The 287610-nt window shown below is 51.2% G+C and overlaps 1 protein-coding gene, 2 non-coding genes and 2 pseudogenes across 3 annotated transcripts; 2 read left to right on the forward strand and 3 right to left on the reverse strand.

Annotated features, from left to right (window-relative positions):
- The first annotated feature begins 1338 nt into the window (after window positions 1-1338).
- Window positions 1339-124258, forward strand: LOC120381551 (annotated as a pseudogene).
- Window positions 124259-179213: 54955 nt separating this feature from the next.
- Window positions 179214-179295, reverse strand: TRNAR-CCU. The gene has a single exon. It is a non-coding gene; the product is annotated as a tRNA-Arg (tRNA).
- A 15419-nt stretch (window positions 179296-194714) lies between these two features.
- TRNAY-GUA lies at window positions 194715-194786 on the forward strand. The gene has a single exon. It is a non-coding gene; the product is annotated as a tRNA-Tyr (tRNA).
- Window positions 194787-197342: 2556 nt separating this feature from the next.
- Window positions 197343-215082, reverse strand: LOC120381663 (annotated as a pseudogene).
- Window positions 215083-232811: 17729 nt separating this feature from the next.
- LOC120381662 (zinc finger protein 418-like) lies at window positions 232812-255599 on the reverse strand (the record flags this gene model as incomplete). Its single annotated transcript, XM_039499797.1, has 2 exons — window positions 232812-233380; window positions 254888-255599. Coding segments are annotated over 2 exons (1281 nt in total), but the record flags the coding sequence as incomplete, so codon positions are not given.
- Window positions 255600-287610: the final 32011 nt, after the last annotated feature.

The following is a 287610-nucleotide window of genomic DNA, read 5'->3' on the forward strand; positions in this document are numbered from 1 at the left end:
TACCGGGCCTCTCCTCCCCCTCCTCTCCTGATGAGGCAGTGGCAGGAACATCCTCCTCTGGTCCTCCGCCTATTGATCTCAGGGCACATCAAGACCTCTTGCGGAAAGTAGCACAAAACATGAATTTGCCAGTGGAGGAGGTTGCTGAAATAGAGGACCCTGTCGTAGTCATATTATCGGCGGATGCGCCTCTTTGAGTGGCTCTCCCATTCATCCGCACTATTCAAACCAGTGCAGACACAATTTGCCAATCCCCAGCTTCTATTACACCTACAGCTAGGGGAGTAGAGAGAAAATATATGGTCCCCTCCAAGGGGTATGAATATCTCTACACCCACCCACCTCCCTGCTCCCTGGTTGTCCAATCCGTGAAGGAACGTGGGTGTCTGTGGGGAAGTTTACAGAACTCCTTCCCCAGGAGTCCCACACAGAGTTTACGGCCCTACTAGAGGAGGGTAAAAAAGTGGCGAGAACTTTTCTCCAGGCCTCTCTGGATGCAGCGGACTCGGCAGCCAGAACGCTTGCATCCAGGGTAACGATAAGACGCATCTCCTGGCTACAAGCTTCAGGCCTTCCCCCAGAATAGCAGCAGACAATTCAGGATTTGCCTTTTGAGGGCCAGGGCCTTTTCTCGGACAAAACCAACCCCAGGTTGCAGAGCCTCAAGGACAATTGAGTCATAATGCACTCGTTGGGTATGCACATGCCGGTGACCCAACGTAGGTCCTTCACGCCCCAACCATACCGCCCTTATAACCAGCCTAGGCCGCGTCAGGATATGGCCACACGGCGTGGCAGGGGTATCAGAGAGACAGTCTGGCCCTCAGGAAACCAAAGTCAGCGCCCCTAAACCACCTACGGGGCCAAAACAAAATTTTTGATGGGACGTCCGAGGACGGCCTACCAGTTTCCCTGCCGGATCCTTCTCCCTCCTTTTTCAACCGCCTCTCCCATTTCCTCCCTGCTTGGTCCCAGCTGACCTCCGACCGTTGGGTCCTCTGCACGGTGGAAACAGGATACCACCTCCAATTTATTTCTCCACCCCCATCCCACCCTCCCTACCCATCCCTCTTCAGGGACCCCTCTCACAAGCAATTCCTCTTACAAGAGGTCCATGCGCTCCTAAATCTGGGAGCCATAGAGGAGGTGCCAGAGGACATGAGGGGCAAGGGGTTCTATTCCCGCTACTTTTTGATTCCCAAGGCAAAGGGTGGTCTACGACCGATACTGGACCTGTGAGAACTCAACAAATTCATGATAAAGCTCAAGTTCCGCATGGTATCCCTGGGGACCATCATCCCATCCCTGGATCTGGGAGACTGGTATGCCGCCCTCGATATGAAGGATGCGTATTTCCACATTGTCATTTACCCGCCGCACAGACGGTATCTCCGTTTTGTGGTCAACCAACAGCACTTCCAGTTCACGGTGCTTCCCTTTGGTCTTTCCGCGGCCCCGAGAGTCTTCACCAAATGTATGGCCGTAGTAGCTGCCTCCCTCCACCGTCGTCAAATACACATCTACCCGTACCTCGACGATTGGCTCATTCGAGGGACTTCCCAGTTGCAAGTATCACAGCACCTGTGTGTCGTCAAAGACCTCTTCGGGAGGCTAGGCCTCATGATCAATGTAGAAAAGTCTACCCTGACTCCAACGCAGAGAATAGACTTTATTGGAGCAGTTCTGGACTCCAATCTGGCCAGGGCCTGCCTTCCTCTGCCACGGTTTCAGGCAATGTCTTTGATCATTCGAAGTTTTCAATCCTTCCCGACAACGTCGGTGCGCACCTGCCTCGGTCTATTAGGTCACATGGCGTCCTGCACCTTTGTGACCAAGTGCAGCAGCTGCGACTTGGTGCTTCAAACCTGGCTTGCTTCTCTATACCGTCCACACAGAGACAATATAGACTCGGTGATCACTATCCCCAGGACAGTTCTTGACTCCCTCACTTGGTGGCTGGACCCCACTGTAGTTTGCGCAGAGATGCCGTTCCACTCTCCTCAGCCCTTGGTGGCACTAACCACAGATGCATCATCTCTGAGTTGGGGTGCCCACCTCGGGAACCTTCACACTCAAGGCCTCTGGTTGCCCCAGGAGCTGACCTGCATATCAACGTGCAGGAGCTGAGGGCAGTCCGTCTAGCATGCCAGGTGTTTGGTCCATCTACAAGGCCGCTGTGTATCCGTGTTCACGGACAGCACAACAACCATGTTTTACATAAACAAGCAGGGCGGCGCGCTCCTCCCTACTTTGTCAAGCCACTCACCTGTGGGACTTTTGCATAGCCCACTCAATCGATTTGGTAGCGTCTTTTTTCCCAGGAGTCCAGAACACTCTGGCAGATCGCCTCAGCAGGTCCTTCCTGTCTCACAAGTGGTCAATCCATCCCGATGTCATCTATTCCGTCTTCCGGAGGTGGGGCTTTCCCCGCATAGACCTCTTTGCCTCCCGAGAGAACAGGAAATGCCAGGTGTTCTGCTCCTTCCAAGGATGCTCCCCGGGCTCCCTCTCAGACGCGTTCCTCCTCCCGTGGACAAGGCACCTATGTTATGCCTTCCCGCCGTTTCCCTTCGTTCACAGAGTCCTGCTCAAACTCCGCAGGGACAGAGCCAACTTGATCGTCATTGCTCCAGCATGGCCGAGGCAGCACTGGTACACCCTGTTGTTCGACCTCTCAGTGGCGGATCCGATTCCCCTGCCACTGTGGCCGGATCTCATAACACAGGACTTCGGCAGACTTCACCACCCAAACCTGCACCACCCAAACCCTTCATCTCACTGCATGGCTCCTGCGTGGTTGAACCAATCGGAGTTGTGCTGCTCTGCTTCCGTACAACAGGTCCTCTTGGGAAGTAGGAAGCCTTCCACTAGGACGACTTATCTCGCTAAGTGGAAGCGTTTCTCGCACCAGTGCGATCAGAATAACTTGGTCCCAGGACAGGTTTCCATCCCTACTATCCTGGATTACCTCTGGTCCCTCAAAGAGCAGGGCCTAGCGGTCTCTTCCATAAAAAGTTAATCTGGCAGCTATTTCCCCTTCCACCCAGGCGAAAGGGGCCGTTCAATTTTCTCTCACCCCATGGTTTCCAGGTTCCTTAAGGGACTGGAACTGTTGTACCCCCAAGTCCATCGCCCAGCCCCCACCTGGGATCTAAACCTGGTGTTGACCAAGCTTATGGGAGCCCCCTTCGAGCCTATGGCCACATGTTCCCTGCTCTACCTTTCGTGGAAGACGGCTTTCCACGTCACTATCACCTCGGAGAGGCAAGTTTCAGAGCTTCGTGCCTTGACGGCTGATCCCCCTTATACGTCTTCCATAAGGACAAGGTACACCTGCGGCCACACCCCTCTTTCCTCCCTAAGGTGATGTCTGCTTTTTATGTCAATCAAGACATCTTCCTCCCAGTTTTTTTCCCAAAGCCACACTCATCGCGCCGGGAACAACAGCTACATACCTTGGATGTCCGTAGGGCTCTTGCCTTTTATATAGAGCGAACAAAACCCTTCCGGCGTTCACCTCAGCTCTTTGTAGCGGTGGCAGACCGCATGAAGGGCATGCTGGTCTCTTCCCAACGGATCTCATCTTGGGTAACATCCTGCATCCAATCGTGCTACGAACTGGCTCACGTTCCCGCTAGCCATCTCACTGCCCATTCTACACGGGCGCAGGCCTCTTCTACCACCTTCCTGGCTCATGTCCCCATCCAGGAAATATGTAGGGCGGCTACCTGGTCATCGATTCACACCTTTGCCTCACACTACGCATTGGTCCAACAATCCAGAGACAATGCAGCCTTTGGCTCAGCAGTTTTGCATTCTGCGACGTCTCACTCCGACCCCACCGCCTAGGTAAGGCTTGGGAATCACCTAACTGGAATGGATATGAGCAATCACTCAAAGAAGAAAAGACGGTTACTCACCATTGTAACTGTTGTTCTTCGAGATGTGTTGCTCATATCCATTCCAAACCCGCCCTCCTTCCCCACTGTTGGAGTAGCTGGCAAGAAGGAACTGAGGGGCAGATGGGTCGGCAGGGGTATATATCTGGCGCTATAGCGGCACCACTCCAGGGGGCGCCCAGCCGACCCACCGAGTGTTGCTAGGGTAAAAAACTTCCGACGAGCGTGCATGCGGCGTGCGCGCACCTAACTGGAATGGATATGAGCAACACATCTCAAAGAACAACAGTTACAACGGTGAGTAACCGTCTTTTTCAGTGTGACTGGTTTGGGATGTGAGGATGTGACCCTTCGCTTCCCAGCTTATGGCTGCCCCTGCTGCTTAGCCAAAGGCCTTAGCCTAAGAACAAGGGCTCAGCCTATCCTAGTGAGAGAAGGCCCTTACAAATACAGACAGTGATTTTGATTCTTTGTTTTCATACTCCTGTAAGTAGCTAAGTGATAAAAGTACACCTAAGTTCTTAAACTATAGACTTTACAGGCAGGCCTGAATATCTCTATTCTAACAGTGGGTTCTACCCCTTCCCCCATTCTGTGTCTGTCTTGTCTATTCAGATTGTAAATTCTTCAGGGCATGGGCCATCTACTGTTCTCTGTTTGTACTTTGCCGAGCACAATGGGTACCCACTGTTAGTTGGTCCTTAGGCACTAAGGTAATGCATATGATTTATAATAATAATAACTCTCCTGCCACTTTGAGCCAAGGAAGTTGGCCTTGGGATGTTACTGCTTAAAAATGAGCTGGGGGTTAAAACCATGGACTATTCTTTGTGACAAGTATCCCACAAATTCCACTGACCTCCCTCGTTTTCTTTACCTGCAGTAGGGTTTCCAAATTCCAAACCTGATGTGATCTCGCAGCTGGAACGAGGGGAAGAGCCGTGGGTCCCAGACCTCCAGGGCTCTGAGAAAGAAGTGCTTCCAAGAGCTGCCTTCACAGGTGAGGAATTGGTTAAACCAGCTCAAAAACTGTGCGGGAATGCAGGAAACATTTGGGATGCCCTACAAATATCCTGTGAGCTCTCCAAGTTCAGGATTGTTCCCTACAGATGTGGAATCATTATGGCAGATGTCACTCATGGCTTCCCTCCTATTCTGACTGACAACTGGCAGCAGGTCCCTGCCCAGTCTCGCTTTCCCCCGAGTGTTCTCATGAGATGCACACCAAAACTGATCCCTTCCTCTCTCCTCTGTGGAAGGGTTTGGGGAAAATCAGCACCTGATAGGTTTGATCTCTCCCACACATATTTTGGATTGTTCATCCCTTTTGCCATTCCTCTCTCTGAGATTTTCTTTCTTTCCGGCAAAGGGAGTGACCTGTGTCTGGATTCTCTCTGTCTCCCATCAGGTGATGGGCTGGTGAGTCAGAATGAGGAGGAGAAACCCCATCAGCAAGATGCTGAGCAAGGAGAACCACATGGAACTTTATCAGGAAGATCCAAAGGGAATGTTTCCGGGAGTTATGCACTCCCAGAAAAAACAAAAGCCTGTGAGACTCAGCAGAGGCCAGAGGAAAACTTTAGTAGCCACTCAGACCTTATAACAAGCGACAGAATCAACTTGGAAGAGAGACACTACATGTGCCATGAGTGCGGGAAAAGCTTCAATTGGAGCTCTGCCTTTATCAGACATCGGAGAATCCACACAGGGGAGACGCCCTACACGTGCTCTGAGTGCGGGAAAAGCTTCAATCGGAGCTTTCACCTTATCAGACATGAGAGAATCCACACAGGGGAGACGCCCTACACATGCGCTGAGTGCTGGAAAAGCTTCAGTCAGAACTCGGACCTTATCAGACATCAGAGAATCCACACAGGGGAGATGCCCTACACATGCGCTGAGTGCGGGAAAAGCTTCAATCGGAGCTCTGCCCTTATCAGACATCAGAGAATCCACACAGGGGAGACGCCCTACACGTGCTCTGAGTGCGGGAAAAGCTTCAATCAGAGCTCAGACCTTATCAGACATCAGAGAATCCACACAGGGGAGACGCCCTACACGTGCGCTGAGTGCGGGAAAAGCTTCAATCGGAGCTCTGCCCTTATCAGACATCAGAGAATCCACACAGGGGAGACGCCCTACACATGCGCTGAGTGCGGGAAAAGCTTCAATCGGAGCTCTGCCCTTATCAGACATCAGAGAATCCACACAGGGGAGACGCCCTACACGTGCTCTGAGTGCGGGAAAAGCTTCAATCAGAGCTCAGACCTTATCAGACATCAGAGAATCCACACAGGGGAGACGCCCTACACGTGCTCTGAGTGCGGGAAAAGCTTCAATCGGAGCTCAGACCTTTTCAGACATCAGAGAATCCACACAGGGGAGACGCCCTACACATGCTCTGAGTGCGGGAAAAGCTTCAATCAGAGCTCTCTCCTTATCAGACATCAGAGAATCCACACAGGGGAGACGCCCTACACGTGCTCTGAGTGCGGGAAAAGCTTCAATCAGAGCTCACATCTTATTAGACATCAGAAAATCCACATGAGAGAGAACTGTAATAAATCCCTTGACTAGGGCTGGGCAAAATTTAAAAAAAAAATCACATTTTCTAATTCCCACATTGTGATTTTCGCACCATCTTCACCGTAGTCTCTCAGCTCCCCCAGATGAGTTACCTGCTTCTGCCTTTTGCAGCTCACCCTTCTTTGGGGTCAGTCCTGTGATCTTTTCTATCAACTCCTTTCCTTTTGAGCCCGGAATGTTCATCAGCTCCTGGAGGTTTGATCCCAACAAGGTACACTGAGGCAAAATCTATCTGTGTCTGACATCTACTAGGGCTGTACATGGCATTGGCTGCTCAAGTTAATGATCTTGATGTAAAAAGACAATTATAGTTGTAGAACAGATGCCCAGGTGCAGTGGTTGGCATTAGCTTTCCCCTTCAACTGACCTAAATTCCATCACTTTTCCTAGTCTAAACAAACCCTGAGCATCACGGTTATACTGTTCCCCCATTTCAAAGCCATTGTTAGTCATCGAGTTCCCCTTTTGGAAATAAATTGTTTCATTCCCAGTTGCTCTGATGTTGCTTCAAGTTGTGCTGGAGAGCAGATTTTTTTCCTACCATTTTTCTCACTTAAAATATATTGAACTAATACAAAGAGCAGGAACAGGGCAGGGATAGGAAAAATTGTCATTTCACCCTCTGTAAAAACAGTAAATCAGAGGGATTCCCAACGAGAGGCGTACAGCTTTCTGCACCGGGACTACAGCCCCGTGGTGCCAGTGTAGACACCCTGGTCGATTACAGTGCTGTGATTGGCCTCCGGGAGGTGTCCCACAATCCCTGTTCTCGCTTCTCTGGTCTTTGGTTTGAATTCTACTGCACTCCCTCAGGTGACCAACCGTGAACCCCACCCCTTAAATTCCTTGGGAATTTTGAAAGTCCCACTTCTACAGAGACTAATTATGGTTACAGACCCATCCTGAAATTAGAGCAGGATATTGTAAAGCTTTATCTCATAGTACAGTAACACAATTCAAACCTGTCAGCACAGAGGAGAAAGCACTCCTTCAGTTCACATTTATTGCTACTGATCTCACTGACAAACTTCCTTTTCTCAGTACTGCTCCAGGTGTTTTCCATCTGATCCCTTCCAGCTGTGGTGATGGGACTGCAGCAGCTCCCCAGGGCCAGCTTTGCTCTTTCACTTACATCCTTCACTTGTTTGGATAGAGCTGTGTCTGCCCCCAGTTTAATTCACATCTGAGACCTCAGGTACCAGCAGATCGTTACAAAGGCTAAATTCCCATCACCACCAGTGGGAGGTTATCCTGGGCTGCCAGGGCTGCAGGATTTAGCCCATGGTTGGTCAAGGTGCTACAGCAGCTGCACTCTTACATTGTGAGTCCTGCAGCTTCATACCAAACTGCTCTGCCATAGTCTGCAGGGGGCCTGACTTGCTGAGAATCTGGCAGAAGAGAGACCCTGGAGTAGAGAAGGAAAATGTCCTCAGCAGTCACAGCTGGCAGGAGCAGGGAAGGTTCGGTTTATTTTTAAACTCCTCTCCCTGCTCAAGCCTTTAATCATTCCTGTGGCTCTTCTCTGAACCCTCTGCAATTTATCAGGGACAACAACCAACCAACCAAACCAGGCTGTTCTGCCCAATGTAACAGGCTATTGCCTTTCAAGGCTGACTATAAATCAGCTCGTTCTATTCACCCAAGAGTTCCACTTTAAGGGCTTTTTGTTTTCTAGTTCCAGTCAAATCCTGTGCAACAGCATCATTGTTAACTCATCATCTGGACACTTCACATTCACATGTTCAAAAAGTGGGCGGGTCTAAGTCTTTCCTCCCACACCAACATGAAAAAAATCAGTGACAGAAAATGCCCTAAAGCGCCTCTGCTGCCTTGAACAACAGCCTGGGGAAATACACAAGGGGAAGTGCTTTCCTCTCTCCTCCTGACACCGGGTAACATTTCTGTCTGTCCTTGAGATCCTGCCACAAGGACAGGCTTGAGGATGCAAATGACATGTTAAGGCTTCGTTGGTTTGCACGTTCCTTTACTCCTTCATTAGTGATAAGGGTGCGTGAGCGTGAAATAATCCCACTCTGACTTTCACACTGGAGGCAATTTTCAGGCTCACAATAAAAAAACACAAATTTCTTTCTAACCTGAGCAAGTTGAATCGAGTCGTTGCGAGATGATAAATCCAGAGCCCCAGGCTGACTTTCTGTCATCACATGTTTTTAGAGTAGATCACATTCACTGGGTGGGTCTTCTGCTGGGAAGTGTCTCTCCAGTGGCAGCACCCAGTGCACATTCCCCACTTACAAACTCATCTTCAGTATATCGGCCACTGAACCTAGCGAGGGGGGAGGGTCCCCGTGGTCGGGCTCCAGCCCCTGGATCCCGAGCCTGGCAAGCCCGAGTCAGCCGGCCTGGGCCAGCTGTGGGGTTTAATTGCACTGCAGACATACACGGGTGTCACAATCCCAGCTTCCTCCTCAGGGAATCAAGCCCTCGTCCCCCCCGTGACAGGCAGGGAGAGTCACCACTGTACTCGTGAGGTCGGAACTGACGCTGCCCCTGCACAGGGACCCAGGGGAACGGCTCAGGCAGCTCCTTGGCCAGCTGTGGCTGGCAGGAGACCCAGCGAGGCAGGAGCTGCTCTGGGTTCTCTGCAGGGGAGAGTAACTGGGAGAAGGGGGGAGTTTGTCTCTGATTTACAGGGAGCTTTGCCAGAATGGAGCCTGTAGGTCACATGCTGGGGGGCTGTGACGGGCACACAGGCTCCGTGCTCTGGAACAGCTCTGAGTCAAACCCAGGCAGGAGCCTCATCAGTGTGACCCCCCCAGGGGACGCTCTCACTGGGGGAACCCTCCCTGGCTTCAGCCCCTCCTGGGACTGACCTTGGACCTTTCAGCCCCCCTGTTCCACACCAGGAGCTTCCTGCAGTGAGTCCACCTGAATCGGACACCTGGGAAAGCCTCACGCGCCCCCGAAGAGTCCTGCACCCCAACTACAGTCCCCAGTGACTCTCAGCCAGCGCTGTACAACAGAAGGTTTGTTAGGGGTCTGGGATCCAGCCTGGGAAAGTTCTGTGTTCGCACAGGAAGCAGGAAGATTCAGCAACGTCCATGTTGGACAGACCCCGAACTCAGAGCCTGGGCTCTCCCCTCGAGTCCCCAACCAGCAGACTCCTTGCTCCCAACAGCCCGACTCAGCCAGGCCCTTTGCCCCTCGTCTGTCCTTTGTCCTGTTTCCCTGGTAACCTGCTCACCTGGCCTCCAGCTCGTTCTTTGTTCTCCGACTCCTCCCGGCCAGCTGGCCTCTTGCAGCAGGTGCGCCCCGGCCATCGGTTGCTAGGAGACAGAATTTGTGGCCATTGTCTGGGCCCAGGCAGCCAGACAGCAGCCACACCTGCCCTTTGGGGGTCTCTGCCAAGATTTAACCCCCTTGTCCCACCACCGAGATCCGTGGTCCCAAAACACTTCAGGGTCATGCCCCCCACCCTGTCCATGCTCCCCCCGAGTCGTGGCTGGGAGTGGGGCCGCAGCTAAGGGGGAAGGGACACAGACAGGGGTAAGGGGGCTGAGGCAGGGACCAGAGCTGGGGCTGGAGCCAAGAGTGGAGCTGGGTGGCTCCTCCTCCCCACCCCCATGGGGGCTGGCCCGGGCCCAGTTTCATCCTCTGAATGTTACTCCATCCCCTGGCAGGGCACCCCACATTTTGGACCTTTAACCTAGATAATCGTGCCACAAATAGGGGAAACTGAGGTACACACAAGCTGCAAACAAAACATCCAGAAAATTCCCACTTCGTCACAGGGGTGTCAGTGGGGTCTGAGCTGGGCAGCAGCATAGGGAAGTGGGGAGGTTAAACTGCAAAACATCCCCCTGTGTTCCCACAAAAGCCTCTCGTTTATCCCCTAACCCCTCCCCATGAAAATCTCCACCCCTGCCCTGGCACACAGAGACCCCCTCACTCCAACGCAGATTTTTAACTTTTCTTACTTGTCCTTGGCCTTCCACAAACATTGTTCCCATCAAAATGACCCAGGGCTTTTACAACGAGAATGAGAAAACAAACTAAATCAAACCCAAAGAAACCGCTATCGACCTCCCCACCACACACACTTTGGGTCTGAATTTTTCCACTGAAATGTTGAGGCAATAAAACTCTCACTGCTCTTGTCCAGAAACAAACCTAAACCCCCCATGCAGTACCTGGGGCATCTATGTCTGACCCACCAAGGCTTCAGCTCCTTTGGGGAGATTTCCAGCTGCCCAATTCTGCTGCTATTCCAGGGGAGCAATTCCTGGCTCCTGTCAGCATTTATCTCGGCCCCGTTCTGGGCATCACAGGTTTCTCTGGGAAAGGGCAGCGAGTGGTTCTAGGGTCCAGTGATCCTCCTCCAAATCGAGCTAGAACCTGAGACTCCTTCCCCTTCCCCAGGCTGTGGGCGGGGAGGCATTTCACAGAGCTCTCGGAGCTATAGCCCGTGGCTAAGGAGAGAGAAAAAGCCTCCTATCCCCCTCTGCTCTGGGGGCTGGGTTTCCTCCTGAAGCCTCTGCCCCCCACCTAGTGCCTATGGCTCATCCCTGACCCTTGCTGCTGCTCCTTGCTATAGACTGTGAAAGGAGCGGAGGCAGTGCAGGAGCCTTCTGGGGACGCAGATCTGAGGCTTTGGGAGAGACACATTGTCTGAGACATCAGAGCGCTGCAAACCCTGCAGCCACCCCCTCAATCCGGGGCCTGTTCCAGCCCTGAGTCTGGGCTGCCGCGATCCCTCCCCCAGAGCAGGTCGCCCACAGATTACAGCCTGGAAATAGGCGTGTGAGACTAACTCCTGCTTTTCCTGACAGGGCCTCCCCTAGACCAAGTAGCGTCCCAGGCAAGACGTGTCTTCGGAACCCCCCAGCCCCGCTCCATATGTTAAACCATTGAATTCCTTATTTTTATTGCATTTGTAGCTCACTTCATTATTTTGATGCACAATCTGGATGCATGATTTTCTCTATCATATAAGACAATAAATGTTCATGCTAGGATGTGTAAATCTGTATTTATTCATGCCGTATATAAGCAAATGAAAAAATCATTTCTTCTAAGCATATAGAAACTTTTAATTTTGACAGTAACTGAAATGTACTAACATCTAGAAATGGAGCCCTCACCAGCACAGCGTGGGCCGGTATTAAATAGTGTTACAGTTGGAAACAGACAGTGTTAGGATGTTAACCCCAGGCCCTTTGTTCAAAGGTCACTTCTCTAGCCTTTCCCCCATGAACTGAAGCACAGCATTTGAGAGATCCAGAGACTAGTTGATGACGTTTCCAAGGGCTAAAATAGCAAGCGATGTCCATCTTGCATTGGCCATTGTTGACTGGAGAGATGGTTTATGGAGAATAAACTCCAAGGTGAGAAGCAGCAGCCCAAAAAGCCCTGCTGCAAGTGCTGAAGTAGCTCAGTTGGGAGAGTATTAGACTGAAGCTGTAAAGGTCTCTGGTTCAATCCGAGGCTTCAGCAGACTGTTTCATCCCTCTTGCTGCAGCAGTGGGCTGGAAACACAGCACTGCCTTTACTCAATGCAAGTCCCTCATTTTGGGCTTCACTGCAGGAAAAGGCAGCATTGGCTTCTGTACCCAGTTGGCCCACCGGACCTTTCTTTCTTCTCTTGCTGCTTCTCAGCAAGGGGAAGAAAAAGAAGCTCCCCTTCAAGCTAGAGTCACAAAGGTGATGTAAGGACGACTTCCTAATCCCTGGCTCCTGTCCTCTGCTCTTCCAGCTGACCCATCAGAGAGCTGCTGCCAGTTTCTCCAGGTTCGCCCACCAGTGTGTGCCAGGGTGAGCACCACCAAAGTGCAGGGAATTTGAGGGCATGGCAGGGCAGGGCAGGGCAGGGCACTGTAATGGAGTTTCTGTAGTGTAGTGGTTCTCACATTTCCCTAACCTGCATCAAGCGGGCTAGGCAGAACTGACACCAACTTGTCTGGGGTGTTTCCCAAAAGCAGAGCACAAGTTTGAAATACAGGCAGCATAGAGCCAATATTCATAACGTCAACTACAAAAATGATACCGATCTAGAGATAGCATCATTATAATCAGCCAATCAGAAACTCTTCATAGACCCCTAACACAACAACCTTTATACAATATTGGCTGCAAATACAGAACAGCAGTCGCAACGGTGATCTATACAGTTACAAATTATGTCAATAACGTCACAAGAGGTGACATGGCATCAGAGAGACTGATACTGGAATAGCCTCCAGTTTTGGTGTCCTCGTTTGAAAAAGATGTTGTGAAATTAGAGTTTGGGGCAGCAAAGAGCCACCAAATGTTCTGAGGGCTGGAGAAAAATGCCTTCTAGTGAGCTATTGAAAGAGCTCAACCTGTTTAGCTGATCAAAAGAAGATTGAAAGGTGACTTCATTGAAGTGTTGAAGTGTCTTAATGGAGAGAAAAGATTGAGTATTAAAGGGCTCTTGAATCGAGCAGAGAAAGGCATAACAAGACCCAGTGGCTGGAAGGTGAAAAGAGACAAATTCATATTACAATTAAGGCACAAATATTCAACAGCGAGGATGATTCACCACAGGAACAAGCTACCAAGGAAAGTGGTGGATTCGCCATCTCTTGATGTCATTTAATGAAGACTAGATGCCTTTCTGGAATGTGTTTGCCCCAAGAGTAGCTCTTGTGTCATACAGGAGGCCTGTGATATGGAGGGGGTCAGATTAGATGCTCTAATGGTCTCTTCTGGCTGTAAAGTCGACTCATTTCTGAACATCTGAGTGTAGCATTGGGAGCAGCATCTGATGTTTCCCTGTCTAGCTGGCTTGCTGCCTAGAACGAATGCTCCTTGAGTGGGGTGATCCCCAGGGAGTAGCTCAAACCTGCAAAGTGCCTGGCCAGGGGCAGGACATTAGCCCAGCAAGGGAGGGGTGTGGCAGTGACATCACAAAGGCCTTTTGCAGGACCTCAGACTATTGGTCCAAGGTGGTGGGGAGGTGGTGACCTCACAGAGAGATGCTGACATCAGCCAGGCAGGACAGGGGCGAGGGGCCAGGGAAACCTCAGAGACCCCTGTGGCTTTGCTTCAGCAAGTCTCCTTCTCCAGGTCTTTCTCTGAGGACTGAGGGAGTATTCGGGTTCACGGACGTGAGCACCAGGAGGAACCTCTTTCGAGTTTTCTCCTTCCCTTTTAGTGATTTTACTAGAAAACAGCCATCCCTGTTTAGAAGGTAAGAGCCTCCTGGAGGTTTGAAACCTGTTCAGTCTGATCCATCTGGTGACAGTTGAATTCTAGGCATGGAAAACACGAGCTTAAGGAGGCAGAATTTTATTCTGCACCTGGGATTTTGTCCCTTAGAATCACTGGAGACATTAGGGTTTGTGCTTTTTTCCTTTTCCTCCATCCCTCTCTCCCTCCTTTCTCTTCTTCTCTTGCTTATTTTGTCCTTTCTCCTGTTCCCCTCCCACTACCACGTGTGTGTGTGTGTGTGTGTGTGTGTGTGTGTGTTGCGGGGGAGTGCTCTGCAGCTCCCACTTTGGGAGGTCCACACAAAAATGTGGGGCTGAAATAGTGCTCGGGCAGTGATCCCCACCAGTGACCTGGGCCATCCTTTGGGCTCTCTGGTGAGAAACCTCAGCCTCCCGTCCTCAGTCTCTATCCTGATTGGCTGAGCAGGGGGTTATTGACAGGGAGGAGATTCAGATCCTTGTTGGTCTCTTTTAAGACCCAGTAAATAAGTCAGAACCAGTTCTATGTTTGATGAATTTTGCTGCTTCTCTGCATTAATGGTCTCTGAGCAGTTCATGATTCTGTCTATCATTGCAGTTCTCCTCAAATACTTGCTGAATAATTCCTGTGCACTGTTGTTGGTCTGGAGCTCATCTGAGAGCACTTTACTCAGGTCATTCAATGTCTGAAATTCAAGATCCGATGGTTAGTTTGAAAATCAGGGCTCTTGGGTCCTATTCCCAACTGTGCCACTGACTGGCTGTGTGACCTCAGACAAGTCAATTCTCCTTTCTCAGCCTTAGCTTGTCCCTCTTTCAAGTAGGGATAATAATGATCCGCTCCTACCTACCTCACGGTGCGTGGAGGCAGGGCCGGCTCTAGGTTTTTTGACGTCCCAAGCAAAAAAAAATTTTGGCTGCCCCCACCCCAGCCCTGGGCTCCCCCCTGCACCTCCCTGCCACCCCAGACCTGGGCTCTGCCCCCTCCACCCACACCCCCTGCCAACCCAGCCTTGGGCTCTCCACTCCCAACCCGCACCCCCCCTGCCATCCCAGCCCTGGGCTCTGCCCCCCACATACCCCATGCTGCCCCAGCTCTTGGCTTTGCCCTTTCCCCCCACTGCTCCCCCACCGACACACCAGCCCTGGGCTCTGCCTCCTCCACCTGCCCCCCCTGCCACCCCAGCCCTGGGCTCTCCCCACACACACACACACACCCCACACCCCTGCACTCTCCTTCCACCCCAGCCCTGGGTCACTTGTAACTTGCTCCCAGGGTGGGTCATTTAGCAGGGGGGAGGAATAGCTCAGTGGTTTGAACATTGGCCAGCTAAACCCAGGGTGGTGAGTTCAATCCTTGAGGGGGCTACTTAGGAATCTGGAGCAAAAATTGGTCCTGCTAGTGAAGACAGGGAGCTAGACTCAATAACCTTTCAAGGTCCCTTCCAGTTCTAGGAAATTGGTATATCTCCAATTATTACCTCTGGGGAATTTGCCAATGCAATATCACTGTCTTCCCTTTAAACAAAAAGGCAATGGCTGTTGAAAATTGCAATTCCAGTCCTAATAACTCCTGGGACACATTTCTTGCTCAATTTTATCCTACTTTTTCTACAGCAAATGACAGTGGATCAGCATATTTGATTTGGGAGAAATGAAGTAACAGCTGCCCAAACTGAGCTTGAGCACTCCTGAATTTTGAGGGTGTTCAAATCTGGAAGGCAGGTGCTAGATTCCCTTTCTGAACATTAACTAAATCTGGAAAGGAAAAGTCAATTTCTGCTTCCACGGCTCAGGAGTGGAAATCCTCCTACGTGCCTGGTGCTGTATCTAGAGCTGCCCAGGTCCAGCAGAGCCTCCCCTCCCTCACTTTTCATTTTAAATTCTAGTGGGATCCACGTACTTCCCTTGCCAGGCTTCAGCTAGAGAGGGGCTGTGACGTTATTGATATAAATGGGAACCATATAGAACATGGGTTGCAACCAAGGTCCTGTGGTGGCACCAAATCCTAAGTAAAGGGGGTCATATAAGGTGTCTAAGACCAGGTTCTGGGTTGCTGGTTATGATTATGCTGTCTGTATGTCTGTTTATCATTTTGTAGTTGAAGTTATAAATATTGGCTCTGTACTGCCTGTATTTGGTATTATGCTCTGCCTCTGGGAAGTGTCCCAGACAAGCTGATGTCAGCCCTGCATAGCTGGCTTGATGGCCCATTAAGGGCCATCAGCTACACAATTGACCCATGGAGAGAAGGCAGACACGCCTTGTGACTCAGCAAAGTATGCAGAAACTTGTCCATGTGACTGCAAACTCCATTTTTTGCTGTAAGTTTCCACCGTGAGGACAAAGGGATTCTTACACCTGGAAAAGTCTATATAAGGCTGATGCATCATCTCCATCTTGTCTTCAATCCTGCTTCTGACCTCTGGAGGGACTTTGCTACAAACTGAAGCTTTACATGAGGGACTGAATGACCCATCCCAGTGGGGGATGTATTCCAGAGACTCAATTTGAACCTGCAGTTTACTCCATCACTGCTGCAAGCCTGAACTAAGAACTTTGCCATTACTGTATGTAATCGATTCCATTTAACCAATTCTACCTCTCTTCTCTACCTTTTTCCCTTTGTAAATAAACCTTTAGATTTTAGATTCTAAAGGATTGGCAACAGCGTGATTTGTGGGTAAGATCTGATGTGTATATTGACCTGGGTCTGGGGCTTGGTCCTTTGGGATTGAGAGAACCTTTTTCTTTTATTGGGGTGTTGGTTTTCATAACCATTCATCCCCAGGACGAGTGCACTGGTGGTGATACTGGGAGACTGGAGTGTCTAAGGAAATTGCTTGTGTGACTTGTGGTTAGCCAGTGGGGTGAGACCAAAGTCCCTTTTGTCTGGCTGGTTTGGTTTGCCTTAGAGGTGGAAAAACCCCAGCCTAGGGCTGTTACTGCCCTGTTTAAGCAATTGGTCCTGATTTGGCACTCTCAGTTGGGTCCCGCCAGAATCGCTCCGTCACAGGGGCCCTGTCCATTTAGTCCCCCCAATTCTTTCTTTGGGGGCTGCCAGGTGAGGCCACACCAGTATCCCTCAGCCAGTCTGCGGATGTCTTCTGAAGGGGATGTCTGGGGCAAAGCTTTCTAGTCCAAAAAGTCGGTGGCTGGAGGGGGGCGCCATTTTCAGTAGTTTAATGTTTGGTACTGCAGTGAGTGACTGCTGGGTGCAGTGATATAGTGACCCCTGGGTCTCTGAATGAGGCTTTACACTTGGTGGGGGGTGAGGAGGCAAGCGGCGAGTCGGTGGGTGGAGAGGGGCAAATCTCCCAGATTCAAAATCTGGGACAGTGTCTGTTGGTCCTTTTTGCTGCTTTACTCTGGGCTGGGGGTTGTCCCAGTGCTGCACAGAGGGGGTTCCCACAGGAAGGTGCTTGCTCCTAACCCCGAGGCCGTCAGTGTGTCGGTTCTTCTCTAGCCAGCCCACTTGCCAGGTCTGATTGGCCTTGGTCGGGCTCCCAGCCCCTCTCCATGGGGTGCAGCTGTCTGGAGGTGCTGCCTTACACACCTTCCTCAGTCCCACCTCATTCACTCCACAGGGCGACGGGTTACCAAGTGTGTGTGTGGGGGGTAGATCTTATTCTACTTCTAGCAAAAAGACATTTTTCTGTTACCTTAATTACACTACCTTAGGGGCCTCCTATAACATATTACCAAGGTTCAATACAAAGTCATGTAAAAGTTATACAAAAATGCAAAATGCAGAGATTTATCTACAACCGCACTGAGTGACTGCGGGGTGCAGTGATATGGTGACCCCTGGGTCTCTGAATGAGGCTTTACACTTGGGGGATGTGTGGGGGCAAGTGGGGAGCAGGTGGGCAAGTGGCAGGTGGGCACAGAGGTGAGCAGTGAGCCAGCAGGGGCTCTAGGGGCAGGCAGGGGGGTTTCTGGCAGGGGAGGGAGGAGGTGAAAGGAGGTGAGTGGTGGGTGGGGGACTGACTAGCAGGAGATGCAGCAGGCCAGTGGGGATAGGGGTGACGAGGGGTGGGATGGTGAGATCTGGTCACCCTATGGGGGCCGTTTCTTCTCCCTCCCCTCCCCAAACCTTCCTTTTCGGCCCACAGCTGTTTCGGTGGGGAGGTGCTGGGGAAGGAGGGTTTGTTTCTGCGGGGCGGGCGGTGCTGCGGGGGGGTTGTTTCCACAGGGATGGGTGGCGCTGGGGGGGTGTTTCAAGGGGGCTGGGTGGCAGAGCCGGGGGCGCACTTGTATATTCATGCCTTGGGGGTAAAAATAGCTAGTTAGAGCTCTGGGACCCCATATTGCGCTAGGTGCTGTACAAACCCTGCCAACACTGGACACCCAGGGGTTCCTCAATATCCCTGTGCCTCTGCTGCCCAACTGCTTCTTTTTCCATCTGGAACACCCCCCCCCCCCCCGCAAAAACCCACCTTTCCAAACAGTCCTTCTTTCCCTGCCCCCTGATTCTGCTTTCACACCCTGGGACCATCTCCTCTCTTCATCCCTCCCCTCCCCCTCAGGTGAGCAGAGATGGAGGCTACTTCCGCCACTGGATCCAGCCCCAGCGAGCGCTGCAGCCCGCCCAGGGGGTGTTTGCAGACACAGGAAGGGAGCAGCTGGGAGCAGGGGGGAGTGCTGGGAAGAAGGAGGCAGGAGAACAAATCCGGGTGGGGGCAGCTCCTGGGGCAGGGCTCTGGCACAGCCCGGGGCAGGGCAGCTCCTGGGGCGGGGCTCTGACTCAGGCAGGGGCGGGGCAGCTCCTGGGGCGGGGCTCTGGCACAGCCCGGGGGCGGGGCAGCTCCTGGGGGCGGGGCTCTGGCACAGCCCGGGGGCGGGGCAGCTCCTGGGGGCGGGGCTCTGGCACATTGTGACGCAGGAGCCCGGGCTCAGCAGTTGCTCCCTGGTGGCCACGTGCTGCCAGCAGCGCTGGAGCCGCCCGGGCCGGAGCGGAGCCGCTGTTCTCAGCTGCAGCAGGAGCTGCCCCCGGCGCCGCTGGGCTCCAGGTGGGGACAGAGCCTGGGGCCCGGGGTTCCCCTGGGGGCGGCTGGCGGGGCGGGAGGGGAGAGGCCGGAGCTGCAGGCGGGGACGGGCGGGGGGCAGGCGGGGGGTTGATCGGTCTCTGGGCACCAGGGGAGCCCCGGGGCAGAGTGTGTGTGTGAGTGTCCCGGGCCCAGGCGTGCGCAGGGGGGAGCCCCGGCACCCCAATGCCCTGAGCCCCGGCTGGGGAGGCTGCTCCCCCCCTCCCGTGGGGGCTACGGGGGGGGAGGCTGCGGCGGCTGCAGGCGGGTGCTCAGCCCCCCGGGAATGACCCGCTGCCGGCAGCTTGTGGCGCCTCCTCCGCGGAGCTTTTCCCCGGGGGCGGCCTGGGCGCAGCTGCGATCAGCTGTTTGCTGGGCAGGCTCCGCTCAGCTGCTCCCCGCTCCTGGGGCTGGGTGCCCCAAACAGCCCCAGGGGTCGGTGGGGCGGGGCCAGCAGCAGAGCCCCCGCTCCTGGGGCTGCCCCGCCCCGCTCGGGCTGGGGGCTCTGCCAGGGGCCCCGCGTGAATCGCTGCTCCCTGCCCGCCAGGCTCGGCTCCGGCCACAGCAGCGGTGGGTGCCCCGGGGAGCCCAGCTGGGCTGGGGCTGGGGCAGGGGGAGGTTGCGGGGAGGAGAAGCTCCATAAACCGCCAGGGGGCGGGGGGGGAGGAGACACGCTGGGGTGGCGGGGGGAGAAGCCCCGGGCCCCTGCAGGAGCTGCTATGGGGGGGCGGGGGGAGGAGCCACCCTGGGGCAGGCAGGAGAACCCCGGGCTCTGGCAGAAGATGTGGGGCTGAAGTCCCCGGCTCGGGAGCCCCAGCCACCTTAGTGGCAAAAGTTGCAGGGCCGAAGCCCTGACCCCCCCCTCTGTGTGGAGCTGGCCTGAGCCCCTCTCGCTCCCATCCTCCCTGTGGAGCTGGCTCCCACTCTCCGGCTGTGGAGAAATTCAGCCCAAATCTCCCCATGTTGGTATCTCCATTTCCTGCCCCCCCCCATCACCCAGCCATGGATGGATTTAGCCCAGGAGGCAGGGTCAGTGTTGGCCCCATTGGGCAGGTGGAATCTAGGGCTCAAAGAGGAGAAGTGACTTTCCCAAGGCTAAGCAGGGAGTCTGTGGCAGAGACTCAAACCCAGAACACATGAGCCTGTGTCTTGTGCCTTAACCACTAGGCAACCTTCCCCCCGAAGGAGAGGGAACCTCCTCCGCCACTTTGAGTGGGTGGGTGGGAGCAGCCACTAGACAGAGCTGCCAGGAGGTGGGGAGGGGGTTGGATAGTTGGGGGTGATTAGTGGGTGGGTGGGGTCTCTGGAGGGGGCAGTCAGGGGACAAGGAGCAGGGGGTTGGATGGGTTGAGGATCGGGGTGCCTGTCGGGCGGTGGAGCGGGATTGGAGCAGGCAGGGAGCAGAGCGGGTTGGATGGGTCGGGATTTCTGGGGGCTGTCGGGCGGGAGTGGTTGGATGGGGCGTGGGAGTCCCAGGGGTCTGTCTGGGGCAGGGGTGTGGATAAGGGTCAGGGGACAGGTAGGGGTAGGGTCTTAGGAGTCAGTTACAGTGGGGGGGGGGTCTCAGGAGGGGGCAGTCAGGGGACAAGGAGCAGGGGGGGTTGGGGGTTCTGAGGGGGGCAGCCAGGGGGCAGGAAGGGGGAGGCAGTGGATGGGGTGGGGCTAGGGTGGGGCTCCCTGGGTGTGCATCCTAATGAAATGTGCTGCACACACCTATGGTCACGGGGGTGAGCCACTCACATCCTTTTCCTGTTTGTTCCATTTCTTTCCGTCTCAAAACCTGAGAACAATTCTCTCTAGTTCTTCCCCTTCTCTCTCCCCTCCCCACACGTGGCTAGAAAATCCAAGGAGTTTCCCTCGTTTTCCCTAAAATTACTGACTCTCTAGTCTCTTATTTTCCCTATTTTCTCCATAATTCTTAAATTCTCCTCAGCTTTGGGATGTGAACCCAGCCCGTTTATCTGCAGCAATTTGTCCTTGGGTGGGTGGGAATTTGCTGTCCTGTGTCACTCCCCCAGCGTGGGTGGTGGTTAGTGGGTGCTGGCTGGGGGAGCCCGCAGACGCGGCTGCCTCTGGGGGGGAAGATGGGGGGGCCGATCTCTGCCAGCGACAGGACATGGCCGCACAGGTGGGGAAGGGAGGAGCCAGTGTCCCTATGGAGCCTGCCCAGCCCCTTTGGTTCTGCTCCTTTCCAGCATTTTCTTCAGAGACTTTATTACTGGGGAGGCTGAAAAATCTCCCTGTGGGCTTAGCCTGGCAGGAGGGGCCAGGTCTCCCCTGCAATAAAGAGCTGGAGCATGTTCCCAGCATGGCAGAGCCTAGGCTGTGTCTCTGCAGGGAAAGATCCTGGGGGAATCGTGATGTGACATGAACTAAAGCCTGTTCTGAAACCTCCACAACGGCCCTTCTCGCCCTGCCAGGCTGCAGGATGTCGTCCATGTTTCGCTCCAGCTCATCCCATCCTCCCATGGGACAGGGAAGGGAAATGGCTGCAGAGGATCCCGTCCAGGTAGGGGTTATTGGGGAGTTGCTGGTGGGTTCCTGCTGGAGGGAGAGGGACACCAAATGCACAGGAGGTGGGAGGTTTGGGCAGTCTGGTTTGGGGGTTGGAGTTTGACAAAAAATTCCCAGGAGGGAGAATGGGAGGAGGCCAGGGTGTAGCAACCCTGTTGGGACTTGTTCAATATGCAGCTTCCATTCTAGGAACAGACCCACGAGGTAAGAGGGTGGAAATGCTCTAATTTGTGGGACAGGAAACAACCCCCCTAGGTGGGGCTAGGAAAATGGGCCAGACTCCCAGGGCTGGAGCCCGACCTGATTAACCAGCGGCTGCTGTGAGATGCAGAGGGGGCACCCACCAGGGAGGCTTGGTGCGGGGGAGGTTCTTAACCTTTTTCTTTCTAAGGCCCCCCAACGTGCTATAAAAACTCCACTGCCCTGCATGTGCCTGGTTCTCTGCATATCACTATCATGTATGTGACTCACTAAGATTTGACTCCATCATTGCTATTAGTATCATACTTGGAACTGCGTTTTTATTTTCATAGAAATTTTAAGTTACTTTACAGACAGATTTAAAAATACAGTTTGCAGATAAATGATCTTCATCTGCACAGTGTCTAAAGTTTTGAGTTTAGCTATTTTTTTCAAACGAGCCCTGCGAAGGTAAGTACAAGCAAAATGTACAGTCTGTTATTTACAGTGGTACAATCAAATAACGAATGACAAAGCACAATACGGCAATAACAGTAATAATGATAATTACTCCAGCCAGGCCAGGTGAGGCATTTTAGAACTCGTTACTCAGAGAACTGAATTTAAGCATAAGACAGAAATAAAATGATGAAATTCAGAGATCAGTTAAAAAGCTAAACTACCAGCACTGTCATCCTGACCGAATGTGAAAGAATAAAATTACAGAGACTACATGTACTTTGTGCATTTTGACAGGAAGTAAAAGGAAGTAACAACAGTAACTGAAGTGTGTGTGGTGGGGGAGTGTGAGACACACCCGCTGTCCCTTCCAGCCCAGCAGCACTCACTAGTCCGAAGGCTCGTTCACACGGCAGCAGGGGCCAGCAGACCCCACTCCTGACCCAGAGGCAGCAGCACAGAATCTTGTCCCCCCACCTCAGCTCAGCAGAGACTGGGCACAGAGGCAGGAGGGTGGGGCCTCCCCCACATCAGGAACCCCCCCCCCCTCGCACAGCACAGGAGGCTCCTGGGAGCAGCTTGGCCGGGGGCAGCTCCAAGTGGGGGGGGAGGGGGCAGGGCTGCAGGAAGAGCTGCAGGGGAGGCAGCTGAAGAGAAGTGGGGGGAGGAGAGACAGGACACCCCTGCTGGAGGATCCCCCTCAGCAAGGCCCCCCTGGACCGTCATGTCGTCTGCCCCCCACTGAGTCTGGCCCCGTCCAGCTCTTCACAATGAGAACAGCGCTGGGCTCCCTGCCAGCGAGCTCTCCCTGCACCCTGCCAGGGCCTCCATCTCCTGTGTCCGGCTGTGGCTAGTGGGGGGGGGATGGATCTGCTGGGAGAGACAAGGGGCTCTTGCTTCGTCCCCTCCCCCTGGCGTTTCCTGGCTGCTCGGAGCGGGGTGGGGGTGGGACTCTGCCTGTGAGCCACCCAGAGCTTCCATTTGATTGAAAGTGCGAGTGATGCGGTAGGTACTGAGTGCTGGACTCTTGCTCTTTCAGGGGCCGGTGACCTTCGAGGAGGTGGCTGTGTATTTCACCAGGGGAGAGGGGGCTCTGCTGGACCCCACTCAGAGAGCCCTCTACAGGGATGTCATGCAGGAGAACTATGAGACGGTGACCTCGCTGGGTAAGGAGTCCTGTCCCTGGCTTATTAGAAGCTGTTGGGTCTCTGAAGAACCTGAGTAGTAATAACTTGATACCTTTATTCATCATACAAGTTTCCTTGCCCCCCCTTTTTGCCTCATCTCCCACCCACTAGAATAATTTGTAGACATTTGTCATCAGTCATTTTGAAATTGCATTTAATGTGTCCTTATTGGCTACATTAGCAACTACATTAATAACTGTTTTTTTAAATTAAGTATAAATAAATAAAAAAATAAAAATATCTTAAAAATTATTAAAAAATAAATTTAATTAATAAAAATAGGTGTGTGACTGATGCATGGCTTGTGTGACAGTCAGATGAGCTCATCTTTTGATAGAAGTGAGTATAATGTTGCTATTCAGGACCCCACGGGTGAAGGGAGAACAGAGCGGTGGGAGGGGCGGAGAAGGGGGGAGTAGATAATTCTGGGGTGCCAGGACATGGGGAGGGTGTGTGTAGGGTTAGAGCTAAGAAGCAGCAGGGAGGGATGATGTTGTGAGAGACGAGGAGGGAACACAAGAAGCTCCCAAGGAGCCGGGAGGTGGTGCCGGCTGAGAGTAATGGGAAGAAGCGATGGGGAGTGTGGGGGAAGGGCACCCAGGAAGTGGGCTGGGTGGGTCAGTGGGAGGGAGGAGAGGTTTGGGGATCTGGAGCTGTGGGGGATCCCAGACCTTTAACCCTGAATCCCTACCTAAGCCTTGTTGTTCTAGAGCCTCCACTCCAGTTTTATTTCTGTTCAGTTTCACTTTATTATACATTTTTTTCCCCAAATATTATTATTTTAACTCTTGACCTCCCTCTCCCACTCATTACCCCCTTCCTCACATAACCTCCCCATCTCTGTGCACAGCGACCCCGGCCACCGATCCTGAGTCCTTGCTGCATCCTCCCTCCCGTAGCAGGGCCCCTTCCCAGGCACAAATGGGCACTTTGTTGATGATGTCACAGGCTGGTGGTGTAGCCTGGACAGTTTTTACACCTATAAGATGACGTATTGGGGCACAACTCGCCCTTGTACATGGCTACTCACCGTTAATGGAGGAGATTAAATTTGGTGAAACACACAGAAACTTGATTAAATACAGACAGTTATAACTGAAATCACAGGCAAGGATCAATCCACGTAACAGTTAGACTAAGATCAGTATAGTAAAGAGGGGCTTGCACGGTGCGGACGTACAAGTTATGACACCAATGGAAACAAAGATCGAGGGGCAAGGCAGCCCGTCAGAAGGGAGGCCCTGCTTCAGTTTACACTGTCTCGGGGACCTGACAAAATGAAAAAATGGTCACTAGGAGAGGTAATTTATCCACTTCCTTATGGTAATAGGATGGCGATATACCGCATCTGCTGCTTTGCTCTGATTACAATAATGTCAATAGCTGCCCCAACCCATATGTGACCTTTGGGAAGTCCATAATTTAGCATCAAGCCTTAATACTCATGATTTACATCACTTAGTTATTAATAATCCCAATATATAAATGTGTCCAACTGCTGAGATCCTGCATAGCAACCTAATTGCTAAAGCCCACCCCAAACTTCCTTCTTTCAGAATCCTGTGGCGTATTCCACCTGTTTGTAGTTACTCCTTAGTCTGTCAAAATGAGGGTGCAAAATATATGACCTGGGATTCTCTCCTTAGGCCTGGTCAGGTAAATCCCAGACTTCAGCAGAACTTCTCCCACAAATCCTCCACCTAATATAAGGCCCTTAACTGTAGCAAGCTGAATAACCCATTTATCTATGTTCACCTCCTTGCCCCTCCACTCATGGTCCAAGCTAATAAGCAATACTCTGATCATGACATCTTACCTCTAGCGAGTATGAAATTGCCCACAAGACGTGAGACTGGGTCATAGATCGTAAAATCAGGTCGGGGTCAAGAAGAGTGAGAGTTTGGAGAGAGTCTTGTCCCCCCTCTCCCCATCTGCAGCAGCCACAAGCTGTCTTCCCTCCCGGCTCCTTGGATCTCTGAGCCTGTCCCTCCTGAGGCTGCGTGGCCCAGTTCTTGTTTCTGACCTTCTCCTTTTCCGGAAGAATTAGAGGCTGTTGCTCCTGAATGTTAGTGTATAATTCCCCAGCCTTCTCCTCCCACTGGGGGAGTTTAATTCTCCCTCCCATTACCCCTGAGTCACTAGATTTCCTAATTCCCCCAAATGTGCTTTTGCGATGTCACAGTTCTGGGGTAGCGAAGCCTTTGACCTGCCTCCATGGTCTGCTCATGGAATGGCCCCTCAGGTATCAGGCCTCCAGCCAGCCCCTCTCTATGGGTAGGGACCCACCTGCCTCTCCTTTTTGACCAGGGTGTGAGGATTGCAGCTTGTCCTCCACTGTGCTTGCTGGACTAACGTCCAGTTCCTGTGCTTTGCTTTCTCTCCGGGGGCTGTGAGCAGTGTGTGTGTGTGAGATAGAGGTGGGACTTTTGGTGATACTTGTATGAAGCCAATACACACCTCGGTTTCCCGCTGTGATTGGTATTGCTATGATTATAAATAGCAGGAGACGTGAGGTGTTTTCTCACGTAGCTGTCATGGGGTGATATGAATGGGTCATTAAGGACTGGCTGGGGCCAACATAGATCAATGGGATACCCGACAGAGACAAGGGAATAATTGTCACCTGTCCATGGGAGGATCTCAGCTTGGCTGAGTGAAGCACACATGGACTCGTTATGTTTTTGGGAGCAGAAAGAACTGGGCTCGCAGACACAGGGAGCTTTGCCGGAGTGAAGACAAATGGACAGAGACAGTGAAAAGAAACCAAACTGTTTTCTACAGCAGCCTGGCTCAAGGGCATTGGCCAGTGTGGACTATATTGTCTTCATTGCTTCTCTGTGCTAATGAAAAGACTTTCCAGTGCTGCGTTTCGGTTGACTAATAAACCCTGCTTGTTTTAAAAGTCTGCCCAGCGTCACAGCAAAAACTTGCTGAGGTGCATTGAAGCATGACTGAGGAACAGTCTCTGAACAGGAGTGTCGTTCAGCTGGACCTGCTGGCAGAGCTCACAGGTTGAAGTAGGAGTGTTGAAGCCAGAGGCTCAGTCTCAGGTGTTGAAGCTACATGTGGAAGAGTGGGAGCCCTTGGGGGTCTAGTGCATTAAAGGGGCACCTCCCAAGGACGGTTTAAAAGCCAGGGCATTGCACAGATCCTATGGATCCATGACAGTGCCAGAGGTTCAGCCTTATGGGGAAAAGAGATAAAACAAGAAAAGGATCTAAATGTGTGTTTACCATCAGCCCCTCATCAGTCCTCATGGGAATCCCTGATCTGTTCCAAAGTGAATTAAAACCTTCATCTAAGGCACACCTCTTGGTTATCAGGTCATGTCCGTTTTGTTAGAGGTTTTCCCTTCACCCTCCCGCTTCCCTGGTCCTTGTGACGCAGACAGGAAGCAGCAAAAGACCAGAAGTCCAAAGCGCAGACAATGCCATGTTTATTGGGGTTAGTTTCCAAGGAAGCATATTCTGAAGCCCTTCACACCAGTCGGGCTTATCTCGATAGACTGATACAGTCTGTTCCCCAGTGTTCCTCCCAGCTCTGATGCTGCAGAGCATTTATCCTGTGTCTCCCTTCCCAGCTCTGATGCAGCTGAGCCTTGCCTGTGTTCCCGTTTCCCCCCCACACCTTAACAAACATGACTCCAATTTCCCTTCCCCCTCCTGTTTGACCCTGTTTATATAGTAATATTCTCAGCTATACCTTAACCAATCATTTTACTGAAATGTAACGAACCAATTCTAACATATTGTAACATAATTATCTAACCAATTATATCCCACCACCCTAATTAACTTACACCTAGCAAAATTAATTATACAGCATAATGTGTGTTTACCATCAGCCCCTCATCAGTCCTCATGAGAATCCCTGATCCATTCCAAAGTGTATTAAAACCTTCCTTAAAGGCTCACCTCTTGGTTATCAGGTCATGTCCATTTGTTAGAGGGTTTTCTCTTCACCCTCCCACTTCCCTGGTTCTTGTCACGCAGACAGCAAGCAGCGAAAGACCAGAAGTCCAAAGCACAGATAATGCGATGTTTATTGGGGTTATTTCGAAGCAAGCATATTCCACTGCCCTAATGAACTTACACCTAGAAAAATTAATTATGCAGCAGACAGAAACAATTAGAGAACCGGACTGATTAACAATAGAAGAGTGGTGGCCATAAAGATAAAATAATACAGAAATGAGGGTTTCACAACCACAACCATTGATAAGGGATTTCTTGCCAGACAGGCTGCTGTCAAACTAAGTTTTCTTTAACCATCTTAAGATCTGTTTCTTTATCTGGTGGTGATGGGCACTATCAGGACAGGATCGTCTTCCTAACAGCCGAATAGCACCTTAGTTCAGTGTGACTGGTTTGGGATGTGAGGATGTGACCCTTCGCTTCCCAGCTTATGGCTGCCCCTGCTGCTTAGCCAAAGGCCTTATTTAGACTGTAAATTCTTCAGGGCATGGGCCATCTACTGTTCTGGGTTTGTACTTGTCCTAGCACAATGGGGACCCGCTGTTAGTTGCTCCTTAGGCACTAAGGTAATGAATATGATTTATAATAACAACTCTCCTGCCACTTTGAGCCAAGGAAGTTGGTCTTGGGATGTTACTGCTTAAAAATGAGCTGGGGTTAAAACCATTCCTTGTGACAAGTCTCCCACAAATTCCACTGACCTCCCTGGTTTTCTTTGCCTGCAGTAGGGTTTCCAGTTTCCAAACCTGATGTGATCTCCCAGCTGGAACGAGGGGAAGAGCCGTGGGTCCCAGACCTCCAGGGCTCTGAGAAAGAAGTGCTTCCAAGAGCTGCCTGCACAGGTGAGGACTTGGTTAAACCAACTCAACAACTGTGTGGGAATGCAGGAAACATTCGGGATGCCCTACAAAGACCCTGTGAGCTCTCCAAGTTCAGGATTGTTCCCTGCAGATGTGGAATCATTATGGCAGATGTCAGTCAGAATAGGAGGGCAGCCATGAGTGACAACTGGCAGCAGTCGCTCCCCGATCTCTCTTTCCCCTGAGTGTTCTCGTGAGATGCAGACCAAAACTGATCCCTTCCTCTCTCCTCTGGGGAAGGTTTTGGGGAAAATCAGCTCCTGATAGGTTTGATCTCTCCCACACACATTTTGGATTGTTCATCCCTTTTTCCATTTCTCTCTCTGTGATTTTCTTTCTTTCCGGTGCAGGTAGTGATCTATGCCTGCATTCTCTCTGTCTCCCATCAGGTGATGGGATGGTCAGTCAGAATGAGGAGGAGAAACCCCAGCAGGAAGATGCTGAGCAAGGAGAACCACATGGAACTTTATCAGGAAGATCCAAAGGGAATGTTTCCGGGAGTTATGCAGTCCCAGAAAAAACAAAAGCCTGTGAGACTCAGGGGAGGCCAGAGGGAAACTTTAGTAGCCTCTCAGACCTTGTAACAAGCGACAGAATCAACTTGGAAGAGACACACTACACATGCCATGAGTGTGGGAAAAGCTTCAATCGGAGCTCTGCCCTTATCAGACATCAGAGAATCCACACGGGTGAGAAACCTTATGAATGCTCTGAGTGTGGGAAATGCTTCATCGATAGTTCAGCCCTCATCTCACATCAGCGAATCCACACAGGAGAAGCGCCCCACACATGCTCTGAGTGCGGGAAAAGCTTCAGTCGGAGCTCAAACCTTATCAAACATAGGAAAATCCACACAGGTGAGAAACCTTATGGATGCTCTGAGTGTGGGAAATGCTTCATCGATAGTTCAGCCCTCATCTCACATCAGAGAATCCACACAAGGGAGACGCCCTACTCGTGCGCTGAGTGCGGGAAAAGCTTTAGTCAAAGCTCTGTCCTTATCAGACATCAGTGAATCCACACAGGAGAGAAGCCCTACATGTGCTCTGAGTGTGGGAAAAGCTTTAGTCAGAGCTCTGCCCTTATCAAACATCGAAGAATCCACACAGGAGAAAGGCCCTACACATGCTCTGAGTGTGGGAAAAGCTTTAATCAGAGCTCACACCTTAACAAACATAGGAAAATCCACATAGGTGAGAAATCTTATGGATGCTCTGAGTGTGGGAAAAGCTTCAATCAGCACTCAAGCCTCCTTAGACATCAGAAAATCCACATGAGAGAGAACTGTAATAAATCCCTTGACTAGGGTTAGCCAAAAAATTTTTTTTTAAATCATATTTGCTCATTTCCCACATAGTGATTTTTGCACCATCTTCACCGTGGTCTCTCAGCTCCACCAGATCAGTTGCCTGCTTCTGCCTTTTGCAGCTCACCCTTCTTTGGGGTCAGTCCTGTGATCTTTTCTATCAGCTCCTTTCCTTTTGAGTCACAGGAGTGTGTCCCCCTCCTGCCAGGAATGTTCATCAGCTCCAGGTGGGGGAGAGAGGGTTGATCCCAACAAGCTACACTGAGGCAAAAACTACCTGTGCCTGACATCCACTAGGGCTGTACATGGCGTTGGCTGCTCAAATTAGTGATCTTAATGTAAAAAATTGTAGTGCAGATGCAGCCCAGGTGCAGGGGTTGGCATTAGCTTTCCCCTTGACCTGACCTAAACTCCATCACTTTCCCTAGTCTAAACAAACCCTGAGCATCACGGTTATACTGTTCCCCCATTTCACAGCATTGTTAGTCATCGAGTTCTCCCTTGGGGAACAAATTGTTTCATTCCCAGTTGTTCTGATGTTGCTGCAGGTTGTGCTGGGGAGCAGATATTTTTATGATCATTTTCCGCACTTAAACTATATTGAACTATAACAAAGAGCAGGAACAGGGCAGGGATAGGGAAAAAAAGTCATTTCACCCATTGTAACAACAGATGTAGTTAGGGTAAGTCAGAGGGAATCCCTTATTCCCTATCACCATCCTCCTTCAATCCATGCTAGAACCTAAGAATCCTTTTCCTTTCCCCCGTTGTGGGATGGGAGACTTCCAAAAGTGATCCCTGTGCTATAGCACATGGCTAAGCTCAGAGAATAAACCCCAAATATCCCCTGAGCTTTGCTTTTTGAATTCTGTGTTTCTGATTACTTCAAGCCTGGGTATTGTGATTATTTACCAGTTTCTCTAGCACTGTTCCTACCACTGTTTCTGTAACATTTTTTGTTTTTTATGGGATAGGGTTGTTATTCCTTTGCCTAACCCCAAGCTGGAAGGCCAGGGTGTCTGTTTTCTCTGGCCCCTCCCCACAGACAAATCTGACATGGTTGCACCTGCCAGGAGCAAACAAAAAGCCCCACTGGTCGGTCACACACACACAGCAGATAGACACACACAAGATACAGAAGAAATTGAATTATTTGAGCTATCATCATTTCCACTTTCCCACAGCATGTTAGTTCTGAAGGTTGTTTTAATTTATTTTGTTGGAACCAGAAATGGAGAAAGAGACACTGGAGTCAGTGGAATTACAGCAGGAAGGGATAAGTCTCATGATTCGTCACTAACCAAAGTCTTTGTAAACAGAGCGATAATGTTACTGAATGGTCTGGCTAACCCTGCAGTTAGAAACAATCAGCTCTACGGGTGGTAAATTGACAGAGGCTCTGCTGCTGATCATGAAATAAAAGCACATTACCTTTAAACAGCTGCTACTTCAGTGCCTCTGGAAGTACAGAAAACAATGATCTGTGTTAAAGGAAAGTTGCCATTTCTCAGAGCCCCAATTTCTATTGTGTGTGTACGGGAAGGTTTGAATGTGTAGCAGGTAGTTTGGTCAAGCTTAGCTATTTTATGTGTGTAACAGGCTCCTGCCCACCTGCAGCAGAGGTCTCAATCACATACGATGGCCACTTACCGAATGTCACACAAATTAGTCCATCCCTCCCCATGTTCAGTCTCTGACCGGAATATTCGAATGAGGCAGAGAACTGGGAAAGTATCGCAGTAGGAATACATTAACAAGTGGGATTAATCAGAGCTGGGCTGCAGACAGAGCCTGTTCTACAGCTGGTGAAGTGACAGGGACACGCTCCCGCTCGTGCTGGCTCTGAAATAACAACAGAAGCAGATCGAAGAGAATGAGCTCATGGGCAGCTGCCCTGTCAGTGCATCACTCACCTGGCAGGTGTTACACAAAACACAGCACTTCCCCCCACTGCCACCACTTCATTATACTGTCCATGGGGCTCTTTGTCCTGCAGGACTTTGATCTCTCCGGGTGGTCCATGGTGATTCATAACAGAGCCATTGGGGAGCAGGAGTCATCCCAATGGAAATCTCTCCACTTCTTTCTCAGTGTTACCTTCTTAGCCCTGGCTTTGGAGATGACAGCCTTACTCCTGTCTTGATTTTAGGTAGGATTGTGATCACCTTCTGGGGCTTGGCAGCTTAGAACTTTTGAGGGCTTTTCTCTGCCTTTTTGGTCCCCGCTGCAGTCAGTACATTCTAGACATGGGCATGGTGACCTTCCTGAGGATCTTGACAGCTTTAGCCAGCTTCTTGGGGGCTATTTTCCTGCTCACAGCCACTGTCTTCTTCTCATGCCTTGTCCTGGGGGCCCAGCTGCTGGTTGAATGGGAAGGAGCCAAAGTGCTGGTGACTTTAGCCCGCACCAAGTGGCCTTTGCTCGTCAGACTCCTGAACCCCAACTGGATGTGGTTCTTGTTCTTCTGCACAGCACAGCCCTGGAGAGGAGGGATCTGCAAATGTACATTCCTATGATCCCTTTGTTTAATTGATGAAAACATAAACTAGACACTTAGAGGATTGGAACTGATTTCAGCTGATGGACAGGTGTGCTAGGTTTTTATGCATTTGGACAGTGAAATGTTGAGTGTTACATTCATTTCAAGCATCCCCGTATTGTGGAGCTCCTGAACATAATGGAGAATGGAAATAAAAATGTTTTCCCTTTTTTCAAAAATAAAAATAAAAAATAAGAGGCTTATTAGAGAGAACTTGGATTTGAAGCAGGGACCACTTGATCTGCAGTCAAACACTCTACCACTGAGCTATATCCCCTGAGAGCAGATACTTTCCCCATTGTAGCTGAAGCACATCAGTGATTCCAATAGCAGGGGCAGGTTCTCTCTGAGGCACAGAGATTTTTCGGGGAGTTGGTGGCTCCTTTCTTTCCTCACTCTGGAGTAAACTCAGCTTTTTATTCCATGGTACATGTTTTATGGACTAACAACAGCAGCTTGAAGAAAGAGGAGAGTGAATATCTCACTCTCAGGGCTGAAGGTGGCCACGTCCCCTCTGTCTGACCGTTGCCATTGCAGGAGAGAAGGTTTCAAGGGAATTGAATGCCCTGGCTCAGACTAGAGACACAGAAAGGTTTTGCTGTTCATTGAACAGCAAAGGAAATTGTGTCTGTATGTGAAACTGAGGAGGGACATGAAATGCCCACAGGGTGGCGCAATGCCCTAAGCTAAGGCAGGAGGGTGAAGGAATGGGGCTGAGGAATGACTGAGGTGGACTCACCTGGGATTGAAATGACATTTGTTTGTGTCGGGCAGTGAGAAATGTGACATTAATTCAGATGCAGGGTTGAGGCTTCTTTAGCTCCTTGTAGAACTTGAACTTGATTTCCCTGAAGGGAAAAGGGGAAAGTCTGGGGCGGCCTTTAGTCCCTGGCTGGAGCAGTGTGTGAAAAAGGCTCCAGCTGGCAATTACAGGCCACTGAGGCTAACGTCAGTACCAGGCACATTGGGTGGAATTGTAGAGCCCAATGATTAGACTCATAGCTAACCAGGATTTGCTGGGTGTATCTATTGGGTTTCCGGGAACGGGCGGAAGAAGCCCCCCCATGCTAATGGATCCCCCCCTCAGCCTAAGGGGAGGATCCACAGGGCCTCAGAAACCCACTAATTGCGGGGGACAACTAATAAAAGAATAGGGACAGGAGTGCGGTCAAAGGGTCATAAGAAGGGAGCCTGATGGGGACACCGAGCAGAGAATCCCGGACAGCGCCCACTGCTCCTCGAAGGCGTCAAGGGAGCCAGCGGACGCCGCCCAGAGGAACTCCACCCGGAGATGTGAACGGACTAAGGACCAGAAACAATCCCCACAGTCGCAGGAGTCTCTGTTGGCCAACCGCCTCTCCCTGGTCACATAGATGGCCATTTTAGCCAGGGCGAGGAGGAGGTTGACCAGGAGGTCCCGCGACTTTGTGGGGCCACGGATAGGGAGTGCATGGAGAAGAAGGTAGGGGGAAAAGTGCAGCCAGAAACGCAATAGGATATTGGTGAGGAGCCGGTATAGGGGCTGCAGCCTGGCGCACTCTAAATAAACGTGCGCCAGGGTCTCCACTTTGTTGGGTGTAGCGGGGTGGTCCCCTGCTCCTGCCCTGCGGGGCTTGAAGCAGCCCAGGAGAGGGCTGGGGTTGGGGCAAGGAGCCTGGGCTGACTGGGGGAAGCAGGCTTAGCTGTGGCCATGCCCCAGTCAGGCCCAGCTGGCCCCTGTAAGACGCTGTGAGCCAGGAGCCCAGTTAGTCTCCCTCTGTTTGTAGCAAGAGAAGGGCCTGGCTGCAGGGACCTAAGCAAGACACCTAGAGTGGGAGCAGGGCTGGGGAAGGGCCAGAGGAGCTGGGAGCTCTGGCCTGGAAAGCCCCAGGCTGCAGGCCTGACTATAGGCTGAATAGGTGCAGGGCTGCAATGGGGCAGCCCAGGGGGAAGCAGAGGCGGCAGGTCCAAACCCCTTTGCGTGTGATGAGTGGCTCATACTGCAGTCTGCCCCAGTGAACGGGGGCTGGATGGAGACTGGGCAGTAGCCAAGACTGAGGTGAAGTGGGGATAGTGGGTGGGGGTTCCCCTGGGAGGGGGAGACCCAGAACTTTGGGGCTACTGCCAGGGGGTACTGCCAGGGTAAAAGGGGCACTGGGGTCCTGGGAGGGACAGGGGGCCAGCTGCGGTAAGGTGGATCACCGGCCTGCAGAGGGTGCTCTGATGGCTGGAGAGCTAATTCCCAAGATGACCAGCAGGAGGCGCCGCCGGGTGAGTCTGCCCCCGCTTACATTGGGGAAGAATGAACATGGTTTTTGTAAAGGAAAATCATGCCTCACAAATCTACTATAATTCTTTGAGGGAGTCAACAAGCATGTGGATAAAGGTGATCCCGTGGATATAGTATACTTAGATTTTCAGAAAACCTTTGACAAGGTCTCTCCCCAAAGGCTCTGAAGCAAAATGGGATAAGATGGAAGGTCCTCTCTGGGATAGGTAACTGGTTCAAAGGCAAGAAAGAAAGGGTCTGATTTTTCAGAATGGAGAGAGGTAAATAGTGGTGTCCCCCTGGGGTCTGTACTGGGACCAGCACTGTTCAACATACTCCTGAGTGATCTGGAAAAAGGGGTAAACAGTGAGGTGGCAACATTTGCAGATGATACAAACCAGCTCAAATTAGTTACGTCCAAAAGAGAGTGTAAAGTGTGACAAAGGGATCTCACCAAACTGACTGGGCACCAAAAAGGCAAATGAAATTCAATGTGGATAAATGCAAAGTAATGCACATGGGAAAACATGATCCCAATTCTACATCTAAACTGATGGGGTCTAAATTAGCTCTTACAACTTAAGAAAGAGATCTTGGAGTCACTGTGGATACTTCTCTGAAAACATCTACTCAATGTGCATCGGCAGTCAAAAAAGTGAACAAAATGTTGGGAAGTCATTAGGAAAGGGATGGCTAACAAGACAGAACTATAATATTGCCTGTGTATAAATCTGTGGTATGCCCACATCTTGAATACTGGAGCTGGTCCCCCATCTCAAAAAGATATATCGGAATTGGGAAAGATACAGAAAAGGGCAACCAAAATGATTGGGGTGTGGAACAGCTTCCATGTGAGGTGAGATTAATAAGACTGAGGGGAGTTTTCAGCTTGGAAAAGAGATGACTAAGGGGGGGGGCTAGGATAGAGGTCTATAAAATGATGACAGGTTTGGAGAAAGTAAATAAGGAAGTATCAGAGGAGTAGCCGTGTTAGTCTGGATCTGTAAGGAAGTGCTATTTACTCCTCATAACACAAGAACTGGGGTCACCCGATGAAAGGAATAGACAGCAGGTTTAAAATAAACCAAAGGAAGTATTTCTTCACCCAACACACAGTCAACCTGGGAAACTTTGCCAGAGGATGTTGTGAGGGCCAAGACTATAACAGGGTCCACCAAAGAACTAAATAAGTTGATGGAGGACGGGTCCATCATTGGCTATTAGCCAGGATGGGCAGGGATAGAAAACCATGCTCTTGAAGTGTCCCTAGCCTCTGTTTGCCGGAAGCTGGGAATGAGCGACAGGGGATGGATCACTTGATGATTCCCTGTTCTGTCAATTCCCTCGCAGGCACCTGGCATTGGCCACTGTGGGAGGACAGGATTCTGGGCTGGCTGGACCATTGGTCTGATCCGGTATGGCCGTTCTTATGACCAATAGAGGGCAGTCCTCACCAGCAATATTTATATTTGGTGCACTGAAAGGGCTAACTTTCCAAAGCTGACCCAAAGGTTTAGTAAAAGTGTTTTGGAGAAAAACACTAAACAGAACAATGCGAATGAAAACTGGGAGGTATTGTTTAAGGAGCTTGTTAGATGGGGCATAAGCCACATTGCCTAATTAGCTGAGCTTGCAATGGCCTTCCACTCAACTCGCTGACATTTTTCCGTCTGCAAATGTGGTACCCATTTTAAAACCTAGATCCAATCAATTACAACATATCCGGGAAGATTCTAGGCATCAATGATCTGATCATTGGGTTGATGGCGGTAAACAAGAGCTTCCCAAGAGCCGCCCTCATCCTCTCTCCCCTTTCTGCTCCTGCATCCTCTGCAAACTTTCGAAGACAGATGCCTCGTGATGGCCTTTGCTCGTGGGGATGTTGCCTCTTGGTCAGGGCTTCAGCCCTTTTAGGGGGAAGGATGCAGCAGATGGCGTGTGGGGCGGGGGGGAGCCCAGGGCCTCCCATGGGCTCTGACCCAGGCCACTCTGAGGGCAACACTTCTTACCACCCCACTATTGTCCTAAGTTCACAGTTTATCACAGGAAGCTCTGAAGGCTGTCAGCTCACTGCTCGGTACCTCTTCTTAGCCGGATGTGGCATGGCAGCTCTCTCCTTGGGGTGGCAGCTGCCTCTGTAATGCTGACAGATCCAGGTTGGTGACGTGGTGGTGGGCGGGATTGAACCGGGGACCTCTGGAGCTTAGTGTGGGGGCCTCTACAGCATGAACTAAAAGCCACCCGGCTGTTAGCGAAGGCTGTATAGAAGACATGTTTTATTGCTCCCTCTAAGTGATCTCGGTGCCACTAGCTGGGACACACCACCACACCCTGGAGGTGTGTGGGTTACGTACTCCCCCAGCTGAGGAAGCACATCCTGAGCTTCGCAGAGTTCCCAGCTGTAATCCTGGACGACCCCTGTAACAATGCGACCACTGGCGGGACACTACTGAGAGTATCAATTCAGGACAAATTGCTTGGAGCAGGGCAGTCACAGCCCGAGGCTGGGTGCCCTTTACTATTAAAGCACGTCACAGCAGCCATGCAGAGAGGACTTTGGTTTTACCCCACTGGCCAATCGGACGTCATAGAACCAATACCCTCAGCTATTCCAGTTCCCTTCTATCACCACCAGCCCCGCTCCTTATGGGGATGAATGGTTATGAAAACCAATACCCCAGTAAAAGAAAAAAGGTTCTCTTAAAGGACCAAGCCCCAGATGCAGGTCAATAGATGAGTCAGATCTTGCCCACAAATCACGCTTTTGTAAATCCTTTAGCATTGTTATGGAAAAATTGATCCATGTGTTGTGTTTTCAATCAGATCAGCCTGAGGCCTTTTATTGATTAGAAGCACGCAGGGGAGAACCATTATGGAAACGGCGTCCCCGAAGCTGGTTACAGACAGCCTTATAAAGCTTAAAACCACAATCGTAATATGCAAGTTACACACATAATTTCCTCATTATTTTGCTAAAAAATATTGCAAAGTTAATGCTGATTGGAGCAGGAGTAAATTTCTTCCATATTAGGCTTTTCCTGTTCTTACTTATCTGTTCTATGCGGTTACATGTTGACAGTAGGGGATATTACAAAATTGTTTTTCAGTTGGGGACTGTTAGGACTTTCCACTGTCTCCTCCATGACCCCCTACTTGGCTTGTCTGGCCGGCCCTGGCAGCTTGACATGAGGCCTGGGCCTACAAGGCCTTGGATAACACTGGATTTTCCCTTACAACATCTAAAATATAAAGGTTTATTCATAAAAAGAAAGAAATATAGGTGAGAGTTAAAATTTTTAAAGGAATTAATTACACACAGTAATGGCAAAGTTCTTGGTTCAGGCTTGTAGCAGTGATGGAATAAACTGCAGGTTCAAATCAAGTCTCTGGAGTCCATCCACAGCTGGGATGGGTCATTCAGTCCTTTGTATAGAGCTTCAGGTTGTAGCAAAGTCCCTCCAGAGACATGAAGCAGGACTGAAAACAAGATGGAGACGAGGCATCAGCCTTTTATAGTCTCTTGCCATGTGGTCTTTGCTTTCTTTGTCCCAAGGACACTCTTATCCAGCACGGGGCACAGAAAAACCTTAGAGTTCTGTCCATAGGCAGGTCCCTGCAGACCTTGCTGAGTCACAAGGCATATCTGCCTTCTCTCAATGAGTCGATTGTATAGCTGATGGTCCTTAATGGGCCATTAAGCAGGCGAGGCAGAACTGACACCAACTTACCTGGGGTGTTCCCCAGAAGCAGAGCACAAGTTTGAAATACAGGCAGCATAGAGCCAATATTCATAATGTCAACTACAAAAATGATACACATTATAATCAGCCAATCAGAACCTTTCCATAGACCTCTTACACGACAAGCTTTCTACAATATTGGCTGCAAATATAGAACAGTGGTCGCAACGGTGATCTGTACAGTTACAGATTATGTCAATAACGTCACAGGAGGTGACATGGCATCAGTGAGACTGATACTGGAATACTGCCTCCAATTTTGGTGTCTTCATTTGAAAAAGATGTTTTGAAATTGGAGCTGGGGCACCAAAGAGACACCAAAGGTTCTGAGGGCCGGAGAAAAATGCCTTCTAGGGAGCTATTGAAAGAGCTCAACCTGTTTAGCTTATCAAAAGAAGATTGAAAGGTGACTTCATTGAAGTATTGAAGTGCCTTAATGGAGAGAAAGGATTGGGTATTAAAGGGCTCTTGAATCGAGCAGAGAAAGGAATAACAAGACCCAATGGCTGGAAGATGAAAAGAGACAAATTCGTATTACAACTATGGCACAAATATTCAACAGCGAGGATGATTCATCACAGGAACAACCTACCAAGGAAAGTGATGGATTCTCCATCTCTTGATATCATTTCATGAAGACTAGATGCCTTTCTGGAATGTGTTTGCCCCAAAAGTAGCTCTTGTGTCATACAGGAGGCCTGTGATATGCAGGGGGTCAGATTAGATGCTCTAATGGTCTCTTCTGGCCGTAGAGTTGACTAATTTCTAAAAAACTGAGTGTAGCATTGGGAGCAGCGTCTCATGTTTCCCTGTCTAGCCGGCTTGCTGCCTAGAACGAACGCTCCTTGAGTGGGGTGATCCACAGGGAGTAGCTCAAACCTCCAAAGTGCCTGGCCAGGGGCAGGACATTGGCACAGCAAGGGAGTGGTGTGACAGTGACATCACAAAGGCCTTTTGCAGGACCTCAGACTATTGGTCCACGGTGGTGGGGAGGTGGTGACCTCACAGAGAGATGCTGACATCAGCCAGGCAGGACAGGGGCGAGGGGCCAGGGAAACCTAAGAGACCCCTGTGGCTTTGCTTCAGCAAGTCTCCTTCTCCAGGTCTCTCTTTGAGGACTGAGAGAGTATTCGGATTCACGGACGTGAGCGCCAGGAGGAACCTCTTTTGAGTTTTCTCCTTCCCTCTTAGTGATTTTACTAGAAAACAGCCATCCCTGTTTAGAAGGTAAGAGCCTCCTGGAGGTTTGAAACCTGTTCAGTCTGATCCATCTGTTGCAGGGGAGTGCTCTGCAGTTCCCACTGTGGGAGGTCCACCCAAAAATGTGGGGCTGAATAGTGCTCGGGCAGTGATCCCCACCAGTGACTGGGCCATCCTTTGGGCTCTCTGGTGAGAACCCTCAGCCTCCCGTCCTCAGTCTCTACCCTGATTGGCGGAGCAGGGGGTTATTGACAGGGAGGAGACTCAGATCCTTGTTGGTCTCTTTTAAGACCAAGTAAATAAGTCAGAACCAGTTCTGTTTGATTAATTTTGCTGTTCTCTGCATTAATGGTCTCTGAGCAGTTCATGATTCTCTCTAACATTGCAGTTCTCCTCAAATACTTGCTGAATAATTACTGTCACTGTTGTTGGTCTGGAGCTCATCAGAATCATAGAATCATAGAATCTCAGGGTTGGAAGGGACCTCAGGAGGTATCTAGTCCAACCCCCTGCTCAAAGCAGGACCAAACCCAACTAAATCATACCAGCCAGGGCTTTGTCAAGCCTGACCTTAAAAACCTCTAAGGAAGGAGATTCCATCACCTCCCTAGGTAACCCATTCCAGTTCTTCACCACCCTACTAGTGAAAACGTTTTTCCTAATGTCCAACCTAAACCTCCCCCTCTGCAACTTGAGACCATTACTCCTTGTTCTGTCATCTTCTACCACTGAGAACAGTCTAGATCCATCCTCTTTGGAACCCCCTTTCAGGTAGTTGAAAGCAGCTATCAAATCCCCCCTCATTCTTCTCTTCTGCAGACTAAACAATCCCAGTTCCCTCAGCCTCTCCTCATAAGTCATGTGCTCCAGCCCCCTGATCATTTTTGTTGCCTCTGCTGGACTCTCTCCAATTTATCCACATCCTTCTTGTAGTGCGGGGCCCAAAACTGGACACAGTACTCCAAATGAGGCCTCACCAGTGCTGAATAGAGGGGAATGATCACATTCCTTGATCTGCTTGAAATGCCCCTACTTATACAACCCAAAATGCCATTAGCCTTCTTGGCAACAAGGGCACACTGTTGACTCATATTCAGCTTTTCGTCCACCGTAACCCTTAGGTCCTTTTCTGCAGAACTGCTGCCCAGCCATTCAGTCCCTAGTCTGTAGCAGTGCATGGGATTCTTCCGTCCTAAGTGCAGCACTCTGCACTTGTCCTTGTTGAACCTCATAGTATTTCTTTTGGCCCAGTCCTCTAATTTGTCTAGGTCCCTCTGTATCCTATCCCTACCCTCCAGCGTATCAACCACTCCTCCCACTTTAATGTCATCTGCAAACTTACTAAGGGTGCAGTCCACACCATCCTCCAGATCGTTAATGAAGATATTGAACAAAACCGACCCCAGCACCGACCCTTGGGGCACTCCGCTTGATACCGGCTGCCAACTAGACATGGAACCATTGATCACTACCCATTGAGCCCGACCATCTAGCCAGTTTTCTATCCACCTTACTGTCCATTCATCCAGCCCATACTGTGGGAGACTGTATCAAAAGCTTTGCTAAAGTCCAGAAACAGCACATCCACTGCTTTCCCCTCATCCACAGAGCCGGTTATCTCATCATAGAAGGCAATTAGGTTAGTCAGGCATGACTTGCCCTTGGTGAATCCATGCTGACTGTTCCTGATCACTTTTCCCTCCTTAAGTGGTTCAGAATTGATTCCTTGAGGACCTGTTCCATGATTTTTCCAGGGACTGAGGTGAGACTGACTGGCCTGTAGTTCCCTGGATCTTCCTTCTTCCCTTTTTTAAAGATGGGCACTACATTAGCTTTTTTCCAGTCATCCAGGACCTCCCCCGATCGCCATGATTTTTCAAAGATAATGGCCAATGGCTCTGCAATCTCATCGGCCAACTCCTTTAGCACCCTCGGATGCAGTGCATCCGGCCCCATGGACTTGTGCTCGTCCAGCTTTTCTAAATAGTCCCGAACTACTTCTTTCTCCACAGAGAGCTGGTCACCTCCTCCCCAGACCGTGCTGCAGAGTGCAGCTGTCTGGGAGCTGACCTTGTCTGTGAAGGCAGAGGCAAAAAAAGCATTGAGTACACTAGCTTTCTCCACATCCTCTGTCACTAGGTTCCCTCCCTCTTTCAGCAAGGGGCCCACACTTTCCTTGACTTTCTTCCTGTTGCTAACATACCTAAAGAAACTCTTCTTGTTACTCCTAACATCTGCGGCTAGCTGCAACTCCAAGTGTGATTTGGCCTTCCTAATTTCACTCCTGCATGCCTGAGCAATACTTTTATACTCCTCCCTGGTTATTTGTCCACTCTTCCACTTCTTGTAAGCTGTTTTTTTGTGTTTAAGACGAGCAAGGATTTCACTGTTAAGCCAAGCTGGTTGCCTGCCATATTTACTTTTCTTCCTACACATCGGGATGGTTTGTTCCTGCAACCTCAATAAGGATTCTTTAAAATACAGCCAGCTTTCCTCGACTGCTTTCCCCGTCATGTTATTCTCCCAGGGGACCTTGCCTATCAGTTCCCTGAGGGAGTCAAAGTCTGCTTTTCTGAAGTCCAGGGTCTCTGTTCTACTGCTCTCCTTTCTTCCTTGTGTCAGGATCCTGAACTCGACCATCTCATGGTCGCTGCCTCCCAGGTTCCCATCCACTAATGCTTCCTCTACTATTTCTTCCCTGTTTGTGAGCAGCAGGTCAAGAAGAGCTTTTCCCCTAGTTGGTTCCTCCAGCACTTGCACCAGGAAATTGTCCCCTACACTTTCCAGAAACTTCCTGGAGCACTTTATTCAGGTCATTCAATGTCTGAAATTCAAGATCTGATGGTTAGTTTGTAAAAGCAGCAAAGAGTCCTGTGACACCTTATAGACTAGCAGATGGTTTGGAGCATGAGCTTTCGTGGGTGAATACCCACTGTCGGATGCATGTAGTGGAAATTTCCAGGGGCAGGTATATTGAAAATAAGGGCTCTTGGGTCCTATTCCCAACTCTGCCACTGACTGGCTGTGTGACCTAAGACAAGTCAATTCTCCTTTCTCAGCCTTAGCTTCTCCCTCTTCGAGTAGGGATAATAATGATCCGCTCCTGCCTACCTCATGGTGGGTGGAGGCAGGGCCAGCTCTAGGTTTTTGCCGCCCAAGGAAAAGAAAATTTGGCTGCCCCCACCCCATCCCTGGGCTCCCATAACCCTTGCTGCCCGAGCCCTGGGCTCTGCCCCACCTGCACCCCTGCCGCCCTAGCTCTGGGCCTCCCCTGCACTCCCCTGGCGCCCAAGCCCTGGGCTCTCCACACACACACCCCATGCTGCCCCAGCTCTGGGCTCCCCCTTCCCCACCAGTGCTCCCCCACCCACACACTCTCTGCTGCCCCAGCCCTGGGCTCCCCCCACCACCTGCACCCTCCTTCCGCCCCAGCCCTGGGCCACTGGTAACTTGCTCCCAGGACGGATCATTCAGCAGGAATTTTGGATGTGCACAGAACACAGACAGGACTGGTTCCCGCATGGTTACAGAACTGCAGTAAAGTGGAACAATTTTCAGCCTGTGTGATTGGAGGAGATCTGAATCCATATTATCAGACTGTCCTCCATAAATGAGGAAAAGTTGAGGTGTCTTTATTATTCTTTGTTTCTATGGGGAATTTGCCAATGCAATAACCCTGTCTTCCTTTTAAACAAACAAAACTAGAAAAAAAATGGCAATGGCTGTTGAAAATAGTAATTCCAGTCCTAAAAACCACTGGGAAGCATTTCTTGCTCAATTTTATCTAGTAGGATGCCCCTGGAACAATGGGATAGAGAAACCTGCATCACTGAAAGTGCAGCCATGGAGACACCACACAGCAGCCTTCCCTAGCAGGGGCAGGGGGGCGAGAAGCGACATCATCCGAGCTCCCTGCATCCAGGTCACTTTCGTCAGCCGGGCTGCGTCAGGGGAGGGCAGAGAGCAGCAGCTTCTGATGCTCCCCTCACAGCCCAGCCCAGGTGGGGAAAGTGACCAGGACGCAGGGAGCACATAGTGTTGCTCCTCGCTCCCCCCAGCCTCTGTGGGGCCACGGAGGAGCATTCGGGCAGGGGAGAGCAGTGAGCACCTTTGCACGGCCACACGGTGCCCTTTGACCCCCTGGAGCCCTGGGTGGCTGCCGGGGGCCCCACCCCTAAGGCCGGCCGGGCTCCCCAGCACGAACAGCAGAGACACAGGGAGACTGGCCACCCACTGAGCAGAGGTAGCCTGGGTGGCTCATAATGGAGGCTCGGGGGGGCTCAGCCTCCCCAAACCTTGCGTCGCCAAGGGGACAGTGGGGCCCATGACTAGGGGTCCTGGCCAAATTGGGCCCCCCGGGAAAGTCTCCCCCATGTCGGCCCCAGGGCTGGAGGAGCTCCCACTCCCTGCTACGGCCCGGGGGCTGCAGCAGGGGCACAGAGCTTCTCTGGTCTCGGGGCCGCAGCGGGGTCGGGGTAAAGGAGTGACGGGGGGCCAGTGGGGGAAGGGGTGGAACAGAGGTGACAGTGGGTGGGGCCGTGGGTGGAAGGTGTGGAAGGGGGCGGAGCCACACACAGAAGTGTGTGGGGGGGTCATGGTTCCAGTGCTGGGGCCCCCGCACTTGTTCTCCCTTTCCCTGGGCTTTGGCATCACCAGCCCCTGCTGAGCGAGTAGGGGTCAGTGGTCCCCAAAATGTGGGGCGTGACTCCTAGGGGGACACAGAGGAACATTCATGGGGGCACCTCAGGGCCTGAGCCAGCCCCCATGGAGGGCAGGGAGGGAGCCCCACTCAGCCCCACTCTGTCCCAGCTCTTCCCCAACCCCACCCTCAGCCTGGGCCCCTGGCTCCCAGCCCGCACCCCTGGCTCCCAGCCCGGCCTCGACCCCCTTACCTCTGTCCGCACCCTCTCCCCAGCAAGCAACGGCCCCACTCCCAGCCCCGGTTCTCGACCGCGGCTTCCGAGGGGCCACAGCCATGGATACGAGGGCGCAGTGTGAAATGTTTGGGGACCACTGGGTTAGGGTGACGTCCTCAATCACTTCTCTGCAGTCCAATGAGAGCGATTCCTCCCCCACCCACCCCTCCGTCAGGACGGCCTAGGTACGTTCTGCTGCCCTTCACTCGTACAGGAAGGAGAACAACATTTCATTGCACTCAATCCTAAAGTGATTTGCAACCCACCACCAGCCCAAACTGGTCATTTTGGGGAGCGGCCCCATCATGCTGCATAGCTAGGCAGAGTAGGGGTGTCTGTGCAAACACGGCCTGTTCCTGAAGTCTTCCCCCAGCTCATCACTAGATGTGAGCGGGGAGCTCATTCAGCCCCTGCTTATGCTTAGTATTTAAAAACTCCTTAGTGTCCCTATCTCTGCCGGCCTTAGATTTCTCCTCCTGTCCCTTTCTTAGCAGCTCAGATGAGGTGGCTGCATGGTTAAGGTGCTGGACTGCTAATCCATTGTGCTCTGCACGCAGGGTTCAAATCCCATTATCGGCTGCATTTACTCTTCATTCTCCTTTATAGACAACCATCTCCCCCCTTGGTACAATGACAGATCCAACAATGTTGCTTCTTGCAAACAAAAACCTTCTCAGAATCTCAGCTGCACCCCCACCCTTGCTTCAAATAAAATGTCTAAATCCCAGATTTCTAAAAAAATTCTCTAGTCCTGCATTTCTTAGCTTTTATCTCAAAGGGGAACAACCTCATAATCTCCCCCAAACACCCTGGGACCTCCCCAAATAATTAAAATACCCCCAACCTGAGCAAGGCCACAACAGTGAACCAGAGCTAGTGTCTAGGCCAAGCTGTTTTGAAGGAGGCAACTCAACCATTTTCTCTCTGCTTCCCTTGGCAAAGTCTGACTGAGAAAACAAAATTCCCCAAACTGAAAATTTTCTGCTGAGAAACCACTACTAGTCTGTTTGGGGACTTTGGTTTGAATGTACTATTATTATTCTCTTCTGATTTCTGAATCAGTTTTGTCATCCAGGTGTATTTCCAGCTGTTGAGTTGTGGGGGACAGAGGCCAACTCATAATGTCTCAACCCCACCTTTCATAGTTTCTTCCAACTGGCTAGGAAGTACCTTTGCTAGGATGTGAGTCAAGCAGTGCCCATTGTCGCTGTGCTATCTCGGAGAAGTCTGCATTGTACACGGTTCCTAGGATAGTCTTTGGGAGTGTGGATACCTTTAATGGGCCAGCAGCGAGTCTGGCTCCTCCATTGTCACACCTGAAAGGCTGGTGGTGGGCATTTCCCAACCTCATCTCAGTAACACACACAGAGCAAAACTTCCCAGCCAATGCCACACACACAATCCAACACAATAGTAATGTTCAACAGACCAAGACTTTTGAAATGACACCTCACCAGGCAGACTTTGTAGAAACCGTATCATTATATGAGATCAGTGAATATGGGGCTTCCAGGGTGCTGCTTTGAGCACAGCGAGCCACCCCTGGGCTGACACTGCAGTGGAGACGGACCCTTAGAGTCCATCTCTCCTGGGATAAAGATGGCAGCATGGCTGGCCTGGACCATCTGACGTGGGCTCATGAAGCTAAAGCCGAGAGGCTAAACACTGTGGTGCAGATATTTGTGTTCACACTGAAGCCTGGGTTCGGAAACCCTCACCCCTCGTGGGGTCTCAGAGGGTGGGCTCAAGCCCATCTGTCTGCACTGTAATTTTATAGTCTTGCAGCCCAAGCCGCATAACCCTGAGTCAGCTGACCTGGGCTTTGCGACAGGTGCCCTGGGTGTTTTAATCACTGTGTAGACATAACATTAGGCTACGTCTCCAGTGCAATGAAACACCCACGACTGGCCCGTGTCACATTAATCAGGGTCATGTGGCTTGGGCTGTAAAGTTGCAGTGTCCGTGTCTTGGCTCAGGCTCCGTCCCCTGCTCCAGGAGCCCAGAAGGTTGTGAGGGAGTTTAGCAAGTGGAAATTGTAAAACCGCAGGGGAGTATTACCCTGGACTCATGGCATTTCTCCATTGGTCTGTCTGCTTTGGAGCGGAGACAATGACACGTCCTGCTGCATTCATCATTTCAAAGGGTGGTTTAGGATTTTCATTCTCAGACATGGTGCACAAAACAGGACTCAACCCTCGGCATAAACTAAACAAGCTGCCCACAGATTCTGGCAGCCACAATGAGCATTTGGAGAGAGCTCAGACCTCCCTGCCCCAGAGGAGGGGGTCATCTGTGAGGGGACTGGACCACTGACCTATCAGCTCCTAACTCCCAAACTTTCAGTAACTCTATCCTCAGTGCCTGTGAGTGTAATTTAAACCATAAGAAAAACCACACTAGGCTAGACCGAAGGTCCATCTAGCTCTGAATCTTGTCTTCTGACACTAGCCAATACCAGGTGCCCCAAAAGCAACTCAGTAAGGTATCACTGGAACTTGAACCCAGGATCTCCTGTATACAAAACAGTGGTTTTAGCCAGCTAAGCCATGGTGCCTACAGTTGCTGAAGGGATCATGTCTGCACACACCTGACTCTCTGCCAACCTCCATCTGGGCCTGACAAGCTTTGCTGGTGTTTGGATTCAGTAAAGCAGAGGAGCAGGTGAAGTTTTACTCCCAAGGTTCTTTGGATAGATCTACACTACAAAATTAGATCGGTATAACTACATTACTTAGGGGTGTAAAAAATTTACCTCCCTAAGCAATGCAGTTATATCAGCCTAACCCTGGTGCAGATAATTCTGTGTCAACAGGACGGCTTCTCCCAACAACATAGCTTGGGGAGGGGCTTGGTTAGTGAAGATGAAGAGAATAGGTGGCCCATGGCTCTTGCATTTAGGGAGGCTGGGTGTGAGCGCTGGAAGCTCCCTGGAAGTGGGGGGCCCATTGGTGCCCAGACTATGGCACTGCCCCCCCTTCTCCTCTCTCTGAGGCCCCACCTGTGCTCCCCCCTTGCTCCTGTTTGGCCACTTCCCACCCCCGCTCTTCCTCTTTGGCTGAGGATGGATGAGCCACCTTTCGCTCGCTCCCCTCCTCCCCCAAGGCCTTCCTGTCTGCTGCTCGTGCCTCTCCACCCCCTACCACACGGTCTGCCCACCAGCCGCCACCTCCCTGACCCATCCCTGCAACCCACTCTGCCCACCACCCACACCTCTCTGCCTCTCCCTTGAGACCTGCCCTGCCCACTGCCCCCACCTCCGAGACCTGCTCTGCCCACCGCTCGAACCTCTCTGCCCCTCCCTGAGACCCACCCTGTCCACGTCTTTCTTCGGTCATCTGTTGTTATTCCATGAAACATCAAGAATGGAATAAAAAGCTGAGTTTACTCCAGGGTGAGGAAAGAAAGGAGCCACCAACCCCCCTGGCACTGCTGCTTTAAAGTGTTTTAATTAAACCGCTGTTGCGTGTCCACAATATGCCCCTTGTGTCACCAGTGCACATCCACGCTAGCATCTCTTGGATCGCCACAGAGAGCAGTGCACTGTGGGTAGCTATCCCACTGTGCAACAGGTGCAGGGTGATTTGAGAAGGGTTTGCGATGTCTCACAGGATGGCACAGCATCACATGATACAGGTTTCTCCATCCCATTGTTCCATGGGCATCCTACTGGATTGCGAGCTGCTTTTCAACTGCAGTGTGGAGACTGTTTGTGTGTGGGGAGAGACAGTGTGTGTGTTGGGGGAGTGTGTGTATTGGGGAAGAGTGAGTGTGTTGAGATAGGTAGGAGGATCATTATTATCCCTACTTGAAAGAGAGAGAAGCTAAGGCTGAGAAAGGAGAATTGACTTTCTTAGGTCACACGCCCAGGCAGGGGCAGAGTTGGGAATAGGACCCAAGAGCCCTGATTTTCAAACTAACCATCGGATCTTGAATTTCAGACATTGAATGACCTGAGTAAAGTGCTCTCAGATGAGCTCCAGACCAACAACAGTGCACAGGAATTATTCAGCAAGTATTTGAGGAGAACTGCAACGTTAGAGAGAATCATGAACTGCTCAGAGACCATTAATGCAGAGAAGCAGTAAAATTTATCAAACACAGAACTGGTTCTGACTTATTTCCTTGGTCTTAAAAGAGAACAAGGACCTGAGTCTCCTCCCTGTCAATAACCCCTGCTCAGCCAATCAGGTAGAGACTGAGGATGGGCGGCTGAGGGTTCTCACCAGAGAGCCCAAAGGATGGCCCAGGTCACTGGGGGGGGGGGGGGAAATCACTGCCCGAGCACTATTTCAGCCCCACATTTTTGGATGGACCTCCCACAGTGAGAGCTGCAGAGCACTCCCCCGCAATACACACACAGACACATCTCCTAATGTTGGGAGGGGAACAGGAGAAAGGACAAAAGAAGCAAGAGACGAAGAGAAAGGAGGGAGGGAGGGAGGGAGGGAAAGGTGAAACAAAAACAACAAATCCTAATGTCCCCAGTGATTATAAGGGACAAAATCCCAGGTGCGCCATAAACTTCTGCCTCCTTAAGCTCATGTTTTCCATGCCTAGAATTCAACTGTCACCAGCTGGATCAGACTGAACAGGTTTCAAACCTCCAGGAGGCTCTTACCTTCTAAACAGGGACGGCTGTTTTCTAGTAAAATCACTAAAAGGGAAGGAGAAAACTGAAAAGAGGTTCCTCCTGGCGCTCACGTGAGTGAACCCGAATACTCTCTCAGTCCTCAAAGAGAGACCTGGAGAAGGAGACTTGCTGAGGCAAAGTCTGAGGGGTCTCTGAGGTTTCCCTGGCCCTTCACCCCGTCCTGCCTGGCTGATGTCAGCAACTCTCTGTGAGGTCACAACTTCCCCACCACCTTGGACCAATAGTCTGAGGTCCTGCAAAAGGCCTTGGTGATGTCACTGCCACAGCCCTCCCTTGCTGTGCCAATGTCCTGCCCCTGGCCAGGCACTTTGCAGGTTTGAGCTACTCCCTGTGGATCACCCCACTCAAGGAGCGTTCGTTCTAGGCAGCAAGCCGGCTAGACAGGGAAACAGCAGACGCTGCTCCCAATGCTACACTCAGTTTTTCAGAAATTAGTTGACTTTACGGCCTGAAGAGACCATTAGAGCATCTAATCTGACCCCCTGCATATCACAGGCCTCCTGTATGACACAATAGCAGGTGAGGGAGGGGGTTGAGGAGGCGAGTGGGCAGGCAGTGGTGAAGGGGTGGGTGAGCCGGCAGCACGGAAGGGGAGGGCTGAGGAGGCGAGTGGGAGGGGCTGGTGAGCCGGCAGCAGGGGACTGAGGAGACGAGCTATAAGTCAGTGGCTGACCTGTTCTGCTGATCTGGTCTGGCTCCCAGCCCCTCTCCAAGGGTTGCAGTTGTCTGGAGGTGCTGCCTTCCACGCCTTCCTCAGTCCCACCTCATTCACTCAACAGGGCGACTGATTACAAAGTGGGGGAAAGATCTTATTCTACTTCTAGCAAGAAGCCATTTTCCTTTTACCTTAATTATACTACCTTAGAGGCCCGCTATAACATATTACCAAGGTTCAATGCCACCGTTTTGGTGGGGTGGTGCTGGGGAAGGAGGGTTTGTTTCCATGGGGCGGGTGGCGCTTCGGGGGGATTGTTTCGGGGAGGGGCTCCGCAGCGCTGGGGGGTGGTGTTCAGTGAGGCCGGGGGGGTTTCATCCCTCAGCTGTTTTCTTTGGAGTAATATTGCCCTCGCCGCTTTACGAGTTGTGCAGGCCTAGACTACTCCACAGACTCTGGACTCAGCATTCAAGTATCCTGCAGTCTGAACTTCGCATCTGATACATTCCCTCATTGGCTACCATTGTTTGGCCAGCAGGGAAGTGCTTCTTGTCCAACAAGGCAGCCAGATTGGGACCCGTAGGCATGGAATGGCTCTGAAGGAATCAGCTGTTTCTCTCTGTGCTTCATCTAACTTTGGATCCAAATGGTAAAAGACAGTTGTGCCCAATTTAATCATGGCATCCTTCAGGAGTGTGACCAATGCCACTTAACTAGGGAGCAGGTTCTAAAAATAGTTTACCTGGGCCACAGGTCACCATAGCTTCCATCTCGGGGGTGAAAATCAACCACTAGTACCTGCAATTTCTGCCTGAGTTCTTGTAAAATCTTTGACCTTATTTGGAGTAATTTGACACTTCTCTGACGTAGAATTCTTCACCAACCGCACAACAGATCAGTAGCGACAGTGAGGTACAACTCCCCCAATTATGCCCCCTTATTTCTTTAATCTGGTGGCACAGATTTAAATTAGGGACTAAATTCAGGTGCGACTTAGAATCCCTGTAAGACACGAAATGTCAGGTCTTTCTGCAGATATATCTCATTCAACACGGATTTCATTTTCTACACATTTGCAGCATCTCCCAGGGGTGAGCCGATGAGAAAAGTCACTTCCATGTTTCCCATCTCTACCTCGATAGGGATTGTATTTCCCAAATAATAGGCAACATGCAGCTAATGAGGAAGGAGATCTCTTCAGGAGCCACTTCCTGCAGGGCCTGGGCCACAACTGCTTTGGGAGCCCAATGCCTGGGCACTTTGTTTAGTTACAAGTTATTTATGAGGGAATCCTCTTACCAGCCCTTTAGAAAAAATACTGACCTAACCAACTGCACAACAGGGGGATTGGGATGGTGATAGGGAATAAGGGAATCCCTGTGATTTACCCCATCTTCTTCTGTAGTTACAGAGGGTGAAATGACATTTTCCCCTATCCATGCCCTGTTCCTGCTCTTTGTTATAGTTCAATATATTTTAAGTGAGAAAAATGGTAGTAAAAATATCTGCTCTGCAGCATAACCTGAACCAACATCAGAGCAACTGGGAGTGAAACAACTTCTTCCCCAAGAGTGAACTCGATGACTAACAATTGCTGTGAAATGGGGGAAACAGTATAACCGTGATGCTCAGGGTTTGTTTAGACTAGGGAAAGTGATGGAGTTTAGGTCAGGTCAAGGGGGAAGCTAATGCCTACCCCTGCACCTGGGCTGCATCTGCTCTACAACTATAATTGTCTTGTTACACAAAGATCACTAACTTGAGCAGCCAAAGCCATGTACAGTCCTAGTGGATGTCAGGCACAGGTAGTTTCTGCCTCAGTGTAGCTTGTTGGGATCAAACCTCTGTCCCCCCACCTGGAGCTGATGAACATTCCTGGCTGGAGGGACACACACTCCTACGACTTTAAAGGAAAGGAGTTGATAGAAAAGATCACAGGACTGACCCCAAAGAAGGGTGAGCTGCAAAAGGCAGAAGCAGGCAACTGATCTCGTGGAGCTGAGAGACCACAGTGAAGATGGTGCAAAAATCACAATGTGGGAATTAGGAAATGTGATTTTTTTTTAAATTTTGCCCAGCCCTAGTCAAGGGATTTATTATAGTTCTCTCTCATGTGGATTTTCTGATGTCTAATAAGATGTGAGCTCTGATTGAAGCTTTTCCCGCACTCAGAGCACGTGTAGGGCTTCTCCCCTGTGTGGATTCTCCTGTGTGTGCTCAGGGCAAAGCTCAGCTTGAAGCTTTTCCCGCACTCAGAGCATGTGTAGGGCATCTTCCCTGTGTGAATTCTCCGATGTGTGATAAGGGTTGAGCTCCGATTGAAGCTTTTCCCACACTCAGAGCACGTGTAGGGCGTCTCCCTTGTGTGGATTCTCTGATGTCTGATAAGGGTTGAGCTCCGATTGAAGCTTTTCCCACACTCAGCGCACGTGTAGGGCATCTGCCCTGTGTGGATTCTCTGATGTCTGATAAGGTGAAAGCGCCACCTGAAGCTTTTCCCGCACTCAGAGCATGTGTCGGGCATCTTCCCTGTGTGGATTCTCCGATGTGTGATAAGGGTTGAGCTCCGATTGAAGCTTTTCCCGCACTCAGAGCACGTGTAGGGCGTCTCCCCTGTGTGGATTCTCTCATGTCTGATAAGGTGAGAGCTCCGCTTGAAGCTTTTCCCGCACTCAGAGCATGTGTAGGGCGTCTCCCCTGTGTGGATTCTCTGATGTGTGATAAGGTGAGAGCTCCAAATGAAGCTTTTCCCGCACTCAGAGCACGTGTAGGGCGTCTCCCCTGTGTGGATTCTCCTGTGTGCACTCAGGACAGAGCTCCGCCTGAAGCTTTTCCCACACTCAGAGCACATGTAGGGCAGCTCCCCTGTGTGGATTTTCTGATGTGCGATAAGGTGAGAGCTCCGCTTGAAGCTTTTCCCGCACTCATGGCACATGTAGCGTCTCTCTTCCAAGTTGATTCTGTTGCGTGGAATAAGGGCTGAGTGGCTATTGTAGTTTTCCTCTGGCCTCTGCTGAGTCTCACAGGCTTTTGTGTTTTCTGGGAGTGCACAACTCCTGAAAACATTCCCTTTGGATCTTCCTGATAACATCCAATCTGCATCTACTTGCACAGTGTTTTCCTGCTGGGGTTTTTCCTCCTCGTTCTCACTCACCATCCCATTGCCGGATGGGAGACAGAGAGAATCCAGACATAGGTCACTCCCTGTGCCTGAGAAAAAGGAAATGTCAGAGAGAGGAATGGAAAAAGGGATGAACAAACCAAAATATATGTGGGAGAGATCAAACCTATCAGGAGCTGATTTTCCCCAAACCCTTCCACAGAGAAGAGAGGAAGGCATCAGTTCTGGGTCCTCATTGCACCATAACTCTCAGGGGAAAGTGAGATCAGGGAGCGACCTGCTGCCAGTTGTCAGTCAGAATAGGAGGGAAGCCATGAGTGACATCTGCCATAATGATTCCACATCTGCAGGGAACAATCCTGACCTTGAAGAGCTCACAGGGTCTTTGTAGGGCATCCCAAATGTTTCCTGCATTCCTAAGCAGTTGTTGAGTTGTTTAACCAATTCCTCACCTGCGAAGGCAGCTCTCGGGAGCACTTCTTTCTCAGAGCCCTGGAGGCCCGGGACCCATGGTTCTTCCCCTCGTTCCAGCTGCGACATCACATCAGGTTTGGAAATTAGAAACCCTACTGCAGGCAAAGAAAACGAGGGAGGTCAGTGGAATTTGTGGGATACTTGTCACAAAGAATATTCCATAGTTTTAACCCCATCTCATTTTTAGACAGTAACATCTGTAGCCCTCAGGATTCATCTGCTTGCCTGCATCAATATCTCTTTTCTTGTAAGTACAGTATTGTGATAGGTTTATTAATTCATATTAAAAATACGTTTGGCTGTAATGCAAGAAACCTCCAGGACAAAAACCTGCATTTTAAGCTAAAGCAAAGTTAGCATAGCTATATCCTGTGCCCTTTTACCCAGAAAAGGAACTGTTTTTCCTATACCCAAATAAAGTGCCTACTCTTAGGTCTAAGACCCTTTACCTAGACCAATAGACGATGAAGAATAGCAAAGGGGATTTTTCAAAGTTGAAATCACAGACTTAACAAGTACCCCACAAGTGCGCAGATACCTGTCATCCATACGCACATACACACTAGCCTATGGAGTAAGCGTACCCTAACATTTCTATGGGGGAAGACTGAAATTTGGGCATAAGAGGAAGGATTTCTGGCATTTATTTCTATAAAAAGAGGTAACCTACCTCACTATGGTATCCCCACCCCCACCTCGACCTCCTCCTCCTTCTCTACACTTCACCATCTTCAACTACGTATTCATGCTATCCATCTACGACAGCTATTAACCAGTAATAGGCCGCACTTATTTTCTTTTCAAACCTTAAGTTCAAAAGGGACTCAGCTAAGCTTGGTCTCTCTAAACTTTATTTTAATTTGTGTATTAGATTATTTAGTTGAGCTAGAAAGTAAATTCCAAAGTAGCTTTGACAGCTCTTTACATTAGTTTCCTCTGCAAGAGCTGTGAAACCAGAACCGCCAGAGGCGAGGCCAACAGCAGTTTATCAAAACAGGGTGTGAATATTAACCAAAGTTTGCAGCACATAATATTGTATAATCATATGTATCTCCTGAATAACAGTAATACAATTGTAACTCTGTAATTCTACCTGTTTTACAATTTACTTACTATTTCATTGAGTTTAATAAAAAGTCGTTATGACTCTATCTGTCTCCGTGTGAGCTTCCTGTCATAACCCCGAAGGTCCCTTTATCAATTCTGTGGAACCTGAGTCGAAACACGAACTTTTATCTTCTGATCAAACAAACTGGCGAGCCTAAACCCATATTAATTAATATAAATGATTAAGTATTATTATTAATTAATTAAAATACTTACAATACAAATTAAATTATGTTGATAAATCAAATCAACATTACTAACACACCCCAAATAAGGCTATGCATCCCAAGGCCATCTTCCTTGGCTCAAAGTGGCAGGAGAGTTACTATTATAACAAATCATATTCACTACCTTAGTGCCTAACGACCAACTAACAGTGGGTCCCCATTGTGCTAGGCAAAGTGCAAACAGAGAACTGTAGATGGCCCATGCTCTGAAGAATTTACCATCTAAATCAGGGGTAGGCAACCTGCGGCAGCGAGCTGATTTTCAGTGGCACTCACACTGCCTGGGTCCTGGCCCTGGTCCGAGGGGGCTCTGCATTTTAATTTAATTTTAAATTAAGCTTCTTAAAAATTTTAAAAACCTTATTTACTTTACATACAATAGTTTAGTTCTATATTATAGTCTTATAGAAAGAGACCTTCTAAAAACGTTAAAATGTGTTACTGGCACACGGAACCTTGAATCAGAGTGAATAAATGAAGACTCGGCACAGCACTGCTGAAAGGTTGCCGACCCCTGATCTAAATACACAAGACAGACACAGAACGGGGGAAGGGCTAGAACCCACTGTTAGAATAGACATATTCAGGCCTGCCTGTAAAGCCTAGACTTTAAGAATTTAGGGGTATTTTTATCACTTTGTCTTTATACCCCTGTAACTAGCTAAGAATCAAAATCTCAGTCTGCCTGTGTCTGGGCCTTCTCTCACTGTGACAGTCTGAGGCCTTGTTCTTACGCTAAGGCCTTTGGCTAAGCAGCAGGGCAGCCAAAAGCTGGGAAGCTAAGGGTCACATAATCACATCCCAAACCCGTCACACTGAAATAAGGTGCTATTGGGCTGTTAGGAAGACGATCCTGTCCTGATAGTGCCCATCACCACCAGATAAAGAAACAGATCTTAAGATGGTTCAAGAAAACTTAGTTTGACAGCAGCCTGTCTGGCAAGAAATCCCTTCTCAATGCTTGTGGTTGTGAAACACTCATTTCTGTACTGTTTTATCTTTATGGCCACCACTTTTACCTTGTTAATCAGTCTGGTTCTCTAATTGTTTCTGTCTGCTGTATAATTAATTTTTCTAGGTGTAAGTTCATTAGGGCAGTGGAATATGCTTCCTTGGAAATAACCCCAATAAACATCGCATTATCTGTGCTTCAGACTTCTGGTCTTTTGCTGCTTGCTGTCTGCGTGACAAGAACCAGGGAAGTGGGAGGATGAAGGGAAAATACGCCACCTGATAACCAAGGAGGTGAGCCTTTAAGGAAGGTTTTAATACACTTTGGAACTGATCAGGGATTCCCCTGAGGACTGATGAGGGGGTGATGGTAAATACACATTTAGATCCTTTTCTTGTTTTATAACTTTTCCCCCATAAGGCTGAACCTCTGGCACTGTCATGGATCCATAGGATCTCTGCAATGCCCTGGCTTTTAAACAGTCCTTGGGAGGTGCCCCTTGAGTGCACTAGACCCCCAAGGGCTCCCACTCTTCCACAAGGACAGGCCACTTAGCTTCAGCACCTGAGAATGAGCCACTTCCTCAGTGCCCTTCCTCCACACTCCTCTCCACTTCTTCCCATTACTCTCAGCCAGCACCACCTCCCGGCACCTTGGGAGCTTCTTGTGTTCCCTCTACGTCTCTCACTACCTCATCCCTCCCTGCTGCTTCTTAGCTCTAACCCTGCACACACCCTCCCCACGTCCTGGCACCCCCGACTTATCTACTCCCCTTCTCCCCTCCCACAGCTCTGTTCTCCCTTCACCCATGGGTCCTGAATGGCAACATTATACGCTCTCCTATCAAAAGAAGAGCTCATCTGACTGTCACACAAGCCATGCATGAGTCATACACCCATTTACTCAATTTAGAATTCTACAGGTGGCGTATTTTCCTCTTAAAATGAGGAAAAGGCATGAAAGCTGCAGTTATTAATGTATCCAATAAGGATACATACAATGCAATTTTAAAATGACTGACGGCACCAAAAGGCACATGACAAAAATGATACTAGTGGGTGGGAGAGGGCAAGGAAACTTGTCAAAACTTGTGTGACAAATAAAGGTATAACGTTATCACTACTCAGGTTCTTTAGAGACCCCACAGTTTCTAATAACCCAGCGGACAGGACTCCTTACCCAGCGAGGTCACCGTCTCATAGTTCTCCTGCATGACATCCCTGTAGAGGGCTCTCTGAGCGGGTCTAGCAGAGCCCCTCTTCCTGGTGAAATACACAGCCACCTCCTCGAAGGTCACCGGCCCCTGAAAGAGAAAGAGTCCAACACTCAGTACCTGCTGCCCCACTCACAACCCCACTGTTCACAGAACAGCAGCACCAGGGAAATGGAAGCTCCGGGAGGCACATGTTAACAGTCCCACCTCACCTTGCTTAGAGCAGCCAGGTGGCATCAGAAGGTGGAAAGAGAGAAACTTTGTGTCTCCCAGCTGACAGAGGGAGGCAGGGTCATCACATTTATCACATAGCTACTAACCAGAGCTTAATATAGGAGATGGGGCAGGCTCTGACCCTGCTGGTGGCTCCTGGTTGGAATCCCAACTCTCCAAATAAAATATATGGAAGAAAGGGGAAGTCAATAGTAAAGAATTTAAGTTCGAAGGTCAGAATTGTAGAAAGCTGGCAAGGGAAGCTATCAGAAATCAATGATTAACCAATGAAAATAAGAAGGAAGTTTTTAAAAGTACAAAATTAATCCTAACAATGGTAGTGATAAATTACTAGATGGAAATGGCAGAATTATCAACAATCATGGAGAAGAGGTAAAAGTGTTCAATAAATATTTCTCTCCTGGATTTGGAGAAAAACAGATGATGTAACTCATATCATAAGATGTTGACGCTGACAGTCTTTCCATTTCAACAATAACTCACGAGGATGTTAAACAGCAGCTATTCAAGTTAGGTGTGTTTAAATCAGTGGGTCCAGATAACTAGAGTTTTGAAAGACCTGCTGGAGGAGCGTGGTGGACTGTTAATTTTAATTAGGACTTGGAACACTTGGGAAATTCCAGAAGACTGGAATAAAGCTAATGCTGTGCCAATATTTTAAAAAGTATAAAAGAGATGACGCAGCTAATTACAAGTGTGTCAGTCTGAAATCGATACTGGGCAAAAGAATGGAGCAGCTGATACTGGATTTCATTAATAAAGAAAGGAGAGTAATGTAATTAGTATCCATTAAAAAGGTTTAGACACAATAGATTCTATCAAACTAAGTGGATATCCTTATTGGATGAGATCAAAAGTTTGGTTGCAGCTAATAGTACTGATGTAATATACGTAGGCATATGAGTTGCTTCAGCACAATATTTTGACTAGAATGTACAAAATACACACGGCATACATTAAATAGATTAAAAACTGGGATTTTAAATAGGGAACCATGGTTGAGTGGATTTCTTTCTAGGGGGTTCCCGTAAGATTGGATCTTGGCCCTGTGCTATTTAACATTCTTATCCATGACCTGGAAGAGAATATAAAATCATCACCGATAACGTTTGCAGTTGCCACAAAGATCGGGGTGGGGTAACTAATGAAGTGTCAGTAGGTTCAGGCGCCAGCACTGGGAGTCTGGGAAGTTTTCCCAGCCCTGGCTGGACGGTTATTTCCTGTTCCACAAAGAGGGCAAGTTCCATTCCCAACACCTGTGCCTTGACATTAGGAGCTATCTGACACTACAGTCCATATTCAGCATAGTGGCAGGATTATAATATGATTAGGACATGAGGCATTTTGTACAAGATGAGTCATGTGCGGTGTCATTGGAAAAGTTATGATTTGCTGAATACGATTATCCTACCTGTGTGCATGGATCATGTTTGTATCTGAAGTTATGGATATTGACTCTGTATCTGTCTTTCAAATGTGCTTACTCTGGGTAACACCCACAACGAGCCTTTCAGGTACAACAATGAAGAAGCCAGACAGTTCATGGCTCATCAACAAAGACAATGGACTGTGGAAGAGCTTAGCCTTCCTGTGAATGTGCCAGCCAGCCTATGAGTCACGGCTACTATGACTCAGCAGGGCACTCTAGGGCATGTGACCAGACCACATGACAATGAACTTCATTTTGGTACCTGTATTTTTCCACAAACCGGACTGGGAACTGAGTTTGGAACAAATGGTTCCTGCCCTATGGAAAAGCTACATAAGGTGAGGTGTGACATCATCTCTTGGCCTCATTCCCCACACACAAGAGAACTCCTGGCAGCACCTGAGCAACAAAGACTGAAGTGGGGGAAGTGCTGGTCCCAGGGTAAAGGGATTTCTAGCTTGTGTATGGAAACTTGGTGGACTATCATCAGTCAGGGTGAGAAATTGCTAATTCAAATTCCATCCAGATAGTATGTTAGGCTTAGTTTGAGTTTTTGGTTATATAAGTAATCTGCTTTGATCTGTTTGCTAACACTTATCGCTGGGAAATTGGCTGTTGTCTTCTCTCTCCTTGAGTGGCTCAGGTAAAGCGCTCAGGTAGCTTAGTTGGGTGCATGGCGCCACCTGCTGTCGTGTTGGGTGATAACAGGCCCTGGAGAGGCTGGCTGAATCTCCAGCAAAGCAGTGTGAGAAGGGCCAGCCCAGCTTGAGGGTTAGAGCAGCGGTCCCCAACCTTTTTGGCACTAGGGACCGGTTTCGTAGAAAAAAAAATTTCAGCGGACCTGCCCCCTATGTGACCCCCACCCACTTCCTGCCCCCCCGACTGCCCGCCCCCCTCAGAATCCCCGACCCATCCTGCTCCTTGTCCCCTCACCATCCCCCAGAGACCCCCACCACCCTGGGACCCCACCCCTGCTCCCTGTCCCCTGACTGCCCCAACCCCTATCTCCCCGCCCCCGCTGAGTCCTGACAGACCCCGGAACACCCACAATCCAACCCCCCCGCATTCCCTGACCGCTCCCCCAACCTACGCCCCCGCTCGGTGCCTTGACTGTCCCCCGGACTCCCTGCCCCTTCGCCAACCCCCCTGGCCCCAGCCTCTTACCCCCGGCTCCCTCCTCACCTGGAGCCTCAGCGCCTCGCCCGACAGCTGCAGCGTGTCTCCGGCGGGGCCTGAGCTCCGTCCTGCTCCGAGCCACGTGGGGAGGGGGCGGGGCTGGGAGCTCCACGCCGAGCGGAGGCAGCTGAGCTCAGCCCGGAGCTTGCAGCCCCGCCCCCTCACCACGCGGCTCTGAGGGGGCGGGGCTTAGGGATCCTGCCGGAGACATGCCGCTTGATGTGTTAGGGGTCGGTTCGCGGCCCGGTTCCTAACAGGCCGCGGACCGGTACCGGTCCGCGGCCCGGGGGTTGGGGACCCCTGGGTTAGAGGGCACAGCGGTTCCCAGACTGCCCCCTGGGGGTGACAACCCATCACACCCTAAACTACACTAGTGTCAGCAGGTTTGTCACATCCTGTCCCCTCCCTTTCTCCACCCAGGATATTTCCTGCCTCCCACCATCTCTAGCAGCTCCCACCAGTGGTGAGCTCCAGCTGGGTCGCATGAACCGGTTGTTAAATTTAGAAGCCTTTTTAGAACCGGTTGTTCCAGGACAACTGGTTCTAAAAAAGCTTTTAAATTTAACAAATGCTCGGGCAGCTGTCCACCCGGCCCCCGGCCCCAGCTCACCTCCCCTTCTCCTCTGAAAGCTCCACCCTTCTTCTCCTCCCCCTTTGAGGTTGTGGGGGGCTGGATAGGGGTCGGGGCAGTCAGAGGGCAGGGTACAAGGGGGCTGAATGGGGGCAAGGGTCCCGGGGGACAGTCAGGAAGGAGCAGGGGTTGGATGAGGTGATGGGGGGCAGTCAGGGACAGAGAGAAGGGGTGGTTGGATGGGGCAGAGGTTCCAGGGGGACATCAAGAATGAGAGGAGGGGTTTGATGGGGCGGCAGGGGCAGTCAGGGGACGGGGATGGGTCAGGGGTCCCAGGGGTGTCAAGGAGCATGGGGTTGGAAGGGGCACAACCCCTGGGGGGGCATGACCCCCTCGTGAGGTGAGGACAAGGGAACCTGTTGTTAATATTTTGGCAGCTCATCACTGGCTCCCACCCTCCTGTACATTTGCTGCTTCTTTCCCTCCAAGCAGAACCCACCACCAGCTCCCTGAGAATCCCTTACCTGAGCCAGCTCCATTGCAGCCATTTCCTTCCCCCTGGGAGGAGGGGATGATTTGGGGAGAAACGTGGACGTTATTCTGTAGCCTGCTAGGCGAGAAAGGCAATGTGAGAGAATTCAGACAGGGTTTCTGTCCTTTCCACATGTCGATTCCCCCCAGCATTGTTCCCTGCTAATGGACATTCTAGGTTCTGCCACACTGTGAAGCACAGAGTGACCTTATCCCAGTACAGGCCTAGCCCCCTCCCACCAGGGTGTAGCCCTCTGACACATGATGAAACCCTCCCAGGAGCAGAGTCTCTCTCTTACACTTATCAAGTTTGCGGGCGATACCAAGCTGGGAGGGGTTGCAAGGACTTTGGAGGATAGAACTGAAATTCAAAATCATCTGGACAAACTGGAGAAATGGTCTGAAGTAAATAGGATGAAATTCAATAAGAACAAATCCAAAGTACTTCATTTAGGAAGGAACACTCAGTGGCACACATACAAAATGGGAAATGACGGCTTAGGAAGGAGCACTGCGGAAAGGGATCTGGGGGTCGTAGTGGATCACAAGCGAAATAGGAGTCAACAGTGTTGCAAAAAAGCAAGTATCATTTTGGGAAGTATTAGCAGGAGTATTGTAAGCAAGACACGAGAAGAAATTCTTCCGCTCTACTCCACGCTGATTAGGTCTCAACTGGAGTAATGTGTCCAGTTCTGGGGGCCACATTTCAAGAAAGATGTGGACAAATTGGAGAAAGTCCAGAGAAGGGCAACAAAAATGATTAAAGATCTAGAAAACATCACCTATGAGGGAAGATTGAAAAAAACTGGGGAAGACTCAGAGGGGACATGACCATAGGACAAGAAGCAATGGATTTAAGGCAGTTTAGGATGGAGATTAGGAAAAAAACTCCCTAACTGTCAGAGTGGTTAAGCACTGGAATAAATTGCCCAGGGAGGTTGTGGAATCTCCATCACTGGGGATATTTAAGAGCAGGCTGGACAAACACCTGTCAGAGATTGTCTAGATAATACTGAGTTCTGCCTTGAGGGCAGGGGACTGGCCTAGATGACCTCTCGAGGCCCCTTCCAGTTCTATGATTCTAAGAACCAAAGGCCAGAGAAGAGCAGAATCAAAGGAGTCACTCTGGGGATTCTCCCTGTCACTGTCCCCAAGGCAGCTCTCTCAAGTTAACTAAGTTGTTGGATGCTCCAGCCTTTATCCAGTCTCTCCTGGCAGTGCCCCCTTCATGGGCTGGGCCTAGTTTTAGCTTTTGGGAAGTGTGACCCTGGGGGTGCTGAGACTGGGCCTTCTTGCCGCAGCATATCTTGTTCCTTTCTGTGGCTCCCCAGTGAGTCCAAATGAGTAGATACTCCTCATACAGACTGTGAACATAAGAAGGGCCCACTGCATCAGAGCAATGGTCCATCTAGCTCAGTGGCCAATGCCAGGTGCCCCAGAGGGAATGAACAGAACAGGTAACCATCAAATGATCCATCCCCTGTCACCCATTCCCAGCTTCTGGCAAACAGAGACGAGACACCCCATCCCTGCCCATCCTGCCTGTGACACTGGCAGACGAGGTGTTAGCTCTTACACAAGCCTCTATGTCTTAATTGAACATGGACAAACACACAGTGGAATCGGTCTGACTCAACTGTGTTAGTATTGTTAAAACAGGTATTAGGATTCTAAGAACATGTTTAGACTTTATTGAATGCTTGTGAGTTGCTGCCTGTGTTAATATCTGACTAGTTGCATTGTGAGCCTCTGTGGCTCTGTAAATCACCAGACAGGAGAGAGACTTTACCTAGGTGAAGTGCTGATTGACAGCCGAATGCATTACACCCTGCCTGGCAGGAAAGGTCCATCCACATCAGAGAGACTATTATGGGATGTTAAAGACAAAAGACTGTTGTGCTCTTGACTTCCCATTAGCTGAGTTTCCAGCTCAGAGCACATGGCAGGAAGGGGATGAAAAACCTCATACAGAAGGAACTGATTATCTGTATGCTGCTTGGACTCTGGGGGGCAAAGTTCCTAGGCATAAGCACGAGATCCCCAGCTGCTTAGCCTGGGTTAGTCCTAAAGAATATGCAGAGCTTGCTTATTATAGAAGCTTCTATTACCTTTGAAATTTAAGACTGTAATTTGTCTGCATCTGGATGATTAGCTGCTGTGACAGGGCAAGGCCAGCTGGCTATAGGAAAGTAGTGAGAAACAGGTATGTTAGCCCCAGGCTAAACAAATCCCTGTTACCATGGTAACCAAATGACAGTTGCTCCAGGTTAATCAAGACACCTGGGGCCAATTAACATCCTTCCAGAAAGCCCTGGAGACAGCTAGGTTGATGGGGACCCCTGAAGCCAATCAGGGGCTGGCTGAAACTAGTTAAAGAGCTCCCAGATAGGCAGGTGGGTGTGCAGAACAGGAGCTGTGGGAGCGACTGATCAGTACACACCAGATCAGGCACAAGGAAGGAAGCCCTGAGGTAAGGGTGAAGTGGAGCCTGAGGAAGTGGGGGTGCTGTGGGGAAGTAGAACAGGGAATTGTATGTGTCCTGTTTCTAAAAGGTCAGATACCACAGCTGATACTATTAGGGTCCCTGGGCTGGAGCCTAGAGTAGAGGGGGGTCCTGGGCTCCCCCCTTTGCTGCCCTGATTAATCACTGAGACTGGGAGACAACAGAGACTGTGCAAGGGAGGGAAGCTTTGCCTCCCCTCTCTCGCTGGCTTACAATGAAAATGGCTCAGTGGGCTGTGACCCTTGTCCCTAAAGAGAAGGGCTACGTGGAGGGTCACAGTGAGCCTCTGAGGCTAGCGAAATCCACCAGGAAATGCAGGGCCCATGGAGACAAGGACAGAGCTTTGTCACACTGCGTTAACTTTGTAAACAACTCTCATTTCCTTTCAAATAAATCTTAATACAGGTTGTGACAGGACTGGCTACAAGTGTTGTCTTTGTTGGGAGATCTAAGAGTCATTTGACCTAAGGAAGTGACTGGTCCTTCGGGCCTGGCAGTAACCTGAACGTTGCTGTGACTCGTGGGGTAAGGCAGTGGTTCTCAACCATGAGTCTGGGGCCCCCTGGGGGGCCATGAGCAGCTTTCAGGGGGCTGCCAAGCAAGGCCGGCATTAGACTCGCTGAGGCCCAGGGCAGAAAGCTGCAGTCCCAGCGCATGGGGCTGAAGTCTGGGCCCCTGAGCCCCACCACCCAGGGCTGAAGCAATGTAGCTTTGTGGGGGTCTGGGACCCCAGGAAGTTGCCCTGTTTGCTACCCCCTAACACCAGCCCTGGCTGTGATGTTATTAATATAACCTGTGACTGTATAGTTCATTGGTGCAACCACTTATATATTTGCAGCAAATGTTGTACAACGGTTGTCGTGTAAGGTGTCTATGAAAAGGTTATAATTTGCTCCTGATGATGATACTACCTGTGTGGGCGTATCATTTTTGCAGTTAAAGTTATGAATATTGGCTACGTTCTTGTACATCAGTGTGTTTTGATTCTGAAGTAGCCTTAGTAAAGCATTAGATCAGCTTCTTCAGAAAGGAATTTGCAAATCAAGTGCCCAATCAAGAAACACTTAAAGGACCTTGGGGAAACTCCAATCCACATACCCTGGTGGGCCGGGCCAGTTTCTTTACTTGCCACGTCCACGGGTCGGCTGATTGCAGCTCCCACTGGCCGCGGTCTGCCGTCGCAGGCCAATGGGAGATGCAGGAAGCGGCGCAGGCTGAAGGATGTGCTGCCTGCCACTTCCCGCTGCCTCCATTGGTCTGGAGTGACAAACTGTGGCTAGTGGGAGCCGCGATCGGGCAAACCTGCCAACATCGCAGGTAAACAAACTGTCCCAGCCTGCCAGGGTGCTTACTCTGGTGAGCCGCATGCCAAAGGTTGCTGATCCCTGAGCTAAAATATTTAAGAGACAAGTCAGTTGAAAATATAGTGGTGCAAGAACAAAGTAACATCGCTTCCCATTGTTACACAGCTTCTAGCTGCTGGAGGCTGCAATCCCCTGTCATTAACATGGTTATTGGGCTGAAATCTCCCCACGGCCAGTCAGAGACAGACACGTACCTGTATCGCTCCCCAGCTCCCGTCGCAGCGTCTCTAGGGGAAGGAGAAGACGGGAGAGGTGAGAATTCAGGCCCTCACATTCATGGAGAAACCCCCATTGCTTATTAATGGAACTGCTGTTAACGACGAGATGGTGACAGAGATCAGAGGCCGATAATGCAGCCGCTGCAGACAGAGCCAGCCCCACAGGGCTGTTCCATGGGGAAGGGCGACTCGCTGAGCTGGGCTGTGAGATAGAGCCCAGGATCAGTGACATCACTAGAGTCCCCGACTCCTTCCCAGGGTCAGGGTCGCTCTAACCAGAGGAGACGCCACCCCCAGACTCCAACTCACCTTTGAATCCCAGCAGCACCTCCTGCAGCATGGCACTTTGCAGAGAGAAATCGCTGAGTCTCTTCTCCAGCTCCGCAAAGCAGCGGCTCTGGCTTCCGAAACGTCCCGTCCTCCCTGCTGGGGAAAGGAGGGGTGAGAAATAGGCCTGAGCCCCAGACCCTGAGCCCAGCAACCCCCAAACTTCACAAAACCTGGATCTGAGCTTTGTAGCCTGAGATAGTCAATGTCAGGGTGAGTCACCCCAGCCCTGTGCTCCCCAGAGAGACGGGAAGTGGGGAGACACTCGAGCAAGGAACGGAGACATTGTTCAGGGGCTTTCTCAGAGACGCTCTGGTTCTGTGGGGGGCAGAGCCACCCCCTACGCTGAGTTACTGCAGGAACAAGGGGCACCAGCACGGGGATCATGTGGAAAGGGAGGAGACACAGACCAAAGAGTGGGCAGGTCCTACATGCTGACAGTGGCCACAGACAGAGCCTAGGGCTCCAGCAGGGAATGAACGTGGGCCCTTTAATGCCAAAACCCCCCAACCCTTCAGCTGAAGCAGTAACGCTGGGGCGTCCAGCTCCTTTGGCAGAGAGGGCCACAGTGCCCTGTCTGTTACGGCCAGTGGCCAGGGCATCAGGTTAGGACTCTGTGCCCTGCTCCAGTCACAGCGGAACACCCACTGCTCTCCATGGGACACCCACGTACGAAGAACAAGGGGGGAATCTGCCCTTCGCATGGGAAATAAAATTTTAGTTCTTTGCCTGTCACGTTCTGTGTCACTCAGGAGGAAAACAGCCCCTTCCTGGACACCCTGTAGGGCCCTGCTGGTTCTTCCCTGTGTTTCCCTGCCTTTCCCACCCTCCTTTCCCCATTTTTCTCTCGCTTCCTTGTTGTTGTCTCTCCTCTGTTCTTCCCTCCCTACAGCAACCCCCTATTCCCACCCCACAAAGGCTTCACTCCCACCCTCTCCCCATTCCACCTGCTCGAGTGATCAGCCAGGAAACACTCCTGCCATTTCAGCTGACACCCCAATGACATTAACAGGGGACAGGAGAGTTCACGCTCTCAGAGCTACGGCTTCAGGCTGCTGGCAGCCCCAGCAAGGCAACACTGTCTCTGTTTACACTGGGGAGGTGCTGCGGGCTGGCAACTCACTTTAACAAATGCGAAAGCTGAGATTCTGCGCCCTCTGAGTACGTGACGCGGCCACGTCAGTCCAGGAGACAGGCCTGGTCTGTCCCATCGGCCCTGGGTCTAGCAGCCCTGCTGTGACTCATGAGCGACCAGACAGTAACCGGCTCGTCTCCTACCCGAGTCAGCCACTAGGGGAGACAGAATCACACGCTCCCAGGGCAGGGGGCAGCTTCCTACTCAGTGCAGGTATCAAACCTAACGGCCCATGAGGGGGAGCGAAATGGAGCCCAGAACTTACCTGCCCCCAGTGCTCCCAGCACCCTACAAAGGAGAGAAAGAGGAGGCCATCAGGGGGAGTGTCCCTGGGTGGGGAGGCCTCCTGCTCTGCAGGGGTCACCATTGAGGCCTCGGGCAGTAGGGGAATTTCAGATTTACATTCCCAGAGCAGCTGCCCCCCTACCAGCCCCAGCAAACCCTGCGGGCAGGTCCCACTGTGGAAATCTTCTCCCCGGGCACTTTACAGGCAGAAGATATTTCTCTGCATTGAGAATCAAATTCCCCCCAGGGCTGAGAGACCCAGAAGGCCCCTGGCCCCACTAAACCCATTAACCTGCAGTGACAGGGGCCTTAGGCCTGGCTCGGGACCTCAGCATGGTGGGGGAGGGGATTTCACCCTCCAAGTGCAAACGCAGAGAGACATTTCCAGGAGAGAAGGTCTTGGGGCTGCAGCATCCAGGACTCCCAGGGCCCATCCCTGGCCCGCTGCCAGACTCACTGGGTGACCTTGGGCAGGGCTCTGCCCCTCCCTCTGCCTCACTTTCCCCATTTGTCCCATAGGGATAATGCCCCTGACCCCACTCTGTAAAGGGCTTTGGGGTCTAGGGCTCAGAAGCGCCTAGAGAAACGCTGCGTATGATCATTGCAATGACAGCCTGACCTGCAGGGGTTGGCTCAGCGGCTGCTGCCCCTTCTCTCCTCCCCTCTCGCTGAGCAGGGAAATCTGCCAGGACAGGCTGCAGACGCCCTCATCCCTTCTCTGGACAATGGCTCTCTCCAGCTCCTCCAGCCGGGCCAGCAGCCGCTGCTCCTGCTCCTCCAGAAACCCTCGCAGCTCCTGCCACTCCCAGACGATCTTCTGCCTCTCGGCTGCCGTCTGTTTCTGCAACAGGGAGAGGGCGGCTCAGTAACAGGGGAACATAGAACATATGAATGGCCAGACTGGATCAGACCAAAGGCCCATCTAGCCCGGTATCCTGTCTTCTGACAGTGGCCAATGCCAGGTGCCTCAGAGGGAATGAACAGAACAGGGAATCAAGTGATTCATCCCCTGTTGCCCATTCCCAGCTTCTGGCAAACAGAGGCTAGGGACACCATCCCACTCATCCTAGCTAATAGCCCCTAAGGGACCTGTCCTCCATGCAGTTCTCTAGTTCTTTTTAGAACCCTGTTAGTGTCTTGGCCTTTACAGCATCCCCTGGCAAGGGGTTCCCCAGGTTGACTGTGTGAAGAAACACTCCCAACCAACAGGGCCCATCCTGCCCTTCAGTACAGGTTGGTTGGGTGAAGAAATACTTCCTTTTGTTTGTTTTAAACCTGCTGCCTGTTCATTTCACTGGATGACCCCTAGTTCTTGTGTTATGAGGAGGAAATAACACTTCCTTATTTACTTTCGCCACACAAGTCATGATTTTATAGACCTCTACCATATCCCCCCTTAGTCGTCTCTTCTCCAAGATTAACAGTCTCAGGCTTTGTCTACACTGGCACTTCTCTCCTGCCGACAAACAGCAGGTACACTGCGCACCTGGCAGCATTTATCCCGGGAAGGGAGGAGGGATCAGGACCGGGGTGAGCTGTACATCACCTACAGGAGGGACACTTCTCTCCAAAACCTCATCAACTTGCACTGAGCGAAATCCTCCATCTCTGCAGCCCACATTTCATCTCCTTCCTCCTCATCCCCCCCAGGAGCTAGAAAGGATCCTGGTCACTGTGACATCCAGACAGCCTGTGGGCAGGGGCTCTGGGCTAACACAGACTGACTCTCCTGCCCAGCAGCCTCCTGCATCCTAAGGGCATCATGTTACCCCATGTCTGACCCTGCAGGCTCCCTGGGCTCCAGCGGGGATGGGTCCCTGGCTGAGGCTGGCAGGGTGGGCCCTGCACTCACCAGGTCATTCTTATGCCAGGCAAACCTAAGTGGCGGGGGGCTCTGGGCACCTACCAGCAGCTCCTCGCTCTGCCGCTCCTCCTCGGCTTTGGCTGCTTCTCTCTCTTTTCCCAGAGGGGCCAGATGCTTTTGTGGGGCCTCCTGGAAGAAGCAGAGGAAGGAGGGTTAGAAACTGCTGCAAACATCCCAGCTGCCAGATTTCAGGGCCCGTCCTGCCCTGCAGAGGCCTGTGCAGGGTCCCTGGGACTCAGACTGAGAGGAGCTGGTGAAACAGGGAGCAGCTTTTCCAGAGGAAACGCAGGGCCCCAGTCTGCAGTGACAGGGGTGCAGCCCAACCCCCAGCTCCCCGGGGCCTCACCCACATCCCAAGCAGCCAACTTCAGACAGTCCCCCACTTTCCCCAGCGCCAGCCCCCAAAGCTCCTGCAGGGCCAGATCTGAACATGGAGCCCCTAAAACATCCCCCAGCCCTGACCCCCCAGCACACCCCAAACTCCCAGCTCCCCCCCAGCCCCCAGCCGCTCCCCCCCAGCGCACCCCAAACTCCCAGCTCCCCCACAGCCCCATCCCCAACCGCTCCCCCCAGCTCACCCGAAACTCCCAGCTCGCCCCCAGCCCCCAGCGCACCCCAAACTCCCTGCTCCCACACCGCCCCATCCCCAGCCGCTCCCCCACAGCCCTGAACCCCCCAGTGCACTCCCAGCTCGCCCACAACCCCCATCCCCAGCCGCCCCCGCCCGACTCTGACACCCCAGATCCGCCCGGGCCCAGCCTGGGCTCTGAGCCCTGCAGCCGAGCCTCGCTCCGGCCCCTCCTGCAGCTCCCGGCCCAGCCACTCCCGGGCTCCATCGCCCGGGCAGCCCGCTCCGGCCACGCGGAGCTTGGGGACCCGCCCTGGGCAGGGGCGAACCAGGCAGCCGGGCCCGGCCCCCCCAGCAGGAGCTTGTCCGCCCCACGCGTGTCCCTGCCTCCAGCCCCACCGCGCTGCCCCGCGGGCTGCAGGGCTGGAGCAGCCCCCGCGCTGCGCTCCCGGCCATGGCCCCGCTGCCGCACAAAGGAGCAGGGGGCGGGAATTGCCCGGGCCGTGGGGTCAGGCAGCTGGAGGCAGGGGCAGGAGAGGGGCTAAGGGACAAAACCAGGGCTGGGGGGAGGAGCAGGAGTGAAGCCCAGGAGTGAGGCTCTGGCAGAGGGTGACTAAGGGCAAAACCCAGCACAGGCAGGGCACAGGGGGCAGCAGTGACCCCAGTGTTTGCAAAAACGGTGGGGGGCAAAGCAGGTTTTATTTTAATTTCCCCTCTCACAGACAGCACCGCTCGGCAGGGGCTTCCCAGGGCTGGTTCTTACAGACACAGGCATCCCCCTGTCTAGGCAGTGCAGCTCCCCTCTGTCTGATCCAACCTACGGAGGCTCTGTCTGCACTACACAGTTCAGGGCGCTGCGGTGGGTGCCGGTGCGCCTGGTAATCCACCTCCACGAGGGGATGCGCTCGGAGCACTGGGAGCCGAGCCTGTCCACACTAGCGCTTTAAAGTGCTCAAACTTGCTGCGCTTGCGATGTGTGTGTGTGTGTGTGTGTGTGTGATTTTTCACACCCCTGAGCCAGCGAGTTTGAGCGCTTTAGCTTGCCAGTGTATGTAATCCCTGAGACTTAATTCAGTAAAACATTTTACACAGATCCCCTCAGAAACAAAGAATCCCTTCTCACTGTATCTGAACGCATAGAGTCTCCAAGCAGTTTCCTAAGTTGTTTTATCTGCTGCTGGGATAACCTGAATTCCCTGAATTTTTAAATTTAATTTTTTCTTCTCATTTTAGAGCTGACAGAATTTCTGGCCTAGTGTCAAAACTTTGTTTTGAGTCAATCCACCACTGGGGATTGCATTTTTGCAACTGTTATTTTGCCTCAGTCTAGCCCTTAGTGTTTTTCCACATGCTGTTGTGTACAGCTTGATTCTCAAATATTCAATAAAGGCAGGATACTATCGCCTAGAATGTCTTTCTCCCTGGAAAAAAAATCTATTGTAATTTTTGCAGAAAATTAGAACTGCCAACATGGGTCAGACCAATAGTCCGCCTAATCTAGTATCCTGTCTTGTGGCAGTGGTCAATGCCAGGTGCTTCTAAGGGAATGATCAGACCAGGCAATGACTCAGTGAACCATCCCATTGCCCACTCCCAGCATCTGGCAATCAAAGGACGGTTTAGGGACATGCAGAGCATGGGCCTGCATCCCTGATGATCTTGGCTAATAACCAGTCTACTTATCCTGAGGGAATTATCTAATTCTTTGTTCAACCCATTCATAGTTTTGCCTTTCAAAATATAATGAACACGCATCTACAACCCCAAGATACCTTGACAACCACAAGAATTCTAAAATCACGAGTTATACACCCTCGAGTCAAGACACTGTAATAAATAAATGAGATCTTTTTTGTGCCTCTTTGTTCCTGAGCCTGTAGGGTGCAGTAAGGCCAGTTTCAATGCCTTGAGCCGAAACACCTGAATGAATCTTTGTCTACCCTCAGACTGTTCCTGTTACCTCTCCCAAACAGTTTTAATATACCTAAGGCCATATCTACACTTTATGGGTGCGTTAACTCAAGTTATGTCAGCACAGAGTCACTACGGTTACTATGCCAAGTATTAGGAGGTAGCCGTGTTAGTCTGTATCCACAAAAAAAACAAGGAGTCCGGTGGCACCTTATCTGTTAGTCTTTAAGGTGCCACCGGACTCCTTGTTGTTTTTACGGTTACTATGTCACTGGTGCGCATGACTCCTGGACTCCTTGCCTCAGCCGTCAGGATACTCACCAGAACCACTTGTATAGATTCAGAGTGAGGTGCACCATGAACAGATCTCCCTCTGTCCACCCACTGCATTTTGGGACACTTTGGTTTGGCAGTGTCTGCTGGGTACCAAACAGCTCAGCCAGGGGTGGTTGTGGCCATGGGATCCAACTTCTTAGAACGCATTGTTAACTAGCCACTAATGTTATATGTGTCCCCTACATAAACGTATACATAATGTTTACACCGTATTTTTCTAAACCCACAAATCTGCCTGGCCCTCCTCACTGTCTGCCATCTCACACAGAACCATGGAGCTTGCATGGCTCTGCACTATTGTCATGAGCGTTTGCACCCAAAGGTGCATGCTCCTTTCCTATTTGCAGATCAGCAAACATACATTATACTCTACAGTCTTTATGAAAATATGCTTATGATCTGGATATGACATAGCTAATATATACTTTATGCAAGATGGCTGATGTGAGGTATCATTGCAAAACTTAAGACCTATTGACTGTGTTTATCCAACTAACATTTGCATCTAACATTTGTACCTGAGGCTAGAAATATTAACCATGTCTCTGTATTTCAAATGTGCTCTGTTGGAGGAGGCCAGACAATGTTAGTGGCTTATTGAAGGAATGCACAAAGACATAAAGCTTACCCCAGGAACTGTGTGCAACAGGAACCTCTGAACGCTAGTGTTATACAGTGGGGACTACTTGAGCAGGATCAAATACCCGCACACAGTGGGTGCTGTTTTGTTGTACAGACAAAACTACACGGGATCTTTTCAGGGGGTAAGACAAAGATGTCACATTCATTATGATAATTGATTTATGACCAATAACTAATATTTTAATCCTTATTCACACACATTATACCTAACACCTATACACACACACATTCACACACACACATGTTGGTGTCACTAGGCATAACTCTAGGTAACTCGGGGGGGTGGAAGACCATGAGTGTCGATGAAGCCCCCCTGCTCTAGGCCTAAGTGAACCAAGGCTCCTCCATGATGAACTTTAACCAACCTAAGTAGCTGCAAAACAAAATGTGTAACAGTCAGCTAACAGCTCAAGGCAGTCTGAAGCGGTAGTGATAAGGGAAGCCTACATGCCTCTGTGACGGACAAGATAACAGGTCTGGGAAAATTTGCTAACAAGCTACCCTTGCAGCGGCCAAGGTTGCTTACTGTAGCTGCTACAGGGGGGAGGAAGGAAGGGGGGAAGGGGGGAAGAAAGGGGGTGGGGAACTAAGCTGAAGTAAATGACTTGAGTATAAGAAGGGAAAGCGGCTTGTATCTGGGTGCTTGATTTGAGACGTGCCAGTCTCCTTGCACTGCTTTGAGATCTCAAATAAACTTTGTCTGCTTCTCCACCCTGGTGTGTTCATTGGTGCGAAGCACACCAGGCAACGAACCCCGCTGTTGCCCCCTTGGGCCCTCTGTGCCGGCAACAGTACAATTATAATAGGATTAGGTCATAATTATGATGCATTATGTGCAAGATGACAGGGTTTCAGAGTCTGTACTGGGCTATCTTGATTATCACTTCACAAGTTTTTTTCTCTTACTTAGTTGGCCTCTCAGAGTTGGTATGACAACTCCCACCTTTTCATGCTCTCTGTATCTGTGTGTGTGTGTGTATATATATATATATATACATATATATATCCTCAATATATGTTCTGTTCTATGCATCCGAAGAAGTGGGCTGTAGCCCACGAAAGCTTATACTCAAATAAATTTGTTAGTCTCTAAGATGCCACAAGTCCTCCTGTTCTTTATGTGTAAGATGTGTCATGTGCAGTGTCACTGGAAACGTTACGATTTGCTGAATAGGATTCTCCTATTTGTGTGCACAGTGCATGTTTATCTCTGCAGTTATGAATATTGACTATTGTATCAGGCTGGTCCCCTGCTCCTGCCCTTCGGGGCTTAAAACAGCCCAGGAGAGGGCTGGGGCAAGAAGCCTGGGCTGATTGGGGGAAGCAGGCAAAGCTGTGGCCAGGTCCCAATCAGGCCCAGCTGGCCCCTATAAGAGGCAGTGAGCCAGGAGCCCAGTCAGTCTCTCTCTGGCTGTAGAGGGAGAAGGGCCTGGCTGCACGGAGCTAGACAAAGGACTTGGAGTGGAGCAGGGCTGGGGAAAGGCAGAGGAGCTGGGGAGCTCCTGCCTGGAAAGCCTCAGGCTGCGGCCTAGCATTAGGCCAAGAGGTCCTGGGGGTGGCAAAGGGCAGCCCATGGGTAGGCAAAGGTAGCAGGTCCAAACCCCTTTGCCTGTGATGAGTGGCTGATACTGCAGTGTGCCCCAGTGAACAGGGGCTAGATGGAGACTGGGCAGTAGCCAATACTGAGGGATAGTGGGGTGGGGGTTCCCCTGGGAGGGGGCGACCCAGTTACCAGAGGCACTGGGGTCGAGGGAGGGACTCGTGGCCAGAGGACAGGCGGATCACTGGCCTGCAGAGGGCGCTCCAGGCTGGAAATTGAGCTAATTCCCGGTAGTCACCAGTAGGAGGCGCCGCAGGGGTGAGTCTGACTCCTCTACAACTCTGTATCTGTATTTCAAAGGTGCTTACTCTGGGTAACACCCACAACAAGCCTTTCAGGTACAACAATGAAGAAGCCAGACACTGCTGATGGCTCATCAACAAAGACAATGGACCGTGGAAAAGCTTAGCCTTTCTGTGAATGTTTCAGCCAGTCTGTGTCATGGCTACTATGACTCAGCAGGCCATGCTAGAGCATGTGACCAGACTACATGATGCTAAACTCCATTTTGGTACCTCTATTTTTCTACAAACTGGACTGGGAATTGAATTTGGAACAAATGGTTCCCACCATATGGAAAAGCTACATAAGGTGGGTGTGACATCATCTCTTGGCCTCATTCCCCGCACAAGAGAACTCCTGGAAACACCTGAGGAACAAAGACTGAAGTGGGAGAAGTGCTGCTCCCAGGTAAAGGGATTTCTAGCTTGTGTATGGAAACATGGTGGACTGCTTGTAGCATCAGTCAGGGTGAGAAATTGCTAATTCTAATTCTATCCATCTAGTATGTTAGGCTTAGTTTGAGGTTTTGGTTATTTGCTAAGTAATCTGCTTTGATCTGTTTGCTGCCACTTAGAATTGTTGGGACATGTTATGGTTCAGTAAAAGAGCAGGGAACTGCTAATGTGCAGACATGGGATTAGGGGACAAAGGCATAAGCAGGCAGGAATTCTTTGCTTAATAAATAAGCTGCCATATTTTTCCTTTCCCTGTTGCTTGTAAGAATGGATAAGGATGCAGCTGCATGAGAAATGTAGTTGTCGGAATGAATGTCCTTTGTGTGAAAGAAAGTAAAAGAAATGTTATCTCCCCCTCCCCCTTCTTTCCCAGCTACATAAACAAGCCCTGGCTTATGGCCTCTTCCTCCCTTCCCTGAGAACTGCTGATTAAGGAAATTTGTAGCAACACATTAATACAAAGTACTGTATTTTCAAGGTAAAAATGTCTGTATAACATGCGTAATCCTGTGACTAACAGATAGGGGTGGGTATACAAATAGTATGGGTGTTTCTATTACTTAATAAGGGTTTTGGGGGTGTTGTAATGGATGTAGGCGTGTACATACTAAGTTAGATAAAAGGGGTGTGATGTAACTAATCCAGTGCTTACTCGACAATTGGGTCGAGGGGAACAAGCATCGCAATAAAGATGCCTGTACTCATATCCGCTTCCGGGTCAACCTGCTCCTCTATTCTTCTAACAAAAACCACTGGGAAATTGGCTGTTGTCGTCTATCTGTCCTTGCGGCTTAGGTAAAGCACTCAGGTAGCTTAGCTGGGTGTATGGCGCCATCTGCTGTCGTGTTGGGTGATAACAGGGCCCTGGAGAGGCTGGCTGAATCTCCAGCAAAGCAGTGTGAGAAGGGCCAGCCCAGCTTGAGGGTTAGAAGGCACAGTGGTTCCCAGAACCCTCCCAGACTGCACCCCGGGGTGACAACCCATCACACCCTAGATTACACAAGTCTCAGCGGGTTGGTAACATCCTGTTATTTCCTGCCTCCCACCACCTGTAGCAGCTACCACCTTCCTATGCCTTTACTGCTCCTCTCCCTCCAAGCAGAGCCCACCACCAGCTCCCTGATAATCCCTTACCTGAGCCAGCTCCATTGCAGCCATTTCCTTCCCCCTGGGAGGAGGGGATAATCTGGAACAAACATGGACGTTATTTTGTAGCCTGTCAGGGTGAGAAGGGCAATGTGAGAGAATTCAGACAGGGCTTTTGTCCATTCCACAAGCCGATTCCCCCCAGGATTTTTCCCTGCTAATGGATATTCTAGGTTCTGCCACACTCTGAAGCACAAAGTGACCTTATTCCAGCACAGGTCTAGCCCCCTCCTACCAGGGTGTAACCCTCTGACACCCTCTGAAACCCTCCCAGTAGCAGAGTCTCTGTGTTACACTTATCAAGTTTGCGGATGATACCAAAATGGGAGGGGCTGCAAGTGCTTTGGAGGATAGGATTAAAATTCAAAATGATCTGGACAAACTGGAGAAATGGTCTGAAGTAAACAGGATGAAATTCAATAAGGACAAATGCAAAGTACTCCACTTAGGAAGGAACAAGCAGTTGCACACATACAAAATGGGAAATGACTGCCTAGGAAGGAGCGCTGCAGAAAGGGATCTGGGGGTCATAGTGGATCACAAGCTAAATATGAGTCAACAGTGTAACGCTGTTGCAAAAAAAAAAAAAAACATTCTGGGATATATTAGCAGGAGTACTGTGAGCAAGACACGAGAAGTCATTCTTCTGCTCTACTTCGCACTAATTAGGCCACAACTGGAGTACTGTGTCCAGTTACGGGTGCCACATTTCAGGAAAGATGTGGACAAATTGCAGAAAGTTCAGAGAAGAGCAAAAAAAATGATCAAAGATCTAGAAAACATGACCTATGAGGGAAGATTGAAAACATTGTGTTTGTTTAGTCTGGAGAAGATAAGACTGACAAGGGACATGATCAGAGTTTTCAAGTACATAAAAGGTTGTTACAAAGATGCGGGAGAAAAATTGTTCATTTTTAACCTCTGAGGATAGGATAAGAAGCAATGGGCTTAAATTGCAGCAAGGGCGGTTTAGGATGGAGATTAGGAAAAAAAAACCTTCCTGTCAGAGTTGTTAAGTACTGGAATAAATTGCCTAGGGGGGTTCTGGAATCTCCATCATTGGGGATTTTTAAGAGCAGGCTGGACAAACACGTGTCAGGGATGGTCTAGATAATACTTAGTCCTCCCTTGAGGGCAGGGGACTGGACTAGCTACCTCTCAAGGTCCCTTCCAGTTCTATGATTCTATCAATCAGAGGCCAGAGAAGAGCAGAATCAAAGGAGTCACTCTGGGGATTCTCCCTGTCACTGTCCCCAAGGCAGCTCTCTCAGGTTTACAAAGTTGTTTGATGCTCCAGCCTTTATCCAGTCTCTCCTGGCAGTGCCCCCTTCATGGGCTGGGCCTAGTTTTAGCCTTTGGGAAGTGTGACCCCGGGTGCTCTGAGACTGGGCCTTCTTGCGTCAGCACATCTTGTTTCTTTCTGTGGCTCCCCAGCGAGTCCCACAGCCTCATACAGACTGTGAACATAAGAAGAGCCCACTGCCTCAGACCAATGGCCCATCTAGCTCAGTGGCCAATGCCAGGTGCTTCAGAGGGAAAGAACAGGTAACCATCAAGTGATCCATCCCCTGTCACCCATTCCCAGCTTCTGGGAAACAGAGGCTAGAGACACCATCCCTGCCCAGCCTGCCTGTGACACTGGCAGAAGAGGTGTTAGCTCTTGCAAAAGCCCCCATATCTTAATTGAATATGAACAAACACATCGCTGGAATCAGTCTGACTCACCTGTGTTAGTATTGTTAAAACAGGTATTAGAATTATAAGAATGTGTTTAGTGTTTAGACTTCATTGAATGCTCGTGAGTTGCTGCCTGGGATAATATCTGACTAGTTGCATTGTGAGCCTCTGTGGCTCTGTAAATCACCAGACAGGAGAGAGACTTTACCTATGTGCAGCGCTGACTGGCAACAGAATCCATTACACCCTGCCTGGCAGGAAAGGTCCATCAACACCAGATGGACCATTATGGGATGTTAAAGAAGACACAAGACTGTTGTTGTGCTCTTGACTTCCCAGTAGCTGAGTTTACAGCTCAGATCACATGGCAGGAAGGGGATAAAAACCCCCCCACAGAAATGTAGTGAGGCAGTGTGGCTCCCCGCCACCCCAGAGGGGGAAGAGCCCATCTGGAGGCCGGAGTGGGCGGAGCTAGGGAGCACTGAGCCCGCCCCTCAGAGGATCAGGCGGCGACCCAGAACTATAAAGACTGGCCCTCAGCGCTCACTAGGAGCCCAGCCGCCGGAGAGGACAGACGTCCCTAGTGGAACCCATGACTGGGAAAGCCCTGCGGCCCAAGGCGGCCGCCCAGACTGGTCAGACCGGCCCTGCGCCCGCTATCCGGAGGAGTTGCCAGGCCTGCCGATCAACCCCTGCCCTGAAGAACCCATGCTCCTGGATCCCCCAGAGGCCAACACCAAGACCCAGTTTGGGCCCGAGGGGGAGTGTGGAAGTAGCCCGGGGGCAGCTGACCCCAGTCTGGCTGCAGCACTACCAGAGCCTATGTCGGTGTGTTGCAGCCAGGATCCCCACTGACTACGCAGCGGGCCTTCTGCTGCTGCTAGGGCCCCGGCTGGGACGCAGTGGAGTGGGAGGGCCCGCGCCCCCCCAATGTTCTGTCTCTCCAAGGACCTGGCCCCTAGTGCAAAATAACACACTCCCCAGAAGTCTGAAATGGCCACTTCATAGCTGATAAAATGTTATTAATCTGGGTATTACCAATGAGAAACAACCCAGTGATGGTGATATCCTGAGGAAAAGATCTCATGTGTCTTTAGATCATAGCGATTCGTAATCCGGAACTTTATACACTAAAATGCCTAATTCGTAGCCCTACGGCAATTGCCTGGTGTCACTACAGGGCAGAATTAAGGTTGGTGCCTTAGTTGTGAATTTCCATCCCCTAGCATATTGCGATTGCTGTTAAGTGGGTTTGACAAAATTCATTTTGTCTATTTCTTTCTTTTAATTTCAATAGATAACGATATTTATTTTAACCCTTTTTTCAATGTTTACAATTTCAATGTTCAGAGCTGTGGGAAGTTATGGGGGTCATCAGACAATTATTTAATTACAGTAAATGTTGAGATTCCAAAAGCCAAATCATATAACTGTTCAAAGAGAAATTGTCAATGTCACACCCAAAATATACAGTGTAAATATCCTTAAATCAAACTCCACTTTCTCCAGAAGCATTTCTGTATATTACCTATATAAATATTTTTCATCTGTGTGTGTGTGTATATATGTACAGTAAAATCAACATTTACTGCAATTTATTCATAAAAATCCAATCCTTTCCAGCGTAATTTTAAGTAATGAAGTACTTGAAGTCTTTCACTTCCTAGACTGTAATGTTTCATTTCAGGATAATTACTCCCTCCCTGTGATGTATTTCACTCTCAGTACCGTAACCCCCTTGGGATGTAGCTCCTGTCTGGGAGCTCTGCTGAGGCCAGTGGCATTATGATCAGGTGACACACTGACACATGAGCAGACACACATGGGGGAGGGTGGAGGATGAGGTAACATGGAGCCTACCAGAGTTGAACATGGCCCTAAGAGCAAACACGGTCTCAGCCTCTCCTCTCTCCCACCTCCCAGAGTCAGTAATTCTGAGAAATCGTTCCCTGAAATCTAAATAGCCCCAGTATGAGAGACAGTGATTAACGCAGGTACCTTAGGGGCTGCAGCGCCAACCCCCTGCCTGGACGAGGAGGGTGAAGAATTGCAGTAGAAATGGGTTAGGTTGGGAGAGGGCACAGCTGATGTGGGACTGGGAGCTGAGTTGACCAAGAGGCCAGAACTCATGGGGGGTTTGGGAGAAGAAGTCAACAGGACTGGGTAGAGGCATTTCAGTGTATTTTCCCCATTAACCATTCTGCCATGTATTTAATTTAGAAACTTTTCATTCCCATCTAAACACCTTGGAGCTAAGCTGGGTTGATGCATTTCCACTTACAGCGATACAGTTGTAATTAGGTGCTTAATCAGATGCTCATGCAGCACAAAGCAGTCAATAATGGGTGTGCTTCCATTCATTAACTTGACTGTGTGCTGTGCACCACTTTGAAAAAAAAGATGCTGTGAGGGAGTGTCAACATTTTAGGCATTAAGAAATGGTAAGTAGGTGTCAGTTCATTTCCCATGCGTTTAGCCCTTTCGCCCTAAAACGCGCATTTGGCTCTTTGACGTTGCTTTATCCGCCCCACCAGAAAACGCTGTAGGGAACCCGGTCATTACAGCCGACCGCACTAGGTACCGTTCTACCAGCTCTGGGCCAACAGTCAGATGGTTCTGTTTGTTTATCTTTCATTCGGCTTTGCAATTCTTAGATCCCATTTAAAAACTGGAAGTGAAATAACCGAAGCAAGTTAAGACGAGAGGGATACTGGGCATAGGTGGGGGTAAAACAATAACTGGAAAGAAACTGACTCTGCAAAAAGGAACATTGCAAACTATCAGAGCCCCAGACCCCGGCCCAACTTAACCGACCCCAGCCAGGCATATCAAGCTGGGTCCCTGAAAAATTGCCCAACCCGTCTGGCAGTGAACGCTGCGTGTTCCAGGCAGAGCTACGGTGTGTGCGTCTGCTCTGCTGACGTGCTGCTTTGGTACAGAACGCACCACGGCCACAGGGAGCAGAGACATGGACTCCTACAAAACACAATCCCACATACACCTCCAACGCCGCATCCTCCTGCCTCCCCACTGTCTGCCATCCCCTCCCCCACCTCCACATGGCCATTCTCAGCCTACTGCTAACACTTCCTCCCAGCCTTCAGCACTATAAATAAATAAAACATGGTGTTACAAAAGGTAGATTGTGCCACAGAAACCTGATCTGGACGTCAGTAAGGCTTTTGATACAGTTCCACATGGGAAACTATTCGTTAAATTGGAGACGATGGGGATTAATATGAGAACCGAAAGGTCACCAAAGAATTGATTAAAGGGGAGTCTACAAGGGGGTCATATTGAAGGGTGAGTTGTCAGGCTGGAGGGAGTTACTAGTGCAGTTCCTCAGATCAGTCTTGGGACCAATCTTACTCAACACTTTTATTAGTGATCTTGGCACAAGAAGTGGGAGTGGGACACAGAGCCGGGAGGGATTGCCAATATGGAGGAGGACAGGAAAATCATACAAGAAAATCTGCATGTCCTTGAAAGCTGGAGTAATAGAAATGGGATGAAAATTAATAGTGCACAAATTCTAGTTGTTAGTCCCCAAGTGCATAATTTCGCAATAAGCTGGGGATTTGTCAATTGGAAGTGACAGAGGAGGAGAAAGACCTGGCTGTATTGGTTGATCACAGGATAATTATGAGCTGCCAATGTGATGCAGCCGTGAAATAGGTTAATGCAGTCCTAGGATACATCAGGTGAGGTATTTCCAGCAGACACATGAAAGGGTTAGTACTGTTATACAAGGCACTGATGAGACCTCATCTGAAATACACCTCTACCTTCTGCCCTTAAAGTCTGAGAGTCTATAAGCTGTGCTTTGTGTTGCACAGACACTGATGGAGATCAGGGCCCCATCGTGCAGCACATGGCAGAGAACCTGACTGAGATCAGCAGCCCCATTCTGCTGGGCACTGCACAGACAGAGCGGGACAGTCCTTGCCCCAAAGAGATCACAATCCAAGTAGACAATGGGTAGGAGGAAAACAGAGAGGGGCTGTGACTTCCCCCAGGTCACCAAGCAGGTCAGGGACAGAGCCAGGAACAGACCCCGGTAACTCCAGAGCCCCGTCACCCGCAGCTTGGAAAGGTCCCCAGACCCCACTGTATTAGGCTGCAGGAAGAGGTGGTTTGTCCATGGATGCACAGGCTGTCTTGGCAGGCAGCTCAGCTGCGGTCCCTGCACACAGCTGGGGGGTGTCCCCTGGGTCAGGAGAAGTCAGTGTCCAGTCCTGTGGGGCTGTGCTCCTGGCTCATACCTCCAGCACTCACTGCTGCCCCTCCCTGACCAGCTGCACTGTTCAGCCAGCCCCAGGCCTCAGGGAGGTCACTGCCCCCCGTCCCCCATCTCCTGCAAGCCTTCAAACAGGGACATGGTGCACCAGTGCCAGAGTGCACTAGTGTAAATTCTGTCTGTACTAAGGGTTTGCACCAGTGCCTAAAACACCAGGGTGGCAGAGACCTTCAGAAACAGCAGTACGGTGGCACTAGAACCTATTTCTAGCTCGGTCACGGACAGCCTGGATGACCTTGGCCACGTCAATGTTTCTCCTCCCAACTTCAGTCTCTTTACCCAGCTGCCCACTCACTGGGGTCTCCCCTCTCTCCAGAGCTGCTCACCACTACAGTCTGTGTGGGTGTCCCCAGAGCTAAGGCAGGTCAGCTCGGGAATAGTCTTACAAGGGAGGCTGGGGAGTCTCTGTCCCTGGAAGTTTTTAGGAACAGGTAGGACAGAGATAATCTACAGAGACCGGATCCTGCCTCAGCAGGGGGAGCTGGACAGAGACATGGCAGCTGAAGGCACTAGGCTGCCCTACAATAGATACGTATGAAAACAAATCACACAGAATAAAACCCACCACAACATAACGTCAGGCAATTCCGGGAAAAAACCACCCCCCCCACACACACACACCGGGGGGGGGGGGGGCAGGTGTCGATCAGGGATAAGAGCTGAGCGGTTCCCACCAGGGTCTGGCCGAGGAGCGGGCGGGGGGAAAAGCGGCGCCGTTGGCCCCCAAGGCCCCGCCCCGCGGGGGGGACCCAGGCACAGGGTCGATCCGGGCGGTGGCTCGCGCGGTCCCGTTACCGAGGCGGGGCCCGCGCGCGCGGCCCGGTCCGGCGGCAGCAGCGGAGGCGGGAGAACAGGGCGGGGTTGGGATGTTTTAGATCCGGGTCTGAGCGTTGGGGGGGAAACGGGTCACAGACTCCGCCCCCGGCAGCGGGGAGACAAACCCCCAGCGCGGGGGGGCGGGGCGGGGTGAGGGCCCCCGGGGGGGGATTTTACGGGACGCTCCAGCGCACGCGGGCCGTGACGGTTCCCCCCCCTCACAGAGGCCGCGGGAGCCCGGGGAGGGGCGGCAGTGGGGGAGGGGCAGGGGCGAGACACGGACACACACTCACCCCCCCCCACGGGGGTTTCCCGCCCCCCCCGCTACGGAGGCCGCACCGGGACCCCCCGCCCCGCCCCGCCCCCGCTCCCGGCCCGGCCCAGGGCGGGGGTCTCGGGACCAGGTGTCTGTTCCCCGCGCCCCGCTCGGCTCTTACCGCTTCTGCCGCGCGCCCGGACCCTCCCCCCGCAGCGGCCGGAAGTGACGCAACCCGCGGGGGACGGGGGGAGGGGTCACGTGACGGGGCCGGTGAAACGACAGAAACAGCCCCCGCTCCGGATTCGCTCCTTGGGCAGCACTGAGCATGCGCAGGCGAACGGAGCCTGCGCAGTAACAGCCGCTGTCGCCGCTGCCCGCTCTCTGCCCTCCCCGCTCCCGGCGCTTCGCTGCCCGCTCCGCGGGGTGAAAAGCCCCGGGGGCAAATCGCAGCAGGGCTCAACCTCCCCATAGCCTGCAACCCCGCCCCCAACTCCCCCAGCCCGTGTGTGCGCACTCCCCTGCACCCCATCCCTGCCCCAGCTCAGAGCCTGCCCCCTCACTCAACCTCCCCACAGCCTGCAACCCTCCCACCCCCAACTCCCCTGAGCCCGCATGTCCGCCCCTGCACCCCAATCCCTGCCCCAGCTCAGAGCCTGTCCCCTCACTCAACCTCCCCATAGCCTGCACCCTCCCGCCCCCAACTCCCCAGAGCCCGCGTGTCCGCACCCCTGCACCCCATCCCCTGCCCCAGCTCAGAGCCTGCACCCCTCACTCAACCTCCCCATAGCCTGCACCCCGCCCCCAACTCCCCCAGAGCCCGCGTGTCTGCACCCCCTGCACCCCATCCCTGCCCCAGCTCAGAGCCTGCACCCCTCACTCAACCTCCCCATAGCCTGCACCCCCTGCCCCCAACTCCCAGAGCCCGCGTGTCTGCACCCCTGCACCCCCATCCCTGCCCAGCTCAGAGCCTGCCCCTCACTCAACCTCCCTATAGCCTGCACCCCTGCTGCCCCCAACTCCCAGCCCGCGTGTCTGCACCCCCTGCACCCCCATCCCTGTCCCAGCTCAGCCTGCCCCCCTCACTCAACCTCCCCATAGCCTGCAACCCTCCCGCCCCAACTCCCCAGAGCCCGCGTGTCCGCACCCCCTGCACCCCATCCCCTGCCCCAGCTCAGAGCCTGCACCCCTCACTCAACCTCCCCATAGCCTGCAACCTCCCGCCCCACCTCCCCAGAGCCCGCGTGTCCGCACCCCCTGCACCCCATCCCTGCCCCAGCTCAGAGCCTGCCCCCTCACTCAACCTCCCCATAGCCTGCAACCCTCCCGCCCCCAACTCCCCGAGCCGCGTGTCCGCACCCCCTGCACCCCATCCCCTGTCCCAGCTCAGAGCCTGCACCCCTCACTCAACCTCCCCATAGCCTGCAACCCCCTGCCCCAACTCTCTCCCAGAGCCCGCGTGTCCGAACCCTCCCTGCACCCCCCACCCCTGCCCAGCTCAGAGCCAGCCCCCTCACTCAACCTCCCCATAGCCTGCAACCCTCCCGCCCCAAACTCCCTCCCAGAGCCCGCGTGTCCGCACCCCCTGCACTCCAATCCCTGCCCCAGCTCAGAGCCTGCATCCTCACTCAACCTCCCCATAGCCTGCAACCCTCCCGCCCCAACTCCCTCCCGAACCTGCGTGTCTGCACCCTCCTGTACCCCAATCCCTGCCCCAGCTCAGAGCCTGCACCCTCATTCAACCTCCCCATAGCCTGCACCCTCCTGCCCCCAACTCCTCTCCCGAGCCCGCGTGTCCGCACCCCCCCTGCCCCAGGTCAGAGCCTGCACCCCTCCTCAACCTCCCCATAGCTTGCAACCCTCCCGCCCCTCAACTCCCTCCCAGAGCCTGCACCCCAAACAGGGCCAGATTAACCTTTTGTGGGCCCGGCGCTAAACATATTTGTGGGTCCCCATGGGGGAAATGGGGGTAGGGGGCCAGAATCCTCAGAGCGAGGGGCTGGCCGGGGGCAACGGGAGATGGGTCATGGCACGGCAGGGACAGCCCCACTCCACCCAGCCCAGTACAAGGGCCCTGTTCACAAACTGGGAGCTGCCAGACCCACACTGTCCAGTCCAGCCCTGCACTGCCATCGTGCTTCTTCCCCTGGGGGGCGGGCCCATGCTGCACCATGCTACCCCCTGCCCAGCACCCCTCTGGCTCCCTACGCCCAGCGCCGCACTACCCAGAGACCCCCACAAACCCCCTGCCCAGCACCCCTCTGACTCCCTACGCCCAGTGCCGCACCACCCAGAGACCCCCACAAACCCCCTGCTCGGCACCTCTCCGGCTCCCTACGCCCAGTGCTGCATCAACCAGAGACCCCCACCGACCCACTGCCCGGCACCCCTCCGACTCCCTACGCCCAGCGCCGCACCCCCCAGAGACCCCCACAAACCCCCTGCCCGGCACCCCTCCGACTCCCTACGCCCGGCGCCGCACCACCCAGAGACTCCCACCAACCCCCTGCCCGGCACCCCTCCGACAACCTACGCCCAGTGCTGCATCAACCAGAGACCCCCACAGACCCACTGCCCGGCACCCCTCCGACTCCCTACGCCCAGCGCCGCACCCCCCAGAGACCCCCACCAACCCCCTGCCGGGCACCCCTCCGGCTCCCTACGCCCAGTGCCGCACCATCCAGAGACCCCCACAAACCCCCTGCCCAGTGCCCTCCCAGATCACTCCCCACCCTCTCAGAACCCCTCCCACAGATCCTCACTGACCAGTGCCCCACCACCACAACTGCACAGACCCCACACTTCCCAGCGCCCACACACACACAGATCTCCCCCACTGACAGCCCCCCAACACACAGATCTCCCCACCCCCAGTGCCCCGCACCCCCAGACCCACTAGAGACCTACTCTCCCACACCCTAATCCCCAGACAAGCAGCCGGCCCTGATGGGAGGTGACTGTGTCTGCCAGGCTGAGCTGGCAGTGCAGCCAGAGCTGGTCCTGGGGCAGGAGAACTCCGGCCCCTTGGGAGTGGTGGAAGCAGCCAGGCTGGAGCAGGAGCAGAGCCTACCCGGGCCAGGCTCCCTCAGGACCCAGCTGAGCCTCCCCCCGCCCCCGCCCCCGACTGTTCCCTGTGAGTGGCTGAGACTGGCCCAGCCTCTGCACCAGTCCCAGGTGGCTCTTCCCCCGGGGGAGGCAGGTGAGCCCCACAGGTCCCAGGCAGTGGAGACAGCTCAGAGCTGGAGCAGTGCTGGGGAGCGGGGCAGATCCCTGAGACGTGACTCCTGAGATCCCACCCAGCCCACCCACACCCATTGGCCCTGTGGCCAGCAGCCCTGCTGAGCCTCATGGTGGCCCCCAGCTGCTGGGTGAGGAGCCCTCTACAGCAGTGGCATAGCCAGGTTCTAACATCAGGGGAGCAAACACATAAAAAGAGGCACCACCCAACATATCAAATTACTAATTACATACTTTTAAATTTGTTATACATATTTATTTTGTACTTAAAATAAAAACCCAAGAATGATCCAGCCACAGAAGGATTTGCACAGCCGGCATTTTGCAGGAGAACTTTAGATTATACTTAGATATACTTTTGATTCTAGAAACTGAACGACAGAATACAGTAGCTTATAATTGTCACAGGTTTAAAAAAAATACCGGCCATTTTTTCCAGTTACTAATTTCATTTTAAAATCAATCAATGAAATGCACTTTATTTATAATAGATCATAATACTAAAGTCACCAAAAAGGCATAACAAATACAAGTTTTATGAGAATTGGTGAGCAAAGATCTCATAGCTCTTCAGGGTTGGACAAAGCAGTAGTTTCCCTTAAAGTAGCTTTATTCATGGGTTTTTTAAAAAACAGAAGACATCTCTACGACACAGGTTGGCAGTCTAACATTTTTGAAACACTGAGTACTGAAAGTTAGACTATTTAACCAATTTAAGCTGTACATACACACACACACCCCTTCCTGCTTTCCTATCACCAGTTCTGTTACTACAGGAATGAAATCTAGACATCCTTTAAAAAGGACAGTTACCTGTTCCGTAACTGGTGTTCTTTGAGATGTGTTGCTCCCGGTCTAGTCCACAGTAGGTGTGCGTGCTCGCCACGTGCACCGGTGCCGGAAGTTTTTGGAGCACTGCTGCGACCCCTGGAGTGGCGCCTCTACAGCACTATAAGGGGAGCTGCGCACTCCCCCCACCCTCAGTTCCTTCTTGGCAGACAACTCCGACAGAGGGGAAGAAGGCTGGGATGTGGACTAGACAGGAGCAACACATCTCGAAGGACGCCAGTTACGGAACAGGTAACTGTCCTTTCTTCTTCGAGTGACTGCTCCTGTGTATTCCACAGTAGGTGACTCCAAGCTATATCTGATGGAGGTGGGTAGGAGTTTAAGGGTTATCAGGATGGAGTACCACCTTACCAAACCCGACGTCATCCTGTGCTTGGGAGACGATCGCATAGTGCAAGGTAAAAATGTGGACAGATGACCATGTGGCAGCCCTACATGTCCTGGATAGGGATGTGGGTGACATAGGCGGCCGACGAGGCTTGCGCTCTCGTAGAATGCACCTTCACTATAGGCGGTGGGGTAACCCCTGCCAAGTCGTAACACGTGCGTATGCACAAGGTGATCCAGCAGGAAATGCGCTGGATGGAAACTGGGTGCCCCCTAATCCGCTTGGCCGACACAACGAATAGTTGCAAGGACTTCCTGAACTGCCTGGTTCGGTACAGGTAGAAGGCCAGCACATTAGCCAGGAGGAAGCAGATCGTGAGTGTTTTCAACCACAAACCCCATCCCTCCAGATTTGCAACCATCCCTGGACCAGTGACAGGTGCATAACCATACCTTGACCAGTGACAGGTGCATAGGCAGCCAAGTCATTGGAAATAAGCAAGGAGGAAGCCAGTGGAAAAAATGAATGGGGCCACTCTGGTTATCACCTTGGGGTCAGGGGAGTGCTCTGTACCCCTAAACCTTACCTCCCTTTTCACGTATTCACACACAAAAAAGTGAAAGAGCGCGCCTCAATTATCCAATAGGTCAATTTGGCACATTAGCCAGGAGGAAGCAGATGGTGAGTGTTTTTGACCACAAACCCCATCCCTCCCAATTTGCAACCATCCCTGGACCAGTGACAGGTGCACAACCATCCCCGGACCAATGAAAATGGCCACTCTGGTTATCACCTTGGGGTTAGGGGTGTGCTCTGTACCCCCAAACCTTACCTCCATTTTCACGTATTCATACACAGAAAAGTGAAAGAGCATGCCTCAATCTTCCAAAAGATCAGGATTTGGCAACCTTTCAGAAGTGCTGTGCCGAGTCTCTCTGATTTAAGGTTTCGCATACCAGTAATACATTTTAATATTTTTAGGTCTCTTTCTATAAGTCTATAATATATAACTAAACTATTGTTGTATATAAAATAAATAAGGTTTATAAAATGCTTAAGAAGCTTCATTTAAAATTAAATTAAAATGCAGAACCCCCCAGACCCCTGCAATAGGTCAATGTGGCACATTAGGCAGGAGGAAGCAGAATGTGAGTATTTTCGACCACAAACCCTGTCCCTCCTGATTCGCAACCCCATGGACCAGGTGGCAGCAAGTCCTGAGCAGGGGCCCAGATGGTCACATTGTGCGGCAGAAGCTGCACCTAGTTGCAAAACGGGAGGGTTGCACAATGTGTCGTCACACCGCCCCCAGGGAAAAGCTCAGCGGAGGAGGCACCACAAGCTGCCGGCAGCGGGTCATTCCCGGGGGGGCTGAGCACCCGCCTGCAGCCTCCGCAGCCTCCCTGCCCCCCGGAGCCCCCACGGGAGGGGGGGGAGCAGCCTCCCCAGCCGGGGCTCAGGGCATTGGGGTGCCGGGGCTCCCCCCCTGCGCACGCCTGGGCCCGGGACACTCACACACACACACTCTGCCCCGGGGCTCCTGGTGCCCAGAGACCGATCAACCCCGCCTGCCCCCGCCCTTCCCGCCTGCAGCTCCGGCCTCCTCCCGCCCCGCCAGCCGCACCCAGGGGAGCCCCGGGCCCCAGGCTCTGTCCCCACCAGGAGCCCAGCGGGGCCGGGGGCAGCTCCTGCTGCAGCAGAGAACAGCGGCTCCGCTCCGGCCCGGGCGGCTCCAGCGCTGCCGGCAGCACGTGGCCACCAGGGAGCAGCTGCTGGGCCCGGGCTCCTGCGTCACAATGTGCCAGAGCCCCGCCCCCAGGAGCTGCCCCGCCCCTGGGCTGTGCCAGAGCCCCGCCCCCAGGAGCTGCCCCGCCCCCGGGCGGTGCCAGAGCCCCGCCCCCCGGAGCGGCCCCGCCCCCGGCCGGGGCCCGCGCCCCGCCCCCCGGAGCTGCCCCACCCGGGGGCTGTGCCAGAGCCCCGCCCCAGGAGCTGCCCCACCCTGGGCTGTCCCAGCGCCCCGCCCCCCGGAGCTGCCCCGCCCCCAGGCTGTACCAGAGCCCCGCCCCCAGGAGCTGCCCCACCCCCAGGGATTTGTTCTCCTGTTTCCTTCTTCCCAGCACCCCGTGCTCCCAGCTGCTCCCTTCCTGTGTCTGCAAACACCCCCCGGACGGGCTGCAGCGCTCGCTGGGGCTGGCTCCAGTGGCTGAAGTTGCCTCCATCTCTAATCACCTGAGGCGGGAGGCGGAGCGGAATGAAGAGAGGAGATGGGCCCAGGGTGTGAAAGCAGAATTAGGGGGCAGGGAAAGAAGGACTGTTTGGAAAGGCTCCTGGGTGATCCAGATGGAGTCAGAAGTTGGGCAGCAGAGGCTCAGATAAATTGAGGGGAACCCCCAGGGACACAATAGCAGGTGAGGGAGGGGGGCTGAGGAGGCGAGTGGGTGGGCAGTGGCGAGGGGGCGGGTGAGCCGGCAGAGAGCCAATATTCATAACTTCAACTACAAAAATGATACACATCTAGAGATAGCATCATTATAATCAGCCAATCAGAACCTCTCCATAGACCCCTTACATGACAACCTTTCTACAATACTGGCTACAAATATAGAACAGTGGTCGCAATAGTGATCTATACAGTTACAGATTATGCCAATAATGTCACAGGAGATGACACGGCATCAGTGAGACTGATACTGGAATACTGCCTTCAGTTTTGGTGTCCTCATTTGAAAAAGATGTTGTGAAACTGGAGCTGGGGCAGCAAAGAGCCACCAAAGGTTCTGAGGGCTGGAGAAAAATGCCTTCTAGTGAGCTATTGAAAGAGCTCAACCTGTTTAGCTTATCAAAAGAAGATTGAAAGGTGACTTCATTGAAGTGTTGAAGTGCCTTCAGGGAGAGAAAAGATTTGGGAATTAAAGGGCTCTTGAATCAAGCAGAGAAAGGTATAACAAGACCCAATGGTTGGAAGATGAAAAGAGACAAATTCATATTACAACTAAGGCACAAATATTCAACAGCGAGGATGATTCACCACAGGAACAAGCTACCAAGGAAAGTGGTGGTTTCTCCATCTCCTGATGTCATTTCATGAAGACTAAATGCCTTTCTGGAATGTATTTGACCCCAAAGTAGCTATTGTGCCATACAGGAGGCCTGTGATATGCAGGGGGTCAGATTAGATGCTCTAATGGTCTCTTCTGGCCGTAAAGTCGACTCATTTCTGAAAAACTGAGTGTAGCATTGGGAGCAGCGTCTGATGTTTCCCTGTCTAGCCGGCTTGCTGCCTAGAACGAACGCTCCTTAAGTGGGGTGATCCACAGGGAGTAGCTCAAACCTCCAAAGTGCCTAGGCAGGGGCAGGACATTGGCACAGCAAGGGAGGGGTGTGGCAGTGACATCACAAAGGCCTTTTGCAGGACCTCAGACTATTGGTCCAAGGTGGTGGGGAGGTGATGACCTCACAGAGAGATGCTGACATCGGCCAGGCAGGACAGGGGCGAGGGGCCATGGAAACCTCAGAGACCCCTGTGGCTTTGCTTCAGCAAGTCTCCTTCTCCAGGTCTCTCTTTGAGGACTGAGAAAGTATTCGGGTTCACGGACGTGAGCGCCAGGAGGAACCTCTTTCGAGTTTTCTCCTTCCCTTTTACTAGATTTTACTAGAAAACAGCCGTCCCTGTTTAGAAGGTAAGAGCCTCCTGGAGGTTTGAAACCTGTTTAGTTTGATCCATGTGGTGACAGTTGAATTCTAGGCATGGAAGACACGAGCTTAAGGAGGCAGAACTTTATTCTGCACCTGGGATTTTGTCCCTTAGAATCATTTGGGACATTAGGGTTTGTTCTTTTTGCTTCCCCTCTTCCTCCCTCCTCTTTTTCTCTTGCTTCCTTTGTCCTTTTACCTGTTCCCCTCCCAACACCAGGGGTGTGTGTGTGTTGCGGGGGAGTGCTCTGCAGCTCCCACTGCGGGAGGTCCACCCAAAAATGTGGGGCTGAAATAGTGCTCAGGCAGTGATCCCCACCAGTAACCTAGGCCATCCTTTGGGCTCTCTGGTGAGAACCCTCAGCCTCCCGTCCTCAGTCTCTACCCCTGATTGGCTGAGCAGGGGGTTATTGACAGGGACAAGACTCAGGTCCTTGTTGTTCTCTTTCAAGACCAAGGAAATAAGTCAGAACCAGTTCTGTGTTTGATTAATTTTGCTGCTTCTCTGCATTAATGGGCTCTGAGCAGTTCATGATTCTCTCTAACATTGCAGTTCTCCTCAAATACTTGCTGAATAATTACTGTGCACTGTTGTTGGTCTGGAGCTCATCTGAGAGCACTTTATTCAGATCATTCAATGTCTGAAATTCAAGATCCGATGGTTAGTTTGAAAATCTGAGCTCTTGGGTCCTATTCCCAACTCTGCCACTGGCTGGGTGTGCGACCTCAGACAAGTCAATTCTCCTTTCTCAGCCTTAGCTTCTCCCTCTTTCGAGTAGGGATAATAATGATCCGCTCCTACCTACCTCACAGTGGGTGGAGGCACGGTCGGCTCTAGGATTTTTGCTGCCCCAAGCAAAAAATATTTTGGCTGCCCCCACCTCAGCCCTGGTATCCCTCAGCACATGCTCCTGCTGATCGAGCCCTGGGCTTCCCCCCACCCACAGCCCCCCGCCCTGGGCTCCCCCCCCCACCCCGTGCCAACAACATAGGTTTGTTCCCAGTCTGCCCAGGCTGAGCTGCTCCCGTTTATACTCCGTCTCCAGTCGGAGCATGCCCAGAGAGGGTGAGGGGGTGTGGTCTCTTCAGCCCACAGGGTGCGGTTAACCCTAGCAGTGCCAGTGCAGGGTGGATGCACCTCATCCCAGACAGCATTTCCCAAATTTGGGGATTAGCTAGGAGATCTCTTCAGGAGTAACCTCCTGTAGGGACTGGGTCACAAATACCTTGGGAACCAAATACCTGGGCGTTTTCCTAGTTCCAAATCACTTGCTGTGGAATTCTATCCCTGGATCGTCTGAGACAATATTGACTTAAACAACTGAACTACCCTGCGACCATGTGCACTTACTTCGGTCAGTTGCACCCATTTGGGGTCTGCTGCTGTTCACCTTTTCAGAGTGGAGAGTTAAACATACGACTGTTTCTTTGATAATATGTCCAACAGCTTGGACTATTCTCTCCTGTTGACTCAACTTCATTTGAATTTTCTCCATGTCATCATGCAGGGATGGGGGGAAAACTAACCTGAAGTAAAAAAATGGTAATTTGTCTGAAATTTCCCAAAAAATCTGAGCTGCATTCTGTCAAACAAAACTAACATGCAGTTATATGACCAAGGAGCCTTCATGAAAGATAGAAAACCCACATCACAGAGAGGTAGAAGACACTTTCATTTTAATTTAAAGTGAAATTCCAGACTAGGTTACATCTGATGTCTCAGAATCAGGATGAGAGATTCTCCCATGATCCACTGAAACCTGCTTCTCCCAGCGCTTTCTCACGCATCCGACGAAGTGGATATTCACCCACGAAAGCTCATGCTCCAAAAGTCTGATAGTCTACAAGATGCCATAGGATTCTTTGCTGCTTTTACAGATTCAGACTAACACGGCTACCCCTCTGATACCTCTCTCATTAGTGTTATTTACAGGAGTTATAGCACTTTCATAACGGGAGAAAAAACAACCAACCTTCCCAGAAGCGGCTTTGCCATTGAGGGAAAAGGGGATTTGAACGGTGCTTGGGATCCATTTGAAATCCCCTTCCAAGTCTGACACTTTCATCTCCTGCCAGACTGACTCTGATTTAGGATTAAAGACGTACAAGCACCATTCCCAAGCATGGACAGCCAAGAACATGACCCCACCAGACACGTTGGGAAGCGAAGGAATACGAAGGGGTGAACTGTGCATGGCTCAGGCACAAGGTAACAGTTCTGGGGTGATGGGGAAGGATGGAATGTCTGAGTCGCCCCATCTCCTTCCAGTGTCACAGAGCCTAAAATGACCCTTATTTCCCTGACACTGCTCCAGCTCTTCATCATATTTAAATATATTTTAAATGAGGGAAAAAAAAAGTCAACAAAATAACTGCTGTTCTGCACAATCCAGGATAATGTGAGAACAACTGGGAATGAGACAATCTCTCCTCAAAGAGGAACTTGACGTCTCTAACAATAACTTTGCACTGGGAGGAGGAGTACAAATCTGAATCTCCAGGTTTGTTTAGACAAGGAAATGTGACGGTGATTAGGTCAGATCAGGAGGAAATGTGCTAGATAACCCCGCTGACTATCCATAGCCCATGTCTTTACTGCAAGAATAGCTGTCTTATTACATCAGGAAAGTGAACTCAAGCTAGCTAACTCCACGGCAACCACAGTGATGAGACCCAGGTAGATTTTATCTCAACGTAGCTGGTTGAAGACACCCCCCATCTCCCCCACCTGGGGTGATGACATTCCTGGTAGAAAAGACACCCACTCCTATGCGCAGGACAATGGAGTTGATACAAAGGACCACAGGATCCACCCCAAAGACGGGCGAGCTTCAAAAGTGGGCAACTCATGTGTAGGAGCTGAGGGACTACAATGTGCAAAAGATGCAAACAGCCTTAACACTCACTACCTGGGAACTGTCAAAAGAATTAAAGAAAAAAATCTTCTGACAGCTCTAGAGAAGGTTTTTATGAAGCTTATCTCCTTTACGGATTCTCTGATGTTTAGAAAGGCCTGAGCTATGAGTGAAGCTTTTCCCGCACTCACTGCATTCATAGGGTTTCTCTCCAGTGTGGACTGTGTAATGTGTGACAAGGGTTGAGCTCCGAGAGAAGCTTTTCCCGCACTCACTGCATTCATAGGGTTTCTCTCCTGTGTGGACTCTCTGGTGAGAGATAAGAGAGAAGAGGTGAGTGAAACTTTTCTCGCACTCACTGCATTCATAGGGTCTCTCTCCTGTGTGGATCCTCTGATGCATAGTAAGGTTTGAGCTCCGAGAGAAGCTTTTTCCACACTCGCAACATTCATGGGGTCTCTCTCCTGTGTGGACTCTCTGGTGAGAGATAAGGGAGGAGAAGTGACTGAAACTTTTCCCGCACTCACGGCATTCATAAGGTCTCTCTCCTGTGTGGACCCTCTGATGCCTAGTAAGGTTTGAGCTTCGGGTGAAGTTTTTCCCGCACTCACAGCATTCGTAGGGTCGCTCTCCCGTGTGCGTTGTCTGATGAGAGATAAGGGCTGATCTCTGAGTGAAGCTTTTCCCGCACTTGCAGCATTCGTAGGGTCGCTCTTCTGTGTGGATTCTCTGATGAGAGTTAAGGGTATATCTCTGAGTGAAGCTTTTCCCGCACTCACGGCATTCATAGGGTTTGTCTCCTCTGTGTATTCGCTGATGCCTACTAAGGGCTGAGGTACGATTGAAACTTTTCCCACACTCACAGCATTTGTAAGGTGTCTCTTTCGTGTGGATTATCTCATGTCGAATAAGTGCTGAGCGGTAGTGGAAGTTTTTCCCACACTCACTACACGTAGTCTCTCGCTTTTCCGTGAGGATTTTCTCCTGGGACGTAGTTTCCTTGAGGTCCCTGTGAGTTCCCTGACAATTAATGGGTTCATCCACTCTCTCCTCTGAGTGGTTTCCCTGCTCTCTCTCTGGTCTGTGGTAATTTTCACCAGCTTTTCCCTGCTCATGGGGGCTGGACACACTCCCTTTGGCTCTTCGCAGTAATTCCCCATGCGCTTCGGCGAGCTCAGCATCTTCCTGGTGAGGATTCTGCTCCTCGCTCTCCCTCACCACCCCATCACCTGCTAGAAGAGAGGAGAAATCTCAGAATTGGGGATGGAAAGGCAGAGAACAAACCCAAGTAAGTGCTGGAGAGACAGAAAATAAAAATCAGGGACTGAACCCCCCCACAAACTCTTCCCCACAGGGGACAGTGGAGGGGATCAATTCTGCTCCCCACCCAGGACCGGCCTTTAGGGGGGGCCGTACGGGTGCCCCACCCAAGGGGGTGCCGGGCGCAGGGTTTGGATTCCCACCAGGTAGACGCATATCTGTTCACCTAAAGGTGGCGTGTCAGGTGTCTGTCGAGGAACTAGTTAGGTAGGTCTTAGGTAGCTCTTAAAAGCTTTGCCAGTCCAGCTCTATTGTTTAAGGCTGTGAAAAAGTGCACACACGCACACCATCCAACATGGCTCTGCTGGCCAAAGCTCAATTACAGATACAGCTATAGCGCAAAAGCATCCATTTTTTAAAACAGGAAACTAAATGCTCATAAGCTACATTAATGCAGAGTTAAGGTTGCCCAGTGCTGTCTCCTGCCTTGCACCATATGGACGGTGAGTAAACTTAAACCTCTGCAGACCAGGAAAAGTTAATGTAAACTTTCCCCCAACCCTTAACCCTGTAGCTAGCCAGAACCAGTGAGAATGGTTCTGTGTGGGCCGTGCAAAGGTTAACCAACTGCCAAAGGGACTCAGGTATTCAGCTCAATGCAGCAGTAACGGGATGAATTCTATGGTCTGTGGTATAAAGGACATCAGAGTAGACGACCTAATAGTCACATCTGGCCTTAAAATCTATGAACCTATAATCGACCCGAGAAAAGACTAAGACTAAGACATTGTCTGTGCTGTGCTCACAGGTGTGAATCTCAGCACCTATCCGCATGCCTCCAGCTGTGTGCACTGGGCCAGCTGTAGCTGTGTGCACTGGGCCAGCTGTAGCTGTGACTGGCTGATGGAGGGATTGGTTGCAGCAGCTGGGCAGAGCTGTGCCTGTGCTATGCAGAGAGGTGCATGTGAAACTTGGGGGGCAATTCTGCCTCATTTCCGTGCTGAGTGTTGTAGGCTTGGTCAGCAAAGGTGCCCAAGGGTGTGTTCTTGCCATGGGGGTTGTCAGCACCCTGGTGGCATATGTTCGAGTGATCTGTGGGGCTTAGTGAGGGGTAAGTGAAGGCAGTGACTCAAAAGGAAAAGTCAGGTTGAGGGCAAGGGGGTAGTAACACTGTGCAAGTCTCAGATGGCCTGGGTGCAGGAGGTTCAGTACTGGAGAGCAGGCCAGGGGGAGGAAGCTTCTGTTTGCTATGATGGAGTTGAACCCGAATATTATCTTAGCAAAGAGAAGAACATGTTAGACATTCTGCTGTACTGCTCTGTTCCCAGAGCGCTCTGTAACAGGGGAGGGGAGAGGGCTAGTGTGGGTGTCTCTGGCATGTCGGGGTGATGCTGAAACAGGGCAGAGCAGAGGTGGCATTAGGGGAGTGGCATGAACCTTAACGCTGCATTTCTCTTTCTAAAAACCGAGGGGACAGGAACCCTTACCCAGCGAGGTCACATTCTCACAGTTCTCCTGCATGACACCCCTGTAGAGGGCTCTCTGAGTGGGGTCCAGCAGAGCCCCCTCTTCCCTGGTGAAATACACAGCCACCTCCTCGAAGGTCACCGGCCCCTGAAAGAGCAAGAGTCCAGCACTCAGTACCTGCTGCCCCACTCACAGCCCCACTGTTCATGGAGGAAAGGAGCCAATCAAATGGAAGCTCTGAGAGAGTCAGCAGAGTCCTATCCCCACACTGCTGAGAGCAGCCAGGAGACATCTGGGTGAGGGGACGAAGTGAGAGCCCCTTGTCTCTCCCAGCAGATCCACCACAGACCTACTAGCCAGAGGCTGATACAGGAGATGGAGCCCCCAGTAGGGTCCAGGCACAGCCCCATGGTAGGGAACCCAACACCCTCCCCACTGCCAGCAGCTGGATGTGAGGGGCCGGGACATCTTCCCTACACCTCCCTGCTGGGTGCCCCCTTTCCATGTCACACCAGCCCCTGGCTAGCAGGCTGAGGGTTCAGCACTGGAAGTCTGGTCAGTTTTCCCAGCCCCGCCCAGGGAGTTGCTTTGTCTGTTTCCTGTTTCACAAATTAGGGAATTTTCTCCCCCAACACCCAAGTGTTTGTTCTGAGGATCTAGGCCCATGTTAACAAGTCCCAGCAGGTTTGTCACACTCTGTCCCCAATCCTATCCTCACCCAGGGTATTCCCTGCCCCCCTCCAGACCTAACTCCCCAGAAGTTGCCACCTCTTCAGTATTTCTGCCCCTCTCCCTCCAGCAGGAACCCACCAGCAACCCCCCAATAACCCCTACCTGAGCTGGCTCCACTGCAGCCATTTCTCCTGTCCCATGGGAGGCTGGGACGAGCTGGAGCGAGAGGTGGGCATCATTGTGCAGCCTGGCAGGGCGAGAAGGGCAGTTGTGGAGGATTCAGAACAGGCTTTAGTTCATTTCACATCACGATTCCCCCAGGCCCTTTCCCTGGGGACAGAGATTGTAGATTCTGCCAGGCTGGGAACATGCTCAGTCCCCACAGTGCAGCACAGACCTGGCCCCCGGCCCCTCCTGTCCCGCTTGTGCTCCCCCCAGCAGCAGGAACAAACCAAGACATTTTGAAGCCCTCCCAGCAACAGGGTGTGAACCAAACCCTGGACCAGACCAGACCCAAAGGAGCCCCTTGGGGGGGGTCCCCCTGACACTGCCCCCAGGGCAGCGCACTCCTGCCGCAGGGGGAACAGGGAGAGTCCGGGGCTGGTTCTTCCTCTCTCTGCTCCTCACCTCGGTCACAGGGCAGTGACCCTGGGCAGGGAGGCTGCAGTGAGTGTGCGGGGAGGGGTCAGAGATCTGGGAACCTGCCCCCCCCATTTCCCCTCACACCCTCTCCCGTCCCCTCCCCCCTTCCCTAGCGCCCTGCCCCGGGCTGGGAGCCGGGGTCACCGCCCCGTTCCCGGGGGCTCCCCCCGCGGCTGCCCCGCTCCGCCCGTGCGGGGAAGGGGGCACAGGGCGGGGACCCTTCACCCCGGTACCGGGCACAGCAGAGCCGGGGGGGGGGCGGCTCAGACTCGCTGCGGGAAGGATCCTCCCGGCCTCAGCGCGGCAGCAGCTCCGGGCCCCCGGGGGGGGCAGCGATGGGGGGGGGGCACCGCGCAGAGCCCGGGACCTACCCCGCCCCCCGGGCTCGGTCACCGGGAGCCTCAGTAGAGCCCGGGGCGGGGCCCAGCTGGAGAAAGCTCCGCCCCCCCGCACAGACCCCCCCCGGGGAGCAGCAGCGGCTCAGCCCGGGCCCGGCTCACGCGGAGGCGGCAGCAGCAGCTTTGTTCTCCCAGCCCCAGCGGGGCTCGCATGGAGCATGCGCAGTAACAGCTGCTGAAACCCTCCCTTCCCTGGGCTGGAGAGGGCGGAAGCGGCGCCGGGGAAGGCTGGGAGATGTAGTTCCTGACTCTCCCGGAAGCGGAAGTGACGTCGGCAGAGGAGACGGAGCCGAGCTGCAAAGGAGAGTTGGGCGCTGCGGTTTTGCCTGGCTCGCGCGGGGCCGTTGGAGCCTCTCCCGGGCCGGAGAAGGGTTGGTGCCGTTGGAGCTCTGGGCATGCGCAGATCGCGGCGGGAGAGCCCTTCATTAACCCTGGGGTCCCTGCGTGGGGCTGGGGGGGTGAGACCGGGCTGGGGGCGGGAAATGTCTGTGCAGCCCGGACATGGCCGGGGCAGGTGACCCCGAGGAGCGGGGAGAGAAAGGGGGCTGAGATCCCCGGATTTACCGCTGCCCTCCCGTGGGGACCCCTCCTCCCCGTCCTGCCCCCTTTCTCCCTAGAGAGCCACGAGCAGCGCCCAGGGTGACCCTCCCCCTCCCCCAACCCCTGAGAAGTTCCCGGCCCCCCCCCCCGATTGTGCCCCATTTTCTCTCCCCTTCGCCAGTGGCCAGTTCAGGTCTCAGGTTTGGGGGGTTTCCCCCATTTCCACCTGCAGGGATTTGTCCTTGTGCGGGTGGGAAATGGTTCCCCCGAGGGATTCCTGAGCTGGGCAGAGGGTGAATGGGCAGAGGCTGGGGGGCCCTGAGACAGGGACACCTCTGGGCTGGGCTGGGGGGGCCACTCTCTGCAGGCAACGGGGCCTGGGAAGGGCCGGGAAGGGGAGGGAGGAGCAAATGTCCCCCATGGAGACGGCCCAGCCCCAGGTTTCCCCTCCCAGCTACTTCCTCCCCACCCTGCCCAACCCAGCAGCCCCCCCTCACCAACTGCTAGTCCAGGGGTAGCCAACCTATGGCACACGAGCTGATTTTCGTGTTCCTGCCCCCACAATTTGCCAGATGCTGCAGGACCAGGGGCGGCTCTAGGCACCAGCAAAACAAGCTGGTGCCTAGGGCGGCAAAATGTAGGGGGCGTCCCCTGCCGCCGGGGAGGGCGGGAGGCTGGGCCGGCGGACCTGCCGCCGTCATGGCTGCGGCAGGTCGACCGGAGCCGCGGGAAGAGGGGACCCGCCGCAGGCATGACTGCGAGGGGCGCCGTCCCGCGCGGCTCGGCTGGACCTCCCGCAGGCATGACTGCGGCAGGTCAACCGGAGCCGCGGGACCACGGCACCCGCCGCAGTCATCCCCGCGCAGGTCCGCTGTCCCGGCCCGCAGACCTGCCGCAGCGGGAGCTCAACCGGAGCCGCGGGAAGAGGGGACCCGCCGCAGGACCGGGGAAGGGCGGCGCAGCGCACCGCGCTGCTTGGGGCAGCGTGATTTCTAGAGCCGCCCCTGTGCAGGACCACTGCCTGGCCTGGCCACCGGTCCGAGGGAGGCTCTGCATTTTAATTTAATGTTAAATGAAGTTTCTTAAACATTTAAAAAACCTCATTTACTTTACATGCAACAGTAATTTAGTTCTATATTATAGACTTACAGAAAGAGACAGTCTAAAAACATTAAAATGTATTACTGGCACGCAAAACCTTACATTAGAGTGAATAAATGAAGACTTGGCACAGCACTTCTGAAAGGTTGCTGACCCCTTGTACTAGTCACATTCCCAGATCCCACTGCCAGCCCCTCCCCATAGCCAGTGACCTCACTCCAGCCCCACTCCTCTTCCTTGTGAAAGCCACATCACCCAGGGATCCCTGCCGGCCATGTGAATGTGAGGCAAGAAGAATCCATCCCCTTCTGTTGTTGATTTACTATCGCTGTATAATCTCCTCAAATTTCCCCTCTTTCCTCTTGAGTGGTTGAATGGTGACATAAAATCTCCCCACATGATGCTTGTCCCTTATATTGGCAAATATTTAGTTTGTGCCCCATTTTCTCCTCAGTTCTGAAATACTGATATCAAATGCTCAAAAATCTTCCCACTTTTCTCTCCAGGTGTGTGACTGAGATCAGGGCTCTTATCGTACTGAGCGTGTTCCTGTTCTGACAGCTGCTGCAGAGACCCCAACTGAGACCTGGGCCCTGTTCTGCCAGCCACTGAAGAGACCCCAGGTGAGATCAGACCCCACTGTTGTGCCAGGTAAAACTGAGACCTGGACCGAGATCATGGCCCCCCTTGTGCCAGGCAGCGCATGACTGTGACCCAAACTGCTGTGGCCATTGTGCTGGGCATTTCAGAGACCTCGACTGAGATCTGTGTCCCTGTTGGGTCTGGCACTGCACTGACCCTGACCCAGATCATGCCCCACCACTGTACTGGGCACTGCACAGACCCTGACAGAGATCCTGCCCCCACAATTTGCCAGATGCTGCAGGGAACCCGAACAAAATCCGGGATCCTGCAATGCTGGGAGTTGCAGAGTCCCCGACTGAGGTCAGGCCCCTGTTCTGCAGGGCTTTGCATAGACACTGACCAAGATCAGGGTCCCCATTGTGACAGGTGCTGAACAGACACCAATGGTATCTCTACCCTGCCGTTAAAACCCCCCAGCTGGCCCATGCCAGGTGACTCAGGCGAAGGGGCTGTTTAATTGCAGTGTAGATGTCTGGGCTCAGGCTGGAGCCAGGCTGTAGGACCCTGCGAGGTGGGAGGGTGCCAGACCTTGGGCTACAGCTCCAGCCGGAACATGGACACCACAATTAAACAGCCCCACAGCCTGAGCCGTGTGAGCCCAAGTCAGCGGGCACGGGCCAGCCGCCGGTGTCTGACTGCAGTGTAGACATGCCCACAGGGACAGAGAGGCCTTGCCACAAAAAGCTCAAAGGCTAAATAGGCCAATGGTGGGAGGCGACTCTCCATTTTACAGATGGGGAAACTGAAGCTCAGAGAGCTGAAGTAATTTGCTCAAGTTTGCATGGGGAATTTGGGGCAAAACTGGGAACTGAACCCAGATTGTTTGAATTCTTGCCTCTCCCCTTAACCCCAGGCCCAGCGTGTGTGTGTGCAGCGTTGTTTTGGTCAGTGTTTGCCTTGCATTGGCTTCCAAGGAGGCTGTGGAATTTCCTTCATTGGAGGTTTTTAAGACCAGGTTAGAGAGACACCAGTCTGGGAATGTCTAGGGATACTTGGTCCTGCCTCAGCACAGGAGGCTTGAGGAGACAACGTCTCAAGATCCCTTCCAGGCCTACAATGAAATAATTCTCTTTTGTGCTGTGTCCTGTTCTACGCTGAGCTGTTTTGCATGGTGCCATTTGGAACTGTGATCGCACCATGTTGTGTAGCAGTTTTATGGTGCATTGTTTTGCCTCAGCATGTTTGGTGCCTGTGTTGTGCTGGTTTGAGATGAGCTCTTTTTTTTTCATTCATTGTGTAATATTGTCCTAGGGTGTGTTAGTTTGCATCGTGTTTTCTTTTCCTCTGTATTGTCATTTTATGCTGTTGCTTTTGTTGTTTCTTTTTTCTTTTCTTTTTTCTGAGTTTCCTGACATCATGTTGTGGTGGATTTTACTCTGTATGTTGTGTTTTATACGTATATATTTCATGGCATCCTAGACATGTAGTGCTGGACAGGACCTCAAGTTGTCATCAAGTCCAGCTCTCTCTGCTGAGGCAGGACCAAGTATATGTAGATTATCTCTGACAGAGCTTTGTCCTACTTGTTCTTAAAAACTTCCAGGGAAAGAGACTCCCCAGCCCCCTTGTAAGACTATTCCCGAGCTGACCTGCCTCAGCTCTGGGGACACCCACACAGATTGTAGTGGTGAGCAGCTCTGGAGAGAGAGGAGACCCCAGTGAGTGGCAGCTGGGTAAAGAGACTGAAGTTGGGAGGAGAAACATTGACGTGTCCAAGGTCACCCAGGCTGTCTGTGACCGAGCTAGAAATAGAGCCCAGTTCTAGTGCCACCGTACTGCTGTTTCTGAAGGTCTCTGCCACCCTGGTGTTTTAGGCATTAGTGTAAACCCTTAGTGTAGACAGAAGTTACACTAGTGCACTCTGATTGGCACTGGTGCACCATGTCCCAGTTTGAAGGTTTGAGGTGGTGGGGGTGGGGGGAAGTGACCTCACAGAGGCCTGGGGCTGGCTGAACAGTGCAGCTGGGAAGGGAGGGGCAGCAGTGAGTGCTGGAGGTATGAGCCAGGAGCACAGCCCCACAGGGCTGGACACTGACTTCTCCTGACCCAGGGGACACACCCAGAGGCGTTGCCAGCAAAATGCCGCTGAATTTCTGTTCACCGGCCAGTATGCGGGCGCACTTAGATGCCCTGGTGGGCGCTGTGGCATCCGCAGGCACCACGTTGGGGACCCCTGTTCTAAGCTGTCAACCCTGCCTGAGGCCGCGGGGCCCTTTCTTCCTCTCTCGGGGCACCAGGTGAAACAGCACAAGAGTCGACTGTCAGCAAACAAGGGTAAATAAAGGAATGAAAGAAAAGAAGTGGGGGGGACTTTGGACAGATCCCAACAGGATATGGGGCCCTGGGAGACTCTCAGTCCCCTTCAGAGTTTACTGGGTTTCCAGCATTGCCTTTGAGGGTGCTGCTCCCACGCCCTCCCCTCCCCCTTTACTGCCACCACAGGGCCTGTCACCGTCACTTCCTGAGGGGTGACCCCAGAGGGTGTGTTTTGTTATCCCTCCCCGAACCGGACCCCTTGTGCACCCTCCGTCACTCACCTCTGTCTGAGGAGACAAGGCAGATCGTGGGGCGCGGGCGCTGCTGTGCTGGAGATGGGTGGCAGCCTGGACCCTCCTAGAAGGTTGCCGGGATGCTGACGTGCCCTGGAGGAGAACGGGGGCTTGGTGGAGACCACAGACCCTTTGGCCCACACTGTGTCCCTCTGAAGCCTGCTCTGCAGTGCTGCCAATTGCTGCTGGTGGCATTGTGCCCGTTAGTCTCTGTAACGCTGTCCCCAGTGACTCGAGAGCACGAGCACCGGCCTCAGGCAGACTGGTAAGAAGCAGGGAACAAACCCCAAATTGGGTGTGAGGTCTGTATGGAGATTTCACCAACCAAGTATCCAGTGTAAACGCTTCAGGCTCTGTAACAGCATTAACATGGAATCACAGACACTCCCCTTGGGTGATCCCATATATCTCACCACGCAGGTGAGCTCACCTTTGTGACAGATGGTCCCTGGCACTGGGCGTTCTCAACCTTTTTCTTTTGGGGGCCCCCCAACATGCTATAAAAACTCCACGGCCCCCGTGGGCCACAGTAACCAGAGCTGGTGTTGGGGGGGATGCCACAGGGGCCCCCACAAAGCTCCATCGCTCAGGCCAGGGGTCTCAAACACCCGGGCTGCATGCGGCCTGCGGGGCTCTTGGGTGTGGCTGCCAAGCTCCCCTCTGCCTCCCCGCGGGATGGCCCCCGTGGCGCTGCGAGCCCCGTGCCGCTGTCTGGAGCAGCTGGCAGCTCGCCCCTCCCGGCCGGGGGAGGGGGAAAGGCAGAGGGCTCCTGCATTGCCTCCTTCCAGGCACCGCCCCCCACAGCTCCCATTGGCCGGGAACAGGGAACCGCGGCCAATGGGAGCATCGCGGGAGGTACCTAGAGGAGCGGCAAGAGAGTGCACGGCCGGAGCCCAGACTCCCCCCCCCCCCGGGGCGGCAGGGACCTGGGGCAGCGCGGGGCCGGGGGCCCGGGCAGGCAGGCAGGGGGCCTTCCTTGGCCCCGGTGCCCACTGCTGCCACCCCGGAGCCGCTCTAGGTAACCGGCGCCGGGCTGGAGCCTGCACCCTAGCCCCCTGCCTCATCCCACACCCCTCCTGCACCCCAACCCCCTGCCCTGAGCCCCCTGCCACATCCCACACCCCTCCTGCACCCCAGCTCCCTTCCCTGAGCCCCCTGCCGCATCCCACACCCCTCCTGCACCCCATCCCCTGCCCTGAGCCCCCTGCCACATCCCACAGCCCTCCTGCACCCCAGCTCCCTTCCCTGAGCCCCCTGCCGCATCCAGCACCCCACCTGCACCCCAGCTCCTTCCTGAGCCCCCTGCCTCATCCCACACACCTCCTGCACCCCAGCTCCTTCCCTGAGCCCCTGCCGCATCCCACACCCTCCTGCACCCCAGCTCCCTTCCCTGAGCTTCCTGCCGCATCCCACACCCCTCCTGCACGCCAACCCCCTACCCTGAGCCCCCTGCCTCATCCCACAACCCTCCTGCACCCCAGCTCCCTTCCCTGAGCCCCTGCCTCATCCCACACCCTCCTGCACCCCAGCTCCCTTCCTGAGCCCCTGCCGCATCCTGCACCCTCCTGCACCCCAGCTCCTGCCCTGAGCCCCTGCCGCATCCCACACCCTCCTGCACCCCAACCCCTGTCCTGAGCCCCCTGCCGCATCCCACACCCCTCCTGCACCCGAGCTCCGGGCGCTGAGCCCCGGCCGCTTCCCACACCCCTCCTGCACCCCAGCTCCCTGCCCTGAGCCCCCTGCCGCATCCCACACCCCTCCTGCACCCCAGCCCCCTGCCCTGAGCCCCCTGCCGCATCCCACACCCCTCCTGCACCCCAGCCCCCTGCCCTGAGCCCCCTGCCGCATCCCACACCCCTCCTTCACCCCAGCTCCCTGCCCTGAGCCCCCTGCCTCATCCCACAAACCTCCTGCACCCCAACCCCCTGCCCTGAGCCCCCTGCCACATCCCAGGGAGCTCAGGGACTGGAGCTGGGGTGCAGGAGGGGTGTGGGATGGGGCCGGGGGCTCAGGCAGGGGTGCAGGAGGGGTGTGGACTGAAAGCTCAGAAGCTGGGTGCAGAAAGTGTGGATGCGGCAGGAGGCTCAGGGCAGGAGCTGTAGGAGGTGTGGATATGGCAGGGGCTCAGGGAGGGGGTGCAGGCTCCAGCCCGGCGCCGGTTACCTAGAGCGGCTCCGGGGTGGCAGCAGCGGGCACCGGGGCCAAGGAAGGTTCCCTGCCACATCCCACACCCCTCCTGCACCCCAGCTCCCTGCCCTGAGCCCCCGGCCCCCGCCCCCACCCCTCCTGCACCCCAGCCCCCTGCCCTGAGCCCCCTGCCACATCCCACACCCCTCCTGCACCCCAGCTCCCTTCCCTGAGCCCCCTGCCACATCCCACACCCCTCCTGCACCCCAGCTCCCTGCCCTGAGCCCCCGCCGCACCCTGCTCCATTTCTGCACCCCCTGGGGGCAGCGTTGGGGTGGGGACTTCGGGGTAGGGGTGGGATTGGGGCAGGGAAGGGGTGGAGTGTGGGCGCGGCGGAGGCAGCAAAGAGGGGGTGGCAGTGATGCGGCCCTCGGTTTAATGCACTAGTCCTCATGTGGCCCTCGTGCTCACTTGAGTTTGAGACCCCTGGCCTAGGCTTTGGCTTCAGCCCCGGGTGGTGGGGCTCAGGGCCCTGACTTCAGCCCCATGCGCTGGGACTTCAGCTTTCTGCTCTGGGCCTCAGCGAGTCCAATGCCGGCCTTGCTTGGCAGCCCCCTGAAAGCTGCTCACGGCCCCCCAGGGGGCCCCAGACCCCTGGTTGAGAACCACTGCCTTACCCCACGAATCACAGCAATGTTCAGGTTACTGCCAGTCCCAAAGGACCAGTCACTTCCTTAGGTCGATTGAATCTTAGATCTTCCAGCAAAGACAACACTTGTAGCCAGTCCTGTCATAACCTGTATTAAGACTTATTTAAAAGGAAAGGAGAGTTGTTTACAAAGTTAAAGCAGGTAATCCTCTAGATGCAGACGAGTTGCAGTCTTAAATTTCAAAAGGTAATAGAAGCTTCTATAATAAGCAAGCTCTATATCTTCCTTAGGACTAATCCCGGCTAATCAGCTGGGGATCTCTTGCTGATGCGTAAAAACTTTGCTCCCCAGAGTCCAAGCAGCTACAGATCATCAGTTCCTTCTGTGTGGGGGTTTTTCATCCCCTTCCTGCCATGTGCTCTGAGCTGCAAACTCAGCTAATGGGAAGTCAAGAGCACAACAACAGTCTTGTGTTGTCTTTAACGTCCCATAATAGTCTCTCTGGTGTGGATGGACCTTTCCTGCCAGGCAGGGTGTAATGCATTCGGCTGCCAATCAGCACTTCACCTAGGTAAAGTCTCTCTCCTGTGTGGTGATTTACAGAGCCACAGAGGCTCACAATGCAACTAGTCAGATATTAACCCAGGCAGCAACTCACAAGCATTCAATGAAGTCTAAACATGTTCTTATAATCCTAATACCTGTTTTAACAATACTAACACAGGTGAGTCAGACTGATTCCACTGTGTGTTTGTCCATGTTCAGTTAAGACACAAAGGCACGTGTGAGAGCTAACACCTCATCTGCCAGTGTCATAGGCAGGCTGGGCAGGGATGGTGTCTCTAGCCTCTGTTTGCCAGAAGCTGGGAATGGGTGACGGGGTGGATCACTTGATGATTACCTGTTCTGTTAGTTCCCTCTGAAGCACCTGGCATTGGCCGCTGAGCTAGATGGACCATTGGTCTGATGCAGTGGGCAGCTCTTATGTTCACAGTCTGTATGAGGAGTATCTACTCATTTGGACTCACTGGGGAGCCACAGAAAGGAACAAGATGTGCTGAGGCAAGAAGGCCCAGTCTCAGAGTCCCCGGGGTCACGCTTCCCAAAAGCTAAAACTAGGCCCAGCCCATGAAAGGGGCACTGCCAGGAGAGACTCTACAAAGGCTAAAGCATCCAACAACTTAGTTAACCTGAGAGAGCTGCCTTGGGGACAGTGACAGGGAGAATCCCCCAGAGTGACTCCTTTGATTCTGCTCTTCACTGGCCTTTGGTTCTTAGAATCATAGAACTGGAAGGGGCCTCGAGAGGTCATCTAGGCCAGTCTCCTGCCCTCAAGGCAGGACTAAGTATTATCTAGAGCATCCCTGACAGGTGTTTGTCCAGCCTCCTCTTAAAAATCCCCAATGGTGGGGATTCCACAACCTCCCTACGCTATTTGTTCTGGAGTTTAACCACTCTGACAGTTAGGAAGTTTTTTTCCTGATCTCCATCCTAAATTGCCCTTGCTGCAATTTAAGGCCATTACTACTTCTCCTATCCTCAGAGGTTAAGAACAATTGTTTCTTCCACATCCCTGTAACAACCTTTTATGTACTTGAAAACTATTATCATGTCCCCTCTACTCCAGACTAAACAAACCCAGGTTTTTCAATCTTCCCTCATAGCTCATGTGTTCTAGACCTTTAATCATTTTTGTTGCTCTTCTCTGGACTTTCTCCACATCTTTCCTCATATGTGGCACCCACAAATGGACACAGTACTCCAGTTGTGGCCTAATCCGCACAGAGTGGAGTGGAAGAATTACTACTTGTGCCTTGCTTACAGTACTCCCTCAAATACATCCCAGAATGATGTTTGCCCTTTTGCACTGTTGACTTATACTTGTGATCCACTCTGGCCCCCAGCTCCCTTTCCGCAGTGCTCCTTCCTGGGCAGGAATTTCCCATTTTGTACGTGTGCACCTGATTGTTCCTTCCTAAATGAAGCACTTTGCATTTGTCCTAATTGAATTTCATCCTATTTACTTCAGGCCTTTTCTCCAGATCATTTTGAATTTTAATCATAGAATATCAGGGTTGGAAGGGACCATAAGAGGTATCTAGTCCAAGCCCCTGCTCCAAGCAGGACAAATCCCCAGACAGATTTTTGCCCCAAATCCCTAAATGGCCCCCTCAAGGATTGAACTCACAGCCTTGGGTTTAGCAGGCCGATGCTCAAACCACTGAGCTCTCCCTCCCTGGTCTAACCTCTAAAGCACTTGCAACCCCTCCCAGCTTGGTATTGTCTGCAAACTTGGTAAGTATAACAGAGGATGTTACTGGGAGGGTTTCATCGTGTCTCAGAGGGTTACACCCTGGTGGAAGGGGGCTGGGCCTGTACTGGAATAAGGTCACTCTGTGCTTCACAGTGTGGCAGAACCTAGAGTGTTCATTAACAGGGAAAAATCAGGGGGGAATCAGCATATGGAATGGACAAAAGCCCCTCTGCATTCTCTCACATTGCCCTTCTCGTCCTGGCAGGCTACAGATTAATGTCCACGTTTTGCTCCAGATCATTTCATCCTCCCAAAGGGAAGGAAATGGCTGCAATGGAGCTGGCTCAGGTAAGGGATTATCAGGGAGCTGGTGGTGGGTTCTGCTTGGAGGGAGAGGAGCAGTACGTGCATAGGAGGGTAGGAGCTGCTGGAGGTGGTGGGAGGCAGGAAATATCTCGGGTGGAGAAAGGAGGGGACAGGATGTGACAAACTTGCTGAGACTTGTGTACTCTAGGGTGTGATGGGTTGTCACCCCCAGGGGGCAGTCAGGGGGGCTTCTGGGAACCGCTGTGCCCTCTAACCCTCAAGCTGGGCTGGCCCTTCTCACACGGCTTTGCTGGAGATTCTGTCAGCCTCTCCAGGGCCTGTTATCACCCAACACGACAGCAGGTGGCGCCATGCAGCCAACTAAGCTACCTGAGTGCTTTACCTGAGCCACTCAAGGACAGATAGAGACAACAGCCAATTTCCCAGCTCCCCAGCCTTGCACACTTGCTGTAGTATAAATTCAGAATTATCCCATCTTATAGATGCACAGGGATCTGTATCATGTAAGCTCATTACTATAGTTTGCCTTCCCCTCGATATGGGAAAGATGTGCACAACAAGCCTGTGCTAACCAAGCTCAGCTTTTCCCCAAACACTTCACTCAAAATGCACTGATTAAGATAAAGCATAAAACAAGTTTATTAATGGCAGAAAGGTAGATTTGAAGTAATTATTGTTAGAACAAAAAAGGAGCCGGTTGATCCAGAGGCGGATATGAATACAGGCTTCTTTATTGCATTAGTTGTTCCCCTTGACCCAACTATCGAGTAAGCACTGGATTAGTTACATCACTCGCCTTTTATCTAAGTTTGTATGTAAACACCTACATCTGTTACAACACCCCAAAACCCCTTATTAAGTAGTAGAAACACTCATACAATTAGTATACCCACCCCTATCCACTGTCACAGTATTACACATATCATAGAGGCGTTTTTACCTTGAAAATACCGTTCTTTGCAATAACGTGTTGCCACAAATTTCCCTAAACAGCAGTTCTCAGGGTATGGAGGAAGGGTCAATGAGCAGTTCTCGGGGAGGGAGGAAGGGGCCATAAGCCAGGGCTTGTTTATGTAGCTGGGAAAGGGAGGGAGGGGGAGGTAACATTTCTTTTACTTTCTTTCACACAAAGGACGTTTATTCCAGCAACTACATTTCTCATGCAGCTGCATCAATGTCAATTCTTACAAGCAACAGAGAGAGGAAAAATATGGCAACTTATTTGTTAAGCAAAGAATTCCTGCCTGCTTATGCCTTTGTCCCCAATGCATGTCAGCACATTAGCAGCTTCCCAGCTCTTTTACTGAACCCTAACGTATCCCAACAATTCTAAGTGATAGCAAACAGATCAAAGCCGATTACTTAGCAGATAACCAAAACCTCAAACTAAGCCTAACATACTAGATGGATAGAATTTGAATTAGCAATTTCTCACCCTGACTGATGATACAAGCAGTCCCCCAAGTTTCCATACACAAGCTAGAAATCCCTTTACCCTGGGACCAGCAGTTCCCCCAGTTCAGTCTTTGTTCCTCAGGTGTTTCCAGGAGTTCTCTTGTGTGGGGAATGAGACCAAGGGATGCCATCACACCCCACCTTATGTAGCTTTTCCATATGGCGGGAACCATTTGTTCCAAACTAAGTTCCCAGTCCAGTTTGTGGAAAAATACAGGTACCAAAATGGAGTTTGTTGTCATGTGGTCTGGTCACATGTCCTAGCATGTCCTGCTGAGTCATAGTAGCCATGACTCATAGGCTGGCTGAAACAATCACTGGAAGGCTAAGCTCTTCCGCGGTCCATTGTCTTTGTTGATAAGCCATCAGCTCTGTCTGGCTTCTTCATTGTTGTACCTGAAAGGCTCGTTGTGGTTGTTACCCAGAGTAAGCACATTTGAAATACAGATACAGAGTCAATATCCATAACTTCAAATACAAACATGATCCATGCACACAAATAGGATAATCATATTCAGCACATGACGCATCTTGCACAAAATGCATCATAATTATGTCCTAATCATATTATAACCATACCACTATGCTGAATATGGGGTGTAGTGTCAGATAGGGCCTAATTTCAAGGCACGGGATTTGGGAATGGAACTTCTCCTCTTTCTGGAACAGGAAATAACCCTCCAGCCAGGGCTGGGAAAACTTCCCAGACTCCCAGTGCTGGAGCCTGAATCTACTGCCACTTCATTAGTTACCACCACCCGCAATCTTTGTGGTAACTGCAAATTTTATCCGTGATGATTTTATATTCTGTTCTAGGTCATTGATAAGAATGTTAAATAGCACACGGGCAAAAAGCAATCCTTGTGGGAACCCGCTAGAAATAAATCCACTCGACCATGGTTCCCCATTTACAATCCCAGTTTTTAATCTATTTAATGTATGCCGTGTTTATTTTGTATCATTCTAGTTTTTTAGTCAAAATATTGTGCTGAATCAAGTCATATGCCTTACAGAAGTCTAGATATATTACATCAATAATATTAGCTGCAACCAAACTTTTGATCTCATCTAATAAGGATATCCAGTTAGTTTGATAGGATCTATTTTCTCTAAACCTTTGTTCTTCTTCGAGTGATTGCTCATATCCATTCCAGTTAGGTGTGTGCGCGCCGCGTGCACTGTCGTCGGAAGACTTTTACCCTAGCAACCCCAGTGGGTCGGCTGAGCGCCCCCTGGAATGGCGCCATAACGGCACCGCATATATACCTGAGCCGACCCACCCGACCCTCAGTTCCTTCTTACCGCCCGTGTCGGTCGTTGGAACAGCGGAGAGCAGCTTGTCTGACCTCCGCTTCCCTAGCTTCCTCATAGTTTCTCAGTTAAAATTTGTACATAGTTCTTATATTAGCTTAGGTTTTCTTGTTTTCATAGTTTCAAACAGTTTAGTATTAGATAGTTAGCGGGTTCGGGGGTTAGCCCCACCCGCACCCGGGACCGGAGCGTATGCCCAGCTCCCCGGGTTTCAAGCCGTGCTCGGCCTGCCGCAGGCCTATGCCTATAGGAGATCCTCATAGCTCCTGTTTGAAGTGTTTAGGAGAGTCGCACTTATCTTCTAAGTGCCCGATTTGCAAGGCTTTCAAGCCTCGCACTAAGAGGGAAAGAGACATTAGGCTTAAACAGCTCCTAATGGAGGCAGCCTCAACCCCTCCGGCGCGGCACCGCCGCTGTTCCGACAGACTCTCGCAGCGCCGCCACGGCGCCGGGTCACTCTGCTGTGCCACCTAAAGCGACATTGGCACCGAAAACGGGCCAAAGACACTCTCTGTCGCCGAAGGCGAAGAAGGGAAAGGCTGCTGCCTCCACGGCACCGCCGGCCACGAAGCACCAGAGTGCGCCCCGTCCGGACCGCCCGGCACCGAAACCTGCCGCGGCACCGGTTCCTCTGCCGCAGATGCTTCTGCCGGCACCGGCGACTCCAGCCCCTGAGAGGCCGTCGAGCCCGGCACCTGTAACCTCCCCGGCTCCGGCCGCGGTAGAGATACCACTGCCATCGACTCCGGAGACATTCGAGGCGGTACGGGACCTCATCGCTATGACAGAACCGGCTGTGCCACCGCCCCCGGCGCCGCCGGTGCGGGCACCCCGCTCCATGGGCAAGCCGTCCATGTTTAGGCCACCTGCCGGCACCGACTCTCACCGGCACCGATCCCGCTCCCGCTCTCGACGCCGCTCCCGATCCGGATCTGGGCACCGATCGCACCGCCGCTCGCAGTCCCGGCACCGCTCAACCACGCGGGGCCGGTCAGACTCGCGGCACCGATCATTCTCTCGATCTCCGAGTCGTCACTCCCGGCACCGATCAAGCTCTCGGTACCGATATGGCCGCCGCCACTCGCGGAGTCGCTCCCGGTACCGAACACGGAGATCCCGGTCGACCTCCCGGCACCGCGCCGGTCGCAGGTCCCATTCTCGCTCCTGCTCTCGGTATAGGGATGCCTCCCGGCACCGTTCACCACAAAGGCGGGAAATGAGATCCGTGGGCACTTCTGCACAAGGCTTATCTGCTCCACCTTGGCCCTCTCGACACGCCTCGGCCTCTTCACACGCCGATAGCTACTATGTCGATGACCATGACTCTCAGGCCCCTTCGGGAGTTTTTCGACAATCCCATCCCGCGGACCAGGACCCAAACCAGTGGGGTTATTGGACCCCTTGGGCCTACCACCAAAGCCAAGGTCCTACTGTGCCTCCTATGCATACCGTACCGCACGAGTCACGCATCCCGGAGGCTACTATAAGCCGCCCCCCACTTGACACTGAGGTGCCATCCGGTGCGGAGGACGGGAACCAGCCTGTCCAGGAACCCCTGGGGCAAGAACCTTCACAGGGGCCGGAGGCTGACCAAGACGCCATCCTGCCCAGCAATTCCTCCTCCTCCTCTCCCCCGGATGAGACGGTGGCAGGCTCGTCATCAGCAGGTCCCCCGCCAATTGACTTAGGGGCGCACCAGGAGCTCCTCCGCAGGGTGGCACTGCGAATGGATCTGCAGGCTGAGGAGGTATCGGAAGTCAGTGATCCGATAGTGACCCTTTTGTCCGCAGACGCTCCAACCCGCATAGCTCTCCCCTTCATAAGGACTATCCAGGCGAACGCTGATACCTTATGGCAGACTCCATCGTCTATTGCGCCCACAGCCCGAGGGGTGGAACGCAGATACATGGTCCCTTCCCGGGGATACGAACATTTGTATGTGCACCCTGCCCCCTCGTCCTTGGTGGTGCAATCTGTGAACGACAAGGAGCGGCGCGGCCAGCAAGGCCCGGCTCCTAAGTCGAAGGAGGCCAAGCGCATGGACTTGCTTGGTCGCAAGATTTACTCTGCCGGTGTCCTTCAGATCCGTGTGGCTAACCAGCAGGCCTTGCTAAGCCATTACGGCCATGACACTTGGGCTGAGGTAGAGAGATACAAAGAGCTCCTGCCTCAGGATTCCCGACAGAAGTTTGCAGCCTTCGTGGAGGAAGGTAAAAAGGTAGCACGCACCTCATTACAGGCCTCCTTGGATGCGGCTGACTCTGCAGCACGTACTGTAGCCTCCGGTGTTACCATGCGCCGGATCTCTTGGCTCCAGAGTTCGACGCTTCCTCCTGAGGTTCAATACACCATTCAGGACCTTCCTTTTGATTCAAAGGAGCTCTTCTCAGAAAAGACGGACTCCAAGCTTCAAAATCTAAAGGACAACAGGGTTATCATCCGTACTTTGGGGATGCATACCCCGGCTACCCAGAGGCGTCCGTTCCGTCCCCAGTTTAACCGCCCTTACTATATGCCTCGCTACAGGCAAGACTCTGGTCGGTGGCGGGTCGCGCGAGGGCCGTGGGCGACGGCCTGGCAACCAACCGTCCCAAGGGCAAACCCTTCTAAGCCATCGGGCCCTAAACCATCCTTTTGAAGATGCACCGGGGGCGGCATGCGGATCTCTCTCCAGATCCCTCCCTACCCTTTTCCAACCGCCTCTCCTATTTCCTCCCAGCGTGGGCTCGGCTGACCACCGATGCCTGGGTCCTGCGCACGGTGGAGCATGGTTACCAACTCCAATTCGTTTCACCTCCACCTTCCCACCCTCCTTCCCGGTCCCTCTTCAGGGACCCCTCTCACGAGCAACTCCTCTTACAAGAGGTGCACTCGCTCCTAGCCATCGGAGCGGTCGAGAGGGTTCCGGACGCGGAACAGGGCAAGGGGTTTTATTCCCGTTATTTTTTGATTCCCAAGGCCAAAGGAGGCCTTCGACCCATCCTCGACCTGCGAGACCTCAACGCCTACATGCTGAAGTTGAAGTTCCGCATGGTATCCCTCGGGATCATTATCCCTACTTTGGATCCGGGAGACTGGTATGCCGCCCTCGATATGAAGGACGCTTATTTTCATATCGCCATCTTCCCACCGCACAGACGCTTTCTCCGCTTCACAATCGCTCACCTACACTTCCAGTTTGCGGTCCTCCCCTTCGGCCTCTCCACGGCCCCAAGGGTGTTCACGAAGTGCATGGCCGTTGTCGCCGCCCACCTCCGTCGGCGCGGCATCTCCGTTTTTCCCTACCTGGACGACTGGCTTATCAGGGGGGACTCGCAGGCCACGGTCCAGCACCAGGTCGCAGAGCTCAGACACTTATTCACGAGCCTGGGCCTAGTTCTCAACATAGAAAAGTCTACCTTAGTTCCAACTCAGAGGTTGGATTTTATTGGCGCAACCCTGGACTCCTCTCTGGCCAGAGCCTTCCTTCCGCAGCTCAGGGTCCAGGCCCTTACACAGCTAATCCGCGACCTACAGGCCTCTCGGATGACCTCGGCCCGTGCTTGTCTCCGCCTCCTCGGTCATATGGCGGCTTGCACACACGTCACTCCGTTTGCCAGGCTCCGCCTCCGCCCGCTTCAGCTGTGGCTTCATTCCAGATACCGCCCACACAGGGACCCTCTGGATACCCTACTCACCATTCCAGCGGGTGTCCTTCAATCCCTGGATTGGTGGCTGACCCCTTCCCACGTATGTGCGGGGGTCCCATTCCAGGCTCCTCAACCTTCCCTATCCCTGACAACGGACGCCTCGTCCCTCGGATGGGGAGCCCATCTCGGCGATCTTCGGACTCAAGGCCTTTGGTCGCTGCAGGAATTGAATATGCACATCAACGTCAGGAGCTCAGGGCAGTACGCCTAGCATGCCAGGCGTTCCGATCTCGCCTCTACGGCCGTTGTGTCTCAGTCTTTACGGACAACACAACGGCAATGTACTATATCAACAAGCAAGGCGGGACCCGCTCTTCCCCTCTCTGCCATGAGGCGATGCTACTGTGGGAATTCTGCATAGCCCACTCAATACACCTGGTAGCGTCGTTCCTTCCCGGCGTCAAGAACACCATCGCGGATCGCCTGAGCAGGTCCTTTCTCTGCCACGAGTGGTCACTGAGAGCGGACATCGCTCATGCCATTTTCCAACGGTGGGGATTTCCCCGTGTAGACTTGTTTGCGTCCCGATTGAACCGCAAATGCCAGGAGTTTTGTTCCTTTCAAGGCCTGGCACCGGGCTCTCTGTCGGACGGGTTTCTCCTTCCATGGACTCGTCACCTGTTCTACGCCTTTCCTCCCTTTCCCCTCATACACAAGGTCCTGCTGAAGCTCCAACGGGACAAGGCACGTCTCATCTTAATTGCGCCAGCGTGGCCCAGACAACACTGGTTCACCACGCTGCTCCGTCTATCGGTAGCCAGCCCAATTCCTCTGCCGCTTCACCCAGATCTCATAACACAAGATCACGGCACTCTCCGTCACCCGGACCTGCCGGCCCTCCACCTCACGGCGTGGCTCCTCAGTGGCTAGACCAGATGGAGTTGCGCTGCTCTGCTCCCATACAGCACGTTTTATTGAGCAGCAGAAAGCCTTCCACTCGGTCTACATACCTGGCCAAGTGGAAGCGCTTCGCTTGCTGGGCTCAAGTGCGTGACGCTATTCCCGGAACTCCCGCTTCCGATGGTCCTTGACTATCTCTGGTCGCTGAAACAACAAGGTCTTGCACTGTCCTCCATCAAAGTGCACTTAGCGGCCATCTCCGCTTTCCACCCGGTGAGGATATACGCTGTTCTCTCACCCGTTGACTACTCGCTTCAGAAGGGGCCTTGATCGTCTCTACCCCCAGGTGCGTCATCCAACTCCGACCTGGGACCTCAATCTGGTCCTCCACATGCTCATGTCTCCGCCCTTTGAGCCACTGGCCACCTGCTCCTTGCTGTACCTCTCATGGAAGACGTTTTTTCTCGTGGCTATCACATCCGCCAGGCGGGTCTCTGAGCTCAAAGCACTCATGGTGGACCCGCCGTACACCGTTTTTCATAAGGACAAGGTGCAGCTACGTCCACATCCGGCGTTTCTCCCAAAGGTCGTGTCCGCGTTCCACATTAACCAGGATATCTTCCTGCCAGTTTTCTTTCCGAAGCCTCACGCATCTCCGCGAGAGCAACGACTCCACTCCCTCGATGTTTGCAGAGCGTTGGCTTTCTATATTGATCGGACAAGACCGTTCCGCAAATCCCCGCAACTATTTGTGGCAATTGCTGACCGGATGCAAGGTCTTCCTGTCTCGTCGCAGCGGATCTCCTCGTGGCTCACAGAGTGCATTCGCACATGCTATACTTTGGCTAATGTCCCTTTGGGCCATCTCACTGCCCACTCTACCAGGGCCCAGGCATCCTCCGCTGCCTTTCTGGCGCAAGTGCCTATACAAGAGATATGCCGAGCGGCGACCTGGTCGTCCGTCCATACTTTCACCTCACACTACGCCCTGGTCCAACAGTCGAGAGCTGATGCAGCCTTCGGCTCCGCGGTCCTGCATACCGCCACGTCTCACTCCGACCCCACCGCCTAGGTAAGGCTTGGGAATCACCTAACTGGAATGGATATGAGCAATCACTCAAAGAAGAAAAAACGGTTACTTACCTTTGTAACTGTTGTTCTTCGAGATGTGTTGCTCATATCCATTCCACACCCACCCTCCTTCCCCACTGTCGGAGTAGCCGGCAAGAAGGAACTGAGGGTCGGGTGGGTCGGCTGAGGTATATATGCGGTGCCGTTATGGCGCCACTCCAGGGGGCGCTCAGCCGACCCACTGGGGTTGCTAGGGTAAAAGTCTTCCGACGAAAGTGCACGCGGCGCGCACACACCTAACTGGAATGGATATGAGCAACACATCTCGAAGAACAACAGTTACAAAGGTAAGTAACCATTTTTTAATAGGTACTAATTATATTACCTTCCTTTAATTCTTTATTAACGAAATCCAGTATCGACTGCTCCATTATTTTGCTCAGTATTGATATCAGACTGACACTCTTGTAATTAGCTGGGTCATCTCTTTTACACTTTTTAGTATTGGCACAGCATTAGCTTAATTCCAGTCTTCTGGAATTTCCCCAGTGTTCCAAGTCCTAATTACAATCAACATTAATAGTCCACCACGCTCCTCCACCAGGTCTTTAAAAACTCTTGGATACAAGTTATCTGGACCTGCTTATTTAAACATGTCTAACTGTAATAGCTGCTGTTTAATGTCCTTGTGAGTTCTTGTTGGAATGGAAGGAATGTCGTCGTCAACATCTTATGATACGAGTACATAAGAACATAAGAAAGGCCGTACCGGGTCAGACCAAAGGTCCATCTAGCCCAGTATCTGTCTACCGACAGTGGCCAATGCCAGGTGCCCCAGAGGGAGTGAACCTTACAGGCAATGACCTAGTGATCTCTCTCCTGCCATCCATCTCCATCCTCTGACGAACAGAGGCTAGGGACACCATTCTTACCCATCCTGGCTAATAGCCATTTATGGACTTAGCCACCATGAATTTATCCAGTCCCCTTTTAAACATTGTTATAGTCCTAGCCTTCACAACCTCCTCAGGTAAGGAGTTCCACAAGTTGACTGTGCGCTGCGTGAAGAAGAACTTCCTTTTATTTGTTTTAAACCTGCTGCCTATTAATTTCATTTGGTGACCCCTAGTTCTTGTATTATGGGAATAAGTAAATAACTTTTCCTTATCCACTTTCTCAACATCACTCATGATTTTATATACCTCTATCATGTCCCCCCTTAGTCTTCTCTTTTCCAAACTGAAGAGTCCTAGCCTCTTTAATCTTTCCTCATATGGGACCCTCTCTAAACCCCTAATCATTTTAGTTGCTCTTTTCTGAATCTTTTCTAGTGCTAGAATATCTTTTTTGAGGTGAGGAGACCACATCTGTACACAGTATTCGAGATGTGGGCGTACCATGGATTTATATAAGAGCAATAATATATTCTCAGTCTTATTCTCTATCCCCTTTTTAATGATTCCTAACATCCTGTTTGCTTTTTTGACCGCCTCTGCACACTGCGTGGACATCTTTAGAGAACTATCCATGATGACACCAAGATCTTTTTCCTGACTCGTTGTAGCTAAATTAGCCCCCATCATGTTGTATGTATAGTTGGGGTTATTTTTTCCAATGTGCATTACTTTACATTTATCCACATTAAATTTCATTTGCCATTTTGTTGCCCAATCACTTAGTTTTGTGATATCTTTTTGAAGTTCTTCACAATCTGCTTTGGTCTTAACTATCTTGAGTAGTTTAGTATCATCTGCAAACTTTGCCACCTCACTGTTTACCCCTTTCTCCAGATCATTTATGAATAAATTGAATAGGATTGGTCCTAGGACTGACCCTTGGGGAACACCACTAGTTACCCCTCTCCATTCTGAGAATTTACCATTAATTCCTACCCTTTGTTCCCTGTCCTTTAACCAGTTCTCAATCCATGAAAGGACCTTCCCTTTTATCCCATGACAGCTTAATTTACGTAAGAGCCTTTGGTGAGGACCTTGTCAAAGGCTTTCTGGAAATCTAAGTACACTATGTCCACCGGATCCCCCTTGTCCACATGTTTGTTGACCCCTTCAAAGAACTCTAATAGATTAGTAAGACACGATTTCCCTTTACAGAAACCATGTTGACTATTGCTCAAGAGTTTGTTTTTCTATGTGTCTGACAATTTTATTCTTTATTATTGTTTCAACTAATTTGCCCGGTACCGACGTTAGACTTACCGGTCTGTAATTGCAGGATCACCCCTAGAGCCCTTTTTAAATATTGGCGTTACATTAGCTAACTTCCAGTCATTGGGTACGAAGCCGATTTAAAGGACAGGTTACAAACCTTAGTTAATAGTTCCATAACTTCACATTTGAGTTCTTTCAGAACTCTTGGGTGAATGCCATCTGGTCCCGGTGACTTGTTAATGTTGAGTTTATCAATTAATTCCAAAACCTCCTCTAGTGACACTTCAATCTGTGACAGTTCCTCAGATTTGTCACCTACAAAAGCCAGCTCAGGTTTGGGAATCTCCCTAACATCCTCAGCCGTGAAGACTGAAGCAAAGAATCCATTTAGTTTCTCCGCAATGACTTTATCATCTTTAAGCGCTCGTTTTGTATTTTCATCGTCAAGGGCCCCACTGGTTGTTTAGCAGGCTTCTTGCTTCTGTACAGTACAGCATCTGTTTTTCTCCAAATCCAGGAGAGAACACTTATTGAACACTTTTACCTCTTCTGCATTATTTTTGATAATTCTGCCATTTCCGTCTAGTAATTTATCATTACCATTGTTAGGATTAATATACTTTTCAAAACTTCCTTCTTATTTTCATTGATTGGTCATTGATTTCTGATAGCTTCCCTTACCAATTTTCTACAATTCTGACCTTCTAACTCAGGGCTGAGCAACCTTTCAGAAGTCTTCATTTATTCACTCTAATTTAAGGTTTGAGTGGGCCAGTAATACATTTTAACATTTTTAGAAGATCTATAATATATAACTAAACTATTGTTGTATGTAAAGTAAATAAGGCTTTTAAAATGTTTAAGAAACTTCATTTAAAATTAAATTAAAATGCAGAGCCCCCCGGACTGGTGGCCAGGACCGGGCATTGTGAGTGGCACTGAAAACCAGCTGGTGTGCTGCCTTCAGCACCCGTGCCATAGGTTGCCTACCCCTGTTCTAACTAATATTCTTTACTACTGACTTCCCTTTTCTTCCTTATATTTTATTTGGAGAGTGTTTCCTACCAGGGAGCCATTAGTAGTGTCCAGAGACAGCCCCATCTCCTATATCAAACTCTGCTAGTAGGTATGTGATAAATGTGAAGACCCTGCCTCCATCTGTCAGCTGTGAGAGACAAAGGTTCTCTCTTTCTACCCTCTGATGCCGCCTGTCTGTTCTAGGCAAGGTGGAGTGAGACTCTGTTAACATGGGCCTCCCGGGGCTTCCATTTACCTGGTGCTGCTGTTCCGTGAATAGTGGGGTTGTGAGTGGGGCAGCAGGTCCTGAGTGTTGGACTCTTGCTCTTTCAGAGGCCGGTGACCTTCGAGGAGGTGGCTGTGTATTTCACCAAGGAGGAATGGACTCTGCTGGACCCCACTCAGAGAGCCCTCTACAGGGATGTCATGCAGGAGAACTATGAGACTGTGACCTCGCTGGGTAAGGAGTCCTGTCCCCTGGGTTATTAGAAGCTGTGGGGTCTCTGAAGAACCTGAGCAGTAATAACTTTATACCTTTATTCGTCATACAAGTTTTGACAAGTTTCCTTGCCCCCCCCCCTTTTTTGCCTTATCTCCCACCCACTAGTATCATTTTTGGACATGTGCCTTTTTGGTGCTGTCAGTCATTTTAAAATTGCATTGAATGTATCCTTATTGGCTACATTCATAACTACATTAATCACTGTAGCTTTCATGCCTTTTTCTCATTTTAAGAGGAAAATATGCTTCCTGTAGAATTCTAAATTGAGTAAATAGGTGTGTGACTCATGCCTGGCTTGTGTGACAGTCAGATGAGCTCTTTTAGGAGAGCGTGTAATGTTGCCATTCAGGATCCCATGGGTGAAGGGATAAGCGAGCCGTGGGAGGGGCGGAGAACGGGGGTAGTAGATATGCCAGGACATGGGGCAGGTGTGTGCAGGTTTAGAGCTAAGAAGCAGCAGGGAGGTAGGAGGCTGTGAGAGACGAGGAGAAAATACAAGAAGTTCTCAAGTTGCCGGGATGTGGTGCTGGCTGAGAGTAATGGGAAGAAGGGGAGGGAAGTGTGGAGGAAGGGCACCCAAGAAGTGGGGTGGGTGGGTCAGTGGGAGGGAGGAGAGGTTTGGGGATTTGGAGCTGTGGGGGATCCCAGACCTTTAACCCCCGAATCCCTACCGAAGCCTTGTTGCTTTAGAGCCTCCACTCCAGTTTTATTTCTGTTCAGTTTCACTTTATTATACATTTTTTCCCCCAAATATTATTATTTTAACACTTGACCTCCCTCTCCCACTCATTACCCCCCTCCTCACATAACCTCCCCATCTCCTATGCACAGCGACCCCGGCCACCGATCCTGAGTCCTTGCTGCATCCTCCCTCCCAGAGCAGGGCCCCTACCCAGGCACAAATGGGCACTTCGTTGATGATGTCACAGGCTGGTATAGTCTGTACAATTTTTACACCTATAAGATTACATATTCCGAAGCCCTTCACACCAGTCGGGCTTATCTCTATACGCCGATACAGTCTGTTCCCTTCTCAGCTCTGATGCTGCAGAGCCTGGCCTGTGTCCCTGTACCCGTTCTCCCCCTAACCAACATTCATGGGGCCTCATCTGGAGCACTGTGTCCAGTTTTGGGCCCAACACTATAAGAAGGATGTGGAAAAATTGGAAAGCATCCAGCGGGGGGCAACAAAAATGGTTAGGGGACTGGAACACATGACTTCTGAGGAGAGGCTGAGGGAACTGGGATTGTTTAGTCTGCAGAAGAGAAGAATGAGGGGGGATTTGATAGCTGCTTTCAACTACCTGAAGGGGGGTTCCAAAGCGGATGGGTCTAGACTGTTCTCAGTGGTAGCAGATGACAGAACCAAGAGTAATGATTTCAAGTTGCAATGGGGGAGGTTTAGGTTGGCTATTAGGAAACACTATTTCACTAGGAGGGTGGTGAAGCCCTGGGATGGGTTCCCCACGGAGGTGGTGGAATCTCCTTCCTTAGAGGTTTTTAAGGTCAGGCTTGACAAAGCCTTGGCTGGGATGATTTAGTTGGGGATTGGTCCTGCTTTGAGCAGGGGTGGGACTAGATGACCTCCTGAGGTCCCTTCCAACCCTGATATTCTGTTATTCCAATTTCCTTCCCACCTCCTGTTTGACCCCATTTACAGAGTAATATTCTCAGCTATACCTTAACCAATAATTGTGCTGAAATTTAACTAACTAATTCTAACATATTGTGACTAATTCTCTAACCAAGGCATCGGCCACCTTTCAGAAGTGGTGTGCTGAGTCTTCATTTATTCACTCTAATTTAAAATTTCATGTGCCAATAATACATTTTAACGTTTTTAGAAAGTCTCTTTCTATAAGTCTATAATACATATTTGAACTATTGTATGTAAAGTCAGTAAGGTTTTAAAAATGTTTAAGAAGCTTCATTTAAAATTAATTAAAAATGCAGAGCCTTCTGGACCGGTGGCCAGGACCTGGGCAGTGTGAGTGCCACTGAAAATCAGCTCATGTGCTGCCATAGGTTGCCTACTTCTGCTCTAACCAATTATAAACCACTACCCTAATTAACTTACACCTGGCAACATTAATTATACAGGAGAGAAACAATTAGAGAACCAGACTGATTAACAATGTAAAAGTGGTGGCCATAAAGATAAAGCAATACAGAAATGAGGGTTTCACAACCACAACCATAGATAAGTGATTTCTTGCCAGACAGAATGCTATCAAATTAAGGTTTCTTTAACCATCTTAAGATCCAGACAGGATCGACTTCCTAACAGCCCAATAGCACCTTATTTCAGTGTGACTGGTTTGGGATGTGAGGATGTGACCCTTCGCTTCCCAGCTTATGGCTGCCCCTGGTGCTTAGCCAAAGGCCTTAGCCTAAGAACAAGGCCTCAGCCTATCCTAGTGAGAGAAGGCCCAGACACAGGCAGACTGTGATTTTGATTCTTTGTTTTCATACTCCTGTAACTAGCTATGTGATAAAAATACACCTAAGTTCTTAAAATATAGGCTTTGCAGGCAGGCCTGAATATCGCCATTCTAACAGAGGGTTCTACCCCTTCCCCCATGCTGTGTCTGTCTTGTCTATTTAGACTGTAAATTCTTCAGAGCACGGGCCATCTACTATTCTGCATTTGTACTGTGCCTAGCACAACGGAGACACACTGTTAGTTGGTCCTTAGGCACTAAGGTAATGCGTATGATTAATAATAATAATAACTCTCCTGCCACTTGGAGCCAAGGAAGCTGGTCTTGGGATCTTACTGCTTAAAAATGATCTGAGCTTAAAACCATGGAATATTCTTTGTGACAAGTATCCCACAAATTCCACCGACCTCCCTTGTTTTCTTTGTCTGGCTTAGGGTTTCTAAATTCCAAACCTGATGTGGTCTCACAGCTGGAACGAGGGGAAGAGCCGTGGGTCCCGGACCTCCAGGGTTCTGAGAAAGAAGTGCTCCCGAGAGCTGCCTGCACAGGTGAGGACTTGGTTAAAGCAAGTCAAAAACTGTCCGTGAATACAGGAAACATTCGGGATGCCCTACAAAGACCCTGTGAGCTCTCCAAGTTCAGGATTGTTCCCTGCAGATGTGGAATAATTAGGCAGATGTCACTCATGGCTTCCCACCTATCCTGACTAACAACTGGCAGCAGATCCCTACCTGATCCCACTTTCCCCTGCATATTCTGGTGAAATGCAGACCAAAACTGATCCCTTCCTCTCTCCTCTGGGGAAAATCAGCTCCTGATAACTTTGATCTCTCCTGCACATATTTTGGTTTGTTCATCCCTTTTAAAATTCCTGTCTCTGAGATTTCCTTTCTCTCAGGCACAGGGAGTGACCTATGTCTGGATTCTCTCTGTCTCCCATCAGGTGATAGGATGGTGCATGAGAATGAGGAGCAGAAACCCCAGCAGGAAGATGCTGAGCAAGGAGCACCACATGGGACGTTATCAGGAAGACCCAAAGGGAATGTTTCCAGGAGTTGTGCACTCCGAGAAACAGTAAAAGCCTCTGAGACTCAGCAGAGGGCAGAGGAGAACTTCAGTAGCCACTCAGCCCTTATTACACATGAGAGAATCAACTTGGAAGAGACACACTACACATGCGACGAGTGCAGGGAAAGCTTCAGTCAGCGCTCACACCTTATCAGACATCAGAGAATCCACACAGGGGCGATGCCCTACACGTGCGCTGAGTGCGGGAAAAGCTTCAGTCAGCGCTCAAGCCTTATCAGACATCAGAGAATCCACACAGGGGAGACGCCCTACACGTGCGCTGAGTGCGGGAAAAGCTTCAGTCTGCGCTCAAACCTTATCACACATCAGAGAATCCACACAGGGGAGACGCCCTACACGTGCGCTGAGTGCGGGAAAAGCTTCAGTCAGCGCTCAAGCCTTATCACACATCAGAGAATCCACACAGGGGAGACGCCCTACACGTGCGCTGAGTGCGGGAAAAGCTTCAGTCTGCGCTCAAGCCTTATCACACATCAGAGAATCCACACAGGGGAGACGCCCTACACATGCGTTGAGTGCGGGAAAAGCTTCAGTCGGCGCTCAAACCTTATCACGCATCAGAGAATCCATACAGGGGAGACGCCCTACACGTGCACTGAGTGCGCGAAAAGCTTCAGTCAGCGCTCAAGCCTTATCACACATCAGAGAATCCACACAGGGGAGATGCCCTACACGTGCGTTGAGTGCGGGAAAAGCTTCAGTCGGCGCTCACACCTTATCACACATCAGAGAATCCACACAGGGGAGACGCCCTACACGTGCACTGAGTGCGCGAAAAGCTTCAGTCAGCGCTCAAGCCTTATCACACATCAGAGAATCCACACAGGGGAGACGCCCTACACGTGCGTTGAGTGCGGGAAAAGCTTCAGTCGGCGCTCACACCTTATCACGCATCAGAGAATCCATACAGGAGAGACGCCCTTCACGTGCGCTGAGTGCGGGAAAAGCTTCAGTCAGCGCTCAAGCCTTATCACACATCAGAGAATCCACACAGGGGAGATGCCCTACACGTGCTCTGAGTGCAGGAAAAGCTTCAGTCGGCGCTCAATCCTTATCACACATCAGAGAATCCACACAGGGGAGACGCCCTACATGTGCGCTGAGTGCGGGAAAAGCTTCCGTTGGCGCTCAAACCTTATCACACACCAGAGAATGCACACATGAAAGACGCCCTACACATGCTCTGAGTGCGGGAAAAGTTTCATTGAGCACTCAGACTTTGTCAGACATCGTAGAATCCACAGTGGAGAGAGACCCTACACATGCTCTGCATTTGGGAAAAGCTTCAATCAGATGTCATTCCCTATTAGATATCAGAAAATCCACATCGGAGAGAACTGTAAGAAATGCCTTTATTAGGGCTTCCCAAAGATTTGTTTTAAAAAAAATCAGATTTGCTAATTCCAATATAGTGATCTTTGCACCATCTTCACTGTGGTCTCTCAGCTCTGCCAGATGAGTTGCCTGCTTCTGCCTTTTGCAGCTCACCCTTCTTTGGGGTCAGTCCTGTGATCTTTTCTATCAGCTCCTTCCCTTTTGACTTGTAGGAGCGTGTGTCCCTCCAGCCAGGAATTTCATTAGCTCCAGGTGGGGGAGAGAGGGTTGATGCCAACAAGCTACCCTGAGGCAAAACTTACCTGTGCTTTACATCCACTAGGACTGTACATGGAATTGGGTGCTCAAGTTAGTGATTTTGGTGTAAAAAGAAAATTATAGTTGTAGAGAAGAAGCAGCCCAGGGAGTGAACCTAACAGACAATGATCAAGTGATCTCTCTCCTGCCATCCATCTCCATCCTCTGACAAACAGAGGCTAGGGACACCATTCCTTACCCATCCTGGCTAATAGCCATTAATGGACTTAACCTCCATGAATTTATCCAGTTTTCTTTTAAACCCTGTTATAGTCCTAGCCTTCACAACCTCCTCAGGCAAGGAGTTCCACAAGTTGACTGTGCGCTGTGTGAAGAAGAACTTCCTTTTATTTGTTTTAAACCAGCTGCCTATTAATTTATTTGGTGGCCCTTAGTTCTTGTATTATGGGAGTAAGTAAATAACTTTTCCTTATCTACTTTCTCCACATCACTCATGATTTTATATACCTCTATCATATTCCCTCTTAGTCTCCTCTTTTCCAAGCTGAAAAGCCCTAGCCTCTTTAATCTCTCCTCATATGGGACCCGTTATAAACCCCTAATCATTTTAATTGCCCTTCTCTGAACCTTTTCTAATGCCAGTATATCTTTTTTGAGATGAGGAGACCACATCTGTACATAGAATTCAAGATGTGGGCATACCATGGAGTTATATAAGGGTAATAATATAGTCAGTCTTATTCTCTATTCCCTTTTTAATAATTCCTAACATCCTGTTTGCTTTTTTGACCGCCTCTGCACACTGCGTGGACATCTTCAGAGAACTATCCACAATGACTCCAAAATCTTTTTCCTGATTTGTTGAAGCTATATTAGTCCCCATCATATTTTATGTATAATTGGAGTTATTTTTTCCAATATGCATTACTTTACATTTATTCACATTAAATTTCATTTTCCATTTTGTTGCCCAATCACTTAGTTTTGTGAGATCTTTTTGTTGTTCTTCACAGTCTGCTTTGGTCTTAACTATCTTGAGCAGTTTAGTATCTTCTGCAAACTTTGCCACCTCACTGTTTACCCCTTTCTCCAAATCATTTATGAATAAGGTGAATAGGATTGGTCCGAGGACTGACCCTTGGGGAACACCACTAGTTACCCCTCTCCATTCTGAGAATTTACCATTAATTCCTACCCTTTGTTCCCTGTCTTTTAACCAGTTCTCAATCCTTGATAGGACCTTCTCTTTTATCCCATGACAACTTAATTTATGTCAGAGCCTTTGGCGAGGGACCTTGTCAAAGGCTTTCTGGAAATCTAAGTACACTATGTCCACTGAATCCCCCTTGTCCACATGTTTGTTGACCCCTTCAAAGAACTCTAATAGATTAGTAAGACATGATTTCCCTTTACGGAAACCGTGTTGACTTTTGCCCAACAATTTATGTTCTTGTATGTGTCTGACAATTTTATTCTTTACTATTGTTTCAACTAATTTGCCCGGTACCGACGTTAGACTTATGGTCTGTAATTGCCGGGATCACCTCTAGAGCCCTTTTTAAATATTGGCGTTACATTAGCTAACTTCCAGTCATTGGGTACCGAAGTCGATTCAAAGGACAGGTTACAAACCATAGTAATAGTTCCGCAACTTCACATTTGAGTTCTTTCAGAACTCTTGGGTGAATGTCATCTGGTCCTGGTGACTTGTTAATGTTGAGTTTATCAATTAATTCCAAAACCTCCTCTAGTGACACTTCAGTCTGTGACAGTTCCTCAGATTTGTCACCTACAATTTGGCAATGTTTATGCTCCTTTCTAGGATTTGACTTCCACTTTTTAAAGGAAGTCTTTTTGTCTCTCAGTGCTTCTTTTACATGTTTGTTAAGCCCCGGTGGGTCTTTTTTAGTTCTTTTACTGTGTTTCTTAAATTGGGGTATACATTTAAGTTGGGCCTCTATTATGGTGTCGTTAAAGTGTCCATGCAGCTTACAGGAATTTCACTTTAGTCACTGTACCTTTTAATTTCTGTTTAACTAACCCCCTCATTTTTGTATAGGGCCTGGTCTACACTAGGCGTTTAAACCGGTTTTAGGAGCGTAAAACCGATTTAACGCCACACCCGTCCATACTAGGAGGCACCTTATATCGATTTTAATGGCTCTTTAAATTGGTTTCTGTACTCTTCCCCGACGAGAGGAGTAGCGCTAATATCGGGATTAACATATCGGAATAGGGTTAGTGTTGCCGCAAATCGACGGTATTGGCCTCCGGGCGGTATCCCACAGTGCACCACTGACCGCTCTGGACAGCATTCTGAACTCAGATGCACTGGCCAGGTAGACAGGAAAAGCCCCGCGAACTTTTGAAATTCATTTCCTGCTTCCCCAGCGTGGAGAGCTCATCAGCACAGGTGACCATGCACAGCTCATCTGCACAGGTAACAATGCAGTCTCCTGAGAATCGAAAAAGAGCCCCAGCATGGACTGCACGGGAGGTACTGGATCTGATCGCTATATGGGGAGAGGATTCAGTGCTAACAGAACTGCGTTCCAAAAGACGAAATGAAAAAGTATTTGAAAGAATTTCTAAGGCTATGACGGATAAAGGCCACAGCAGGGACTCAGTGCAGTGCAGAGTGAAAGTTAAGGAGCTCAGACAAGCCTACCAGAATACCAAAGAAGCAAACAGAAGGTCCGGGGCAGGTCGAAAAACATGCCGCTTCTATGCTGAGCTGCATGCAATTTTAGGGGGCTGCGCCACAACTACCCCACCCCTGACCATGGATTCCGAGGTGGGGGTTGTAATCTCTGCCATGTCTGAGGATTATGCGGACGGGGAAGATGAAGATGAAGAAGAGGAGGAAGACCTAGCAGAGAGCACACAGCACTCCGTGAGCCCCAGCAGCCAGGAGCTTTTTCTCACCCTGACGGAATTACCCTCCTCCCAGCCCTCCCAAGCAACTATCCCAGACAATGACGCCATGGAAGGGACCTCTGGTGAGTGTACCTTTGCAAATAGCAAACATTGTTTTTTAAGCAAGCGTTTTTTAATGATTGATTTGCCCTGAGGACTTGGGATGCATTCGCAGACAGTATAGTTACTTAGAAAAGTTTGTTAACATGTCCGGGGATTGAGAGGAAATCCTCCAGGGACATCTCGATGAAGCACTCCTGTAGGTACTCCAGAAGCCTTTGCAGAAGGTTTCTGGGCAAGGCAGCCTTGTTCCGCCCACCATGGTAGGACACTTTACCACGCCATGCATGTAGCAAGTAATCAGCAAGTAATGCATGGCAAAGCATAGCAGCGTATGGTCCCGGTGATTGCTGGCATTCAAGAAGCATCCGTTCTTTATCTCGCTGTGTGATCCTCAGCAAAGTGATATCGTTCAGGATAACCTGGTTAAAAATCAGGAATTTAAGTAAGGGGGATGGCCATTTTCCTACTGGGTTCGTGCACTGCAGCAGCTTAAAAAAAAAACCTTTCCTGCACGTAGCCAAGCGGGGGGAGGGGAGGAGTGAAATGCCGATGATCTTTTTTGTGTGTGGTCACCGGCGATCTTCCCCAAGCTACCAGCCACGCAGTGGGTGGTGGGGTGGGAAGGGTGTTGATTAGCAGGGAGCTAGCGTGGTATTAGCCATGCATTGGGGGGAGGGGTAAATCACTGCAGAAGCCGAAAGACAGTGGCTTACCATGGCCACATGCAAGCTGAATTCTGATGCCCGGACCTGTGTCTGTGAGATCTGTAACTCCAGAGCTGCAGGCACTCACTATTAAGATGAAAAATGCGACCTTGTAGGGAAATCACATGTGCTATGTAAGGTGAATAGTGCTGTTCACTGTGAAAGAGTATAACCATTGTTCTGTAAAATGTATCTTTTAAAATATTTCTCTCCCTCATGCAGCTGCAAATCTTTCAAGCGTGCCTCCTCCATCCCAAAGGCTAGCACAGATAAGGCGGAGGAAAAAGAAGACGAGAGATGAAATGTTCTCTGATATTATGGAAGTTACACGCAATGAAAGAGCTCATCTGAATGAGTGGAAGGACGTGGTATCAAATTACAGGAAAGATGCCAGTGAACGTGAGGACAGGAGAGACACCCGAGATGAGAGGTGGTGGCAGGAAGACCGGCAGGAAAATCAGAGGTGGCGGCAGGAAGATCAGCGGTGGCGGGATGCAACTCTGGGGCTGCTGCGTGATCAAACTGACATGCTCCGGCGTCTGGTGGAGCTTCAGGAACGGCAGCAGGAACACAGAGTGCCGCTGCAGCCCCTGTATAACCACACTCTACCCTCACCACATTCCATATCCCCCTCACCCAGACGTGTAAGAACGCGTGGGGGGAGGCTCCGTGCACCCGCCAACTCCACCCCTGTGGACAGCCCAACCAGAAGGCTGTCGTTACTGTGAAATTTTTTTAATGGCCTTCTCCATCCTTCCTATCCTCCTCCCAAACCACACCCTTACTTCTCTCCCTGTTTTTATAATGAATTAATAAAGAATTCATGATTTTTAAACGAGAGTGACTTTATTTGCATAAGTAAGCTGTACTCGAAGGGGGAGGGTGAGTTGATTACAGGGAATGAGTCAATCAAGGGGGTTGGGTGTTCATCAACAAACACAGCAATTACACTGTACCCTGGCCATTGATGAAGCTCGTTTTCAAAGCTTCTCTGATGCGCACTGCTTCCTGGTGTGCTCTTCTAATCTCCCTGGTGTCTGGCTGCGCGTAATCAGCGGCCAGATGATTTGCCTCAGCCTCCCACCCCGCCATAAAGGTCTCCCCCTTACTCTCACAGAGATTGTGGAGAATACAGCAAGCAGCAATAACATAGGGGACATTGGTTTGGCTGAAGTCTGAGCGAGTCAGTAATGTCCGCCAGCGTGCCTTTAAACGGCCAAATGTACATTCCACCACCATTCTGCACTTGCTCAGCCTGTAATTGAACAGATCCTGACCACTGTCCAGGCTGCCTGTGTATGGCTTCATGAGCCATGGCATCAAGGGGTAGGCTGGGTCCCCCAGGATAACGACAGGCATTTCAACATCCCCAACTGTTAATTTCTGATCTGGGAAGTAATTCCCTTGCTGCAGCTGTTTAAACAGAGTAGTGCTTCTGAAAACGCGAGCGTCATGAACCCTCCCTGGCCATCCCACGTGGATGTTTGTGAAACGTCCCTTGTGATCCACCAGTGCTTGCAGCACCATTGAAAAGTACCCCTTCCGGTTTACGTACTGGGTGCCCTGGCGCTGCGGTGCCAAGATAGGGATATGGGTTCCATCTATCGCCCCCCCACCGTTAGGGAATCCCAGTGCAGCAAAGCCATCCACTATGGCCTGCACGTTTCCCAGAGTCACAACCTTTCGTAGCAGCAGCTTAGTGATTGCTTTGGCTACTTGCATCACAGCAGCCCCCACAGTAGATTTTCCAACTCCAAATTGATTCCCGACTGACCGGTAGCTGTCTGGCGTTGCAAGCTTCCACAGGGCTATCGCCACTCGCTTCTCTACTGTGAGGGCTGCTCTCATCTTGGTATTATGGCATTTCAGGGCAGGGGCAAGCAAGTCACAAAGTTCCATGAAAGTGCCCTTACGCATGCGAAAGTTTCGCAGCCACTGGGAATCGTCCCACACCTGCAACACAATGCGGTCCCACCAGTCAGTGCTTGTTTCCCAGGCCCAAAATCGGCGTTCAATGGATAGAATCTGCCCCATTACCATCAGGATCTCCAAAGCGCAGGGGCCCGCGGTTTGAGATAATTCTGTGTCCACGTCCTCATCACTGTCATCGCCGCGCTGCCGTATCCGCCTCTTACTCGCCTCGGTTTGAAGGTCCTGGTTCACCATATACTGCACGAGAGTGCGCGAGGTGTTTAAAACATCCACGATTGCAGTATTGAGCTGAGCAGGGTCCATGCTTGCTGTGCTATGGCGTCTGCACAGTTCACCAAGCAAAAAAGGCGCGAAACGGTTGTCTGCTGCTTTCAGGGAGGGAGCAGTGAGGCTGTACCCAGAACCACCCGCGACAATGATTTTTGCCCCATCAGGCACTGGGATCTCAACCCGGAAATTCCAAGGGGCGGGGGAGGCTGCGGGAACTATGGGATAGCTACGGAATAGCTACCCACAGTGCAATGCTCCAGTAATCGATGCTAGCCTCGGACCGTGGACGCACACCACCGAATTAATGTGTTTAGTGTGGCCGCGCGCACTCGATTTTATACAATCTGTTTTGCTAAACCGGTTTATGTAAAATCGGAATAATCCCGTAGTGTAGACGTACCCTAGTTCTCCTTTTTGAAATCAAATGCCACAGTGTTGGGCTGTTGAGATGTTCTTCCCACCACAGGGATGTTAAATGTTATTATATTATGCCGTTTATTTTGAGCAACTGCAGTTATTCGGGAGAGTACAGACAGGCAGAGTTTCCCCTCCCGAGGTAGGTCTCGGTTAGATAAACAATTAAGGCAAGCATTTATACCTTTTGTGACATACAGTAAGGAGCAACAATTGCATTTTGTTTGTACATATTCCTTTCTGATAGCTTACTTCTCTCAGCAATTTCTGCTACAATCTGCATTCTATTCTTATCTAACACAAGGTCGAAAACCAGCGTCTCTTACAGTTCTTTTCTGCTCACCCACACCCTGCTTGGAAGTCTCCCGTTATTAGCTGTTAGTTAGCCTGGTAAATATCAAGTCCCTGAGAAAACACAGTTATACGAAGCAAAACAAAATCACAAACAGAAATGTCATTGGAAATTCAAAAATTAAAAAGGAAAATGCAATTCCCATCACTTCATTGTATCTGGGCCATTCCTGTATCGAGAGTACCCGCTAAGGGCCCTGTGTGCTTATGGGAAACCTGGAGGAACTCATAGCAGAGCCTGAACATGAAACTCAACTGCTCCCAGGTGCCCCAGTAAAACCCTTTCCCTGCTGTGATGTTGATGATTTTATGAAAATATGCTAATGAGTGTGAACATAATGTAACTGGAACATGCTTCATGCAAAAGGTCTCTTGTGCAGTATCATTACAAAGCTTATTATCTACTGTGTGTGTTCAGCCTATTTGTATGAACCGATCATTCCTGTATCTGAAGCTAGAAATATGAACTATAACTCTGAGGTCCTGTTGTAATGATGCAAAGTGTGGGCCATTAATAGTGGTTTGGACTCCTGATGGCTCCCATTAACCAGGACAATTGACTGGAGATGGCTCTGTCCTGCACCATCTGAGTCAGGCCAGGAACAATGAAGGCTTGGGGTCTCACAGGACATGTGACCATGTCACCTGGTACAGGAATCCATCTTAAACCTGGGGCTTTTCCCCAGGAGAGAGACAAAAGATTCCTGCCTTGTACCAAAGCTGTATAAGGGGGTGGAACAGAAGAAAGGTGGCTGCAGTCATGAGAAATCCCCTAGCTACCACCTGAGCTGGAACAAGGACTATACCAGGTGAAAAGATTGGGCCCAGACAAGAAATAAATCTAGTCTGCAAAAGAAGCTTATTGGAAGATCTCTGAGGGTGAGATTTTATCTGTATTGAGTTTCATACTGTATTAGTCTTAGACTTGCATGTTTTTGTTTTATTTTGCTCTATGGAGAATACAAACTCCACAGAGAAGGAAAAGTTAATGCCTTAGAAAAATCTGTGTGTGTTAGAGTGTCTAGGAACCACTCTCCTATAGCTTCTTTTCTCTGATTTCCTTTAGAAAATCTGAAGCAGGGAGCAGAAAACCATTGTCTTTTCTGAGGTGTGAGCTCAGGACCTACTGAGTATGAGACTGACATGCTGCCAACTATGCTAAGAAGGCCCAGGAAAATGTTTAGGCTCAGTGCATATAGGATCCTCCTACAGCAGTGACTGGAGCAGGGAAGGAGCTGGAAGAAGCAGAGAGTTCTGGTGCCCACAGTCCTGTCCTGGCCTCTTTCTCAGCAGCAAAGAAATCAATTTGCCCTTCCAGTGAACAATCTGCTGGAACTAATGGCAGCACAGGGGGGATGTTTCTAAAGTATGCACCCACCTCTACATTTTAGAACTTACTCTCCTTTTTCTAGTATAGCACTTTGTATATGAATTAGGCAAAACAAACTACACAGGTAAGAGAAACAAGGGCTTGAGAGAAAGCTTGAACTCATAACCCCAACAGATGGCCCCTCTGCACTAACCAGTTGCACCCCTGAAGATGTTTTTTAAACACATTTGGGAAGCAGGCAGTTATCAGTCTCTGCGGTTCACACCTTTGCCTGGTAATTGAAAGGCTGCTGGTTCAAACTTAACTCAAGATGCAGCTTTTCAGCGATGAGACTCCAGTACATTTTAACAGGAAGAAAATCTCCTCTATTCTGGCTTTGCCCCATTAGACTCCTTCTGCCCATCTTCTCCCCCTCCCCCAGTCTCTTTCCTGCCCCACTGGGGCCATGCAGAGAGGAGCCCCAGTCAGTCTCTGTCACAGAGAGTCTGTATCCCATAAAGGGAGGGAGGGGTCTCTCTAAAACACTGATAATGAGGAGGGGAGTGGTGTGCGTGGTTAGGGGGAGACAGGATGGAGAACTAACAGTGGGGCACAGAGAGATTCCCCCAGATTTGGGAGATCCCCTGCTGCCCCCCATCAGCCAGCTGTGAGAAGAACAACTGTGGGGGTGGGGGGGTCTCCACATGCTGCCCCCGCCCCAACTGCCAACTGTGGCAATGGGAGCTGCAGGGGTGGAGTCTGCGGGCAGCAGTGTGCACAGACGCCCCTGGCCCTCCAGCTTAGGGGCTGCGGGTTGCTTTCGGGAGATGCCCGAGGTAAATGCTGCACCCCTCACCGTCTCCTGCAACCCCTACCCCAGCCCAGACCCCACACCTGCACCCAACCTCCCTCCAATAGCCTGCCCCCCACACTGCCTCCTTCACCACAACCCCCTGACTGAGCCCAGACCCTGCACCCAAACTCTCCCAGAGCCCAACCCCTCTCCCTCCCACAACCAAACTCCTTCCCAGAGCCTTAGGCAGGTGTGTGGGGCAGGACTTGGTCCCATTCTGGGCACCACCAAAAATTATACAAACCTCCTGCCCAACCGTCTGCTGATGCACCTCAGCCCACACCCATGCAGGGTTTGAAGCTTTCGTTGCTTAAATTCCAGGATGCGGAGGGATTTCAGCTCCCCTTTGCCCAGAGGGAACCTTCACCCCACTCCTAACCAGGTTCTTGTCCATGGGATCACTGTAGGGGGGCTGGGTCCCTCGGTGTCTTTTCTCTGTCTAGGTGCAATAACTGGGGGCATCTGAGCACCCAGGACCTTCTGTGGGGCTGCCATTCCCCTTCCCCTTCTGTGGTTCCATCTGCCATTGACTCCAGCCTTTTTTCTATCCATCGTCAGCACCATCCCAAGCCAGCAGCACTCGCCTCAAAAAGACAGAGTCCAGTGGCACCTTACAGACTAACAGACATATTGGAGCATAAGCTTCCATGGGTGAATCCCACTTTGTGAGATGAATATAGTGGAAATTTGCAGGGGCAGGTATAAATATGCAGGCAAGAATCAGTCTAGAGATAAGAAGGTTAGTTCAATCAGGGAGGATGAGACCCTCTTCTAGCAGTTGAGATGTGATCACCAAGGGAGGAGAAACTGCTTTTGTAGTTGGCTAGCCAGGCACAGAATTCCCACTCCATTCATCTGACGAAGTGGGGATTCACCCACGAAAGCACATGCTCCAATACATCTGTTAGTCTAGAAGGTGCCACAGGACTCTGTCGCCTTTTACAGAGCCAGACTAACACGGCCACCCCTCTGATACTCAAAAAGACAGTGTCCCCTGCTGGGAGTAAATCACTGACCTCTCTCTACCCTGCCCCTCTGTTTCCTTGCCTCTCAGTCTGTGCAGATGGGACCTTTCCCTCCAGTGCTGGAGGATTCGCCCTTCTCATCTACCATTGTCCCAAGCAGCACAGCGGGTGGGAATCTTAAATGTACCGCGGTGACTTAGGAGCAGAACCCCCCCAGACCTTCCATGCAATTGTCACTTGCCCCTCACTGAGCAGGACTGAAACTGGTGCAGGGAGACTGGTGGGCCACATCCCCTCTGGGCATGAGCAAAGCAGCAGGGTGAAAAAATGATCATAAAGATGCTGGGGATAGAACCCAGGGCCTCATATATGCAAAGCATGTGCTCAACCACTGAGCTACATCCCCTAGCAGGTTGTGTTTGCTATGGGTTACACTCAAAGCCCTCCTGTTTCCAGAGCATCCAGTGACCTATAAGCTTCACGAGAAGCCCATTCCCCTCTCTGAGGACCAATCCTGCTCTCCTGGAGGTGACTTGTTCATAGGGGTCACTTTTCAGCAGGGCCAGAGTCTATGTGTGGGGCAGAGAGTGGCTGCCCTGGTCTCAGGGTGCAGAGATACACTCAGCCCTCTCCCCTGCATTGGGTTGGGGGTGCGGCAATCCCCTGCTGCAAGGTCATGGTGGGGGATGCTGTGAGCAGCGCAACACCTCACCCTGGTGGCAGAAGTGGTGTGGGGAGCTCCAGGTGTTTCTAGGATCTGCTATTTCCACCTGCCTGTAAACTCCAGCTTTCCCCAGCACATTCACTGCGGAGCAATTGGGTCACTGTTTCCATGGCTGAACAGCAAAGAATGGCTCCCAGTTTCCCTTCTATCGGCAGCAGGATTAGCCTGTGTCGGTGGTTAATGAGGTGGATCTAGTTGTAGATTGTTATTCGTTCCCCACCTTGACAATTCACACAGTCCCTTTCCCAGGCAGATTCCCAGCACCTCAGTGATCCTGGTAGCAGGGTTGGGTCCTGAGATTTTCAGGGTTCTTTTCCCCTCCACCTGGAGTGAACTCAGCTTTTCCCCCATCCCAGACAATCCATGAAATAGCAACAGGGGCATAAAGAAAGGGGAGGGAACATCTCACGGCCAGGGCTGGATGTGCCCAGAGCACCCTGCTTCTCCATAGTGTCCCTGGAATATGGCCCCCTGCTTTGCACAAGGGACAGAGAAAGATCTTGCTGTTCCTGTGACTCTGCAAGGAAAATTGTGCTGCTGTATGAAAGAGGCGGGAAATGGCCCCAATGATGGGGCAATAGCCTCAGGGTTAAGAGCAAAGGACAATGATGGGAAGGTTCATAATTGACTCAGTAGTTGCATACAAAGGTGCAGGTTTGGCAGTGACACTGGGAAATTCTGGCTCCTTCTCAGGCTCAGGGTGGCCACCCCGGTCTAGATGTAGAAGTTACAACATTTAAACTTGAAAGAGGGGCCAATTTCCCCATCATTTCACACCTTTACACCCAAACACGATGACTTTCTGAATGAACCCTCCTCGTTCAGCCAGAAGATCTTGGGGTGGATGTAGGAGTCACTGGGTAAAATTCTCTGGACTCTGTTCTGAATCAGGTCAGAGCAGAGGTACCTAGTGATCTAGTCTGGCTGTAAAATCTATAGATCAACACCATTAATATGAAATTAATCCTCAGAAATGGCTGTTCCCCACCCATACCCCAGCAAAGGGCTCTCCAGGGAAGGGGGCTGTTGAGGAAGGAAGAAGAAAGACGTCCTTCTCCCCTGGAGGAACTGGGCTCTGCACTTTGGACAGAAAGGAGGGAAGGAAATGGCCACACGATGGCAGCAGAACCTAAGAAATGAAACACAATAGGCTTATGTCCACACTGCAATGTAACACCCACGGCTGCCCCATACCAGCTCAGGCTCCCGGGGCTTGGGCTGTGGGGTGGTAAATTTGCAGTGTAGACATCTCGGCTCAGGCTCAGTACTGGGCTCTGAGACCCAACAAGGCTGGGAGGGAGTTTAGCAAGTAAAAAAGGTAGAACGGCAGTGGAGTATTACCCTGGTCTCAATGGCATTTCTCCATCGGTCTGTCTGCTTTGGGGCAGGGACAATAACACGTCCTGCTGCTTTTGTTATTTCAAAGGGTGGTTTAGGATTTTCATTCTCACACATGGTGCATGAAGCAGGACTCAACCCTCCGTGCAAACTAAACGAGCTGCACACAGATTCTGGCAGCCACAATGAGCATTCAGTGTGAGAGCTCAGACCTGCCCCTGTCCCAGAGGGACGGGATCATCTGTGAGGGGACCGGACCACTGACCTATCAGCTCCTAACTCCCAAACTTTCAGTAACTATCCTCAGTGCCCGTGAGTGTAATTTAAACCATCAAAAGAGTCATAGTGGGCTAGACCATAGTCTGGACTTCAGGTCTGGAAAAGAACTGGCACAATCCATAGACCAGGTTGTTATATAAAATGCACATGGATTTTAACCCTTCACATACAGTAATGGGAAAGTTCTTGGTTCAGGCTTGTAACAGTGATGGAATAAACTGCAGATTCAAATCAAGTCTCTGGAGTCAATCCACAGCTGGGATGGGTCATTCAGTCCTTTGTCTAGAGCTTCAGTTTGTAGCAAAGTCCCTCCAGAGGTATGAAGCAGGATTGAAGACAAGATGGAGACGAGGCATCAGCCTTTATAGTCTCTTGCCATGTGGTCTTTGCTTTCTTTGTCCCAAGGACACTCTATCCAGCACGTGGCATAGAAAAACCTTAGAGTTCTGTCCATAGGCAGGTCCCTGCAGACCTTGCTGAGTCACAAGGCGTATCTGCCTTCTCTCAGTGGGTCAATTGTGTAGCTGATGTTCCTTAATGGGCCATCAAGCAGGCTAGGCAGAACTGACACCAACTTATCTGGGGTGTTCCCAGAAGCAGAGCACAAGTTTGAACTATGGACAGAACAGAGCCAATACTTATAACGTCAACTACAAAAATGATACACATCTAGAGATAGCATCATTATAATCAGCCAATCAGAACCTCTCCATAGACCCCTTACACGACAACCTTTCTACAATATTGGCTGCAAATATAGAACAGTGGTCGCAACGGTGATCTGTACAGTTACAGATTATGTCAATAACGTCACAGGAGGTGACACGGCATCAGCGAGACTGATAGTGGAATACTGCCTCCAGTTTTGGTGTCCTCAATTGAAAAAGATGTTGTGAAACTGGAGCTGGGGCAGCAAAGAGCCACCAAATGTCCTGAGGGCTGGAGAAAAATGCCTTCTAGTGAGCTATTGAAAGAGCTCAACCTGTTTAGCTGATCAAAAGAAGATTGAAAGGTGACTTCATTGAAGTGTTGAAATGCCTTAATGGAGAGAAAAGATTGGGTATTAAAGGGCTCTTTAATCTAGCAGAGAAAGGAATAACAAGACCCAATGGCTGGAAGGTGAAAAGAGACAAATTCATATTACAACTAAGGCACAAATATTCAACAGCGAGGATGATTCATCACAGGAACAAGCTACCAAGGAAAGTGATGGATTCTCCATCTCCTGATGTCATTTCATGAGGACTAGATGCCTTTCTGGAATGTATTTGCCCCAAAAGTAGCTATTGTGTCATGCAGGAGGCCTGTGATATGCAGGGGGTCAGATTAGATGCTCTAATGGTCTCTTCTGGCCATAAAGTCGACTCATTTCTGAAAAACTGAGTGTAGCATTGGGAGCAGCATCTGATGTTTCCCTGTCTAGCCGGCTTGCTGCCTAGAACGAACGCTTCTTGAGTGGGGTGATCCTCAGGGAGTAGCTCAAACCTGCAAAGTGCCTGGCCAGGGGCAGGACATTGGCACAGCGAGGGAGGGGTGTGGCAGTGACATCACAAAGGCCTTTTGCAGGACCTCAGCCTATTGGTCCAAGGTGGTGGGGAGGTGGTGACCTCACAGAGAGATGCTGACATCAGCCAGGCAGGATGGGGCGAGGGGCCAGGGAAACCTCAGAGACCCCTGTGGCTTTGCTGCAGCAAGTCTCCTTCTCCAGGTCTCTCTCTGAGGACTGAGAGAGTATTGGGGTTCACGGACGTGAGCGCCAGGAGGAACCTCTTTCGAGTTTTCTCCTTCCCTTTTAGTGATTTTACTAGAAAACAGCCGTCCCTGTTTAGAAGGTAAGAGCCTCCTGGAGGTTTGAAACCTGTTCAGTCTGATCCATCTGGTGAGAGTTGAATTCTAGGCATGGAAAACACGAGCTTAAGGAGGTAGAATGTTTTTACGCACCTAGGATTTTGGCCCTTAGAATCACGGGACATTGGGGATTGTCCTTTGTGTTTCACCTTTTCCTCCATCCATCCATCCCTCGCTGTGTGTGTGTGTGTGTGTGTGTGTGTGTGTGTGTGTGTGTGTGTGTGTGTGTGTGTGTGTGTGTGTGTGTGTGTGTGTTGCATCGGAGTGCTCTGCAGTTCCCACTGTGGGAGGTCCACCCATAAATGTGGGGCTGAAATAGTGCTCAGGCAGTGATCCCCACCAGTGACCTGGTCCATCCTTTGGGCTCTCTGGTGAGAACCCTCAGCCTCCCGTCCTCAGTCTCTACCCTGATTGGCTGAGCAGGGGGTTATTGACAGGGAGGAGACTCAGGTCCTTGTTGGTCTCTTTTAAGACCAAGAAAATAAGTCAGAACCAGTTCTATGTTTGATGAATTTTGCTGCTTCTCTGCATTAATGGTCTCTGAGCAGTTCATGATTCTCTCTAATATTGCAGTTCTCCTCAAATACTTGCTGAATAATTCCTGTGCACTGTTGCTTGTCTGGAGCTCATCTGAGAGCACTTTATTCAGGTCATTCAATGTCTGAAATTCAAGATCCGACGGTTAGTTTGAAAATCAGGGCTCTTGGGTCCTATTCCCAACTCTGCCACTGACTGGCTGTGTGACCTAATACAAGTAAATTCTCCTTTCTCAGCCTCAGCTTCTCCTCTTTCAAGTAGGGATAATAATGATCCGCTCCTACCTACGTCACGGTGGGTGGAGGCAGGTCCGGCTCTAGGTTTTTTGCCACCCTAAGCAAAAAAACTTTGGCTGTCCCCACCCCAGCCCTGGGCCCCCCCACACACTCCCCTGCCGCCCCAGACCTGGGCTCTGCCCCCTCCACCCACACCCCTGCCATCCCAGCCCTGGGTCTCCTCCTGACCCTCACCCCCTGCCATCCCAACCCTGGGCTCCCCCCCACCTGCACCCTCCTTCCGTCCCAGCCCTGGGTCACTGGTAACTTGCTCCCAGGGCGGGTCATTCAGGAGGAATTTTGGATGTGCACAGAACACAGACAGGACTGGTTCCCGCATGGTTATAGAACTGCAGTAAAGTGGAACAATTTTCAGCTTGTGTGATTGGACGAGATCTGGATGCATATTGTAAGACTGTCCTCCATAAATGAGGAAAAGTTGAGGTGCCTTTATTATTCTTTGTTTCTATGGGGAATTTGCCAGTGCAATATCAGTGTCTTCCTTTTAAACAAATAAAACTAGAAGAAAAAAGGCAATGGCTGTTGAAAATAGCAATTCCAGTCCTAAAAACCACTGGGAAGCATTTCTTGCTCAATTTTATCCTACTTTTTCTACAGCAAATGACAGTAGATCAGCATATTTGATTTGGGAGAAATGAAGTAACAGCTGCCCAAACTGAGCTCGAGCGCTCCTGAATGCTGAGGTGTTCAAATCTGGAAGGCAGGCGCTAGATTCCCTTTCTGAACATTAGCTAAATCTGGAAAGGAAAAGTCAATTTCTGCTTCCATGGCTCAGGAGTGGAAATCCTCCTACATGCCTGGTGCTGTATCTAGAGCTGCCCAGGTCCAGCAGAGCCTCCCCTCCCTCACTTTTCATTTTAACTTCTGGTGGGATCCACGTACCTCCCTTGCCAGGCTTCAGCTAGAGAGGGGCCCTGTCCATTCAGTCCCCCCAATTCCTTCTTTGGGGGCTGCCAGGTGAGGTCACAGCAGTATCCCTCAGCCTGTCTGGGGATGTCTTCTAAAGGGAGATCTGGGGAAAGCTTTCCAGTCCAAAAGTCAGTGGCTGGAGGGGGAAGGGGGGCGCCATTTTCAGTAGTTTAATGTTTGGTACTGCAGTGAGTGACTGCTGTGAGCAGTGATATAGCGACCCCCCCCGGGTCTTTGAATGAGGCTTTATACTGGCGGGGGGGAGGGATGAGGAGGCAAGCGGCGAGTCGGTGGATGGAAAGGGGCAAATCTCCCAGATTCAAAATCTGGGACTGTGTCTGTTGGTCCTTTTTGCTGCTTTTCTCTGGGCTGGGGGTTGTCCCAGTGCTGCACAGAGGGGGTTCCCACAGGAAGGTGCTTGCTCCTAACCCCCGAGGCCGTCAGTGTGTCGGCTCTTCTCTAGCCAGCCCACTTGCCAAGTCTGATTGGCCTTGGTCGGGCTCCCAGCCCCTCTCCAAGGGTTGCAGCTGTCTGGAGGTGCTGCCTTCCATGCCTTCCTCAGTCCCACCTCATTCACTCCATAGGGCGACGGATTACCAAGGGGGGGAAGATCTTATTCCACTTCTAGCAAAAAGACATTTTTCTGTTACCTTAATTACACTACCTTAGGGGCCCCATATAACATATTACCAAGGTTCAATACAAAGTCATAGACAAGTTATACAAAAATGCGTAATGCAGAGATTTATCTACAACCGCATTGAGTGACTGCTGTGTGCAGTGATATAGTGACCCCTGGGTCTGTGAATGAGGCTTTACACTTGGGGGGGAAGGGTGAGGGGGCAAGTGGGGAGCAGGTGGGCGAGCGGGTGGGCAAGTGGCAGGTGGGCACAGAGGTGAGCAGTGACAGCAGGGGCTCTAGGGGCAGGCAGGGGGTTTCTGGCAGGGAGGGAGGAGGGGCAAGGAGGCGAGGGGGGGGTGGGGCACTGACTAGCTGGAGATGCAGCAGGCCAGGGGGGGGCGAGGGGGTGACGAGGGGTGGGAGGGTGTGAGCTGGTCACCCCTATGGGGGCCGTTTCTTCTCCTCCCCAAACCTTCCCTTCGGCCCACAGCTGTTTCAGGCGGGCGGCGCTGGGGAAGGAGGGTTTGTTTCTGTGGGGCGGGCAGTGCTGGGGGTGTTTCCACAGGGATGGGTGGCGCTGGGGGTGTTTCAAGGGGCTGGGTGTCACAGGGGGCCAATTTTATATTCTTGGCTTGGGTGTAAAAATAGCTAGTTACGTCTCTGGGACCCCATATTGCGCTAGGTGCTGTACAATCCCTGGTCAACACTGGGACACCCAGGGGGTTCGCCTCAATTTCCCTGAGCCTCTGCTGCCCAACTGCTTCTGACTCCATCTGGATCACCCCCTCCCCCACAAAAAACCCACCTTTCCAAACTGTCCTTCTTTCCCTGCCCCCTAATTCTGCTTTCACACCCTGGGCCCATCTCCTCTCTTCGTCCCTCCCCCACCCCCAGGTGAGGCAGCGATGGAGGCAACTTGAGCCACTGGAGCCAGCCCCAGCGAGCGCTGCAGCCCGTCCGGGGGGTGTTTGCAGACACAGGAAGGGACCAGCTGGGAGCGGTGGGTGCTGGGAAGTAGGAGGCAGGAGCTGGAAGAAGAAAACCCAGAGATCAGGGGAGGGGCAGCTCCTGGGGGTGGGGCTCTGGCACAGCCCAGGGGCGGGGCAGCTCTTGGGGGCGGGGCTCTGGCACAGCCCGGGGGCGGGGCAGCTCCTGGGGGCGGGGCTCTGGCACAGCCCGGGGTGGGGCAGCTCCTGGGGCGGGGCTCTGGCACAGCCCGGGCGGGGCAGCTCCTGGGACGGGGCTCTGGCACAGCCCGGGCGCGGCAGCTCCTGGGGGCGGGGCGCGGGCACCGCCCCGGGGGGGGGCAGCTCCTGGGGGCGGGGCTCTGGCACAGCCCGGGGGAGGGGCAGCTCCTGGGGGCGGGGCTCTGGCACAGCCCGGGGGCGGGGCAGCTCCTGGGGACGGGGCTCTGGCACAGCCCGGGGCGGGGCAGCTCCTGGGGCGGGGCTCTGGCACAGCCCGGGGCGGGGCAGCTCCTGGGGCGGGGCTCTGGCACAGCCCGGGGCGGGGCAGCTCCTGGGGCGGGGCTCTGGCACATTGTGACGCAGGAGCCCAGGCTCAGCAGCTGCTCCTGGTGGCCACGTGCTGCCAGCAGCGCCAGAGCCGCCCGGGCCGGAGCGGAGCCGCTGTTCTCAGCTGCAGCAGGAGCTGCCCCGGCCCCGCTGGGCTCCAGGTGGGGACAGAGCCTGGGGCCCGGGCCCCTGGGTGCGGCTGGCGGGGCGGGAGGAGAGGCCGGAGCTGCAGGCGGGAAGGGCGGGGGCAGGCGGGGGTTGGTTGGTCTCTGGGCACCAGGGGAGCCCCGGGGCAGAGTGTGTGTGAGTGTCCCGGCCCAGGCGTGCGCATGGGGAGCCCCGGCTGGGAGGCTGCCCCCTCCCATGGGGGCTCTGGGGAGGCTGCGGCGGCTGCAGGCGGGTGCTCGGCCCCGGGAATGACCCGCTGCCGGCAGCTTGTGGCGCCTCCGCGGAGCTTTTCCCCAGGGGCGGCCTGGGCGCGGCTGCGATCAGCTGTTTGCTGGGCAGGCTCCGCTCCGCTGCTCCCCCCCTTCCTGGGGGGCTGAGTGAGCCCCCCCCCAAACAGCCCCAGGGGTCGGTGGGGGCGGGCCAGCAGCAGTAGAGCCCCACTCCCTGGGGCTGCCCCGCCCGCCGGGCTGGGGCTCTGCTAGGGCCCCCGCGTGAATCGCTGCTCCCTGCCCGCCAGGCTCGGCTCCGGCCACAGCAGCGGCGGGTGCCCCGGGGAGCCCAGCTGGGCTGGGGCTGGGGCAGGTTGGGGGGCGGAGAAGCTCCAGATACCGGCAGGGGGTGGGGGAGAGGAGCCGAGCTGGGGGGGCGGGAGGAGAAGCCCCGGGCCCCAGCAGGAGCTGCACTGCGGGGAGGAGGGGGAGAGGAGCCCCCCTGGGGCAGGCAGGAGAACCCCGGACCCTGGCAGAAGATGTGGGGCTGAAGTCCCCGGCTCGGGAGCCCCAGCCACCTTAGTGGCAGAAGTTGCCTTTGGGTTGTATAAGTAGGGGCATTTCCAGCAGATCGAGAGATGTGATCATTCCCCTCTATTCAGCGCTGGTGAGGCCTCATCTGGAGTACTGTGTCCAGTTTTGGGCCCCACACTACAAGAAGGATGTGGATAAATTGGAAAGAGTCCAGCGGAGGGCAACAAAAATGATTAGGGGGCTGGAGCACATGACTTATGAGGAGAGGCTGAGGGAACTGAGATTGTTTAGCCTGCAGAAGAGAAGATTTGATAGCTGCTTTCAACTACCTGAAAGGGGGTTCCAAAGAGGATGGATCTAGACTGTTCTCAGTGGTAGAAGATGACAGAACAAGGAGTAATGGTCTCAAGTTGCAGAGGGGGAGGTTTAGGTTGGACATTAGGAAAAACGTTTTCACTAGTAGGGTGGTGAAGAACTGGAATGGGTTATCTAGGGAGGTGGTGGAATCTCCTTCCTTAGAGGTTTTTAAGGTCAGGCTTGACAAAGCCCTGGCTGGGATGATTTAGTTGGTTTTTGGTCCTGCTTTGAGCAGGGGGTTGGACTGGATACCTCCTGAGGTCTCTTCCAACCCTGAGATTCTATGATTCTATGGAATAAGGTGGAAAGATTTGGATTTCCTCCCCGTCTCCTTCCCCCCGCCCCTGCAGAGTACGGCACTGCTGATTGGCCGCCGGGGCCTGATTGAGCTGCTCCCATTGGGCCTCCAGCAGCCAGACCCCCCCTTGCACACACACACACACACACACACACGCTGCCTCAGCACGCTGCGGGGGAGGGGCTGTGTGCTGGCACGTGTTTAACTTTGGCTCCAGAGGCAGCCAGCGGCTCGAGCTGCCGGGTGGTAAGAGGAGTCCTGGGGGGCAGTCAGGGAGCAGGGGGAGGGTTGGAGGGTTCGGGGGACTTTCTGGGGCGGGGGCAGTCAGGGAGCAGGGGGGGTTAGATGGGAGGAAGTCTGGGCCTCTGTCCAACAGCAAAACACAAGCATAGAAAAGCAGCCGTTAGTGGGAAGTGCTATCAGCTGGTCCAGGCAGCCTGCACGGCCCCCGGCTCACTTGCCTGAGCTGTATTGTTAATGCATTTTTTTTTTGGAAGATGCAGCCTGAGTGATTGAAAGGCCCCAAACGCGGCTTAAAGAGCTGGGAAAGTTGCAAGCTTTCTCTGCTGGGCTTTCATCGGGTCACACAATGCAAACCTGCTTGAGGCTCCGCACAAGAGAGGTTTCTTGAGGCCGTCCATGCAGCTCACAGCTTAAGCTCTTCTAAGCTTGCAGCCGTGGCACAAAAGGATTTGGGAGCAGTTAACAATTCTGTGTGGTTAAGAGATTTTCATTTCCTGGGCCCTACTACCCAATGTCACAGGGCCTCACAGGGGAGACTGAGTGAGTAGCCCGGCTTGTCCTCTGCAATCCCTTCCCTACTTCTTTTCCTTGTGTTTGCAAGGGTCTCATTAACATGCTGCATCTGAATGCGCCTTCTCTCCAGAGACACAGCCTCCGGGCTTCTCCTCCTTCCTCACTTTCTTCTTCTCTCCCTCTCTGTGGTTTTTCTCCATGCCCCGTCCCTGGTCTGTGCTCCCTCTCCACCCCATGCACAATATCAGGCACATCTCTGCCTCTCTTGTTTATGGGCCCTGTGCTGGGATGGCAGAGGCAGGGCTATTGTTGTGTTCTCTGCTGGGTCTGTTTGGATCAGACTCTAAAATCAAACGCTCCCTTTGCTAGCAGTATCCCTCTGCCTGCTCGCAAGGGCTTCTGGCTACACACTAAAGCCAGGTGCTAGAGCAGAAGCAGCTACCCAGGTACCCTCAATGGCAGGAGCAGTGCGTGGTCCCTCGCCCTGCCCCCCCCCACTTTGGATTACGGGGTGTGTCTTGGTGTATATTGGGGGCCCTGTCAGGGGGCGGGGAGTGGTTGGATAGGTGTGGGAGTCCTGGCAGTCTGTCTGGGGGCAGGGGTGTGGATAAGGGTTGGGGCAGTCAGGGGACAGGTGGGGTTCTAGGGGGCAGTCAGGGACCGGGGTCCCAGGAGGGGGCAGTCAGGGGACAAGGAGTGGGGGGGTGTTGGGGGGTTCTGAAGGGGGCAGGAAGTGGGAGGAAGTGGATGTAATTAGTAATTTGATATGTTGGGTGGTGCCTTTTTTTATGTGTTCGCTTCACCTCATGTTAGACCCTGGCTACGCCGCTGCCCACAAGAATACAGTATTCTACAGTATTGCAACTTTTTTGTCTGGAAGGGGCCCCCAAAATTGCTTTGCCCCAGGCCCCCTGAATCCTGTGGGCGGCCCTGGAATAATGTCGAGTTTTTGCTTAGAGGGGAGGAGGGCAGTGGGGAGGGATCCTGGAAGCAGGGCATTTGGACAGTGTGGGGAGGGGAGCCCAGCAGTGGGGGTGGGGGGCAGAGGTCTGGGGGAGGTCAGGGAAGGATCCCAGCATTGTGGGAAGTGGGCAGCATGGAGAGCCCAGGCCTGGCATGGGCTCTGGGCAGAGTGACTCTGTCCTTCTACACTCCCCCCCGGCAGGCTAGGCAGGACTGGGAGAATTACGTGTTTGCTACTAAATGTCAATTTCTGTGTAAACACAGGACCCAATGGCAAAATATTTCCATTGATAATCATCAAACCTGACAGATGGGCAGAGTGAGAAACATGCTGCTTGAGAACGTGTCCTGTTCTAATCCGATACGGGTCCCTTCCGCCTTGGGCACCACCAGGTGGGTGTTTCATTTCCCTCCCTATTTTCACACAGAGACACAATTTCCTTTGCATGGATCCATGAACAGCAAAACCTCCCTGTCTCTCTTGTCTGAGCCAGGGCATTCGATTCCAGTGAAACCTTCTCTCCTGCAATGGCAACAGTTGGACAGAGTGTGTGGCCAGTCTCCCTGTGTCTCTGCTGTTCATGTTGGGGAGCCCGGCCGGCCTTAGGGGTGGGGCCCCGGCAGCCACCCAGGGCTCCAGGGGTCAAAGGGCACCGTGTGGCCGTGCAAAGGTGCTCACTGCTCTCCCCTGCCCCAGTGCTCCTCCGTGGCCCCATAGAGGGTGGGGGGAGCGAGGAGCAGCACTATGTGCTCCCTGCATCCTGGTCACTTTCCCCACCTGGGCTGGGCTGTGAGGGAGCATCAGAGGCTGCTGCTCTCTGCCCTCCCCTGACGCAGCCTGGCTGAGGAAAGTGACCTGGACGCAGGGATCTCGGATGATGTCCTTCGCCCCCGCCCTCCCACCCCGCAGCCCCTAGGGGTGCCCGGAGGAGTAATGTCCCAGTGAGGAGCAGGGGTCAGCACTGCCAGCTGCTCCATGCACACAGGTCAGTGTCCCCATGTGGGTGCAGGAGGTGGCGCAGGGGTTAAGGATGAAGGGGGTGCAGGAGAGGGGCAATGGCTGGTGGCACAGGAGGGTGCAGGGGTTAGGGGTGAAGGGGTGCAGGAGAGGGCAGTGGCGGGGGGCACAGGAGGGGGTGCCGGGGTTAGTGGTGAAGGGGGGCAGGAGAGGGGCAGTGGCTGATGGCACAGGAGGGTGCAGGGGTTAGGGGTGAAGGGGTGCAGGAGAGGGCAGTGGCTGGGGTGCAGGAGTGTGCAGGGGTTGGGGTGAAGGGGGTGCTGGTGAGGGGCAGTGGCTGGTGGAAGAGGAGGGGGTGCAGGGGTTGGGGTGAAGGGCGGGCAGCAGAGGGGCAGTGGCTGGGGGCACAGGAGGCGCAGGGGTTAGGGGTGAAGGGGGCATGAGAGGGGCAGTGGCTGGGGCACAGGAGGGGGCACAGGGGTTGGGGTGAAGGGGGCAGGAGTGGGGCAGTGGCTGGTGGCACAGGAGGGGGTGCAGGGGTTAGGGGTGAAGGGGGTGCAGCAGAGGGGCAGTGGCTGGGGCACAGGAGGGGGTGCAGGGGTTGGGGTGAAAGGGGGCAGGAGAGGGGCAGTGGTGGCACAGGAGGGGGCACAGGGGTTAGGGGTGAAGGTGGTGCAGGAGAGGGGCAATGGCTGGTGGCACAGGAGGGTGCAGGGGTTGGGGTGAAGGGGGTGCAGGAGAGGGGCAGTGGCTGGTGGCACAGGAGGGGTGCAGGGGTTGGGGTGAAGGGGGCAGGAGAGGGGCAGTGGCTGGGGCACAGGAGGGGCAGGGGTTAGGGTGAAGGGGGCAGGAGAGGGGCAATGGCTGGTGGCACAGGAGGGGCGCAGGGGTTAGGGGTGAAGGGGTGCAGGAGAGGGCAGTGGCTGGTGGCACAGGAGGGGAGCAGGAGTTAGGGGTGAAGGGGGTGCAGGAGAGGCAGTGGCTGGTGGCACAGGAGGGGGCGCAGGGGTTAGGATGAAGGGGGGCAGTAGAGGGGCAGTGGCTGGTGGCACAGGAAGGGGTGCAGGGGTTGGGCTGAAGGGGGTGCAGGAGAGGGGCAGTGGCTGGTGGCACAGGAGGGGGCGCAGGGGTTAGGATGAAGGGGGTGCAGGAGAGGGGCAATGGCTGGTGGCACAGGAGGGGGCGCAGGGGTTGGGGTGAAGGGGTGCAGAAGAGGGGCAGTGGCTGGTGGCGCAGGAGGGTTGCAGGGGTTGGGGTGAAGGGGGCGCAGGAGAGGGGCAGTGGCTGGGGGCACAGGAGGGGGTGCAGGGGTTAGGGGTGAAGGCGGGCAGGAGAGGGGCAGTGGCTGGTGGCACAGGAGGCGCAGGGGTTAGGGGTGAAGGGGTGCAGGAGAGGGGCAGTGGCTGGTGGCACAGGAGGGGGTGCAGGAGTTAAGGGTGAAGGGGGTGCAGGAGTTAAGGGTGAAGGGGGTGCAGGAGAGGGGCAGTGGCTGGTGGCACAGGAGGGGGCGCAGGGGTTGGGGTGAAGGGGTGCAGGAGAGGGGCAGTGTCTGGGGGCACAGGAGGGGGCACAGGGGTTAGGGGTGAAGGGGGCGCAAGAGAGGGGCAGTGGCTGGTGGCACAGGAGGGGGTACAGGGGTTAGGGGTGAAGGGGTGCAGGAGAGGGGCAGTGGCTGGTGGCACAGGAGGGGGTGCAGGGGTTGGGGTAAAGGGGGCAGGAGAGGGGCAGTGGCTGGTGGTACAGGAGGGGGCACAGGGGTTGGGGTGAAGGGGGCAGGATAGGGGCAGTGGCTGGTGGCACAGGAGGGGGCAGGGTTTAGGGGTGATGGGGTGCAGGAGAGGGGCAGTGGCTGGTGGCACAGGAGGGGCAGGGGTTAGGGGTGAATGGGGGCAGGAGAGGGGCAGTGGGTTGTGGCACAGGAGGGGGCACAGGGGTTGGGGAAGGGGTGCAGGAGAGGGCAGTGGCTGGTGGCACAGGAGGGGGTGCAGGGGTTAGGGGTGAAGGGGTGCAGGAGAGGGCAGTGGCTGGGGGCACAGGAGGGGTGCAGGGGTTAGGGGTGAAGGGGCGCAGGAGAGCGGCAGTGGCTGGGGGCACAGGGTTTGGGATGAAGGGGTGCAGGAGAGGGGCAGTGGCTGGGGGCACAGGAGGGGGCAGGGGTTGGGGTGAAGGGGCAGCAGAGGGGCAGTGGCTGGGGGCACAGGAGGGGCTACAGGGGTTAGGGGTGCAGGAGAGGGGCAGTGGCGGGGGCACAGGTGGGGGTGCAAGGGTTAGGGGTGAAGGGGGCGCAGGAGGGGGTGCAGGGGTTAGGGAGTAGGAGAGGCGCAATGGCTGGTGGCACAGGAGGGGCAGGGGTTGGGGTGAAGGGGTGCAGCAGAGGGGCAGTGGCTGGGGGAACAGGAGGGGCTGCAAGGGCTAGGGGGTGCAGGAGAGGGCCAGTGGCGGGGGGCACAGGAGGGGGTGCAGGGGTTAGGGGAGCAGGAGAGGCGCAATGGCTGGTGGCACAGGAGGGGGCGCAGGGGTTAATAGTGAAGGGGGCGCAGGAGGGGGTGCAGGGTTTAGGGGAGCAGGAGAGGGGCAGTGGCTGGGGGCACAGGAGGGGAGTGCAGGAGTTAAGGGCAGAGGGGACACAGCATAGGGGTTAGGGCACAGGAGGGGGCAGAGTTAGGGGTGGGGGAGGTGCAAGGGTCGGGAGTGCAGGAGCTGGGGGTAAAGAGGGAGGGGGATCGTCCAGGGGCGATGGGGAAGGGCCAAAGTATAAGTTTTGCCCAGGGCACCATTTCCCCTAACGCGGGTCCTTGGTAACATGTCTTGCTGGGAGGGGGAGGGGAGAGACGAGGCATTTTCTCTCTGTTTCTTTCCTCTCCGTTTTCTGCTCCTTCCTTCAATTCCAGAAACCTCCCTTGTGTGTCAGACGGTGCAGTGACGCCCTCCCCACCCCAGGCCTCTTGATCCTTTGGAGCAGGAAGATCCCTGGAGCTGAGGCTGGATCTAGGGGTGAGCAGCTGGCAGGAAGGAGTCCTAGCAGCTCTTCTGGGAGCGCAGGGGAGGAATGACTCCCCCTTCTCTAGCTTCTCCCCGTGGGGCTCTGGGGAGCAGGGAGGGTTGTGTGATAAATTCCATCCAACTCCCCCTTTGATCCAAGCCGAGGGACGTCTCAGCTCTGCACGATCCCCTTGGCAGGGCCAAACAAGGGATGTTTTCCACTGCCCAGGAGACCCAGCCAGGGACTGATGTGCTGGAGATATGTTGGGAAAAGGGTCCGTCTGAATTGCCAAGGCAGGAAACGAACCATCTACAGCAACGTCATTAACCACAAACACACTCTAGCCATGCTCCAGCCAGTAGGGAAATGGGCAGGAACTCTGGCTGCTCAGCCATGGCCACACGTACAGAGCTGCACAGCAGTGAGTGTGCTCAGGAAGCTGGTCTGAGCAAACAATTGGAAATGACCCTTCAGTGAGAACAGAAGCAGAGTGTAGAAAGGCCCCTGTGTTAAGTGGTTGTGGCTGAGGCCTTAGGGAGCTGGGTTAGAAGCCACAGGGTGTTTCTGTGGAGGTTTGATTCTTGCCAGCTAGGCAAGGCTGGTGTGTGGTGTCTCCATGGCTGCACTTTCAGTCATGCAGGTTTCTCTCTCCCATTGTTCCATGGGCATCCTACTAGATTGCTAGCTGCTTTTCAACTGCAGTGTGGAGACTGTGTGTGTGTTGGGGAAGAGTGAGTGTGTTGAGGTAGGTAGGAGCGGATCATTATTATCCCTACTTGAAAGAGGGAGAAGCTAAGGCTGAGAAAGGAGAATTGACTTGTCTTAGGTCACACAGCCAGTCAGGGGCAGAGTTGGGAATAGGACCCAAGAGCCCTGATTTTCAAACTAACCATCGGATCTTGAATTTCAGACATGGAATGACCTGAATAAAGTGCTCTCAGATGAGCTCCAGACCAACAAAGGTGACAGTAATTATTCAGCAAGTATTTGAGGAGAACTGCAATGTTAGAGAGAATCATGAGCTGCTCAGAGACCATTAATGTAGAGAAGCAGCAAAATTCATCAAACACAGAACTGGTTCTGACTTATTTCCTTGGTCTTAAAAGAGAACAACAAGGACCTGAGTTTCCTCCCTATCAATAACCCCCTGCTCAGCCAATCAGGGTAGAGACTGAGGGCGGGAGGCTGAGGGTTCTCACCAGAGAGCCCAAAGGATGGCCCAGGTCACTGGTGGGGATCTCTGCCCGAGCACTATTTCAGCCCCACATTTTTGGGTGGACCTCCCACAGTGGGAATTGCAGAGCACTCCCATGCAACACACACACACACACACACCCTCTTCTGGTGTTGGGAGGGGAACAGGAGAAAGGACAAAAGAAGCAAGAGACGAAGAGAAAGGAGAGAGGGATGGATGGAGGAAAAGGTGAAACACAAAGGACAAACCCCAATGTCCCGTGACTCTAAGGGCCAAAATCCTAGGTGCGTAAAAAAATTCTGCCTCCTTAAGCTCGTGTTTTCCATGCCTAGAATTCAACTCTCACCAGATGGATCAGACTGAACAGGTTTCAAACCTCCAGGAGGCTCTTACCTTCTAAACAGGGATGGCTGTTTTCTAGTAAAATCACTAAAAGGGAAGGAGAAAACTCGAAAGAGGTTCCTCCTGGCGCTCACGTCCGTGAACCCGAATACTCCCTCAGTCCTCAAAGAGAGACCTGGAGAAGGAGACTTGCTGCAGCAAAGCCACAGGGGTCTCTGAGGTTTCCCTGGCCCCTCGCCCCTGTCCTGCCTGGCTGATGTCAGCATCTCTCTGTGAGGTCACCACCTCCCCACCACCTTGGACCAATAGGCTGAGGTCCTGCAAAAGGCCTTTGTGATGTCACTGCCACACCCCTCCCTTGCTGGGCCAATGTCCTGCCCCTGGCCAGGCACTTTGCAGGTTTGAGCTACTCCCTGTGGATCACCCCACTCAAGGAGCATTCGTTCTAGGCAGCAAGCCGGCTAGACAGGGAGACATCAGACGCTGCTCCCAATGCTACACTCAGTTTTTCAGAAATTAGTCGACTTTATGGCCAGAAGAGACCATTAGAGGATCTAATCTGACCCCCTGCATATCAACAGGCCTCCTGTAGGACACAAGAGCTACTTTTGGGGCAAACACATTCCAGAAAGGCATCTAGTCTTCATTAAATGACATCAGGAGATGGAGAATCCACCACTTTCCTTGGTAGCTTGTTCCTGTGATGAATCATCCTCGCTGTTGAATATTTGTGCCTTAGTTGTAATATGAATTTGTCTCTTTTCACCTTCCAGCCATTGGGTCTTGTTATGCCTTTCTCTGCTAGATTAAAGAACCCTTTAATACCCAATCTTTTCTCTCCATTAAGGCACTTCAACACTTCAATGAAGTCACCTTTCAATCTTATTTTGATAAGCTAAACAGGTTGAGCTCTTTCAATAGCTCACTAGAAGGCATTTTTCTCCAGCCCTCAGGACATTTGGTGGCTCTTTGCTGCCCCAGCTCCAGTTTCACAACATCTTTTTCAAACGAGGACACCAAAACTGGAGGCAGTATTCCAGTATCAGTCTCACTGATGCCGTGTCACCTCCTGTGATGTTATTGACATAATCTGTAACTGTACAGATCACCGTTGCGACCACTGTTCTATATTTGCAGCCAATATTGTAGAAAGGTGGTCGCGTAAGGGGTCTATGGAGAGGTTCTGATTGGCTGATTATAATGATGCCATCTCTAGATGTGTATCATTTTTGTAGTTGATGTTATAAGTATTGGCTCTGTTCTGTCCATATTTCAAACTTGTGCTCTGCTTCTGGGGAACACCCCAGATAAGTTGGTGTCAGTTCTGCCTAGCTTGCTTGATGGCCCATTAAGGACCATCAGCTACACAATCGACCCACTGAGAGAAGGCAGATACGCCTTGTGACTCAGCAAGGTCTGCAGGGACCTGCCTATGGACAGAACTCTAAGGTTTTTCTATGACATGTGCTGGATAGAGTGTCCTTGGGACAAAGAAAGCAAAGACCACATGGCAAGAGACTATAAAAGGCTGATGCCTTGTCTCCATCTTGTCTTCAGTCCTGCTTCATACCTCTGGAGGAACTTTGCTACAAACTGAAGCTCTAGACAAAGGACTGAATGACCCATCCCAGCTGTGGATTGACTCCAGAGACTTGATTTGAACCTGCAGTTTATTCCATCACTGTTAGAAGCCTGAACCAAGAACTTTCCCATTACTGTATGTGAAGGGTTAAAATCCATGCACATTTTATATAACAACCTGGTCTATGGATTGTGCCAGCTCTTTTCCAGACCCGAAGTCCACTATGACTCTTTTGATGGTTTAAATTACACTCACGGGAACTGATGATAGAGTTACTGAAAGTTTGGGAGTTAGGAGCTGGTAGGTCAGTGGTCTAGTCCCCTCACAGACGACCTCCTCCCTCTGGGACAGGGGCAGGTCTGAGCTCTCACACCAAATGCCTCATTGTGGCTGCCAGAGTCTGTGGGCAGCTCGTTTAGTTTATGCTGAGGGTTGAGTCCTGCTTTGTGCACCGTGTGTGAGAATGAAAATCCTAAACCGCCCTTTGAAATAACGAATGCAGCAGGACGTGTTATTGTCCCTGCCCCAAAGCAGACAGACCGATGGAGAAATGCCATTGAGACTAGGGTAATACTCCACTGCCGTTCTGACATTTTTACTTGCTACACTCCCTTCCAGCCCTGTGGGGTCTCAGAGCCCGGTACTGAGCCTGAGCCGAGATGTCTACATTGCAAATTTACCACCCCACAGCCCAAGCCCCGGGAGCCTGAGCTGGTATGGGGCAGCCCTGGGTGTTACATTGCAGTGTGGACATAAGCCTATTGTGTTTCATTTCTTAGGTTCTGCTGCCATCGTGTGGCCATTTCCTTCCCCTCCTTTCTGTCCAAAGCGCAGAGCCCAGTTCCTCCAGGGGGAGAAGGAAGTCTTCCTTCTTTCCTTCCTCAACAGCCCCCTTCCCTGGAGAGCCCTTTGCTGGGGTCTGGGTGGGGAACAGCCGTTTCTGAGGATTAATTTCATATTAATGGTGTTGATCTATAGATTTTACAGCCAGACTAGATCACTAGGTACCTCTGCTCTGACCTGATTCAGAACAGAGTCCAGAGAATTTTACCCAGTGACTCCTACATCCACCCCAAGATCTTCTGGCTGAACGAGGAGGGTTCATTCAGAAAGTCATCGTGTTTGGGTATAAAAGTGTGAAATGATGGGGAAATTGGCCCCTCTTTCAAGTTTAAATGCTGTCACTTCTACACCTAGACCGGGGTGGCCAACCTGAGCCTGAGAAGGAGCCAGAATTTCCCAGTGTAACTGCCAAACGTGCACCTTTGTATGCAACAACTGAGTCAATTGTGAACCTTCCCATCATTGTCCTTTGCTCTTAATCCTGAGGCTATTGCCCCATCATGGGGCCATTTCCCGCCTCTCTATCATACAGAAGCACAATTTTCTTTGCACAGACACAGGAACAGTAAGATCTTTCTCTGTCCCTTGTGCAAAGCAGGGGGCCAAATTCCATGGAAACAATGGACAAGCAGGGGGCTCTGGGCACATCCAGCCCTGGCCGTGAGATGTTCCCTCCCCTCTTTTTTTATGCCCCTGTTGCTATTTCATGGATTGTCTGGGATGGGGGAAAAGCTGAGTTCACTCCAGGTGGAGGGGAAAAGAACCCTGAAAATCTCAGGACCCAACCCTGCTACCAGGATCACTGAGGTGCTGGGAATCTGCCTGGGAAAGGGACTGTGTGAATTGTCAAGGTGGGGAACGAATAATCTACAACTAGATCCACCTCATTAACCACCGACACAGGCTAATCTTGCTGCCGATAGAAGGGAAACTGGGAGCCATTCTTTGCTGTTCAGCCATGGAAACAGTGACCCAATTGCACCGCAATGAATGTGCTGGGGAAAGCTAGAGTTTACAGGCAGGTGGAAATAGCAGATCCTAGAAACACCTGGAGCTCCACACACCACTTCTGCCACCAGGGTGAGGTGTTGCGCTGCTCACAGCATCCCCCACCATGACCTTGCAGCAGGGGATTGCCGCACCCCCAACCCAATGCAGGGGAGATGGCTGAGTGTATCTCTGCACCCTGAGACCAGGGCACCCACTCTCTCTGCCCCACACATAGAATCTGGCCCTGCTGAAAAGTGACCCCTATGAACAAGTCACCTCCAGGAGAGCAGGATTGGTCCTCAGAGAGGGGAATGGGCTTCTCGTGAAGCTTATAGGTCACTGGATGCTCTGGAAACAGGAGGGCTCTGAGTGTAACCCATAGCAAACACAACCTGCTAGGGGATGTAGCTCGGTGGCTGAGCACATGCTTTGCATGTATGAGGCCCTAGGTTCAATCCCCAGCATCTTTATGATCATTTTTTCACCCTGCTGCTTTGCTCATGCCCAGAGGGGATGTGGCCCACCAGTCTCCCTGCACCAGTTTCAGTCCTGCTCAGTGAGGGGCAAGTGACAATTGCATGGAAGGTCTGGGGGGGGTTCTGCTCCTAAGTCACCTCGGTACATTTAAGATTCCCACCCGCTGTGCTGCTTGGGACAATGGTAGATGAGAAGGGCGAATCCTCCAGCACTGGAGGGAAAGGTCCCATCTGCACAGCCTGAGAGGCAAGGAAACAGAGGGGCAGGGTAGAGAGAGGTCAGTGATTTACTCCCAGCAGGGGACACTGTCTTTTTGAGTATCAGAGGGGTGGCCGTGTTAGTCTGGCTCTGTAAAAGGCGACAGAGTCCTGTGGCACCTTCTAGACTAACAGATGTATTGGAGCATGAGCTTTCGTGGGTGAATACCCACTTCGTCAGATGAATGGAGTGGGAATTCTGTGACTGGCTAGCCAACTACAAAAGCAGTTTCTCCTCCTCTGTTAGTCTGTAAGGTGCCACAGGACTCTGTCTTTTTGAGGCGAGTGCTGCTGGCTTGAGATGGTGCTGACGATGGATAGAAAAAAGGCTGGAGTCAATGGCAGATGGGACCACAGAAGGGGAAGGGGAATGGCAGCCCCACAGAAGGTCCTGGGTGCTCAGATGCCCCCAGTTATTGCACCTAGACAGAGAAAAGACACCGAGGGACCCAGCCCCCCTACAGTGATCCCATGGACAAGAACCTGGTTAGGAGTGGGGTGAAGGTTCCCTCTGGGCAAAGGGGAGCTGAAATCCCTCCACATCCTGGAATTTAAGCAACGAAAGCTTCAAACCCTGCATGGGTGTGGGCTGAGGTGCATCAGCAGACGGTTGGGCAGGAGGTTTGTATAATTTTTGGTGGTGCCCAGAATGGGACCAAGTCCTGCCCCACACACCTGCCTAAGGCTCTGGGAAGGAGTTTGGTTGTGGGAGGGAGAGGGGTTGGGCTCTGGGAGAGTTTGGGTGCAGGGTCTGGGCTCAGTCAGGGGGTTGTGGTGAAGGAGGCAGTGTGGGGGGCAGGCTATTGGAGGGAGGTTGGGTGCAGGTGTGGGGTCTGGGCTGGGGTAGGGGTTGCAGGAGACGGTGAGGGGTGCAGCATTTACCTCGGGCATCTCCCGAAAGCAACCCGCAGCCCCTAAGCTGGAGGGCCAGGGGCGTCTGTGCACACTGCTGCCCGCAGACTCCACCCCTGCAGCTCCCATTGCCACAGTTGGCAGTTGGGGCGGGGGCAGCATGTGGAGACCCCCCCACCCCCACAGTTGTTCTTCTCACAGCTGGCTGATGGGGGGCAGCAGGGGATCTCCCACATCTGGGGGAATCTCTCTGTGCCCCACTGTTAGTTCTCCATCCTGTCTCCCTAACCACGCACACCACTCCCTCCTCATTATCAGTGTTTTAGAGAGACCCCTCCCTTTATGGGATACAGACTCTCTGTGACAGAGACTGACTGGGGCTCCTCTCTGCATGGCCCCAGTGGGGCAGGAAAGAGACTGGGGAGGGGAGAAGATGGGCAGAAGGAGTCTAATGGGGCAAAGCCAGAATAGAGGAGATTTTCTTCCTGTTAAAATGTACTGGAGTCTCATCGCTGAAAAGCTGCATCTTGAGTTAAGTTTGAACCAGCAGCCTTTCAATTACCAGGCAAAGGTGTGAACCGCAGAGACTGATAACTGCCTGCTTCCCAAATGTGTTTAAAAAACATCTTCAGGGGTGCAACTGGTTAGTGCAGAGGGGCCATCTGTTGGGGTTATGAGTTCAAGCTTTCTCTCAAGCCCTTGTTTCTCTTACCTGTGTAGTTTGTTTTGCCTAATTCATATACAAAGTGCTATACTAGAAAAAGGAGAGTAAGTTCTAAAATGTAGAGGTGGGTGCATACTTTAGAAACATCCCCCCTGTGCTGCCATTAGTTCCAGCAGATTGTTCACTGGAAGGGCAAATTGATTTCTTTGCTGCTGAGAAAGAGGCCAGGACAGGACTGTGGGCACCAGAACTCTCTGCTTCTTCCAGCTCCTTCCCTGCTCCAGTCACTGCTGTAGGAGGATCCTATATGCACTGAGCCTAAACATTTTCCTGGGCCTTCTTAGCATAGTTGGCAGCATGTCAGTCTCATACTCAGTAGGTCCTGAGCTCACACCTCAGAAAAGACAATGGTTTTCTGCTCCTGCTTCAGATTTTCTAAAGGAAATCAGAGAAAAGAAGCTATAGGAGAGTGGTTCCTAGACACTCTAACACACACAGATTTTTCTAAGGCATTAACTTTTCCTTCTCTGTGGAGTTTGTATTCTCCATAGAGCAAAATAAAACAAAAACATGCAAGTCTAAGACTAATACAGTATGAAACTCAATACAGATAAAATCTCACCCTCAGAGATCTTCCAATAGCTTCTTTTGCAGACTAGACTTATTTCTTGTCTGGGCCCAATCTTTTCACCTGGTATAGTCCTTGTTCCAGCTCAGGTGGTAGCTAGGGATTTCTCATGACTGCAGCCACCTTTCTTCTGTTCCACCCCCTTATACAGCTTTGGTACAAGGCAGGAATCTTTTGTCTCTCTCCTGGGGAAAAGCCCCAGGTTTAAGATGGATTCCTGTACCAGGTGACATGGTCACATGTCCTGTGAGATCCCAAGCCTTCATTGTTCCTGGCCTGACTCAGATGGTGCAGGACAGAGCCATCTCCAGTCAATTGTCCTGGTTAATGGGAGCCATCAAGAGTCCAAACCACTATTAATGGCCCACACTTTGCATCATTACAACAGGACCTCAGAGTTATAGTTCATATTTCTAGCTTCAGATACAGGAATGATCGGTTCATACAAATAGGCTGAACACACACAGTAGATAATAAGCTTTGCAATGATACTGCACAAGAGACCTTTTGCATGAAGCATGTTCCAGTTACATTATATTCACACTCATTAGCATATTTTCATAAAATCATCAACATCACAGCAGGGAAAGGGTTTTACTGCGGCACCTGGGAGCAGTTGAGTTTCATGTTCAGGCTCTGCTATGAGTTCCTCCAGGTTTCCCATAAGCACACAGGGCCCTTAGTGGGTACTCTCGATACAGAAATGGCCCAGATACAATGAAGTGATGGGAATTGCATTTTCCTTTTTAATTTTTGAATTTCCAATGACATTTCTGTTTGTGATTTTGTTTTGCTTCGTATAACTGTGTTTTCTCAGGGACTTGATATTTACCAGGCTAACTAACAGCTAATAACGGGAGACTTCCAAGCAGGGCGTGGGTGAGCAGAAAAGAACTGTAAGAGACGCTGGTTTTTGACCTTGTGTTAGATAAGAATAGAATGCAGATTGTAGCAGAAATTGCTGAGAGAAGTAAACTATCAGAAAGGAATATGTACAAACAAAATGCAATTGTTGCTCCTTACTGTATGTCGCAAAAGGTATAAATGCTTGCCTTAATTGTTTATCTAACCGAGACCTACCTCGGGAGGGGAAACTCTGCCTGTCTGTACTCTCCCGAATAACTGCAGTTGCTCGAAATAAACGGCATAATATAATAACATTTAACATCCCTGTGGTGGGAAGAACATCTCAACAGCCCAACACTGTGGCATTTGATTTCAAAAAGGAGAACTAGGGTACGTCTACACTACGGGATTATTCCGATTTTACATAAACCGGTTTAGCAAAACAGATTGCATAAAATCGAGTGCGCGCGGCCAACTAAACACATTAATTTGGTGGTGTGCATCCACGGTCCGAGGCTAGCATCGATTACTGGAGCATTGCACTGTGGGTAGCTATTCTGTAGCTATCCCATAGTTCCCGCAGCCTCCCCCGCCCCTTGGAATTTCCGGGTTGAGATCCCAGTGCCTGATGGGGCAAAAATCATTGTCGCGGGTGGTTCTGGGTACAGCCTCACCGCTCCCTCCCTGAAAGCAGCAGACAACCGTTTCGCGCCTTTTTTGCTTGGTGAACTGTGCAGACGCCATAGCACAGCAAGCATGGACCCTGCTCAGCTCAATACCGCAATCGTGGATGTTTTAAACACCTCGCGCACTCTCGTGCAGTATATGGTGAACCAGGACCTTCAAACCGAGGCGAGTAAGAGGCGGATACGGCAGCGCGGCGATGACAGTGATGAGGACGTGGACACAGAATTATCTCAAACCGCGGGCCCCTGCGCTTTGGAGATCCTGATGGTAATGGGGCAGATTCTATCCATTGAACGCCGATTTTGGGCCCGGGAAACAAGCACTGACTGGTGGGACCGCATTGTGTTGCAGGTGTGGGACGATTCCCAGTGGCTGCGAAACTTTCGCATGCGTAAGGGCACTTTCATGGAACTTTGTGACTTGCTTGCCCTGCCCTGAAATGCCATAATACCAAGATGAGAGCAGCCCTCACAGTAGAGAAGCGAGTGGCGATAGCCCTGTGGAAGCTTGCAACGCCAGACAGCTACCGGTCAGTCGGGAATCAATTTGGAGTTGGAAAATCTACTGTGGGGGCTGCTGTGATGCAAGTAGCCAAAGCAATCACTAAGCTGCTGCTACGAAAGGTTGTGACTCTGGGAAACGTGCAGGCCATAGTGGATGGCTTTGCTGCACTGGGATTCCCTAACGGTGGGGGGGCGATAGATGGAACCCATATCCCTATCTTGGCATCGGAGCGCCAGGGCACCCAGTACGTAAACCGGAAGGGGTACTTTTCAATGGTGCTGCAAGCACTGGTGGATCACAAACATCCACGTGGGATGGCCAGGGAGGGTTCATGACGCTCGCGTTTTCAGAAGCACTACTCTGTTTAAACGGCTGCAGCAAGGGAATTACTTCCCAGACCAGAAATTAACAGTTGGGGATGTTGAAATGCCTGTCGTTATCCTGGGGGACCCAGCCTACCCCTTGATGCCATGGCTCATGAAGCCATACACAGGCAGCCTGGACAGTGGTCAGGATCTGTTCAATTACAGGCTGAGCAAGTGCAGAATGGTGGTGGAATGTGCATTTGGCCGTTTAAAGGCGCGCTGGCGGACATTACTGACTCGCTCAGACCTCAGCCAAACCAATGTCCCCTATGTTATTGCTGCTTGCTGTATTCTCCACAATCTCTGTGAGAGTAAGGGGGAGACCTTTATGGCAGGGTGGGAGGCTGAGGCAAATCATCTGGCCGCTGATTACGCGCAGCCAGACACCAGGGAGATTAGAAGAGCACACCAGGAAGCGGTGCGCATCAGAGAAGCTTTGAAAACGAGCTTCATCAATGGCCAGGGTACAGTGTAACTGCTGTGTTTGTTGATGAACACCCAACCCCTTGATTGACTCATTCCCTGTAATCAACTCACCCTCCCCCTTCGAGTACAGCTTACTTATGCAAATAAAGTCACTCTCGTTTAAAAATCATGAATTCTTTATTAATTCATTATAAAAACAGGGAGAGAAGTAAGGGTGTGGTTTGGGAGGAGGATAGGAAGGATGGAGAAGGCCATTAAAAAATTTCACAGTAACGGCAGCCTTCTGGTTGGGCTGTCCACGGGGTGGAGTTGGCGGGTGCACGGAGCCTCCCACGCGTTCTTACACGTCTGGGTGAGGGGGATATGGAACGTGGTGAGGGTAGAGGGTGGTTATACAGGGGCTGCAGCGGCACTCTGTGATCCTGCTGCCATTCCTGAAGCTCCACCAGACACCGGAGCATGTCAGTTTGATCACGCAGCAGCCCCAGAGTTGCATCCCGCCACCGCTGATCTTCCTGCCGCCACCTCTGATTTTCCTGCCGGTCTTCCTGCCACCACCTCTCATCTCAGGTGTCTCTCCTGTCCTCACGTTCACTGGCATCTTTCCTGTAATTTGATACCACGTCCTTCCACTCATTCAGATGAGCTCTTTCATTGCGTGTAACTTCCATAACATCCGAGAACATTTCATCTCTCGTCTTCTTTTCCTCCGCCTTATCTGTGCTAGCCTTTGGGATGGAGGAGGCACGCTTGAAAGATTTGCAGCTGCATGAGGGAGAGAAATATTTTAAAAGATACATTTTACAGAACAATGGTTATACTCTTTCACAGTGAACAGCACTATTCACCTTACATAGCACATGTGATTTCCCTACAAGGTCGCATTTTTCATCTTAATAGTGAGTGCCTGCAGCTCTGGAGTTACAGATCTCACAGACACAGGTCCGGGCATCAGAATTCAGCTTGCATGCGGCCATGGTAAGCCACTGTCTTTCGGCTTCTGCAGTGATTTACCCCTCCCCCCAATGCATGGCTAATACCACGCTAGCTCCTTGCTAATCAACACCCTTCCCATCCCCCCACCCACTGCGTGGCTGGTAGCTTGGGGAAGATCGCCGGTGACCAAACACAAAAAAGATCATCGGCATTTCACTCCTCCCCTCCCCCCGCTTGGCTACGTGCAGGAAAGGTTTTTTTTTTAAGCTGCTGCAGTCCACGAACCCAGTAGGAAAATGGCCATCCCCCTTTGTGACGTTATTGATATAAATGGGGACCATATAGAACATGGGTTGCAACCAAGGTCCTGTAGTGGCACCAAATCCTAAGTAAAGGGGGTCATATAAGGTGTCTAAGACCAGGTTCCGGGTTGCTGGTTATAATTATGCTGTCTGTATGTCTGTATCATTTTTAGTTGAAGTTATGAATGTTGGCTCTATGCTGTCAATATTTCAAGTTTGTGCTGTGCTTCTGGGGGAAGCCTCCCAGACAAGCTGGTGTTAGCTCTGCCTAGCCTGTTTGATGGCCCATTAAGGACCATTAAGGACACAATGGACCCATGGAGAGAAGGCAGACACGCCTTGTGACTCAGCAAAGTATGCAGGGACTGGCTCATGTGACTCAAGGCTCCATTTTGCTGTAAAATTCCACAGTGAAGACAAAGGGATTCTTACACCTGGAAAAGTCTATATAAGCCTGATGCTTCGTCTCCATCTTGTCTTCAATCCTGCTTCTGACCTCTGGAGGGACTTTGCTACAAACTGAAGCTTTACACAGGGGACTGAACGACCCATCCCGGTGGGGGATGTATTCCAGAGACTTAATCTAAACCTGCAGTTTACTCCAGCACTGCTGCAAGCCTGAACTAAGAACTTTGCCATTACTGTATGTAATTGATTGCATTTAACCAATTCTACCTCTCTTCTCTACTTTTTTCCCTTTGTAAATAAACCTTTAGATTTTAGATTCTAAAGGATTGGCAACAGCGTGATTTGTGGGTAAGATCTGATGTGTATATTGACCTGGGTCTGGGGCTTGGTCCTTTGGGATCGAGGGAACCCTTTTCTTTTATTGGGGTGTTGGTTTTCATAACCATTTATCCCCAGGACGAGTGCACTGGTGGTGATACTGGGAGACTGGAGTGTCTAAGGAAATTGCTTGTGTGACTTGTGGTTAGCCAGTGGGGTGAGACCAAAGTCCCTTTTGTCTGGCTGGTTTGGTCTGCCTTAGAGGTGGAAAAACCCCAGCCTAGGGCTGTAACTGCCCTGTTTAAGCAATTGGTCCTGATTTGGCACCCTCAGTTGGGTCCCGCCAGAACAGCTCCGTCACAGTGGCGTAGTCGGCAGGATCCACAGAACCAGGTCAATTAAGCTTTGGGTCAGAACCCCACGCTATCCAAATTTTAACTTTGGGATTGAGAGTTTGGTTGGTTAAAGATCAGTGACCATGAGACAGAGAGCATCAGGAAAAGCAAGGAAACTGCAAGCCTTGAGAGACAGCCTGCAGTTTGATTATGAGCAAGAACTGGCAGAAATTCGAATGGAGAAAGAGGCTGATGAGAGAAAGAAAGAAGTTGCTAAGAGGGAAGAAAAAGCTCGTAAGAGGCGTCTGGAGTTGCTGGCTGCTGAGGAGAAAACTCGACAGATGCAACAGGAGACAGCTAGACTCCAACTCCAAGTCAAAAAAGCAATGGAAGAACAGCAGAAACTGTATCCTCTTGAAAATCCAGTTTATGACTGTGTTGATATATGGGGTTACTCTGGGCAGTTTTCTATGTTTAACCAGTTTTGCTATGGCTGGGGAGATGGGAGTTCTAACCTGGGGAGAAATATCTGTTTGTCTGTGCAAGAAAGCAGTTTGTCTAGGAATGAAGTTTCTGAATGTCTGTCTGATGTCTCAGAAGTTAATCTGGAGTTAGATCAAGAGCAAAAAGATCTCATTGGGGAGGAAAATGTTTCTCAGGAGCAGATTAAAGTAGATGGTCAGGTTAAATCCCTAACTGAGGAAGGAAAGGGTAAATTTGTAATGGGTAATGAATTATTGGCTAGTGCAGCTTGTAAAAGTAAACCTGAAATGGGTAACTGTGATTTGCTAAAAGTAGCTCAGTGTAGTGAAAAGAGCAGCAGCTTATCTGTTGGGAGAGGCAATGTGCCTGGTAGGGAAAGTTTGAAGGAGCCTAGGCAGCCTTGTGAGCTGATGGCTTTGTCTAATCAGCAGTTTGGGAAGGGAGGGATAGTGGAAGATGAGTGTCCCTGTCCCTTACCTGTTTCCTGTGTGGAGAAATGTGACAGTGAAGGGAATGTGCCTGTGTCGGTCAGGGGTATTGACTTGCCTATGAAGGAAGCTACCCCGGTCTCCAAGCAGGTGTCTGTGAACAGCCCTGTGTGCTGGGACAAGGGAAATGAGGTCCCAAGCTGTGTGTCTGGTGAAGGAGAATGTGTCTCCGGCTCTTCTGTGTCTGTGGAGCAGACAGAAGGGGCCTTCTGTCTGCTCGGCCCAGGTCTGTCTGCTCAGGTCTGTTCGGCCTGTGATGGGTGAGGGTGATTCAGTTGTCTCGAAGTTGGTTGTAAATACGGCTAATGCCCAGGAAGGGAATAGTCCTGAGTTTGTGTCTGCTGGGGAGAATGGCACTGTGACTAGGTTGCATCCAGTTAGTGTCTTAGCAAAATCCCAGAGACCAGACAGTTCTGGTGCTTGTAGTTTGCCAGTTGCTAATGTGTGGTTGGAAAAGGGTGCAGCAACTCTGTCTGATCAGGGTGATACCCCAGCCAGGGCACAAGGAGAGCATAAAGGTGATTTAATTGTGTTACCGACTGACAGTTTGACAACTTGTAGCAAGAAGGAAAAGATTCCTGAACTTGTTCATGGCCAAGGGAAGGAGACTGCTTCTGACCTGTTATCTAGAAAGTCTGTAGCATCTGTGGTTGCTCAGGGAAGTGTTCCTTTAGAGCAAGCCCTAGGTGAAGAGGGGAAGGGCAGAATTTCTGAGAGGGGTGAATTGCTGCTTAGAGAAGCTCCTAGGGAAAGGAATCCTCATGGTAGCCTGTGCAAGCAGTTTACTGCAACTGAAGGGTGTAAAAGTGATTTAATCAAGAAAGTTTCAGTTCCTAACAGCCAGAAATTTTCTGTTGTGAATGGATCCACTGACTTTCCTTTTGAGAGATCCAGTGTGGGCAGCTTTGAAAAGGTCTCAGGTGGAGTAGAAGCTGTTAAGGAAGTTGAGCAGCCCTATAACCACCTGGCTGTGTGTGGCCAGCTTGTTGGTGGGGAGACAATGCTGTTGGGACAGGAATGTCTCCATGCTGAATCTGTAAGTGAGCAGTCTGTGCTTCAGGATCTGAGGACAGATTCAGTTACTGGTGTTTCAGAGCAGAACAGTTGTATGGCTAAATGCTTGAGGAGGCAGGGGAGAGCAAGCCAGCTCTCACCCTCAGACTCTTTGGATTTGTGTGGTATCTCTGTAAGTCAAAGTCCAGCCTTGGAATCCATAGCAGCTGAAGAGTTAAAAGCTAGGGTCTGTGTTGATGCGGATTACTTGGCTGGCAGGGAGAAGACAGAATTGCTAATAGCTGTTAGCACAGAGGGCCCACCCCATCAGCCAGTGAATTCCGTTAAGCAAGAGAAATCAGGGTCTCATCCTGCAGGACAAGAAGGAAAGAGAAGACTGAATTTTGCAAAGGGAAGCCACAGGTTAACCCTAAAATGCCCAATCTCCAATGGTATTGAGCCAAGGGTATGGCATGACAAATATGATTGTAAATGGACACTTGCAATGAATTTGTTGTTATTGCTGATGCTAATTTTTGTAACTAATGTGTTGCTATTGCCAAGGACTGTAACAATGTACAATGTGCCTAATCTTTTGGAAAATCCCTTAAACATGTTGAAAGGAATACATGAAAACACACTTTATGTTAAAGGGCCTTGCTATACTGATGTTTCACAGTTAATGCATGTAAACAATGTTGGAACTTTTCACAGGGCAAAATACATTCCAGACCTGATGTGCTGTATGAAAGGGGAAACTGAGGCACACTACCATATTGCTTTCATGGCTAAATGCCAAGAGTCCTGTACTATGAACAACATCAATATCTACATTGGTTTAATGTTAATTGGGTTCAAAACATTGGCCAAGGCTGGTATGGATAAAGTAGCTGTTTTCTTTAGCTCTTGGCAAGATCACATGAAACATACAGGAACCATGCTGCAAAAGCTAACCAAGTTATACCTTAAGTTTGTAAAGAGATCCATTCATGTTATAGAACATGACTTTGATAAACCATTTCGGTTATACACTGGTGCGGCCTCTAGCCCAACACTAGCTGTAGTGAGACAGACCCAAGGAAAGGGGGCTCTTGGGATGCAGTCAGCGATGTTTTGTCATCCCTTCCTGCATCAATTTTGCGTTGGGGGTGTGACGTTATTGATATAAATGGGGACCATATAGAACATGGGTTGCAACCAAGGTCCTGTAGTGGCACCAAATCCTAAGTAAAGGGGGTCATATAAGGTGTCTAAGACCAGGTTCCGGGTTGCTGGTTATAATTATGCTGTCTGTATGTCTGTATCATTTTTAGTTGAAGTTATGAATGTTGGCTCTATGCTGTCAGTATTTCAAGTTTGTGCTGTGCTTCTGGGGGAAGCCTCCCAGACAAGCTGGTGTTAGCTCTGCCTAGCCTGTTTGATGGCCCATTAAGGACCATTAAGGACACAATGGACCCATGGAGAGAAGGCAGACACGCCTTGTGACTCAGCAAAGTATGCAGGGACTGGCTCATGTGACTCAAGGCTCCATTTTGCTGTAAAATTCCACAGTGAAGACAAAGGGATTCTTATACCTGGAAAAGTCTATATAAGCCTGATGCTTCGTCTCCATCTTGTCTTCAATCCTGCTTCTGACCTCTGGAGGGACTTTGCTACAAACTGAAGCTTTACACAAGGGACTGAAGGACCCATCCCAGTGGGGGATGTTCTCCAGAGACTTAATCTAAACCTGCAGTTTACTCCAGCACTGCTGCAAGCCTGAACTAAGAACTTTGCCATTACTGTATGTATTTGATTGCTTTTAACCAATTCTACCTCTCTTCTCTACCTTTTTCCCTTTGTAAATAAACCTTTAGATTTTAGATTCTAAAGGATTGGCAACAGCGTGATTTGTGGGTAAGATCTGATGTGTATATTGACCTGGGTCTGGGGCTTGGTCCTTTGGGATTGAGAGAACCTTTTTCTTTTATTGGGGTGTTGGTTTTCATAACCATTTATCCCCAGGACGAGTGCACTGGTGGTGATGCTGGGAGACTGGAGTGTCTAAGGAAATTGCTTGTGTAACTTGTGGTAAGCCAGTGGGGTGAAACCAAAGTCCTTTTTGTCTGGCTGGTTTGGTTTGCCTTAGAGGTGGAAAAACCCCAGCCTAGGGCTGTAACTGCCCTGTTTGAGCAATTGGTCCTGATTTGGCACTCTCAGTTGGGTCCCGCCAGAACAGCTCCGTCACACCTGGGCCATCCTTTGGGCTCTCTGGTGAGAACCCTCAGCCTCCCGCCCTCAGTCTCTACCCTGATTGGCTGAGCAGGGGGTTATTGACAGGGAGGAGACTCAGGTCCTTGTTCTCTTTTAAGACCAAGGAAATAAGTCAGAACCAGTTCTGTGTTTGATGGATTTTGCTGCTTCTCTGCCTTAATGGTCTCTGAGCAGTTCATGATTCTCTCTAACATTGCAGTTCTCCTCAAATACTTGCTGAATAATTCCTGTGCACTGTTGTTGGTCTGTTGCTCATCTGAGAGCACTTTATTCAGGTCATTCGATGTCTGAAATTCAAGATCCGATGGTTAGTTTGAAAATCAGGGCTCTTGGGTCCTATTCCCAACTCTGCCCCTGACTGGCTGTGTGACCTCAGACAAGTCAATTCTCCTTTCTCAGCCTTAGCTTCTCCCTCTTTCAAGTAGGGATAATAATGATCCGCTCCTACCTACTCACTCTTCCCCAACACACACACTGTCTCTCCCCACACACACACAGTCTCCACACTGCAGTTGAAAAGCAGCTGGCAATCTAGTAAGATGCCCATGGAACAATGGGAGAGAGAAACCTGCATCACTGAAAGTGCAGCCATGGGGACACCACACACCAGCCTTGCCTAGCAGGGGCGGGGGGGGGTGGCGAGAAGCGACATCATCCGAGCTCCCTGCATCCAGGTCACGTTCCTCAGCCGGGCTGCGTCAGGGGAGGGCAGAGAGCAGCAGCTTCTGATGCTCCCGTCACAGCCCAGCCCAGGTGGGGAAAGTGACCAGGACGCATGGGGCACATAGTGTTGCTCCTCGCTCCCCCCACCCTCTGTGGGGCCACGGAGGAGCATTGGGGCAGGGGAGAGCAGTGAGCACCTTTGCACGGCCACACGGTGCCCTTTGACCCCCTGGAGCCCTGGGCGGCTGCCGGGGGCCCCACCCCTAAGGCCGGCCGGGCTCCCCAGCACGAACAGCAGAGACACAGGGAGACTGGCCACCCACTGAGCAGAGGTAGCCTGGGCGGCTCGTAATGGAGGCTCGGGGGGGCTCAGCCTCCCCAAACCTTGCGTCGCCAAGGGGACAGTGGGGCCCATGACTAGGGGCCCTGGCCAAATTGGGCCCCCCTGGGAAAGTCTCCCCCATGTCAGCCCCAGGGCTGGAGGAGCTCCCACTCCCTGCTACGGCCCAGGGGCTGCAGCAGGGGCACAGAGCTTCTCTGGTCTCGGGGCCGCAGCGGGGCTGGGGTAAAGGAGTGACAGGGTGGGGCCAGTGGGGGGAGGGGTGGAACAGAGGTGACAGTGGGTGGGGCCGTGGGTGGAAGGTGTGGAAGGGGGCGGAGCCACACACAGAAGTGGGGGGGGTCATGGTTCCGGTGCTGGGGCCCCCGCACTTGTTCTCCCTTTCCCTGGGCTTTGACATCACTAGCCCCTGCTTAGCGAGTAGGGGTCAGTGGTCCCCAAAATGTGGGGCGTGACTCCTAGGGGGACACAGAGGAAGATTGATGGGGGCACCTCAGGGCCTGAGCCAGCCCCCATGGAGGGCAGGGAGGGAGCCCCACTCAGCCCCACTCTGTCCCAGCTCTTCCCCAGCCCCACCCTCAGCCTGGGCCCCTGGCTCCCAGCCCGGCCTCGACCCCCTTACCCCTGTCCGCACCCCTCTCCCCAGCAAGTATCGGCCCCACTCCCAGCCCCGGTTCTCGACGGCGGCTTCCGAGGGGCCACAGCCATGGATACGAGGGCGCAGTGTGAAATGTTTGGGGACCACTGGGTTAGGGTGACGTCCTCAATCACTTCTCTGCAGTCCAATGAAAGCGATTCCTCCCCCACCCACCCCTCTGTCAGGACGGCCTAGGTACGTTCCGCTGCCCTTCACTCGTACAGGAAGGAGAATAACATTTCATTCCACTCAATGCTAAAGTGATTTGTAACCAACCACCATCCCAAACTGGTCATTTTGGGGAAGCGGCCCCATCATGCTGCATAGCTAGGCAGAGTAGGGGTGTCTGTGCAAACACGGCCTGTTCCTGAAGTCTTCCCCCAGCTCCTCACTAGATGTGACGGGGGAGCTCATTCAGCCCCTGCTTACGCTTAGTATTTAAAAACTCCTTAGTGTCCCTGTCATAAATAAACAGATCAGGGTTAAGGTCCCTTTTTACCTGTAAAGGGTTAACATGTAGTACCTGAGAAACACCTGACCAGAGGACCAATCAAGGAACAGATTATTTTCAAATCTCTGTGGAGGGAAGCCTTTGTCTGTGTTCCCTGTTTTGCTCAGAGAACTCTTTTTGAATCTAAGAGAGGACAGTCATGTCTCCAAGTTCTCCTGGAGTAGTTTCTACTAATTAATAGTGAGTATTAATTAGGAAGGCGAATTAGTCTTATGATTTGATTTCTATATTTGCAATTGTGTGTTTGCTAAGGGAAATGCTTTATTCCTGTTTGCTGATATTGCTTTTACTGAGAAAAAGGGGAGGGGGATTCTCTCCTGAGATTGATAAGGTTATACCCTATGAGTGTCCAGCTTGGGCTCATAGAGATTCTGTATTTTCTTTTTATTCTTTAATAAATTCTTTCTTTTCTTTGGACTTGGTTAATTCCTTCTCTTGTGGAAATTCAGGGGAAGGGGAGGGAGGAAGATACAGTTCCTCCTGGGTTTGATTCAAGCAGTTTGAATCAGGTATCTCTTTCCAGGACTAGGGAAGGGGAGTGGGGAAGTGAGTCCCTCTTTGTGTTGGGTCAAGGATTTGACTCTGTGTATATCTCTCCAAAGTGGCTAGGAGAGAGAGAGGGGGGAAGTGGGCTGCTTCCCTGTGTGTAGAGATTCAAGGGGTTTGAATCTGGGTTCCCCAGGGGAAGCTTGAGGGACAGGCAGTGTGTCAGACACTTTAACCTGACTGGTGGCAGCGAAGGAGATCTACCCTAGGATTTTAGGGTGGGGGAATACATGCGGGTCCCCATCTTTGAACCCACAAGCTCAAAGTGGGGGTGAGACCCCATGACATGGTGGCAGAATACATGCGGGTCCCCATCTTTGAACCCACAAGCTCAAAGTGGGGGTGAGACCTTAGGACAGTCCCTATCTCTGCCGGCCTTAGATTTCTCCTCCTGTAACTTTTACTAACAGCTCAGATGAGGTGGCCGAGGGGTTAAGGTGCTGGCCTGCTAATCCATTGTGCTCTGCATGCATGGGTTCTAATCCCCTTCTCATTGTCTGCATTTAGTCTTCACCCTCCTTCATAGACAACCATCTCCCCCTTTGGTACAATGACAGATCCAACAATGTTGCTTCTGTTACCCAAAATTGGGCCAGCTAGTCAGCGTAGGGAGGACTACTGACCCCCCAGAGTTTGGCAGAAAGCAGCACATCTATTATACTGACAGCTAAGCTCAAAAGAAGGGATGGGGGGGTCACACTCTCACTCGCATACTCATGCTCCCAGGACAGGCCTGGCACTGGAGATGTCAGGATCCTTTAAGGTAAGTGTCCCCCAGCGCCGTGATGGACGGTGCGATGAAGGTAAGTCTTCCCAAGGCGCGATGGAATGTAACACAGCGAACCACTGGCCAGGCGGTCGGGGCGAAGGGCATTCACTGGAGGTACAAGCTTGTGAGTGACTCCTGAGCACAGGGCCCCTTCCCCTTTTAAGGACCTGCTCCTCATGGCCTGCGACTAGAGATGAATTGGCTGCATCTGGTGGGTCACACTCCACCTCAGCCAGTGTCCATGCAGGGTCCCTGCTCTGGGTGTGTGAGTGCTGCCTAATGAGAGTCCCAGACACCTTCTCTATCTAGGAGCTCTTCTGCTCTTCCAGCTGTTCAACCAGCCCCTTCATCCCACAAGCATTGCTGGGGGCGGGGAGGGGGAAAGCCACTTCACAGGCATTCAGAGAGGGAGAGGAGACAAGCAGGGGATGGGGGGGAGTGTAACAGACCTTTTGGGGATACAGGTGATACGGAGCATACAGATCACTGCTGCTCCTACAACAGGGTAAGTTCTCAAGCAGCATGTTTCTTACTTTGCCCATCTGTCAGTTTTGATTATTATGGATGGAAATATTTTGCCATTGGGTCGTGTGTTTACACAGAAATTGACATTTACCAACAAATACGTAATTCTTCCAGTCCTGCCTGGTCTGCAGTTGATGGGTTTAGAGGGACACATTCACTCTCCCCACCCCCCATGCCAGGCCTGTGCTCTCAACTTCCCACACTGCTGGGATCCTTCCCTGGTCTCCCCCCACCACTGCCCCCACCCCCACTTCTGGGATCCCCTCCCCACACTGTCTAACTCCCCTGCTGGCAGGATCCCTTCCTGTTCCTTTCATTTCCTGTCTCCACTCTGGGCAAAAGCTCTGCACGGTTCCCACAGCAGAAGTTGAACCCAGGCCCCCTGGGGGAAAACCAGGAATCTCGACCACTAGCCCACGTGGGACTGTTGGTGCATCTGACGAAGTGGGATTCACACACGAAAGCTCCTGCTCCAATACGTCTGTTAGTCTATAAGGGGCCACAGGACTCTTTGCTGCTGTTATTACTACAACTCTCTAAGCCAACCCCTCATGAGCGCAGCAGGGACTAGCGTGACCGGATGTCCCAATTTTGGGGCCTTTTTCTTATATAGGCTCCTGTTACCCCCACTCCCTGTCCAGATTTTTCACATTTGCTGTCTGGTCACCCTAGCAGGGGCTGCACACAGGGCTGCATTAACCCTTCAGGTGCTGAGGTTTCCCTCTCTCCATTCCCAGTGCCTGTGATCAGGAAACAGACATCAGGGCTCCCAGGTGCTGCACAGACCATGACTGAGATCGGACCCCATATTGCGCTAGGTGCTGTACAATCCCTGGCCAACACTGGGACACCCAGAGGGTTCTTCTCAATTTCCCTGACCCTCTGCTGCCCAACTGCTTCTGACTCCATCTGGATCACCCCCCCCCCCGCAAAAACCCACCTTGTCAAACAGTCCTTCTTTCCCTGCCCCCTAATTCTGCTTTCACACCCTGGGCCCATCTCCTCTCTTTGTGCCTCCGCCTCCGGGTGAGCAGAGAGGGAGGAAACTTCAGCCCCAACAAGCGCTGCAGCCCACCCAGGGGGGTGTTTGCAGATACAGGAAGGGAGCAGCTGGGAGCGGTGGGTGCTGGGAAGTAGGAAGCAGGAGAACAAATCCCAGAGACCCAACATGGGGCAGCTCCTGGGGCAGGGCAGCTCCTGGGGCGGGGATCTGGCACAGCCCAGGGCGGGGCAGCTCCTGGGGCGGGGCTCTGGCACAGGCCAGGGGCGGGGCAGCTCCTGGGGGCGGGGCTCTGGCACAGCCCAGGGGCGGGGCAGCTCCTGGGGGCGGGGCTCTGGCACAGCCTGGGGGCGGGGCAGCTCCGGGGGGCGGGCTCTGGCACAGGCCACGGGCGGGGCAGCTCCTGGGGGCGGGGCTCTGGCACAGGCCAGGGGCGGGGCAGCTCCTGGGGGCAGGGCTCTGGGCGTAGCTGCGATCAGCTGTTTGCTGGGCAGGCTCTGCGCCGCTGCTCCCCCCCCCGCTCCTGGGGGGCTGAATGAGCCCCCCCAAACAGCCCCAGGGGTTGGTGGGGTAGGGCGGGGCCAGCAGCAGCAGAGCCCCCCCGGTCCCCTGGGGCAGCCCCGCCCGCTCGGGCTGGGGGCTCTGCTAGGGCCCCCGCGTGAATCGCTGCTCCCTGCCCGCCAGGCTCGGCTCCGTCCACAGCAGCGGCGGGTGCCCCGGGGAGCCCAGCTGGGCTGGGGCTGGGGCAGGGGTAGGTTGGGGGGAGGAGAAGCTCCGGACTGGGCTGGAGCCACGCTGGGGGGCGGGGAGGAGAAGCCCTGGGCCCTGCAGGAGCTGCATTGGGGGGGGATGGAGGGGGTGAGGAGCCACCCTGGGGCAGGGAGGAGAAGCCCGGACCCTGGCAGAAGATGTGGGGCTGAAGTCCCCGGCTCGGGAGCCCCAGCCACCTTAGTGGCAGAAGTTGCAGGGCTGAAGCCCTGACCCCCCTCTGTGTGGACCTGGCCTGAGCCCCTCTCGCTCCCATTCCCCCTGTGGAGCTGGCTCCCACTCTCTGGCTGTGGAGAAATTTAGCCCAAATCTCCCCATGTTGGTATCTCCATTTCCCCCCATCACCCAGCCATGGATGGATTTAGCCCAGGAGGCAGGGTCAGTGTTGGACCCATTGGGCAGGTGGGATCTAGGGCACAACAAGGTCAAGTGAGTTTCCCAAGGCTAAGCAGGGAGTCTGTGGCAGAGCAGAGACTCAAACCCAGAACACCTGAGCCTGAGTCCTGTGCCTTAACCACTAGGCAACCTTCCCCCCGAAGGAGAGGGAACCTCCTCCGCCACTTTGTGTGTGGGTGGGAGCAGCCACTAGACAGAGCTGTCAGGAGGTGGGGAGGGGGGTTGGATAGTGGGGGGGATGATTAGCTGGTGGGAGGGTCTCTGGAGGGGGCGGTCAGGGGACAAGGAGCAGGGGTTGGATGGGTTGAGGGTTTGGGGGTGCCTGGGGGTGGAGCGGGGTCGGGGCAGGCAGGGAGCAGAGGGAGTTGGATGGGTCGGGAGTTCTGGGGTCCTGTCAGGGGCGGGAGCGGTTGGATGGGGCGTGGGAGTCCTGGGAGTCTGTCTGGGGTGGGGGTGTGGATAAGGGACAGGGGACGGGTAGGGTCCTAGGGAGGCAGTTACAGTGGGGGTCTCAGGAGGGCAGTCAGAGGACAAGGAGCAGGGAGGTTGGGGGTCCTGAGGGGGCAGCCAGGGGGCAGGAAGTGGGAGGCAGTGGATGGGGTGGGGCTAGGGCGGGGCTCCCTGGGTGCACACCCTAATGAAATGTGCTGCACACGCCTATGGTCACGGGGGTGAGCCACTCGCATCCTTTTCCTGTTTGTGCCGTTTCTTTCCGTCTCAAAACCTGAGAACAATTCTCTCTAGTTCTTCCCTTCTCTCTCCTCCCACATGTGGCTAGAAAATCCAAGGAGATTCCCTCGTTTTCCCTAAAATTATTGACTCTCTAGTTTCTTATTTTCCCTATTTTCTCTGTAATTCTTAAATTCTCCTCAGCTTTGGGATGTGAACCCAGCCCGTTTATCTGCAGCAATTTGTCCTTGGGTAGGTGGAATTTGCTGTCCTGTGTCACTCCCCAAGCGTGGGTGGGGGTTAGTAGGTGCTGGCTCGGGGAGCCCGCAGACGTGGCTGCCTCTGGGAGGGAGATGGGGGGGCCGATCTCTGCCAGCGACAGGACATGGCCGCACAGTAGGGGAAGGGAGGAGCCAGTGTCCCTATGGAGCCTGCCCAGCCCCTTTGGTTCTGCTCCTTTCCAGCATTTTCTTCAGAGACTTTATACTGGGGAGGCTGAAAAATCTCCCTGTGGGCTAAGCCTAGCAGGAGGGGCCAGGTCTCCCCGGCAATAAAGAGCTGGAGCATGTTCCCAGCATGGCAGAGCCTAGGCTGTGTCTCTGCAGGGAAAGATCCTGGGGGAATCGTGATGTGACATGAACTAAAGCCTGTTCTGAAACCTCCACAACTGCCCTTCTCGCCCTGCCAGGCTGCAGAATGTCGTCCATGTTTCGCTCCAGCTCATCCCATCCTCCCATGGGACAGGGAAGGGAAATGGCTGCAGAGGATCCCGTCCAGGTAGGGGTTATTGGGGAGTTGCTGGTGGGTTCCTGCTGGAGGGAGAGGGACACCAAATGCACCGGAGGAGGGAGGCTTGGGCAGTCTGGTTTGGGGGTTGGAGTTTGCCAAAAAATTCCCAGGGTGGAGAATGGGAGGAGGCCAGGGTGTAGCAAACCTGTTGGGACTTGTTCAATATGCAGCTTCCATTCTAGGAACAGACCCAAGTAGCTCTTGTGTCATACAGGGGGCCTGTGATATGCAGGGGGTCAGATTAGATGCTCTAATGGTCTCTTCTGGCCATAAAGTCGACTCATTTCTGAAAAACCGAGTGTAGCATTGGGAGCAGTGTCTGATGTTTCCCTTTCTAGCCGGCTTGCTGCCTAGAACGAACGCTCCTTGAGTGGGGTGATCCACAGGGAGTAGCTCAAACCTCCAAAGTGCCTGGCCAGGGGCAGGACATTGGCACAGCAAGGGAGGGGTGCGGCAGTGACATCACAAAGGCTTTTTGCAGGACCTCAGCCTATTGGTCCAAGGTGGTGGGGAGGTGGTGACCTCACAGAGAGATGCTGACATCAGCCAGGCAGGACAGGGGCGAGAGGCCAGGGAAACCTCAGAGACCCCTGTGGCTTTGCTTCAGCAAGTCTCCTTCTCCAGGTCTCTCTCTGAGGACTGAGAGAGTATTCGGGTTCACGGACGTGAGCGCCAGGAGGAACCTCTTTCGAGTTTTCTCCTTCCCGTTCAGTGATTTTACTAGAAAACAGCCGTCCCTGTTTAGAAGGTAAGAGCCTCCTGGAGCTTTGAAACCTGTTCGGTCTGATCCAGCTGGTGAGAGTTGTATTCTAGGCATGGAAAACACGAGCTTAAGGAGGCAGAATTTTATTCCGCACCTGGGATTTTGCCCCTTAGAATCACTGGGGACATTGGGGTTTGTCCTTTTTGTTTCCCCTTTTCCTCCCTCCCTCCCTCCTTTCTCTTTGTGTCTTGCTTCTTTTGTCCTTTTTCCTTTTCTCCTCCCAACACCAGGAGGTAGGGGTGTGTGTGTGTGTGTTGCGGGGGAGTGCTCTGCAGCTCCCACTGTGGGAGGTCCACCCAAAAATGTGGGGCTGAAATAGTGCTCGGGCAGTGATCCCCACCAGTGACCTGGGCCATCCTTTGGGCTCTCTGGTGAGAACCCTCAGCCTCCCGTCCTTAGTCTCTACCCTGATTGGCTGAGCAGGGGGTTATTGACAGGGAGGAGACTCAGGTCCTTGTTGTTCTCTTTTAAGACCAAGGAAATAAGTCAGAACCAGTTCTATGTTTGATAAATTTTGCTGCTTCTCTACATTAATGGTCTCTGAGCAGTTCATGATTCTCTCAAATGTTGCAGTTCTCAAATACTTGCTGAATAATTCGTGTGCACTGTTGTTGGTCTGGAGCTCATCTGTGAGCACGTTATTCAGGTCATTCAGTGTATGAAATTCAAGATCTGATGGTTAGATTGAAAATCAGGGCTTTTGGGTCCTATTCCCAACTCTGCCCCTGACTGGCTGTGTGACCTAAGAGAAGTCAATTCTCCTTTCTCAGCCTGAACTTCTCTCTCTTTCGCGTAGGGATAATAATGATCCGCTCCTACCTAGCTCAACCCACTCACTCTTCCCCAGCACACACACTGTCTCTCCCCAGAACACAAACAGTCTCTACCCCGCCACACACCGCAGTTGAAAAGCAGCTGGCAATCTAGTAAGATGCCCGTGGAACGGTGGGATAGAGAAACCTGCATCATGTGATGCTGTACCAGTCCATGAGGCACTGCAAACCCTTCCCAAAACACCCTGCAGCCAGTTGCACAGTGGGATAGTTGCCCACAGTGCACTGCTCTCTGTTGCCATCCACGAACTGCTAGCATGGATGTGCTCTGGTGACACAAGGGGCATAGGGAGGACATTCAATAGCTGTTTTAACTAAACACTTTAACTAAAGCAGCAATGCCGGGGGGTTGGTGGCTTCTTTGTTTCCTCACCCTGGAGTAAACTCAGCTTTTTATTCCATTCTTGATGCTTCATGGAATAACAACAGACGACCGAAGAAAGACGTGGACAGGGTGGGTCTCGGGAGGGGCAGAGAGTTTCGAGCGGTGGGCAGAGCAGGTCTCGGAGGTGGGGGCAGTGAGCAGGGCAGGTCTCAGGGGAGAGGCACAGAGGTGTGGGTGGTGGGCAGGGTGGGTTGCAGGGATGGGTCAGAGTGGTGGCGGCTGGTGGGCAGACCTTGTGGTAGCGGGTGGAGAGGCACGAGCAGGAGGCAGGAAGGCCTTGGGGGAGGAGAGGAGCGAGCGAGAGGTGGATCAGCCGTCCTCAGCCAAAGAGGAAGAGCGAGGGTGGGAAGTGGCCAAACAGGAGCAAGGGGGGAGCACAGGTGGGGCCTCAGAGAGAGGAGAAGGGGGGGCAGTGCCATGGTCTGGGAACCAATGGGCCCCCCAATTCCAGGGAGCTTCCAGCGCTCACACCCAGCCTCCCCAAATGCAAGAGACATGGGCCACCTATTCTCTTCATCTTCACTAATCAAGCCCCTCCCCAAGCTATGTTGATGGGAGAAACCCTCCTGTTGGCACAGCGCTATCTGCACCGGGGTTAGGCTGATATAACTGCATTGCTTAGGGAAGTACATTTTTTACACCCCTGAGTAATGTAGTTACACCGATCTAATTTTGTAGTGTAGACCTGTCCAAAGAACCTTGGGAGTAAAACTTCACCTGCTCCTCTGCTTTACTGAATCCAAACACCAGCAAAGCTTGTCAGGCCCAGATGGAGGTTGGCAGAGAGTCAGGTGTGTGCAGACATGATCCCTTCAGCAGCTGAAGACACCATGGCTTAGCTGGCTAAAACCATTGTTTTGTATGCAGGAGATCCTGGGTTCAAGTTCCAGTGGTAGCTTACTGAGTTGCTTTTGGGGCACCTGGAATTGGCTACTGTCAGAAGACAAGATTCAGAGCTAGATGGACCTTCGGTCTAGCCTAGTGTGGTTTTTCTTATGGTTTAAATTACACTCACAGGCACTGAGGATAGAGTTACTGAAAGTTTGGGAGTTAGGAGCTGATAGGTCAGTGGTCCAGTCCCCTCTCAGACGACCCCGTCCCTCTGGGACAGGGCAGGTCTGAGCTCTCACACCAAATGCTCATTGTGGCTGCCAGAATCTGTGGGCAGCTCGTTTAGTTTATGCCGAGGGTTGAGTCCTGTTTTGTGCACTGTGTCTGGGAATGAAAATCCTAAACCACCCTTTGAAATAACAAAAGCAGCAGGACGTGTTTCTGTCCCTGCCCCAGAGCAGACAGACCAATGGAGAAATGCCATGAGTCCAGGGTAATACTCCCCTGCGGTTTTACCATTTCCACTTGCTAAACTCCCTCCCAACCTTCTGGGCTCCTGGAGCAGGGGACTGAGCCTGAGCCGAGACACGGACACTGCAACTTTACAGCCCAAGACGCATGACCCTGATTAATGTGACACGGGCCAGTCGTGGGTGTTTCATTGCACTGGAGACGTAGCCTAATGTTATGTCTGCACTGCGATTAACACACCCAGGGCACCTGTCGCAAAGCCCGGGTCAGCTGACTCAGGGTTATGGGGCTTGGGCTGCAAGACTATAAAATTACAGTGCAGACAGATGGGCTTGAGCCCAACCTCTGAGACCCCATGAGGGGTGAGGGTTTCCGAACCCAGGCTTCAGTGTGAACACAAATATCTGCCCCACAGTTTTTAGCCTCTCAGCTTTAGCTTCATGAGCCCACGTCAGATGGTCCAGGCCAGCCATGCTGCCATCTTTATCCCAGGAGAGATGGACTCTAAGGGTCCGTCTCCATTGCAATGTCAGCCCAGGGGTGGCACGCTGTGCTCAAAGCAGCACCCTGGAAGCCCCATATTCACCAGTCTCATATAATGATGATACGGTTTGTACAAAGTCTGCCTGGTGAGGTATCATTTCAAAAGTCTTGGTCTGTTGAACATTAATATTGTGTTGGATTGTGTGTGCAGCATTGGCTGGGAAGTTTTGCTCTGTGTGTGTGACTGAGATGAGGTTGGGAAATGCCCACCACCAGCCTTTCAGGTGTGACAAGGGAGGAGCCAGACCGCTGCTGGGATCCACACTGCCAAGGACTATCCCAGGAACCGTGTACAATGCAGACTTCTCCGAGATAGCACAGCGACAATGGACACTGCTTGACTCACATCCTAGCAAAGGTACTTCCTAGCCAGGTGGAAGAAACTATGAAAGGGGGGGTAGAGACATTATGAGTTGGCCTCTCTCCCCCACAACTCAACAGCTGGAAACACACCTGGATGACAAAACTGATTCAGAAATCAGAAGAGAATAATAATAGTACATTCAAACCAAAGTCCCCAAACACACTAGTAGTGGTTTTTCAGCAGAAAATTTTCAGTTTGGGGAATTTTGTTTTCTCAGTCAGACTTTGCAAAGGGAAGCAGAGAGAAAATGGTTGAGTTGTCTCCTTCAGAACAGCTTGGCCTAGACACTAGTTCTGGTTCACTGTTGTGGCCTTGCTCAGGTTGGAGGTATTTTAATTATTTGGGGAGGTCCCAGGGTGTTTGGGGGAGATTATGAGGCTGTTCCCTTTTGAGATAAAAACTAAGAAATGCAGGACTAGAGAATTTTTTTAGAAATCTGGGATTTAGACATTTTATTTGAAGCAAGGGGGGGAGGCAGCTGATATTCTGAGAAGGTTTTTGTTTGATCTGTCATTGTACCAAGGGGGGAAGATGGTTGTCTGTAAAGGAGAGTGAAGACTAAATGTATCCGATGAGGATGGGATTTGAACCCATGCATGCAAAACACAATGGATTAGGAGTCCATCACCTTAACCACTCAGCTACCTCATCTGAGCAGCTATGAGAGGGACAGGAGGAGAAATCTAAGGCCAGCAGAGATAGGGCCACTAAGGAGTTTTTAAATACTAAGCATAAGCAGGGGCTGAATGAGCTCCCCCCTCACATCTAGTGAGGCGCTGGGGGAAGACTTCAGGAACAGGCCGTGTTTGCATAGACACCCCTACTCTGCCTAGCTATGCAGCATGATGAGGCCGCTTCCCGAAAATGACCAGTTGTGGATGGTTGCAAATCACTTTAGCATTGAGTGGAATGAAATGTTATTCTCCTTCCTGTACGAGTGAAGGGCAGCAGAACGTACCTAGGCCGTCCTGACGGAGGGTTGGGTGGGGGAGGAATCACTTTCATTGGACTGCAGAGAAGTGATTGAGGACGTCACCCTAACCCAGTGGTCCCCAAACATTTCACACTGCGCCCTCGTATCCATGGCTGTGGCCCCTCGGAAGCCGTGGTCGAGAACCGGGGCTGGGAGTGGGGCCGTTGCTTGCTGGGGAGCGGGGTGCGGACAGGGTTATGGGGGTCGCGGCCGGGCGGGGAGCCTGGGGCCCGGCGGTGGGTGGGGTTGGGGAAGAGCTGGGACAGAGTGGGGCTGAGTGGGGCTCCCTCCCTGCCCTCCATGGGGGCTGGCTCAGGCCCTGAGGTGCCCCCATGAAAGTTCCTCTGTGTCCCCCTAGGAGTCACACCCACATTTTAGGGACCACTGACCCCTACTCGCTAAGCAGGGGCGAGTGATGCCAAAGCCCAGGGAAAGGGAGAACAAGTGCGGGGGCCCCAGCACCGGAACCATGACCCCCCCACTTCTGTCTGTGGCTCCGCCCCCTTCCACCCACGGCCCCACCCACTGTCACCTCTGTTCCACCCCTTCCCCCACTGGCCCCACCCTGTCAATCCTTTACCCCGGCCCCGCTGCGGCCCTGAGACCAGAGAAGCTCTATGCCCCTGCTGCAGCCCCCGGGCCGTAGCAGGGAGTGGGAGCTCCTCCAGCCCTGGGGCCGACGTGGGGGAGATTTTCCCAGGGGGGCCCAATTTGGCCTGGGCCCCTAGTCATGGGCCCCACTGCCCCCTTGGCAACGCAAGGTTTGGGGAGGCTGAGCCCCCCCGAGCCTCCATTACGAGCCGCCCAGGCTACCTCTGCTCAGTGGGTGGCCAGTCTCCCTGTGTCTCTGCTGTTCGTGCTGGGGAGCCCGGACGGCCTTAGGGGTGGGGCCCCCGGCAGCCGCCCAGGGCTCCAGGGGGTCAAAGGGCACCGTGTGGCCGTGCAAAGGTGCTCACTGCTCTCCCCTGCCCCAGTGCTCCTCCGTGGCCCCACAGAGGCTGGGGGGAGCGAGGAGCAACACTATGTGCCCCATGCGTCCTGGTCACTTTCCCCACCTGGGCTGGGCTGTGAGGGGAGCATCAGAATGTTGGTGTCACTAAGCCTGAGTAAACCAAAGTTGTGACTTTGGGCCTGAAGTGAACCAAAGTTCTTCCATGCTGTGAACTTTAACCAGCCTAAGATGCTAAGAGACAGCAAGCAAAATGTGTAACTGTCAGCTGTCTCAGCTTGCAGATGCAGGAGCGGCGGGGAGGAGGGGGAGAGGGGGAAGAAAAGTCTACATGCGTCTGTGCTGTGAAGGCCAGAGATAAGCATGTGAATGGGAACTTTTCTAACACGCTGAGATGTAATGTTTAAAGTAACTGCTGTTGGGAAGGGAGGGGTGAGGGGGAAAACCGAACAAAAGGCTTACACAAACAAGTGGGGTATAAATGCTGGGACCCCGCCTGCGGGCGGGTGTGCAGGATTTGAGAATGCTTTTTCTCCCTGGCACCTTATTTGGGCTGAAATAAACCTGGTTTTGCTTCTCCACCCTGGTGTGATAATTAGTGCGACGCACACCGGGCAACGGACCCTGCTGTTGCTCCGCCTCGGGCTCTTTGAGCCGGCAACAGTTTTGGCGTCCCTGGGTGGGCTCGAGGCAAAATTGTGCCTTGCCCGGACTCCTCCAATGGCCAGTGGACGATGGTCACAGCCGACGCCCAGCGCGCACCGGTGCCTTTACCGGGGGCCTCAGCAGAGACGCGTCAGGCCGACCTTGGAGGGCACAACGGTGCAACGCACTCAGATAGTGGAGAAGCAGTTGCGGGCGACGGTGAGGAACCGATCCTGTGAATAAGGTAGGAACAGTCCAGTGGTATGGACTTTTGCCTGAGGCTGGGAACGCCCAGCCGTTGTAATTCCCACTAGACAAGAGAGTGTCCTATAGTGGGTCAAGGGCAAGCCCGTGGTATGGGGCAGGGACAGAGTATAGGCAGGGCACGGTGTACACCCTTAGAATGCATTCTGACGAATTGGAAAGTGTTTGAATCAGATCCATTGACTAAAAGTAAACTGAAAAGATTTTATACAGTAGACTGGCCTCAGTATCAGTTAGAGAGCCAGGAAAGGTGGCCACCAGAAGGATCACTTAATTACAACACGATCCTTCAATTACTTTTGTTTTGTCAGCGAATGGGTAGCTTCTGAAGCTGTTTGTATGTAGAGCTCTTGTAAAAAATCCCCCATCATATGCCCCAGAGCTGCACTGGGAGGAGAACTGTCCGTGGGAATGTCTGTCTCTGTTGGGCTCATGCCATCTGAACTTATTGACTGTGCAGCAAGATAAGATGCATCGTGGTAATAGGAAACAATGGCCTTGCTGTGTGTGTGTGTGTGTGTGTGTATACCAGTGTGAGTGTCCGTTACTGGAAGACGCCCAGAATACCCTGTGAAGCGAATGCTCATGATCAGGAATATTCTAACGCAAGCCCGGTAACTAGTGGATCTTTAGGAGATCCGACCCACGGTGGGCTGACTCGGCCTGGCATCGTCCGCAAAGAAGCTGCCTGGGTCTAGGAATGTGTGAACCCATATTCCCTCCCCTTCCTTTCCGTGTGGGCTACTGACAGTCTGATCATCTCACTGGATGCAATCAGAGTAAGCGGCGCCGTGTCTCCCAGAGACTAGCTGACGCTCTTTGCTGAAGGGAGGTGTAGGAGAGTCATGGTCATCCCCATTAGTCTCTCCTGTGTGAGTGTCCTGTAGGAGAGATCCTTAGTTTATGAGCCGCTAGCGCGGACAGGGCACCCTCTCTGTGTGTGTAAGTGGAAAATGGGGGAGGGACAGTCTAAACATTCCACCTCACCCCCTAAGGGTACCCCAGCATAGTACATGTACGTACATTATGGTCCTAAAACCTGCAGGTATTTAGAGAATTGGAATCTTCACATGTGAAAATCCATCTAAACAGTGCCCATTAGAAGGTATCTTCAATCTAGATAAGATCATATATCTCAGAGGAGCTTTTAATCACCAAAGAAAAGCCTCTGACACAGTGTGAGCAATTTGTCTAGGAATGGGTTAATTTGAAATTCAGCTTGTCCCAGAGATGAAAAGTTGCTTTGTGTTCAAGGTCAAGTACCAGCACAGACTATGCTAAGTGCAAAGAAAAACTGCTTTCAGCCCCAGCTGGTTGTGGAAAAATAGAGACAGAGGCAAACCAAAGGCAATACAAGTTACAGAACTGAGATTGCATTTGCAAAGCTTAACGGTTCAGTGAGATCCAACAGTTTTTGCAACCCCGAAGCCGGACAGGCAGCTGACCTGAACTGGAATCTCTGAAAGAGACGCCGCAGGAGAGTCCAGGGTGTAAAAGAACAGCCCTCCCAAGAGCGGAAGCATGTTGGAAATTCTGGACAAGCTGTATACAGGATAATCTCCCGTCCACCTATTCCCCTTCTCTGAACATTATACACAGACGTGGCCAGTCTAGACATGTGTGAGTATTAAAGTGGCTTAAGGCTTGGGGCATTCATATTTTTCCTGAGTGATGTGGGAGTGTTCCCAACACTCTCCATTGTTGTTTTATTATTTTTAATGAAGCTTTAAAATTTGGTTATATGGTGTGCTTTCTCTATCCACCCCCCCCCCCACCGTCCTGCAGTGTCAGTTTGATCACCTGACATGAGGGATAAATTGGTAACAGAAATTTGTCACAGTTTGGTGAGCAATTGAGAATGGGGGAGCCTGCAGAATTTACACCATCTATCTGTTTTATCTTTGTCATTTTATGTTTGCTTTGTTTGGTATGGTTGGTGTTGTATGATAAGGATTGTATGGTTAAAGGTGAGCCCTAATAGAATAAGGAAACACTATTTGGTTTTGGTGCACTATCTGGTTCTGGTTCTGTTCTGTTTAACTGGTTACTGTTGTTTTTCTGCTCTGTTCATTTGGGCGTTAGGTGTGTGGGCGGAACTGAACTTCTCGTTCGTAATTCCTCAGGGTGGAAGCCATGTGTGCGATGAAGCTCTGAGGTTGTATTGAGATAATTCTGTCCCGCCCCCTGTAACGGACAATGTAATAGAAGTAGGAAAAATCTGGCTTAGACTGTAATTTTCTCTGCTCTCTGTGTAATTTTCTTTTCTGTTTAAGTGTCAGCAGAGAAATGGGTGGGTCTCTGGGTAGACCCCCTAAAGGGGTTTGGATTGTGTGTTAAGTAAATGGCCTTTACACAATGGCCATGTATTTTTGCCCAGGTGGCAAGCCTTACTAGGGAGGACTTGAGTAGTTTTGGGAGTAAAAATGTTTTAGGGAAAAGACCAGAAGGGTGGGGGCTAGTTGAGAAGCCCACCCTCCTAGCTAAACTGGTAGTGGAACAAGTTTGTGCCCAGGATAGGGACGATTCAGCGAGAAAAGCAGGATCGGGCCCAGGCGGGCAGGCAACAGACAGAAAGATTGGAGAACAGGTTGGAAACTTTTGAGGGTGTAGTGGAAAGGAGTGAGTATAAGCATGGAAATTTCAAATACTCAGGAGGATATTTGAAATGATTATTTGAATTGGTAAGTGGCTGTTGAAAGGCAAGCAAGTAATTTAAGGGAAAAGCAAGTGATTTTTAAGGGAAAGTGAAACGTTAACTCTGTAGTTGCTGGAGGAACAGCAGTTGAACTTTGTAAAAATGCTAAAGATAAAAGTTTTTGGTATCTTTGAAATGTTTGTAAATAAATTCAGGCAAAGAAAATATGGGGTAATTCTCCTGTTTTGCCTAAAATCAACAAGAGTATTTGTATATTTTAAGTAACGATTGACTGCCCAGAAGGGATAGACCTCTGTTTTTGTCTTTCAGATAATCAAAGAAAACTAATGCCAGCTGAACAGCATTCAACATATCATGCATTTACTGACAGAGTAACAATTATGTTTTGTGTTCTATGTTCTGTCTTGTGGTGTTTGTCTTGTGGCCAGAATTGATGTGTTTAATATTTTTATGGGATGGTCTGATTTAAAATCAAGTGGCAGTGTTAAATTGAAATGCAGATACTTGTTTTGTTCCACTTAGAATACAAAGTGTTTGATATATCAGGAAAATGTGATATACTAAAGTCTAATACATTTTCCTAAGTAAGAGAAAGAAACTTCATTGGCCAATTTTTTTAATTGAAAATTGTTATTAAAATTTGCATACTAACAGTCTTTAAAAGCAAGGACATGAAAGTTAACCCACTCCCCGTATTGTACATGGGATCCTTCTGGCTACCTCAGATTTCTAGCCAGAGGGCTGGGGATGGTGGAAAGCTATTGGACTAGAGGTTGTATTGAATGAACTCATCAAAGTGGGTGTGCTTGTCCTGGCTTGTTGTTCTAAAGCTCTGTAATAAGGTTATTTTAGTGAAAGGGTATATGTGGCATACATTAAATAAGACTAATGTACTGTGTATGTGTTCATTGTTAACAAAAGGTGTATAAGTAAAAGTTTCCTTTATAGGTTAAAGGAGCAAAAAAAATGGGAAAAGGAAAAAGAATGAGTTAACTGAGAAAAAAAAGAATAGCTAACATGCTAAAAATAAACTGGCCAAGATTTGTGCTGAGACAAACTTAAAGTGGCCAGATGCCCTTCCTTTGGCACTGATAAGTATAAGAGCCATTACTTGGCTAAAAACCAGAAAAAGGGGGGGACTTAAATTTGCCCATGCAGCTATAAAATTTGTAAAATCTGCAAAGACACTAATGCAATGTGTTAGGTTTCTTTTCTCACAGGTAAAGAAGAAACAACCCTGTGGTATTAATTGGATTTTGGGATTTAATCTACAGGCTGCGCCCTGTGTTTTGGATAAATCCTTCAGTATGTATTGCCCTCCCTAATTGGATTTTAAATGACATTGCCCTTATCAGGTTTTCAAATCACTTCTACATACCCAGATTGCTCACAAGGGGCTGCCATTAGATTAGCACAACAGAGGGCCTGGGTTATTTCCTCTGGAAAGAAAGAGAATTGAGCAGATCCCTGTGGGCTAGGGCCAATATCTTAAAAGCCAAGAACATGATAAGAAATTGGGCCAACTAGAAAAGGCTACTAGCCTTATTCTTGAAACTCAGCTATCTTAAGTACAGGCTGGAGTTGGTGAGTTACATGTCATTTCCACCCTTAGTTCTATGACCCAGAAGTTACTGACAGAGATGGTATTGCATATCACTGAGGCTGGGAAGGCATTGCAGTGGGATCTAGTATGTTTAGAAATTCAGAATTTCCTGAATGACCAGCTGATGGCCATTCCGAGTGATCTTGAGCACAAAACATGGCCCACTGCCCTTACAGACGCATCAGGAGTACCATCTGATCTGTGGTCATGGAGACATACTTGGACACTTTCTGGATGGAAGTGTGGACATTCACAGTGCTCCTTCCAAGCATATGGACCGGTTAGGGTGGGTGTGGGCTCCCACATACCGAATCCTGCTGGGTCCATGGGGAGGATGCATGTGGGACTAAATTATTCACCAAGACATCTGGGAAATTAAACCACTTGGTATACCTACCTGATTTATAGTCAGTGTCCCAATCCCTTAGTTGTTAAATGAACATTCCACTCTTTTGTCCATGCATTTATTCCTGGGTTGGGGGTGACTAAGCTCAAAAGAGCAGTTGTACATATATCTGCAAAGCTTCATTGCTTTTTGTCTTTAAAGTTTGAGAAAACTCGCCAAAAGTTGGTTGAGTATTCTCAAAGGGGGGAATTGTTGGTGTCACTAGGCCTGAGTAAACCAAAGTTGTGACTTTGGGCCTGAAGTGAACCAAAGTTCTTACATGCTGTGAACTTTAACCAGCCTAAGATGCTAAGAGACAGCAAGCAAAATGTGTAACTGTCAGCTGTCTCAGCTTGCAGATGCAGGAGCGGCGGGGAGGAGGGGGAGAGGGGGAAGAAAAGCCTACATGCGTCTGTGCTGTGAAGGCCAGAGATAAGCATGCGAATCGGAACTTTTCTAACATGCTGAAATGTAACGTTTAAAGTAACTGCTGTTGGGAAGGGAGGGGTGAGGGGGAAAACCGAACAAAAGGCTTACACAAACAAGGGGGGTATAAATGCTGGGACCCCGCCTGCGCGCGGGTGTGCAGGATTTGAGAATGCTTTTTCTCCCTGGCACCTTATTTGGGCTCAAATAAACCTGGTTTTGCTTCTCCACCCTGGTGTGTTAATTAGTGCGACGCACACCGGGCAACGAACCTGCTGTTGCTCCGCCTCAGGCTCTTTGAGCCGGCAACAAGAAGCTGCTGCTCTCTGCCCTCCCCTGACGCAGCCCGGCTGAGGAAAGTGACCTGGATGCAGGGAGCTCGGATGATGTCCCTTCTCGCCCCCCTGCCCCTGCCAGGGAAGGCTGCTGTGGGGTGTCTCCATGGCTGCACTTTCAGTGATGCAGGTTTCTCGATCCCATTGTTCCAGGGGCATCCTACTAGATAAAATTGAGCAAGAAATGCTTCCCAGTGGTTTTTAGGACTGGAATTGCTATTTTCAACAGCCATTGCCATTTTTTTTCTAGTTTTGTTTGTTTAAAAGGAAGACAGTGATATTGCACTGGCAAATTCCCCATAGAAACAAAGAATAATAAAGGCACCTCAACTTTTCCTCATGTATGGAGGACAGTCTTATAATATGCATCCAGATCTCCTCCAATCACACAAGCTGAAAATTGTTCCACTTTACTGCAGCTCTGTAACCATGCGGGAACCAGTCTGTGTTCTGTGCACATCAAAAATTCCTGCTGAATGACCTGCCCTGGGAGCAAGTTACCAGTGACCCAGGGCTGGGGCAGAAGGAGGGTGCAGATGGTGGGGGGGAGCCCAGAGCTGGGGCGGCAGGGGGGTGCGGGTGGTGGGGGGCAGAGCCCAGGGCTCGGGCAGCAAGAGTTATGGGAGGAGCCCAGGGCTGGGGTGGGGGTAGCCAAATTTTTTTTCCTTGGGGCGGCAAAAAACCTAGAGCCGGCCCTGCCTCCACGCACTGTGAGGTAGGTAGGAGTGGATCATTATTATCCCTATTCCAAAGAGGGAGAAGCTAAGGCTGAGAAAGGAGAATTGACTTGTCTGAGGTCACACAGCCAGTCAGTGGCAGAGTTGGGAATAGGACCCAAGAGCCCTGATTTTCAAACTAACCATCAGATCTTGAATTTCAGACATTGAATGACCAGAATAAAGTGCTCTCAGATGAGCTCCAGACCAACAACAGTGCACAGGAATTATTCAGCAAGTATTTGAGGAGAACTGCAATGTTAGAGAGAATCATGAACTGCTCAGAGACAATTAATGCAGAGAAGCAGCAAAATTCATCAAACATAGAACTGGTTCTGACTTATTTCCTTGGTCTTAAAAGAGAACAAGGATCTGAGTCTCCTCCCTGCAGGGGCGGCTCTAGGAATCTGGCCGCCCCAAGCATTTTGCCGGCAGGGCAGCAGGCAGTCATGCCTGTGGAAGGTCCGCTGGAGCCGCCTGCCGCCCTGCTGGCAAAATGCCGCCCCAAGCGCGCATTTGGCACGCTGGGGTCTGGAGCCGGCCCTGCCTCCCTGTCAATAACCCCCTGCTCAGCCAATCAGGGTAGAGACTGAGAACGTGAGGCTGAGGGTTCTCACCAGAGAGCCCAAAGGATGGCCTAGGTCACTGGTGAGGATCACTGCCCGAGCAGTATTTCAGCCCCACATTTTTGGGTGGATCTCCCACAGTGGGAACTGCAGAGCACTCCCCTGCAACAGATGAATCAGACTGAACAGATTTCAAACCTCGAGGAGGCTCTTACCTTCTAAACAGGGATGGCTGTTTTCTAGTAAAATCACTGAAAGGGAAGGAGAAAACTCGAAAGAGGTTCCTCCTGGCGCTCACATCCGTGAACCCGAATACTCTCTCAGTCCTCAAAGAGAGACCTGGAGAAGGAGACTTGCTGAAGCAAAGCCACAGGGGTCTCTGAGGTTTCCCTGGCCCCTCGCCCCGGTCCTGCCTGGCTGATGTCAGCATCTCTCTGTGAGGTCACCACCTCCCCACCAATAGTCTGAGGTCCTGCCAAAGGCCTTTGTGATGTCACTGCCACACCCCTCCCTTGCTGGGCTAATGTCCCATCCCTGGCCAGGCACTTTGCAGGTTTGCAGGACCACGCCCTGTGGTCACTCCACTCCAGGAGCATTCGTTCTAGACAGCAAGCCGGCTAGACAGGGAAACATCAGACGCTGCTCCCAAAGCTACACTCGTTTTTTCAGAAATTAGTCGACTCTATGGCCAGAGGAGACCATTAGAGCATCTAATCTGACCCCCTGCATATCACAGGCCTCCTGTATGACACAAGAGCTACTTTTGGGGCAAACACATTCCAGAAAGGCATCTAGTCTTCATTACATGACATCAAGAGATGGAGAATACACCTTATTACAATATTTGTGCCTTAGTTGTAATATGAATTTGTCTCTTTTCACCTTCCAGCCATTGGCTCTTGTTATGCCTTTCTCTGCTAGATTAAAGAGCCCTTTAATACCCAATCTTTTCTCTCCATTAAGGCACTTCAATGAAGTCACCTTTCAATCTTCTTTTGATAAGCTAAACAGGTTGAGCTCTTTCAATAGCTCACTAGAAGGCATTTTTCTCCAGCCCTCAGAACATTTGGTGGCTCTTTGCTGCCCCAGCTCCAATTTCACAACATCTTTTTCAAATGAGGACACCAAAACTGGAGGCAGTATTCCAGTATCAGTCTCGCTGATGCTGTGTCACTTCCTGTGATGTTATTGACATAATCTGTAACTGTATAGATCACCATTGCAACCATTTGCAGCCAATATTGTAGAAAGGTTGTCATGTAAGAGGTCTATGGAGACGTTCTGATTGGCTGATTATAATGATGCTATCTCTAGATGTGTATCATTTTTGTAGTTGACGTTATGAATATTGGCTCTATGCTGCCCATATTTCAAACTTGTGCTCTGCTTCCAGGGAACACCCCAGACAAGTTGGTGTCAGTTCTGCCTAGCCTGCTTGAAGGCCCATTAAGGACCATCAGCTCTACAATCGACCCATTGAGAGAAGGCAGATACGCCTTCTGACTCAGCAAGGTCTTCAGGGACCAGCCTATGGACAGAACTCTAAGGTTTTTCTATGCCATGTGCTGGATAAAGTGTCCTTGGGACAAAGAAAGCAAAGACCACATGGCAAGAGGCTAGAAAAGGCTGATGCCTTGTCTCCATCTTATTTTCAGTCCTGCTTCATGTCTCCGGAGGGACTTTGCTACAAACTGAAGCTCTGTACAAAGGACTGAATGACCCATCCCAGCTGAGGATGTTCCGGAGACTTGATTTGAACCTGCAGTTTATTCCATCACTGCTACAAGCCTGAACCAAGAACTTTTCCATCACTGTGTGTAATTGATACCTTTAAAAATTTTAACTCTCATCTCTATTTCTTTCTTTTTATGAATAAACCTTTTTTATTTTAGATGTTGTAGGGGAAAAATCCAGTGTTATCCAAGGCCTTGTAGGCCCAGGCCTCATGTCAAGCTGCCAGGGCTGGCCAGACAAGCCAAGCAGGGGGGCACGGAGGAGACAGTGGAAAGTCCTAACAGTCCCCGACTGAAAAACAATTTGGTAACATCCCCTACTGTCAACACGTAACCGCATAGAACAGATAAGTAACAACAGGAAAAGCCTAATATGGAAGAAAGGTACTCCTGCTCCAATCAGCATTAACTTTGCAATTTTTTTTTAGCAAAATAATAAGGAAATGATGTATGTAACTTGCATATTATGATTGTGGTTTTAAGCTTTATAAGGCTGTCTGTAACCAGCTTCGGGGAGGCCGTTTCCATAACGGTTCTCCCCTGTGTGCTTCTAATCAATAAAAGGCCTCAGGCTGATCTGATTGAAAACACAACACATGGATCAATTTTTCCATAACAACGCTAAAGGATTTGCAAAAGCGTGATTTGTGGGTAAGATCTGACTCGTCTATTGACCTGCATCTGGGGCTTGGTCCTTTGGGGTCCTTTGAGAGAACCTTTTTTCTTTTACTGGGGTATTGGTTTTCATACCCATTCATCCCCATAAGGAGTGGTGCTGGTGGTGATAGAAGGGAACTGGAATAGCTGAGGGAATTGCTTGTATGACGTCCGATTGGCCAGTGGGGTAAAACCAAAGTCCTCTCTGCATGGCTGCTGTGACGTGCTTTAATAGTAAAGGGCACCCAGCCTCGGGCTGTGACTGCCCTGCTCCAAGCAATTTGTCCTGAATTGATACTCTCAGCAGTGTCCTGCCAGTGGTCGCATCGTTACAGGGGTCGTCCGGGATTACAGCTGGGAACTCTCCGAAGCTCAGGATGCACTTCCTCAGCTAGGGGAAGTACGTAACCCACACACCTCCAGGGGGTGGTGGGATATCCCAGCTAGTGGCACTGAGATCACTTAGAGGGAGAGATAAAATGAGTCTTCTATACAGCCTTCGTTAACAGCCGGGTGGCTTTTAGTTCATGCTGTAGAGGCCCACACACTAAGATCCAGAGGTCCCTGGTTCAATCCCGCCCACCACCTCATCACCAATCTGGATCTGTCAGCATAACAGAGGCAGCTGCCACCCTAAGGAGAGAGCTGCCATGTCACGCCCGGCTGAGAAGAGGTACCGAGCAGTGAGCTGACAGCCTTCAGAGCTTCCTGTGATAAACTGTGAACTTAGGACAATAGTGGGGTGGTAAGAAGTGTTGCCCTCAGAGTGGCCTGGGTCAGAGCCCATGGGAGGCCTGGGCTCCCCCCCATGCCATCTGCTGCATCCTTCCCCCCAAAAGGGCTGAAACCCTGACCAAGAGGCAACATCCCCACGAGCAAAGGCCATCGCGAGGCATCTGTCTTCGAAAGTTTGCAGAGGATGCGGGAGCAGAAAGGGGAGAGAGGATGAGGATGGCTCTTGGGAAGAGGGAGGGAGCCTTATGGGAATCTCTTGTTTACCGCCATCAACCCAATGATCAGATCATTGATGCCTAGAATCTTCCCGGACATGTTGTAATTGATTGGATCTAGGTTTTAAAATGGGTACCACATTTGCAGATGGAGAAATGTCAGGGAGTTGAGTGGAAGGCCATTGGAAGCTCAGCTAATTAGGCAATGTGGCTTATGCCCCATCTAACAAGCTCCTTAAACAATAGCTCCCAGTTTTCATTCGCATTGTTCTGTTTAGTGTTTTTCTCCAAAACACTTTTACTAAACCTTTGGGTCAGCTTTGGAAAGTTGGCCCTTTCAGCGCACCAAATATAAATATTGCTGGTGGGGACTGCCCTCTATTGGTCATAAGAACAGCCATACTGGATCAGACCAATGGTCCAGCCAGCCCAGAATCCTGTCCTCCCACAGTGGCCAATGCCAGGTGCCCACGAGGGAATCGACAGAACAGGGAATCATCAAGCGATCCATCCCGTCGCCCATTCCTAGCTTCCAGCAAACAGAGGCTGGGGACACTTCAAGAGCATGGTTTTGTATCCCTGCCCACCCTGGCTAATAGCCAATGATGGACCTGTCCTCCATCAACTTATCTAGTTCTTTGGTGGACCCTGTTATAGTCATGGCCCTCACGACATCCTCTGGCAAAGTTTCCCCAGGTTGACTGTGTGTTGGGTGAAGAAATAGTTCCTTTGGTTTGTTTTAAACCTGCTGTCTATTCATTTCATTGGGTGACCCCAGCTCTTGTGTTATGAGGAGTAAATAGCACTTCCTTACAGATCCAGACTAACACAGCTACCCCTCTGATACTTCCTTATTTACTTTCTCCAAACCCGTCATTTTATAGACCTCTATCCTAGGCCCCCCCTTAGTCATCTCTTTTCCAAGCTGAAAACTCCCCTCAGTCTTATTAATCTCACCTCACATGGCAGCTGTTCCATACCCCAATCATTTTGGTTGCCCTTTTCTGTACCTTTCCCAATTCCGATATATTTTTTTGAGATGGGGGACCAGCTCCAGTATTCAAGATGTGGGCATACCACAGATTTATACACAGGCAATATTATATTTCTGTCCTGCTAGCCATCCCTTTCCTAATGACTTCCCAACATTCTGTTGGCTTTTTTGACTGCCGATGCACATTGAGTGGTTGTTTTCAGAGAAGTATCCACAGTGACTCCAAGATCTCTTTCTTAAGTTGTAAGAGCTAATTTAGACCCCATCAGTTTAGATGTAGAATTGGGATCATGTTTTCCCATGTGCACTACTTTGCATTGATCCACATTGAATTTCATCTGCCTTTTTGCTGCCCCGTCACTCCATTCGGTGAGATCCCTTTGTCACACTTTGCACTCTCTTTTGGACATAACTAAATTGAGTTGGTTTGTATCATCTGCAAATGTTGCCACCTCACTGTTTAGCCCTTTTTCCAGATCACTCAGGAGTATGTTGAACAGTGCTGGTCCCAGTACAGACCCCAGGGGGACCCCACTATTTACCTCTCTCCATTCTGAAAATCAGACCCTTTCTTCCTTGCCTTTGAACCAGTTACCTATCCCAGAGAGGACCTTCCATCTTATCCCATTTTGCTTCAGAGCCTTCGGGGAGAGACCTTCTCAAAGGTTTTCTGAAAATCTAAATATACTATATCCACGGGATCACCTTTATCGACATGCTTGTTGACTCCCTCAAAGAATTATAGTAGATTCGTGAGGCATGATTTTCCTTTACAAAACCATGTTCATTCTTCCCCAATGTAAGCGGGGGCAGACTCACCGGTGGCGCCTCCTGCTGGTCGTTTTGGGAATTAGCTCTGCAGCCATCAGATCTGCAGGCCAGTGATCTGCCTTACCACAGCTGGCCCCCTGTCCCTCCCAGGACCCCAGTGCCCCTTTTACCCTGGCAGTACCCCCCCCAGTTCTGGGTCTCCCGCTCCCAGGGGAACCCCCACCCACTATCCCCACATCACCTCAGTCTTAGCTACTGCCCAGTCTCCATCCAGCCCCCATTCACTGGGGCAGACTGCAGTATGAGCCACTCATCACAGGCAAAGGGGTTTGGACCTGCCGCCTCTGCTTCCCCCTGGGCTGCCCCATTGCAGCCCTGCACCTATTCAGCCTATAGTCAGGCCTGCAGCCTGGGGCTTTCCAGGCCAGAGCTCCCAGCTCCTCTGGCCCTTCCCCAGCCCTGCTCCCACTCTAGGTGTCTTGCTTGGGTCCCTGCAGCCAGGCCCTTCTCTCACTACAAGCAGAGGGAGACTGACTGGGCTCCTGGCTCCCAGCCTCTTATAGGGGCCAGCTGGGCCTGACTGGGCCATGGCCCCAGCTGAGCCTGCTTCCCTCAATCAGCCAGGGCCCCAGCCCCAGCCCTCTCCTGGGCTGCTTCAAGCCCCGCAGGGCAGGAGCAGGTAACCACCCGCTACACCCAGCAAATTCCGGTCACCGATGTGTCTAATCATTGGGCTCTACAATTCCACCCAATGTGCCTGGTACTGACATTAGTCTTAGTGGCCTGTAATTGCCAGCTGCGTCTCTGGAGCCTTTTTCATACACTGCTCCAGCCAGGGACTAAAGGCCGCCCCAGACTTTCCCCTTCTTCCTTCTGGGAAATCAAGTTCAAGTTCTACAAGCAGCTAAAGAAGCCTCAACCCTGCATCTGAATTAATGTCACATTTCTCACTGCCCGACACAAACAAATGTCATTTCAATCCCAGGTGAGTCCACATCAGTCATTCCTTAGCTCCATTCCTTCACCCTCCTGCCTTAGCTTAGGGCATTGCACCACCCTGTGGGCATTTCATGTCCCTCCTCAGTTTCACATACAGACACAATTTCCTTTGCTGTTCAATGAACAGCAAAACCTTTCTGTCTCTCTAGGCTGAGTCAGGGCATTCAACTCCATTGAAACCTTCTCCCCTGCAATGGCAACGGTCAGACAGAGGGGACGTGGCCACCTTCAACCCTGAGAGTGAGATATTCACTCTCCTCTTTCTTCAAGCTGCTGTTGTTAGTCTATAAAACATGTACCATGGAATAAAAAGCTGAGTTTACTCCAGGATGAGGAAAGAAAGGAGCCACCAACTCCCCGAAAAATCTCTGTGCCCCAGAGAGAACCTGCCCCTGCTATTGGAATCACTGATGTGCTTCAGCTACAATGGGGAAAGTATCTGCTCTCAGGGGGTATAGCTCAGTGGTAGAGTGTTTGACTGTAGATCAAGTGGTCCTTGGTTCAAATCCAAGTGCTCTCTAATAAGCCTCTTATTTTTATTTTTGAAAACAGGGAAAACATTTTCATTTCCATTCTCCATTATGTTCAGGAGCTCCACTATATGGGGATGCTTGAAATGAATGTAACACTCAACATTTCACTGTCCAAATGCATAAAAACCTAGCAAACCTGTCCATCAGCTGAAATCAGTTCCAAGCCTCTAAGTGTCTAGTTTATGTTTTCGTCAATTAAACAAAGGGATCATAGGAATGTACATTTGCAGATCCCTCCTCTCCAGGGCTGTGCTGTGCAGAAGAACAAGAACCATCCAGTTGGGGTTCAGGAGTCTGACGAGCAAAGGCCACTTGGTGCGGGCTAAAGTCACCAGCACTTTGGCTCCTTCTCATTCAACCAGCAGCTGGGCCCCCAGGACAAGGCATGAGAAGACAGTGGCTGTGAGCAGGAAAATAGCCACCAAGAAGCTGGCTAAAGCTGTCAAGATCCCCAGGGAGGTCACCATGCCCATGTCTAGAATGTACTGACTGCAGCGGGGACCAAAAAGGCAGAGAAAAGCCCTCAAAAGTTCTAAGCTGCCAAGCCCCAGAAGGTGATCAAAATCCTACCTAAAATCAAGACAGGAGTAAGGCTAATGTCATCTCCAAAGCCAGGGCTAAGAAGGTAACACTGAGAAAGAAGTGGAGAGATTTCCATTGGGATGACTCCTGCTCCCCAGTGGCTCTGTTATGAATCACCATGGACCACCCGGAGAGATCAAAGTCCTGCAGGACAAACAGCCCCATGGCCAGTATAATGAAGTGGTGGCAGTGGGGGGAAGTGCTGTGTTTTGTGTAACACCTGCCAGGTGAGTGATGCACTGACAGGGCAGCTGCCCATGAGCTCATTCTCTTCGATCTGCTTCTGCTGTTATTTCAGAGCCAGCACGAGCGGGAGTGTGTCCCTGTCACTTCACCAGCTCTAGAACAGGCTCTGTCTGCAGCCCAGCTCTGATTAATCCCACTTTTTAATGTATTCCTACTGCGATACTTTCCCAGTTCTCTGCCTCATTCGAACATTCCGGTCAGAGACTGAATATGGGGAGGGATGGACTAATTTGTGTGACATTCGGTAAGTGGCCATTGTATGTGATTGAAACCTCTGCTGCAGGTGAGCAGGAGCCTGTTACACACATAAAATAGCTAAGCTTTACCAAACTACCTGCTACACATTCAAACCTTCCTGTACACACACAATAGAAATTGGGGCTCTGAGAAATGGCAACTTTCCTTTAACACAGATCATTGTTTTCTGTACTTCCAGAGGCACTGAAGTAGCAGCTGTTTAAAGGTAATGTGCTTCTATTTCATGATCAGCAGCAGAGCCTCTGTCAATTTACCACCCGTAGAGCTGATTGTTTCTAACTGCAGGGTTAGCCAGACCATTCAGTAACATTATCGCTCTGTTCACAAAGCCTTTGGTTAGTGACGAATCATGAGACTTATCCCTTCCTGCTGTAATTCCACTGACTCCAGTGTCTCTTTCCTATTTCTGGTTCCAAGAAAATAAATTAAAACAACCTTCAGAACTAACATGCTGTGGGAAAGTGGAAATGTTGATAGCTCAAATAATTCAGTTTCTTCTGTATCTTGTGTGTGTCTATCTGCTTTGTGTGTGTGACCAGTGGGGCTTTTTGTTTGCTCCTGGCAGGTGCAACCATGTCAGATTTGTCTGTGGGGAGGGGCCAGAGAAAACAGACACCCTGGCCTTCCAGGTTGGGGTTAGGCAAAGGAATAAGAACCCTGTCCCATAAAAAACAAAAAATGTTACAGAAACAGTGGTAGGAACAGTGCTAGAGAAACTGGTAAATAATCACAGTGCCCAGGCTTGAAGTAATCAGAAACACAGAATTCAAAAAGCAAAGCTCAGGGGATATTTGGGGTTTATTCTCTGAGCTTACCCATGTGCTATAGCACAGGGAGCACTTTTGGAAGTCTTCCATCCCACAACGGGGGAAAAGGAAAAGGATTCTTAGGTTCCAGCACGGATTGAAGGAGGATGGTGATGGGGAATAAGGGAATCCCTCTGACTTACCCTAACTACGTCTGTTGTTACAATGGGTGAAATGACTTTTTTTCCCTATCCCTGCCCTGTTCCTGCTCTTTGTTATAGTTCAATATAGTTTAAGTGTGGAAAATGATCATAAAAATATCTGCTCTCCAGCACAACCTGCAGCAACATCAGAACAACGGGGAATGAAACAATTTGTTCCCCAAGGGAGAACTCGATGACTAACAATTGCTGTGAAATGGGGGAACAGTATAACCGTGATGCTCAGGGTTTGTTTAGACTAGGGAAAGTGACGGAGTTTAGGTCAGGTCAAGGGGAAAGCTAAAGCCAACCACTGCACCTGGGCTGCATCTGCCCTACAATTTTTTACATCAAGATCACTAACTTGAGCAGCCAACGCCATGTACAGTCCTAGTGGATGGAAGGCACAGGTAGTTTTTGCCTCAGTGTAGCTTGTTGGGATCAAACCTCTCCCCCCACCTGGAGGGATGAACATTCCTGGCAGGTGGGGGACACACTCCTGTGACTCTAAAGGAAAGGAGTTGATAGAAAAGATCACAGGACTGACCCCAAAGAAGGGTGAGCTGCAAAAGGCAGAAGAAGGCAACTGATCTGGTGGAGCTGAGAGACCACGGTGAAGATGGTGCAAAAGTCACTATGTGGGAAATGAGCAAATATGATTTTTTTAAAAAAAATTTTTGGCTAACCCTAGTCAAGGGATTTATTACAGTTCTCTCTCATGTGGATTTTCTGATGTCTAATGAGGCTTGAGTGCTGATTGAAGCTTTTCCCACACTCAGAACATCCATAAGATTTCTCACCCATGTGGATTTTCCTATGTTTGATAAGGTGTGAGCTCTGATTAAAGCTTTTCCCACACTCAGAGCATGTGTAGGGCCTTTCTCCTGTGTGGATTCTTCGATGTTTGATAAGGGCAGAGCTCTGACTAAAGCTTTTCCCACACTCAGAGCACATGTAGGGCGTCTCTCCTGTGTGGATTCTCTGATGTACGATAAGGTGTGAGCGCCGATTGAAGATTTTCCCGCACTCAGCGCACGTGTAAGGCGTCTCCCTTGTGTGGATTCGCTAATGTGAGATGAGGCCTGAACTATCGATGAAGCATTTCCCACACTCAGAGCATCCATAAGGTTTCTCACCTGTGTGGATTTTCCTATGTTTGATAAGGTTTGAGCTCCGACTGAAGCTTTTCCCGCACTCAGAGCATGTGTGGGGCGCTTCTCCTGTATGGATTCGCTGATGTGAGATGAGGGCTGAACTATCGATGAAGCATTTCCCACACTCAGAGCATTCATAAGGTTTCTCTCCAGTGTGGATTCTCTGATGTCTGATAAGGGCAGAGCTCCGACTGAAGCTTTTCCCACACTCATGGCATGTGTAGCGTGTCTCTTCCAAGTTGATTCTGTCGCTTGTTATAAGGTCTGAGAGGCTATTAAAGTTTCCTTCTGGCCTCCCCTGAGTCTCACAGGCTTTTGTTTTTTCTGGGACTGCATAACTCCCGGAAACATTCCCTTTGGATCTTCCTGATAAAGTTCCATGTGGTTCTCCTTGCTCAGCATCTTCCTGATGGGGTTTCTGCTCCTCATTCTGACTCACCATCCCATCACCTGATGGGAGACAGAGAGAATCCAGACATAGATCACTACCTGCACCGGAAAGAAAGAAAATCACAGAGAGAGGAATGGAAAAAGGGATGAACAATCCAAAATGTGTGTGGGAGAGATCAAACCTATCAGGAGCTGATTTTCCCCAAAACCTTCCCCAGAGGAGAGAGGAAGGGATCAGTTTTGGTCTGCATCTCATGAGAACACTCGCGGGAAAGAGAGATTGGGGAGCGACCTGCTGCCAGTTGTCAGTCAGAATAGGAGGGAAGCCATGAGTGACATCTGCCATAATGATTCCACATCTGCAGGGAACAATCCTGAACTTGGAGAGCTCACAGGGTCTTTGTAGGGCATCCCGAATGTTTCCTGCATTCCTGGACACTTGTTGAGTTGGTTTAACCAAGTCCTCACCTGCAAAGGCAGCTCTTGGAAGCACTTCTTTCTCAGAGCCCTGGAGGTCTGGGACCCACGGCTCTTCCCCTCGTTCCAGCTGGGAGATCACATCAGGTTTGGAAACTGGAAACCCCACTGCAGGCAAAGAAAACATGGGAGGTCGGTGGAATTTGTGGGATACTTGTCACAAGGAATAGTCCATGGTTTTAACCCCAGCTCATTTTTAAGCAGTAACATCCCAAGACCAACTTCCTTGGCTCAAAGTGGCAGGAGAGTTATTATGATTATAAATCATATTCATTACCTTAGTGCTAAGGAGCAACTAACAGTGGGTCCCCATTGTGCTAGGACAAGTACAAACACAGAATAGTAGCTGGGCCATGCCCTGAAGAATTTACAATCTGAATAAGGCCTTTGGCTAAGCAGCAGGGGCAGCCATAAGCTGGGAAGCGAAGGGTCACATCCTCACATCCCAAACCAGTCACACTGAAATAAGATGCTATTGGGCTGTTAGGAGGATGATCCTGTCCTGATAGTGCCCATCACCACCAGATAAAGAAACAGATCTTAAGATGGTTAAAGAAAACTTAGTTTGACAGCAGCCTGTCTGGCAAGAAATCACTTCTCAATGCTTGTGGCTGTGAAACCCTCATTTCTGTATTATTTTATCTTTATGGCCACCACTCTTCTATTGTTAATCAGTCCGGTTCTCTAATTGTTTCTGTCTGCTGCATAATTAATTTTTCTAGGTGTAAGTTCATTAGGGCAGTGGAATATGCTTGCTTCGAAATAACCCCAATAAACATCGCATTATCTGTGCTTTGGACTTCTGGTCTGTTGCTGCTTCCTGTCTGCGTGACAAGAACCAGGGAAGCGGGAGGGTGAAGGGAAAACCTCTAACAAAACGGACATGACCTGATAACCAAGAGGTGAGCCTTAGAGGAAGGTTTTAATACACTTTGGAACAGATCAGGGATTCCCCTGAGGACTGAGAGGGAGCGATGGTAAACACGCATTTAGATTCTTTTCTTGTTTTGTATCTTTTCCCCATAAGGCTGAACCTCTGGCACTGTCATGGATCCATAGGATCTCTGCAATGCCCTGGCTTGTAAACAGTCCTTGGGAAGTGCCTCTTGAGTGCACTAGACCCCCCAAGGGCTCCCACTCTTCCACAAGGACAGGCCATGTAGCTTCAACACCTGAGACTGAGCCTCTGGCTTCAACACTCCTACTTCAACCTGCGAGCTCTGCCAGCAGGTCCAGCTGAACGACACTCCTGTTCAGAGACTGTTCCTCATTCATGCTTCAATGCACCTCAGCAAGTTTTTGCTGTGACACTGGGCAGACTTTTAAAACATTGCAGGGTTTATTAGTCAACCGAAACACAGCACTGGAAAGTCTTTTCATTAGCACAGAGAAGCAATGAAGACAATATAGTCCACACTGGCCAATGCCCTTGAGCCAGGCTGCCGTAGAAAACAGTTTGGTTTCTTTTCACTGTCTCTGTCCATTTGTCTTCACTCCAGCAAAGCTCCATGTGTCTGCGAGCCCAGTTCTTCCTGCTCTCAAAAACATAACGAGTCCATGTGTGCTTCACTCAGCCAAGCTGAGATCCTCCCACGGACAGGTGACAATTATTCCCTTGTCTCTGTCGGGTATCCCATTGATCTATGTTGGCCCCAGCCAGTCCTTAATGACCCATTCATATCACCCCATGACAGCTACGTGACAAAACACCTCACGTCTCCTGCTCTTTACAATCATAGCAATACCAATCACAGCAGGAAACTGAGGTGTGTATTGGCATCATACAAGTATCACTAAAAGTCCCACCTCTGTCTCAGACAGACACACTGCTCACAGCCCCTGGAACTGGCCGTTAGTCCAGCAAACACAGTGGAGGAGAAGCTGCAATCCTCACACACTGGTCAAAAAGGAGAGGCATGTGGGTCCCTGCCCATAGAGAGGGGCTGGCTACAGGCCTGATACCTGACGGGCCATTCCTTGAGCAGACCATGGAGGCAGGTGAAAGGCTTCGCTACCCCAGAACTGTGACATTGCAAAAGCACATTTTGGGGAATTAGGAAATCTAGTGACTCAGGTGTAATGGGAAGGAGAATTAAACTCCCCCAGTGGGAGGAGAAGGCTGGGGAATTACACACTAACATTCAGGAGCAACAGCCTCTAATTCTTCCGGAAAAGGAGAAGGTCAGAAACAAGAACTGGGCCACGCAGCCTCAAGAGGGACCGGCTCAGAGATCCAAGGAGCCGGGAGGGAGACAGCTTGTGGCTGCTGCAGATGGGGAGAGGGGGGACAAGACTCTCTCCAAACTCTCACTCTTCTTGACCCCGACCTGATTTTACGATCTATGACCCAGTCTCACGTCTTGTGGGCAATTTCATACTCGCTAGAGGTAAGACGTCATGATCAGAGAATTGCTTATGAGCTTGGACCATGTGTGGAGGGGCAAGGAGGTGAACATAGATAAATGGGTTATTCAGCTTGCTACAGTTAAGGGCCTTATATTAGGTGGAGGATTTGTGGGAGAAGTTCTGCTGAAGTCTGGGATTTACCTGACCAGGCCTAAGGAGAGAATCCCAGGTCAGATATTTTGCACCCTCATTTTTACAGACTAAGGAGTAACTACAAACAGGTGGAATACGCCACAGGATTCTGAAAGAAGGAAGTTTGGGGTGGGCTTTAGCAATTAGGTTGCTATGCAGGATCTCAGCAGTTGGACACATTTATATATTGGGATTATTAATAACTAAGTGATGTAAATCATGAGTATTAAGGCTTGATGCTAAATTATGGACTTCCCAAAGGCCAGGTATGGGTTGGGGCAGCTATTGACATTATTGTAATCAGAGCAAAGCAGCAGATGCGGTATATTGCCATCCTATTACCATAAGGAAGTGGATAAATTACCTCTCCTAGTGACCATTTTTTCATTTTGTCAGGTCCCCGAGACAGTGTAAACTGAAGCAGGGCCTCCCTTCTGACGGGCTCCCTTGCCCCTCGATCTTTGTTTCCATTGGTGTCATAACTTCTACGTCCGCACCGTGCAAGCCCCTCTTTACTATACTGATCTTAGTCTAACTGTTACATGGATTGATCCTTGCCTGTGATTTCAGTTATAACTCTCTGTATTTAATCAAGTTTCTGTGTGTTTCACCAAATTCCATCTTCTCAATTAACTTTGCGTAGCCATGTACAAGGGCAAGCTGTACCCCCAACACGTAATCTTATAGGTGTAAAAACTGTACAGGCTACACTACAACCCTGTGACATCATCAACAAAGTGCCCATTTGTGCCTGGGTAGGGGCCCTGCTATGGAAGGATGCAGCAAGGACTCAGGATTGGTGGCCGGGGTCGCTGTGCACAGAGATGGGGAGGTTATATGGGGAGGGGGAAATGAGTGAGAGAGGGAGGTCAAGAGTTAAAATAATAATATTTGGGGGAGGAAATGTATAATGAAGTGAAACAGAACAGAAAGGAAACTGGAGTGTAGGCTCTAGAACAACAAGGCTTGGGCAGGGATTCAGGGTTAAAGGTCTGGGATCCCCCACAGCTCTAGATCCCCAAACCTCTCCTCCCTCCCACTGACCCACCCAGCCCACTTCCTGGGTGCCCTTCCCCCACACTTCCCTACCCTTCTTCCCATTACTCTCAGCCGGCACCACCTCCCGGCACCTTGGGAGCTTCTTGTGTTCCCTCCTCGTCTCTCACATCCTCCTCCCTCCCTGCTGCTTCTTAGCTCTAACCCTGCACACACCCTCCCCATGTCCTGGCACCCCAGAATTATCTACTCCCCCCTTCTCCTCCCCTCCCACGGCTCTGTTCTCCCTTCACCCGTGGGGTCCTGAATAGCAACATTATACTCACTTCTATCAAAAGAGGAGCTCATCTGACTGTTACACAAGCCATGCATCAGTCACACACCTATTTTTATTAATGAAATTATTTATTTTTTAATTTAAAAATATTTTTATTTTTTTATAATTTTATTAATTAATTTAAAAAAAACAGTTGCTAATGTAGCCAATAAGGACGCATTAAATGCAATTTCAAAATGACTGATGACAAATGTCTAAAAATGATACTAGTGGGTGGGAGATGAGGCAAAAAGGGGGGGGGGCAAGGAAACTTGTATGATGAATAAAGGTATCAAGTTATTACTACTCAGGTTCTTTAGAGACCTCACAGCTTCTAATAACGCAGGGGACAGGAATCCTTACCCAGCGAGGTCACAGTCTCATAGTTCTCCTGCATGACATCCCTGTAGAGGGCTCTCTGAGCGGGGTCCAGCAGAGCCCACTCTTCCCTGGTGAAATACACAGCCACCTCCTCGAAGGTCACCGGCCCCTGAAAGAGCAAGAGCCCAACACTCATGACCTGCTGCCGTGTGAACGAGCCTTCGGACTAGTGAGTGCGGCTGGGCTGGGAGTGACAGCGGGTGTGTCTCACCCTCCCCCCCCCACACACACACACACTCACCCCACCACAGACACGTCAGTTACTGTTGTTACTTCCTGTCAAAATGCGCAAAGTACATGTAGTCTCCATAATTTTATTCTTTCACATTCGGTCAGGATGACAGTGCTGGTAGTTCAGTTAAAAAACTAATCTCTGAATTTCATCATTTTATTTCTGTCTTATGCTTAAATTCAGTTCTTTGAGTAACGAGTTCTAAAACAACTCACCTGGCCTGGCTGGAGTAATTATTACTGTTATTGCCGTATTGTGCTTTGTCATTTGCTATTTACAATAGTTACAATCAAATAACAGACTGTACATTTTGCATGTACTTACCTTCGCAGGGCTCGTTTGAAAAAAAAAATAGCTAAACTCAAAACTTTAGACACTGTGCAGATGAAGATCATTTATCTTCAAACTGTATTTTTAAATCTGTCTGTAAAGTAACTTAAAATTTCTATGAAAATAAACGCAGCTCCAAGTATGATACTAATAGCAATGATGGAGTCAAATCTTACTGAGTCACATACATGATAGTGATATGCAGAGAACCAGGCACATGCAGGGCAGTGGAGTTTTTATAGCACGTTGGAGGCCTTAGAAAGAAAAAGGTTAAGAACCCCCCCAAGCCTCCCTGGCGGGTGCCCCCTCACATCTCACAGCAGCCGCTGGTTAATCAGGTCGGGCTCCAGCCCTGGGATTCTGGCCCTTTTTCCTAGCCCCACCTAGGGGGGTTGTTTCCTGTCCCACAAATTGGAGCATTTCCACCCTCTGACCCCGTGGGTCTGTTCCTAGAATGGAAGCCGCATATTGAACAAGTCCCAACAGGTTTGCTACACCCTGGCCTCCTCCCATTCTCCACCCTGGGAATTTTTTGGCAAAGTCCAACCCCCAAACCAGACTGCCCAAGCCTCCCTCCTCCGGTGCATTTGGTGTCCCTCTCCCTCCAGCAGGAACCCACCAGCAAACCCCCAATAACCCCTACCTGGACGGGATCCTCTGCAGCCATTTCCCTTCCCTGTCCCATGGGAGGATGGGATGAGCTGGAGCGAAACATGGACGACATCCTGCAGCCTGGCAGGGCGAGAAGGGCAGTTGCGGAGGTTTCAGAACAGGCTTTAGTTCATGTCACATCACGATTCCCCCAGGATATTTCCCTGCAGAGACACAGCCTAGGCTCTGCCATGCTGGGAACATGCTCCAGCTCTTTATTGCTGGGGAGACCTGGCCCCTCCTGCCAGGCTAAGCCCACAGGGAGATTTTTCAGCCTCCCCAGTAATAAAGTCTCTGAACAAAATGCTGGAAAGGAGCAGAACCAAAGGGGCTGGGCAGGCTCCATAGGGACACTGGCTCCTCCCTTCCCCTCCTGTGCGGCCATATCCTGTTGCTGGCAGAGATCGGCCCCCCCATTCCCCCCCCCCCAGAGGCAGCCGTGTCTGCGGACTCCCCCAGCCAGCACCCACTAACCCCCACCCACGCTGGGGGAGTGACACAGCACAGCAAATTCCACCTACCCAAGGACAAATTGCTGCAGATAAACGGGCTGGGTTCACATCCCAAAGCTGAGGAGAATTGAAGAATTATGGACAAAATAGGGAAAATAAGAGACTAGAGAGTCAATAATTTTAGGGAAAATGAGGGAATCTCCTTGGATTTTCTAGCCACATGTGGGAGGGGAGAGAGAAGGGGAAGAACCAGAGAGAATTGTTCTCAGGTTTTGAGACAGAAAGAAACGGCACAAACAGGAAAAGGATGCGAGTGGCTCACCCCCGTGACCATAGGCGTGTGCAGCACATTTCATTAGGGTGTGCACCCAGGGAGCCCCGCCCTAGCCCCACCCCATCCACTGCCTCCCACTTCCTGCCCCCTGGCTGCCCCCCTCAGAACTCCCAACCCCGCCCCTTGTCCCCTGACTTCCTCCTGAGACCCCCACTGTAACTGACTCCCTAGGACCCTACCCCTACCTGTCCCCTGACCCTTTATCCACCCCAACCCCAGACAGACCCCAGGACTCCACGCCCCATCCAACCGCTCCCCACCCCTGACAGGACCCCAGAACTCCCGATCCATCCAACTCCCTCTGCTCCCTGCCTGCCCCAACTGCTCTCCACTGCCCGACAGGCACCCCCAAACCCTCAACCCATCCAACCCCCCTGCTCCTTGTCCCCTGCCCACCCGCTCCAGAGACCCCTCCAACCCCCTAATCATCCCCCCAACTGTCCAAACCCCCACCCCACCACCTGGCAGCGCTGTCTATTGCCTGCTCCCCCCCACACACACAAAGAGGCGGAGGAGGTTCCCTCTCCTTCGGGGGGAAGGTTGCCTAGTGGTTAAGGCACAGGACTCAGGCTCAGGTGTTCTGGGTTTGAGTCTCTGCTCTGCCACAGACTCCCTGCTTAGCCTTGGGAAACTCACTTCACCTCTTTATGCCCTAGATCCCCCCTGACCCATGGGGCCAACACTGACCCTGCCTCCTGGGCTAAATCCATCCATGGCTGGGTGATGGGGGGGGGGGAGAATGGAGGTACCAACATGGGGAGATTGGGGCTGAATTTCTCCACAGCCGGAGAGTGGGAGCCAGCTCCACAGGGGGGATGGGAGCGAGAGGGGCTCAGGCCAGCTCCACACAGAGGGGGGTCAGGGCTTCAGCCCTGCAACTTTTGCTACTAAGGTGGCTGGGGCTCCTGAGCCGGGACTTCAGCCCCAAATCTTCTGCCAGGGTCCGGGGTTCTCCTGCCTGCCCCAGGGCGGCTCCTCTCCTCCTCCACCCCACCCCCAGTGCAGCTCCTGCAGGCCCGGGGCTTCTCCTCCCACCCCACCCCAGCGTGGGTCCAGCCCAGTCCGGGGCTTCTCCTCCCCACTTCAGCTCGGCTCCTCTCCCCGCCCCGCGGCTTCTGCCAGTATCTGGAGCTTCTCCCCCCCCCCCAACCTCCCCCGGCCCCAGCCCAGCTGGGCGCCCCGGGGCACCCGCCGCTGCTGGGGCCAGATCCCCGAGCCTGGCGGGCAGGGAGCAGCGATTCACGCGGGGGCCCTGGCAGAGCCCCCAGCCCGAGCGGGGCGGGGCAGCCCCAGGGGACCGGGGGGGCTCTGCTGCTGCTGGCCCCGCCCCCCCCACCGACCCCTGGGGCTCTTTGGGGGGGGCTCACTCAGCGCCCCAGGAGGCGGGGGGGGGAGCAGCGGAGCGGAGCCTGCCCAGCAAACAGCTGATCGCAGCTGCGCCCAGGCCGCCCCCGGGGAAAAGCTCCGCAGAGGAGGCGCCACAAGCTGCCGGCAGCGGGTCATTCCCGGGGGGGCCGAGCACCCGCCTGCAGCCGCCGCAGCCTCCCCCGCCCGGAGCCCCCACAGGAGGGGGGAGCAGCCTCCCCAGCCGGGGCTCAGGGCATTGGGGTGCCGGGGCTCCCCCCTGCGCACGCCTGGGCCCGGGACACTCACACACACACTCTGCCCCGGGGCTCCCCTGGTGCCCAGAGACCGATCAACCCCCCGCCTGCCCCCCGCCCTTCCCCGCCTGCAGCTCCGGCCTCTCCCCTCCCGCCCCGCCAGCCGCACCCAGGGGAGCCCCGGGCCCAGGCTCTGTCCCCACCTGGAGCCCAGCGGGGCCGGGGGCAGCTCCTGCTGCAGCGGAGAACAGCGGCTCCGCTCCGCCCGGGCGGCTCCAGCGCTGCTGGCAGCACGTGGCCACCAGGGAGCAGCTGCTGAGCCCGGGCTCCTGCGTCACAATGTGCCAGAGCCCCGCCCCAGGAGCTGCCCTGCCCCTGGGCTGTGCCAGAGCCCCGCCCCAGGAGCTGCCCTGCCCCTGGGCTGTGCCAGAGCCCCGCCCCAGGAGCTGCCCTGCCCCGGGCTGTGCCAGAGCCCCGCCCACAGGAGCTGCCCCACCCCGGGCTGTGCCAGAACCCCGCCCCAGGAGCTGCCCTGCCCCGGGCTGTGCCAGAGCCCCGCCCCAGGAGCTGCCCTGCCCCTGCCTGTGCCAGAGCCCGCCCCAGGAGCTGCCCCGCCCCCGTCTGTGCCAGAGCCCCGCCCCTAGGAGCTGCCCCACCCCTGGGCTGTGCCAGAGCCCCGCTCCCAGGAGCTGCCCCGCCCCCGACCTGTGCCAGAGCCCCGCCCCAGGAGCTGACCTGCCCCGGGCTGTGCCAGAGCCCCGCCCCGGCCTGTGCCAGAGTCCCGCCCCAGGAGCTGCCCTGCCCCGGCCTGTGCCAGAGCCCCGCCCCAGGACCTGCCCCGCCCCGGGCTGTGCCAGAGCCCCGCCCCAGGAGCTGCCCCGCCCCTGGCCTGTGCCAGAGCCCCGCCCCAGGAGCTGCCCCGCCCTGGCCTGTGCCAGAGCCCTGCCCCAGGAGCTGCCCCGCCCCGGGCTGTGCCAGAGCCCCGCCCCCAGGAGCTGCCCCGCCCCCAGGCTGTGCCAGAGCCCCGCCCCCAGGAGCTGCCCCCCCCCCATTTGTTCTCCTGTTTCCTTCTTCCCAGCACCTGCCGCTCCCTTCCTGTGTCTGCAAACATCCCCCGGGCGGGCTGCAGCGCTCGCTGGGGCTGTCTCCAGTGGCTGAAGTTGCCTCCATCTCTAACCACCTGGGGCGGGGGTGGAGGGAAGGAAGGGAGGAGATGGGCCCAGGGTGTGAAAGCAGAATTAGGGGGCAGGGAAAGAAGGACTGTTTGGAAAGGTGGAAAGGAAAGGCTCCTGGGTGATCCAGATGGAGTCAGAAGAAGTTGGGCAGCAGAGGCTCAGATAAATTGAGGGGAACCCCCGGGGTGTCCCACTGTTGGCCAGGGTGTGTACAGCACCTAGCACAATATGGGGTCCCGATCTCAGTCATGGTCTGTGCAGCACCTGGGAGCCCTGATGTCTCTTTCCTCATCACAGGCACTGGGAAGGGAGTGAGGGAAACCTCAGCACCTGAAGGGTTAATGTAGCCCTGTGTGCAGCCCCTGCTAGGGTGACCAGACAGCAAATTTGAACAATCGGGACAGGGAGTGGGGGTAATAGGAGCCTGTATAAGAAAAAGGCCCAAAAATCGGGACATCCGGTCACGCTAGTCCCTGCTGCGCTCACGAGGGGTTGGCTTAGAGAGTTGTAGTAATAACAGCAGCAAAGAGTCCTGTGGCACCTTATAGACTAACAGACGTATTGGAGCAGGAGCTTTTGTGAGTGAATCCCCACTTCATCAGCTGCACCAATAGTCCCATATGGGCTAGTGGCCAGGATTCCAGTCTTTCATCCATGGGGCCTGGGTTCAACTTCTGCTGTGGGAACTGTGCACCTTAGTAGGAATTTGGATGAAGGTAGAAAGATCTGGAATTTCCACCCCCCCACACCTCCTGAGGTGGCAGAGGGTGCAGGTGGAGGGGGCAGAGCCCAGGGCTGGGGTGGCAGGGGGGGGCGTGTCAGTGGGGGGGAAAGGGTGGAGCCAAGAGCTGGGGCAGCATGGGGTATGTGGGGGACAGAGCCCAGGGCTGGGATGGCAAGGGGGTGTGGGTGGGGAGCCCAGGGCTGGGGTGGGGGCAGCCAAAACTTTTTTTGCTTGGGACGGCAAAAAACCTATAGCCAGCCCTGCCTCCACGCACTGTGAGGTAGGTAGGAGCAGATCATTATTATCCCTATTCGAAAGAGGGAGAAGCTAAGGCTGAGAAAGGAGAATTGACTTGTCTGAGGTCACACACCCAGCCAGTGGCAGAGTTGGGAATAGGACCCAAGAGCCCTGATTTTCAAACTAACCATCGGATCTTGAATTTCAGACACTGAATGACCTGAGTAAAGTGCTCTCAGATGAGCTCCAGACCAACAACAGTGCACAGGAATTATCCAGCAAGTATTTGAGGAGAATCATGTTAGAGAGAATCATGAACTGCTCAGAGACCATTAATGCAGAGAAGCAGCAAAATTTGTCAAACATAGAACTGGTTCTGACTTATTTCCTTGGTCTTGAAAGAGACCAACAAGGATCTGAGTCTCCTCCCTGTCAATAACCCCCTGCTCAGCCAATCAGGGTAGAGACTGAGGACGGGAGGCTGAGGGTTCTCACCAGAGAGCCCAAAGGATGGCCCAGGTCACTGGTGGGGATCAAATAAAATTCAGAATAAAATTCTGCCTCCTTAAGCTCATGTTTTCCATGCCTAGAATTCAACTGTCACCAGATGGATCAGACTGAACAGGTTTCAAAGCTCCAGGAGGCTCTTACCTTCTAAACAGGGACGGCTGTTTTCTAGTAAAATCACTAAAAGGGAAGGAGAAAACTCGAAAGAGGTTCCTCCTGGCGCTCACGTCCGTGAACCCGAATACTCTCTCAGTCCTCAAAGAGAGACCTGGAGAAGGAGACTTGCTGGAGCAAAGCCACAGGGGTCTCTGAGGTTTCCCTGGCCCCTCGCCCCTGTCCTGCCTGGCTGATGTCAGCATCTTTCTGTGAGGTCACCACCTCCCCACCACCTCGGACCAATAGGCTGAGGTCCTGCAAAAGGCCTTTGTGATGTCACTGCCACACCCCTCCGTTGCTGCGCCAATGTCCTGCCCCTGGCCAGGCACTTTGGAGGTTTGAGCTACTCCCTGTGGATCACCCCACTCAAGGAGCGTTCGTTCTAGGCAGCAAGCCGGCTAGACAGGGAAACTTCAGACGCTGCTCCCAATGCTACACTCAGTTTTTCAGAAATTAGTTGACTTTACGGCCAGAAGAGACCATTAGAGCATCTAATCTGACCCCCTGCATATCACAGGCCTCCTGTATGGCACAATAGCTACTTTCGGGGCAAATATATTCCAGAAAGGCATTTAGTCTAGATGAAATGACATCAAGAGATGGAGAATCCACCATTTTCCTTGGTAGCTTGTTCCTGTGGTGGGTTGTGAGCCTGGTTCTGACCTGGGTCCCACGTCCTCTGACACAGGTTCATGTGCAGAACATTGGAGCTCTGGCTTGTCCTAAATGCTGTAGAGTGTGAGTTCCTGGAAAGGGCAGGGGAGAGGGAGCAAGAGGAGAAAGGCAGAGACATTGGTGATGAGGAATTGGGGGGAGAAGAGAGAAAATAAATGATTGAAGCAGAACAGGGGTCCCAACTCGATCTTGCTCATCACAGGTATTCACAGAGCTGGGTAGCTGCAGGTTTTCCAGTGTCAAGTCTGAACTTTGATTCTAACAATGTGCGTTGAAATATCAAGGGGATCTCCACATACCTGATCTCTTCCCCCCTCCCCTTTTTTGTATTAATTTTTATTTTTACGTGTTTGGCTTAACCGTGATCTTCCCTTTCCCCACCTGTATTGCAATTTGGGGGTTATGTTTATTGTGCCTCCCTTTTGTTCATGTCATTATAATTGTAACAGCAAAGGAATCTGAAGGAGCAAAAACTGACTCAAAACTTCATTTCCCCATCATGCCGGAACATCCTACAAACAGCTCACGGAGCTGGAATTATAACACGCAAGGCCAGGGGTTGGGAGATGCAGGTTTCCAAGTGTTCTGTCTTTCTCAGATGACACATTTCAGCCCCTTGTGTGCCTCCATCCTGTATGACCTGCTGGACTTGGACACATTTATTGTTTCATTCTCTAGATAATGTGATTGTAACACAATGTGACTGAAATTAAACCACTTCCAGATGAGGAAACAACAAAGGAGAAAAGCCATTATTGTCTTGGCTGGGAATCAAACCCAGATCAACTGCTTGGAAAGCACCTATGCACACCACTATACCACCAATTCATCTGGCAGGAGTAGTTTTCCTGCAGGCTATGTGTGCTGGCAGAGGGAGTAACACATGACCACAGAGTTAGTGAGCAGGGTGGATGGGCTGGAAGCTGCCTGACAGCTGGGAGCAGAGTTACCATCCCAGAGTGACTGAAAGGGAGCGAAGGTGAAAACAGATCTCACTGGGAACTGGCCCCACCCCTGCCCCGCCCCTAGGAGAGGGGAACTGAAGCTCAACTTCAATCACAGAAAACTCTTCCCTGAGAAGGAAGGGGACAGCTTGTTTTAAAGACCAGGTTTGTGTTTGTTCCTGCTACATACGGAGGGGCTGGGTAGTGCTGATTCCACCCCCCAGACTCTGGGAGGATAAGGAACAAATTCAGGCTGCCAGTGACCTGCAGGAGGGAGATGATCTTTTGACAGTGACGGACGCCTCGTCCTAAAGGCCTTTGTCTGCCCCCTTCCAGTGACTGTTTGGCACAGGAATGCAGCCCCCACTCCTGGGTCTCTCCTGTGGAAATAATGTTTCTGTGCAAAACACCAAAGCTTTTAACAGAAAGGAAGAAAAGGAAATGGCCACATGATGGGACTAGGACATAAGGAATGAAACACACATGGGCGGCGAGTTATATACCCACGTGGTGCCCGGGCACCAGCAATATTCAGAGCCCTGGGGCCCAGCTCCACCAAAGTTTGGGGCTGGGTCTCCCCTCTGGCCCCACCTGCCACCCCCCGTGCTTCCCCCGAGTGTCCCCCAGACCCCCTTGCTGGCCCCATGCATGTCCCTGGGCCCCGGAGGGAGCAGAGCGTCCCTGCCTCTTCCATGCAGCTCCATGCTGCCTCCCTGCAGCAACTGCTGCCACAGGGTCCTAGTGCCCCCCTCATCCCAACTCACTGCCAGGGCAGACTGACTCTGAGCCTGCCCTTCCACCTCAGACCCTTCCCTTTTCCAGCGGGACCCTCCACCATCACAGCCCCCCCCTGCAGTCACCACTCCTGCCCCATGCTGGGCAAGGAGACAGCCCCATCCCCCACCCCCAGTGAGGCTACAGTCAGGGGCAACAGCAGGGGAGGAGGTGCATGTAGCACCCCCCGGCACCCATAATGGGGGAGGCGAGGGAGATTCCTGGACCTGAGAAGGGCCCTAGGAGCACCTGCAGTGACAGTGGTGGGAGTGAGGGTGCTGCTGGGGTGGGGAATGAGGGGTTCCTCCCCCAGAGCTTGCTGCTGCCAGCAGGGAAAGGGCTGGGGGGAGTCCTCCTTTCTGGCCCTTGTCCCAGAGCAGCCTGCCTGCACCCCAAACTCATCCCCAGCCCTGCCCCACCCCAGAGCCCACACCCCCAGTCAGAGCTTTCACCCCCCCACCACATCCTCAACCCTCTGCCTGAGCCCTGAGCCTCTCCCACACCCCAAACCTCCCATCCCCAGTCCCAGCCAGAGCCTTCATTCCCCCCCACACACCCCAACCCTCTGCCCCAGCTCTGAGCTCCTCCCACACCCCAAACCTCTCATCCCCAGTCCCAGCCAGAGTCCTCATCCCCCCGCACACCCCAACCCTCTGCCTGAGCCCTGAGCTCACCCCAAACCTCCCATCCCCAGTCCCAGCCAGAGTCCTCATCCCCCCGCACATCCCAACCTTCTGCCCCAGCCCTGAGCCCTCCAACACCACAAACCCCTCATCTCCAGCCCCAGATAGAGCCCTCACACACCCCTGAACCCCAACCTCTGCCCTAGTCCTGAGCCCTCCCACACCCCAAACACCTTATCCCCATCCCAGACACAGCCCTCATCCCCTGCACCCTAACCTCTGCCCCAGCCCTGAGCCTCTCCAACACCCCAAACCCCCAGCCTCAGAAGAGCCCTCACCCCCCACACCCCGACCCACTGCTCTAGCACTGAGCCACTACCACACCCCCAACCCATCATTCCCAGCCCCAGCCAGAGCCCTCATCCCCTGCACCCTAACCGTCTGCCCCAACCCTGAGCCCCTCCTGCATCATGAACCCCTCATCCCCAGCTCCACCACACAGCCATCACCCCACACCCCAACCCTCTGCTATAGCCCTGAGCCCCTCCCACACCCCAAACCTCTCATCCCCAGCCACACCCCAAACTCCCTCCCAGAACCTTGGGCAGGTGGGGGGCGGAGTTTGGGCAGGTTCTGGGCACCACCAAAATTTCTACAAACCTACCGCCCATGGAAACACAAGATGCTTCTCCCATGTGCATTGACTTTTAACCTTGTTTGTGGTGGTGTTGTATCCATGTTGGTCCCAGGGGTCCTCTGGGGCGCCGGGCATTAGCCACTTTCGGGAGAGTGGGCTAGATGAACTGGTCTGACTCAGTGTGGCTGTTCTTATGTTCTAACTGCTGGTTATGGAAGAGACGACCTTCCAGGCTACACAGAACTGAAGAAGGGTGCTGGGTTAGCTCCACAGCTTGTCTCTTTCACCAACAGAGGTTGGTCCTCTGCAAGTCTTACCCTCACCCGCCTTGTCTCTCTTGGACTCTGAAAAGTGTTTTCTCTCCACTCCCCTTGGAGAGACGTTAAGTTTCCCTTTGGGCAACTATCAGGCTGAAGCAATTGTATTGACTGTGACACTAGAATTGAAGATTTAATATTATAAATAAATGAGTCTAAACCTGAGGTTCTGGTCTTCACATTGGTTTCTTTAACTCCATTCCCAGTTCTCTTCTAGAAAGGCCTCCAGGCTGCCTGCCCAGCCCAGCAAAAGTGGCCAGGAGAAAGCCCACACTGCTGCTCTTTCACGTAGTTGAAGGCTGCTATCAAACCCCCCTCACTCAGTCAGTCCCCAGTCTGTAGCAGTGCATAGGATTCTTCCGTCCTAAGTGCAGGACTCTGCACTTCTCCTTCTGGAACCTCCTCAGATTTCTTTTGGCCCAATCCTCCAATTTGTCTAGGTCACTCTGGACCCAAACCCTGTCCTCCAGCGCTTGGATTCTTTACATGCTTTCACAGAGCAAAGAGCACATGTTCCATGATTTCACAGGGCAGAGTTTTGTGCTATCGGGAGCTTTCCCTGTGTGGATTTGACAGGTGGATCAACACAGAGACACACTGTGACCCTTCTCAGGGTGCTGAGGACTGTGAGTCTCCTTGTTGCCACCTGCCACAAGGAAGAGGGAGTTTTGCATTTGGCAGCTGGATGTTAGTGACCAAACTCACCAGCCTGCTGGAACTCAAGGACCCTCCTCTGAGCTACAGCAGCCACCTTAACCCTTGAGTTCCTTCAATGTGTCCCCCTCTGGGGTCCAGCCCGGATCACCAGATCCCTGGTGAAATCCCAGATCCTCTCTTGCCCAAGTATCCCAGGTTACTAGTTTTACTGTGGACCATTGCTACTGTATCTCACACAGCACCTGAGTACAGTTATCGAACAAGCAAAAAATTTATTTCACAACGGATAGAGATTTAAACAAACAAACGTGAGTGATGGAAACCAACTGTTACCAACTAAACAAAGGCAGAAAGTGATAGAATAGAAAGGCCAGCACAAAAAACAGAGAGAGGAACAATAAGATACTAAAAGGATAATGGTTGGAACTCTCCATTTCTCTCAGTCTTTGGACTGATGGGTAGTAGAGCTGTAGCAACAGTTGAGGAACCAGGGTAAATTAAATCTAAGGTTTGAGCTGCTAGTGAAGCATTTTCCACACTCACGGCATTCCTAGGGGCTCTCTCCTCCGTGGATTGTTTGATGCCTAATAAGGTGCGAACTGCGATTGAAGGTTTTCCCGCACTCAGCACATTCATAAGGCCTGTCCCCTGTGTGGATTCTCTGATGTCTAGAAAGGTCTGATCTTTGAGTGAAGCTTTTCCCACACTCACTGCATTCAAAGGGCCTTTCCCCTGTGTGGATTCTCTGATGTTTAGAGAGGTTTGAGCTGCTAGTGAAGCATTTCCCACACTCACGGCATTCAAAGGGCCTCTCCCCTGTGTGGATTCTCTGATGTTGAGAAAGGTTTGAGCTGCTAGTGAAGCATTTCCCACACTCCCGGCATTCAAAGGGCCTCTCTCCTCTGTGGATTGTTTGATGACTAATAAGGTGCGAACTGCGATTAAAGGTTTTCCCGCACTCAGTGCATTCATAGGGCCTGTCCCCTGTGTGGATTCTCTGATGTACAGAAAGGGCTGAGCTGTGAGAGAAGGTTTTTCCACACTCCCTGCATGTATTTTTTCTCTTTCGCCTGAGGATTTCCTGCTGTGTTGTGGTTTCCATGAGGATCTTCTGAGTTCCCCGAGAGGAAATAAATTTATCCACTTTCTTTCCTGGCTGGTTTCCTTGATCTGTTTTTGGTCTGTGCTGAATCTCCCAGGACTTTCCCTGCTCATGACTCCTGGACACATTCCTTTTCAATCTTTGCGATAATGCCCTGTTTTTACCCACTGGCTCAACATTTTCAGGCTGAGAATTCTGCTCCTCTTTCTCACATGCCATTGCATCACCTGCTGTGATAGAGACAGAAACCTCAAACAGGGATGGAAAGGGGAAGACCAAACCAAAACAAGTGCTGAGGACAGGTCAAATAAAAATCAGGAGCTGAACTCCCCCAAACTCTTCCCCCAAATAGGAGAGAGGAGGGGGATGAATTCAGCCTTCACATCCCTTCCAAATACGCAGGGGGAAGGGAGGAAGCTACTGCCTGGTGTCTGCTAGGATCTATAGGAAGCCATGAACTATATTTACCCTGAGGATACGACCCCTGCTAGGGATAATAATGAACTGAGAGACCTCCCCAAAGGCTTTGTTGGGTATCCCAGATGTTTCCTTCGGGCACTTACAGATTCTGAGGTGGTTTAATGTTTCCTCACCTGTGCACGGAGATCTCAGGATCTCTCTTTCCTCTGAACCCTGGAGGTCTGGGACCCATGGCTCTTCCCCTTGTTCCAGCTGGGAGATCACATCACGTTGGAAAACTAGAAAGCCTGCTCAGATGAAAGAAAACAAAGGAGTTCAGTTGATTTCATAAGACTTGGTCATAAAAAAACATTCTATTCATTTAACTTCGGTGCTTAGTGTGACCTGGTGGGCCAGGGGCAGTTCTCACTGCAAATGCCAAGATTAGGGCAGGCTGAAAAAGGGAGAGCAGATGCTCCCAAAACTGCTGGTTAACACTGAAGTTAAACTCACTGACCAGTCACACACTGTGCTTCTGATCCCCCACACGGGTTATCGAGAAGCTGAAAAAAGAAATCACACAGCCCCCATTATTGAATCCCTGATCTCTGACTCCCAATCAGCAGCGAGGTCCAGTACAGTGAGAGGTTATTTAAAAACTCTGTTCACATAAACAAAGCGTTCCTCTGACCCCAAGGGTCACCCACATCACCAGGTCAGTATAGGTTTGGATATTACCCAAAATTCCATCCTTCCAGACAATCCTTTAGCATCTAAACTAAAGGTTTAAACGAAAGAAAGACAGAAAGAAGTTAAATGGGAACGCAGTCAGATACATTCCAAAATGGATATATCAGGTTCTTAGCAGTATTGGTGAGTTGCTGGCTTGAAAGTCCGTCCGGAACACATCCACAGCTTGGATGGGTCATTCAGTCCTTTGTTCCAGGGTTCAGTTTGTAGAGAAGTTGCTCCAGATGTAGAAAGGGGGATTGAAGACAAATGGAGATGATGCAGCTGCCCTTTATATTCCTTTTGCCATGTGGCCTGTACTTCCTGTGTCCCAAACACAAGCTTCACAGCACGTGGCATGGAAAAGCCTTGGAGTTCTCATTACACAGGCATACCCCGGCATGTCTTGCTGACTCAATAGGTGTATCCCCTTGGTCCTTTCCATGGGCTCATTGTACAGATGATGACCCTGAATGGGCCATCAAACAGGCTAGGCAGTGTTGATGCCAATATGTCTGGGGGTGTCACCCAGAAACACTGCACAAGTCTGGAAATACAGATATACCCTACATATCTATAACTCACAATACAAAGGTGATACAAACATAGAAACAAAATTATCATACTTGGCAAATCATAACATTTTCACTGACACCTTACATGGCATATCTAGCACGATTCATTGCAATTTTATCAGATTATATTATTATTTTATTATTAATACCAAAGTGTCTCACAATTCCATACAGTGTCACACTTGGTAAACCAGTGAATTCCTAGGACCAGTTCCCCAGGTCCTTGAAGATGCTGAACACTATGCTTATGAGGGATTGAAATACCCACATATCTGCTGGGAACACACACACAGACACTGTGTCAGTCTATGCCCCTGTGTTCACGCTTCTAGAAAATTATGATCAATTTTGTACACAGTATGGCTTGTGAGGTATCATTTCAAAACACATAACCTACTGAATATTATCCTCCTGTTAAAATGTGTAGTAACACTGTATGTAAAGTTATGAGATTTTACAGTATGATATTACTGAAAAAGTCACAATTCTGGGAAACACCTACAGAGCAGTTCCTCACAGACAGCAAGGCAAACAGCTGGTCAAACAGCCATTCTCCTGCAGGGGGAAGGTGTGAAGACATTTACATTCCATCGCAATCCAGAGCAGTGAGGAGTTGTGTCATCTGTAATCCTGGGTGAGATTCAGTGTTCTGCTGCTGGAGCTCCCCTGTCTGGATATCCCCAGCCAGCATTCAAGGCCGCACCGAATGTCTGTGTGATAAGTAACCCTGGACCAGCAGCTCTGACTCCAGCTGCCTGCTTGTTACACTCCAAGCCCATTCTGGTTTGGGTAGAGAAGGCTCAGGGTTTGAGAGAAGGCCGGGGGTAAGAAGCTTCTATTCATTATGCTGGACCTAACCCCCAGTTTTACTTGAGTAAAGAGGAGATATTTGGCACTGTGTGATACTGCTCCTGTGCTCTGTTCCCAAAGTGTTCTGCAGCTTGGGAGGGTCTCTGGTAGTGTGTGTGTGTCACTGGCATATTGGGGTGATGCTGAAACAGGACAGAGTAGAGGTGGCATTGTGGGGGTGGCATGAACCTTCACTCTTCATTTCCCCTTCCAAGAACAGAGGGAACAGGAATCCTTACCCAGCGAGGTCACATTTTCATAGTTCTCCTGCATGACATCCCAGTAGAGGGCTCTCTGAGCGGGGTCCAGCAGAGCCCATTCCTCCCTGGTGAAGTACACAGCCACCTCCTCGAAGGTCACCGGCTCCTGAAAGAGCAAGAGTCCAACACTCAGTACCTGCTGCCTCACTCACAACCCCACTATTCACGGAACAGCAGCACCAGGTAAATGGAAGCTCCGGGAGGCACATGTTAACAGAGTCCCACCTCACCTAGCTTAGAGCAGCCAGGAGGCATCAGAGGGTAGAAAGAGAGAACCTTTGTGTCTCCCAGCTGACAGACGGAGGCAGGATCTTCACATTTATCACATACCTACTAGCCAGAGCTTGATATAGGAGATGGGGCTGTCTCTGGACCCTACTGGTGTCTCCCTGATAGGAATCCCAACGCTCTCCAAATTAAATATATAGAAGAAAGGGGAAGTCAATAGTAAAGAATAGAAGTTAGAAGGTCAGATTTGTAGAAAACTGGTAAAGAAAGCTATCAGAAATCAATGACCAATGAATGACAATAAGAAGGAAGATTTTAAAAGTATATTAAGTGCAAACTTAATCCTAACAATGGTACTTTACTAATAGAAATGGCAGAATTATCAAAAATAATGCAGAAGAGGTAAAAGTCCTCAGTAAATATTTCTCTCCTCGATTTGGAGAAAAACAGATGATGTACTCGTATCATAAGATGTTGATGGCGACACTCTTTCCATTCCAACAAGAAGTCATGAGGACATTAAACAGTAGCTATTAAAGTCAGACATGTTTAAATCAGCGGGTCCAGATAACTTGTATCCAAGACTTTCTAAAAGACCTGAAGTCTGACATCTATATTCATCAAGAGAATGGAGCAGCCAATACTGGATTTCATTCATTAATAAAGAATCAAAGAAGGGTAATATGATTAGTGCCCATTAACAAAGATTTAGAGAAAATAGATCCTATCAAACTAACGGGATATCCTTATTGGATGAGATCAAAAGTTTGGTTGCAGCTAATAGTACTGATGTAATATACCTAAACTTCTGTAAAGATATGACTTGATTCAGCACAATATTTTTACTAAAAATCTAGAATGATACAAAATATACACGGCATACATTAAATAGATTAAAAACTGTGACAGTAAATGGGGAACCGTGGTCGAGTGGATTTCTTTCTAGCAGGTTCCCGCAGGGACTGGTTCTTGGCCCTGTGCTATTTAACATTCTTATCCATGAGCTAGAAGAGAGTATAAAATCATCACTGATAAAGTTTGCAGTTGTCACAAAGATTGGGGTTGGTGGTAACTAATGAAGTGCCAGTAGATTCAGGCTCCATCACTGGGAGTCTGGGAAGTTGTCCCAGCCCTGGCTGGAGGGTTATTTCCTGTTCCACAAAGAGGGGAAGTTCCATTCCCAACTCCTGTGCCTTGAAATTAGGCCCTATCTGACACTACACCCCCATATTCATCATAGTGGTATGGTTATAATATGATTAGGACATAATTATGATGTATTTTGTACAAGATGCATTATGTGTGGTGTCACTGGAAAAGTTATGATTTGCTGAATATGATTATCCTATTTGTGTGCACATATCACGTTCGTATTTGAAGTTATGGATACTGACTCTGTATCTGTATTTCAAATGTGCTTACTCTGGGTAACACCCACAACGAGCCTTTCAGGTAGAACAATGAAGAAGCCAGACAGTCCTGATAGCTCATCAACAAAGACAATGGACCGTGGAAGAGCTTAGCCTTCCTCTGAATGTTTCAGCCAGCCAATTAGTCATGGATACTATGACGCAGCAGGGCCTGTGACCAGACCACATGACACTAAACTCCATTTTAGTACCTGTATTTTTCCACAAACTGGACTGGGAACTGAGTTTGGAACAAAGGGGTCCCGCCATATGGAAAAGCTACATAAGGTGGGGTGTGACATCATCTCTTGGTCTAATTCCCCACACAAGAGAACTCCTGGAAACACCTGAGAAACAAAAACTGAAGTGGGGGAAGTGCTGCTCCCAGGATAAAGGGATTTCTAGCTTGTGTATGGAAACTTGGTGGACTGCTTGTATCATTAGTCAGGGTGAGAAACTGCTAATTCAAATTCTATCCAGCTAGTATATTAGGCGTAGTTTGAGTTTTGGTTATTTGCTAAATAATCTGCTTTGATCTGTTTGTTATCACTTATAATCACTTAATCTGTCTTTCTGCAGCTAATAAACTTGTTTTATGCTTTATCTTAACGAGCGTATTTTGAGTTAAGTGTCTGGGGAAAATCTCAGCTTGGTTAGCAAACAGGATGTTAGGAATCATTAAAAAGGGGATAGAGAATAAGACTGAGAATATATTATTGCCCTTATATAAATCCATGGTACGCCCACATCTCGAATACTGTGTACAGATGTGGTCTCCTCACCTCAAAAAAGATATTCTAGCACTAGAAAAGGTTCAGAAAAGAGCAACTAAAATGATTAGGGGTTTAGAGAGGGTCCCATATGAGGAAAGATTAAAGAGGCTAGGACTCTTCAGTTTGGAAAAGAGAAGACTAAGGGGGGACATGATAGAGGTATATAAAATCATGAGTGATGTTGAGAAAGTGGATAAGGAAAAGTTATTTACTTATTCCCATAATACAAGAACTAGGGGTCACCAAATGAAATTAATAGGCAGCAGGTTTAAAACAAATAAAAGGAAGTTCTTCTTCACGCAGCGCACAGTCAACTTGTGGAACTCCTTACCTGAGGAGGTTGTGAAGGCTAGGACTATAACAATGTTTAAAAGGGGACTGGATAAATTCATGGTGGCTAAGTCCATAAATGGCTATTAGCCAGGATGGGTAAGAATGGTGTCCCTAGCCTCTGTTCGTCAGAGGATGGAGATGGATGGCAGGAGAGAGATCATTTGATCATTGCCTGTTAGGTTCACTCCCTCAGGGGCACCTGGCATTGGCCACTGTCGGTAGACAGATACTGGGCTAGATGGACCTTTGGTCTGACCCGATACGGCCTTTCTTATGTTCTTATGTTCTTATGTTAGCACAAGCTCGCTGTGCACATCTGTCCCAGATCGAGGGGAAGGGGAACTATATTAATGAGCTGACATTAGAGGGATCCCTGTGCACTATAAGATGGTATAATTCTGAATGTATCCTACAGCAAGTGTGCAAGGTTGGGGAGCTGGGAAATTGGCTGTTGTCTTCTCTCTCTCCTTGAGTGGCTTAGGTAAAGCGCTCAGGTAGCTTAGTTGGGTGTATGGCGCCACCTGCTGTCGTGTTGGGTGATAACAGGCCCTGGAGAGGCTGGCTGAATCTCCAGCAAAGCAGCGTGAGAAGGGCCAGCCCAGCTTGAGGGTTAGAGGGCACAGCGGTTCCCAGACTGCCCCCTGGGGGTGACAACCCATCACACCCTAAACTACACTAGTGTCAGCAGGTTTGTCACATCCTGTCCCCTCCCTTTCTCCGCCCGAGATATTTCCTGCCTCCCACCACCTCTAGCAATTCCCACCCTCCTATGCATTTACTGCTCCTCTCCCTCCAAGCAGAACCCACCACCAGCTCCCTGAGAATCCCGTACCTGAGCCAGCTCCATTGCAGCCATTTCCTTCCCCCTGGGAGGACGGGATGATCTGGAGCAAAACATGGACGTTATTCTGTAGCCTGCTGGGGTGAAAAGGGCAAGGTGTAAGAATTCAGACGGGGCTTTTGTACATTCCACAAGCTGATTCCCCCCAGGTTTTCCCCTGCTAATGGACATTCTAGGTTCTGCCACACTGTGAAGCACAGAGTGACCTTATCCCAGTACAGGCCTAGCCCCCTCCCACCAGGGTGTAACCCTCTGACACATGGTGAAACCCTCCCAGTAACAGTCTCTCTGTTACACTTATCAAGTTTGTGGACAATACCAAGCTGGGAGGGGTTGTAAGTGCTTTGGAGGATTGGATTAAAATTCAAAATGATCTGGACAAATTGGAGAAATGAGATGAAGGAAAGAGGATAAAATTCAGTAGGGACAAGTGCAAAGTACTCCACTTTGGAAGGAACAATCAGAGACCAGAGAAGAGCAGAATCCAAGGAGTCACTTTGGGGGATTCTCCCTGTCATTGTCCCCAAGGCAGCTCTCTCATGTTTACAAAGTTGTTTGATGTTCCAGCCTTTATACAGTCTCTCCTGGGAGTGCCCCTTTCATGGGCTGGGCCTAGTTTTAGTTTTTGGTAGTTAACAATCTTGGTTTATTGTTTATCTAACCAGTGTGTTTGGATTAAAGTGTGTTGGAAACTCCATTTGGGATAACAAGCTGGTGCATGTCATTTTCCACTGATGAAATGACAGACTTCATATGAGCTTGCGTTGTTCAGTAGCGTGCTGGACAGTGCAAGACGCACATTTCTGGGGGAAAGTTGGGCACTTGAGAATTTGCTGGTTTTCTCCTGAGGTGTAATTCATGAGTGGCTGTCTAGCAGCACTCAATACTGTGTAGCTCGGAGTGAGTTACATGCTGGAGACTGTGTGTAAGACAAGACTGTGTGACAAGAGGGGCTGTTCTCGCGGGAAAACAGTGGAAAAGGCACCTCAGGTTGGAGAACTGAGGGGACACAGCTATTTAACAGTCCAGATTGTACTCTGGCTAATGTCACAGACACTCATTATGACAGAGCCTCTTACAACACAGAGAAAGTAAATCCATGTCCCAGAAATCGAAGACTCCAGACAGAGGGCAAGTCTCCCTGGCACTGCTTCTTGCTGACAGAGAGGTTCAGAGACAGTGAGAGAGTCCTGGGGAAGCTGGGAACAGGAAGCATGGGCTGGTGGGGTTCAGTGGAGAAAGGGAACAGGAAGGGCAGGGATATCACTGAATGCAGGATCTCAGCAGTGCTAGATGACAGGAAGGCACATAGTGCAGCCCATTGGAAAACATAATCCCAACTATACATACAGAGTGATGGGGTCTAAATTAGCTGTTTCCACTCAAGAGATGGATCTTGGAGTCACTGTGGATAGTTCTCTGAAAACATCCACTCAATGTGCAGCAGCAGTGAAAAAAAGCGAACAATGTTGGAAATAATTAAGGAAGGGATAGATACGACAGAATATATCATATATCATAATTGTAAAAACAGCAAATGAATCCATGATACACCCACATCTTGAATACTGCATGCAGATGTTGTCGCCGCATCTCAAAAAAAGATATATTGGAATTGGAAAAGGTTCAGAAAAGGGCAACAAAAATGATTAGGGGTATGGAACAGTTATGCCAGACCTAACCCCCAGTTTCACTTGAGCAAACAGGAGCTATTTGACACTGTGTGATACGGCTCCTGTGCTCTGTTCCCAAAGTGTTCTGCAGCAGGGGAGGGTCTCTGGTAGTGTGTGTGTGTGTGTCACTGGCATATTGGGGTGATGCTGAAACAGGATAGAGTAGAGGTGGCATTGTGGGGCTGGTGTGAACCTTAATTCTTCATTTCCCCTTCCAAGAACCGAGGGGACAGGAACCCTTACCCAGCGAGGTCACAGTCTCATAGTTCTCCTGCATGACATCCCAGTAGAGGGCTCTCTGAGTGGGGTCCAGCAGAGCCCACTCTTCCCTGGTGAAATGCACAGCCACCTCCTCGAAGGTCACCGGCCCCTGAAAGAGCAAGGGTCCAACACTCAGGATCTCTGCCCCACTCACAGCCCCACTATTTGTGGCAGAGAGGAGCGAATTAAATGGAAGCTCTGGGTGGATCGCAGTCAACAGAGTCCCACCCCCACCCCGCTCAGCGTATCCAGCAAATACCAGGGTGAGGGGACGAAGAGAGAGCCCCTTGTCTCTCCCAGCAGATCCACCACACACCTACCAGCCACCGACCGATACAGGAGATGGAGCCCCTAGCAGGGTTCAGGGAGAGCTCCCTGGTAGGAAGCCCAATAACCTCCTCATTGTGAGGAGCGGGATATGAAGGGAGGCAGCTCCAATAAGCCTGACTCATGGGTGCCCCCTTCATATCTCACAGCAGCCGCTGGTTGGTGAGCTCAGGCTCCAGCTCTGGGAGTCTGGTCAGTTTGACTAGCTCCATGGAGGTGGGCTATTTTCTTTCTTCACAAATTAGGGCATTTCCACCTCCGAACCTCCTGGGTCTGTTCCTAGAATCTAGGCCACTTATTAAATAACTCCCAGCAGGTTTTCCACAGCCTCCTTTCCCCACGCTGTGAATTTCCTGCCCTGCACCAACCTCCAAACCAGACTGTGCAAACCCTCCCATCTCCGGTGTATTTGCTCTCCCTCTCCTCCAGCAGGAACCCACCAGCAACCGCCCGATAATCTCTACCTGAGTTGGCTCCACTGCAGCCATTTCTCTTCCCTGTCCCACGCCAGGCTGGGATGAGCTGGAGCAAAACATGGATGCCATTCTGCAGCCTGTCTGGGGGAGAAGGGCAGTTGTGGGCGTTTCAGAACCGGTTTTAGTTCATCTCACATCAGAATTCCCCAGGCCCTTTCCTGCAGACAGACACCCTAGATTCTGCCATGCTGGGAAATGCTCAGTCTGTTTATTACAATGTAGACCTGGCCTCTCCTGCCATGCTAAGCCCAGACACATTTTTTACCTCCCTTCTCCCTCCCCTCACCCCGTAACAAAGTCTCTGAACACAAGGCTAGAAAAGAGCAGAACCAAAGGAGTCACTGTGGGGGATTCCCTCGGACACTGACCCCACGGCAGCCACACCCCAGCAGGGGGAATATGGAGTCAGGAACTGGCTTTTCCTCTGTCTGATCCTTGTTTTGTTCACTGGAAAGTGGTTCTGCCCAGGGATGCAGCAATACATGTGTCTGAATGGACTAGAGAGCTGGAAATCTCTCCCCAACTCATTTCTCCCACTGCCCCTTTCAGTCTCTCCTTCCCTGTCCTCTCTCCCTGCCCCTCTGGGCTGGGACAGTCCCATTCCTGGGGGCTTTGCTCTCCCATGGCTGGATTTTCTACTGGCAATTGCTTCTGGGAGGAGGGGCTGTTTGTGCAGAGTCACTTTCTTGCCAGTCCCCAGCACTTTCCGTGAGGTCTTTCAGTTACCTTGAGACTCTGGCTCAGAATTTAGTATTAACAGGGCCCAGGGCTGCCCTAGGGGGCTAGGACCAGCTGGAGAAAGTCATCCCCTGGGCCAGGCAGAGAAGCAGCTTTAATTCAGGTCACTTCCCAGCACAGAACCCCGCTGGGGGAGCAGCAGCAGCTAAGTCTGGTCTCCCAGATCACAATGGAGGCTGCAGCGTCTGACCCAGGAAGCTGAACCCCAGTATCCTGAGCAGAGAGGGACAGAGCATTTGAGCAGCTTCCCTCCTTTAGCTCTCTGGGGAGAGCAGCTAACGAGAGCCCCTCCTCACAGGGAGAATTGCTGATCTCATTTGCCCCACTGTCCATCCAGAGTCACTCCTTGTCTTTCCATACAGTGACTCTGGATTAACAATGGTCTCAATGAAACCAGAGTTCAGAAAGACTGAGTCCAGAATGCTGTGGAAGAGACCATTGTGCGGCAGTGCTGACCCCCCTCCACCTCCCTCATCCCCCAGATCCAGGACAAGGACTGGACAATGGACTGGACAATCTAGGACAATGGAACTGGAAGTTCCTGCAGTTTTCAAGAGGGGAGAAGAGCAAAAATCTGTGATTTCACCTCACAGTGTTTGATAAGTGGCTAAAAAGTTATCACAGTGACTGGGCCTGGCCGGGGAATGTCGGGCAGTGCTTGGAGCCAGGATACTGGCATAAGCTAATCAGAGAGAAGAAGAGAGGAGCAGCTCCCAGAGACCCAGTCAGCCCCCCCCCCCAGATATTCCCTGGGACCCAGCCCCCAGAGTCCCTGGCCAGGGAGCTCAGATACCCCTCAGAGGCCCACCGGCCAGAGAACCCCCACCAGACCTTCATTGCCAGGCTGGGAATCCCAAAGGGTTTCCCCCACGAAGAGACCCCAACAGCCAGAGACCCCCCAAAAGGGACCCCCACTGGGAACTCAGTCCCTCACTGCCTGCCTAGGATCCCCCCCCCGCCCTCCAGCAGGATCTGCCCTGCCCTTTGCCTGGCACCCCCTCCTCCCCCCTGAGGGATCCCCTGATGCTTTACAGGGGCACCCCCTGGCCTAGCGCCGGGGATTCTCCCACACACACTCTGTGCACTGGGCACGGCAGCAATCCCAGGAGTCTGCGGGGGAAGCCCAGACAGAGCCCCTGGCACAGCACCAGGCTCCCTCTAACCCCCTGTCCCGCCTCCCCAAGAGACGCCCACCCCGGCTGTTCTGCAGCCACCAGGCCCCCAGCGATACCCACCTCCAGGACCCACAGCCTCAGGGCTGGGCACATCACACCCACCCCCTGAAACCCCAAATCTCCAGAACCCACCAACCTCACTAGGGTACCCCTTGCCCAGCCACCCAGAGGCCTCCCCACCACAATCCCCCTTCAGCTGCTACCTCCCCACACAGCCCCACCCCCACCCAGCAACACTGTTACCTCACAGTGCCTGAGAAGTGGATAGAAAGTGACCACCGCCCCCTGCTGGCCAGTCACACAGGCAGAGGGAGCCCCGGGGGATGTCTCTGGAACTGAAGTATGGAAGGCCTGGAGGGACAAAATAGGTAAGAAATGTCCATGCCTGTCACTAGCAAATAATGGCCACCCTGGATCCACCCCAGAGGTGGCTACATCTTAGCACTGTGGGAAGCAACCCCTCACAGAGGCCATTTGTCATGGGGTTTGGGATACTTCTGGACCCACACTGCACTCAGAGTGACCTCCTCATCCCGTGCCAGCTGGAGAAAATAAAAGGGTCCAGCCAACTCTCCCATTAATAGCTGGGAAGCACTGATCCCTCAAACAGGGGGAGGCCTCTGGCTTTGATGGGTATTAAATATGTGGCTGGTCTCTTTCTTCGGCAAACATTTTAACAGAGGTAAAGGAGAGAACAAATGATTCACAAAGGAGTCGGGAAAGATGATCTCTGAGCAATTTAACCCCCTACAACATCCAGGATGGAGAAGAACTCAAGGCAACAGGTTCCCTCGAAGGAAGAAGTTGCTGGGATTTAGAAACATAGGGAACAGCCTCAAACCCCAGAGGATTTTTAACTAGGATAATGACTAGAAAGAGGCAAAACCTGAGCTTTGAGAGCAATGTTCAGAAATGAAAGAGTTCCCAATCTGAGACATTTTGGATCCACTTTGCAAATTATAGAGAGGAAAGTGGAAAATCAGAGGGATTTTATATCAGTTGTTGATAGGAGGTAAAATCTGAGTGTTTCACATGAATATCTGATAAATGAATAAAGAGGAAATGGGCAACATTTGCAAACATTTTATGTCCAGGTTCAAGAATCTGAGCAAAGGTGTAAACCTGAGATTTTCTTGGTATTTTATAATTAGAGAGACAGGGGAAAATCTCAGGGCATATTCAATTAGAAATAGACAACTAGAGAGCAGTGGGACAAATGTTTAGGGTATTTTATATGAACCTTTGAGATTTGCACAGAAAATGTGTCACAAACTGCGTATTTGATAACATGAGAGAAAAACACCAAGATCTGAGGGGATTTTATATTGCTGTTAACGAACTAGTGGTAGAAGATGACAGAACAAGGAGTAATGGTCTCAAGTTGCAGAGGGGGAGGTTTAGGTTGGACATTAGGAAAAACTTTTTCACTAGTAGGGTGGTGAAGCACTGGAATGGGTTACCTAGGGAGGTGGTGGAATCTCCTTCCTTAGAGATTTTTAAGGTCAGGCTTGACAAAGCCCTGGCTGGGATGATTTAGTTGGGGTTTGGTCCTGCTTTGAGCAGGGGGTTGGACTAGATGACATCCTGAGGTCCCTTCCAACCCTGAGATTCTATGATTCTATGATTTTATGAAAATGGGGACTGTTGGACTGGATTTTATACGACTGTCCAATACATAAACACAAAGTGATGGTTCCCCCACCCCCACCTGTCTGTCCTTCAAAGTCCTGGAGATCACGATTCCATACTCCTGTTGTAATGGGGGTACAGCTCAGTGGTAGAGTGTTTGATTGCAGATCAAGTGGTCCTTTGTTCAAACCCAGATGCCCTCTTGAAAAAAAAATTTCTTCTCCATTATGTTCAGGAGCTCCACCATACAAGGATGCTTGAAATGAATGTGAACACTCAATATTTCACTGTCCAAATGCATAAAAACCTAGCAAACCTGTCCATCAGCTGAAATCAGTTCCAATCCTCTAAGTGTCTAGTTTATGTTTTCATCAATTAAACAAAGGTATCATTCCCTGAAGCAGAGCACAAGTTTGAAATACAGGCAGCATAGAGCCAATATTCATAATGTCAACTACAAAAAAACGATACACATCTAGAGATAGCATCATTATAATCAGCCAGTCAGAACCTCTCCATAGACCCCTTACATTACCATTTCTCTGTAATATTGGCTGCAAATATAGAACAGTGGTCACAACGGTGATCTATACAGTTACAGATTATGTCAATAACGTCACAGGAGGTGACACGGCATCAGTGAGACTGATACTGGAATACTGCCTCCAGTTTTGGTGTCCTCATTTGAAAAAGATGTTGTGAAATTGGAGCTGGGGCAGCAAAGAGCCACCTAATGTTCTGAGGACTGGAAAAAATGCCTTCTAGTGAGCTATTGAAAGAGCTCAACCTGATTAGCTTATCAAAAGAAGATTGAAAGGTGACTTAATTGAAATGCCTTAATGGAGAGAAAAGATTGGGTATTTAAGGGCTCTTTAATCTAGCAAAGAAAGGCATAAGAAGACCCAATGGCTGGAAGGTGAAGAAAGACAAATTCATATTACAACTAAGGCACAAAAATTCAAACAGCGAGGATGATTCACCACAAGAACAAGCTCCCAAGGAAAGTGGTGGATTCTCCATCTCCTGATGTCATTTCATGAAGACTAGATGCCTTTCTGGAATGTGTTTGCCTCAAAAGTAGCTATTGTGTCCTACAGGAGGCCTGTGATATGCAGAGGGTCAGATTAGATGCTCTAATGGTCTCTTCTGGCCATAAAGCCGACTAATTTCAGAAAAAACTGAGTGTAGCATTGGGAGCAGCGTCTGATGTTTCCCTGTCTAGCCAGCTTGCTGCCTAGAACGAATGCTCCTTGAGTGGGGTGATCCACAGGGAGTAGCTCAAACCTGCAAAGTGCCTAGGCAGGGGCAGGACATTGGCACAGCGAGGGAGGGTTGTGGCAGTGACATCACAAAGGCCTTTTGCAGGACCTCAGCCTATTGGTCAGAGGTGGTGGGGAGGTGGTGACCTCACAGAGAGATGCTGACATCAGGGAGGCAGGACAGGGGCGAGGGGCCAGGGAAACCTCAGAGACCCCTGTGGTTTTGCTTCAGCAAGTCTCCTTCTCCAGGTCTCCCTTTGAGGACTGAGGGAGTATTCGGGTTCACGGATGTGAGCGCCAGGAGGAACCTGTTTCGAGTTTTCTCCTTCCCTTTTAGTGATTTTACTAGAAAACAGCCGTCCCTGTTTAGAAGGTAAGAGCCTCCTGGAGGTTTGAAAGCTGTTCAGTCTGATCCATCTGGTGACAGTTGAATTCTAGGCATGGAAGACACGAGCTTAAGGAGGCAGAACTTTATTCTGCACCTGGGATTTTGTCCCTTAGAATCACTGGGGACATTAGGGTTTGTTCTTTTTGCTTCCCCTCTTCCTCCCTCCTCTTTTTCTCTTGCTTCCTTTGTCCTTTTACCTGTTCCCCTCCCAACACCAGGAGGGTGTGTGCGCGTGTGTGTGTTGCGGGAGGTTCACCCAAAAATATGGGGCTGAAATAGTGCTTGGGCAGTGATCCCCATCAATGACCTGGGCCATCCTTTGGGCTCTCTGGTGAGAACCCTCAGCCGCCCGTCCTCAGTCTCTAGACCTGATTGGCTGAGGAGGGGGTTATTGACAGGGACGAGACTCAGGTCCTTGGTGTTCTCTTTTAAGAGCAAGGAAATAAGTCAGAACCAGTTCTATGTTTGGTGAATTTTGCTGCTTCTCTGCATTAATGGTCTCTGAGGAGAACTGCAACGTTAGAGAGAATCGTGAACTGCTCAAATACTTGCTGAATAATTACTATCACTGTTGGTCTGGAGCTCACCAGAGCACTTTATTCAGGTCATTCACTGTCTGAAATTCAAGATCCGATGGTAAGTTTGAAAATCAGGGCTCTTGGGTTCTATTCCCAACTCCGCCACTGGCTGGGTGTGTGACCTAAGACAAGTCCTTTCTCAGCCTTAGCTTCTCCCTCTTTCAAGTAGGGATAATAATGATCCGCTCATACCTACCTCACGGTGCGTAGAGGCAGGGTCGGCTCTAGGTTTTTTGCTGTTCCAAGCAAAAAAATTTTTGGCTGTCCCCACCCTCAGCTCTGGGGTCCCCCGCCAGAGGAGCCTGCTAACTGAGCCCTGGGCTTCCCCCCATCCCCACAGCCCCCTGCCACCCCAGCCCTGGGCTCTCCCCCCGCCCCCCTGTGCCAACAACATAGGTTTGTTCCCAGTCCGCCAAGGCTGAGCTGCTCCCGTTTATACTCCGTCTCCAGTCGGCGCATACCCAGGGAGGGTGAGGGGGTGTGGCCTCTTCAGCCCACATGGCGCAGTTAACCCTAGCAGTGCCAGGTCAGGGTGGATGCACCTCATCACAGACAGCATTTCCCAAATGTTGGGATTAGCTAGGAGATCTCTTCAGGAGTAACCTCCTGTAGGGACTGGGTCACAAATACCTTGGGAACCAAATACCTGGGCGTTTTCCTAGTTCCGAATCACTTGCTGTGGAATTCTATCCCTGGATCATCTGAGACAATATTGACTTAAAGAACTGAACTACCCTGTGCACTTACTTCGGTCAGTTGCACCCATTTGGGGTCTGCTGCTGTTCACCTTTTCAGAGTGGAGATTTAAACATACGACTGTTTCTTTGATAATATGTCCAACAGCTTGGAGTATTCTCTCCTGTTGACTGAACTGCATTTGAATTTTCTCCATGTCATCATGCAGGAATAGGGGGAAAAACAAACCTGAAGTAAAAAAATGGTAATTTGTCTGAAACTTCCCAAAAAATCTGAGCTACATTCTGTCAAACAAAACTAACATGCAGTTATATGACCAAGGAGCCTTCATGAAAGATAGAAAACCCATATCACAGAGAGGTAGAAGACACTTTCATTTTAATTTAAAAGTGAAATTCCAGACTAGGTTACATCTGATGACTCAGAATCAGGATGAGAGATTCTCCCATGATCCACTGAAACCTGCTTCACCCAGCGCTTTCTCATGCATCCGACGAAGTGGGTATTCACCCACGAAAGCTCATGCTCCAAAAGTCTGATAGTCTATAAGGTGTGCAAAGTTACTGTTAGAGACGTCAAGTTCCTCTTTGAGGAGAGATTGTCTCATTCCCAGTTGTTCTCACATTATCCTGGATTGTGCAGAACAGCAGTTATTTTGTTGACTTTTTTTCTCATTTAAAATATATTTAAATATGATGAAGAGCTGGAGCAGTGTCAGGGAAATAAGGGTCATTTTAGGCTCTGTGACACTGGAAGGAGATGGGGCGACTCAGACATTCCATCCTTCCCCATCACCCCAGAACTGTTACCTTGTGCCTGAGCCATGCTCAGTTCACCCCTTCGTATTCCTTCGCTTCCCAGCGTGTCTGGTGGGGTCATGTTCTTGGCTGTCCATGCTTGGGAATGGTGCTTGTACACGTCTTTGATCCTAAATCAGAGTCAGTCTGGCAGGAGATGAAAGTGTCAGACTTGGAAGGGGATTTCAAATGGATCCCAAGCACCGTTCAAATCCCCTTTTCCCTCAATGGCAAAGCTGCTTCTGGGAAGGTCGGCTGTTTTTTCTCCCATTATGAAGGTGCTAAAACTCCTGTAAATAACACTAATGAGAAAGGTATCAGAGGGGTAGCTGTGTTAGTCTGGATCTGTAAAAGCAGCAAAGAATTCTTTGCTGCTTTTACAGATCCAGACTAACACAGGTGATGGGGAAGGATGGAATGTCTGAGTCGCCCCATCTCCTTCCAGTGTCACAGAGCCTAAAATGACCCTTATTTCCCTGACACTGCTCCAGCTCTTCATCATATTTAAATATATTTTAAATGAGAAAAAAAGTCAACAAAATAACTGCTGTTCTGCACAATCCAGGGTAATGTGAGAACAACTGGGAATGAGACACTCTCTCCTCAAAGAGGAACTTGACGTCTCTAACAGTAACTTTGCACTGGGAGGAGGAGTATAAATGTGAATCTCCAGGTTTGTTTAGAAAAGGAAATGTGACGATGGTTAGCTCAGACAGGAGGAAATGTGCAAGATAACTCCACACCGACTATCCATGGCCCATGTCTTTAGTGCAAGAATAGTTCTCTTTTTACATCAGGAAAGTGAACTCAAGCTAGCTAACTCCATGACAACCACAGTGATGAGACCCAGGTAGATTTTATCTCAACATAGCTGGCTGAAGACAGCCTCCATCTCCCCCACCTGGGGTGATGACATTCCTGGTAGAAAGGACACCCACTCCCATGACTCGCAGGACAATGGAGTTGATACAAAGGACCACAGGATCCACCCCAAAGACGGGCGAGCTTCAAAAGTGGGCAACTCATGTGTGGGAGCTGAGGGACTACAATGTGCAAAAGATGCAAACAGCCTTAACACTCACTACCTGGGAACTGTCAAAAGAATTAAAGAAAAAATCTCCTGACAGCTCTAGAGAAGGTTTTTATGAAGTTTATCTCCTTTACGGATTCTCTGATGTTTAGAAAGGCCTGAGCTATGAGTGAAGCTTTTCCCGCACTCACTGCATTCATAGGGTTTCTCTCCGGTGTGGACTGTGTAATGTGTGACAAGGGTTGAGCTCCGAGAGAAGCTTTTCCCGCACTCACTACATTCATAGGGTTTCTCTCCTGTCTGGATCCTCTGATGCATAGTAAGGTTTGAGCTCCGAGAGAAGCTTTTTCCACACTCGCAACATTCATGGGGTCTCTCTCCTGTGTGGACTCTCTGGTGAGAGATAAGGGAGGAGAAGTGACTGAAACTTTTCCCGCACTCACGGCATTCATAGGGTCTCTCTCCTGTGTGCGTTGTCTGATGAGAGATAAGGGCTGATCTCTGAGTGAAGCTTTTCCCGCACTTGCAGCATTCGTAGGGTCGCTCTTTTGTGTGGATTCTCTGATGAGAGTTAAGGGTATATCTCTGAGTGAAGCTTTTCCCGCACTCACGGCATTCATAGGGTTTGTCTCCTCTGTGTATTCGCTGATGCCTACTAAGGGCTGAGGTACGATTGAAGCTTTTCCCACACTCACAGCATTTGTAAGGTGTCTCTTTCGTGTGGATTATCTCATGTCGAATAAGGGCTGAGCGGTAATGGAAGTTTTTCCCACACTCACTACATGTATTCTCTCGCTTTTCCGTGAGGATTTTCTCCTGGGACGTAGTTTCCTTGAGGTCCCTGTGAGTTCCCTGACAATTAATGGGTTCATCCACTCTCTCCTCTGAGTGGTTTCCCTGCTCTCTCTCTGGTCTGTGGTAATTTTCACCAACTTTTCCCTGCTCATGGGGGCTGGATACACTCCCTTTGGCTCTTCGCAGTAATTCCCCAAGTAATTCTTCCTGGTGAGGATTCTGCTCCTTGCTCTCCCTCACCACCCCATCACCTGCTAGAAGAGAGGAGAAATCTCAGAACTGGGGATGGAAAGGCAGAGAACAAACCCAAGTAAGTGCTGGAGAGACAGAAAATAAAAATCAGGGACTGAACCCCCCCCCAAACTCTTCCCCACAGGGGACAGTGGAGGGGATCAATTCTGCTCCCCACCCAGGACCGGCCTTTAGGGGGGGCTGTACGGGTGCCCCACCCAAGGGGGTGCCGGGCGCAGGGTTTGGATTCCCACCAGGTACACGCATATTCGTTCACCTAAAGGTGGCGTGTCAGGTGTCTGTCGAGGAACTAGTTAGGTAGGTCTTAGGTAGCTCTTAAAAGCTTTGCCAGTCCAGCTCTATTGTTTAAGGCTGTGAAAAAGTGCCCACACGCATGCGCACACACGCACACCATCCAACATGGCTCTGCTGGCCAAAGCTCAATTACAGACACAGCTATAGCGGCAAAAGCAGCCATTTTTTAAAACAGGAAACTAAATGCTCATAAGCTACATTAATGCAGAGTTAAGGTTGCCCAGTGCTGTCTCCTGCCTTGCACCATATGGATGGTGAGTAAACTTAAACCTCTGCAGACCAGGAAGTGAAAAGTTAATGTAAACTTTCCCCCAACCCTTAACCCTGTAGCTGGCCAGAACCAGTGAGAATGGTTCTGTGTGGGCCATGCAAAGGTTAACCAACTGCCACAGGGACTCAGGTATTCAGCTCAATGCAGCAGTAACGGGATGAATTCTATGGTCTGTGGTATAAAGGACGTCAGAGTAGACGACCTAATAGTCACATCTGGCCTTCAAAGCTATAAACCTATAATCGACCCGAGGAAAGACTAAGACATTGTCTGTGCTGTGCTCACAGGTGGGAATCGCAGCATCTATCCGCATGCCTCCAGCTGTGTGCACTGGGCCAGCTGTAGCTGTGACTGGCTGATGGAGGGATGGGTTGCAGCAGCTGGGCAGAGCTGTGCCTGTGCTATGCAGAGAGGGGCATGTGAAACTTGGAGGGCAATTCTGCCTCATTTCCGTGCTGAGTGTTGTAGGCTTGGTCAGCAAAGGTGCCCAAGGGCATGTTCTTGCCATGGGGGTTGTCAGCACCCTGGTGGCATATGTTTGAGTGACCTGTGGGGCTTAGTGAGGGGTAAGTGAAGGCAGTGACTCAAAAGGAAAACTCAGGTTGAGGGCAATGGGGTAGTAACACTGTGCAGTCTCAGCTGGCCTGTGTGCAGGAGGTTCAGTACTGGAGAGCAGGCCAGGGGGAGGAAGCTTCTGTTTGCTATGATGGAGTTGAACCCGAATATTATCTTAGCAAAGAGAAGAACATGTTAGACATTCTGCTGCACTGCTCTGTTCCCAGAGCGCTCTGTAACAGGGGAGGGGAGAGGGCTAGTGTGGGTGTCTCTGGCACGTCGGGGTGATGCTGAAACAGGGCAGAGCAGAGGTGGCACTGGGGGAGTGGCATGAACCTTAACTGTGCATTTCCCCTTCTAAGAACTGAGGGGACAGGAACCCTTACCCAGTGAGGTCACATTCTCACAGTTCTCCTGCATGACATCCCTGTAGAGGGCTCTCTGAGTGGGGTCCAGCAGAGCCCCCTCTCCCCTGGTGAAATACACAGCCACCTCCTCGAAGGTCACCGGCCCCTGAAAGAGCAAGAGCCCAACACTCAGTACTTGCTGCCCCACTCACAGCCCCACTATTCATGGAGGAAAGGAGCCAATCAAATGGAAGCTCTGAGAGAGTCAGCAGAGTCCTATCCCCATACTGCTGAGAGCAGCCAGGAGACATCTGGGTGAGGGGACGAAGTGAGAGCCCTTGTCTCTCCCAGCAGATCCACCAGACCTACTAGCCAGAGGCTGATACAGGAGATGGAGCCCCCAGTAGGGTCCAGGCACAGCCCCATGGTAGGGAGCCCAACACCCTCCCCACTGCCAGCAGCTGGATGTGAGGGGCCGGGACATCTTCCCTACACCTCCCTGCTGGGTGCCCCCTTTCCCTGTCACACCAGCCCCTGGCTAGCAGGCTGAGGGTTCAGCACTGGAAGTCTGGTCAGTTTTCCCAGCCCCAGCCAGGGGGTTGGTTTCTCTATCTTCTGTTTTACAAATTAGGGAATTTTCTCCCCCAACACCCAAGTGTTTGTTCCGAGGATCTAGGCCCATGTTAACAAGTCCCAGCAGGTTTGTCACACTGTGTCCCCACTCCCTATCCTCACCCAGGGTATTCCCTGCCCCCCTCCAGACCTAACTCCCCAGAAGTTGCCACCTCTTCAGTATTTCCTGCCCCTCCCTCTCCAGCAGGAACCCACCAGCAACCCCCCAATAACCCCTACCTGAGCTGGCTCCACTGCAGCCATTTCTCCTGTCCCATGGGAGGCTGGGACGAGCTGGAGCGAGAGGTGGGCGTCACTGTGCAGCCTGGCAGGGCGAGAAGGGCAGTTGTGGAGGTTTCAGAACAGGCTTCAGTTCATTTCACATCATGATTCCCCCAGGCCCTTTCCCTGCAGACAGAGATTGTAGATTCTGCCAGGCTGGGAACATGCTCAGTCCCCACAGTGCAGCAAAGACCGGGCCCCCGGCCCCTCCTTTCCCCCTTGTGCTCCCCCCAGCAGCAGTAACCAACCAAGACATTTTGAAGCCCTCCCAGCACCAGGGTGTGAATCAAACCCTGGACCAGACCAGACCCAAAGGAGCCCCCTTGGGGGGGTCCCCTTGCCCCTGCCCCCAGGGCAGCGCACTCCTGCCGCAGGGGGAACAGGGAGAGTCCGGGGCTGGTTCTTCCTCTCTCTGCTCCTCACCTCGGTCACAGGGAAGTGACCCTGGGCAGGGAGGCTGCAGTGAGTGTGCGGGGCCAGAGATCTGGGAACCTGCCCCCCCCCTCTAATTTCTCCTCACACCCTCTCCCATCCCCTCCTCCCCTTCCCTAGCACCCTGCCCCGGGCTGGGAGCCGGGGTCACCGCCCCGTTCCCGGGGGCTCCCCCCGCAGCTGCCCCGCTCCCAGCTGCCCCAGCCCCTTCCCGTGCCCTGCACCCCCCCCCCCCCGCTCCCAACTGCTCCAGCTTCCTCGGGCTGGAGCTGCTGGCCCCGCCCCCCCACTGACCCCGGGGGCTGTTTGGGGCGGGGGGCTCACTGAGGCTGCCCCCGGGGAAAAGCTCAGCGGAGGAGGCACCACAAGCTGCCGGCAGCGGGTCAGTCCCGGGGGGGGCCGAGCACCCGCCTGCAGCCGCCACAGCCTCCCCCCCCCAGAGCCCCCACGGGAGGGGGGGGGAGCAGCCTCCCCAGCCGGGGCTCAGGGCATTGGGGTGCCGGGGCTCCCCCCCGCGCACGCCTGGGCCCGGGACACTCACCCACACTCTGCCCGGGCTCCTGGTGCCTAGAGACCGATCAACCCCGCCTGCCCCCGCCCTTCCCCGCCTGCAGCTCCCGCCTCTCCCCTCCCGCCCCGCCAGCCGCACCCAGGGGAGCCCCGGGCCCAGGCTCTGTCCCCACCTGGAGCCCAGCGGGGCCGGGGGCAGCTCCTGCTGCAGCTGAGAACAGCGGCTCCGCTCCGGCCTGGGCGGCTCCAGCGCTGCTGGCAGCACGTGGCCACCAGGGAGCAGCTGCTGAGCCCGGGCTCCTGCGTCACAATGTGCCAGAGCCCCGCCCCCAGGAGCTGCCCCGCCCCCGGGCTGGGCCAGAGCCCCACCCACAGGAGCTGCCCCCCCCCCAGGGATTTGTTCTCCTGCCTCCTTCTTCCCAGCACCCACCGCTCCCAGCTGCTCCCTTCCTGTGTCTGCAAACACCCCCTGGGCAGCCTGCAGCGCTCGCTGGGGCTGGCTCCAGTGGCTGAAGTTGCCTCCATCTCTGATCACCCGGGGAGGGACGAAGAGAGGAGATGGGCCCAGGGTGTGAAAGCAGAATTAGGGGGCAGGGAAAGGAGGACAGTTTGGAAAGGTGGGTTTTTTGCAGGGGGTGTGTGTGTGATCCAGATGGAGTCAGAAGAAGTTGGGCAGCAGAGGCTCGGGGAACTTGAGGGGAACCCCCTGGGTGTCAGTGATGGCCAAGGATTGTACAGCACCTAGCGCAATATGGGGTCTGATCTCAGTCACAGTCTGTGCAGCACCTGGGAGCCCTGATGTCTGTTTCCTGATCACAGGCACTGGGGATGGAGTGAGGGAAACCTCAGCACCTGAAGGGTTAATGCAGCCCTGTGTTCAGCCCCTGCTAGGGTGACCGGACAGCAAATGTGAAAAATCGGGACAGGGAGTGGGGGTAATAGGAGCCTAGATAAGTAAAAGGCCCCAAAATCGGGACATCCGGTCACGCTAGTCCCTGCTGCGCTCATGAGGGGTTGGCTTAGAGAGTTGTGCTAATAACAGCAGCAAAGAGTCCTGTGGCACCTTATAGACTAACAAACCAACCCAGAAACTGTAAGTGCCTGAGAGAACCCACTGGGTTTCCCTACACAAACTCCCATATGGGCTAGTGGTCAGGATTCCTGGTTTTCACCCAGGGGGCCTGGGTTCAACTTCTGCTGTGGAAACCATTGTCAGAGAAAAACTCAGTTCTCACTTTTTGTTTGGGTGCAGCAAAATCAAATACTTTATTCTTTCTCTAGTAATTACAATAGAGGGAGGGAGTGTCCTAGGAAACAGGGTTGCCCCTTGTCCCGGACAGGTCTCTCTCAATTGGTAAACAATTACAGCGAGCATTTAGACCTTTGTTACAGACAATAACTAACAATAATACAGACAGTAAAGAGAAACAATTGCATTTGTTTATACATAAGCCTTTCTGCTATCTTATTTGTCTCACTACTAGAAAAAAGCAAGCCTGCATATTTGGTTATCTATTGCAAGGTCGTAATAACTTTTCACGCAGTTTATTCTCTGCCTCACACTATCTTCGCTTCTACAAATCTCACGTCATTAGGGTCACAGCTAGCCTAACTCTTGCTAACTAACTGACATGCATTAAGATCCCTTCCCAGTGTGGGGAGGGGATCCCAGAAGTGGGGGTGGGGCAGTGGTGTGGGGGGAGACCAGGGAAGGATCCCAGCAGTGTGGAAAGTTGAGAGCACAGGCCTGGCATGGGGGGTGGGGAGAGTGAATGTGTCCCTCTAAACCCACCAGCTGCAGACTAGGCAGGACTGGAAGAATTACGTATTTGTTGGTAAATGTCAATTTCTGTGTAAACACACGACCCAATGGCAAAATATTTCCATTGATAATCATCAAAATTGGCAGATGGGCAAAGTAAGAAACATGCTGCTTGAGAACTTACCCTGTTGTAGGAGCAGCAGTGATCTGTGTGCTGCGTATCACCTGTATGCCCAAAAGGTCTGTTACACTCCCCCCTCCCCCGCCCCGTCTCCTCTCCCTCTCTGAATGCCTGTGAAGTGGCTTTCCCCCTCCACCCTCCTCCTGCAATGCTTGTGGGATGAAGGGGCTGGTTGAACAGCTGGAAGAGCAGAAGAGCTCCTAGAAACCTGCATCACTGAAAGTGCAGCCATGGAGACACGCAGCTCCAAGTATGATACTAATAGCAATGATGGAGTCAAATCTTACTGAGTCACATACATGATAGTGATATGCAGAGAACCAGGCACATGCAGGGCCGTGGAGTTTTTATAGCACGTTGGAGGCCTTAGAAAGAAAAAGGTTAAGAACACCCCCCCCCCCCAGCCTCCCTGGTGGGTGCCCCCTCACATTTCACAGCAGCCGCTGGTTAATCAGGTCGGGCTCCAGCCCTGGGATTCTGGCACATTTTCCTAGCCCCACTGAGGGGGGTTGTTTCCTGTCCCACAAATTAGAGCATTTCCACCCTCTAACCTCGTGGGTCTGTTCCTAGAATGGAAGCCGCATATTGAACAAGTCCCAACAGCTTTGCTACACCCTGGCCTCCTCCCATTCCCCCTCCTGGGAATTTTTTGGCAAACTCCAACCCCCAAACCAGACTGCCCAAGCCTCCCTCCTCCGGTGCATTTGCTGTCCCTCCCCTCCAGCAGGAACCCACCAGCAACTCCCCAATAACCCCTACCTGGACAGGATCCTCTGCAGCCATTTCCGTTCCCTGTCCCATGGGAGGATGGGACGAGCTTGAGCGAAACATGGACGACATCCTGCAGCCTGGCAGGGCGAGAAGGGCAGTTGTGGGGGTTTCAGAACAGGCTTTAGTTCATGTCACATCACGATTCCCCCAGGATCTTTCCCTGCAGAGACACAGCCTAGGTTCTGCCATGCTGGAAACATGCTCCAGCTCTTTATTGCAGGGGAGACATGGCCCCTGCTGCCAGGCTAAGCCCACAGGGAGATTTTTCAGCCTCCCCAGTAATAAAGTCTCTGAACAAAATGCTGGAAAGGAGCAGAACCAAAGGGGCTGGGCAGGCTCCATAGGGACACTGGCTCCTCCCTTCCCCTCCTGTGTGGCCATGTCCTGTCGCTGGCAGAGATCGGCCCCCCCATCTCCCCCCCAGAGGCAGCCATGTCTGCGGGCTCCCCCAGCCAGCACCTACTAACCCCCACCCACGCTGGGGGAGTGACACAGGACAGCAAATTCCACCTACCCAAGGACAAATTGCCGCGGATAAACGGGCTGGGTTCACATCCCAAAGCTGAGGAGAATTGAAGAATTATGAAGAAAATAGGAAAAATGAGAGACTAGAGAGTCAATAATTTTAGGGAAAACGGGGGAATCTCCTTGGGTTTTCTAGCCACATATGGGGAGGGGAGAGAGAAGGGGAAGAACTAGAGAGAATTTTTCTCAGATTTTGAGACGGAAAGAAATGGCACAAACAGGAAAAGGATGCGAGTAGCTCACCCCCATGACCATAAGCGTGTGCAGCACATTTCATTAGGGTGCGCACCCAGGGAGCCCCTCCCTAGCCCCACCCCATCCACTGCCTCCCACTTCCTGCCCCCTGGCTGCCCCCCTCAGAACCCCAACCCCCCCCTGCTCCTTCTCCCCTGACTGCCCCCTCCCGGGACCCCCCCACTGTAACTGCCTCCCTAGGACCCTACCCCCTACCTGTCCCCCTTACCCTTATCCACACCCCCACCCCCAGACAGACCCCCAGGGACTCCCACGCCCCATCCAACCGCTCCCCGCCCCCTGACAGGACCCCCACAACTCCCGACCCATCCAACTCCCTCTGCTGCCTGCCTGCCCCGACCTTGCTTCACCCCCCACCCCCGACAGGCACCCCCCGAACCCCCAACCCCATCCAACTCCCCTGCTTCTTGTCCCTTGATCGCCCCTCCAGAGACCCCCCCACCCTCTAATCACCCCCAACTATCCAACCCCTCCCCACCTCCTGGCTGCTCTGTCTAGTGGCTGCTCCCACCCACAGACTCAAAGTGGCAGAGGAGGTTCCCTCTCCTCCAGGGGAAGGTTGCCTAGTGGTTAAGGCACAGGACTCAGGCTCAGATGTTTTGGGTTTGAGTCTCTGCTCTGCCACAGACTCCCTGCTTAGCCTTGGGAAAGTCACTTCACCTCCTTGTGCCCTAGATCCCACCTGCCCAATGGGGCCAACACTGACGCTGCCTCCTGGGCTAAATCCATCCATGGATGGGTGATATGTGTGTGTGGGGGGAAATGGAGATACCAACATGGGGAGATTTGGGCTGAATTTCTCCACAGCCGGAGAGTGGGAGCCAGCTCCACAGGGGGATGGGAGCGAGAGGGACTCAGGCCAGCTCCACACAGAGGGGGATCAGGGCTTGAGCCCTGCAACTTCTACCACTAAGGTGGCTGGGGCTCCCGAGCGGGGGACTTCAGCCCCACATCTTCTGCCAGGGTCGGGGGTTCTCCTCCCTGCCCCAGGGTGGCTCCTCGCCCCCTCCCCCTCCCACTGCAGCTCCTGCTGGGGCTTCTCCTCCCCCCAGCTCGGCTCCTCTCCCCTACCAGTATCTGGAGCTTCTCCTCCCCACAACCTGCCCCTGCCCCAGCCCAACTGGGCTCCCCGGGGCACCCGCCGCTGCTGTGGCCGGAGCAGAGCCTGGCGGGCAGGGAGCAGGGGGCCCTGGCAGAGCCCCCAGCCCGAGCGGGGCGGGGCAGCCCCAGGGGAACGGGGGGGCTCTGCTGCTGCCGACCCCGGGGGCTGTTTGGGGGGGGCTCACTCAGCCCCCCAGGAGCGGGGGGGGGGGAGCAGCGGAGCGGAGCCTGCCCAGCAAACAGCTGATCGCAGCTGCGCCCAGGCCGCCCCCGGGGAAAAGCTCCGCAGAGGAGGCGCCACAAGCTGCCGGCAGCGGGTCATTCCCCGGGGGGGCCGAGCACCCGCCTGCAGCCGCCGCAGCCTCCCCCCCCCGGAGCCCCCACGGGAGGGGGGGAGCAGCTCCCCCAGCCGGGGCTCAGGGCATTGGGGTGCCGGGGCTCCCCTCATGCGCACGCCTGGGCCCGGGACACTCACACACACACTCTGCCCCGGGGCTCCCCTGGTGCCCAGAGACCGATCAACCCCCCGCCTGCCCCCCCGCCCTTCCCCGCCTGCAGCTCCGGCCTCTCCCCTCCCGCCCCGCCAGCCGCACCCAGGGGAACCCCGGGCCCAGGCTCTGTCCCCACCTGGAGCCCAGCGGGGCCGGGGCAGCTCCTGCTGCAGCTGAGAACAGCGGCTCCGCTCCGGCCCGGGCGGCTCCAGCACTGCCGGCAGCACGTGGCCACCAGGAGCAGCTGCTGAGTCCGGGCTCCTGCGTCACAATGTGCCAGAGCCCGCCCCAGGAGCTGCCCGCCCTGGGCTGTGCCAGAGCCCCGCCCCCAGGAGCTGCCCCGCCCCCGGACTGTGCCAGAGCCCCGCCCCCGGGAGCTGCCCCACCCCCGGGCTGTGCCAGAGCCCCGCCCCCAGGAGCTGCCCCCCCCCCGGGCTGTGCCAGAGCCCCACCCCCAGGAGCTGCCCCGCCCCCGGCCTGCGCCTGAGCCCCGCCCCCAGGAGCTGCCCCGTCCCCGGGCTGTGCCAGGTCCCCACCCCAGGAGCTGCCCCGCCCCGGCCTGCGCCTGAGCCCCGCCCCCAGGAGCTGCCCCGTCCCCGGGCTGTGCCAGAGCCCCACCCCCAGGAGCTGCCCCGCCCCCGGGCTGTGCCAGAGCCCCCCCCCCAGGAGCTGCCCCGCCCCTGATCTCTGGGTTTTCTTCTTCCAGCTCCTGCCTCCTACTTCCCAGCACCCCCCGCTCCCAGCTGCTCCCTTCCTGTGTCTGCAAACACCCCCCGGACGGGCTGCAGCGCTCGCTGGGACTGGCTCCAGTGGCTGAAGTTGCCTCCATCTCTGCTCACCTGGGGGTGGGGGCGGGACAAAGAGAGGAGATGGGCCCAGGGTGTGAAAGCGGAATCAGGAGGCAGGGAAAGAAGGACTGTTTGGAAAGGTGGGTTTTTGCGGCGGGGGGGGGGAGGGTGATCCAGATGGAGTCAGAAGCAGTTGTGCAGCAGAGGCTCAGGGAAATTGAGGGGAACCCCCTGGGTGTTCCAGTGTTAGCCAGGGATCGTACAGCACCTAGCGCAATATGGGGTCCCAGAGCCGTAACTAGCAATTTTTACACCCAAGGCAAGAATATAAAATTGCACCCCCCCGTGCCACCCAGCCCCCTTGAAACACCCCCCCAGCGCCACCCATCCCTGTGGAAACAACCCCCTCCCCAGTGCTGCCCACCCCACAGAAACAAACCCTCCTTCCCCAGCGCTGCCCCCCCCGAAACACCTGTGGGCTGAAAAGGAAGGTTTGGGGGAGGGAGAAGAAACGGCCCCCATAGGGTGACCAGATCTCACCGTCACACCCCTCTTCACCCCCCAGCCCCTCGCTGGCCTGCTGCATCTCCTGCTAGTCAGTCCCCCACCCACCACTCCCCTCCTTTCACCTCCTCCCTCCCCTGCCAGAAACCCCCCTGCCCACCCCTAGAGCCCCTGCTGGCTCACTGCTCACCTCTGTGCCCACCTGCCACTTGCCCACCTGCTCACCCACCTGCTCCCCACTTGCCCCCTCACCCCCCCCCAGTGTAAAGCCTCATTCAGAGACCCAGGGGTCACTATATCACTGCACACAGCAGTCACTCAGTGCGGTTGTAGATAAATCTCTGCATTATGCATTTTTGTATAACTTGTCTATGACTTTGTATTGAACCTTGGTAATATGTTATAGGGGGCCCCTAAGGTAGTGTAATTAAGGTAACAGAAAAATGTCTTTTTGCTAGAAGTAGAATAAGATCTCCCCCCACCCCCCTTGGTAACCCGTCGCCCTGTGGAGTGAATGAGGTGGGACTGAGGAAGGCAGCACCTCCAGACAGCTGCACCCCTTGGAGAGGGGCTGGGAGCCCGACCAAGGCCAATCAGACTTGGCAAGTGGGCTGGCTAGAGAAGAGCCGACACACTGACAGCCTCGGGGTTAGGAGCAAGCACCTTCCTGTGGGAACCCCCTCTGTGCAGCACTGGGACAACCCCCAGCCCAGAGAAAAGCAGCAAAAAGGACCAACAGACACTGTCCCAGATTTTGACTCTGGGAGATTTGCCCCTCTTCATCCACCGACTCGCCGCTTGCCTCCTCATCCCTCCCCCCCCCCCAGTATAAAGCCTCATTCAAAGACCCGGGGTGGGGGGGTCGCTATATCACTGCTCACAGCAGTCACTCACTGCAGTACCAAACATTAAACTACTGAAAATGGCGCTCCCCCTCCAGCCACTGACTTTTTGGACTGGAAAGCTTTCCCCCAGATCTCCCCTTTAGAAGACATCCCCAGACAGGCTGAGGGATACTGCTGTGACCTCACCTGGCAGCCCCCAAAGAAGGAATTGGGGGGACTGAATGGACAGGGCCCCTCTCTAGCTGAAGCCTGGCAAGGGAGGTACGTGGATCCCACCAGAAGTTAAAATGAAAAGTGAGGGAGGGGAGGCTCTGCTGGACCTGGGCAGCTCTAGATACAGCACCAGGCATGTAGGAGGATTTCCACTCCTGAGCCATGGAAGCAGAAATTGACTTTTCCTTTCCAGATTTAGCTAATGTTCAGAAAGGGAATCTAGCGCCTGCCTTCCAGATTTGAACACCTCAGCATTCAGGAGCGCTCGAGCTCAGTTTGGGCAGCTGTTACTTCATTTCTCCCAAATCAAATATGCTGATCTACTGGCATTTGCTGTAGAAAAAGTAGGATAAAATTGAGCAAGAAATGCTTCCCAGTGGTTTTTAGGACTGGAATTGCTATTTTCAACAGTCATTGCCTTTTTTCTTCTAGTTTTATTTGTTTAAAAGGAAGACACTGATATTGCACTGGCAAATTCCCCATAGAAACAAAGAATAATAAAGGCACCTCAACTTTTCCTCATTTATGGAGGACAGTCTTACAATATGCATCCAGATCTCCTCCAATCACACAAGCTGAAAATTGTTCCACTTTACTGCAGTTCTATAACCATGCGGGAACCAGTCCTGTCTGTGTTCTGTGCACATCCAGAATTCCTCCTGAATGACCCGCCCTGGGAGCAAGTTACCAGTGACCCAGGGCTGGGACGAAAGGAGGGTGCAGGTGGGGGGGAGCCCAGGGTGGGGATGGCAGGGGGTGAGGGTCAGGAGTGGAGACCCAGGGCTGGGATGGCAGGGGTGTGGGTGGAGGGCAGAGCCCAGGTCTGGGGCGGCAGGGAGTGTGTGGGGGCCCAGGGCTGGGGTGGGGACAGCCAAAGTTTTTTTGCTTAGGCGGCAAAAACCTAGAGCCGGACCTGCCTCCACCCACCGTGACGTAGGTAGGAGCGGATCATTATTATCCCTACTTGAAAGAGGGAGAAGCTGAGGCTGAGAAAGGAGAATTTACTTGTATTAGGTCACAAAGCCAGTCAGTGGCAGAGTTGGGAATAGGACCCAAGAGCCCTGATTTTCAAACTAACTGTCGGATCTTGAATTTCAGACATTGAATGACCTGAATAAAGTGCTCTCAGATGAGCTCCAGACAAGCAACAGTGCACAGGAATTATTCAGCAAGTATTTGAGGAGAACTGCAATGTTAGAGAGAATCATGAACTGCTCAGAGACCATTAATGCAGAGAAGCAGCAAAATTCATCAAACATAGAACTGGTTCTGACTTATTTTCTTGGTCTTAAAAGAGACCAACAAGGACCTGAGTCTCCTCCCTGTCAATAACCCCCTGCTGAGCCAATCAGGGTAGAGACTGAGGATGGGAGGCTGAGGGTTCTCACCAGAGAGCCCAAAGGATGGACCAGGTCACTGGTGGGGATCACTGCCCGAGCACTATTTCAGCCCCACATTTTTGGGTGGACCTCCCACAGTGGGAACTGCAGAGCACTCCGATGCAACACACACACACACACACACACACACACCCTCTCCTGGTGTTGGGAGGGGAACAGGAGAAAGGACAAAGGAAGCAAGACACAAAGAAAAAGGAGAGAGGGATGGATGGAGGAAAAGGTGAAACACAAAGGACAATCCCCAATGTCCCGTGATTCTAAGGGCCAAAATCCTAGGTGCGTAAAAAAATTCTGCCTCCTTAAGCTCGTGTTTTCCATGCCTAGAATTCAACTCTCACCAGATGGATCAGACTGAACAGGTTTCAAACCTCCAGGAGGCTCTTACCTTCTAAACAGGGACGGCTGTTTTCTAGTAAAATCACTAAAAGGGAAGGAGAAAACTCAAAAGAGGTTCCTCCTGGTGCTCACGTCCGTGAACCCGAATACTCTCTCAGTCCTCAGAGAGAGACCTGGAGAAGGAGACTTGCTGCAGCAAAGCCACAGGGGTCTCTGAGGTTTCCCTGGCCCCTCGCCCCTGTCCTGCCTGGCTGATGTCAGCATCTCTCTGTGAGGTCACCACCTCCCCACCACCTTGGACCAATAGGCTGAGGTCCTGCCAAAGGCCTTTGTGATGTCACTGCTGCACCCCTCCCTCGCTGTGCCAATGTCCTGCCCCTGGCCAGGCACTTTGCAGGTTTGAGCTACTCCCTGAGGATCACCCCACTCAAGGAGCGTTCGTTCTAGGCAGCAAGCCGGCTAGACAGGGAAACATCAGACGCTGCTCCCAATGCTACACTCAGTTTTTCAGAAATGAGTCGACTTTATGGCCAGAAGAGACCATTAGAGCATCTAATCTGACCCCCTGCATATCACAGGCCTCCTGCATGACACAATAGCTACTTTTGGGGCAAACACATTCCAAAAAGGCATCTAGTCCTCATGAAATGACATCAGGAGATGGAGAATCCATCACTTTCCTTGGTAGCTTGTTCCTGTGATGAATCATCCTCGCTGTTGAATATTTGTGCCTTAGTTGTAATATGAATTTGTCTCTTTTCACCTTCCAGCCATTGGGTCTTCTTATTCCTTTCTCTGCTAGATTAAAGAGCCCTTTAATACCCAATCTTTTCTCTCCATTAAGGCAGTTCAACACTTCAATGAAGTCACCTTTCAATCTTCTTTTGATCAGCTAAACAGGTTGAGCTCTTTCAATAGCTCACTAGAAGGCATTTTTCTCCAGCCCTCAGAACAATTGGTGGCTCTTTGCTGCCCCAGCTCCAGTTTCACAACATCTTTTTCAATTGAGGACACCAAAACTGGAGGCAGTATTCCACTATCAGTCTCACTGATGCCGTGTCACCTCCTGTGACGTTATTGACATAATCTGTAACTGTACAGATCACCGTTGCGACCACTGTTCTATATTTGCAGCCAATATTGTAGAAAGGTTGTCGTGTAAGGGGTCTATGGAGAGGTTCTGATTGGCTGATTATAATGATGCCATCTCTAGATGTGTATCATTTTTGTAGTTGACGTTATAAGTATTGGCTCTGTTCTGTCCATAGTTCAAACTTGTGCTCTGCTTCCGGGGAACACCCCAGACAAGTTGGTGTCAGTTCTGCCTAGCCTGCTTGATGGCCCATTAAGGAACATCAGCTACACAACTGCCCCACTGAGAGAAGGCAGATACGCCTTGTGACTCAGCAAGGTATGCAGGGACCTGCCTATGGACAGAACTCTAATATTTTTCTATGCTACGTGCTGGATAGAGTGTCCTTGGGACAAAGAAAGCAAAGACCACATGGCAAGAGACTATAAAAGGCTGATGCCTTGTCTCCATCTTGTCTTCAATCCTGCTTCATACCTCTGAAGGGACTTTGCTACAAACTGAAGCTCTAGACAAAGGACTGAATGACCCATCCCAGCTGCGGATTGACTCCAGAGACTTGATTTGAACTTGCAGTTTATTCCATCATTGCTACAAGCCTGAACCAAGAACTTTCCCATTACTGTATGTGAAGGGTTCAAATCCATGTGCATTTTATATAACAACCTGGTCTATGGATTGTGCCAGCTCTTTTCCAGACCCGAAGTCCAGACTATGGTCTAGCCCACTATGACTCTTTTGATGGTTTAAATTACACTCACAGGCACTGAGGATAGAGTTACTGAAAGTTTCGGAGTTAGGAGCTGATAGGTCAGTGGTCCAGTCCCCTCACAGATGACCCCTACCCTCTGGGACAGGGGCAGGTCTGAGCTCTCACACCAAATGCTCATTGTGGTTGCCAGAATCTATGGGCGGCTCATTTAGTTTACACTGAGGGTTGAGTCCTGCTTCGTGCACCATGTGTGAGAATGAAAATCCTAAACCGCCCTTTGAAATAACGAATGCAGCAGGACGTGTTATTGTCCCTGCCCCAAAGCAGACAGACCGATGGAGAAATGCCATTGAGAATAGGGTAATACTCCACTGCCGTTCTACCTTTTTTACTTGCTACACTCCCTCCCAGCCTTGTGGGGTCTCAGAGCCCGTTATTGAGCCTGAGCCGAGATATCTACACTGCAAATTTACCACCCCACAGCCCAAGCCCCGGGAGCCTGAGCTGGTATGGGGCAGCCCTGGGTGTTACATTGCAGTGTGGACATAAGCCTATTGTGTTTCATTTCTTAGGTTCTGCTGCCATCGTGTGGCCATTTCCTTCCCCTCCTTTCTGTCCAAAGCGCAGAGCCCAGTTCCTCCAGGGGGAGAAGGACATCTTCCGTCTTCCCTTCCTCAACAGGCTGGGGTCTGGCTGGGGAACAGCCGTTTCTGAGGATTAATTTCATATTAATGGTGTTGATCTATAGATTTTACAGCCAGACTAGATCACTAGGTACCTCTGCTCTGACCTGATTCAGAACAGAGTCCAGAGAATTTTACCCAGTGACTCCTACATCCACCCCAAGATCTTCTGGCTGAACAAGGAGGGTTCATTCAGAAAGTCATCGTGTTTGGGTGTAAAGGTGTGAAATGATGGGGAAATTGGCCCCTCTTTCAAGTTTAAACGTTGTAACTTCTACACCTAGACCGGGGTGGCCAACCTGAGCCTCAGAAGGAGCCAGAATTTCCCAGTGTAACTGCCAAACGTGCACCTTTGTATGCAACTACTGAGTCAATTGTGAACCTTCCCATCATTGTCCTTTGCTCTTAATCCTTAATCCATCATGGGCCCATTTCCCGCCTCTCTTTTCATACAGAAGCACAATTTTCTTTGCACAGACACAGGAACAGCAAGATCTTTCTCTGTCCCTTGTGCAAAGCAGGGGGCCAAATTCCATGGAAACAATGGACAAGCAGGGGGCTCTGGGCACATCCAGCCCTGGCCGTGAGATGTTCCCTCCCACTCTTTCCCTCCCACTATGGACCCTGCACCATAGTAACTCTAGCTCAGGAACTAATCCATGCAATAAACCTCGATGCCAACTCTGCCCACATATCTACACCAGCAACACCATCACAGGACCTAACCAGATCAGCCACACCATCACCGGTTCATTCACCTGCACGTCCACCAATGTAATATATGCCATCATATGCCAGCAATGCCCCTCTGCTATGTACATTGGCCAAACTGGACAGTCTCTAAGGAAAAGGATAAATGGACACAAATCAGATATTAGGAATGGCAATATACAAAAACCTGTAGGAGAACACTTCAACCTCCCTGGCCACACAATAGCAGATCTTAAGGTGGCCGTCCTGCAGCAAAAAAACTTCAGGACCAGACTTCAAAGAGAAACTGCTGAGCTCCAGTTCATCTGCAAATTTGACACCATCAGCTCAGGATTAAACAAAGACTGTGAATGGCTTGCCAACTACAGAACCAGTTTCTCCTCTCTTGGTTTTCACTCAACTGCTAGAACAGGGCCTCATCCTCCCTGATTGAACTAACCTCGTTATCTCTAGCTTGCTTCTTGCTTGCATATATATACCTACCCCTGGAAATTTCCACTACTTGCATCCGAAGAAGTGGGTATTCACCCACGAAAGCTCATGCTGCAAAACGTCTGTTAGTCTATAAGGTGCCACAGGATTCTTTACTGCTTTTACCTCCCCTCTTTCTTTATGCTGCTGTTGTTATTTCATGGATTGTCTGGGATGGGGAAAAGCTGAGTTCACTCCAGGTGGAGGGGAAAAGAACCCTGAAAATCTCAGGACCCAACCCTGCTACCAGGATCACTGAGGTACTGGGAATCTGCCTGGGAAAGGGACTGTGTGAATTGTCAAGGTGGGGAACGAATAACAATCTACAACTAGATCCACCTCATTAACCACTGACACAGGCTAATCCTGCTGCCGATAGAAGGGAAACTGGGAGCCATTCTTTGCTCTTCAGCCATGGAAACTGACCCAATTGAACCGCAGTGAATGTGCTGGGGAAAGCTGGAGTTTACAGGCAGGTGGAAATAGCAGATCCTAGAAACACCTGGAACTCCGCACACCACTTCTGCCACCAGAGTGAGGTGTTGAGCTGCTCACAGCATCCCCCACCATGACCTTGCAGCAGGCGATTGCAGCACCCCCAACCCAATGCAGGGGAGATGGCTGAGTGTATCTCTGCACCCTGAGACCAGGGCATCCACTCTCTCTGCCCCACACATAGAATCTGGCCCTGCTGAAAAGTGACCCCTATGAACAAGTCACCTCCAGGAGAGCAGGATTGGTCCTCGGAGAGGGGAACGGGCTTCTCGTGAAGCTTATAGGTCACTGGATGCTCTGGAAACAGGAGGGCTCTGAGTGTAACCCATAGCAAACACAACCTGCTAGGGGATGTAGCTCAGTGGTTGAGCACATGCTTTGCATATATGAGGCCCTCGGTTCAATCTCCATGATCATTTTTTCACCCTGCTGCTTTGCTCATGCCCAGAGGGGATGTGGCCCACTAGTCTCCCTGCACCAGTTTCAGTCCTGCTCAGTGAGGGGCAAGTGACAATTGCATGGAAGGTCTGGGGGGGTTCTGCTCCTAAGTCACCTTGGTATGTTTAAGATTCCCACCCGCTGTGCTGCTTGGGACAATGGTAGATGAGAAGGGCGAATCCTCCAGCACTGGAGGGAAAGGTCCCATCTGCACAGACTGAGAGGCAAGGAAACAGAGGGGCAGGGTAGAGAGAGGTCAGTGATTTACTCCCAGCAGGGGACACTGTCTTTTTGAGTATCAGAGGGGAGGCCGTGTTAGTCTGGATCTGTAAAAGTCCTGTGGCACCTTCTAGACTAACAGACGTATTGGAGCATGAGCTTTCGTGGGTGAATCCCCACTTCGTCAGATGAATGGAGTGGGAATTCTGTGCCTGGCTTGCCAACTACAGAAGCAGTTTCTCCTCCCTTGGTGATCACACCTCAACTGCTAGAAGAGGGTCTCATCCTCCCTGATTGAACTAACCTCCTTATCTCTAGCCTGCTTCTTGCCTGCATACGTATACCTGCCCCTGCAAATTTCCACTACATTCACCTGACGAAGTGGGTATCCACCCACGGAAGCTTATGCTCCAATAGGTCTGTTAGTCTGTAAGGTGCCATGGGACTCTTTGTTTTTTTGAGGCGAGTGCTGCTGGCTTGGGATGGTGCTGACGATGGATAGAAAAAAGGCTGGAGTCAATGGCAGATGGAACCACAGAAGGGGAAGGGGAATGGCAGCCCCACAGAAGGTCCTGGGTGCTCAGATGCCCCCAGTTATTGCACCCAGGCCTGTCCTAGAGAGAGAAAAGACACCGAGGGACCCAGCCCCCCTACAGTGATCCCATGGACAAGAACCTGGTTAGGAGTGGGGTGAAGGTTCCCTCTGGGCAAAGGGGAGCTGAAATCCCTCTGTGTCCTGGAATTTAAGCAATGAAAGCTTCAAACACTGCACGGTTGTGGGCTGAGATGCATCAGCAGAAGATTGGGCTGGACAGGGGTGGCAGGTTTGTATAATTTTTGGTGGTGCCCAGAATGGGACCAAGTCCTGCCCCACCTGCCACACACACCTGTGTAAGGCTCTGGGAAGGAGTTTGGTTGTGGGAGAGAGAGGGGTTGGGCTCTGGGAGAGTTTGGGTGCAGGGTCTGGGCTCAGTCAGGGGGTTGTGCTGAAGGAGGCAGTGTGGGGGGCAGGCTCTTGGAGGGAGGTTGGGTGCAGGTGTGGGGTCTGGGCTGGGGCAGGGGTCGCAGGAGAGGGTGAGGGGTGCAGCATTTACCTCGGGCATCTCCCGAAAGCAACCCGCAGCCCCTAAGCTGGAGGGCCGGGGGCGTCTCTGCGCACCGCTGCCCGCAGACTCCACCCCTGCAGCTCCCATTGCCACAGTTGGCAGAGTTGGCAGTTGGGGCGGGGGCAGCATGTGGAGACCCCCCCCACCACCACAGCTGTTCTTCTCACAGCTGGCTGATGGGGGGCAGCAGGGGATCTCCCCAATCTGGGGAGACCTACCTCGGGAGGGGAAACTCTGCCTGTCTGTACTCTCCCGAATAACTGCAGTTGCTCGAAATAAATGGCATAATATAATAACATTTAACATCCCTGTGGTGGGAAGAACATCTCAACAGCCCAACGCTGTGGCATTTAATTTCAAAAAGGGGAACTATACAAAAATTAGGGGGTTAGTTAAACAGAAATTAAAAGGTACAGTGACTGAAGTGAAATTCCTGTAAGCTGCATGGACACTTTAATGACACCATAATAGAGGCCCAACTTAAATGTGTACCCCAATTTAAGAAACACAGTAAAAGAAATAAAGAAGAGCCACCGGGGCTTAACAACCATGTAAAAGAAGCAGGGAGAGACAAAAAGACTTCCTTTAAAAAGTGGAAGTCAAATCCTAGAAAGAAGCATAAAGATTGCCAAATTGTAGGTGACAAATCTGAGGAACTGTCACAGACTGAAGTGTCACTAGAGCAGGTTTTGGAATTAATTGATAAACTCAACATTAACAAGTCACCGGGACCAGATGGCATTCACCCAAGAGTTCTGAAAGAACTCAAATGTGAAGTTGCGGAACTATTAACTATGGTTTGTAACCTGTCCTTTGAATCGGCTTCGGTACCCAATGACTGGAAGTTAGCTAATGTAACGCTAATATTTAAAAAGGGCTGTAGAGGTGATCCCGGCAATTACAGACCAGTAAGTCTAACATCGGTACCGGGCAAATTAGTTGAAACAATAGTAAAGAATAAAATTGTCAGACACATAGAAGAACATAAATTGTTGGGCAAAAGTCAACACGGTTTTCGTAAAGGGAAATCGTGTCTTACTGATCTATTAGAGTTCTTTGAGGGGGTCAACAAACATGTGGACAAGGGGGATCCAGTGGACATAGTGTACTTAGATTTCTAGAAAGCCTTTGACAAGGTCCCTCACCAAAGGCTCTTACGTAAATTAAGTTGTCATGGGATAAAAGGGAAGGTCCTTTCAAGGATTGAGAACTGGTTAAAAGACAGGGAACAAAGGGTAGGAATTAATGGTAAATTCTCAGAATGGAGAGGGGTAACTAGTGGTGTTCCCCAAGGGTCAGTCCTAGGACCAATCCTATTCACCTTATTCATAAACGATCTGGAGAAAGGGGTAAACAGTGAGGTGGCAAAGTTTGCAGATGATACTAAACTGCTCGAGATAGTTAAGACCAAAGCAGACTGTGAAGAACTTAAAAAAGAGCTCACAAAACTAAGTGATTGGGCAACAAAATGGCAAATGAAATTTAATGTGGATAAATGTAAAGTAATGCATATTGGAAAAAATAACTCCAATTATACATAAAATATGATGGGGACTAATTTAGTTACAACAATTCAGGAAAAAGATCTTGGAGTCATCGTGGATAGTTCTCTGAAGATGCCCATGCAGTGTGCAGAGGCGGTCAAAAAAGCAAACAGGATGTTAGGAATCATTAAAAAGGGGTTAGAGTATAAGACTGACTATATTATTACCGTTATATAACCCCATGGTACGCCCACATCTTGAATACTATGTACAGATGTGGTCGTCTCATCTCAAAAAAGATATACTGGCATTAGAAAAGGTTCAGAGAAGGGCAATTAAAATGATTAGGGGTTTGGAACGGGTCCCATATGAGAGATTAAAGAGGCTAGGGCTTTTCAGCTTGGAAAAGAGGAGACTAAGAGGGAATATGATAGAGGTATATAAAAATCATGAGTGATGTGGAGAAAGTAGATAAGGAAAAGTTGTTTACTTACTCCCATAATACAAGAACTAGAGGCCACCAAATGAAATTAATAGGCAGCAGGTTTAAAACAAATAAAAGGAAGTTCTTCTTCACACAGCGCACAGTCAACTTGTGGAACTCCTTGCCTGAAGAGGTTGTGAAGGCTAGGACTATAACAGGGTTTAAAAGAAAACTGGAAAAATTCATGGAGGTTAAGTCCATTAATGGCTATTAGCCAGGATGGGTAAGGAATGGTGTCCCTAGCCTCTGTTTGTCAGAGGATGGAGATGGATGGCAGGAGAGAGATCACTTGATCATTGTCTGTTAGGTTCACTCCCTGGGCTGCTTCTGCTCTACAACTATAATTGTCTTTTTACACCAAAATCACTAACTTGAGCAGCCAATTCCATGTACAGTCCAAGTGGATGTAAGGCACAGGTAACTTTTGCCTCAGGGTAGCTTGTTGGCATCAACCCTCTCTCCCCCACCTGGAGCTGATGAAATTCCTGGCTGGAGGGACACACGCTCCTACAAGTCAAAAGGAAAGGAGCTGATAGAAAAGATCACAGGACTGACCCCAAAGGAGGGTGAGCTGCAAAAGGCAGAAGCAGGCAACTCATCTGGCAGAGCTGAGAGACCACAGTGAAGATGGTGCAAAGATCACTATATTGGAATTAGCAAATGTGATTTTTTTTAAAAGAAATCTTTGGGAAGCCCTAATAAAGGCATTTCTTACAGTTCTCTCCGATTTGGATTTTCTGATATCTAATAGGGAATGACATCTGATTGAAGCCTTTCCCAAATGCAGAGCATGTGTAGGGTAGCTCTCATGTGTGGATTCTCTGATGTGTGACAAGGCTTGAGCGCTGACTGAAGCTTTTCCCGCACTCAGAGCACGCATAGGGCATCTCCCCTGTGTGGATTCTCTGATGTCTGATAAGGTGTGAGCGCCGACTGAAGCTTTTCCCACACTCAGAGCACGTGTAGGGCATCTCCCCAGTGTGGATTCTCTGGTGTGTGATAAGGTGTGAGCGCTGACTGAAGCTTTTCCCGCACTCAGAGCATGTGTAGGGCGTCTCCCCTGTGTGGATTCTCTGGTGTGTGACAAGGCTTGAGCACCAACTGAAGTTTTTCCCGCACTCAGCGCACGTATAGGGCGTCTCCCCTGTGTGGATTCTCTGATGTGTGATAAGGTGTGAGCGCAGACTGAAGCTTTTCCCGCACTCAGCGCACGTGTAGGGCGTCTCCCCTGTGTGGATTCTCTGATGTCTGATAAGGTGTGAGCTCCACCCGAAGCTTTTCCCGCACTCAGCGCATGTGTAGGGCGTCTCTCCTGTGTGGATACTCTGATGTCTGATAAGGTGTGAGCGCTGACTGAAGCTTTTCCCGCACTCAGCGCACGTGTAGGGCTGCTCTCCTGTGTGGATTCTCTGATGTGTGATAAGGTTTGAGCGCAGATTGAAGCTTTTCCTGCACTCAGCGCATGTGTAGGGCGTCTCCCCTGTGTGGATTCTCTGATGTCTGATAAGGCTTGAGCGCAGATTGAAGCTTTTCCCGCACTCAGCGCATGTGTAGGGCGTCTCCCCTGTGTGGATTCTCTGATGTCTGATAAGGCTGGCGCCGACTGAAGCTTTCCCGCACTCGTGGCATGTGTAGTTTGTCTCTTCCAAGTTGATTCTCTCATGTGTAATAAGGTCTGAGAGGCTACTGAAGTTCTCCTCTGGCCTCTGCTGAGTCTCAGAGGCTTTTACTGTTTCTCGGAGTGCACAACTCCTGGAAACATTCCCTTTGGGTCTTCCTGATAACGTCCCATGTGGTGCTCCTTGTTCAGCATCTTCCTGCTGGGGTTTCTGCTCCTCATTCTCATGCACCATCCCATCGCCGGATGGGAGACAGAGAGAATCCAGACATAGGTCACTCCCTGTGCCTGAGAGAAAGGAAATCTCAGAGACAGGAATTTTAAAAGGGATGAACAAACCAAAATATGTGCAGGAGAGATCAAAGTTATCAGGAGCTGATTTTCCCCAGAGGAGAGAGGAAGGGATCAGTTTTGGTCTGCATTTCACCAGAACATGGAGGGGGGAAAGTGGGATCAGGTAGGGATCTGCTCCCAGTTGTTAGTCAGGATAGGTGGGAAGCCATGAGTGACATCTGCCTAATTATTCCACATCTGCAGGGAACAATCCTGAACTTGGAGAGCTCACAAGATCTTTGTAGGGCATCCCGAATGTTTTCTGTATTCACGGACAGTTTTTGACTTGCTTTAACCAAGTCCTCACCTGTGCAGACAGCTCTTGGAAGCACTTCTTTCTCAGAACCCTGGAGGTCCAGGACCCACGGCTCTTCCCCTCGTTCAAGCTGTGAGACCACATCAGGTTTGGAATTTAGAAACCCTAAGCCAGACAAAGAAAACAAGGGAGGTCGGTGGAATTTGTGGGATACTTGTCACAAAGAATAGTCCATGGTTTTAAGCTCAGATCATTTTTAAGCAGTAACATCCCAAGACCAGCTTCCTTGGCTCCAAGTGGCAGGAGAGTTATTATTATTATTAATCATACGCATTACCTTAGTGCCTAAGGACCAACTAACAGTGTGTCTCCATTGTGCTAGGCACAGTACAAATGCAGAATAGTAGATGGCCCATGCTCTGAAGAATTTACAGTCTAAATAGACAAGACAGACACAGCATGGGGGAAGGGGTAGAACCCTCTGTTAGAATGGCGATATTCAGGCCTGCCTGCAAAGCCTTCCCCACACACTTAGGTGTATTTTTATCACTTAGCTAGTTAGAGGAGTATGAAAACAAAGAATCAAAATCACAGTGTGCCTGTGTCTGGGCCTTCTCTCACTAGGATAGCCTGAGGCCTTGTTCTTAGGCTAAGGCCTTTGGCTAAGCAGCAGGGGCAGCCATAAGCTGGGAAGCGAAGGGTCACATCCTCACATCCCAAACCAGTCACACTGAAATAAGGTGCTATTGGGCTGTTAGGAAGACAGTCCTGTCTGGATCTTAAGATGGTTAAAGAAACCTTAATTTGATAGCATTCTGTCTGGCAAGAAATCACTTATATCTATGGTTGTGGTTGTGAAACCCTCATTTCTGTATTGCTTTATCTTTATGGCCACCACTTTTACATTGTTAATCAGTCTGGTTCTCTAATTGTTTCTCTCTCCTGTATAATTAATGTTGCCAGGTGTAAGTTAATTAGGGTAGTGGTTTATAATTGGTTAGAGCAGGAGTAGGCAACCTATGGCGGCACACGAGCTGATTTTCAGTGGCACTCACTCTGCCCAGGTCCTGGCCACCGGTCCAGAAGGCTCTGCATTTTAATTTAATTTTAAATGAAGCTTCTTAAACTTTTTTAAAACCTTACTGACTTTACATACAATAGTTCAATTATGTATTATAGACTTATAGAAAGAGACTTTCTAAAAACGTTAAAATGTATTATTGGCACATGAAATCTTAAATTAGAGTGAATAAATGAAGACTCAGCACACCACTTCTGAAAGGTGGCCGACGCCTGGGTTAGAGAATTATGTCACAATATGTTAGAATTGGGTAGTTAAATTTCAGCACAATTACTGGTTAAGGTATAGCTGAGAATATTACTCTATAAATGGGGTCAAACTGGAGGGGGGAAGGAAATTGGAATAATAGAATATCAGGGTTGGAAGGGACCTCAGGAGGTATCTAGTCCTACCCCTGCTCAAAGCAGGATCAATCCCCAACTAAATCATCCCAGCCAGGGCTTTGTCAAGCCTGATCTTAAAAACCTCTAAGGAAGGAGATTCCACCACCTCCGTGGGGAACTCATCCCAGGGCTTCACCACCCTCCTAGTGAAATAGTGTTTCCTAATATCCAACCTAAACCTCCCCCATTGCAACTTGAAATCATTACTCTTTGTTCTGTCATCTGCTACCACTGAGAACAGTCTAGGCCTGGTCTACACTGGGGGGGGGGGGGGGAGTTCGATCTAAGGTACGCAACTTCAGCTACGCGAATAGCATAGCTGAAGTCGAATACCTTAGTTCGAATTACTTACCCGTCCTCACGCCGCGGGATCGACGTCCGCGGCTCCCCCATCGACTCCGCCACCACCGTTCGCGGTGGTGGAGTTCCGGAGTCGACAGGAGCGTGTTCGGAGTTCGATATATCGCGTCTAGATGAGACGCGATATATCGAACTCCGAGAAATCGATTGTTACCTGCCGATCCGGCGGGTAGTGAAGACGTACCCCTAGATCCATCCTCTTTGGAGCCCCCTTTCAGATAGTTGAAAACAGCTATCAAATCCCCCCTCATTCTTCTCTTCTGCAGACTAAACAATCCCAGTTCCCTCAGCCTCTCCTCAGAAGTCATGTGTTCCAGTCCCCTAACCATTTTTGTTGCCCCCCGTTGGATGCTTTCCAATTTTTCCACATCCTTCTTATAGTGTTGGGCCCAAAACTGGACACAGTGCTCCAGATGAGGCCCCATGAATGTTGAATGTTGGTTAGGGGGAGAACGGGAACAGGGACACAGGCCAGGCTCTGCGGCATCAGAGCTGGGAAGGGAACACTGGGGAACACACTGTATCGGCGTATAGAGATAAGCCCGACTGGTGTGAAGGGCTTCGGAATATGTAATCTTCCCATTACACTCAGCCAGCACCACCTCCCGGCACCTTGAGAACTTCTTGTATTTTCTCCTCGTCTCTCACAGCCTCCTACCTCCCTGCTGCTTCTTAGCTCTAACCCTGCACACACCCGCCCCATGTCCTGGCATATCTACTACCCCCCGTCTCCGTCCCTCCCACGGCTCGCTTATCCCTTCACCCATGGGATCCTGAACGGCAACATTACACACTCTCCTAAAAGAGCTCATCTGACTGCCACACAAGCCATGCATGAGTCACACACCTATTTACTCAATTTAGAATTCTACAGGCAGCATATTTTCCTCTTAAAATGAGGAAAAGGCATGAAAGCTACAGTGATTAATATAGTTACTAATGTAGCTAATGAGGATACATTCAATGCAATTTTAAAATGACTGACAGCACCAAAAAGGCACATGTCCAAAAATGATTCTAGTGGGTGGGAGATAAGGCAAAAAGGGGGGGGGGGGGGCAAGGAAACTTGTCAAAACTTATATGACGAATAAAGGTATAAAGTTATTACTACTCAGGTTCTTCAGAGACCCCACAGGTTCTAATAACCCAGGGGACAGGACTCCTTACCCAGCGAGGTCACCGTCTCATAGTTCTCCTGCATGACATCCCTGTAGAGGGCTCTCTGAAAAGGGTCCAGCAGAGCCCATTCCCCCTTGGTGAAATACACAGCCACCTCCTCGAAAGTCACCAACTCCTGAAAGAGCAAGAGTCCAACACTCAGTACCTGCTGCCCCGGTCACAACCCCACTATTCACGGAACAGCGGCACCAGGTAAATGGAAGCCCCGGGAGGCACATGTTAACAGAGTCCCACCCCACCTTACCTAGAACAGACAGGCGGCATCAGAGGGTAGAAAGAGAAAACCATTGTGTCTCCCAGCTGACAGACGGAGGCAGGGTCTTCACATTTATCACATAGCTACTAGCCAGAGCTTGATATAGGAGATGGGGCTGGCTCTGGACCCTACTAAAGGCTCCCTGGTAGGAAACACTCTCCAAATAAAATATAAGGAAGAAAAGGGAAGTCAGTAGTAAAGAATATTAGTTAGAACAGGGGTAGGCAATCTATTAGCAAGAATTTTTAATGAATCGGTAAACTCAGGGGTTGTACTGTATGACTGGAGAATTGCTAACATAGTTCCTATTTTTAAGAAAGGAAAAAAAAAGTGATCCGAGTAACTATAGGCCTGTTAGTTTGACATCTGTAGTATGTAAGGTCTTGGAAAAAATTTTGAAGGAGAGGGTAGTTAAGGACATTGAGGTCAATGGTAATTGGGACAAAATACAACATGGTTTCACAAAAGGTAGATCGTGCCAAACCAACCTGATCTCCTTCTTTGAGAAAGTAACAGATTTTTTAGACAAAGGAAATGCAGTGGATCTAATTTACCTCGATTTCAGTAAGGCATTTGACACGGTTCCACATGGGAAATTATTAGTTAAATTGGAAAAGATGGGGACAAATATGAAAATTGAAAGGTGGATAAGGAACTGGTTAAAGGGGAGACTACAACGGGTCATACTGAAAGGTGAACTGTCAGGCTGGAAGGAGGTTACTAGTGGAGTTCCTCAGGGATCAGTTTTGGGACCAATTTTATTTAACCTTTTTATTACTGACCTTGGCAAAAAAAGCGGGAATGTGCTAATAAAGTTTGCGGATGACACAAAGCTGGGAGGTATTGCTAACACAGAGAAGGACCAGGATATCATACAGGAAGATCTGGATGACCTTGTAAACTGGAGTAATAGTAATAGAATGAAATTTAATAGTGAAAAGTGCAAGGTCATGCATTTAGGGATTAATAACAAGAATTTTAGTTATAAATTGGGGACGCATCAGTTGGAAGTAACAGAGGAGGAGAAGGACCTTGGAGTATTGGTTGATCACAGGATGACTATGAGCCGCCAATGTGATATGGCCATTAAAAAAGCTAATGCGGTTTTAGGATGCATCAGGAGAGGTATTTCCAGCAGAGATAAGGAGGTGTTAGTACTGTTATATAAGGCACTGGTAAGACCTCATCTGGAATAGTGTGTGCAGTTCTGGTCTCCCATGTTTAAGAAGGATGAATTCAAACTGGAACAGGTTCGGAGATGGGCTACTAGGATGATTCGAGGAATGGAAAACCTGTCTCATGAAAGGAGACTGAAAGAGCTTGGCTTGTTTAGCATAACCAAAAGAAGGTTGAGGGGGGGATATGATGGCTCTTTATAAATATATCAGAGGGATTAATATTAGGGAGGGAGAGGAATTATTTAAGCTTAGTAACAATGTGGACACAAGAACAAATGGATATAAACTGGACACTAGGAAGTTTAGACTTGAAATTAGACGAAGGTTTCTAACCATTAGAGGAGTGAAGTTCTGGAACAGCCTTCCAAGGGGAGTAGTGGGGGCAAAAGACATATCTGGCTTTAAGACTAAGCTTGATAAATTTATGGAGGGGATGGTATGATGGGGTAGCCTAATTTTGGCAATTAATTTGGCAATTGATCTTTGATTATCAGCAGGTAAGTATGCCCAGTGGTCTGTGATGGGATGTTAGATGGGTTGGGATCTGAGTTATGGCAGAGAATTCTTTCCTGGGTGCTGGCTGGTGAGTCTTGCCCACATGCTCAGGGTTTAACTGATCGCCATATTTGGGGTCGGGAAGGAATTTTCCTCCAGGGCAGATTGGCAGAGGCCCTGGAGGTTTTTCGCCTTCCTCTGCAGCATGGGGCACGGGTCTCTGCAGCTTGAGGTCTTCAAACCACAATTTGGGGACTTCAATAACTCAGACATAGGCATGGGGTTTGTTATAGAAGTGGATGGGTGAGATTCTGTGGCCTGCATTGTGCAGGAGGTCAGACTAGATGATCATAATGGTCCCTTCTGACCTTAAAGTCTATGAGTCTATGGCACGGGTGCTGAAGGCAGCATGCAAGCTGATTTTCAGTGGCACTCACAATGCCCGGGTCCTGGTCACCAGTCCGGGGGGCTCTGCATTTTAATTTAATTTTAAATGAAGTTTCTTAAACATTTTAAAAACCTTATTTACTTTACATACAACAATAGTTTAGTTACATATTATAGACAGAGAAAGATCTTCTAAAAATGTTAAAATGTATTACTGGCACTCAAAACCTTAAATTAGAGTGAATAAATGAAGACTTTGAAAGGTTGCTCAGCCCTGAGTTAGAAGGTCAGAATTGTAGAAAATTGGTAAGGGAAGCTATCAGAAATCAATGACCAATCAATGAAAATAAGAAGGAAGTTTTGAAAAGTATATTAATCCTAACAATGGTAGTGATAAATTACTAGACGGAAATGGCAGAATTATCAAAAATAATGCAGAAGAGGTAAAAGTCCTCAATAAATATTTCTCTCCTGGATTTGGAGAAAAACAGATGCTGTACTCGTATCATAAGATGTTGACGCTGACACTCTTTCCATTCCAACAAGAACTCACAAGGACATTAAACAGCAGCTATTACAGTTAGACATGTTTAAATAAGCAGGTCCACATAACTTGTATCCAAGAGTTTTTAAAGACCTGGTGGAGGAGCGTGGTGGACTATTAATGTTGATTGTAATTAGGACTTGGAACACTGGGGAATTCCAGAAGACTGGAATAAAGCTAATGCTGTGCCAATACTAAAACGTGTAAAAGAGATGACCCAGCTAATTACAAGAGTGTCAGTCTGATATCAATACTGAGCAAAATAATGCAGCAGTCGATACTGGATTTCGTTAATAAAGAATTAAAGGAAGGTAATATAATTAGTACCTATTAACAAAGATTTAGAGAAAATAGATCCTATCAAACTAACTGGATATCCTTATTAGATGAGATCAAAAGTTTGGTTGCAGCTAATATTATTGATGTAATACCATATTGTACCGAGTATAGGCCGCACTTTTTTCCCTAATGTAAGTCTTTAAACTAGGGGTGCGGCCTACAATCAGGACGATACGGTAATTTCAGAGCAAAGGGTCCGGCCGGTCGGCGCGGTTCCTTCCCCGGCCCCCAGGGTCTGGCCGGGCGGCACGGTTCCTGCCCTGGGGTCCGGCCCCCGGGGTCCGGCCGGGCGGCGTGGTTCCTGTTCCGGAGTCCGGCCGGGCGGCGTGGTTCCTGCCCCGGGGTCCGGCCGGGCGGCGCGGTTCCTGCCCCGGGGTTTGGCCCCCGGGGTCCGGCCGGGCGGCGCAGTTCCTGCCCCGGCCCCCGGGGTCCGGCCGGGTGGCGTGGTTCCTGCCCCGACATCGGCCAGGTGGCTCCGGTTCCAGCCCCAGCCCAGCTGGGCCCCACCTCCAGGCAGCACGGTAAGGGAGCAGGTGTTGGATAGAGGGCAGGGGAGTTGGGGGGGTGGATTAGTGTCAGAGCGGTCAGAGGGCAGGGAACAGGGGGATTGAACGGGGGCAAGGATCCCAGGGGGCAGTCAGGAAGGAGCAGGGGTAGGATGGGGCGGTGGGGGGCAGTTAGGGGCAGGTATTCCAGGGACAGTCAGGGGACAGAGAGAAGGGGTGGTTGGATGGGGTGCGGGTCCCGGGATGCCATCAGGAATGAGAGAAGGGGTTGGATGGGGTGGCAAGGGGCAGACAGGGGCAGGAAAGAGGGGTGGATAGGGCACGGGTCGGGGGCGGGGCCTGTCAAGGAACATGGGGGGGGTTGGATGGGGCAGGAGTCCCTGGGGCTGACCCCTCCGGGGGTGGGGAGGAGGAGGAGGGAACCGGTTGTTAGTACCGGTATTTTGGCAGCTCATCACTGGTGGGAAGATTAGAAAGAAGTGGATCAGGAGAATGATGAAGAAAACAGTGGGAGTGATGTAGAAAGCATTGGAAGTAGTGATGAAAACCTGAGCAGATACCGGTATTGATGGAGAGACAGGCAGTGAAAGTGACTAAAATTTCTCAGAGGGATGACTTAAGAACATTTGCTAATGTTGTTGATTGTTGTGCAGGGGAGAGGGTGAGAACTGTTCCCTCAGTCTCCTTGTTGTCCATTCCTTTTCCCTTCTTTATTTACAGTATAACTACAAAATAGTTTTCAATATTTCTGAGTATATAACATATGCCGTCAAAAGCAGGACTACCAAAAGTGTTAAAAGTGTTAAAAATACTGGTACATGTCTTCCTATTCATTAAATAAAATACTGTTTTACTGTTCTACTAATGTGTATATTTTCTTTAAGTTAAAAAAAGTTAAAAAATTTTTTTTTTTAAATAGCACCAAACTTTAAGGGTGCGGCTTATAATCAGGAGCAGCCAATACTCGGAACAATACGGTATATCTAGACTTCTGTAAGGCATATGACTTGATTCAGCACAATATTTTGACTAAAAAACTAGAATGATACAAAATAAACACAACATACATTAAATAGATTAAAAACTGGGATTGTAAATGGGGAACCATGGTCGAGTGGATTTACTTCTAGCAGGTTCCCACAAGGATTGCTTTTTCCCCGTGTGCTATTTAACATTCTTATCAATGACCTAGAACAGAATATAAAATCATCACGGATAAAGTTTGCAGTATCACAAAGATTGCGGGTGGGGGTAACTAATGAAGTGCCAGTAGATTCAGGCTCCAGCACTGGAAGTTGTCCCAGCCCTGGCTGGAGGGTTATTTCCTGTTCCACAAAGAGGGGAAGTTCCATTCCCAACTCCTATGCCTTGAAATTAGGCCCTATCTGACACTACACCCCATATTAAGCATAGTGGTATAGTTATAATATGATTAGGACATAATTATGAAGCATTTTGTGCAAGATGCGTCATGTGCTGAATATGATTATCCCATTTGTGTGCATGGATCATGTTTGTATTTGAAGTTATGGATATTGACTCTGTATCTGTATTCCAAATGTGCTTACTCTGGGTAACACCCACAACGAGCCTTTCAGGTACAACAATGAAGAAGCCAGACACTGCTGATGGCTCATCAACAAAGACAATGGACTGTGGAAGAGCTTTGCCTTCCTGTGATTGTTTCAGCCAGCCTATGAATCATGGCTACTATGACTCAGCAGGACATGCTAAGACATGTGACTAGACCACATGACAACGAACTCCATTTTGGTACCTGTATTTTTCCACAAACTGGACTGGGAACTTAGTTTGGAACAAATGGTTCCCACAATATGGAAAAGCTACATAAGGTGGGGTGTGACATCATCTCTTGGCCTCATTCCCCACACAAGAGAACTCCTGGAAACACCTGAGGAACAAAGACTGAACTGGGGGAACTGCTGCTCCCAGGGTAAAGGGATTTCTAGCTTGTGTATGGAAACTTGGTGGACTGCTTATACCATCAGTCAGGGTGAGAAATTGCTAATTCAAATTCTATCCATCTAGTATGTTAGGCTTAGTTTGAGTTTTTGGTTATCTGCTAAGTAATCTGCTTTGATCTGTTTGCTATCACTTAGAATTGTTGGGATACGTTAGGGTTCAGTAAAACAGCTGGGAAGCTGCTAATGTGCTGACATGCATTGGGGACAAAGGCATAAGCAGGCAGGAATTCTTTGCTTAACAAATAAGTTGCCATATTTTTCCTTTCTCTGTTGCTTGTAAGAATTGACATTGATGCAGCTGCATAAGAAATGTAGTTGCTGGAATGAATGTCCTTTGTGTGAAAGAAAGTAAAAGAAATGTTATCTCCCCCTCCCTTCCTTTCCCAGCTACATAAACAAGCCCTGGCTTATGGCCCCTTCCTCCCTCCCTGAGAACTGCTCATTGACCCTTCCTCCATACCCTGAGAACTGCTGTGTAGGGAAATTTGTGGCAACACGTTATTGCAAAGAACGGTATTTTCAAAGTAAAAACGCCTCTATGATACTGTGACAGTGGATAGGGGTGGGTATACTAATTGTATGAGCGTTTCTACTACTTAATAAGGGGTTTTGGGGTGTTGTAACGGATGTAGGTGTTTATATACAAACTTGGATAAAAGGCGTGTGATGTAGCTAATCCAGTGCTTACTCGATAGTTGGGTCAATGGGAACAAGTAACGCAATAAAGAAGCCTGTATTCATATCCGCCTCTGGATCAACCGGCTCCTTTTTTGTTCTAACAATAATTACTTAAAATCTACTTTTCTGCCATTAATAAACTTGTTTTATGCTTTATCTTAATCAGTGCATTTTGAGTGAAATGTTTGGGGAAAAGCTGAGCTTGGTTAGCACAGGCTTGTTGTGCACATCTTTCCCATATCGAGGGGAAGGCGAACTATATTAATGAGCTTACATGATACAGATCCCTGTGCACTATAAGATGGTATAATTCTGAATTTATACTATAGCAGGTGTGCAAGGCTGGGGAGCTGGGAAATTGGCTGTCGTCGTCTATCTGTCCTTGAGTGGCTCAGGTAAAGCACTCAGGTAGCTTAGTTGGCTGCATGGTGCCACCTGCTGTCGTGTTGGGTGATAACAGGGCCTGGAGAGGCTGGCAGAATCTCCAGCAAAACAGTGTGAAAAGGGCCAGCCCAGCTTGAGGGTTAGAGGACACAGCAGTTCCCAGAAGCCCCCCAGACTGCACCCCGGGGTGACAACCCATCACACCCTAGAGTACACAAGTCTCAGCAGGTTTGTCACATCCTGTCCCCTCCCTTTCTCCACCCGAGATATTTCCTGCCTCCCACCACCTCCAGCAACTCCTACCCTCCTATGCACGTACTGCTCCTCTCCCTCCAAGCAGAACCCACCACCAGCTCCTGATACCTTACCTGAGCCAGCTCCATTGCAGCCATTTCCTTCCCTCTGGGAGGATGAAATGATCTGGAGCAAAACGTGGACGTTAATCTGTAGCCTGCCATGACGAGAAGGGCAATGTGAGAGAATGCAGAGGGGCTTTTGTCCATTCCACATGCTGATTCCCCCCCCCCCTGATTTTTCCGTTAATGGACACTCTAGGTTCTGCCATACTGTGAAGCACAGAGTGACCTTATTCCAGTACAGGCCTAGCCCCCTCCCACCAGGGTGTAACCCTCTGAGACATGGTGAAACCCTCCCAGTAACATCCTCTGTTATACTTACCAAGTTTGCAGACAATACCAAGCTGGGAGGGGTTGCAAGTGCTTTAGAGGATAGGCCAGGGAGGGAGAGCTCAGTGGTTTGAGCATCAGCCTACTAAACCCAAGGCTGTGAGTTCAATCCTTGAGGGGGCCATTTAGGGATTTGGGGCAAAAATCTGTCTGGGGATTTGTCCTGCTTTGAGCAGGGGATTGGACTAGATACCTCCTATGGTCCCTTCCAACCCTGATATTCTATGATTAAAATTCAAAATGATCTGGAGAAAAGGCTTGAAGTAAATAGGATGAAATTCAATTAGGACAAATGCAAAGTGCTTCATTTAGGAAAGAACAATCAGGTGCACACGTACAAAATGGGAAATTCCTGCCCAGGAAGGAGCACTGCGGAAAGGGAGCTGGGGGCCATAGTGGATCACAAGCTAAGTATAAGTCAACAGTGCAAACGGGCAAACATCATTCTGGGATGTATTTGAGGGAGTACTGTAAGCAAGACACAAGTAGTAATTCTTCCACTCCACTCTGTGCGGATTAGGCCACAACTGGAGTACTGTGTCCATTTGTGGGGGCCACATATGAGGAAAGATGTGGACAAATTGGAGAAAGTCCACAGAAGAGCAACAAAAATGATTAAAGGTCTAGAAAACATCACCTATGAGGGAAGATTGAAAAAAACTGGGTTTGTTTAGTATGGAGTAGAGAGGACATGATAATAGTTTTCAAGTACATAAAAGGTTGTTACAGGGATGTGGAAGAAAAAAATGTTCTTAACCTCTGAGGATAGGACAAGAAGTAATGGCCTTAAATTGCAGCAAGGGCAATTTAGGATGGAGATTAGGAAAAAACTTCCTAACTGTCAGAGTGGTTAAACTCCAGAACAAATAGCGTGGGGAGGTTGTGGAATCTCCATCATGGGGGATTTTTAAGAGGAGGCTGGACAAACACCTCAGGGATGGTCTAGATAATACTTAGTCCTGCCTTGAGTGCAGGGGACTGGCCTAGATGACCTTCCAAAGTCCCTTCCAGTTCTATGATTCTATGAACCAAAGGCCAGAGAAAAGCAGAATCAAAGGAGTCACTCTGGGGATTCTCCCTGTCACTGTCCCCAAGGCAGCTCTCTCAGGTTAACTAAGTTGTTTGATGCTTTAGCCTTTGTAGAGTCTCTCCTGGCAGTGCCCCCTTCATGGGCCGGGCCTAGTTTTAGCTTTTGACAAGTGTGACCCCGGGGGCTCTGAGACTGGGCCTTCTTGCCTCAGCACATCTTGTTCCTTTCTGTGGCTCCCCAGTGAGACCCAATAAGTAGATACTCCTCATACAGACTGTGAACATAAGAACATAAGAGCTGCCCACTGCATCAGACCAATGGTCCGTCTAGCTCAGTGACCAATGCCCGGTGCTTCAGAGGGAATGACCAGAACAGGTAATCCTCAAATGATCCATCCCCCGTCGCCCATTCCCAGCTTCTGGCAAACAGAGGCTAGAGACACCATCCCTGCCCAGCCTGCCTGTGACACTGGCAGATGAGGTGTTAGCTCTTGCAAAAGCCCCCATGTCTTCATTGAACAGGGACAAACGCATAGCTGGAATCAGTCTGACTCACCTGTGTTAGTATTAGGTATTAGGATTATAAGAATGCGCTTACACTTCATTTTTCAGAGTAGCAGCCGTGTTAGTCTGTATCCGCAAAAAAAACAGGAGTACTTGTGGCACCTTAAAGCTCATACTAAAATAAATTTGTTGGTCTTTAAGGTGCCACAAGTACTCCTGTTTTCTTACACTTCATTGAATGCTTGTGAGTTGCTGCCTGGGTTAATATCTGACTAGTTGCATTGTGAGCCTCCGTGGCTCTGTAAATCACCAGACAGGAGAGAGACTTTACCTAGATGACGTGCTGATTGGCAACCAAATGCATTACACCCTGCCTGGCAGGAAAGGTTCATCAACACCAGATAGACTATTATGCGATGTGAAAGATGACAAAAGACTGTTGTTGTGCTCTTCACTTCCCATTAGCTGACTTTGCAGCTCAGAGCACATGGCAGGAAGGGGATAAAAAGCCCCATACAGAAGGAACTGATTATCCGTATGCTGCTTGGACTCTGGGGGGCAAAGTTTCTAGGCATAATCAAGAGATCCCCAGCTGATTAGCCTGGGTTAGTCTTAAGGAAGATATAGGGCTTGCTTATTATAGAAACTTCTATTACCTTTTGAAATTTAAGACTGTAACTCGTCTGCATCTATAGGATTACCTGCTTTAACTTCGTAAACAACTCTCCTTTCCTTTTAAATAAATCTTAATACAGGTTATTACAGGACTGGCTACAAGAGTTGTCTTTGTTGTGAGATCTAAGATTCAATTGACCTCAGTAAGTGACTGGTCCTTTGGCATGAGGTCAGGCTTGACAAAGCCCTGGCTGGGATGATTTAGTTGAGGATTGGTCCTGCTTTGAGCAGGGAGCTGGACTAGATACCTCCTGAGGTTCCTTCCAGCCCTGAGATTCTAGGATTCTATGACTGGCAGTAACCTGAACATTGCTGTGATTCGTGGGGTAAGACAGTGGTTCTCAACTAGGGGTCCTGGGCCCCCTGGGGGCCACTAGCAGGTTTCAGGGCAGGGGCCAAGCAAGGGCAGCATTAGACTCACTGAGGCCCAGGGCAGAAAGCTCCAGTCCCAGCACATGGGGCTGAAGTCCAGGGCCCTGAGCCCCACCACCTGGGGCTGAAGCCAAAGCCTGAGCAATGTAGATTTGTGGGGTCCCTGTGGCACGGTGCCCCGAGAGAGGAAGAAAGTGCCCTGAGGACGCAGCCAGAGGGCTGAGCCCTGACACACGACTGGCTCAGAGGGTCTCTGCAGTCAGGAAGGGCTCGCAGCGAGGGAAGCCTGGCAACTGATGGCTGGAGGGGTGAAGAGGTTTGGGGTATGGTGGGGGAAGAAGCGTCTGGGACTGGATAACCTGGGGCTGGGCAGTCTCCATAGGGGACACTTGCTCCTCCTGTGCCCTTTCCACACCCTCTTGCGAGTCGAGAATGACCACCCTGTCCCCACCCCAGAGGCAGCCGTGTCTCAGGACTCTCCCCAGTTGCACCCACTAACTCTCCTCCCATTTGGGGTACAGCTCGGGGCAACAAATTCCCACCAAGATGAACCCAGCTGGCTGCTGCCTGTTCTGGTGCCACAGGGGCCTCTGGTGGGTGAAAGGCAGAACTGCAGCACTTCTCAGGCAGAACGTATCTTCTTCAAGCCAAAAAAAAGAAATTCTGCGCTGGACGTGAATTCTGTGCATACAAAGCGGTGCAGAATTCCCACACGAGTAACTCACACCTGGCACAAACACAACCTGCTCACTCCCATCTCTTCTCCCTGTGTGTCGAATCCCAGAGCTGCTGCTGTCATTAATGCACACAGGCTTTCACTCCCGTTAGTGCTGGCAAGATCCAATCCAGTGACAGGACTGAACCCTTATTTTCCTATCAGATGAGACAGTCTCTGCTGAGGGGGAGGTGAGATGGAGAGGGGTACAGAGGGGAAAGTTGTTGTACCCATGTTGGTCCCAGGATAGCAAAGCGGTATTTTTAATTGGTTCTAAAACAATTACCTCCCCCACCTTGTCTCTCCAAGAGATCTGAAAGTGGCAGGAGGAGACAAACAGGAAGACAGAGCTCAGGACTCTAAACCAAACATTTCAAACCCCTGGAAGAAACTACATTTCCCTTCTGCCCTGGGTATGTTTGTATCCTCTATGAGGGACCACCCCATTCCCCTCACAGCAGCAACGGGAGACTGCAGCCAGCCCCAGATGGTCTTTCCCAATCCTGGAATGTTTGTTGTCACAAAGATTGTGTGTGGTGGGTGTACGGGCTGGGGACAGCCGGACTGATCTGCAGATTGGAAAGTCAGGGCAACTCTAGCACAGCTTGGGAGCTGTGGGCAGGGGGAGCAGTTCTAGAGCTGGGCCTCTGTCCTCTCTAGCTCCCATGGCAGATGGCTCTGGCAGCATCAAGTGGGTCCATCACTGCAGGGGAAGGTGGGGTAGTGTCTGAGATCAGGGTGAGAATTGCTCAAGAAATGGGGGATGGAATTCACCTCCCCACCCCTCTGCAGAGCTCAGCAACTAGGGCTTTATCCAGTGAAGTGAAATTCACTCTGGGTGACTTTGAGTCAGCCACTGAAAGATCCTTGTGCCTTCGGTTCCACACTGGCCACAGGAGTTGACTAGTTCTCCTCCCCAGACTGCCGGGGCAGCCAGGGATAATTAGTGGGTTATGGGAATTAGAAGATGAAAATTCACTAAGAACAATGATATTTGTGTGTTTATTATTAAATCCCCAGACACCCACCAATCCCCGTCCTCCTTCCGATGAGCTATAAATATCTAAGGGACTCAGCTACTGATCCTGCAGTCAGTTCCTGCCCTTCCCACTTTCTACAGCAGCACTTTTAAGAACAGGGCAGAGAAACATGTAAATACTTTGAACCAAATTCCAGAAGCTGCTGAGCATGGAGAAGTTAAATGAAACCAAGATTCCGTCTCTCCAAGGACCTAGTGCAAAATAACAGACGCTCCCAGAAATCTGAAATGGCCACTTCATAACTGATAAAATGTTATTAATCTGTTCACTTCTGGGAATTACCACTAAGAGAAACAACCCAGTGACGGTGATTTCCTGAGGAAAAGATCTCGTGTGTCTTTAGATCATACCGATTTGTAATCTGGAACGATATACACTAAAATGCCTAATTCGTAGCCCTACGGCAATTGCCTGGTGTCACTACAGGGCAGAATTAAGGTTGGTGCCTTAGTTGTGAATTTCCATCCCCTAACATATTGCAATTGCTGTTAAGTGGGTTTGACAAAATTCATTGTGTCGATTTCTCTCTTTTAATTTCAATAGATAGCGATATTTATTTTTAAACCCTTTTTTCAACGTTCACAATTTCAGTGTTCAGAGCTGTGGGAAGTTATGGGGGTCGTCAGACAATTATTTAATAACAGTAACTGTTGAGAGTCCAAAAGCCAAATCATATAACTGTTCAAAGAGAAATTGTCAATGTCACACCCAAAATATACAGTGTAAATATCCTTAAATCAAACTCCACTTTCTCCAGAAGCATTTCTGTATATTACCTATATAAATATTTTTTCATCTGTGTGTGTGTGTACAGTGAAATTAACTTTTACTGCAATTTATTCATAAAAATCCAATCCTGTCAAGCATAATTTTAAGTAATGAAGTACTTCCTAGACTGGAATGTTTCACTTCAGGATAATTACACCCTCCCTGTGATGTATTTTACTCTCAGTACCGTAACCCTCTTGCGATGTAGCTCCTGTCTAGGAGCTCTGCTGAAGCCAGTGGCATTATGATCAGGTGACACTGACATGAGCAGAGACACATGGGGGAGGATGAGGTAACATGGAGGCTACCAGAGTTGAACGTGGCCGTAAGAGCAAACGCTCTCTCAGCCTCTCCTCTCTCCCACCTCCCAGAGTCAGTAATTCTGAATCGTTCCCTGAAATCTAAATAGCCCTAGTATGAGAGACAGTGATTAACGCAGGTACCTTAGGGGCTGCAGCGCCAACCCCCTGCCTGGATGAGGAGGGTGAAGAATTGCGGTAGAAATGGGTTAGGTTGGGAGAGGGCACAGCTGATGGGGGACTGGGAGATGAGTTGACCAAGAGGCCAGAACTCATGGGGGGGTTGGGAGAAGAAGTCAACAGGACTGCGTAGAGGCATTTCAGTGTATTTTCTTCATTAACCATTCTGCCATGTAGACTCAGACTTTAAAGGTCAGAAGGGACCATTATGATCATCTAGTCTGACCTCCTGCACAAAGCAGGCCATAGAATCCTACCCATCCACTTTTATAACAAACCCCTAACCTACGTCTGAGTTACTGATGTCTTCAAATTGTGGTTTGAAGCCCTCAAGCTGCAGAGAATCCTCCAGCAAGTGACCCATTTGGGCTTTGGCTACACTTGCAAATTTGCAGCGCTGCAGCAGGGTGTGAAAAAACACCCTCTCCAGCGCTGCAAATTGCAGCGCTGCAAAGCGCCAGTGTGATCAGAGCCCCAGCGCTGGACGTTAATCCCCACAGGGAGGTGGAGATGGACAGCGCTGGGAGAGCTTTCTCCCAGCGCTGGCGCTCGACTACACTTAGCGCTCAGCGCTGCCGCGGCAGTGCTTTGAAGTGCTAAGTGTAGCCAAAGCCTTGGAAACTTTTCATTCACATCTAAACACCTTGGAGCTAAGCTGGGTTGATACATTTCCACTTACAGTGGTACAGTTGTAATTAGGTGCTTAATCAGATGCTCATGCAGCACAAAGCAGTCAATAATGGGTGAGCTTCCATTCATCAACTTGACTGTGTGCTGTGCATCGCTTTGAAAAAAAGATGCTGTGAGGGAGTGTCAACATTTTAGGCATTAAGAAATGGTAAGTAGGTGTCAGTTCATTTCTCATGCGTTTCTCTCCTAATTTTAATGTCAGTTTTTAATCAGTATTAATACCATGTTGTTTTAACAGAAGTAGGGTCCATTTGTATAATTGTTTGCAAGATTTCATTGGATATTGTGAACCAGCCGTCTTCACCTTTTATTTTCAGATTCCTAAATACAACCCAGCACACCTCTCCTGACAGACTGCAGGGCCTGGCCGGTGATTTGTCAATTGGAAGTGACAGAGGAGGAGAAAGACCAGGGTGTATTGGTTGATCACAGGATAATTATGAGCTGCCAATGTGATGCAGCTGTGAAATAGGTTAATGCAGCCCTAGGATACATCAGGTGAGGTATTTCCAGCAGACACATGAAAGGGTTAGTGCTGTTATACAAGGCACTGATGAGACCTCATCTGAAATACACCTCTACCTTCTGGCCTTAAAGTCTGTGAGTCTATCAACTGTGCCTTGCATTGCACAGACACTGATGGAGATCAGGGGCCCATCGTGCAGCACATGGCAGAGACCCTGACTGAGATCAGCACCCCCATTGTGCTGGGCTCTGCACAGACAGAGAGGGACAGTCCTTGCCCCAAAGAGATCACAATCCAAGTAGACAATGGGGAGGAGGAAAACAGAGAGGGGCTGTGACTTCCCCCAGGTCACCAAGCAGGTCAGGGACAGAGTCAGGAACAGACCCCGTTAACGCCAGAGCCCCGTCACCCGCAGCTTGGAAAGGTCCCCAGACCCCTTTGTATTAGGCTGCAGGAAGAGGTGGTTTGTCCATGGATGCACAGGCTGTCTTGGCAGGCAGCTCAGCTGCGGTCCCTGCACACAGCTGGGGGGTGTCCCCTGGGTCAGGAGAAGTCATTGTCCAGTCCTGTGGGGCTGTGCTCCTGGCTCATACCTCCAGCACTCACTGCTGCCCCTCTCTTACCAGCTGCACTGTTCAGCCAGCCCCAGGACTCAGGGAGGTCACTGCCCCCCGTCCCCCATCTCCTGCAAGCCTTCAAACAGGGACATGGTGCACCAGTGCCAGAGCGCACTAGTGTAAATTCTGTCTGTATTAAGGGTTTGCACCAGTGCCTAAAACACCAGGGTGGCAGAGACCTTCAGTGCCCAAAACAGCAGTACGGTGGCACTAGAACTGGGATCTAGTTCTAGCTCCATCACGAACAGCCTGGGTGACCTTGGACACGTCAATGTTTCTCCTCCCAACTTTAGCTGCCACTCACTGGGGTCTCCTCTCTCTCCAGAGCTGCTCACCACTACAGTCTGTGTGGGTGTCCCCAGAGCTAAGGCAGGTCAGTTCTGGAATAGTCTTACAAGGGGGGCTGGGGAGTCTCTTTCCCTGGAAGTTTTTAAGAACAAGTAGGACAAAGCTCTGTCAGAGACAATCTACATATACTTGGTCCTGCCTTGGCAGAGAGAGCTGGACATGACAACATCTTGAGGTCCTGTCCAGCTCTACATTGCTATGATGTTATGCAATATAGATACATAAAAAACAACAAGATGAAACCAAATAAAAACATGGTGTCAGGCCATTCAAAAAACAACAACAAAAAACTACACTGCACAGCATAAAATGACACAATACTAAGGAGAAGAAAGCAACGCAAAGCAAACTGACACACCTTAGGATAAAAGTACACAATGCAAAGGAGCTCAACTCAATCCAACACAACAAAGACACCAAACAAGCTGAGGCAAAACAATGCACCATAAAACTATGCAACACAACATGGTGCGATCACAGTTCCAAATGGCCCCATGCAAAACAGCTCAGCGTAGAACAGGACACAGCACAAAAGAGAATTATTTCAATGTACGCCTGGAAGGGATCTTGAGAGGGCGTCTACTCCAGCCCCCTGTGCTGAGGCAGAACCAAGTGTTAGGCTATAGCTATTCAGGCCTGTCTGCAAAGGCCTGTACTTTAAGAATGTAGGTGTATTCTTATCACTTAGCTAGTTATAGAGCTATAAAAGAAGTAATCAAAGATCACTGTCTGTGGAATGGCCTTCTCTTACTGTGACAGGCTAAGGCCTTCAGCCAGTACAGTGGTGCGACGTGATCTGGGTCGGGTCAGTGCAGTGCCAGACCCAACGGGACACAGATCTCAGTCGAGGTCTCTGAAGTGCCCACCACTATGGAGGCAGCGGTTTGGGTTGCAGTCGTTCGCTGCCTGCGACAAGGGGGTCCGTGATCTCGGTCCAGGTCTCAGTTTTACCTGGCACAACAGTGGGGTCTGATCTCACCTGGGGTCTCTTCAGTGCCTGGCAGAACAGGGCCCAGATCTCAGTTGGGGTCTCTGCAGCAGCTGTCAGAACAGGGCCACACTCAGTATGATAAGAGCCCTGATCTCAGTCACACACCTGGAGAGAAAAGTGGGAAGATTTTTGAGCATTAGATATCAGTATTTCAGAACTGAGGAGAAAATGGGGCACAAACTAAATATTTGCCAATATAAAAGAGAAGCACCAACAGCTGGGAGATTTTGTGTCACCATTTAAAGGCTCAAGAGAAAAGATGGGAAATTTGAGGGGATTATACAAGGACATTGAATCAACAACAGAATGGGAAGGATTCTTCTTGCCCCACACTCACATGGCCGGCAGGGAGCCCTGGGTGATGTCTTTTCACAGGAGAAAGGAGTGGGGCTGGAGTGAGAAAGTCACTATCACTGGGGAGGGCCTGGCAGTGGGGTCTGGGAATGTGACTAGCAAGTGGTGGGGGGTGCAGTGTATATTGGAAAAGGGGTAAAAGAAATACAAACAAAACATGGTACTTATTTAAAATCCTGTTAGGGCTCCAAAAGGAGCCATAGTAGATTGTGCTTGCTTTTTCAGATCTTTGGAGCAGTGTTTTGGAGCAGAAGATGAAAGTGAACAGTAATAAGAACCCTGGTGGAAGTGAAATGTGTCCCTTTTGAAACAGTCTCTGAGCTGCTGATAGCTTTGAATCCAGAGGCAAGCCAAGAAAGACTCTGTGTGGATGCAATACCCAGCTGATGGAGGAAGGAGGAAACTGCCATTTGCAGCACAAAGAACCTGAGAATAATGAATGCATCTGGTCAGCAAACAAGCTACTAGAAGACTCAGATTATGGCCCTCCAGAAAAGGGAGGTGAAAAAACAAGTCAAGCCTGAAAATAAGGGGGACAGGTTAACCCTAAGGAGCGTGTGTGTGTACAGAGCAGAAATCTGAAGCTGTGGGAAACTGAGGCACGCCACCTCATAAATTTCATAAATGGTCAGTGAGTGGGGTAATTCACTAGCCTGACTATAGAACAAAATAAGGCCAGCCTGAAGGTAATTCTTCTGTTCTTCCTGCAATTAGCAAGGACATTTGTAAAAGGAATTGGTATTATTATTAAGAAATAATCTGATCCCATCAGGGGGGTGGAAATTGTTTCTTTCGTTTTTCAGACACTCCACAACCATGCTGGTGCCAGCGGAAGAATAACCCAGAATACAATGGATCTATGTTTTGTGATGTTTGTCTGTGGTGTTGGTCTTGCTGCTAGCATGAGGTGGGTGGGGGATGGCTTCAAAAGGCTGACCTGGGGGGAGAGGAAGAGGTGTGGGAATGCAAAATGCTCAACTGGGAGGCCAGCACCTGGGTAATGGCTACTATGGTGCCTGGAAATAGAACGGCAACTAAGGTGGGCCCCACAAGCCCTATGGGAATAATGAGAAGGGGAGGAGCTCACTGGGAATCAATGGAGGGGCGATGAAAAATGGTGCACATCAAAGGAAATGTTTGGCTGTGCCCCTCTCCTATGACTATGTAGGAGCAGGATCAATGCCCTATGGCAAGGGGTGGACAATTGGGTGTACTGTGTAGGAGGGGTTTTGCTGGAAATGTACATATTTCTGGGGGCACAATTACACCAGCCCCAACCAAACTACACACATACACATGCTGCTATCTGGACTTTGGTGCACAAATGGATCTATAGATCTTATTGCTGTGAATAATTGCCTATTTAGCCTTTGAGCTTTTTGTGGCAAGGCCTCTCTGTCCCTGTGGCCATGTCCACACTGCAGTCAGACACCGGCGGCTGGCCCGTGCCCGCTGACTTGGGCTCACACAGCTCAGGCTGTGGGGCTGTTTAATTGTGGTGTCCATGTTCCAGCTGGGGCTGCAGCCCAAGGTCTGGCACCCTCCTACCTCGCAGGGTCCTACAGCCTGGCCCCAGCCCGAGCCCAGACATCTACGCTGCAATTAAACAGCCCCTTCGCCTGGGCCCGTGAGCCTGAGTCACCTGGCATGGGCCAGCTGGGGGTTTTAGTGGCAGGGTAGAGATACCCTTGGTGTCTGTTCAGCACCTGTCACAATGGGGACCCTGATCCTGGTCAGTGTCTGTGCAGAGCCCTGCACAACAGGGGCCTGACCTCAGTCAGGGACTCTGCAACTCCCAGCATTACAGGATCCCGGATTTTGTTTAGGCCCCTGCAGCATCTGGCAAAACGTGGGGCCAGGATCTCTGTCAGGGTCTGTGCAGTGCCCAGTACAGTGGTGGGGCGTGATCTGGGTCGGGTCAGTGCAGTGCCAGACCCAACGGGACACAGATCTCAGTCGAGGTCTCTGAAGTGCCCAGCACAATGGAGGCAGCGGTTTGGGTCACAGTCATGCGCTGCCTGGCACAAGGGGGGCCGTGATCTCGGTCCAGGTCTCAGTTTTACCTGGCACAACAGTGGGGTCTGATCTCACCTGGGGTCTCTTCAGTGCCTGGCAGAACAGGGCCCAGATCTCAGTTGGGGTCTCTGCAGCACCTGGCAGAACAGGGCCACACTCAGTACGATAAGAGCCCTGATCTCAGTCACAAACCTGGAGAGAAAAGCGGGAAGATTTTTGAGAATTCGATATCAGTATTTCAGAACTGAGGAGAAAATGGGGCATAAACTAAATATTTGCTAATGTGAGAAAGAAGCACCAACATCTGGGAGATTTTACGTCAGCATTTAACAGTTCAAGAGAAAGGAGGGGAAATTGGAGAGGATTATACAGGGATATTCAATCAACAACAGAATGAGATGGATTCTTCTTGCCTCACACTCACAGGGCCAGCAGGTGCTGGGGAGTAGCTGGACTGGGAAACCTGGGGCTGGGCCATTTCCATGGGGGACACTTGCTCCTCCCTCCCCTTCCTGGCCCTTCCCAGGCCCCGTTGCCAGCAGAGAGTGGCCCCCCCAGCCCAGCCCAGAGGTGTCCCTGTCTCAGGGCCCCCCCAGCCTCTGCCCATTCACCCTCTGCCCAGCTCAGGAATCCCTCGGGGGAACCATTTCCCACCCGCACAAGGACAAATCCCTGCAGGTGGAAATGGGGGAAACCCCCCAAACCTGAGACCTGAACTGGCCACTGGCGAAGGGGAGAAAAAATGGGGCACAATCGGGGGCAGGGAACGTCTCAGGGGTTGGGGAGGGGGTCACCCTGGGCGCTGCTCGTGGCTCTCTAGGGAGAAAGGGGGCAGGACGGGGGAGGAGGGGGGTCCCCACGGGAGGGGGCAGCGGTAAATCCGAGGGGATCTCAGCCCCCCCTTTCTCTCCTCGCTCCTCGGGGGTCACCTGCCCCCGCCATTTCCCGCCCCAGCCCGGTCCCAGCCCCGCCCGGCCCCACGCAGGGACCCCAGTGGGGCCGGGCCCTCCCCGGCACCCCCCGCGGGGCCCCAGGGCAGAGCCTGGCCGGGCCCGGGGGGCGCTGGGCTCCTGCGGGGGCAGCAGCTCCGAGCCCCCCGCGGGCGCTGCCCCCCCCCAAGGAGCAGATCCCGGCGCTGCGAGATGCCGGGTCCCCCCCGGACACTGGGGCAGAGTCACCGCCCGGCCCCGCCCCCGGGGCTCGCTCCGGGACCTGGAGGCTGCAGCTCCGCAGCGGGGCGGGCGGAGCCCAGGCCGGGCACGGGGGGGGGTTAATGAAGGGCTCTCCCGCCGCGATCTGCGCATGCCCAGAGCCCCACCGGCACCAACCCTTCTCCGGCCGGGAGAGGCCCCAACGGCCCCGCTCGAGCCAGGCAGAGCCGCAGCGGCTCGCGCGCGTTTGCAGATCGGTTTGGTCTCTCCATCAACGTCACTTCCGGTCCAGGGAGCATCAGGAACTACATCTCCCAGCCTGCCCGGGGATCGCGTCTGCCCTCTCCGCAGCCCAGGGAAGGGAGGGTTCCAGCAGCTGTTACTGCGCATGCTCCGTGCGAGCCCCGCTGGGGGCGGGAGAACAAAGTTGCTGCTGCCGCCTCCGCGTGAGCCGGCCCCGGGCTGAGCCGCTGCTGCTCCCCGGCCGGGGGGGGGGTTTCTCCAGCTGGGCCTGGGGCAGCCCCGGGCTCTGCCCGCCCCAGCCCCGCCCGGAGCTCTCGGGCAGCAGGATCCGCCCCCGCTGGGATGGGGCGGGGCCCGGCGGGGGGGCCCTGGGGGTGTCGGGCGGGGGCGGAGCATTAAATTGCTCTCAATAGCGCTGTGCTACTCCCGGGCACTGCGCATGCTCAGTAGCAGCTGCTGAAGCCGCTGCCCTTCCTCCCCTGCCCGTATCAGCCGGAACGTTCCGCCGGGGGCGGGGCTGGGACGGGGCGAGGGAGCAACAGGGGGCGGGGGCTGAGCAGGGAATTGATGGTGGGGGGAGTCAGGCAGGTGGGGGCGGGGCTGGGGGGGGTAAAGGGAAGATGCGGGCGGGGGGGGGCCCTGGAGTTGAGCTGGGGCGCGCTGGGGGGGACGGTCATTGGGGCGGGAACTGTGAGTTGGTTGGTGCCGCCCGGCAATGCCCGTGTGGAGGGGAGGTGAGTTCACTGAATCCTGCCCTGTTTGTGCCCCGTCCTCCCACATACAAAGTCTCTCCAGCTTTTCCCCTTTTCCCCCTGGTCTCTCTGTATTTCTCAAGCGTCAATTCAAAATCTCTCCAATGGGGCAGCTTTTCCCACCCATTTTATCTGCAGTGATTTGTCCTCATTTAGGTGGGAAATTGTTGCCCTGAGTCATTCCCCAGCACATGGCTGCCCCTGGAGTGGGGGTGGGAGGAGGTGCCCGTTCTCTGCCAAGGTGGGGATGAGAAGAGCACGTGTCCCCCATGGAGACTGTCCAGACCCCATTTCCCAATCCCACCACTGCCCCCAAACTACCAACACAGTTTCCCCCAGCCCTCAGTTGCCAGTCACCTGCCCATCCCCCACTTCCGCCCCCTTCCTTTATCCAGGGAGCCTTCCAGCTCCCCCTCCCCCCTTAAATCAGCTCCTCACAGGGCTCCCTAGAAAGGAAGGAGAAAACTCAAAAGAGGTTCCTGCTGGCGCTCACGTCTGTGAACCCGAATACTCCCTCAGTCCTCAGAGAGAGACCTGGAGAAGGAGACTTGCTGGAGCAAAGCCACAGGGGTCTCTGAGGTTTCCCTGGCCCCTCGCCCCATCCTGCCTGGCTGATGTCAGCATCTCTCTGTGAGGTCACCACCTCCCCACCACCTTGGACCAATAGTCTGAGGTCCTGCAAAAGGCCTTTGTGATGTCACTGCCACACCCCTCCCTTGCTGGGCTAATGTCCTGCCCCTGGCCAGGCACTTTGGAGGTTTGAGCTACTCCCTGGGGATCACCCCACTCAAGGAGCTTTTCTGCAGAGCATCCTCAGATGTCTGAGCACACAAGTGCCATGGCAACGAACTGACACACATGACACCAAAATGAGATCATTAATATACTAACCTAGAAGAGAAGGACAATGCAGCATTAGTAGGGGAGAAACCCCTACTGAACATGCATTACACCTGGCAGCGTCAGCAGAACATATCGGCTACACAACTAAAGAAAGGGATCTGCACGTTGCTGTAGACCCTAATGAAGATCACACCCCACCACTGTACTGGGCACTGCACAGAACCTGACAGAGATCCTGGCCCCACATTTTGCCAGATACTGCAGGGGCCCTAAACAAAATCAGGGATCCTGTAATGCTGGGAGTTGCAGAGCCCCCAACTGAGCTCAGGCTCCCCTGTTGGTCAGGACTCTGCACACTGACCAAGATCAGGGTCCCCATTGTAACAGGTGTTGAACAGACACCAAGGGTATCTTTACCCTGCTATTAAAACCCCCCAGCTGGCCCATGCCAGGTGACTCAGGCTCATAGGGCTCAGGCGAAGGGGCTGTTTAATTGCAGTGTAGATGTTTGGGCTCGGGCTGGGGCCAGGCTGTAGGACCCTGCGAGGTGGGAGGGTGCCAGACCTTGGGCTGCAGCCCCAGCCGGAAAATGGACACCACAATTAAACTGCCCCACAGCCTGAGCCGTGTGAGCCCAAGTCAGTGGGCACGGGCCAGCCGCCGGTGTCTAACAAGTTTGCATGGAGAATTTGGGGCAAAACTGGGAACTGAACCCAGATTGTTTGAATTCTTGCCTCTCCCCTTAACCCCAGGCCCAGCGTGTGTGTGTGCAGCGTTGTTTTGGTCTGTGTTTGCCTTGCATTGGCTTCCAAGGGAGACTGTGGAATTTCCTTCATTGGAGGTTTTTAAGACCAGGTTAGAGATACACCAGTCTGGGAATGTCTAGGGATACTTGGTCCTGCCTCAGCACAGGGGGCTGGAGTAGACGCCCTCTCAAGATCCCTTCCAGGCCTACACTGAAATAATTCTCTTTTGTGCTGTGTCCTGTTCTACGCTGAGCTGTTTTGCATGGTGCCATTTGGAACTGTGATCGCACCATGTTGTGGAGCAGTTTTACGGTGAATTGTTTTGCCTCAGCATGTTTGGTGCCTGTGTTGTGCTGGTTTGAGATGAGCTCTTTTTTTTTTTTTTCATTGTGTAATATTGTCCTAGGGTGTGTTAGTTTGCATCGTGTTTTCTTTTCCTCTGTATTGTCATTTTATGCTGTGGCTTTTTTTGTTTGTTTTTCTTTTTTCCCTGAGTTTCCTGACATTATGTTGTGGTGGGTTTTACTCTGGATGTTGTGTTTTGTACATATATATCGCATGGCATCCTAGAAATGTAGTGCTGGACAGAACCTCAAGATGTCATCAAGTCCAGCTCTCTCTGCCGAGGCAGGACCAAGTATCTGTAGATTGTCTCTGACAGAGCTTTGTCCTATTTGTTCTTAAAAACTTCCAGGGAAAGAGACTCCCCAGCCTCCCTTGTAAGACTATTCCAGAGCTGACCTGCCTTAGCTCTGGGGACACCCACACAGACTGTAGTGGTGAGCAGCTCTGGAGAGAGGAGACCCCGGTGAGTGGGCAGCTGGGGAAAGAGACTAAAGTTGGGAGGAGAAACATTGACGTGGCCAAGGTCACCCAGGCTGTCTGTGACCGAGCTAGAAATAGGTTCTAGTGCCACCGCACTCCTGTTTTGGCACTGAAGGTCTCTGCCACCCTGGTGTTTTAGGCACTGGTGCAAACCCTTAGTACAGACAGAATTTACACTAGTGCACTCTGATTGGCACTGGTGCACCATGTCCCAGTTTGAAGGTTTGAGGTGGTGGAGGCGGGGGGAAGTGACCTCACAGAGGCCTGGGGCTGGCTGACCAGTGCAGCTGGGAAGGGAGGGGCAGCAGTGAGTGCTGGAGGTATGAGCCAGGAGCGCAGCCCCACAGGGCTGGACACTGACTTCTCCTGACCCAGGGGACACCCCCTAGCGAGGTGGTTTGTCCAGGGATGCACAGGCTGTCTTGGCAGGACAGCTCAGCTGCAGTCCCTGCACACCTCTTCCTGCAGCCTAATACAGTGTGCTCGGGGGCCTTTCCAAGCTGTGGGTGACGGGGCTGTGGAGTTAACAGGGTCCGTTCGTGGCTCTGTCACAGGATTGCATTATGTTTTGAAACAGGCATTTAAACTATGGGTTTTTTATTGTTTTGGGGGGGTAATGAAGTGAACTATGCACATTTCTTGCAGTTGTACTCTTTCTTCTCATCTGTCAGGTTTTCTTGATTGGTTCCTTCTGTAATGCAGGGTATACGTGCCCACCTCTTGCAAGAATCACACTGGACCTTTGATAAGTAACAATTAAGAAATGAAATCACAGAAGTTATAATGTTACACATACTTTGCATTCACTCATGCTGTTCCTTCCACATGGGAGCGTTACCTAATATATGACTATCAGCATGAAGAAAATGATTACTGTTGTGGAATTTTTACAGGAATTATGATCCTTAGCCAGTTTATGGCATATATTTTTCATTCAATCCTACATTTCTTACCATTGTGCAATCCTCAATTTCTTTTTCACAGTTGATAAAGTTGCAGTATATGCAGTAGTCCTCCACGCTTTCTTAAAAATAATTATAGTGTTATGAAATGATGAATATAATACAACCAACTCTGAAAATGCAAACCTTAATTTATTACTTGTCAATATTTTAATGCAGTCAATGGTTTGAACTTTTTTTTTCTTTTTTTGGAATCATATTTTCTCAAATTTTTACTTTACTGCACCTGTATCTAAAAATGCAAATTTCATTCAACTGGTCGATCAATAGCAATCATTCACCCCATTCAAATTTTTGAGTACTTAGAGATATTATTGATTCACAGTCACCATTATAGAACCAAACCTATGAGATATCCCATTTTAGGGGTATTAAAATAACTGTCTACTATGTGACAAAGTTCCACTCTTCATGTTATCTTCACATGTGCCCAATGAGTCCACAAGACATGGAAGAAAGTAATTACCTGACTCCTTCATTAGAAGAATTGCCATATGTCTTCTAAACGCAGTATTAGCCTCTTGTGTTGTTTCTACCGCACTGATGTCTTTGTGCTGCAAATACGTTTCTGCAACCTAACAACACAGATATTTAGAATACACATAAGTACCAGAGGTGAAAGTGGGCCGGTCCAGTGTACCGGTAAGAACTGTCCACTGGTTCCTTCCCGTACATGGCTGACATGACACTTCCGCTGTGGCAGTGCTTTATGCTTTAACGGCGCTGCCCCCTTTATCCCATCTCCCCCGCATCAGCGGCCCAGCCATAGGGTCCGACAATGCTGTTGAATGCTCCTGGCAGGGCTGCCTACAGTGGGGGAGCGAAAGGGGCTCTGGGTTACAGTGATTTACAAGCACCTGGTGCTCCTGGCCACTGCAGCAGCTGTCAGGAAGGGCTGGCTGGTAGAATCTGGTCCCCAAGCACCGCACCTTCCACTGGAGACCCCATCCCTTCTTGGGGCCAGAAGCGCACCCCGTACACCCTGGCAAGGACACCGGTGCAGTGCCCACTGGTAATCTCTGGCATTTACTTTCAACATGGATAAGTAAACATACATAACCAATATTAATGGCAATTTGGTATTGTGGAAGTAGGGAAAGAATTAACAAGGATTTGAAGGGGATTTTAATGCATGTCAGTCAGTTAGCAAGAGTCAGGCTAGTAGTTAGCAAGAGTCAGGCCACACTGTAACCCTAATGACGTGAGACTTGTAGAAGCGAGGATGGTGTGAGGCGAGAGGGAAAGAACTGTGTAAGGAGTTATTACGACCTTGCAACTGATAACCAAATATGTAGACTGGTGTTTCCTAGAAGTGAGAAAAATAAGATAGCAGGATGGCTTATGTATAAACAAAATGCAGTTGTTGCTCATTATTGTCTGTATTATTGCTTGTTATTGTCTGTAACAAAGGTATAAATGCTTGCTGTAATTGTTTACCTGTTGAGAGACCTGTCCGGGACTGGGGCGACCCTGTGTCCTAGGGCACTCTCTCCTCTATTGTAATTACTGGAGAAATAATAAAGTATTTGATTTTGCTGCACCCAAAGAAAAAGCGAGAACTGAGTTTTCTCCGACAGTATTCAATAACTTTAAGATGAGTGGTCCGCAGTTGTGGCCATCACTTTGTCTGGGTTGCAGAACAATTTTACTGTTCCAATCAGATGAGGATTTACTAGTTAATCGTTTGATAAAGTTTTTGAAATTTTTAGAGAGTACATTAGCAGATTGCATAAATGAGCTTTGCTTTCCTTTTTTCCCCCCTCTGGTTTCTGGACATAGATAAAAATCCATTCTCTCTTTTTAATTAGTAATTGAAATGACTTATTGCTCACATATATACACACTTGTTTTCATATTATTGTCTCACACTTACACAAAGTATCACCTGATTTGCTGTGCCCCATGTTGATGATAATACATTCTCAAACATGCGACATGCTACTGTTTCGTGTCCACATTCTGTGAAGTCTTTCCCCAGAGTCAAGTCACACAAGTTCACTCAAAGTCCATTATTAAGCATATTCAGTAGAAGTGCATGCTGTTTCAATGTTTACTTGTAGCTAACAGGAAGATATTAGTCTCACTATTGTTACATTCCCTTTAAAAAAATTTCAGTGGAACAGTTAATGTCCAATGTAAAAGTAAGTATCTAATAAATCACCTCCAATTCCTCAGGCATGTTCTTTCATATCTGATCTCATCACACAAGGGGTCAATTATTAACAATTCCTTTTTATCATCAAGGCTATCTGTAAGTTTCAATATATTCACAAATTTTATTGATAATGAGATTTTTTCAAAAACTTTATACTGATTTATCAACAATCATTATGCAATTAACATATTGTCGTTTGTAATGTCTCAGTAACACACAAGATATAAGCATATTGTGAAATCAATCAGTTCTTTACAGAATGTATTCTTCCAGGATACATGAACAACGTAAAGTGACAGTAGCAATTTTTTATAACATTCACATTCCTCTTTCCTTTGCATGCACTGAACTCACTGAAAACCCGCAACAAGGAAAATTATAGTACAATATAAAACATCTTACCGCAATAACCCAATGACCTGGTGTGTGGTAAGGAAGCAATAATATATCATTTTGAAGTAATTCACTGTTTATTTAAAAAATTAGAAATTCAATTATAGTTTCCAGTGAAGCAAACCATGAAATATACATTATACTGTATTTCCCAAATTCATTACATGTATTACTATTAGACTACTCCTCCACATCAAACATACCACTACATTTGCTGTTTCACACTGTGTTTAACTCACTGAATTAAATTGTGCTTTTCTCATGCTATGTATGAAAGTGTGTTAGCATTCCCCACTCCCAGCCCTATGCATGCTGGCTTGGGAATATCACTACTGTAGTGTCAGCTTTTAAGAGAGCTTCACATGCAGAGCCGTAACTAGGGATTTTTGCACACAAGGCAAGGAACAGAGGCAGCATGTCCGGCTCTTCCCTATTGGAGGGAAGGATCCACCAACGAATTTCTGCAAAAGAGCCATATGTGCCACCCCTCTCCATTGCTGACGACCAGCGGCAACTCGGCAACGAGTCCCCCAGTCCCTCTCAGAGGGAAGGACTTGCTGCCGAATTGCCGCTGAAGGAGAGACTTTCTGAGCCCCTCATTTTCCGTGCCCGAGGCAAGTGCCTCGCTCGCCTTGCTCTTGTTACGGCAATGTTCACATGCACCACGTCTAGTATTACGGTAAGTTAAAACAAGGTACAGTACATTGGGACATTAATGCTCTATTACAGTGTTTGCATTAGCATATTAAAAGCTATAACACTGAACAGACTAGTTAGGGCCGGCTGTAGGAAGTTTGGGGCCCACCCAATTCAAACATTTTCGGCGGGGCCCCAGCAGGGATGACTTTTAAAAAAAGGAAAACAAGGTTAAAAAAAAGCCTTTCCTTTCTTAGCAACCGGTTCCCTATAAAAAGTTCTGATGTAAGGGATGTGCCAGAGTATGTATTTTTGGTACCAATAGGGTTACCATAAGTCCATATTTAAAAATTCCTCCCAGACAGCAATTCAAGAATCAAAAAGTCTGACATCTCTGGGAAAATACGGCTGTATGTTAACCCTACCTACAGTTCTTTTTTACAAAGATGGGCCTGAACTAGAAATGACTCCGCTTCACATGTGTGGGTCCCCGCCACTCCCTGGGAGTGTGCTAGGGTGACCACATGTCCCGATTTTATAGAGACAGTCCCAATTTTGGGGTCTCTTTCTTATATAGGATCCTATTAACCTCCACCCCATCCCGATGTTTCACACTTGCTATCTTGTCACCCCAGGGTGTGCACATGTGTGTAGGTACCAGCTGCTCTCTTCTCCCATCATTGAAGCAGGTATGCAGGGTTACTGCCCAGGGAATTGCAGGGCACCAGTGGACATGGGGCTGGCTGCAGGCCGGGCAAGGGGTGCCGCAAGGGCTGGAGATGGGGGGGGGGGCTGGCTGGCTTCAAGCAGGGCCATGGGGGGGGGTGTGGCATAGATTGGCAGTGCTGAAGACAGAGGAGTGCGGGAATGGCTGGCTTCAGGCAGGGGGGGTGCAGCAGGGGTTGGCTGGAGACAGGGCAGGGAGTGGTTGGCTGGAGACAGGGCAGGGGGTGTGGGTACAGGGGGTACAGACCACCCGGTATGGTAAGTGCTCCCTTCTCCTCCTCTCTCCCCCACCAGGGTAGCAGCAGCCGCCTGGGGCTCCCCTGCTTCCACAGCCCTGGCCATGTACACAGCTGCCGGAGCCCTGGGGAAGCAGCAGGGCTCCAGTGGCTATTTAAAGGGCTGGGGCGATAGAAGCAA

Source organism: Mauremys reevesii, linkage group 14 (genome assembly GCF_016161935.1).
Source record: "Mauremys reevesii isolate NIE-2019 linkage group 14, ASM1616193v1, whole genome shotgun sequence".
NCBI lineage: Eukaryota > Metazoa > Chordata > Testudines > Geoemydidae > Mauremys > Mauremys reevesii.